The 288,358-nt window shown below is 38.8% G+C and overlaps 2 protein-coding genes and 1 pseudogene across 4 annotated transcripts; all 3 read right to left on the reverse strand.

Moving 5' to 3' along the window:
• Positions 1-14,823: 14,823 nt before the first annotated feature.
• MSRB3 (methionine sulfoxide reductase B3) lies at positions 14,824-187,521 on the reverse strand. 3 transcript variants are annotated; one of them, XM_061130715.1, is made up of 8 exons: positions 187,248-187,521; positions 171,019-171,060; positions 153,217-153,343; positions 134,053-134,161; positions 132,350-132,427; positions 91,973-92,001; positions 27,532-27,629; positions 14,824-18,044 (listed from the first exon to the last, which is right to left on the reverse strand). In XM_061130715.1, the coding sequence occupies exons 3-8, from the start codon at positions 153,290-153,292 to the stop codon at positions 17,880-17,882; spliced, it is 555 nt and encodes a 184-aa protein (XP_060986698.1). In that variant the 5' UTR covers positions 153,293-153,343; positions 171,019-171,060; positions 187,248-187,521; the 3' UTR covers positions 14,824-17,879. The 3 variants fall into 3 exon arrangements, with proteins under 3 accessions (XP_060986698.1, XP_060986691.1, XP_060986705.1); XM_061130708.1 differs by lacking the exon at positions 171,019-171,060 and having other exon boundaries at positions 187,248-187,520; XM_061130722.1 differs by lacking the exons at positions 171,019-171,060; positions 187,248-187,521 and adding an exon at positions 155,434-155,500.
• Positions 187,522-203,855: 16,334 nt separating this feature from the next.
• LOC133047506 (ubiquitin-conjugating enzyme E2 D3-like) lies at positions 203,856-214,774 on the reverse strand (annotated as a pseudogene).
• An 81-nt stretch (positions 214,775-214,855) lies between these two features.
• LEMD3 (LEM domain containing 3) lies at positions 214,856-284,387 on the reverse strand. The gene is made up of 13 exons (XM_061130732.1): positions 282,829-284,387; positions 250,859-250,896; positions 246,302-246,368; positions 243,974-244,041; positions 227,184-227,263; positions 226,952-227,097; positions 225,740-225,841; positions 225,523-225,625; positions 224,674-224,852; positions 219,338-219,419; positions 217,464-217,569; positions 217,285-217,363; positions 214,856-217,066 (listed from the first exon to the last, which is right to left on the reverse strand). The coding sequence occupies exons 1-13, from the start codon at positions 284,360-284,362 to the stop codon at positions 216,903-216,905; spliced, it is 2,748 nt and encodes a 915-aa protein (XP_060986715.1). The 5' UTR covers positions 284,363-284,387; the 3' UTR covers positions 214,856-216,902.
• Between the last annotated feature and the right edge of the window lie 3,971 nt (positions 284,388-288,358).

A 288,358-nucleotide genomic window follows, 5' to 3' on the forward strand; every position in this document is an offset into this window, starting at 1 on the left:
GCCATCACTGCCTTACCTGCTTTGAGTAGAGTACGGAGTGCTAGGGGAAAGAATGGATTCCACTAGGGACTCCTCTGGTGGCCCAGTGGTTAAGACTGTGTGCCTCTAATGCTGGTGGGGGCCAGATTCGATCCCTGGTCAGGGAACTAGAACTCACATGTTGCAACTAAAGATCCTGCCCTCAGCAACAGAGCCCTGGTGCAGCCAAACAAGTTAATTAAAAAAAAAGAGAGAGAGAGTGGATTCCACGAGAAAATTCCAGAAAGAGTACTGCATCTGAATGTCTTCCCCTTCACTATTTATGTACCAATAAACCTTCTCACAAGGGATTGAAGCCAGAAGTGCTACAGTATGTCACTGGTGTGGTTAATTTTATAAAAAATAAATCCTGAAAGTATGGGCAATCTTTAAAATGTCTTGCAGTGAGAGAGGTAATAGCTCTGAAAATATTTTATACCTGCTGGCCATTCCATGGAAGGCCTATCCATCTTAAAGATGAGTTGTGTTTTTTTAAGTTCCAAATTTTCCAACATTTTTTGTAATGACAAGTGCCTGTTAGTTGTATGCTTTCCAACAATGATCTTTCAAAAATGTACTCAACCCATTCCTTTCAGGTAAAAATGACATCTCAACAATGAATAACTGCTTTTTAAAGGAAATTCAGGTTCTGGAGGGAGCATTATAAAAATGGGTATTTGGAACTATCTCCATTTCTGGGTGATTTTTATTGCCAAAAAGGATGTATGTGTCTTATCTTAAGAATCTTTTACATCTGAATGCTTTTAAAACTTAGGATCAGAATTTTAAAACCTGCTTTTAACCTTGTACAATGGATTTTCACATTTGCGAAATATTTTTTTAAATACATGAATAATTTGCAAGAACACCTTATTGACATCTGGGAATATGCAGATCCACTAACCAAAAGTCCACAGACATCTTTGTACACTAGTGGTTAGGATTTAGAAAATAAGTGTCATGACCCATAAGTGAGCCCACAATGTAACTTTCTTTTGGGATGCCATGGAATGTAGTTTTCAGCTATATCAACCACTTAAGCAAGTATTAAAATAAATTGAATTTATATCCATTCCCTCAAACTGCTAAATCCATATTTTAAAAAAACAATAATGGATTCAAATCATGCTGCTATCCCTAAAAATTTTACCTAAAATCTCAATATTTTAGTAAAGGCAAAAATATTTTTGGTATCCTCAAAATAGCATTTAGATTACTTTTAAACTTGAGTTTAAGTTTTTTAAACTCATCTGTTAAGATTTTCTATCTCTGTATGTGTTTTAGAATGTGTGCACTGTATTACTATAGTGATGGATGTATGTAATTTAAAAGTAAATGTAGGGACTTCCCTGGTGGTCTAGTGGTTAAGACTCTGTGCTCCCCATGCAGGGGGCCCAGGTTTGATCCCTGATCAGGGAACTAGATCCCACATGTTACAGCTAAGAGTTTGCATGCCACAACTAAGACCCACTGCAGCCAAATAAATAAATAATTCTTTTTAAATAAATGTATAAACTAGGTGTGAAAGCTCAAGGATTTTATTTGTAGAACTACAGGATCAAAAAGTCTCCACTTAAGAGGATGAGTTTTGCAGTCAAATTCGGCTTCCCAGGCGGCCGTAGGGTAGAGAACCCGCTTGCCAGTGCCAGAGATGCAAGAGACTTGTGTTCGATCTCTGGGTCAGGAAGATCCTCTGGAGGAGTGTGTGGCAACCCACTCCAGTATTCTTGCCTGGAAAATCCCATGGCAGAGGAGCCTGGTGGCCTACAGTCCATGGGGCACAAAGAGTCAGACATGACTGAAGTGACTTAGCACCCATGCACGTCCTTGTCTTTGCCCTGATGCCCTGATGCTTCCTAGATATATAGTCACGGTGAAGTTATTTAACCTCCATTGCCTTGGTTTCCTTGTTTGTAAAATAAAGATTAAAATATTACCTACTTCAAGGCTCATAAATCAGACACCTACAGGAAATAGGCACTGTGCTATGCTGAGTCACTCAGTCATGTCTGATTCTTTGCGACCCCAAGACTCTAGCCCACCAGCCTCCTCTGTCTGTGGGATTTTCCAGGCAAGAATGCTGGAGTGGGTTGCCACTCCCTTCTCCAGACAGGAACTAGGTAAGTGAAAACAAAATGTCATGTTGCCTGCATAGTCTGTATTTTATTTTTCTATTTTGAAGGATACAAGGGTTCAAAACACATTTGTCTGTTATAAGAAACAATAAAACAGCATACACAGGACAATAAATGGGAGCTTGCAGGAGGTGGCAAGGTTTGCGGCAAACTTGAAATGTCATCCTTACTTCAAGTACTCAGCTGAGACTCAGCACTATCTGACAACTACCCAGAATTGCCATTTTGTCCCTCTATTCAAAAGCACGGTAAATGCTGGGTTTTTATGTAAGATCTCCTGATTTTTAAATATTGGTAAAGATACATTTTTGTTTTTTTTAAAGGAGTCAGCAAAGAAAACACACCTTCTGCCTCTCATCTCTGAAGATGAGATGAGATAGTGAATCTTAACACTAAGTCAGCCTCTAATAAATTCTGAGGCAGCAGGGGGTAGGCAGTAACTGTTATCTGTCAGATTTAGCTCCTGGAAGGATCATGATGAAAGAGATTTGGTTGGGGACATGAGTATTGCCTAGAAGACAGACCTAGGTGGAGTGTTAGAAGAAAAGACAGGGAAAGGCAAAGAAATCGAAGAGAAGAATGGAAAAAGAACTTAGCCATCTGTTTCACTTAGAGTGAGTCTATCTCTTGTTCCAGGCATCGGAACTACTAAAATGATTTATCCAAAGCATCTGTCCTCAAGTGGAGCTCCAAATCTGGTGAGGGGACAATTATTCAATGTGATGAACTCGAGAATCAAGACACAGACAAATGATAATGGGAATCCATTTGTGCTAATGGAGGAGAGGAAATTGGGAATGTACTTCATAAAAGAGATGCTATGCCTGGATTTGAAGGATGACTCAAGTCTACCACTCAGAAAAGGCAGGAAGGATATTGCAGGCAGAAATTGAGTGCCACGGAAAAGTGGCAAGAAGTTGACAGTAGCTGTGGTGGGGAGTGAGGGAGGGGAGTGGAGAGAGGAGACGGCAGGGGCAGCTTGTAGCCAGATTGTGAAGGGCTTTTTCAGGCGTTCCTACAGTGGGTTTGCACAGCATTCTAGAGTGGATGCAGCCAGATGACCAGATTTATACTTTCAAAAGATCACTGGCTGCATTGTGGCATCTGGAAGGAAGGGAAGGAGCCTGGAGACAGGAAGTCATTTTGACAGCTGCTGCAGTGGTCCAGATGAGCTCACGATGGTCTGCCCTCAAGCCCAGGGAGCAGAACATAGGTGGAAGCAGACACAAAGACTTTGCAGAGGCTGCTTCCTCTTTACACGCGCTGGGCATGGAAACAGTATAAATGACAACCAAGACCTCTTCTAAGAACTCCTCCGTTTTTAAAAATATGTTATTTTTATTTATGTATGTATGTGGCTATGCTGGGTCTTAGTTGCAGCATGTGGGATCTTTAGTGGCAGCATATGAACTCTTAATTATTAATTAAGAGTTAATTATTAATTATTAATGATCTAGTTCACTGATCAGGGATGGAACCATGGCCCCCTAGGTAGGGAGCTCAGAGTATTAGCCACTGGACTGTTCTCTTCCTCCTCTTCTTCCTATGGTTTTCTCTCTCCATATATAAATACATATGTATACATTTGATACATGATATATATATATGTATACACACATTTCAAGCTTGGATAATTTAACCAGCTCAAAGGACATGAGTTTGAGCAAGCTCCAGGAGATGGTGAAGGACAGGGAAGCCTGGCATGTTGCAGTCCATGGAGTCACAAAGAGTCGGACATGGCTAAGTGACTGGACAACAACAATACATATACGTGACAAATCTATCATATACATGGTATATCACATATCATGTATCATATGTGTTATATACCATATATGAGCATTTGGATATATGAATTTTTACTGGTGAGAAATGTTTTTAAAAGAAGAGGAGCGGTAAATGAAAAAGAATCATATCATGAAATGATCTTGGAAAACCACTACTTATCAATGGAAACAGAAGCTTGTATGAAAAAGTCAGAGCTCCTTTAAGTCCCTTATTAATTGTCTCATGTCCTCTTGTTTCCCTGGTTGACCTTGTTTTCTTCTCATCTATGTGAAATGCCACATATTTTTCAAAACTCAGCTTACATTCCATGTCTAAATGAAGTTTTCCTTGACTGCCACCCACTCTGTTACATCTCTTTCAATGGCACAATTCATTCTTCTCCCAGCGGAGTTCTCACAGTGTTTAACTCACACTTTCACATAACCTTCTGCAACATTCCAGTATGATGTGTAATTAGCTGCATGTCTGTTTTTCCAACTGACTGCAAGCATCCCATCTTACTCAGTTTTAGGTTTCCTACGCCTGGCACAGGGCTTGGTACCCCAGCAAGTGCTCAATCAAAATGTGTTGAGTGGATGAATCCTGTACAAGGAGGACAAGCAGGAAACAGTAAAACAGTAAAGTTTTTTGTGATGATGTTATTTGGTAAGAGAGTTTGTGAAAGTACCTAGTGGGGAAAAGATATTTGCAAAATTCTGATATGACAGGCAATACATATTAGGATTCTGGGATTTGATACTAAGAAAAAAAAGTCAGTGGGAGACTTGAAGAAATCTTTAAATTTTTTCCTTAAAATCTCCTTGCCTTTTCCCTCAGGGCATAAATGGAAAGTTTGGGTTAGAGAACCAAGAACCCAACTGGCCATGTGTGGGGAAAAGGCCCCTCCTATGTAATTGGATGTTAAAAAGAGGAAAATTTCTTTTCGACAGGCACAGGATTTTGGCTGAAGTTCAGCCACATACCTATTCTAAGTTGAATTTGGGTATAGCCCTAATAATTACAGTTACTCTTTAGAAAAAGAGCCCAGGAGGTTTACCTGGAGATTTTTTCCAGATGTAAGCAGGTATGTGAGAAGCGCAATAATGAAGATGTAAACCGGATGAGGCCATTTTGTGCCCCACCGTCTTCTCTCCAATCGCGCGAATGCTGAGAGATGTTCCCCAGCAATCACCAGGATGATGCAACGCAGCCATCTAACAAACACCAGATGCCTGACTCGCCTTGCAAGCTGTAGTGTTAAAGCAAAGGTGGGGGGGTGGCGAAACACCAAGTTTGAATGCCTTTGCAGTTATCAATCTGTCATGAACTGTAATCAAACAGAAACAAACTTCTTGTTTCCGTCAGTTCTTGGGACAGGTCCATCATATGCCCTGCAGACCTGCTCTGGGTGTGGTTAGAGACCTCAGGAATCTGTCCCCCTCCTTCAGTCTCCAACTGCAGACTCTCACTTAGCAACATCAGTGAGGACATCCTATCTCCACTCCCCCATCCTGCGCTCCACATCTTTCTAGACGAGGAAAGATAAACTGGATCAGTGATGCCAGAAATCAAATATTTTGATCAAATGCATCTTTAAAATCACCTGTATTCTTCCTTTTTTTCCCATATGGATCCAAAGAGTGGTTTATTTTATTTTTTCTGGAGTAGTAAAAGATATGATTTGGACTATTAAGGGGGTGGGGAGAGAAATTCTCCATCACTGAAGTGTAAAAAAAATTAAGGTGTACAATGTTATTTAGCTCTCTCTAAGATAAGGCAGTCACACAGTGGAATATATTTTGGAAGGGCAAATTTTACAATTAATTTAAAATAAACAAAAAATGATATAACCACACTTTTACCCTTGTGTAATACCTGCCTTATTGAACTGAACACTATCCAGGTGGCCAGGGTCTACAGTGGAGACAGTTCAGTGCAGAGTAGGGAGCATAGCCTTGGAAGCTTTTGAACAAACTTGAAATTCAATTTGAGCTTGGTTGTGTAACTTAGGGGCTTCCCAGGTGGCGCTAGTGGTAAAGAACCCACTTGTCAATGCAGGAGATTCAAGAGACGTCAGTTAGATCCCTGGGTTGAAAAGATCTCCTGGAGGAGAGCGTGGCAACCTACTCCAGTATCCTTGCGTGGAGAATTCCATGACCAGAGGAGCCTGGCGGTCTACAGTCCATAGGGTCACAAAGAGTGTTGGAGAACACTCCTGAGAGTCCCTTAGACTGCAAGGAGATCCAAACAGTCAATTCTAAAGGAAATCAGTCCTGAACATTCACTGAAAGGACTGATGCTGAAGTTGAAACTCCAGTACTCTGACCACCTGATGCGAAGAACCGACTCATTGGAAAAGACCCTGATGCTGGGAAAGATTGAGGGTAGGAGGAGAAGGGGACGACAGAGGATGAGATGGCTGGATGGCATCGCTGACTCGATGGGCATGAGTTTGAGTAAACTCCGGGAGTTGGTGATGGACAGGCAGGCCTGGTGTGCTGTGGTCCATGGAGTCGCAAAGTCAGATACGACTGAGCAACTGAACTGAACTGAACTTATAGAGATTGCTTAATATCTTTAATGTGAAAAGGAGTCCCATGGTGAGATCAAAGGCCTTGGGAATAAAGCTTCAGGCAAGCTCATCTCAACTCTTAGGACTCCCTTCTACCTCTCTGCAGTGTAAACCCTGACAGTAGCTCTTCTCTTTCTAATGCAAGTGCTGACAGAAGCGTCAATCACCGAGGCATCCGGTGTACTTGAAGGAAGGCTCTCTCGAACAAAGACATGGCAGCCACACGAGGCGTCAGGACACATGCACCTCCCAATCTCCATCAGGAAGCACCTTTGTTTTAGACATCTTGGTGGATTTAGACAACTGGCCACTTGGGTCACTCTTTCTTTTTCTCTTTTTCCACGCTTTAAAGTCCAGCTGTTATGTTTTAAACTTGCCAATAAAGAGTGAGCCCATCAAACACTAAGGTTCCATCCTCAACCCCAAGAGAAACAGAATCCCAGGCCATTCTCTCTCTCTCTCTCTTTCTCTCTCTACCTTCAACCCCAATGTGCATAAGTGTCCTCCATGCCTCAAGACCAAGGAGACCCAAGGAGGGTGGTTGGATAACAAGGCTGTGGTCACTGCCCAAAAAGAAGCTCTGGACTGAAGGCATGAGGAAAGGATTTCAGTAAGTAAGGAGGGCAGAAGACCTCTTCCTGCAACTGCTGAGTCAGTGGGTTGTTTCCAGATTGCCCTAACCTGGAAGACTGAAACAGTCTTGCAACTGGAAACCAACGGCACCACCAGACGGAAAAATACCTCAGAGGCCTGTGGTCCATGTGCCCCTGCTTTACTCGCTGCTGTAACTTTTTCATCCCTTGACCCAATGGGATATCATGGTCCCTGATACCATATTGCTAAAAAATTAAATCAACAGATACAAGTGTTGTGAACATCTAGTGCCAGCACCTCCTAAGATCCCTGAGGCAGTACACCAGCTTCCTTGAAAAATGCAAGGAACCCATGGAAGCCTCATGAGTGTTGCTCAGTGCTGGGGCACACCAATATGCCAAGACTCTGGTATTACACTCCAGAGGCCTAGAAGACTCTGTATGTTGTACTAGTGGGTACAGATTCAATCCTCAAGCCATGCACTGGGACACCCTGGTGAAGAGCGGCCACCTGCAAAGAGGTGGATTCCTGTGAAGGTGAAAGTCTCTCAGTTGTGTCCAACTCTTTGCAACTCCATGGACTATACAATTCATGGAATTCTCCAGGTCAGAATACTGGAGTGGGTAGCTGTTCCGTTCTCCAGGGGATCTTCCCAACCCAGGTTTCGAACCCAGGTCTCCCGCATTACAGGCAGATTCTTTACCAGCTGAGCAACCAGGTTTACTGTACCAACATGTAAGATTAAGGTGATGGGAGAAAACCAAGAAGTGGAAGCTGGAGTCAGAAATTCTACCTCAAATGAAATGCAAACTTTTAGACAGCAGGAAGGAGAGAGGGGAACTAATTGGCTACTGTGGGTTTTCTTCTTCATTTGTGATGGGCTCTGAATTGTTACTCATGGCTGCTGACATGCCGCATAGTCAAAGCTAGGGTTTTTCCAGTAGTTGTGTACAGATGTGAGAGTTGGACCATAAAGAAGGCTAAGCGCTAAAGAATTGATGCTTTGGAACTATGGTGCGGGAGAAGACTCTTGAGAGTCCCTTGGACAGCAAGGAGATCAATCCTAAAGGAAATCTCCTGAATATTCATTGGAAGGACTGGCGCTGAAGCTAAAGCTCCAATCCTTTGGTCACCTGATGTAAAGAGCCAACTCATTAGAAAAGACCCTGATGCTGGGAAAGATTGAAGGCAGGAGGAGAAGGGGGTGACAGAGGATGAAATGTTGGATGGCATCATTGACTCAATGGACACAAGTTTGAGAAAACTCTGGGAGATGGTGAAAGACAAGGAAGGCTGGCATGCTGCAGTCCATGGGGTTGCAAAGAATCGGACATGACTGAGTGACTGAAAAACTGAACAACAAAAAGGCCTTGGTGCCCCCTCTACCCACCTCCTTCTAGACGAGCACATGCACCCTAACACCTCACAGCCTCACCCACAACAACTGCCTGCCAAGCATCCTGCTCCTGGCTGTGGCCACCGTCATGTGTCACCCCGAAAAGCAGGCTGGGGGCTCATCTTCATCTTCCATCATGGCCCAGTTCCCACAAGCGTGAGCAGACACTCTTCAGTGCCACACTTTTAAGGACCGGAAAGGCACCCTGAGGCTTCCCTGGCATCCAGTGGTTCAGTCTTCACCTTCCAACGCAGGGAGTAAGGGTTCCATTCCTGGTTGGGGAGCTAAGATCCCACATGCCTGGTGGCCAAAACACCAAAACATAAAACAGAAGCAATATTGCAACAAATTCAATAAAAGACTTTAAAAAGATCCACACATACAAAAACAATCTTTAAAACAAGTGAGGGGGAGGGCACCCAAAGTGCAGAAAGGGACTCTTCAGCTCTGAGCTGGAGCAGCTGAGGCCTCAGGGGCTCTGCCCTCCTCTGAAACATCCTGGAAAGCTGCTGGGGAGGCAAGGAGGCCACACTCTGGCTCTTTAGAGGGCGTGGTCACCACACTGCACACGCGGCCTCACCAAGAAACCAAGGATGCCCGCTGCTGCCTCATCGCCTGTGACTTTTCTAAGGAGCCCCACTGGTGGCACCTGCTCACGGCAAGTTTTCAGATTAAAATACCTGAACAAACGGTCCAGCTGGTTCCAGAGCTCCCAGTCAAGCTAACACTCACAAAGGAGTTTGCAAAGTTCTCTGCGAGCTTTCCCCAGCTCTTCCCTGGTCTCCACTCCTCCCCTGGGCACCTCATGAGACTCGGGGAGGAGGTTGAACTAGAAGCCAGGGCTCACGAGGTGTCCCTGTGCCCGCGGAGAAGCTGACAGGACTATCGAAGCCTCTAGTGAGGAGGAAGAGGGAAATGACAAGGCCAAGGCCCTAGAGCCATGATATCTGTGTCAGGGTCTTTCCTCTCCTCACTGGCATATTTACTGCCTGGGGCTGGGGCCATCCTCGCATCAGTGATCATTGTTAAAGATCACAGTTAATGGAAAACGTTAAGACTTAGTGCAAAGTTGGCATGAGCCATTGGGTTCATTGGGCTTCCTTTGTGGCTCAACGGTAAAGAATCCACCTGTAATGCAGGAGAGACTGGCTTCATCTCTGGGTAGGGAAGCTCTCCTAGAGGAAGGCACTGGGAGCCCACTCCAGCACTCTTGCCTGGAGAATCCCATGGACAGAGGAGCCTGGCGGGCTACAGTCTGTGGGGTTGCAAAGAGCGGGACAAGACTGAAGCGACAGCACCCACTCACCATGCGTTCATCATTTTCTTGGCCATATTCATCCAAATGATCTCCTCTTCATTTCCGGTCTTGCAGGGGTCCCCCTTGACCTTGAGTCCAGAGAATCACTATTACAGAGGAATCTCTCATTACAGGACAGCAGTTGCTTCATTTTATTGGGACTGCCATAACCATCCAAAAGGCACTAAAACTCCTAGGAGAAAATTTATGACCTTTGTCTCCTGAAGACATATAGCTTACTGTGTCTTTGAAATGTAAACACCTCAGGAGGCAACTGCAACTCTGCACATGATCACCTGAGACTGAAGCAGAGTGGACCAAATTTGGTGCAAGGAGTAATCAGCCTTTTAAAACACAAAATGCTATAAAAGCTCTCTGTCCCAAACCTAGTCCACAGCCTCAAGATTACTTGTCAAGGACAAATATAAATCTTAAAAATCTTTTCCACAAATATTAGTAAAAACTTTAGCCATTGAAGCAGGTAACCTTAAATTGTTCTGCCAATTTGGATTCAACTATTATTTATGAACTAGCGAGTTTTATGTTTTTGTACCTGATTCATGGCTAAAATCTTGGAACAGAAGTTACAGGGTCTCTGTATCTGTCTGCATGTTTATGTATGTCTACAGATGTATGTTATGTTTATATGATTTTTTCTCTTGTCTACCTGCAGATGACATTGCCAAAATTAATTTATAAAAGTGTGTGTATGTGTGCATGTGTGCTCAGTCATGTCCAGCTCTTTGAGACTCTTTGGACTCAGCCCACCAGGCTCCTCTGTCCATGGGATTCTGCAGGCAGGAATACTTGAGTGGGTTGCCATTTCCTCCTCCAGGGGATCTACCCCACCAAGGGATCAAACCCACGCATGTCTCCTGTGTCCCCTGCTCTGACAGGCGGATTCTTTACCACTGTGCCACCTGGGAAGCCCATAATTTGTAAAACAGCTCTACTTAATTGGCTTAAAAATAGGCACTTATGAATTGAGTATTCCTAAAACTCAGTAATGCAGAAACTAACCAAAATGTTTTTCAAATTCACATGATCTGGAGTAATCTTTGATAAATAATTCTAGATTAAATTTGCTCTAATTAAAATGGGTTTATCTTTAGAATTATCAGCATTAAATATAATTTGGATAAATAACTTTTGTCCTACCAGGGTTTACCATTCAAACAAATTTACGTCAATGCTTACAAAATTTGTGAGCAAGAAACATAGCTGGGTATAATGGCCATCTGTCTAATTAAAGTTCCTTAATAGTCTAAACATCATTGTTGGGAGAAAATAATTTAGATGTATGTAATTGAAATAAAAATGTAAGTCAACTTTTTAGCAATAATCATGTCTTATGGAATTTCCACTTGAAAATAACTTCCCAAATCTCTTTGGTAACTTGAAACTTCAGAGTTTTGCTAAGTTAAACTAAATGATGGGAATTCATTGAATGTCTTGATCATTTCCAAATAAGAGAAAACACTGAAACAATGTTAATCACTAACCAGGTCTAAGGTTTACCTACTTTTAACTTCTTACTACAGTGGAACCAAAGGTATTTGAGTCTCTTAGTAAACTTGGCTTTCACCACATTGAAAAATTGTTCTATGAGATAATGTATGCTTTTAGAGGGGCTTCCCTGGTGGCTCATGTGGTAAAGAATTTGCCTCCAATGCAGGAGATCTGGGTTCGATCCCTAGGTTGAGAAATCCCCCGGAGAAGGGAATGGCTACCCACTCCAGTATTCTTACCTGGCAGATTCTATGGACAGAGAAGCCTGACCTATTCTCAGGACTCAGAGAACTGGTTCAATGAGATATGGAGCAACCTACCAACTCAGGGCTTCCCTCATAGCTCAGTTGGTAAAGAATCCACCTACAATGCAGGAGACCCCAGTTCAATTCCTGGGTCGGGAAGATCTGCTGGAGAAGGGCTAGGCTACCCAATCCAGTATTCTGGCCTGGAGAATTCCAGGGACTATAGTCCATAGGATTGTAAAGAGTCAGACGTGTCTGAGCGACTTTCACTTTCACCAACTCAGGGCAGGCTCAAACTTTTTTACACCAGATGGCCCAAGATGTTAAAATATTCCACAATCTTACCAAATCTTTGAACAGATTTCCAGGGCTCCTGAGATCCCTGATCTATTTTCAGGACTGGACTTTTCAAGTTTAGGGCAACAGGTGCCTACAGGATTTCACAGTACTCCCTGTATAATTATTATAGTATTTGCTACTATAATCCAATTTACATGTGCAATTTCTATTTACAACATGCCCTACACCTGACTTTTAGCATATCAGCTACCTAGGCCTTTAATGTCCTTGCCGTTGACTACAATGCCTGGAATCACTGGGTAGATTGTAATATAAGCCCCGACAGTTGGCTTTTCTTTTGCAACGTAAATGTCTGATTTAAACTTCCATTGCCAAGGCATCCACTTCAAAGAGGGCTGGGTTGAATAAACATTTTGCCAGGCATATGACTGAAGAGCCAGGACAGGGGAACTCTCCCTCCCCACCCCTTCCACCATCCCCCTCCCCTTGCCCAAACCCAGGCTCCTTTGCCCTAGAGATCCTGATTGATTCTGATAACTGGCCACTTGGGCCACTTGTTTTTCTTTTTTTCCCATGCTTTAAATTCTAGCTCTTACGTTTTAAACTCATCAGTAAAGAGTGAGCCCATGAAGGCCTAGGGTTCCACCCTCAATCCAATATAAAAACTGTGCTCACTCATTCTTTCTCTACCTACAACTCCACTGTGTGTCCCAGGGCATGCCTGTTATTCTCCAGGGCTCATAAATAATACACTTTTTGCTTCAAAGTTTCCAGGCAGTTATTGCTGAGGGCGTCTTGTAACCGTAATAAGAACCACAAGGTTCTGGCCAGGTTTGGAAAAGGGAGATGTCTGTGGGAAACTTACTGGGGCCCAGGTGAGTGACTCTAGGCTTTTCCAGCCGATCGGATTATCACTGATAGGCCTGCCTTCGCAACATTCTCTTACTTTGCTTTCTAGTTATTTTGATACCTTTCTACTCCCTTACCTTGTCAGAACAGTGCTGAGGTAAGTACTTAAAAATTACTGAAAAAAAAAAAAAATTACTGACTTGTCCTGCTATTCACTCCTGAAAATCTGTCTGGTCCCTAACAAGCCTGGATGATTAGGGTGAGTGTGTGTTTGCTGGGAATGGTGGTGGTGGTAATCCTGGAGGGAGGGGAATTGCAAACCTTGAAATAAAAATGAGGTTCTCTAGCATCCAGAATTTGACAAGGGTGTGATTCCATAACCAATCTAAAAATTAGGGTAAGTCTCAGGTAGGCCTGAGGATCTGATTTGGTTCCTAAATCTCCAATCTCCTTATTCTATCATGGTTCCATAAAAGCCCCTTACTTGCATGATGAATTTATAGAGTAGGTTGGTTTAGAACCTATAATTACCTTTGGCCAATCCCTTTCCAGGTTGGTCCAGGACAAGGCTAGCCTCTGGGAGATACTGGATAGGGAGAGTTCTTTCCAGACTTTTCTTTTATGGCATTTCTTCAGGTCTCACATTAAAACGGTTAAATTTCTATCAGTTATGTAACAAACAATAAACACTGGTAAGAAGTCATTACAGGATGCTTGTAAGCCTGCCCCAAGATATTTTTTTTTTTAATACCAGCATCTTCTAGAAGTCATTTCATTGTTAAGATCTGGGTAACAGCAGCAGATTTCTGATAAAAACGAGTCACGATTTGGGTATATGGCCCTTTTGTGAAAATCTCCTCTAATGGATTAAAAAAGTGATGATGAGAGAAATGGGAACGGTCATTATGTAAATTTATGCAGTGACATCTGTCCTCTAGTTCTTGGAACTGCTGAGATGAACCCTGCCATGTTCTAAAGAGGTAGTGGCGAGCGCCACCGGGCAATCTAGGGTTAACTCAGACGTGTGAACAAGAGCTAAGGTGGTGATGATTGCTGAGAACCAGTTAGCCTTCCAGAACAAGACAAACGAGCGATGAAGAACAGGAATAGCAGAAAGACATGAAGTTTTGGGGAAACCGTTTGACCCACTTCTACAAAGAGACAACCAGTGATGACAGAATAAGCCATTTTGGAGGGTCAGGTATAAATGCCTTTAGAATTAATGCTAAATGATGTTTTTCCATGGGAAGTTCCAAGGCAGTGGTTCTCAGACTTGAACAAACTCCAGAATAACAAGGACAGCTGCTAACACATAGATTGATAAGGCCCTACCCCAGAATTTCTGATGCAGTGAGCATGGGAGAAGGCCTGAAAACTCACATTTGTAGCAAGTTCCCAGGTGATGCTGATGCTGTCATCTGGGGACACACTCTGAGAAGCACTGTTCTCAGGTACACCACATGAAATTGCTGGCCTGTGAAGTTTAGGATCCCAGGACTCTCAAAGAATTGGCTGAAAAACAAAAATCCCCATCACCTCAATTCTCCTCTCCAAATGAATGAATCAACACAACGAACCAAAACATTAAACTAAAAAATTTTAATAACAAATAATACTATATTAAAACTCTTCTGTTAAGAGATATTTAAAGGCGAATCATCTGTGAGCAGTGGGGAAATACCCCTAACACATCTCCCTGGAAACCAGTCCTTGACGACAGTATAAGTCTCCTGTCAAATTTCTTTACCAGCAGCCCAGCCATCGACATGGTATCACTCCTGCATTTTCAGCTATAGAGTTATCGTGATGCAACTTGCCAGAGTCCACAAAATACATGCAAGCTGCTGAAGATTCTGCGGAGGTGAGGTGAAGGCAGAATAATCCTGTAAATATTTCCCTTCTCTCCAACCTTTCGGATCCCAGGAGGCCTCTCTTGGGGTCTGAGGTCTGGAGAGTGGCCTAGACCCTACTCTCAGAGCCCCGCTTATGAAGGTCACACCAGATAAAGGCCCTCTCTACAAAGAGACACATCAGCTGGGTAAAGAGGTAAACAGAACAGCCTGCGGCAAGCTCCAATGGATGGTCTATGCATCTGTGATAAAAAAGAAGAGAAGTCTTTAGGAATCAGAGAGAGAAGAAAACATTTTTATAAAGAAATTTTATTGAATAATTTCCATATACAATAAACATAGGAAAACAGTCTTTAATGAAAATTTCATGTCATTTTTCAAAAGTTTTGAATTGCTTAGAGAAATATTATTACAAAGCTGTCTAAGGCAAAAGTAGTATTTGACTTTCAGAAAAAACGCTAATCCCTTTCATCATACTCCATACTTTAAAGCAAGGCATGTTCAATTCGATGAACATGGAGACTTTCAAGTTGCTATGTCATTTGCATTGAGTTTAAATTTATCTATAAAGTGAAAAGTTTGAACACATAGAAATGTCCCCTAGTATAACATGAATTGCTGCCTTCTTCAGATCCATTCTACCTAAGTGTACGGACATAACATTTTTACACATCGGCAAAGAAACCTGCGTCTCCTAATGGTATAGGGAGGGCCTGAGTGCAGGGAGGGAAAGTCCCATGCATTTCCTATGTTAAATGGTATAACTCCCACAGATCACATACACCTCACCATATTGACTCAGTTCATTGCACTCCATATCCTGCAAAAATAAATCTAGTGCTCGACAGCTGACATTATTGCTCACTTACATTTTAGTAATATATTTCTTTAACATAAGACAGAAATATACTGAAATTCGATACCACTTAAACTCAAAAGCAACCTGAAATTAAACCACATGCATACACCCCACTTTCTTTTCACAATGGAGGTTGCATTTTTCTTAAAGTTGATGCTGGAAAATGTGGTAGAAGAAAACTGGCTTTTCTTGAAACAAAGACCAAGCGCTAGAAGACAAGCTTTTTGAGGGGAATCTTAAGCCCTACAATAAAACTGGAGGAGCAATGAAAATCCAGAGTCTCTGTGGAGAGGGAGAAGCCCCTCGTTTATCTTCCTTGTCTACCCCGGCCCTGGGGCTTGTGTCTGGCAGACCCCAGGGCAGGCCACCACGTGAGGCAGGAGCCATTCAAGAAGTGCTGTGTGAGCCTCTGAAGGATGGACCACACGAGGGAAGGACATGTCCTGGGAGACCTGTTTCTTTAGGGATCCTTGGGTTGCTGGGAAATGCTGGGACTCCTTCTGTGAGGTCAGAAAAGACTTCTAGGATAGTCTGGACGCTGAGGCTTCACGGGTTTTAAATTCAATGTCTCAGGGGAGTGAAACCTGTGAACTCCAGAGTGACCCCAGGACCTGAGATGCCATGTCTGGGAGCCAAGGGAGGAGGAGCACAATGAACCTGGAATGGCAAAGGTGCGGCCCACGTGCCAGTGAAGGTCACCCGGAGGTCAGGGCCTCACCAGGTGGTGTGTGGAGAGACACAGAAGGATGTGGACCTGACCGCCCTGACACTTGGATTGACCACAACTTTTTGTTTTAGTTCCTCATTGTTTCTTTAAGATTGTCACGTGTTTCTCTTTCTTATTTTTGGTCTTGGGGCTGATAAAGAAAGACGTCAGTTTTCATAAGCTTTCAAAAAATTTACAGAATATTATTTTTTTAAAAGCTACACTTTGGGCTTAGCACTCAAGGCTACAAACACAATATATATCAGTCATACACTGTTATCTTCACACCTGGCGGCAATACCAATGCGTATCCCCATCGCTCAGGGCCATAAAAACCTTACTGTGCTCAATGACATCCATCCCACCAGACTAAATGTTATACAGCCACCGAGCCGAGCCAAGCTTCTTAGAGTAAAACCAGCCATCTTGCTACAAAGAAAATTTTCTGGCTCTTGGCCCAACTGTTTCCATACCAATCAGCTAAGTCAGCCCCCTCTCTGCTTCTTTCCATTTCAAATGCCTGGGCTTCGGCCTTTGCGGCAATTAGAACCAGATCAGTTTAATTCTACAACACTGATCTTAATTGTAGAGCAATACAGTAATTTTCCCCTGAGAGTGTCAATTATTTTACCAATATTCTAAGTCGGCATTTATACATAAAGAATAGGCATGCAGAGGCTGAACAGACAGCTTGTCCCTCGTCCCACAGCAGATTGGTGTCAAGGGTGGGACGTGAGCTCCTGGCTGTTTCTATTTTAAGCCCCAGCATCCTCCAGGAGGTCACCTGGCCCAGTGTACAAGGTCCCCCCACCCCACCCCGGGCTCTGCTGGGGACTTGTGGTCAGCTCTTCTGCAGGGCTCTGGACATCTAACCCCCAGGCTTCCTCTTCAGCCTTCTCTGCTTTCTCTCTTATTCTGTTGCCTTAATGAAGTGTGTTGTTCCCAATATTTTATTTTACATGGGGAAGTCACCAAAGTGCCCTTCCAGCTGCAGCTGGTATTAGGTGTGGAGAGACAGACTTACAAAAGGCAATGGCAGGCATTCTTCTTTTGTGAACTTTGGACAAAATGGGGTTCAACATTTTACAGTTATCTTACAGTCTGATGTTTTCAAGGAAAAAATAAAAATAAAGGCCTAACCATGAGGTAATGTTTACTTCTCTGCCACAACACTCAGGGCGCCCCCTCAGATCTGGCAACAATTTAACATAAGGAAAGACTTTAGACCTTCACACCCTTTTAGTGAGAATAAACGACCTTAGCTCAAACTTTCCACAAAGCTGAGAAGTCTCAGAAGACATCACTCCATCCTTATCTTAGGTGGATCTGCACAAAGCCTCCAGGCCATGTGTCTTGCAGGTCTCAACATCCCCACCATCCCTCAGCCCTGGTCTCTGCTTTGCAGAGCAGACCTTGATTTTCTTGTCTGAAGACCAAGCACCTTCTGCCTCTTAAGCAAGCAGGGGGTGGGGAGGAATAAAAGAAAGCAAAGGAAGCTATGTGGGCAAAGAAAATAATGCCAAATGCTACGTAAGTGGCTTGTAAAGAAGTTTCACGAAGCTATCTCTGAGTTCACTCAAGATCTGCGGTTCCCCATCTAGTCAACAGCAAGATGTATGGATGGCCAGGGCCTCTGTTTAAGCAAGAAGAAAAATATCAATAGCATAAAACTGCCCTTCTAGTTTTGAAAAAATAGATCTGAGATAAACGCTATGGGATTCGCTTTAATAAGCTGTGCATTAAGTACACTTGTTTCTTCTGTCGCCGCTTCCGGCCGCTTCTCTACAGCTCCGTCTTGTCACCGGGGGCTGGGCTGCCCCCCGCGCTGACCCCCTGGGCGCCACTGCTCTCTTCTGGGGTGAAAGACAAGGATGCCGAGTTGATGCAGTATCTTTTGCCAGTTGGACGAGGTCCGTCGTCGAAAATGTGCCCAAGGTGAGCGCCGCACTGCAAGAGAAGAACAAACTGTAGGTCACCAGCGTGTACAAAGCAGGCTTTGAGGGGAGCTCACAGGCAGCGGTTTAAATGGATGACCGGCCTGGAGAGAAATGATGGAAACCATCGTGGCTGATTTCTAATCTGCCTGTCAATAGCTACAAAGATGGTTTCTGGCAGGCCTTGCACCACATGCTGAGAATAAAAAACGCTAGAATTGTGCATATCAGAAATCATTTAAGAGCCACTGTATTTTTTGATCTGTGAAGCCTCTCAGCCAGCTGAAAAATGACTGCGGTAATTTTATGAATTGAACTGACCCTTGATCTCCCCTTGTAAGAAACAGGGCAGAATAAAATCTCCATCCCCTCCCACCGCCACCCCCGCCCTGGCATTGCTTTTGGCTTTGGATGGGTGGGTTTCAGATATGCAGAAGTCCACTGTAAAAGATACTGTGTAACTGGCCCTGAGGGAGGTGGTGTTGGTTTTCATGGGCAGTAAAACTTAACATCAGAAAAGCATTGGATGTTCTTGGAACCCAGTAAAGCAATGGCAGGGTGCAACAGATTTATGTTATGGTCACCAGGACTGCAGCGTGGTGAATGGAAATGTCACTAGTCCACGCAATCCTTTTTTCTGGCCTCGGAGAGGTGGGTACCAGGAGGGTTGCTTTCCTGTGCGAACTGGATCATGTGGAGGAGGAACAAGCTGTCAAGCTCAGTCCATGCTACTGACTATCCAAAACGCTGGGGAAGGAGAGGAGGCAGAGAGTCCCGACAGAGGCAGAAGGAGGGGTGGTGGTTGTGATGGTGTTTAGGAGAAACCCAGCCCAGAGAAAGTGTCCCCAGATAGGCTGGCTCACCAGTCTGCTGCTGAGTGCAGCTGCCAGAGACCAGCGCACAGGTCACGCTCACTACCCCCCACCCCTCTCAGCAGGGACAGGGTAGAGGGTATGGTGACATCGCTGATGCTGCTGCTAAGTCACTTCAGTCGTGTCCAACTCTGCGACCCCATAGACGGCAGCCCACCAGGATATGAGCGCACCACATTCAAACAGGCTACGAAAACACATCCTTTAGTTTGTCACGTAACAAAGAGATCAAAGCCTGGGGCAAATGACCCCTATTTATTCATTCCACAAATATGTATGGAGCACCCACTTTATGCCAGGTACTGTCCCAGACTCCACAGGTACAGGCAGTGGCCTCATGGAGCTTACATTCCACTGGTAGAGACCGAAACCACGAAGGTAATAAGGAACTGTAAGCATAGTAGGTGGAAATAAACACTAAGGAGCAAAAACAAAACAAAAACAAACCCACAAAAAACGAAAACAGAGAGAAAGTGATACAGAGTGTCAGACTGGGAGCTGACAATTTAGGTAAAGTGGTCAAGGGTAGTTCTCCCAGGGTAACTTTGGGATAAGAACCTGGAGGAAGTGAAGGCGCAGATATCTAGGGGAGAACATTTTAAGCAGATGGAGGAGTCAAGATTTAGGGAAGAATATGCGAGAAGAGGCATAGAGATGATTTATTAATTCTTCTCACTGTGCTCATTTGGTGTATAAAACACTTATAAACTGCAGGGGAGTAAAGCAGGACTTGACATGGGAATGGGGTTTTCTGTCCCTCCATACCAAACGGAGATGATGAGAGAGAAGTGAAGGACGGTGCTTATTACAATGGAAAGGGCTAGAGTCTCAGTTTCCCCATTGAAAGTGCAAAGCTCGATTCTCAAGGGCTCTCTACTATTAATAAATAGCACAAATAGCAACTTCGACTACATGGCACTTCCATGTTAAAAGTGCATTCTTATTTTACTGCCAACATACTGTGTCAGCTTATTAAAGAACTAAAAATGAACCCTGAACTGATTTGATCTATTGCCTGGAAAATATGAAACAGGCCTAAAAAACAAATCTTGCATTATTTTTCCACATTTTATGCAGGTTTAGGTAATATCAAGGCTGACAGCTCAGATTGCTTTTCCTTTCTATAAACAATTGAGGCCAAATTTTCAGGCATCAGCAGCTAAGATGCACCAGTGAAATACATATGCTTACCCAATGGACACAGGAAAGCACCTATTTCTGCCTGCCAAAACAGTCAGTGTGCAGGCCAGCAGGAACTGGTGCTCTTGGTGACCAGTATGTGTGCACAATTACTGATCTCACGTGCAGCTCCAGCACTTTGATCACTCGGCATCTGAGAGGTGGAGTTTTCACATGAAAGCCTCAGATAGATTTTCTTTTTTTTTTTTTAATGAGAGAATACAGTTATCTGGGCAAAAATAAATGATAGCGCCTTTATTAATCATCTCAAGCATATTTAGTGAATGGTTCTCTTTATCTTACTTCAAAAATAAAGCATAGCAACAGTATACTTCACGCCACTTTGCAGTATCTAGTGCCCAGATCATTCATTCCCCAAATCATTTTTTAAAAATCCAAATTAGAGTAATTTAATCTGTTGGACTTGAGTTGGTTGTCAGCCTGCAGTTTCAGTTGCTAGATCTGACACTAGTTTTTTGGTTAAACAGTAAGAAAAACACAGATTCTCGACGTCCCTAATCCAGGCAAGAGAAAATGGGAGGGCGATGAGGAGGAGAAATTATATTTGGGAAAAGGCAACAAAAGTCACTTGCAAATAACTGTATGGGTTGGCGATGGGATGGGGTAGGGAAATCCTCAGAAAAGATGTGGGTCCCCTAAAAACAAGAGTGATTGCTTCATCATGCTCGCACAAGATGTTCTGGAAGATTCACTCCAGGCTCACATAAGTGACGGAGGAGCAGTGCAGTACAGTGCTAGTCACGCAGTCGTGTCTGACTATTGGGAACCCCTGGACTGTAGGCCAGCAGGCTCCTCTGTCCATGGGATTCTCTAGGCAAGAATACTGGAGTGGGTCACCATTTCCTTCTCCAGGAGATCTTCCCCACCCAGGTCTCCTGTACTCCAGGCAGATTCTTCATGGCTTGAGCCAGCTGGAGGGAAGAGCAAGGTGCTCATTTATATCTGCGTCACCACATACATGAGCCTCCCTGGTGTCTGAGTTTATAAAGACTCTGCCTGCAATGCAGGAAACCAGGGTTTGACCCCAGGGTAGGGAAGATCCCCTAGAGAAGGACATGGCAACCCACTCCGATATCCTTGCCTGGGAAAATCCCACAGACAGAGGGGCCTGGCGGGCTACAGTCCACGGGGTCATAAGAGTTGGACACGACCTAGAGACTGAACTACCACCCCCACTACGTACATGCCCATCTGGCTGCCTGTAAAGTTGTAAGACCGTCTGTCTGGAGGAAGCCTAACCACACGGTACCATTTCTGCTTCCTCCCAGGAACACCCAGCCTCCCAGAACAGTTCAGCTCAGTTCAGTTGCTCAGTCGTGTCCGACTCTTTGTGACCCCATGGACTGCAGCACACCAGGCCTCCCTGTCCATGACCAACTCCCGGAGCTTATTCAGACTCATGTTCGTTGATGTCATCCAACCATCTTTGTCCTCCGTCATCCCCTTTTCCTTCTGCCTTTAATCTTTCCCGGCATCAGGGTTTTTTCCGATGAGTCGATCTTCCCATCAGGTGGCCAAAGTATTGGAGCTTCAGCATCAGTCCTTCCAATGAATATTCAGGACTGATTTCCTTTAGGATGGACTGGTTTGATCTCCTTGCAGTCCAAAAGACGAGTACTCATTTTCTTTTAAAAGTGCACAAGCCCTGAAGGCTCCTCCCTGAGGGGAACGCACATGGAGCCCATTCTTTCCACCCCCTACCCCTGGCGGAAGGCTGGGATGATGAATGAAAGTTGTCAGTGACGCGTTGTTTCTTTAGCCGCCTGCGAGCGCTGCCTCCCCGGCCCCAGCCAACTGGCAATGTGTTGGGCTCGCTTAGCACACCTGGTTGTGACTGAGACAAACTGGTTGCCCGATGAAGAAATCTCTGAAACCTGCTGTTAATCATTTATTTCAGGGTAGAAGCTTCGGTGTGCATTTTGAAAGTTGTTTTAAGGTGGTTATGCATTTCTCTTTTACGGGTACAATACAAACGATAACAGGATATTCTAGCTCTCATTCTGAGGAAGCATGAGATAAGCATTGTTCCAAAGAAAAATTTTAAATTCCCACAGGCATCCTTTATCACCTAAGCCTCTCACTCAGAAAAACTGGCAACTAAAGAACCTGCAGAGGACAAAAGGAAAGGACGCCCACACCCCACCCCGCCACATCCAAAAGAAGTGATTGGGCATCAAATTTAACGTAATTCCTTAAAATCTGACTGCAATTCTCAATTGTGTGCATAGGAAACACAAATAGTGCATTCAACCCAGTTACATATTTCTGTACTGATGTATTTCCAACTGTCTTAGAGGGTTTTCTCCCAGCTATTCCTAGGATGTTTTAGGCTTTATTGTTGTCATTTTCTCTTAAGTGTTTGATCTACAAGATGAAGCGGTTTCAAAGCCGGGCTTTTACACTTGGGCGCATGGGGCAGGATGGGAAGGAGAAAAGAGTTTTAAGAAGAAAAGCAATTGACTTTGCCAGTAGTATCCTGTTTTCTCCCACTGTTATTGAAGACACTTGTGCGTAAGTAGGGCTCTTTTCCTCTGTGCTTGTGATATTAATCTTTTGCCAAGGAAAGGATTGTGAAGTCACCAGTTTAGCATTATGATTTTACTGAAAGATCAAGAAAAAGAGAGAGGGGGCTGTAAGTCTGAAACCCTATTGTAACACATGGGTATCTTTAATCATCAGCAATATATGAGTTGTCATCTGCAAAAGATTAATAAGGTTTGGGGTTTTTACCCAAAACTGCTCAACTCTTGAAAAATACTTTGTGTTGGTGGATATTTACCTTTCTGTTGATCTGGCTGACTTAGAACAAATTAATAATGATCTAAAACAAACTAAAGGACTCTACCATAGATTCAAACCGTAATAGCTGCAGTCATAAACAGAGTCCAGCTTGGGTAAACTCAGGGTTCTGGTGGTTTCCTCCCAGATTATTAGAAAATGTTCAGTGATTTATTGGTCTCCCATTTGCTGCAGACGTAGAAATTTGATCTAAAAAAGGAAGAACTCCCCAAGTATTTCCAGGAGGGACTTATCTTGCTGAACTACAGCTTACATCAGGCAAATCTTACCTCTTTCCACTGAATTTAAATTCCTGACAGTGTTGCTTAATAGGCTGGGGTTGGAGGTGTAGGGAGAAGCTGTCAAGCAATTAATTGATAGTCATCAGTGAAACTGGATTAGAAGCAACATATTTTTATCACTAACTAAAAATGTAAGTTATATAAAATTGAGGAAAATTCTTTATAACTGAGATTTGTTAGGAAATTGCTAGAGCCAGGGGGAAGATACCTACCTATGCCCACCCCAAAGTGGGCAGATTTAGGATACAGTTCCACTTTGGAAGAGATAAGTGGAGTATAATTCCTTAACTTAGTAGATAGAATGGTAAAAGAAAATAAGTATAGTTGCAAGGAACATCAGAATATAAAGGATAACCAGTTTCCTTCAGAAGCAGGAATCCTGATGAAGTAAAGAAGCTCTACTACCCTTGCTTATTTTCTGTGTTAACTTAAAGAAGCACAGAGATTCTTTTAGAAGGACCTGACTGTAATAGTTCTCTGGAAAGTGATTACAGTACTGAATAAATCTTAACTTTCTCAATAAGAATTTTACTAAAATATTACAACCTAAGATGTCCCTGGGCACACGGAAAAGCTACAATGTAGTATAAAGAGGTGGTAGGCATGGCTCCCAGTGTGTTCGTCATTTCTACCCAAATATGCGGCTTTGCTGCTGGCTCAGATGGTGAAGAATCTACCTGTAATTCAGGAGATCATGTTCAACCCCTGGGTCAGGAAGAATCCCCTGGAGAAGGGCACAGCAACCCACTCTAGTTTTCCTGGTGGACAGAGGGGCCTGGCAGGCTACAGTCTATAGTGTCGCCAAGAGTCAGACACTACTGAAGCGACTTAACATGCATGCATGCACCCAAATATGAGGCCTAACTGCATGGTGTGATTCATATAACAATGAAGAAGGAACAGGGGAGGAAGAGAAGGGGGGACGGGGGAGAGGGAAAAAGGAGAAGTGGAAGAAGAAGAATTCTAAGTACTAAAGCAAGAATTAGAGACCCATAGACCAAAAAAAATCACCATATTGCCTCGCAGGCAAGTTGAGTCTACTGGTTTTATCCACAGAAGCTCAGTTTATTGGTGTTAAGTTGGCAGTAAAAGGGTCTTCTTGTTTAGATGCTCCATCTTTACCGTAAAGAAAGAAGCATTCCACATAACATGTCCAACTGAAAATGTCTCTAAGATGCTGAAAACAACTAACAGATTCGTCATAACACAAACTCCTTTGATGCAATTCAGTCCAGAGAAATGACAAGCCATGTAAACTCAAAACACAAGAGTTTTATTAAGAAGAGAAGCAAATTAGATAAGTTACCATGTCAACATCCAAAAGTTTAAAAAAAAAAAAAAAGATAAGTTGCAAGTAGAAGACTACATAAATTGAAAGAATAAAAGGTAAAAGAAGATAAACTGATAGTGAAAAACAGTATTAAGGATGAGAAACCAGGAAGCAAGATACAGGTGGTTTCTGTAGTACGGAAACCATTAAATCAGTTCCCCCACCCACCATGTCAAGATAAAAAGGATGAATGAGAAAATGGAAAAGAGAAAACTAAACAAAAATGTAAAACAAAGAAAAATAAATTTCTGTGTCAAGCACAAATTAAGAGACAAAGAAACTGAAAGGCAAGATGCACACTTTTGGCTTAGTGAGCTGTCATCCCGAAGTGGGGCAGGCAGGCCCACTCTGTCCACATGGGGAAGATTCCAGCAAACATGTTCTTTGGGGCTGGAACCTGATTATTTTCTATGTGGCACTTACTTCCCAAAGCATGCACTTTTGCACATGCATTAGTGGAACAAATTTCCCTCCCTTTCTCTCTACATTTAAGAAAGAAGCAGAACGAATATCCCTTGCTCTTTTCTGTAAAGTTAAGACTTTCATTTAAGAAAGGGTCAAGCACTTTCTGGGCTTTCCAGGTGGCTCAGTGGTTAAGGATCTACTTGCCAATGCAGCAAAAGAAACATGATTCGACCCCTGGGTCTGGAAGATCCCCAGGAGGAGGAAATGGTAACCCGCTCCGTTATTCTTGCCTGGGACAATCCCATGGACAGAGGAGCCTGGCTACCGTCAATGGGGTGGTAAAGAGTCGGACACAACTGACCACACACATCATGCATCGTCAGCAAGACGCACTTTCTTACGTGAGAAATAAAGGCGGTGGAAAAAGAGGCTGAAAAGGAGTATTAGTGCTTTACCCAGCTGAACCCAAAGAACAGTAACAGTCACTAGGCCTTCAATCGAGGGCTGAGAGCTGTGCCCGGGTTAGGGTGGTGTCTGCTATGAATGCTGCCTAATTTGGGCACAGTTTGTGGTTTCGTTCCTCTTCGGTCCCTGCAGGACACTTTCCTAACAGTCTTATCTGACTCCCACTGGTGTCACCTCAGTGGCTGGCACAGAGAAATGAGGAAATGTATTCCAACTGTGAATTTTAAGAATTAGTCACAAAGACTTCAGAGAGTAGGCCCCGAAGGAAAGTTACGATCTTATGCCCCACTTTTTCTGTCCCTTTTCATATGATTTTTCATAGAACTCAATGTTTGAAAATAGGTTCTGAGTGAGAAGAAAAGGAGCAATCATACAACAACCTTTAAGGCAGCTTAAAAAATAAAGGGGAAAAAAATACCCCACAACCATTAGCCTTAAGGGAGGTTTACTAAATACTATGTACCTAAGTTATAAATGACTATGTACCATCCTATCTCAATTTTTTGTCAAATATTTTAGATTCCTGGGTAGATATTCGCAATTTGCTTTTGTGGAAGTTATGAAGAATAAACATTCAATTGAATCCAGAACTGAATTGAATTAAACTAACTGCTGGGGGATCATAGGATTTGTTTTTTGTTTTTTTCTTATTTCAACATGACTTCTTATGGTGCTTGTATCTATCTACTTACCTATCCATTTGAGCACCATAAAAAGCTCTGGAGCTAAATGCCCACATTCAAGTCTCAGTTCAATCTATGAATATTTATACAAGTGTAACTGCACTTCTTGTACCTCAGTTTCCTCCACTGTAAGATGAGACAGAATAACATTATCTACTCAGAAGGTTATTGTGAGCATTTACCTGGGGAGCTTTTAAGAACATTGATGTTCAGACATCACCCAGACCAATTAAATTAGATATCTCTGAGGGTGAGACCCAGGATCAAAAAGTACCACTTTCTGGCTTAGACTCAGATCTGAGAAATGAGGGTGAATGGAAAATGTGACTTAGATAAGATATAAAGCCTGCTTTTTCAAGGGAGAGAGTGGTCCTCATACTTAGAAGACAGTTCACTTGCCAGCTTTACTTAAAAATAAATAAAATGAAATAGAAATTCATCAGATGGTTAGGTTCAAACCAATCTTCCTCCCTACTTGGTAGTAAATATGCCACCTCCTCCCTAAAACTCCTGTGGCTGATGAACAGGGTTAAAGGGCAGGTGGAAGAATGCTGAGGGAGGCTCACGTGGCAATCCCTCTGCACTCACAGCTGCCTGACGGCGCCCCTCCACCTCTAATTTGTACAAGAGACAGCCCCCAGCAACGCACTCTAGCATCGGTGAGTTTCGGTACCACAGCACTCAGACTTTACGTTCACTTATTTAAAGCAAAGTGGAGCAGGATGACCTACCCTGGACTAGAATGTGCAGTTGCTTTAGTTCTATGTACAAGAAGGTTCTGGCCAGGTCTCTGGGTTTAAGTTCAAGTTTCTTGATTGGGATGACAGATTAACTATATTTTTGCCTCCTCCTCAACATATGTTCATTTCCCCCTTAGATCCAGCACTGATTCAGTCAGAGGAGAGTGAAAGGGACATCCTTGGAAATGAAGATAAGCCTATTTCTAGAAGACCTATAGAAGGAGTTATTTTCTCGAACGTTCTCTCTCTGCCCTCGCACAGCCAGCCACTGAACTTCCTCTTTTTTCTTCTGTTCTCCAACCTCCCTCTTCACATCCATCCAAGGAGAGACGTTTATAGGGCCTTTGTTGACCATGTTGGGATCATTACCATTAGAGGTATGATGATGGAACAATGAGTGTGCACGTGAAATGTCAGATCACGTGAAGCCGTGTAATGAAATCTTCATTCAACTCCCCACTGTATTGAGTCAATGAGAAGAATTTTTCCTACCAGTGATTTTGTTTACTAGCGTTGAAGCCAATGACTGACATTTAATAGGACTTGCTAAACTCCTCAAGACTGAGATATCATTAGGACTTGACAGAGACCTCATTGTGTTTGTCTGTCCCTTTTGTGATGGGTCAATTGGCCTTAGTTACTATATTTAGCACAACCAGGAGTCTTGGAAGTGTCTGCAAAGCAGAATGAGCAACATTTTGGGTTTTTAGGTGGGGTACACTGACCTGAGAGCAGCTGGTCTCCACCCTGTGCATCCCATAGGAAAAGTCATCTGTGAATGTGACCGCATCAGAATTGATCACGTCGTGGAATGAAGGCCAACCTGGGGCAGAGCATGCACAAGAATGGAAACAGAGAGAGATACAACCATGGGTTAGAATGCAACTCTAAAAGGAATACTAAGCATAGACAGGAAGACTTTAGTATATGAATCATGCTTAACTTTTTCAACCTGAAAAAAGGAAGGCCAAAGACCAAAGGTTAAAGTATTTTGCAAAAAATGCAACTATTTTTTAAGAGTAACCTTTTCCTCACATCCAGATTATAGTTGCATTGAGATTTATGTTTCATGAGACACTCTTAGAACACCCAGTAGTTTTGAGCACATCCCCAAATTTACAAAGCTCTCTTTTACCATTTCCGCCTCTTGTTCTTATCTTCAGAGTCACCAGGCATAGTTCGAAAGCCCTATGAGTTTTACAGTGTGATTTTTTTTTTCCCCCAAAACACAATCCAGTTGGTCTGGCTGTTAACTTTAACTATTCCATACTTCTTTAGGAACCATACTTTTTTAGTACTTAGTTTGGATAGTTAAGGGCTTCTCTGGTGACTCAGATAGTAAAGAATCTGCCTGCAACCCAGGAGACCTAGATTTGATCCCTGGATCAGGAAGATCCCCTGGAGAAGGGAATGGCTTAACCACTCCAGTATTCTTGCCTGGCGAATTTCATGAACAGAAGAGCCTGGTGGGCTACAATCCATGGGGTCGCAAAGAGTTGGACACAACGGAGTGACTAACACTTGGATAGTTAAAATATATATTTTTTTAATTCTGTTGTTTCCATCTTAATCTAATTTCTCAGGAGAAGACTCTTGAGAGTTCCTTGGACAGCAAGAAGATCGAACCAGTCAATCCTAAAGGAAATCAACCCTGAATAATCATTGGAAGGACTGATGCTGAAGCTGAAGCTTTGAAGCCAATCCTTTGGCTACCTGATGCGAAGAGCTAACTCATTGGAAAAGACCCTAATCCTGGGAAATACCGAGGAAGTGGGAGAAGGGGGCGACAGAGGGTGAGATGCTTGGATGGCATCGCCCACTCAATGGACATGAGTTTCAGCAAATTCCAGGAGGACAGTGAAGGACAGGGAAGCCTGACATCCTGCAGTCCATGGGTTCAAAAAGAGTCAGACATGACTGAGCGACTGAATAGCAACAGGAACTTGTCTGAAAAGCACAGGTGCTATCTACTGGTGGGCAGGAGGCGTGCTCACTTCATAGGACAGTTACAGAGTGGTATTCCTCAGGAATCTCCAGGTAGCACCTTCTCTCAAACAGCATCTTGTTACAATTTTCATTTATTCTAGTGATTTTTAAAATATGCACACAGCTTTAAAAAAAAACTCAGTGGTAAGTAGACCTTAAGATTGTACACATGTTTATGGGTGTACCCAGGTTTTACGTTCAGTACTTATGGGCTTGTTTTTACATGTTTCCAGAAAATATGTCTGGAGTTACTGAGCTGAAGTCTGTATTCCTAAAATGATGAAAGACGTGCAATGTTGCTGAATTGCTTGTGCAATTCTTTTTTCAGAAGCTAAATTTTTCCTGTAGAAAGGAGGAAGCCCTTTAAAAGCAGAGTACTTTGTATTAATACACCTACTGAAAGAAAACAGAATGCAAATTTCAACAATATGATTTCCAGTTTCAAACAAAACAAATTAGCTCAGACCAGGTTTTTATACTAAATTTCCCCGCACTCCCCGCCCCGCACTCCCCTCATGCAACAGTACAGCTTTCATAGTGCTAGATTTAACACCTGGAGTTTAAACACTTTCCAATTCCTTGATTTTAATTCAAGATTGCTACAAATCACCAAGAAAACCTTAACTTAGTAGATATAGGATAATAATCCACAAAACCTAATTATGCTAAGAAACATTAATATCCTTAAGAAAACTCTTTTCTCCCCATTTTCTAAATTCCAGAGAGACTCTCAACATATTCTGGGCTACACTATTTGGTTTTTAATGACTACTTGACACATTTCAGTGTTCTTCTTTGTCTAATGACAGAAGTACCAATCTGTTTAGTTCAGTTCAGTTGCTCAGTCATGTCCGACTCTTTGCGGCCCCATGGACTGCAGCAAGCCAGGCTACCAATACTAAAGAGAAACTTAGTGGTGATGTTTTAAAGTGAAAGTGAAGTCGCGTCCAACTCTTTGCAACCCTATGGACTGTAACCCGCCAGGCTCCTCCGTCCGTGGGATTTTCCAGGCAAGAATACTGGAGTGGGTAGCCATTTTCTTCTCCAAGGGACCTTCCCGACCCAGGGATCGAACTCGGGCCTCCTGCATTGCAGTCAGACTCAACCGTCTTAACCACCAGGGAATTCCAGTGCTTTAAGACATTGAAAAATAATTTATCTATGAAAAGAAAGAGAACATTCTGGTTTTTTTTGAAAACCTTACATGTCTTAACTTGTTTGATTGCAGTTTATAGCAACTAATATTATGAGGAGACATATTTGATTCAGCAGTAAACAGGTAAAGAGTCAGGAGGTTTTTTTTAATTTACCATAAAGCTACCTCCCTCCCCCCACACACATTTTCCTATTTCTAGAATTTAAAATAGACCCAGAGAAATATACATGTATTTCCCGTGTTTACCCGTGCGTTTTGTGTGCACTTATCTTGTTCTGCTCATCACACTAGATTTGTGATTTGTTTTCATGCTTTCTCCCTGCTTAGGTGGTGAGCATTTTGAAGGTAATTGACTTCAGTATATTCAGAGTTTCCCATGATCTACAGCACAGAGGTACAGCTGAGATGTTTATAAACTGATTTTCAACTTGGCTTATAGAAGAAAGTGGAATGAATATTTATAGTACATCATAGAGTCCATAAGAGGAGAGAACATAGTCACACTCCTTTACAAAACCAGACTAAGGAATAACAGTTCTAATCTCTCACTGGACTATCCAATTTGGCTCAATTTCTATAATTAAGTCTCTCTATCTAGGTGAAATATCCTTATTATTTATTTAAGGTGGTAAAAACACATAACGATTGTCAGGTTACTCACTTTACTGGGTTGTGCGGGGAGAGGGTCGGGGAGCAGAAGGAATAGTTATTTGCCAACCTTACTTAGGCAGGAAGTGGCAAAGTCAAAACTAGAATCTGTCTTAATCTACAGCTGATTTAGTCTAGCTGCTCTACTTATGTTCCACTTTCTTCCTCAGTGAAGGGCTGAGAGGTCAATCATTTAAACACTCTAGCAGGAAGGAAGTTGTAGGTTTTAAGAATTATGTTTACCGCCAGTCTGGATTAGTTGATACATACACAGTTGCACTTAAGAGCTGCTAGGTGGAAGGGGATAGTGAATGGGTACCCTAGACAATGCCAATTCCCGCACCTTCTAAAGACCAAACTGTTTAAAGGGAAAATCCAAGAGTAATGATGTAAATGATGTCATCTAGTTTGGGATATAGTTAAGATTTTTATTCATTTATCTAAAACAGCTAGGAAGACTTAAAAGCTCACATTTAGGCAATAATATTGAGAAAACTATCTGCTCTATTTGGGGTTTCTTCATTCTAATTCTTCTCTAATAATTGTGAATCACTGCCTACTAAAGATTTTGGGGAGGGGAGAGAACTGCTTTCAAATGAGCTATGAAACCATACAGCTATACATTTTGCTTCCATGAATTAAATATTTATAGAATTTTCCAGAAGACTATTTAAGGGTTGAGCAGGGTGATCTGGAGTGACATGGATGGAGTACAGGTTCTCAAAAGACTTCAATGTTTCTGGGAACACTGTTGACACTTGAATAGTTTTTGTTATTTACCATGGAGCTATCTAAACACTGGAGGAGACACTATACATCACAAAATCAGTGTCCCTTTGCACTGCAGAAGAAATATAGCTTTCAAGAAGGACTATTGGACATGTCACCCACAGCTTAATTGGCAGAGACTGACAAAGAGAGCCACAGTGAAGTCTATAAATGTATATGATGGAACATATTTCAAAAGAGAATCACTGGTCAACTTCATCAGTAAGGTGAACAAAAGAGCATGTTGAGCCCATTTGCTGCATCTCTCAGAAAAGCAAGCTCTATAGAAAGAGAATCCATCAGAAAGGTAAGTCCTATTGACAATCAAACTAAGAAGGATCTTCACCCAAGAATAAATCGTCTTATGGCAGAGAAGCCACAGTGATGACAGCACTTTGAAAGCGGAATTCCCTCATCATGTGAAAGTATTTAAAGGAGGAACTCTTCACTGCTGTAAAAATCCTCAAAGGAAACCCTGCCCCCACTCCTAATAATAAGGAAAGTGCTTCAAAGGGTGATAGGCAAAGACTGAAGCAATCTGGGTCTTGTTGAGAAAATTATCTTGAGCAAAAGAGGGGGGGAATGTGTTTTTGTCAGTTTTGACATTAAAGAAAGATCATCCATCCTCCTTTCTCTAGGATTTCCCTTTTGGTCTTCTCATCTAACAAAACAGTATTTGTTTTGGATGCATTCCATATACTTTTTAGAAGAAAAGTCATGTGAAAACCTGTATAAACAGAGTTGACTCACCCTATCCCCAGCACATCCTTTTCTTTCTATTCAAAGAGTTTGGATATGGGCTGATTATCATTTTATTTCCAAGACCATAACCTGTACCTTTTAGATATTAGCCTGTTAATATCAAGAACAACTTATATTCAATAAATAGTTCTCCTTTCTAAGAATTCTCCTCTCTCAATAGCAAGTAACTACAAGTACTACACTTCATACCGACAAATTGGAATATGGCAGTTCTGCTTCAATTTTATCCAAACATCAGGCCAAATTAATCTGCAGACATAGCTTCGTGTCTATGGTAGATGCTGGTATAATGTGACGCAAATCCAGGATATGTTCATTTACATCTCGAACGTAAGAGTAAGTGATCTAGTTTATTAACAGTAGGTCCTTGGTGCTTGCTACCACCTACACTCGAATGGATTTTTCTTAGACTGCGGTAGGAAGAATGGTTCCTGCTGACTCGTAACGTAACTCAACAAAGCTGCTTTACGTCTACTCGAACCCAGAATTTTACAGTGACACAGCCCTCCAAAAGCAGTGTACTGTTCACAGAGTTAAAATGTTTCATTCCAACTGCCCCCTGAGAGAAACTTGCTTAGCTCTCTCTTCCAACCTTTTCCTCCTTCCTCTCAAATATCTTCAAAACAAGTTGTTAAAACGAGCAACAGATTATAAACAAGCTGAAGCCAATTCCGTCTGTACCATGTCTAGAAAAAGTGGTCCTCATTCCTCTACTCTTTATTTAACAAGGATGGCTATCCAGCTTCCTCTTCCCCTACCCCCTCCCTCAACCCCCAGATAAGATTAGAAACCTCAGTAAATTAGCTGCATGACCCATCAGTAGAACACAGCAGAAACTACCCACGACCAAGAATACACCGAATTGAAATGTAATGACAAGTATTTTGTTATCTTCAAATGCAAAAATAAGGCCACTTGGGCCTGAGTGATGGTTTAATAATGATGATATATATTTGAGCATGGTTTTGGTGACACAAGTTGGAGATCTGCAGATATAATTTTCTGTGGATAGCAATTCTCATAGCTCTATAATTCTAGGGCCGTACTTCAAAATTTTTAGCTTTTAGTTTCTCTGAAACCAGAAACTATTAACCTCACTGACCAATATTTACCTTATTAGCTATCTCAAGCCAAATAATAAAGCTCTCTATGGAGACCTCCTAATAACAAAAATTGTTTGAAGCTTAGAGCTCTGATTCTTGCCCCGTTATTCACTTCAGTTGATACTTCAGGTATAACTGGAATAACATTTTTAAAAGGATGATTCTCCTTTCCCCCTCAAAGACCCAAAAGTTTAATCAACCAAATACATGCATGTAGCAGAAAATCAAACAGTGCAAGATGACTCAGTGAAATGTTCCCTTTCAATTCTCCCCACCTTGTAGACAATCATGTTTAACAGATTTTCTATTTATTTCTACAAAATGTGCACATGCTATCTGATCCCTTCATTTTAATTCTGTGCTGTCCAATACAGTAGCACCCAGGAACATGTCACAAGTCAAATTAAAATTAATTAAAATTAAATAAAATTTAAATTTCAGTTTCTTTGTGACACTAACCACAGTTCAAGTTCTCAACAGTTACACGTAGTTAATGGTGATGACACTGGACAACACAGATACAGATATAGAATATTCCCACCATTATTTTCCACAAATAGAAAACATTTCACCATTGAACAGTGCTGTTTATGAACTATAAATGATTCTTTCTTGTGAATTATGACCTAGTATTCATATTTACACTATCTCCCCTTCCTTTCCCCTTCCTTCCCCCTTCTAATTTTTATAGTTACATTCTTTTTATTGATAATTCTTTTAAAACCTTGTTTGCTAACATCTGCTTCTGGAACTAGAATGTAAGTTGGATAAAGGCAGGGAATTTGTTCACCTCTGCATTGCTAATTGGGCTTCCCAGCTGGTGCTAGTGGTAAAGAACCTGCCTGCCAGCGCAGGAAACACAGGGTTTGATCCCCGTGTCGAGAAGGTCCCCTGGAGAAGGGCATAGCAACCTGCTTCTAGTATTCTTGCCTGCAGAATTCCAGGGACAGAGGAGCCTGGTGGGCAACAGTCCACAGGGTCCTAAAGAGTCGGACACGACTGAAGCGACTTAGCACATATTGCCAATTACTTAGTGCCTTCAACGTAAGAATGTTATTTAAAAACTATGTAACGACTGAATGAATGCATGACTATCCTGTAACCTAATACTGTTTGGCTCTCCTTAGTGCTCTGATCCTCCCTCCACCTACTCTTTCCTGCCTTTCCAGTGCCTAATGTTAATGAGGTCTTCTATGTCTTTATAGATTAACCCTGAGAGTTGAAAATGAGCAAGCAGCCTGTATATTATTATGACTATACATGTATTGCTTACTGCAGAGTTGAAGTGCTCTGGGATTATCTTTCCTTCTGGATGGTCCAATTGTCATAATCTCAGAATGCTTAAAGTCAAACATTTTCCTGTTTTTACATTGCATCCCATGTTAAAAGGCATGTCACGTTTTTTTTTTGTTTTTCTTTTAGACCGTGATTTTCACTATATAATTGTACAAAATTTTTCTGTAACTCAGTATTTAAATTTTTGAATTTTTAATTACAAATATTTAAAAGATATGCAAAAGTTTACAAAATATAATAGGCAGCCATGATTTAACAGATATTATCCGGATTTGACAGATAATAATTTTTAAAAATATTTGCTTCAACTTTTCTCTTTTTCTAACAGAATGAAATGTTACAAGTACAGCCAGATCTGCCTCCAACCTTCTTCCCTACTCCTATACATCCTGGTACCACAAAGATAATCATTTATGTACCATTCCCAACACGTGTGGAGAAGGAAATGGCAACCCACTCCAGTGTTCTTGCCTGGAGAATCTCATGGACAGAGGGGCCTGGCAGGTACAGTCCATGAGGTTGCAGAGTCGGACATGACTGAGCAGCCCCCCCACCCCAACACCTGTTCTGATTCATTTTCTGCAATGTAATATCCATAAACAGTGTATAGTGTTCTAAATGTTTAATGATTTATATAAATGACATCAAATCATAGGTGCCTTCTGGCAGGTTACTCTTTCACATTATTCCTGGCCTCCAGTTATTTTGTTTGTTTTTACATTTTGTGGTTTGTTTTTTTTTTTTAACAGCATCATCTTATTGTTATATATGAAGTATTTCCAATATCCCTGATAATATAAATTAGTGGGTTGTTTTATTTTAGCTTTTCTGTTACTCTCTAAAATCTCTCTGCTTTCTCTAGGGTAATTGTTCTCTTTGTCTTGGATTTTGTCTTTCATGCTCTTAGTTTTCTTGGTATATCAATGGTGATCTTCGGGCATTTCTCTATGAGAATGGAGGTCTGGGTCAGTTATCTTCCGCAGCTATACTATGCAAGGTCCTCTGCTTTCAGGTACAGTACAGGTTTGTTTCCTTACTAGTCTTAGCTCTGAATAGAAGAGCTGACTGGGAGCTCTGTGAACACAGTGATCATTTGCTGATGCCCAAGAATTTGTTAGTCTTAGGGTTCCTCTGAATAGCTGACTGAAGAATGATTCGTTTTGGAGCACAATACCTCGATAACAGCACCAATTCTCCCAGACAGGCTGTTTAATATCTGAAAAGAGCAGTCTTCTGGGTTTTTTTCTTTCTCCATGTGACTAACTGATGATCTGTCAGTCTAAATATGAAAATGGGGAAGAGGTGAAGCTGGTCTAGCTGTTCTTCAGACTTTCAATTCAACACCTTGCTGTCAGTCCCCTGTTTGCCTCTTGATAATTCCGCTGGGCATCTCAAAACAACTCTCACACATATTCTGGGCTGTATCTTTCTTTAATCAACCATACCCATTAATGTATTTCCTCCCATTTTTCCCCGCCTTGGGAAAACTGGTTACAATTTCTTGTCTGCTCAAGATCCCGCTACTCCTTCCCCCAATCTAACTCTCTTTGCAACTGGTTTCTTTTCCTATTTAACTTCTCCTCCCTCTTCTCCTCCTCCTCTTTCTTCTGCTTTTTAAAATTGTCCCTTTAATGAGGTTTCTTGGAAGACAGGAAAACAAGCATGTATGTTCAGTCTATCATCATGAACAAGAGGCTGAGATTCCTTTTAATAAACAAAATCACTGCAGATGGTGACTGCAGCCATGTAATTAAAAGATGCTTGCTCCTTGGAAGAAAAGCTATGACCAACCTAGTCAGCATATTAAAAAACATATTAAAGAGACATTGTTTTGCCAACAAAGGTCCATATAGTCAGAGCTATGGCTTTCCCAGTAGTCATGTACGGATGTGAGAGTTGGACCATAAAGAAGGCGGAGCGCCAAAGAATTGATGCTTTCGAACTGTGGTGCTGGAGAAGACTCTTGAGAGTCCCTTGGACAGCAAGGAGATCAAATCAGTCAATCCTAAAGGAAATTAATCTTGAATATTCACTGGAAGTATTGAAGCTGAAGCTGAAGCTCCAATCCTTTGGCCACCTGATGTGAACAGCCGACCCATTGGAAAAGGCCCCGATGCTGGGAAAGATTGAGGGTAGGAGGAGAAGTGGGTGACAGAGGATGAGATGGTTGGATGACATCACTGACTCAATGGACATGAGTTTCAGCAAACTCCGGGAGATAGTGAAGGACAGGGAAACCTGGCATGCTACAGTCCATGGGGTAGGGAAGAGTCAGACATGACTTAGCGACTGAATAACAAATGCTCAGTCTATCATCAAGAAGCTGAGATTCTTTTTAATAGCCTGCAGATTTTAGTGTCTTGATCTAATAGTTTATAGAAAGGTGCAACAGATTTTAGGCATTATAATTTTTTCCACTAATCACAATTATATTATTTTTTACCTTACTCATAAAAAAATACCAAAATTAATGTAAGGTTTAGCAGTTTTAACTGGTTCAGACTTGACTCTGGCTAAAACGTGATTATGGGCTAACTAGATGAGATTAGCACTTACTTCCTGACCTCTGCAGTGCCCTCTAGGTTTAGAATCAGGCAGGCAGGATAGTCTCCTCCCTGACCAGTTCAGTGGAAAGAAATTTCTTAGACTACTTTTCAACTTTATATTTGCTTAATGTGGTTTGAGAATTTCTTGTGTTTTGGCCCTCCTGGCCATAGCAAATATAAGGACAAGCATCCCCCATATGCTGATGACATGATTTCATTACTGTAAACAAGCAATAGTCTCAAGAGGCAAACTCTCAAGTGGCAAACTCTCAAGTAAATGGTTTTAACAGTAAGTATGACAAAAATAAAGTCATTGGTTTTGGCAAACATTTTCCCCATGCTTCATTCAGCTTTAATGAGTGGTACCTCAAGCAAAAATGATACTTAAAGCAAGTTTAGAATATATATAAAATTAGAATCAATCTATAGATACTAAAAATCAATGAAGATAGTGATAAATGAAAGTGAAAATGTTAGTCGCTTAGTCGTGTCTGACTCATTGTGACCCCAGGGACTGTAGCCTGCCAGGCTCCTCTGTCCATGGGGTTCTCCAGGCAAGAACACTAGAGTGGGTAACCATTTCCTTCTCCAGGGGATCTTCCTAACCTAGGGATCAAACCCAGGTCTCCAGCATTGTTAGCAGATTCTTTACCATCTGAGCCACCAGGGAAGCCCATGAAGATAAATAATGCTGATAAAATGTAAACACAATGTGCTATAGTTCAGCTGGTAAAGAACTCACCTGCCAATGCAGGAGACACAAGAGACATGAGTTTGATCCCTAGGTCGGGAAGATGCCCTGGAGCAGGAAATGGCAACCTACACCAATATTCTTGCCTGGAAAATCCCATGGACAGAGGAGGCTGGCGGGCTGTGGTCCATGGGGTCACAAAGAATCAGACATGACTGAGTGCGCATGCACACATACACACGAAGTACTGTTCAAACATGGATTTGATTTTGGTCACTAGTTACCTTGCTTTTCTGTCTTGTTGTCAAGTAACCCAATAGCTCTAAATGGCAGTGGCACTGTTGCTGGCACATTTTGAATGGCACAATGATGGGGAATCACATAAAGACCACATGATCAGATTTGTGTTTTAGGCAGATGGCTCTGGAACAGGCTGGAGGGTGAGGGATAAAAGGGAAGATGAAAGGAGGTCTACCAGATGAAGACTATGTACAGGACTAGAGGTTCTAAATGAAGATGATTGCAGTGGGATTGGGGATCAGGAGAGAGATTATAGAGAGACTGAGGGAGCACAGTTTCTGACTGTGGTGACCGGGGTACCTGCGGGGGAGTCAAGGAGAAGGGCAGGGTCAGATTATGATTAGATTTCCAGCTTGTATGACCAGTTGGATCATGCCCATCATGCATGTTTTCAGGGAAAATAACAAAATCAGTCTAGTGTGAAACTACCTAGGAGGCAGAGAAATATGTGGGCTCAGAAGTGAGACCCTGGCTAAAGATACAGATGTGAAAGTCTGTAGAGCGCAGAAGACAGTAAGACTAGAATGAGGTTTGCAAGGAGGAGAACAGGGCGGCAGTGGAGAATCATGCAGGTATTTAAACGGTGAGCTGAAGAATGAGTCGACAAAGGAAAATAGGAGGGTGTTCCAGAAAATAGGAGGAGGACAAGGGTACCAAGACAAAGTTAGATAATAAAGCAAAAACTGTTCAAGGCTGGGGGGCAGACAGTAGTGACAAAATCTACAGAAAGGACCAGTCGAGTAAAATCTGAGAGGAGATTGCTGAATTCAATAATTAGGAGATCTGAGGAACTTTAGGAAGAGACATTTCAATGTGATGATGACAGAAGCTGAACTCCGTTGGGTTGAACAGCATGTGTGAAGTGGAGAAAGTGAACAAAGGCTGCTCTTTACAAAGCCTGGCAGGGAAGGAAGGTAAGCCAGGTTGATGGCTAGTGGAAAGCATAATGACGTTTGTGCTAAAATATTTGGGTTCTTGGGGTCCCTCCTACTGATTCCACCTTTCTGTTTTTCTAAGGTGTTTAATATCTTACACTATTACTTTTCTATGGAGTTTTTGCAATAAAATGAGTGATATGAAAAATATTTAGACATGCTAAAAAATCTTAAGCATTACTCAAATGCTCCTTAGCTTTCTGAACAGAAGTTGTATTTGAAGAAAGGCTAAAAGACTAAAATAGAATTCCATCCCCAGAATCGTTTTATCTTTAGTTTATTTTTAAGTTGTCTGTTGTTGTTTTGCTCCTAATATCTCTTGGTCTACCAAACTGAAAGTTATGAGTTTGCGCTTTAAATGACTTTGGCGATCTGTCCTGCTTTTTTGGCACAGTAGTAGGTGCTTACTAAATATGGATGAATAAATGAATCCAGAGCTTTAACTCTAGGTCAAGTTTCACTGTCAAAGATGTTCACAACACCCAGTACTTTTTCTTCAAAGCATGTATCATGGTTTGTGACTACTTATTTTTATGTGGGTAATTTTTGACTACTGTTTACTTCTTCTACTAAGCTCCATGTGAATATGACTCTTTCTTTACTATTATATCCTCAACACATAGCTCATAGAAATATCTGTTGAACGAATTAATAAAGAAAATATCAGCACAAATTCATTATTTAACAACAAAATTGGACTGAATTAAAGGATTATCACTTAGTGTGGGCCTGCCTATCACTATGCTGATCAGAACAAAAAAAGATGAAGAGTTTCTACTATTTTGTTTTAGGCAATTTTTTTAACAAATATCAAACTTAACGTAGTATGATAATTTTCCTGCCTATCAATAGTGCATTTCCTCAAACTGATTACTAATAACCTCATATGTAGAAGCCACATAGCCTTGTCACCTGTAAGGATCTCAGGCATTGGCATCTGTGAAAGGACAACATGACTAAAAACTGTCAAGAACGCTGAGGTGTCCTTTGGGCAGCATGAACATCTGGGATCTATTCTCTTTGGATATTAATAATGTAGCTGTACCGCAGCAGCCTTCACTAATTCCTTTGAGCCCCACACAGCATTTTTAAATGGTTCCAAACACACAAGATCTCTAATTGGTATGGATTTCATCCACAGTTTCCTTACAGTCACAAAACATCTCAGAAACTCCTAAGCAGGAATTGACAGAGGAAAGCTTCCCTGTGCCCCTTTGTGAAGGCAGCTATTAATAATTTTTTTCAGGTTCAATAAAATTACTGAGCTCAAACCGTTTCAACCAAAAAACTGGGGAGAGGGACTTTTATTTTCCCTGGCCTCAACACTGTCTCTTTCTACTTTAAATCACAGTTAATGTTTTAAAAAATATATCTTACACATAAGTCAGTCATAGACCTTTAGCATCAAAGGCTCTGAGCAACATGGCATGTAGTGGCCTGACCTTTAGCCATAATTTCTAAGTGCCATTAAAAAATGTCTCTCAAACTAGTTTTAAATTTAGTGTTGACCTAGTAACCTTGATCCCCAAACATTCAACTTTAGATGATTATTTTATTTTGTTCCAAAAGCTCTTCAGTCCAGTGAAGGCATCCATTAGGAAGCTTCACAAAGAGTTTCAAGTTTGCCTAGAATTTATTAGCTACATCGAACAGGAAGATGGTGATTTGGGTTGCTTGCTGAGTGAAGATTATTTACTGTGCTTAACTGACCTTAAGAATTCCAGGAGGGATACAGAATGGAGAAATTCAAAGAAATACAGATTCTATTCTCAGCGACAGGCAATCCAGACTAACAGTGAAATAATGTTCCATTCAACTGCAGTCCTGAATTGGGTCTATTCACCATATAGCATCTTTGGGGACTGTCAGACTATCACTTACATTCTTCAGTTGGGTACCTATCCAAAATTTTAGACTATTTCCTCTAAGTATATGTGCCTGATAAAAATGTAAGATTACTTCTAAGAGGAAGTTAGGTCTTGAACTTATTTTTCTTTTTAAAATTTTCTCCTGATGTTTTTCTCTAACTAAACTCTCTCTAAGCTTCTGAATAGGCTTTAGATCTTTATTCTATTATTACTTTTAGTAACCACAATATGAAATAAAATATTTCCTTGTTTTCATAAATCTGTGATCCTTTGCTGCTCTCTATCACCTTTTTATGGCATGTCAAAACTCAGTTCACCTACCACAATTTAAATTTCTGACAACCCATCTTGAAAGAATATTTTGAAACAGAACAGATTGCTCAGAAAAGCTATTAAAGACAAATAATCCAGAACAAAATGATTACTTAGAGTTGTTTACATGACAAAAGATGTTTTTTCCTTTGTAGCAGACACATGGCAAAATTGAAGCAATTTATCAAACACTATATATTCCCTAACATATTAAAATTTTAAAATAAATAGCATCAAAAAGACATGAAACAAAATACATCAAATCAAGACATACTCTGATAACTATTCATTCTTTTAAAAATCCTTTGAGGAAATCTTTTGCCAATACCAAATCCCCATTACCTAGCTTTTCCTTTTCTTACATTTAATCATGTTCCAAAAAACTATATAACTTACTGTTTATAATAGTCTTTGTTATGTTTTGTTTTTTTTCTTGTCTGTATTCAGCCAGCTAGAATGTAAGCTCCCTATGTGTAAAGATAACTGTTTTGTTCCCAATGCAGTCAAAGCTCCTAGAAGGATGCCTGAGATTTAATAAATTTTGGTTTAATGAACTTTCTATATATATTCTTGTTACTCTGAAAATCTGGGATTTAAAAATAATTCTTGCTTTGGTTTTAAAATACACAGCCACTGAAGTCTTTGTTATAGAACTAGTTATAGGGCTTCCCCAATAGCTCAGCAGGTAAAGAATCTGCCTGCAATGTAGGAGACACAGGTTCAATCCCTGGGTTGGGAAAATCCTCTAGAGGGGGAAATGGCTACCCACTTTTGCCCGAAAATCCCATGGACAGGGGAACCTGGTGGGCTACAGTCCAAAGAGTCACAAAGAATCAAACACTACTGAGTACACACACAATACAAATACATAGAATCTCTAGGTCACTTGATCTGAGCCACAGTCAGCTCCTGGTCTTGTTTTTGCTGACTGCAAAGAGCTTCTCCATCTTCGGCTGCAAAGAATATAATCAATCTGATTTTGGTGTTGACCATCTGGTGATGTCCGTGTGTAGAGTTGTCTCTTGTGTTGTTGGAAAAGGGTGTTTGCTATGACCAGTGTGTTCTATTGGCAAAACTCTTGTTAGCCTTTGTCCTGCTTCATTTTGTACTCCAAGGCCAAACTTGCCTGTTATTCCAGGTATCTCTTGACTTCCTACTTTTGCGTTCCCGTCCTCTATGATGAAAAGGACATCTTTTTTTGGTGTTAGTTCTAGAAGGTCTTGTAGGTCATCATAAAACCATTCAACTCCAGCTTCTTCAGCATTAAATGGTTGGAGCAGAGACTTGGATTACTGTGATACTGAATGGTTTGCCTTGGAAATGAAGAGAGATCATTCTGTCATTTTTGAGACTGCAACCAAGTACTGCATTTTGGACTCTTCTGTTGACTATGAGGACTACACCATTTCTTCTAAGGGATTCTTGCCCACAGTAGTAGATACAATGGTCATCTGAATTAAATTCACCCATTCCAGTCCCTTTTAGTTCACTGATTCCTAAAATGTCGATGTTCACTCTTGCCATCTCCTATTTGACCACTTCCAATTTACCTTGATTCACGGACCTAACATTCCAGGTTCCTATGCAATACTGTTCTTTACAGCATTGGACTTTTCCATCACCAGTCACATCCACAACTGGGCATTGTTTTGCTTTGACTCCACCTCTTCATTCTTTCTGGAATTATATCTCCACTCTTCTCCAGTAGCATATTGGGCACCTACTGACCTGAGGAGTTCATCTTTCAGTGTCATATCTTTTTGCCTTTTATACTGTTCATAGGGTTGTCAAGGCAAGAGTACTGAAGTAGTTTGCCATTCCCTTCTCCAGTGGGCCATGTTTTTTTTTTTTTTTTTCAGAACTCTCCACCATGACCCATCAATCTTGGGTGGCCCTATATGCCATAGCTCATAGTTTCACAGAATTCATTCATTCTCCTTATTGCAAAATTCAGACTTAAATTGAAGACAGTATGGAAAACCACCAGACCATTCAGGTATGACCTAACTCAAATCCTTTACAATTGTACAGTGGAAGTGACGAATAGATTCAAGGCATTAGATCTGATAGACAGACTGCCTGAAGAACTATCAACAGAGGTTCATGACATTGTGAGGAGGCAGAGCTCAAGACCATGCCCAAGAAAAACAAATGCAAAAAGGCAAAATGGTTGTCTGAGGAGGCCTTACAAATAGCTGTGAAAAGAAGAGAAGTGAAAGGCAAAGGAGAAAAGGAAAGATTTAACCATCTGAATGCAGAGTTCTGAAGAATAGCAAGGAGAGATAAGAAAGCCTTCCTCAGCAAAATAGAGGAAAACAAGAAATGACAAAGACTAGAGATCTCTTCAAGAAAATTAGAGATACCAAGGGAAAATTTCATGCAAAGACGAGCACAATAAAGGAGAGAAACAGTATTGACCTAACAGAAGTAGAAGATATTAAGAAGAGGTGCCAAGAATACACAGAAGAACTACACAAAAAAGACCTTAATGACCCAGATAACCACAATGGTGTGATAACTCACCTAGAGCCAGACATCCTGGAATGTGAAGTCAAGTGGGCCTTAGGAAGCATCACTATGAACAAAGCTAGTGGAGGTGATGGAATTCCAGCTGAGCTATTTCAAATCCTAGAAGATGATGCTCTGAAAGTGCTGCACTCAATATGTCAGCAAATTTGGAAAACTCGGCAGTGGCCACAGGACTGCAGAGGTCCATTTTCATTCCAATCCCAAAGAAAGGCAATCCCAAAGAATGCTCAAACTACCTCACAATCGCACTCATCTCGCATGCTAGTAACGTAGTGCTCAAAATTCCCCAAGCCAGGCTTCAACAGTATGTGAATTGAGAACTTCCAGATGTTCAAGCTGGATTTAGAAAAGGCAGAGGAACCAGAGATCAAATTGCCAACATGTGTTGGATCATCGAAAAAGCAAAAGAGTTCCAGAAAAACATCTACTTCTGCTTTACTGACTATGTCAAAGCCTTTGACTGCATGGATCACAGCAAACTGTGGAAAATTCTTTAAGAGATGGGAATATCAGACCTCCTTACCTGCCTCCTGAGAAATCTGCATGCAGGTCAAGAAGCAACAGTTAGAGTAAGACATGGAACAATGGACTGGTTCCACATTAGGAAAGGAGTATGTCAAGGCTGTCTATTGTCACCCTGCTTAATTTACTTATATGCAGAGTATATCATGCGAAATGCCGGGCTGGATGAAGCACAAGCTGGAATCAAGATTGCTGGGAGAAATAGCAATAACCTCAGATATGCAGTTAATACCACCCTTATGGCAGAAAGTGAAGAGGAACTGAAGAGTCTCTTGAAAATGAAAGAGTAGAGTGAAAAAGTTGGCTTAAAACTCAACATTCAAAAAGCAAAATTCATGGCATCAAGTCCCATCACTTCACGCTGAATAGATGGGGAAACAATGGAAACAGTGAGAGACTATTTTCTTGGGCTCCAAAATCACTGCAGATGGTGACTGCAGCCATGAAATTAAAAGATGCTTGCTTCTTGGAAGGAAGACTATGACCAACCTAGATAGCCTATTAAAAAGCAGAGACATTACTTTGCTGACAAGGGTCCATCTAGTCAAAGCTATGGTTTTTCCAGTAGTCATGTATGGATGTGAGAGTTGGACTAGAAAGAAAGCTGAGTGCCAAAGAATTGATGCTTTTGAACTGTGGTGTTGGAGCATACTCTTGAGAGTCCCTTGGACAGCAAGGAGATCAAATCAGTCAATGCTAAAGGAAATCAATCCTGAATATTCATTGGAAGGACTGATGCTGAAGCTGAAGCTGCAATACTTTGGCCACCTGATGTGAAGAGCTGACTCACTGGAAAAGACCCTGATACTGGGAAAGATTGAAGGCAGGAGAAGGGGACGACAGAGGATGAGATGGTTGGATGGCATCACCGACCTGATGGACATGAGTTTGAGCAAGCTCCTGGAGCTGGTGATGGAAGGGAAGCCTGGCGTGCTGCAGCCCATGGGGTCACAAAGAGTCAGACACGACTGAGTGACTGAACTGAACTGCACTAGGTCACTTACTAACGTTTATTGAAGATTTTGATACCTGGCTGACAGTTTTCTCTCCATTCCAAACTGCTACCTACATTCTAGGGACCTCTGTAAAGGCAACCCACCTAATAGTCCTCATATTAACAGCACTTTAGTATCTCAGAAAGCTGAAACTAATCTAGCCCGTGGAGCCAAGATCCTATATTCAGCCAGAGCCATGGGTACAAATTGAAAGCCACCTTCAGTGGCTTTGATTCTGACTACTGACAGGTTAATGCATTAAAAAATTAGAAGTCATCACATGAAGAAAATTGAACTTCAGATACATGAATTTAGCTAGAAAGGATTGTGGGACTGCGCACATATTTTAATTTGGCACTGGATCATCCTGACAAAGAAACAAATGGGGAAAATTCCATAAAGATACAAGCACATCCATAGTGTATTCCAAGGGCTGTAGGTTGATATAGCATTCTGTCAGCTGTGTGTGTAGTAATATTTAAGCCCTTGCTCACTAAACCATTTGTTAATGATGCAAAATGCAGTTGCAAAAGTTGGCTACTTAGTACTGAATAAACATTACATAAATATTTGTTGAATAAGTGAACCAAATTGAAGATGAAGAAATTATTAACAAAATTGTGAAAATGAAATCACACTAAATCAGTGTATATATTTATGGCATTTTGATAAAGGTCACCTCTCACTTGTTTATTGCTGCTTACATCCCTAGACCAGAGTATAGCATCCATGGATTACTCTCTTGTGATAGTATGTCATGAGCACCCACTGTAATTTCTTTTGTTGTTTTCCTGTTTGGGTAGCATAATATTTTAGAAGGTGTGGTCGGCATCCAAAGACATAAAGCACTCAACCATGTACTACTAAAGTCTCAACCACGTATTATTAAATAATCACCAAAATTATGGTCTTAAAGGCTATATAAAAATAAATTTTAATTGGATTTCCTGTATTAGAAAACTCCCTTGGGAAATGTCACCAAGGTCTGCGGCTATCTAAAAGGTCTTTTAAAATCACCTCCTTTGATTTGAGGTATAAATCAAAAACCAGTATAATAGCTCTTTGATAATTAATAGTTTTTATTTTTGTGCTTTTTTATTTGTAATAGCTCTCCTACACAAATAATTTTTACCTCTCAATTTCAGCTCTTTGCTTAATTCCAGGTATTGCCCTGGGCCTCTAGCCTCCAAGATATCTTAATGTTATTACTTTTTAGTGCTTTGTTGCTTGGCCCCTATTACTTTTCTATTTTAATTTTTTTTTTTTGCAGTCTAGTTGATTGACCATGTTGTGTTAGTTTCAGGTGTACGGCAAAGTGAATCAGTTGTACATATACACAGATCCACTCTTTTTTAGACTCTTTTACCACATGGGCCAGGACAGAGTGCTGAGTAATGTCCCCAGCGCTCTACAGGAGGTCCTCACTGCCTATTTTATACACAGTCCTGTGTCCTGTTGGGGCTTCCCAGGCGGCGCAGTGGTAAAGAATCACCTGCCAATGCAGGAGACATAGGAGACGCAGGTTTGATCCCTGAGTTGGGAAGATTCCCTGGAGTGGGAGAATTCCATAGACAGAGGTGCCTAGAGGGCTACAGTCTACAGGGTCGCAGAGTCAGACACGACTGAGTGACCCAGCGTGCATGTAGTGTGTCCTGTTACTTTTTATATATGTCATGCATACACTTATTAACCATATACAAATGCATAAATGTGAATATATCCTACATACTTTTAAGTGCAACCTTTTCCCCTCTATTTTCTTGGTCCCTTTCCTCATCCTGCAGGAAATCTATGTTAACAACCTAATAAGGATTGTGGCACAGTTTTGTCCATGTTCTTATAGCTTCACAAAATGATATCTACACACACATAAACAGAAATGATCTAGTAGCTGCATCATATTCCACTTTGCAACCAGCCTGCAAATGACAAGAATGACTTTGCTTCCCACAAAGTCTCTGAGGCAGCCCAGAGAGTTGTCAAGTTGAGACAGTCTGTGACAGCACATAACTAGTGATGAAAAGAAATAAGATAGTAAGAAGCTACAAACATTTCCTGAAAGCCAGAGTCCACATTCTACCAGATGATTAATGATTTTTGTAAATGTTCTTTTCAATAAGAAATATTATATGTGTCAAATCCAGAGCTCCATGTCCCATGTGCAAGGCACTTAAAAAATAAATAAATAAAAACTTCGGAAATGATGAAATGACAAAGTAACACCCAAAGCAGGGGTTCTTAAACTTTTGTTTTTTGGTCCCATGGGCTTTTTGGAAGTCTGGTGAAGCCTATGGACCATTCAGGATAATGTTTTTAAATGCATGAGAGGGAATACATGGGATTACAGAGAAGAAACAACCTTTAAATAGAATTATCAAAATACCAGGAAAAAAACCCAAATTTCTGATTTAGTAATAAATGTATCTTTTCATTAACAAATAGAATTTTTTTCCTTTCACTTGAAGTATAGTTGATTTATAATATTGTATTAGCTTCAGGTTGTACAGCAAGATGATAGACTAGAATCATTTTGACTAAGTAGGATGTATTAAGTAGAAAAAGCATGGAATTTGATGTTTAATTTACACACACACACACACACACACACACACAAAACTGGGTTCAATCCTAGCTCTGCAATTAACTATCTGTGAAATCTCTGAAAAGTCAGTACAACCTCACTGAGCCTCATTTTCTTCTTCTGTAATTTGAAATAGGAATCTACTTCCTGAGATTTATTGGGGATTACTGAATAATGAATGAAATATCTGGATCCCCTCTAGAAAACTATTAATCTAAATGTACATACCAAAACTTCAGGATTTCACAGACCTTGAGTTACTAACCCATGCTTTATCTTTTACTGCCACCTTGATAAATTCCTTTCTTATCAGAGACCTCTACCTTTTAGAGAAGGAATCTTGCCTGAAAGCCCATCAATACTTTCCTAGAAACTTTCACAAATGTTACCAAAATCTTTCAAAGCGCCTTGCAGGAAACATAACAACCTGAACTTGGCTCATCATGTAGTGTAACACCCTACTTCTATGAATGAACTGGTGTAGACATTCGAAGAAACTTGATGTACTATTCCTTATTCAAAATCGATATTGTTCAGGCTGTAACTATAATGAAGTAGTATGACCAAATCTGAATTTACCATCCAGAGAAAGATGTGGATAAACGAAAAAGATTCAGAAGACAGTCACAAATACAAAAAAAGAGTTTTTAAAAATGGCTGTACAAATGGTTAAAGAAGCGAGTACCTGGATTATGTTGTCTGGCAAAGAGAAAGCTGAAGAGTAGACACAAAATAGTCATGAAATATGTGAAACATTTTAAAATATAGATTTGGTCTTGACAGAAAGATGAAGAAAAAAAACAGCAAAAACTTTAAACAGGAAAGTGCAAAGAGTCAGAAAGAGTTCCTTACCTTATTTTATAAAATGAAAGTAACTGTATGGAAATAACAAATCGGAGGTTTGACTTACATATACTTTCCTGCCTCTGATGATGGCATCACCATTGTCATGCTCCCACATCCACCTAGTCATTAACGACTATGATACTATGATCTTTAATTTCCATCCCTTCTTCTCCACCCCTCATTCACCATCAAAATATCTATTTTCTATCTAGATAACATTTAATTGGACTATCAGACAGAAGACTCTCCCTGCCCAAATCACTTCCCAATTCTATTCGTTGTTCCTCTATTTACTATCTCATTTATGGATAAGATGAAGAGTATTTTCATGGTTGCATCAATACACCCAAGCTCATTACCACATTCTTCTTTCATTCATATGCTTTCATTTAACTGGAATTTTGCTATCTCTAAATCCCAACCATTTGCTACAACCTTGTTGAAGTCCTGTATGTTCCCTGAAGGGTTCTATAATCACTCTCCACTATTTCTGAATGTTCACAGTATTAGACAACCTGAAACCTACTCAGTGACACTTTAAATTACTGTCTGTTGTTTTACTATGTTTAGGCTTATCTTCCCAACCAGATATTAAGCTACTTGCAGAGTAGGCTTTCCTGGTGGCTCAGATGGTAAAGAATCTGCCTGCGATACGGGAGACCTGGGCTCGATCCCCAGGTTGGGAAGATCCTCTGGAGCCTGGCGGTCCTATGTCCATGGAGTTGCAGAGTTGGACACGACTGAGAGGCTAACACAGACACACACACACACACACATTTTAAGTTTTCTGAATATTGGACAGAGGTTGTTCTAAAGAATATACTAGAATAGAGTGAGGAGGGCAGATCCAAGCCAAATCCTAGAGAAGATACCCAGAGTCAGGATAGAAAGATCACAGTAGGAATGCCAATTCCAAAGAAGCAGGACGGAAGTTAGAGGGTAGAGCCAAGAGCTTGAAGTCAGATGTTGACATGGATGTATAGGTCCAGCTCAAAGGTGTAGGTAGAGTAGACAATGAGGATCCATTTGTCCAATTTTCAAAAAAGAAGAGTGGACCCCACACACTGTAAATAAGTAGCCTTCAAACCAAAGAAGGTTCCACATAAGACTGGGCTGCGAGTTTAATTTGACCATACTTAGAAAAGTTAACACCTTAAAGAGTAATGATTCTCCACTACTGAAGATTTTCAGAATATGTCAGACTTTGAAAGGAATGAAGGGAAATGATCAAGTTTCTCCCTGCAGATAAAGTAACCCAGAAAGCCTGAGATGTGGCATCTAGCTAGGCACCAGGGCAATACAAATAGAGTGGATCTGCTGTTGGGCTGCAGTGTATGAATCCAAGAGAATATCTTATAGAGAAACAAAAGCAAAGGCCACAAAGTAGACTCTGGTCAAGGAAGCAGCACAGAGGCAGAAAAAGATTTCCTTCTGTAGAAATCCAATGAAATAAGTTTATGAAAGAGCAAAGAGTATGTTTTCAGTCAGGAAAACTATCAGCATCATACGACAACCTTTGAGAGGCGTTATCAGTAAAGCAGCAATGTGACAACATTCAGAAATGCCTTCCAAAACACCCCAGAGACAGTGCCCAGGTCTGCAGGCTGTGTGTGAGGGGTGGAAGCGTGCGGCCAGGATCTCATTCGGCACTCAATGGGTAAAGAGAAGACCCACACCAGAACTGCTGAAGCTTGACCTTAAAGACTTCCGCGGAGGGTAACTGCGGCTCGGAGAACCGTCCTGTTGCTAGGCCAGTAACCCAGCACACTGAGGGAAACGGGGGGGGGACAGGTGTCACAGGTTGGCCTCCGTGGGGACACTTGACTCTGTATACTTTTCCCTGTGTTTGGTAAACGCCAAGGAATATCTTTTCCATATGTATTAATCTTTGGCCTGGCCTCCTTTCCAAGTATATGATGGAACAATGTCTGGTGTCCATCTGGTTACTATCTACTGCCTGGGCCTGCAAGGACAAATCCAAATCCTGACCTATGTTGTGTGAGGATAACTGCCTTTAGACTTCTCCACTCAGTTGCTTCTCAATATAAATAGTTGTTCCACAGTGGTGACAGGATTTCCAAAATGGAAAGCTCCCCCACTGTCCCCAGCACTAGCCTGGCCTCTAAGCTCTAGACCCTCCAATGTCTGAAGTATTGTTTGGGTTCTGACAGGATCACCCTAACTTAAAACTATACCACTTTCTCATGAGGGAGAATGACAAAATCTTCGCTTAACATCGTCCATAGTCACATCCTAATCTTCCTTATCTGGTAGTAATTCTCAGTGTTTAAACAATTCTTCCGCATCGCTTTGGTTATTTTAATTAGACTTTAGTAGAGTATAGGAGGAATGGCTGTCTTTTCTTCTTGCCACTGTACCTTAAATCTAACTTTCTCCTCTTTAATCTCTAGTTATGATGGTTTGAAGAAAATTCTTGTGTAGGACTTTGTAAAATAACTACTATTAAAAGTTATGGCAAATTACATTAGATAATATGTATTAACATACTATGATATTGTGATTTATAATAGTATAAATAATGAACCCATGTCTCCTGTTTCCTTAATCGCCACGGAGCCATAGTGGAAGCTCGACGTGTTAGCTCGTCTGCTGAGTCTGACTCTTTGCAACCCCGTGGACTGTAGCCCTCCAGGCTACTTTGTCCGAGGAATTCTCCAGGCAAGAATACTGGAGTGGGTAGACACTCCCTTTTGCAGGAGATCTTCTCAACCCAGAGATCAAACGCAGGTGTCCTGCATTGCAGGCATATTCTTTACCATCTGAGCCATCCGGGAGGCCCTATTAATATTTATAATAAAATAAATATACAAACCTATGTGGTCTCTCCCTGCAACACATTTACATATGCTGCAGTGGTAGATTAATTATTAATTGCACAATGGGATTCTAGCAATGTGTCTGTACCTTTTGACTTTTACAATCGTTTTGCTGTAAGGGGTCAATACATGAAGCGGGGGCTAGACTGTGATATTGTGAATTATAATAAGACATATATACTTGGTCTTTGTTCCCTTCCTGGCAAACCTAAAACCCTTGGAATTTCCTAAGTGATCAGAGCAACAAAGGTGTCTTTTGTCATTCCTAACAAGACCCTTTCAACCAACCACTCCTGAGTTTATGTGAAATCCATGACTTTTTAAGGCTGTGGGTTGGTTGCCAAGGGAAATCAACCACATGATGAGAGGATTAGCCTCCTTCCACAACCTCCTGGGGCTTCCCTGGTGGCTCAGATGGTAAAAGAATCTTCCTGCAAGGCAGGAGACACTGGTTCGAACCCTGGGTTGGGTAGATCCCCTGGAGGAGGGCATGGCAACCTCCAGTATTATTGCCTGGAGAATCCCATGGACAGAGGAGCCTGGCGGGCTACAGTCCACAGGGTCGCAGAGTCAGACACGACTAAAGCAACTTAGCATGCACGCACGCATGCACCCCAACCTCCTGGGTGAAAAGAGGGGTTGCAGATTGAGCTCCATAAAAACCCAAAAGGATGGGATCAGAAAACTTACAGTTGATTAACAGGTGGAACTGCTAGGAGAGTGGTGCTTAAGGAGAAGGCATGGAAACCCTGCACCAACTTCCCGCATCTCCTCTGCATTCCCTGTGCATCTCCTCCCTCTAGCTGGACCCGAGTCATATCCCTTCATAGCAAACTGATAATCTGCTCAGCGAATGGCTTTTCTGAACTGTGTGAGCTGCCCTAGCATATTAATCAAACCTGAGCGAGGCGTCTTGGGAACCTTCGATTTATAGTCACAGGTCAGTCACCAGTACAAATAACAACTTGGCCTTGCAACTGGTCTCTGAAGTAGAAGGTGGAGGCTTGTCTTGTGGGGCTGAGCCCTCAGTGGGCCTGTGGGCTCTGACACTGTGTGTGTGTGTGTGTGTGTGTGTGTGTGTGTGTGTGTGTGTGTGTGTGTGTGTGTTAAGATGCTTCAGTCGTGTCAGACTCTTTGCAACCCCATGTGTTGCAGCATGCCAGGCTTCCCTGTCCTTTTCTATCTCCCAGAGTTTACTCAAACCCATGTCCATTGAGTCAGTGATGTCATCTAACTGTCTCATCCTCTGTCTCCCCCTTCTCCTTCTGCCCTCAGGCTTTCCCAGCATCAGGGTCTTTTCCAGTGAGTCAGCTCTTCACATCAGGTGGCCAAAGGACTGGAGCTTCAGCTTCAGCATCAGTCCTTCTAATAAATATTCAGAGTTGATTTCCCTTAGGATGGACTGGTTTGATCTCCTTGCTATCCAAGGGACTCTCAAGAGTCTTCTCCAGCACCACAGTTCCAAAACATCAGTTCTTTGGTGCTCAGCCTTCTTCGTGGTCCAACTCTCACATCCATACATGACTACTGGAAAAACCATAGCTTTGACTATATGGACCTTTGTCGGCAATGTGATGTCTCTGCTTTTTAATATGCTGTCTAGATTTGTCATAGCTTTCCTTCCAAGGAGCAAGGATCTTTTAATTTCATAGCTGCAGTGACCATGTGCAGTGATTTTGGAACCCAAGAAAATAATATTTTATATACATTTATATACACACACAATTATTGGGATAAAATATACATAATATAAAATTTACCACTTTAATCATTTTTAGGTCTACAGTTCACTGCCACTAAGTATATTATTGAGCAATCATCACCACTGTCTGTCTCCCAGAACTTTTCCACTTCTTAGACTGAAACTCTGAACCATTTAAACAACTCCCCTCTCTCCCTGCCTGCCAGTCTGTTAACCACCATTCTTTCTGTCTCTGTGACTCTAGGTCTTTGTGAATTTGACTATTCTAGGTACCTCGTATACGTGTAACCATATGTTTGTTCTTTTGTTTCTGCCGATAATGTATTCAAGACTTATCCATATTGTAGCATGTATCAGATTTCATTCTTCTTTAAGACTAAGATTCAAATTTGGGTATATACCATGTTTTGTATATCCATTCTTCCTTCAGTGGACATCTGAGTTGTTAACCCCTTTTCGCTATTGTGAATAATGCTGCTATGAACGTGGATGTACAAACATCTGTTCAATTCTCTGTTTTCAATTCTTTTGAGTATATGCCCAGAAGTGGAATTGCTATGTTTAATTTTTGAAGAACTTCCATACAGTTTTCTACACTGGCTGCACCATTTTACATTCTCACCAACAATGTTCAGGCATTCTAACTTCTCTACATCCTCTCCAACACTTGCCATTTTCTTTTTTTTTTTTTTTTTAAATAATGGCCATCTTCATGGGCTCCAAATAGATTTTTTACTGAGTCATTCTCATATTCACCAATCTCCTTATCTCAAATTTATTTAAGAAAGGGTGAGGTGAGCAATAAATGTTTGGGCAAAGGCCTTTTTCACGATATGAAAATACCCACACTGGCCATCAAACACGTAGTCCTAGCATTGTTAGCAAAATACAACTGTTAAGCCAGCAAGCTCCAACCAAGGCATCGCTGAGCAGCACAGATCTGCCTCTAATTGTTAGAGAAAACAGCTATTAAAGACAGGCCACGCAAGGGGATGGGCAAGGGCTACAGTGCCAGACATCTTTGTTCCTATCCTTACCTGCTAAGAAAGGTGTGAGTCAGCTCATTTACCCAAATCAGGATCAGAAGAGCCAGAGGAAAACACAGACGAAGAAAGGAATTAGCTGTTTTAAACGTCAGTTTGTGTTAACATACATCTCTAAAACCCCCGTTTCAGTTCTCTTATTTTACTGTGGAAACATCAAGCTTTTAACAAATTTTTTTTTTTTTTTTTTTTTTTGGAATCCATTCATCTTTCCTTACCACAAAACTGTCCTGTGCCAGAATCTGGTTCTTTTCTCATGGGTCTAACATTTCAGCTTGTTATAAACAGCATATGGATATAGATTATGCAATGATAATGTGTGCTACATTCCAAGGACTTATATTTTCACATATAGTGAACAGAAAGTAATTACTGCATTGACTTTTTTCTCTGCTCTAAAAATAAGTGATATACTCATCAACCAAGTAAAACATGTATCTGATATGTATATTCTTTTATCTTCTTTTATTGATTTAAAACATTTTTAAAACCCTTTGCTGAAAAATGAGAAAGTAGCCATAAAGCAAATATTATATAAGGTCCTAGCTTTTTGGATAAAATTCTAGATTTGTTTTAATGACACCAAACATACTGATATCTGATAAAAGACTTCCTGGTAATCAACTACTGAATAATTTATTGGTTAGAGTCGATGTTCTACTAGGCTTCCACTTTTTGTTTGTCCTGGGCTAGATGAATCTTGCCAAATAGCATATCCAGACGGACTTCAGTCTCCTCCGTGCTTGTTCATCTGCCATTTATTATCAGAATGCAGTTAGGCATTATCTTTTAAAACACATAAAGACATGCACACGCAGATGAAGCTCTTCACATAAGTGAAGTGTGTATTAACAATAATCACCAAGAATGTCTGAAACTCACATGTCAAAAAGTATCATCTTCACTCCCCTGGACCTTTTAAATGGGAACACACAAGGGTTCTGGCTTTCCACTATAACCTCACTTTCACCTTCTTCAAAAAGAGCTTAAAAAAAAAAAAAAAAGAGAGAGAGGGAAAAGGATATCCAAAGGCATTTCTCATCAATTGCTAAATGGTCCTATATATTTGTAACTCTATCTCTTTTCCTTTACACCAAGTGAGTGATGAAAACCTGATGGGACAGGCCAGCAATGCACTAATATCCAGTAACTGGAGGATATTCACAGAAAGAAACAAAAACAGGCCTACGTGGGCACAAAAGGCTAATGCTGGGAACCGACTGCATAAGCAGCAAGTGAAAATATCTCCACCATGAGAGGAAGAGGTTAAAAAGTTGAAGGAAATTTCTGAATAAAATCACCAGAACTAAGGCAGTGAAAGGGATTCATTTTTCAATTTTCTTGAAAAACAGGACTCAATCTGTGACCCGGCCTCCCAGGTATTACATACAGACCTCAAGAATACAGTCATTTAGAAAGTAACTGCTTCAAGGAGTCCCGCTAAAACTACAAAGACGTGAAATTCCAGGCAGACACAGGAAATTCTTTGGGGAATAAAAGAATTTTATGACTCATAAGATTAAAATCTCCTGAATACTCACTGAAGTAATCTAATGATGTACTGTCACCAGGAAAGGAGTTTGATAAATTTATGTGTTGTGCATGGAAATCTTAAGCAAGACAGAAAAGTGAACAAATTTGAAGTTATATTCATTTATAATTTTTCCTTTCAGGGTAAAGCTACTAATAAGTTCAAGGATACCAGAATTTCTTATCGGGTCTAACATTTTATAGAATGCCACATTTTTAACTACTGGGATTTTTAAGCAAAATTTTATACCCTTTAAAAAAAAAAATCCATATCTTACTCAAGTCAGCCCAGAAGTAGGCCCAGGATTCAAATGTGGGTCATTTGGAAGGCTCTTTGTCTTCAAATTTAATACAATTTGAAAGAAGTTATAAGAGTTGAAGGTAAAGGCATGGGCCAGATGCCAATGGGGAGAGAAAGAAGGAGGCTGAGTTTTTCCTGGGGAGATCAACAACAACAAAAACCAGACATGGCATTATTTTCCTGACTCTAGACAATGCTCAAGCACAGAAGAAAATCAGCCTCAAGGAGCCTATCCTTACCTTAAAACATTTCCCATTTTTTCTTAACTTTATTCTAACTCAAAATTTTGCCTGTTCTGTAGGAAATCCCCTTCTGGTAACAGGTTGTAAAAATAAAGCAAGCAATGAAAGCCCTCTGTTTAAGCTTTCCCAGGGACAAACACAGTATAATGTACAATATGTAACTATGAGTTAGATTGCAAATTACTTTTATTTAATTTAGTCTCGTGTTTAGCTTCACCTCTGAAATATCAGTCTGCATCCTTCTATTTTGGTTTGATTCTATAGTCCACTTTAAGCAGTAAATGTTTACATTAAAAGGACAAGAGAATGTGTGATGTATTTTAACTGTCAAGAGTGTTGTGAACAGCGGCAGCTGGAAGAATGTGTAGTCCACTTCACTACTATCCCGAAGCCTTTTAGAGACTTCAGATCAGCAGTTACTTCCTTCATTGCTCATTAATATGAGCAATTGTTTTAATAAAACAAAAACAATTCCATTGCCATCTCTGAAAAGCATAGTAAGATTTCTAGAGTTCACTCATGATCTATGCACTGGATTCTATACTTTCTGCTAGGGTGGAGAGTGAACTGGTTATGGAGTTTTTCTTTCCTTTTTCATGTTGCTGGTTCAGATGAAGACAAAAGCCAGGAACAAATGCAAGGATTCCCATTCTTGGTATTACTTAGAAGTCTCTGACCTGTGCTTGGGCCTGTTCCTCTGTAATCACTGTTAACATCATCCTGAATTCATTGTGATATGAGTCCCGTCAAAGGCCAGCTCCAAAGACGAAACATTGGAGCCAAGTTGATTCCCGTAATGTTTCCAGATCTGGTGAAATTCCATAAATAAAACCAAGGAGAGATACATTTAACATGCTTATAGCAGTGATTTGGGGCCTGGTGAGAACAGTACTGGGGAGGAGTTGATCCTAAGGCTATGTCAGAAGATGAAGACAACCAATACAGTTGTTGTTCAGTCGCTAAGTCGTGTCCAACTCTTTGCAACCCCACGGACTGCAGCATGCCAGGCTTCCCCCTCCTCCACTATCTCCTGGAGTTTGCTCATATTCAAGTCCATCGAGTCTGTTGATGCTATTTAACCATCTCATCCTCTGCTGACCCCTTCTCCAATACAGTGCCTGTGCATAATTAGACCAGACCTGACACACCCAATTAGAGATATTTCAAGGTAGACAGAAGTGTACATTATCCAACTCCCACCCACCTCTCTTGTTTTTGGCCGCACTGCACAGCTTATAGGAAGGCATTGAAAGCCCAGACTCCTCACCACTATACCACCGGGGAACTCCAAACACATCTTGAACCACTCTCCTCGTTGTGCTCCAACCACATTGGTCTTCTTTCAGTTTCCCGAACATATCCAATTCATTGCTTATCAGAGTCCATTATATTTGCTTTCTCCTCTGCTTAGAACATTCCCTTAAACTCTTTGTTTGGACTCTCATACTTCAGACCTTAGCTCAAATATCTCCTCCTCAGTGAGGCTTTCCTAGAAATCCTGTCTAAGTTTGTGCCTCCTTCCCGACATCACCATTCCCTAACATGTGATCCTTTCCATTTCCGCTGCTCTTCTTATCAGATGTCATCATGTTCATCGGTTTACTGGTTTAGTGCCAGGCACATATACACACTAGAGTGTAAACGCCTCAAGATCAGGAGCCCTGCCTGTCGGTTTACCACTCTTCCTCTTGTTGCTAAAGCAGTAAATATTTAGTGGATGGATGTGTTTACCACTCTACCAGAGGCTGAGGGTAAAATACCGTGAAAAGACATAGATTCATCCTCGAAAACCTTATAAAGAGAATGGAGACTGGCAAGTAATCATAATAAAGAAGGATAATGCTTTTACAGAGGCACAGAAGTCTAGTAGAAAGAGCCTTCCTTCATATGCCTATCTTACTGGGAAATAGTCTATTCCAAGGGCGTGCACTGGGTGTGCAAAGGCCCAGAAACAGCCACGTGCACGCGTGCGTGCTGAGTCCCTTCACTTATGTCTGACTCTCTACAGCCCTGTGGACCGAAGCCTGCCAGGCTGCTCTGTCCATGGGATTCTCCAGACATGAATACTGCCCTCTTCCGGGGGATCTTCCTGACCCTGGGATCGAAACTGCGTCTCTCATATCTCCTGCATTGGCAGGGGGGTTCTTTACCACCAGTATTACCTGGGAAGCCCAGAAACAGCCATAACAGCACATAAATTCCATTCTGTGCGAATCAGTTCAGGTTTTATAAAATATAAATTGTTAGGGGTGAGAGTGGGGAGAGAAGGATGTCACCTTGGACAGAGAGGGATCCAGGTCATGAAAGACCTTCCTTGTTATGCAAAGGAAGAGAGGCTTCATTCCACAGCCGTGGAAAGCCACTGAATACTCTGGGCAGAGGGGTGATGTGGCAGATTTACATTTTAGAAAAAAAATATGATAACAGGTTTAGGTGATTCAGAAAATCAGATGAGGGACAGAGAGCAAAGGGATAGCCAGCAGAGTTCCACAATAAGTAGGTATCCGAAATAGGCAGAGGGATTCAATGGCAGGAAAAGCCGAGGCACATCTTGCCGAACACCTAGCTTGCCTCTGAGTGGCTTTATAGGCTGTGACACTCAGCCATGGGGCAGCCCTCAGTGTGGTTCTGGATAATAGTGTCCATTCTAAGAAGGGCTATAGGGACTGAGCTAGACACTGGATAGGACGCTCTTCTTTCATTTTCAGCTATTCAAGGGTCCCAGACTTTCTCCCTCCTGAATACCAGCAGGATTCAGAGGTAGAATGCTGCCATCGAACAAGGAATTCTGTTTCACGGATGTGTGGACACGCCTCATCTTTCAGACCCCAATTCTCTAGCTCCAGTGCCAGTGGGAACAGTGTGGCCACACAGTGTATTCAGGTAGACTGCGGAGCATCACGCGTACAGGGTCTAAACGTAGAGGCGAGAGGACTGGAAGCATCACGAGGCCAAGCACAGGAAAACGCGAGGCCCAGGGTCTGGCCGTGGCTTCAGGGACTTGAGTTTTGCAGAAACACAGAAAGCACCAGAAAGTCACTAAATCTCTAAGACTGCCAAGCAGGCTGGAGATAAAATGAGAGGATGGGGTGATCTCCAAATCAGAAGAGAGGCTTACGGATTTGTGATCTGTCAGGGTGCTGATCCTCCAAGCTCACAGCCTCTCTCAACCAGAGATAGTTAAGCCTGAAAAACCAGACAGAGGGCCTAATCCAAGGCACCCACTGCAGTGTCATCAACCTCTCTCCTAAGCATCTGAAGTGGCCTTCGTTATGCATCATCTTTCAGAAAACTGAAAAACTAGTTATTCAAGTCTTTTCCTTTAGCCTATGGTTCAAGCCTAAAGGAAATCAACCCTGAATATTCATTGGAAGGACTGATGCTCAAACTGAAGCTCCAATCCTTTGGCTACCTGATGCAAAGAGCTAACTCATTGGAAAAGACCTTGATGTTGGGAAAGACTGAGGGCAGGAGGAGAAGGGGATGGCAGGGGATGAGACGGTTGGATGGCATCACTGACTCAATGGACATGAATTTGAGCAAACTCCAGGAGATAGTGAAGGACAGGGAAGCCTGGCGTGCTGCAGTTCATGGGGTCACAGAGAGTCGGAGACGACTGAGCGACTGCACAACAACAACAATGGTTCAGATGAACAACCGAGGGTAAGAAAGACAACAGGGGGTTTGCTGTGTTTAATCCTACCTCAGGACCTTCTCGGAGAAGGCAATGGCACCCCTCTCCAGTACTCTTGCCTGGACAATCCCATGGATGGAGGAGCCTGGTAGACTGCAGTCCATGGGGTCGCTAAGAGTTGGACACGACTGAGCGACTTCACTTTCACTTTCCACTTTCATACATTGGAGAAGGAAATGGCAACCCACTCTAGTGTTCGTGCCTGGAGAATCCCAGGGACGGGGGAGCCTGCTGGGCTGCCATCTACGGGATCACACAGAGTCGGACACGACTGAAGCGACTTAGCAGCAGCAGCAGCAGGACCTTCTCTGAGTCTCATTCTATTTCTTGGGAATATTCTCACTCAAGCCTCCCCCTCCCTTGCCTACATCTCTCCTACTCGTCCTCCAGGTTTCAGTTTAAAGCCAGAGACCTCCCTTGACCTGTTACTCGGAGTCTGCCTTAAATATGGACAGAAAGAGGGCCAGGTCATGAAAGCCCTTCCATTTTATGCAAAGATGGAGAGATGTCACCGTGTAGCCAAAGGGAAGCCACTGAAAACCTCTGGGTAAAAGGGTGATACGGGCAGATTTGCTAGGTCCAAAAATCTCCTATCTCCTCTTTGTAATCATATTTAAAGAACCCATCCAGTTAGGGCAGGGCCTGAGTCAACGTTCCACCATACACATTAAGTGCCCAATCCGTTAGAACACTTGATGTTTAAAAGAAAGAATTAATGCATAAATAAAGCATGGTCTGATATTTGAACAAATGTGCCTAGTCTGGAAGGTAGGGAAAAGGGCATTTTAGAAATTTAAAGAGACATTTGTTGTTGCTTCATCACTAAGTCACGTCTGACTCTTTGCAACCCCATGGACTGTAGCCTACCAGGTCCTCTGTTCATGAGATCTTCCAAAGCAAGACTATTGGACTGGGTTGTCATTTTCTTCTCCAAAAGAGACATCAATAGATGAGAGACTGTCAGCTGCTACTTAGCAGATACAGAGCACTAAATTCCTCAAAAGGAGTGGGTACCAGCATCAGTGTAATTAAACAGAGCTTGCTGTACTCTTAATAATTTTGCTTAATGAAAAGGCACAGCCATTGGAACATCATTCTCAATCCCATTAAGCCTATCCAGTTAATTAGGATGGTCTTGGGCTACTTGGGGGCTTCCCTTGTGGCTCAGCTGGTCAAGAATCCGTCTGCAATCCAGGAGACCCCAGTTTGATTCCTGGGTCGGGAAGATCTGCTAGAGAAGGGAAAGGCTACCCACTCCAGTATTCTTGCTTGGAGAATACTATGAACTGTATAGTCCATGGGGTCGCAAAGAGTCGGACAGGACTGAGTGACTTTCACTTTCACTTTGGGTTACTTAGAAACCTTTGAACACGGCATACAATTTCAAAGCCCTCAGTAAGCAGAACGAAGAACACAGGTAAAGGCAAAATCAAGTAACCACTTATTATTCTACTGAGGCTGCAAGATGAAAAAAATACATAACATATTGTAGGTACTAGGGAGGCTACTGAACATTTTCAGTGAGAGGAAACTCGCTAATTTTTTTTTTTCTCATTAGCTTCAGTGATATCTCATCAACCTGCTCCTAAATTAATGACATTTGTTTAAAGGAAATCTGCCAAATTACTGGATAGGAATAAATGGAAAGGGCTGAGCCTCTCTCTCTCACACACACACATACATGCACACTAACAATAGTGACTACAACATTAAAAGGCTTTGGAATTGAATGAAAATATGACCACAGTAATGGTATCATGAACACATCCCCAAATTCTTGACTAGATTCTTCCACATGAGACCTTGGGGAATCCACGTGCTTGGGGAATCCCTCTAAGTTTGTATCATTTTTAAATGAGTGTTGGATTACACCATCTTTAATGTTTCTTTTTCAGATGCTAATACTCTGTTCTTATAAAATCAAATCATGACAAATGACATCCTCTGTTTTATGTATATGCCCTGGTGGTTCAGATGGTAAAGAATCCCACCTGCAATGTTGGAGACCTGGGCTCGATCCCTGGATTGGGAAGATCCCCTGGAGAAGGGAAGGATACCCACTCCAGTATTCTTGCCTGGAGAATCCCCATGGACAAAGAAGCCTGACAGGCTACAGTCCATGGTGTCCCAAAGAGTCAGACACAATTGAGCGACTTTCACTCACTCATATGCATACATGTATTATACATTACATATGTTATATATTTAGTATATATTAAATATAAATGTGGGGCTTCCCAGGTGGTGCTAGCAGTAATCCACCTGCCAATGCAGGAGACACAAGAGACTCAGGTTCAATCCCTGGGTCAGGAAGTTCCCCTGGAGAAGGAAATGGCAACCCACTCCAGTATCCTTGCCTGGGAAATTCCATGGACAGAGGAGCCTGGTGGGCTACAGACCATGGGGCTGCAAAGAATTGGACACAACTGAGCAAGTGAACACACACAAATATAAATATACACGTAGACACAAAATATATATTATAAACAATCTAGTTTACAATGACATAAGCAATAGATTATGGTGTAGCAGTAATTCTTTCTTCCCTTTCATTAATAATCATATACATATATTCTGTCTTTCTAAAAGGCATGTATGTTTGAATATTTGAAAACTAAAAATAGCTAAATATCTTTTAAGGGGAATTTTGTGAGAAGTTAAGCATTTGCTAATCTAAAGATCCAAAGGATATACAGATCCTCACAAATTTTTCAAAGGTAAAAGAGTATAAAATTTGCATTCATTTGTGCATGTGGGATTTTAAAAAGGAGATCTGAGAATCATGGGTAGCATGTGTACAAAGGTTACACTGGTAACCATAGAGAGGACATATTTTATTCAACCACAAAATAGACAGTTACATAAAACTTATATAAAAAGAAACAATACAAGTAAGACTTCCCTGTGGAAAGCTCATGTTCCCATTCCTCCAAGCATTAGGGAGAGATTTTTTTAAAAGTCACTAATAAAAAAGAATTAAAGCCTCCATGGCATATCCAGAGCTAGAAACACCCACTTGTTCACTAGATACATCTTTCACTTGTACAAATGCCATCATTAGGTAAGTAGGAAAAACAGACTTAAATGCAGTATATACTGTATCTGAAAGCAGTACTCTGTGCGGCTGAACTGTATTTATTTGAAAAGTCCAGTTAATTGAAAACCTACACAATGAGTACCCAAAAAATTCCCAAGTTGTTGAAACAAAAGGAGAATGAGATCTGAATATCAAATATGCTACAAAAGGGAGGAGAGGTTCCAATGGCAGTAGTTCTAACAAACAGGACCCAAATGCCACAGTGTGAAAAGGTCTCCAGCAAGTTCACCTGTGGGAAAGGTTAAAACCAGACAGGGCAACAAATACAATTCCTACATTCATTTGTTCCAAGTTAATCTCTTTATCTCTACTTAGCTCATTTGTTAAAAAGGACACAAATAGTAACAGCTAGAAATGATCAGTGTTTAGTAAATTATGACAAGTATTAGCTAAGTTCTTTAGGTCATTTAATTCACCCAACAGTCCCATGAAGCTGACACTATTGTTTTACACCAGTTTTAGCAGGAGTTAAGAGACTGCGGCTCAGACTGTAAAGAATCTGACTGAAATATGGGAGACTTGAGGCAGATGCCCTGGAGAAGGGAAAGGCTACTGGCTCTGGTATTCTTGCCTGGAGATTTACATAGACAGAGGAACCTGGTGGGCTACAGTCCACGGGGTTGCAAAGAGTCTGACATGACTGAGCAGCTAACATAAATGACAAGAGATTCAGACTCTCCCAAATTATACAGGAACAAGTCCCTGAGCTGGGATTTCGTGCTTTTACCATCTTCCTAATGAAATCTCAACAACTTTTGGTCTGGTGACAACCATAGAACATACTAAATAAAATATTAACTGCGTGAATTATTTGTATCATACATATACGATGATATCCTTACTATAAAAAGAGAACTTACAGAGCAAGAAAAATATAAAATACCCAATTAAAAATGGGCAAATAATATAAACCAGTAATACATAAAAGAAAGTTTAATAATTGTATTTAAAAATATAAACACAAAGAATGCAAATTGAAACATTAATGAGATACTGGGTTTCAAACATGACATACATTATCAGGTATTAAATAGGATGAAAATAGTCAATACTGAGGAAAGACAGCAGGGAGAAATGGAGATGCCCACAGAATCCACCGAGAAGGTACTGTGTTAGTCACTCAGTCGTGTCCGACTCTTTGCGACCCCAGAGACTGTAGCCCGCCAGGCTTCTCTGTCCATGGAATTCTCCAGGCAAGAATACTGGAGTGGGTTGCCACTCCCTTCCCCAGAGGAACTTCCCAACCCAGGGACTGAACCCTGGTCTCCTGCCTCACAGGCAGATTCTTTACCATTGAGCTACAGGGAAGTCTAGAAGCTGTTAAATCACCACAATTTTTCTGGAAAACAATTTAGCGAAAACTACCAAAATCCTTTGAAGTGCTCATAACAAGTCAAGGAAACAGAACATATACCACTCCTGTTGTGGTTCTAAACAATCTGTTCTTTAAACATTAGAAAAAAAAGCTCAAGACCAGGTAAGACTTACTACGTAAGAAACACCTATCATAAGCAAAACTTACAAGAGTTATTTTAAAGCTAAATCAATATAGCCATTGATAATGTGATTTAAAGTATAAGGTAACATAAAAAAGGATTTTATAAATGGATGAGGCATTTCCTAAGAAAAACAATTACTAATAATCTGAAACCCAAATGCCCAGTTATTTCAACGAACCTATAAAAGTGAAAGAGAGGATAAAGGGAAAATCACACACACACACACACACACACACACACACACACACACACACACCTGTTGTATCCATTACCAGTCACTCTGTGCAGGCTTAGTCGCTCAGTCATGTCCAACTCTTTGCAACCCCATGGACTGTAGCCCGCCAGGCTCCTCTATCCATGGGGATTCTCCAGGCAAGAATACTGGAGGGGGTTGCCATGCCCTTCTCCAGGGGATCTTCCCAACCCAGGGATGGAACCCAGGTCTCTCGCATTGCAGGCAGATTCTTTACCATCTGAACCACCAGGGAAGCTGAGTAGTCACTCTGTTCCCCTCTAGATGCTCTAGCCCTGGGCAACTACTAACCTATATTCTGTCTCTATAGATTTGACTATTCTGGACTTTTCATATCAATGGAATCATATAATATGTCCTCTTTCATTACTTTTTTCACATAATGTTTTCCATGTTCATCATGTTATAGAATGCATCAGTATTTCATCTGTTTTTATGGCTGAGCAATATTCCACTATATGGATTTACCACATTCTATTTATCCATTCATTAGTTGATGGACATTTGAATTGTTTACATCTTTTGGCTCTTACGAAAAATTCCGCTATGAATATTTGTGTACAAGTTATGTAAACATATGTTTTCAATTCTCTTGGCTATATCCTAGGAGTGGTATATGCCAAAAAGATCATATGCTAATTTTGTTTAACATTTGAAGAGCTGCCAAACTGTTTTCCAAAGAGGCTATACCATTTACATTCCCTCCAGCAATGCAGGAGGGTTTCAATTTTTCTACATCCTTGCCAACATTTGTTATTGTCTGTCTTTTTTTTTTTTATAACCACCCTATTGTGTGAGAAGTGGTATCTCATTGTGGTTTTCACTAGCATTTTCAAACTGGCTTATTTTTTGCATTTTTTTTCAAAAGTGCATATTAGCCATTTGTGTACCTTCCCTGGAGAATTGTTATATTTAAATTCATTGATCTTACTTTTTCTTCTGGTCAATAAATGAACTGTATTTTTCTAAATGCATAAAAATCAAGCTAAAGTTGTACAATTTCTGAAATTTTGTTTCAATCTAAATTATTTTGTAAAGCAGATACAAAGTGAAGAGCTAAAAGAAATTCTTTTTGAAATACATTTTCTGTATTATCCTTTTTCAAAAGTAATAATAATGATTTAATAAACCAATAAGTTCAGTAGCACTTTAAATGAGTACTAACAGGCAATTTCTGAGCTATCACTATTTACAGTAAGAGACACAAATCAAACTTTAAAATGTATAGTCTAATGATTTCACACACCTATACTTTGTGAATCAAGTTAGTTAACACATTCATCACCTTTCACAGCTGACCTTTTTTTCATCCTAGTGAGAACATGTAAGGTCTATTCTCTTAGAATGTTTCAATTACAAACATAGTATTATTATCTATAGCATTACTACATTGTACATGAGATTCCCCAGAGCTTATTCATCTTATAACTGAAGGCTTGTATCCTTTGACCAGGACCTCCCCCATCTCCTAACATCTGTTAACCACCATTCTACTTTTTATAAATTAGACTTTTTCTTTTAGATTATAAGTATAAGTGAGATCATACAGTTTTTGGTTTACTCTAATTGAACCTAGGATAATGTTCAACCATGTTGCTGCAAATGGCATGATTTCCTTCTTATGGATGAATAATATTCCATTGTATATATGTACACCACGTCTTCCTTATCCATTCATCCATCAACACTAAGGTTGTTTCTATATCCTGGCTATTGTGGATAATGCTGCAACGAACATGGGAGTGCAGATATCTCATTTCCTTCAGATATACACCAGAAGTACGACTGCTGGGTCATACAGTAGTTCTATATTTAAATTTTAGAGAAACCTCCATGATGTTTTCCATGGTGGCTATACTAATTTACATTCCCACCAATGCACCAGCATTCCCTTTTCTCCACATCCTCATCAGCAGTTGTTGTCTCTTGTCTTTTTGATAGAAGCCATTCTAACAGATGTGAGTCAATATCCCACTGTGGTTTTGATTTGCATTTCCTTAATGATTAGAGATAATAAGCATCTTTTCATGTACCTGTTGGCCATTTGTATGTTTTCTTTGGAAAAATATCTATTCAAGTCCTTTGCTGATTTTTAATCAGATTGTTTTTTGGCTATTGAACTGTTTGCTTCAGAGTAAATAAGTGATAAACTACCTTTCTATAGAAGCAGAGTTGGTGGGATTACTAGCAGAAAGAGCATCTCTCTCTCCCGTCAATTATATAGGAAAGAATGTAAGTGAGGGGAGAGATGTTTGTAGTTATAGGAAGAAAAGTGAAAGTGAAGTTGCTCAGTCGTGTCCGACTCTTTGTGGCCCCATGGACTGTAGCTTACTAGACTCCTCCGTCTATGGGATTTTCCAGGCAAGAATACTAGAGTGGGTTGCCATTTCCTTCTCCAGGAGATCTTCCCAACCCACTGACTGAACCTGGGTCTCCCGCATTGTAGGCAGATGCTTTACCATCTGAGCCACCAGGGAAGTCCCAATAGTAAGAAAAAGTTGGAAGAACTCAAGCTGTGTAGCCTCAAATTTCTCTATGAAATAGGAAGCAGGATTATTGCTGAGACCAAAAAAAGGGGGCGGGGTAGTAGAAAAGGGGATTTGAGAAAAGTGGTAAAGATGTAGAACAGTGCCAAGAAGTGATCTGAAATTAAAGACCATAAATCTCTAGTGGCAACTATCCAATAATTATACTCTTCCCTTTAATGAGGCCATGCATCCTGGTCTATTAATCCAGATCTCAGAGGGTACTGGCAAAAATGACAAAATGGTCACCACAGAGTCTAGGATGGATGGAGAAGAAAGTATAACAATGAGGGTCATAATAGACTGGGAAGAAAAGGAAGGGGCCAGAACACTGAGGTCAAAGAAGCCTCCAGGTTGGTTGGATTGTCCACATGGTCACTGAAAAGGCGCATGAGAATGGCAAGGATTACAGTGGAGGTCCAAAATCCTGAAAAAATGAAGGGCATTATGAAGGGGCTGATAGATCACAACAATGATGAAAGGCAGTGTGTGGCTGAATAAGATGTGTACATGCATGCTCTTGGAGAGCACAAACAGAACCTTGTGTGCCCCAGGACCCAGGAGAAAGGAGCAGTGACCCCACAAGAGACTGACCCAGACTTGCCTGGGAGTGTCCATGAGTCTCCAGTGGAGGTGTGGGTGGGTGGTGGCCTGCTGCAGGGTTGGGGGCGCTGAGTGTAGCCGTGCATACGTGGGATCTTTTGAAGGAGGTCGCCATTATCTTCATCACCTCCACCATAGTTTGGCCCCAAGTAAATAACAGGGAGGGAACACAGCTCCACCCATCAACAGAAAATTGGATTAAAGAGTTACTGAGCATGGCCCCGCCCATCAGATCAAGACCCAGTTTCCACCTCAGTTAGTCTCTCCCATCAGGAAGCTTCCATAAGCCTCTTATCCTTCTCCATCAGAAGGCAGAAAGACTGGAAACCAGGATCACAGAAAACTAAGCAATCTGATCACATGGACCACAGCCTTGTCTAATTCAATGAAACTATGAACCATGCCTTGTAGGGTCACCCAAGACGGACAGGTCACGGCAGAGAGTTCTGAAAAAATGTGGTCCACTGGAGAAGGGAATGGCAAACCATTTCAGTATTCTTGCCTGAAGAACTCCATGAACAGTATGAAAAGGCAAAAAGATAGGACACTGAAAGATGAACTCCCTGGGTCGGTAGGTGCCGAATATGCTACTGAAGATCAGGGGAGAAATAACTCCAGAAAGAATGAAGAGACGGAGTCAAAGCAAAAACAACACCCAGTTGTGGATGTGACTGGTGATAGAAGCAAATTCTGATGCTGTAAAGAGCAACATTGCTCTTTAGGGCCGTGAATCAAGGCAAATTGGAAATGATCAAACAGGAGATGGCAAGAGTGAACATAGACATTTTAGGAAAAAGCGAACTAAAATGGACTAGAATGGTTGAATTTAACTCAGATGATCATTATATCTACTACTGTGGGCAAGAATCCTTTAGAAGAAATGGAGTAGCCCTCATAGTCAACAAGAGTTCAAAATGCAGTACTTGGGTGCAATCTCAAAAATGACAGAATGATCTCTGTTCGTTTCCAAGGCAAACCATTCAATATCACAGTAATCCAAGTCTATGCCCTGACCAGTAATGCTGAAGAAGCCCAAGTCGAACAGCTCTATGAAGACCTACTAGACTTTCTAGAACTAACACCCAGAAAAGATGTCCTTTTCACTATAGGGGACTGGAATGCAAAAGTAGGAAGTCAAACACCTGGCTGCTGCTGCTGCTGAGTCGCTTCAGTCGTGTCCGACTCTGTGCGACCCCACAGACGGCAGCCCACCAGGCTCCCCCGTCCCTGGGATTCTCCAGGCAAGAACACTGGAGTGGGTTGCCATTTCCTTCTCCAATGCAGGAAAGTGAAAAGTGAAAGGTAAGTCACTTAGTCGTGTCTGACTTTTAGCGATCCCATGGACTGCAGCCCACCAGGCTCCTCCGTCCATGGGATTTTCCAGGCAAGAGTACTGGAGTGGGGTGCCATTGCCTTCTCTGGTCAAACACCTGGAGTAACAGGCAAATTTGGCCTTGGAGTACAGAACGAAGCAGGGCAAAGCATAATAAGAGTTTTGTCAAGAGGACGCACTGGTCATAGCAAATGCCCTCTTCCAACAACATAAGAGAAGACTCTACACATGGACATCACCAGATGGTCAATACCGAAATCAGATTGATTATATTCTTTGCAGCCAAAGATGGAGAAGCTCTATACAGTCAGCAAAAACAAGACCAGGAGCTGACTGTGGCTCAGATTATGAGCTCCTTATTGTCAAATTCAGACTTAAATTGAATAAAGTAGAGAAAACCACTAGATCATTCAGGTATGACCTAAATCAAATCCTGTATGATTATACAGTGGAAGTGAGAAATAGATTCAAGGGATTAGATCTGATAGACAGAGTGCCTGAAGAACTATGGACAGAGGTTCATGATATTGTACACGAGGTAGGGATCAAGACCATCCCCAAGAAAAAGAAATGCAAAAAAGGCAAAATGGTTGTCTGAGGAGGCCTTACAAATAGCTGTGTAAAGAAGAGAAGTGAAAAGCAAAGGAGAAAAGGAAAGACATACCCATTTGAATGCAGTTTCAAAGACTAGCAAGGAGAGATAAGAAAGCCTTCCTCAGTGATCAGTGCAAAGAACTAGAGGAAAACAACAGAATGGGAAAGACTAGAGATCTCTTCAAGAAAATTAGATATGGAATTTAGAAAGATGGTAATGATAGCCCTATATGCAAAACAGAAAAAGAGACACAGAAATACAGAACAGACTTTTGAACTCTGTGGGAGAATGTGAGGGTGGGATATTTCAAAAGAACAGCATGTATACTATCTATGGTGAAACAGATCACCAGCCCAGGTGGGATGCATGACACAAGTGCTCCAGCCTGGTGCACTGGGAAGACCCAGAGGAATCGGGTGGAGAGGGAGGTGGGAGTGGGGATCGGGATGGGGAATACGTGTAAATCCATGGCTGATTCATATCAATGTATGACAAAACCCACCGGAAAAAAAAAAAAAAAAAAAAGAAAATTAGAGATACCAAGGGAACATTTCATGCAAAGATGGGCACAATAAAGGACATAAATGGTATGGATGTAACAGAAGCAAAAGATATCAAGAAACGGTATATTGGCAAGAATACACAGAAGAACTATACAAAAAAGATCTTCATGACTCAGACGATCATGATGGTATGATTACTCACCTAGAGCCAGACATCCTGGAATGTGAAGTCAATATGCCGATGACACCACCCTTATGGCAGAAAGCGAAGAGAACTAAAGAGCCTCTTGTTGAAAGTCAAAGAGGAGAGTGAAAAAGTTGGCTTAAAACACAACATTCAGAAAACGAAGATCAGGGCATCTGGTCTCATCTCTTCATGGCAAATAGATGGAGAAACAGTGGAAACAATGACAGACTTTATTTTCTTGGGCTCCAAAATCACTGCAGATGGTGACTGTAACCATGAAATTAAAAGGCACTTACTCCTTGGAAGAAAAGTTATGACCAACTTAGACAGCCTATTAAAAAGCAGAGACATTACTTTGCCAGCAAAGGTCCATCTAGTCAAAGCTATGGTCCATCTAGTCAAAGCTATGGTTTTTCCAGTAATCATGTATGAGAGTTGGACTGTAAAGAAAGCTGAGCACTGAAGAATTAATGCTTTTGAACTGTGGTGTTGGAGAAGACTCTTGAGAATCCCTTGGACTGCAAGGAGATCCAACCAGTCCATCCAAAAGGAGATCAGTCCTGGGTGTTCATTGGAAGGACTGATGTTGAAGCTGAAACTCCAATACTTTGGCCACCTGATGCGAAGAACTGACTCATTTGAAAAGACCCTGATGCTGGCAAAGACTGAAGGTGGTAGGAGAAGGGGACAATAGAGGATGAGATGGTTAGATGGCATCACCAACTGAATGGACATGAGTTTGAGTAAACTCCAGGAGTTGGTGATGGACAGGGAGGCCTGGTGTGCTGCAGTTCATGGGGTCGCAAAGAGTCGGACACGACTAATCGACTGAATTGAACTGAACAGTGTGTGCTAAGTCACTGAATAACGTGGCAAACCTCAAAAGAGGAATTCTTAACATGAGAAAGAAAACCTGAGGCTTTGAAGAAGGTAAAGAGGATTGTTACCGACCTTGCCTTGAGGGGTGGGGGGAAAACTGCAGTTGCAGGAAGAACCTTGGGACACAGCCAAATCTCAAAGCAAGAAAATGAAGACATTTTCTGAACAGACTTGAAGATAAATTAGAATGTATTCATAATGGAATGAGAGTTCCAAAGAACAAAGTAAAAATGGCTATAGGGTTAGCAAGAAAGAATCATGAATAATAGTCTACAGAAGAATAAAGTAAGAGAGGAGCACCATGGGATGATTAAGCATAGTGAGAGGGTAAGACTTCTGCAAAGCACATTTTGCGGGAGACGCAACATCATACCTATCAATTTTCCCATAACAAGAAAAACATTCAAAAAGACATGGCCTCAGATGGGTCGTTAACAACACTATTTACTGGGAGGAAGAAATCAACCCTTAAGAACACACTGAATTAATACTCAGGGTGGAAGAATAGAGGGCTGTGTGCTTTGTCCTACTGCTCTCTTATTTTGTGCCTGCAATATTAAAATAAAAAGGTTTTTCTTGTTTTTATAAAAGTACCAGTATAAAAGCTTGCTCCATCCAATTGAATCATGCAAGTGGTTTTAGATAAGTCAGTCATTAATTCCTCAAAATTAATCTGATTTCATTAATCTAAGCCACTTTATGATAACACAGAAACAGGGGACAGAAACAGGGGCCATCAGATAATTTGGTATAATCTGGGCAGTGCCAAATGAATCTGGTGGAAGAGTCATGTGGAAACTCTAGCTCATGCTTCCCTCTCTCCCAAGCCTGTGTACTCACACTGACCCTGAAAAGTCACTCAGCTACAGTGGAGTAGAGGGTGGTGAAGGGGGCTTTATCTAATTCATTGGCCTAAGGACAGCACCATTTTCTAATGGACACATTATAAAGTAGGCCCTTCCTAAACACACAAATAATCCATGGGCTGTATTGTCAAAGTCTTTTAAAAAGATAAAAACTAATAATAATTTGTTAAATATGTGAATTAATGTCTTCTGAATTTTTTCAACAAGAGTAAAAGCTAACATTTTCCCAAACAAATGAAAAATCATATTATCAGTCTACCTTCTTAGTGTGAGTCACTAAAATTAATTATTCAATTTATAGCTCAGTCACATTCAAAAATACTTCCATCATATTTTTATAGTATAGGGTGTGAAGAACAATTTTCTTAACATAATCCCAAAGTAAACATTATAAAAGAAAAGACTGACATGCTACTAATAAATTTTTTTAAATTTCTGTAGAGAAAAAAATCTTAAACATCAAGCAATCAATTGGGAAAAATATTAAATGCATTATCCTTTTAATAATCAGCAATAGCATCACTAATGTGTATCTAACACTTGGTAAGGGATTTAACTATATATTATTTTATTTTGTCCTCATAACATTGACATAGGTATTATAAGTATTCTTGTTTTACGAATGAAGAAATTAGGCTCAGAGAGATTACATTACTTGCCCCAAAATACACTAAGCTTAAAAGACAGAGCCAGGATATAAATGATGGTCTGTCTGACTCAAGCCCTGCTCTTACTTCCAGCCACACACACACACACACACACAAAGTTAATAAACAATTCAGAAGAGAATTATAAATGATAAATAATACATAAGAAGAAGAATGTTCACTCTTTCTAGTCATTAGAAATGTAAATTAAAACAATGAGATCCTACTTTTCACCTATCGGATTAGTAAAGAAAATAGGAAGATGGTAATACTCAAGGGTTGGCCAATGTAACCAGAAGAAGCTAACACTTTATACAGCTGCTGAGAGTATAAACTGGTACTGTTTTTCTGGAAGGCTAATTTGCAGGAAAACTAAAAGTCTTTCAAAGATGCAGACTATTCAGCCTTTATTTCCATTTATTTTATTTTTGTTTATTCACACTGCCAAATTTTTCCTCTACTTCCCTTTGTTCTTTGCCCTTCATTTTCAAACTATATTCTTTGTTGTGTCAAACTAACTCCCTGAATGCTTTTAAAATGAGATACCAATGTTGTACTATAATCCTGTCATCCATTAGCTCTACAATAGTCTTACACAAATAAACCCAAAAGTAGAAATAAAGAGATAAGACTGAAAAATATCAGAAAATACAGTCTACATTAAAATCACATATATCTGCAAAATAGATAGTTCCTTCACTTACAACAAAACTGACGTGAAAGGTCTTTGCCATGTTAATCTTTGTGAAGTAAAAAAAGCAAAGTGAAGCCCTCTCATCTCTTGAATTGCCGTAACATGTTGTTAACTTACCTAAGTACCCAAAATTAGATAATGGTATTTAAAAAGTTGTACAATTTGTACTCCAATCTGATTAAAGATGATAATAACAGATGTTTAAATTTTACTTTACATATATTTAATTTTAAAATATTCTTAAAACAAAACTCCAGAGTTATAAAGGCCAAATTTAATCTATAACATGAAAAAATGCATATTTTAATACATTTTACCGAGTACTGTATGCAGTATCTTCCACATGGAACACACTGGGTACTTGTTGGAAACATACTGGGTATCAATACTGTTTATTTGTTGCATAGAAAAGATGCTTGTTAACTATTTATTGAAGTACATATTTTTAACTGTATGATATGTAACAAGTTCTTTTTTTTCTCCAAGAGAAAAATTCTTAGCAAATAAGTTATAATTAATTTTAAATCACACCTGTAAAAACATTCAGCATATAAAAGAAAAATAAAAAGTCTACTCTTAATGGAAGCACACACAAAGATCTTAGAACCACGTACGGTCTCCTCATCAACTTCCTAACTTGAAAAACTGCACAATGCATTCTCTGCCTTGAATCCCTTTTTATATCAGGAGATGTGTGAATAAATAATCTACATATAAAGTACCTCACATAATTTGCTATCTAGAACCATTTCTGAAAGAATACCTAAAGAAGTACTATAGCAGAATGAAAACAGATCTAAGAAAGATCAGGACACAAGAAACAGTGATGAGTAAATAAACAGGTAAAATTAAATAGTTAATTCTAAATAGCAATTCACAACATGGCTGGAACACTTGATAAAATTCTTAAGAAATGGTTTTTAAGAAAGTAAAGACATAATGAAAAATATTACAAGAATTACAGATTGAAGGCAGCTTAAGGGCGCCGGTGTGTGTGTTTGTGTGTTAGCTGCTTAGTCATGTCCAGTTCTTTGTGATCCCGTGAGTTGGTAGCCATTCCCTTCTCCAGGGGATCTTCCTAAACCAGGGATCGAACCTGGGTTTCCCACAATGCAGGCAGATTCTGTACCCTCTGAGCCACCAGGGAAACTCCTAAGGGCACGGAGGTCAGAGCCAAAGCAAAAGTACTAAAGTTCTCATATTGGGAGGACCAGATGGAGGTTTTAGATGTTAACATATTCCCTATATTAACAAAGAACACAAAGTCAGACAGGCTTCTTAAAGTTAGCTGGTAGACAGATAAATATAAACTTACGTTTCACTTATAATTAGAAGTTTTTTAAAAGGAGTAAAAATGTAATTAATCCAACCAAAGAGGGAAAGGAGAGAAAAGGACAAGGACAATGGTGTAATAAAAAGAAGACAAGATGTCAGCAACAATAGCAAATATATTGGTTTTCATAACAAATGTGGTCGATCAAATATAAGCAATTAAAGACTAATCATGTGGCATTAGCTTAGTAGACATTTATTCGGTCATCACTCGTGACCTAATTATGCTTTGTGCTGGGAATAAATATAATAGAAGAATTAAACAGGGCCTCTAACAGCAAAGACTTTATAGGATAGGAAGTTAAAGTTATTATATTCCATTTTGTGGAATTCCAAGTTAGAAATAAAATAAATTAACATATTTTTTCCTATATGGAATTATAAATTCATATACATCATTTTCAAAAAAATTGTACTATGATATCTGATTAAAAATTAGCTTCAGATTTGATCAGAAGTCAATGTATGTTTTTATAAAAATGGTATACCAGTGGTGACAGAAATTAAGAAACACAGAAACAGTGAAGGGATGGGGGTGGCATGATTGCCTTAAGTAGACACAATCAGAAAAATTTATCCAGTTTTTAGGAGGATTTAATACTGGTTCATATAGTTTGCAACGTATTTTTGCTTTGGTCTTATCCATCCTCCTCCTTTTCCCACCAAACACAACTTGTATCACTATGCTCTCAAAAGACAGACTGATGTGTTTGTTTAAGATGTATGGTATCTTTAGACCAAACAGACTTTTTCCCATTTGCCATTTTATGTAGTATTTACACATAACCTCGGTGAAGGAGCAAAATGAGGGATTAAAAAGACTTCCTCTAGGTAAATATGACAGAGACTGAATACACATCATTATCTCTGGATAAAAAAGACAGAACAACTAGAATCAATGGGCAAAACTCCAAAATTAATAGTTATATTTGCCACCTATTTATACACATAGAAAACATTTATAGTTAAACTCTCTAAAATGACTTATTAGCAAATGATGAAGGTCTGCCTAGTTGTAAAAGTAAATGCAAAAATTACATATTCACTGAAATGCTACCCTGCCTAACTGAAAACAATAATCCTAGTTCTTTTATGTTGAACTTAACCTAATAAATATTAACACTTCAAAGGATGTATTCAAGTGTAGCACAAAAGCTATATTTTAGTTGAAATTTCTTTTTAATTTATGCTGTTTTGGCTAAAAAGCAAGTACAATTTGATAAAGTAAAACACAACTTCCAGTGGATTATATTATGAATGATATATTTTTCCTGTAATATTTTACTGGTTATAAATTTTAGAGTAGAAGCTTAAGATAGTGGTCATTAAAAACAGAATGTGAAAATATTTTAATCATCTTCGGTCATTAATTATGTCATTTTTACCAGATTTCCCTGCTAAGTTATTTGAAACAGATTAAGACATTTGCTAAACCATAGCTTTCCTGTTTCTGAACATCCCATATACAGCCATTCTATTAACTCAGTGAGAAATGCAGGTAACAGATAAATGTAGATGCTTTCGTTTTTTGGTTACATAGACCCATGACTTGTTTGGTAACACAACATATATATCAAAATTCATATGAATTGGGAAAATATTTTCTTGAAAAATCATGCCAAAAAAGAAAGATTATTAAATCTAGCAGTAAGAAGAATAAATCATAAGAGAAAGTTGCTACCAATCATTTGATAAAAGTATGACATTGTATCTTTCAGATTTCTAATAGATAAATCTGAAGTATTTTGAAACAATAGAAAAAATTACTTTTTAATAAACTGGTTACAAGATAGAGATGAGAATTAGTCTAACTGCTTTCCAACTGGGGAATTTCTAAATGGTAATTATAAAAATAACAGCTAAGACATGATATACTCTGGATTTCTATAAAACAAGTTAGTCTTTTGAAAAACCATAAAAATATTTCCTTTAAAATTGATTATAAAATAGAGAGTAGAATTAACCATGTGAAAATAAACATGGTTGTCTTTAAAAGTTGTCTTTAAATGTTTTCCTCAAATCTATAGTCATGCCTATTAAGTAATGAAATATTAAGCTGCATATCTTTAAATTTAAAATAATCCTACTAACAAAGCATCTTTGTTCATTTATATAATTTCCTACTTAAGGAAAACACATACATTTATCATTACTTTGCTGTCACCCTTACCACTGAGAAGTTTACAAATACTAAAACATTGTGATCATAACTAGCTGTTGAATTAATCAATCACATAATTAAACTGACACTGGGATCTGTGATTGTTTTTTCCTTGGGTATGTGCAGGCACACAAACACAAAATAATCAAAAGCCTCTCCCCCTTGGCCTTGTTAACTGTAAAACAAACATGTAGCAGAGAGAGGTGACTGCTGCCCGTTTATCATAGTCATGTAAGAATATCCTAACAGTAGTTTATAGTTAATTTCTACACTGAAAGTTGTTTCTGTTAGATACTATTCTTAATTTACAAACAGCTTGCTTAAGGCAACATGAAAGCTTTATCTGAGTGTAATCAACAATTTTGGGATTGAGTGTGGTTACATTAAACTTCCAAGGGAGGCTTCCCAGGTGGCGCTAGTGGTCAAGAATCTGCCTGCCAATGCAGGAGATACAAGAGGCAGGCGTTAGACCCCTGGGTCAGAGAACCCCTGGAGGAGGGCATGGCAACCCACTCCAGAGGATCCCCGCGGACAGAGGAGCCTGGCGGGCTGCAGTTCAGAGGGTCGCAGAGTCAGACACGACGGAAGCAACTTAGCACGCATGCATGTTAAACTTCCAAACTGATGAAATGGTATTCACTTGACACTAAAATTTCCCTTTTTATTCATTCATTTACAAAAAAATATGAATCATTCTAACAAAACATCACAGTATGTAGTTCTATGAAATTTCTGTATTTTGACATGACTGTATTCTCATAAAATTTTATAAAATCTTCAGGTTACATAAAATGCATGCTAATTACCCAGAAAATTTGGGAAGGGGGAATTGTATTTCATCATGAATGAATTTCACATAATTTTAAAACTAGATTTGCGGGGAAATTTTAAATTCTTGTATATATTAATGCACACATTTTAAAGGCAATTTTAAGTTGTAGTATGCAGTACTCTTCTACAATCTTAAAAAACATAAAATCATACAGCTAGAAAAATAAATATATTAGTACATGGCTTAGAATTTAAAAATCAACAAATGTCTCAATGAATAAATCAGCAAAAGACACATATCCAGACAATATTTTAAGAAGTACTGCTAACTAAGAAACAAGGCACAATAAAAAAAATTGAGTACATTTTTGTACAGTATAATTTAAAAGGCAAAAATACAGATAAAAATTAATATAAAGCAAGCCACAAAATGTGACAAATTTGAAGACATTCCTATGAAGACAACTGTAATGTATCACATTTGAATGAATTTCAATGCCCCTTTCATTTGTATAGTAAAAGTATATATTACTTTAGTATACAACAACACAGGGGGAAACTGAATTCATTTTAATAAAATATTGTAGCATAGAAATGAATTTAAATCCAATACGTTATCAGGATAAAACCTCAAACTCTATTTTTGATTGATTGCGGAGCCTGGGGCTTACTAATTTGATAAACTCTAAAACTTGAGTCTTTGCATTGCTGTTTTGTGTTGCTATGTTCTGTTGTAAAATATGTTGGGCTTCCCTAGTCGCTCAGACGGTAAAGCATCTGCCTGCAGTGCGGGAGACCTGGGATCGAACCCTGGGTCGGGAAGATCCCCTGGAGAAGGAAAGGGCAACCCACTCCAGTATTCTTGCCTGGAAAACCCCATGGACTGAGAAGCCTGGTGGGCTATAGCCCATGGGGTCGCAAAGAGTTGGACATGACTGATTGTAAAATATGCTAGTTGCTAGCAAATTTTTTTGTTATTTATATATCTCACCTTCTATATAATGGCCTTCCAATAATATCATGAATAATTTGGATGCAAGGTAGTTTATAAGTATATTTTATGAAGAAAAATATGATTTTTATAAGTGGTAGATATTCTGCATTATTTTGTAAGTGGCAAAAATACTTTCCTTTGCAAAACTCAACATTATTCCATTTATCATTCATTCATTCATCACTTATTCAACAAATCTTACCCCGTACTACTGTGTAAAAACATACTGTTGAATAAGTATACCTCAGGTGTATATGAATTAAATGTCTTTAATTTCAACAAAGGGCCTCTCTGGTGGTTCAGATGGTGAAGATTCAGCCTGCAGTGCGGGAGACCTGGGTTCGATCCCTGGGTTGGGAAGATCCCCTGGAGGAGGGCATGGCAACCACTCCAGCATTCTTGCCTGGAGAAGCCCCATGGTGAGAGGAGCCTGGCGGGCTACAGTCCATGGGGACACGACTCAGTCGGAGCGACTAAGCACAGCACAGCACAATTTCAACAAAAACAAAAATCAGTACAATGAAACTGGTAGATTACTGATTCTTAGTGTTTGAATACCGCGTAGGCCATCTGCCCACTTAAGTGATGTATGTATTTGAATCTCCAAAACACATACATTGAAAATGCACTGAAATCCACTAAAAGTGGTCATCAAGCAAAAATTTACTTTTAATTTGTTCTTCTTTGATTCCTATCCAGGAAAATTAATTAAAAAATCAAAAGAACCTCTTGGAAAATGTTCTTTCCTATACCATAGTTCTATAACACAAAAGACAAGACCAAACATTTTTTGAGACATAAAAAGAACTAAAAAGTCACTATCATTTTAGATTATTTTAATATCAATTTTGATATAATAAGCAAGTGATTTCTAGCTTGCTTTTTACTACATTTGTACTTATTCCTTAAAATATTTCATACTGTAAAATATCCAACCTTCTGAGCCTTAGTCTACTCATTTATAAAATGAAAATAATTATTAGAATTCTTATAGATTAAATAAGTTAGTAAATATAGAGCACTAAGTACAATGTGCCACACAGCAATATAAAATCAGTGTTAGCAATTGTTACTATTATTATTATCCACAGAATTAGGTCCAAATTCTTTAATTCTAATAGACTCTAAGTACACCATTAGCCCTCAACAAAAGTCCTCTAGTTCTGGCAAGTTGGTTTACTTACTGTTCCTCAAATATATTTTGTACCTTCACTTCTGCGTCTGCCTTCAACTGACTTATTATTTAAAATGACCTCCCTCTTTATTTCATGGCAAATAGATGGGGAAACAGTGGAAACAGTGGCTGATTTTATTTTTGGGGGCTCCAAAATCACTGCAGATGGTGACTGCAGCCATGAAATTAAAAGACACTTACTTCTTGGAAGGAAAGTTATGACCAACCTAGACAGCATATTAAAAAGAAGAGACATTGTCAACAAAGGTCCATCTAGTCAAGGCTATGTATGGTTTTTCCAGTAGTCATGTATGGATGTGAGAGTTGGACTATAAAGAAAGCTGAGCACTGAAGAATTGATGCTTTTGAACTGTGGTGTTGGAGAAGACTCTTGAGAGTCCCCTGGACTGCAAGGAGATCCAACCAGTCCATCCTAAAGGAGATCAGTCCTGGGTGTTCATTGGAAGGACTGATGTTGAAGCTGAAACTCCAATACTTTGGCCACCTCATGCGAAGAGCTGACTCATTAGAAAAGACCCTGATGCTGGGAAAGATTGAGAGCAGGAGGAGAAGGGGACGACAGAGGATGAGATGGTTGGATGACATCACCAACTCAATGGACATGGGTTTGGGTAAATTCCAGGAGTCGGCGATGGACAGGGAGGCCTGGTGTGCTGCAGTTCACGGGGTTGCAAAGAATCGGACACGACTGAGTGACTGAACTGACTGACTGACTTTATTTCTATCTAAACTCTACCCTTGAAGACCCAAGTCTTGCCTTCAACAAGGAACCTCCCTGATCAATCACCATAGCCTAAAGTAATCCCCCTTCTTCTAAATTCTACTAGGACTCTATTACTGGAACCACTCCTATTGTCCTACACCTACAGATACCTTAGTGTGTGTGTATATGTATCTCATCTCTCACTTAGATTATAAGCTCCATGACTGCAGGAATTGTCATACTCATATATCCTCCACCATGTCTTAGGGATAGTAAATGCTCTACATGCACATGTGATTTGACTGATCATGCATAATCAATGCAAAAGTGTCTACATACTGGCTCAACGTATTAACAACAGTATTCTGGACCTGAGAATGTTTAGAAACAAGAGACTACACACAGCCAACACAACTGCATGAATGGTAGCCAGAACTGGACCAAAATAAGCATCCCAGCTTATACTACTTGGTAATAGCTCCTGATACTTAGAAATAACATGCATGCATACATGCTCAGTGGCTTAGACAAGTCTGACTCTTTGCAACCCCACAGACTATAGCCAGCCAGGCTTCTTTGTCCATGGGATTTTCCCAGCAAGAATGCTGGAGTGGGTTGCCATTTCCTTCTCCAGGGGATATTCCCAACCCAGGGATCAAACCCATGTCTCCTGCGTCTCCTGCATTAGCAGGTGGATTCTTTACCACTGAGCCACATGGGAAGCCCATAAAAATAACATGGGTAAATATCAAAAACATAGTATAGAGAAAAGATATCAATGGGCTTCCAAAGTGGTGCTAGTGGTAAAGAACCCACCTGCCAAGGCAGGAGACATAGAGATGCGGGTTCAGTTGCAAAGACTCGGACATGCCTGAAGCGACTTAGCACACACACATGCATCACATGCAAGACTACATACTATATGATTCCATTTTATGTGAAGTTAAAGAACAGACATCTAATCAATGATGACTGAAGTCAGAACAGTGGTTCCTTCTGGGGAGTAGTTATTGACTGAAGGAAAATATGAGGGAACATTCTAGGGTAAAGGAAATGGCCTCTGTCTTGGCCTATATATTGACATTGGTCTATATCTTAATTTTAGTATGCTGAAGTGGTGGGTTAAACCATTAACATTTTAATATATGCTTCAATAGCTAAAACAACATTTAAATTGTCAATTTTAAGTTCTAAAGTCACTATCCATGATCTCCTGCTCCAAGAACTTGGAAACAAAGACTTAAGTAGCAGATTTGTAGTATGTTTTCCAAGTCTAATAGCAAAACTATCTTTTGTATGGATGGATGACCAGATGGATAGATGAAGTTGAAGCCAATGAAAGTCAAATAAAGTCTCAATGGCCAGGACCATTTCTACTTTGAGATAGATAATTCATGGTAACTTTAACTCATAAAGCTAAACATTCAATTGGTCTGTTTCCAAACTTTGTTCTTCTCAACCACAAATTGGCGCTTGCCATGAGTGCTTGCCATCTCCCTCTACAAGGATTAAATCCTGTGCTGCTGCAGCTGCTGACGTTCAACACCCTTTGAAGGAGCTCAGGGTAAGAGCAGAAATGAGGCACTCTGTGCTCAGGGAAAAACTGGCAGGACAGGTCTTCAGAAAGTTAGATATTCTCAGGAGCTGATTTTATGAGCCCAATTCTTATATCTCTTCATATCTAGAAAAGCACTAAAATCCTTCATGGTGATGACTATTTCTTTTGACTAGCAAAAGTTTCACAGGACCAGCAGAAACTTTCTAAAAAAAAAAAAAGTGCTTGATTGCATGTATTCCCCCTTTACCAAAGTCATATATACACGTCCCGTCCCCCTAGGTCTCGGGAACAGTCTCTCACAGCTCTCTGAGCTCCCTGTCTCCTGGGCTGCAGTCCTCACATTGCCCCAAATAAAACCTCACTCCTAACTCACAACATTGTTTTTAGTTGACATTCTTCTGTGTGCAACAGGGTAACCTTCTGGATATGATCTCACTCCCTATGTAGGTCTGCCTTTAGGGTGATAATATACAATAGCAAGGAAATTTCAGGCCCAACACGAATGATTTATTTTGACAAACTGATAGAGTTCATATGGTAATTTTGTGAGTTATAGAGCTTGACTAGAGAAAAAAGACAATGATCATGCAGATATAAGTATTCTGAGTCATGTGAAAATTAGACTTCTCATTGTAAACAAATAATATCTCAATTTTAGTTTCATTCATCCATCTTTGGGGTTTGTCCACATGAGTCCATCCCTGGGAGCTATTGAAATATCTATGTTTCTGAGTCTAAAATTTTAAGACTAGATACTGGAAAACAGAGAATTCACCAAGGCAATTGATACTAATATTTCAGGCCTCTTGGGAAACTGACAGGAACATTTTCAGTGGCCTACTAATGGCCACATTGTAATCATTTATAAATCTGTACTATACTTGGTATTTTTAAGGTATGTTTATAAACATATTATGTTTAATTTGAAAAAAGATTAAATTTGATAATATATAATAGTACACATAGTAATTATACAAAATAAAAAGCTAATTATAAAAAACTTTAAAACAAAAGTTGCTCATTAAAAGAACTATCTTATGATCTAATAAAAAGGGCACAGTCCTTGCAACTTGAAGACTTGAAGTTCAGTCCTAGATTAGCCAATTACCACTTACGTGGACTTAAGCAACTCAATAAAGCTTACTGTATCTCAGAAAGGTAAAAATACCCCTGTGTATTTACAAAGATTTTTGTGAATCTCAAACAATAAGATTAATTAGATGCTTTTCAAATGGTAAAGCGTTATGTAATATAAATATTTCTATCATCATATATCCATTAATATCACATCTGAAGTTAGGTTACCAAATGATGCAACTACATAAAAGGAATTGGATCCACTTAAAAATATAATCATGCTAACTCTATAAAATATTTTTACCAAATAACTGATCTAAGGACATAAAGTTCTCCCGTGAAAGACTCAATTTGGGGCTTCTATTACTCTTTCCTTCCTATCTCCACACCCTTCACCATGTGATTCGGCAGTTCTGCCCACTAGAGGGAAGACAGAATACTTAACACCTGTATGACAAGTGAGAAGAACATGCTCTTTCCATTTATTTCCTTTTGGCTTGAACATGCTACTTGCTTGGTCAATGGGATGCTCCAGATCTGCTGCAGAGACTTGAAATGCGCTTGCACAGTGGGGCTTGCCTTCTTCTCTTTTACCATTAATGATAAGACTTGTGAAGCAGACCCGAACCTAACCTGTGACTAGTTCATGTCAACCAACTCCTGCCCAAGCCATAGATGTGTGAGCACAAATAAACCACTGTTGCTTTAAGTCACTGCTTTTTATGGTATCCTTTCATACTTCGTTACTGTGACAATCACTAACTGATAGGCCCAGTGATTACACAGATTATAGTGACTATACAGAATATAGTATACTATATTTGTATGATCATTAATTTAAAGGATCATCTTTAAGTTATTAACAGATAATGTAATCCATAGCCATCAATTTTATCATTTAATCAGAAGTAATCAGTGACTATTAACTATCTACCAGGGAATATTCTAGGCACTGGGCTATTCAGGGTATGGAACATTAGCTTCCCTAATAAACAATGGCAAAATCTTAGTGGCCTATTACAGTAAAAGTTTATTTCCTTCTACATAAAGGCCAATGAAGATGTTCTTGGACGAAGAGCTCTCCTGAGTGGAGCTCTTCCAAGTATGACTCAGGCACACTTTCCATACCGTGATGCCATCATGTTCAACATGCACCTCTGATGTCACCTCAGAAGGGGAAGTGAGATGTGGGAAAGCTTACTGGATACTTAATCCACTTAGCCCAGAAATGACATATACTCCACTGGGAGAATTAGTCATATGTCCCCACACAGATGCAAAGGGGCTGGAAACTGTAATCTCTGGCTGAGGAGCCACTTCCCAGCAACAACTCTACACCATGAAAGGGGAGGACAGATCTTCGGTCGTTAGTTAAGCATTTCAATCACAGCTGGAGAACAGAACAAAGACTCCCCATCTCATTGAATTTTTGTTTATTGACTAATTATCTCACACCAGATACCAAGTTTATAAAGGTGAATAAGACATGATTTTTGCCTTCAAAAAGAGTCATAGACTTGGAGAGAGGGATCCACACAAATAATTTTGGCAGATAATAAATGCTACAGTAAATGTAAATAAAAGATCCAGTGTTTGTACAGTGGAAGGGATGATGAATTTCTGGGGAGGTGTTAAGGAAGACTATATTTAATTGAGGGGGTGATGCCTGAGCCGAGCCTTAAAAGATAAATAGAATCTTGCCAGACAGATGGAGAAGTAGGGGAGGATGCTAAGTGGAGAAAACAAAGGTTTGCATCATATAACGGTGCAGAGCCTTTTTCCTTATAAAAAAGTTATGGTATCAAGGGCAAGAGGGAAGAGGAAAACACTCGTATTTACAATGGTAAAATAGCTTCTTGCTTCACATATAAATTTGGAATAACATAAGTTTCTTAATTGGGCTTCCCTGGTGGCTCAGCAGTAAAGAATCTGCCTGACTTTGCAAGAGATACAAGAGACGCAGTTTCAATCCCTGGCTTGGGAAGATCCTCTGGAAAAAGAAATAGCAATCCATTCCAGTATTCTTGCCTGGAGAATCCCATTTACAGAGGGGCCTAGCGGGCTACGGTCCATGGAGTTGCAAAGAGTCAGACACGGCTTAGCAACTGAACAACAACAAGAAATTTACTAATCAGAGCAGCTTTCATTTCAAGGAGCACTGCTTTGGAATAATGTTCTCTACAGGAGGACAAGTGCAATCTATGACCTGAGCAAGATGGCAAGTGCCAGAATATATAGAGTACGTAGGGCAGACAACACAGAGGCGGTGATACTTAAGGAGGCAGAATTCAGGAGGAAAAAACACTGAATGACAAATTATCTCTCCTCTCAAAGTCTTTGTCAGGTAGAATAAAACAAACAAATAATGGTAAAAATGATGAACTGGGTTGATCTAATAACTATGTATCACACTCCTTATGTTGCAGAGAATATAGTTTTCAAATCACCCACAGAAGAGTTACAAAACTTAAACACCAATTAGGCCCCAAGATAAAAATCTAATAAGTCCTGAACAATAAACTTAGTAAAAAAGCAATAAGCTCATATTCTTTGACCACCAAATCAATGAAACTGAAAATTACTAAACAAAAGTAGCAAGTAGAAAATTTGGAAGTTCAAAAAACACTTCCCTAAATAATCAATGTGTCCAAAAGAAAATCAAAACAGCAGCTACTTAAAATATGATTTAAAAAAAAAATTTCGGATTCAGTTAAAGCTTTGATGAAGGAAATTTATGGGTTTAAATGCTTTAATTGCAAGTCAGAAGGAATGAAAACACAAAATTTAAGTCTAGGACATAATGATTATACATGAAATCCAAGAAAACCAATTGAAAATGATTAGAAGTAAAGAGAGACTTCACTCAGATTTATCTGCTCTAGCACCTCAGTACTTTGCTACCATGCCCCGCTGCTTCCTGGTATTTAGTCTGTAAAAGGCAAAGGAAGGGCTATGTCCCCTCTAAGTGCTTCCGCACAATCCCATGAGATTGTTACAGAGGAGGTTGCCTGACTTTCCAGGCCAACCTTGAATACGATCCAGTAAAAGAATGAATTAAAAAATAAATAAAAGTGAAGAGAATGGTATTCACAAACATTTGTCATTGTTCTCTTCTAAGTTAATCTCTCTTAATGATAATCAAATGTGAAATGTCACTCCTTATTAAAAGCTATAGAAAAACTAAACACTAGCCATTAGCATTATTAGGTTGTTCTCTTAAACGTGTTCTCTTTAAGGTAGAAAGCAGTGAGATGCTTTGAACAAAGGTAAGAAAGGTGAATTTGTCAAAATTTAAAATATATTGGCTTATTTCTAAATATCAAGAGTTCTTTAACACACCATCTGGATCTAAATTTAACCTCAGTAGCCCTTCTCAGGTAAACATGCAAATAAATTCATGTGAATTTGTATAACAGACCAACCAGCTAAGAGTCTATGAGAGAAGGAATTGTATCCCCTCTGCTCAGAGGTAGAGTATCAGCATCTGGCATATAGTATGCCTAATAAATATATGTTGAATGATGCCCAAAGACAGACTTCAATATTCTTACAGAGATTTATATTTTATTTCTTGGCTCTCCATTGTTAAGAGAACCTGAAACATAAGAAATCTAAAATAACAAATTGATTTGTAGGAGTGAAATGATACTGTCAACATATTCTCACATTTATAAGATATGAAAATGTTTTCCTTATTAATATTTCTTGAGAAAGGCTTACTATGTTAGGCAGATTGTCTCATTTGCTAACAAACTTTCAAAATTCTAGTTCTACATTCAAATTCCCCATTTTCCTTCAATTTAGTGACCACCATTAACAGCCCACTGTTTTTCACCACCCATATGTTTTTGCCTCAAGCTTTAACTGATTATATTCTTTGATTTCCTTCCCCTGGTGTAGACTCCTTTTTAACTACAGATCTTAAAAGCGACACTAGCTGCTTTTTGTTCCTTGGAGCTTTTGAGGGTTTTTTTTTTTTCTCTCTCTCTCTCTTTCAGGATAATTATATTCTGTTGTGCCTTTTATTATGGTGTCTTTTAGGATCTCCTAACCTTGTACACTCTTGGACTTTATTTAATAATGAGCTTTCTCCTCCACTCTCCACACTAAACCATGCTCATTAGGCTTCTTAATCCTCCATAATTTGCTTCCATGAAATCTTATACCTTTGAGTTGCTGTGTTCTATGAGCCCATTTCCTTAGTACTGCTATTCCAAGCAGCCCAGAATCAACAACCACTAAACATAAGCTTATTCACTTTCTCAGCCAACATGACTCTACAGGAAAAAAAAAAAAAAAATCTTTGTTTTGAATGTTTATGGACCATGAACCTATACCATTTAACTTGGTATTTCATTTTCTCACCCAAACACTGCCTGAGAAGGTGAGGACCGCAAAATTAGACTCTGGGCAGTCCTTACCATACAGTTTTTAACTTACAGGTTTCATGTTCTTCTTGGTCAGAAAACTACTCTATTTTAATATAACAGAAATAACAATAGCCTGATGTTATGTAGTAGCTAGTAAATTCTAACTATACCTTTTCCTCATACCCAGAATTCAGGAGACGAGAAAAAACATCTTTTTCCAGTTATTCTGCAAGAGCTCTGCTTTTCCAAATGGGTTGTTTTTTAGAAGAGATGTTCCCATCACTGAAATTTGACTACACAGCCAACTTTGATCTTTTCAGCAATTTATTCTTTGCTTTGTCTTCCATTTTGCTCATCACTGGCACCTTTGCTGATTAGGTATGTACAGAAAGGCCAAGAGAGCATTTAGTCTGGGATTTGTTTTCACTTCCTGAGGACTTTGGTTAAATTTTTAAAAACCGACAATAGCACACAAAACAAAACCCAACCAAACTTGGTAGTGAATTGAAAGAGTTAATGAAGTTTCCAAAGGTGCCTAGCTTATTCAAGCAAAGTTTACACTTCGGCCCTGTGCATGTTAACTTGTGATTCTCCCCATCCAGATGATAGAAAGCAAAGCCAGTAAGTTCTTTATTTAATTGGTTTGCATCCACACACTGACCTCCAGGGCTCTGTTTACATAGCCTATCATGCAATATGCTCCACAGTTCTCTGCCTCTTTCAAAAGCATGTTTCTCCTGAGATTTGATATATGGCTTTCATGTTTAATCACTACACTAAACTCAATGCTCTGCTTCCTCCAGCATCAACTAACTTCCCTTCTTGGGAGGTGGGGAGAAGAGCACTGCCTCTTGCTACTTCTGAACATAAAAGGAAGTCTGTTTTACTCTATTAGTAAAATCACCAACTACTCAGGATCATAGACAAGCAACATTAGTACATTAACTAGAAAACAATATTAAAATGGAACCCTTAAAACTCCTTTAGAAACAAGGTAGGCTGATTGTTCTCAATTGGCAAAGCTAACCTTTAGGTCATTGGGTTATAAACAGAAATGGAGGTTAAACAGGATACAACTCGGTACATAGAGGACACAACTAGACGGCAGCTAAAGTTTGCATCAAATTAATCTTGAGGACAGAACAATTCTGGGGTTCTCAGATTAGAATTGATTCAGCACCTTCTGATTTTTTCTTAACCTTCACTACATGAATAGAACTTGCAACATCTCCAAATGAATGTGGACACGGTAATGTCAAGATCCTTTCTATAAGAATTTGTATGTGACTCAAATTTCTGAGATAAATGAAAACCTCAGAAAAATGACTGACTTCTTTCAATAAGTCAACACAATTTATAACTTTCAGGTTTTAAAATTCACATGAAATGTATTTCACTTTAAGATAACTCAAGCAAAAAAAGAAAACTGAAACAAAAGGCAAAGTATTGATAACAGTAAAAGCTAGATGATGAATGAGTATGTGCTCACTATACTATACCCTCTACTTTAATATACAGTTGAAATTTTTTCATTAAAATATTTTTTTTAAACTTTAAAAGTGCAAAGTTGTTTGTGAATCTGCTTATGTAGAAAAAATCTATACAACTTTGATAAGAAAAAATTAAAACACTTCCTAGGCTGGTCATTTTGGTAAATACTTAAAAACTGACATTTTTCACCATGTGCTGACAATGAAAACTTTCCTTCCTTCCTTCCTTCTGAATCTCACTCTACAGCCTGAAACTCATTTATACAAACTGCAAATATGCAGTAAGCTGCATAAGTTGGGTCCTTTACTTGAAGGAACCAAATAAAGTGTATACACACACACACACACACACACACACATATATGTATTTTTTTTACTTTGAAATTCCTTCTTTTATGGCTAGTCATTGACCACACTATTTATTTTTTTAAGAGTTTTTTTTTTTTTTCTTAGTAAGATCAGCATCTTCCTTCATTTAAAAATCTTACTTTGTCAGGAACACTGTTACAGTTGTATACAACATTAAACAGAGCTGGTTTACTTTCTGTATTTGATGAACAATAGAGAACCTGAACCTATTAAAGTCATATATTTAATTGTTCCAATATGCTACCTTATTCTAACCAAGATTCGCATGCTATAGAATGCCAAAGAATACATTTCTAGCTTTCTTAGTCATGATTCCTTCTTTTGATATTAAGCTAAAAGAATTTATAAGAAAAAAGAATTACCTGATTCTTAACTTGAAACCATCTGAATTCTTTCCACGACATATTTAGATTCAAAATTAAAAGAAAAAATAAACATTTAATCATATTCCCTGTAAGATTTTTAGAGCACAAAATTTGGGAGCTTTCAGAGACAGGCAGATGTTGTCCATGAAAGATGTTTAAAAAAATTAAGACTTAGAAAAAATAAGAATCATGAACAAAATCTTTGGTCACAAGAGTGAAAGATGTGTGCCTGTACAGATGTTATAACTATTTTCATGATAAATACTAACCTTCACTACAGGAATTTAACAGCACACTTTAATTTGGATTTGAAAATTTAACATAAATTTTCTAACTTTGACAATAGCTGCCTAATATTTCAGTTTTATACACTATTTCCAGGTTTTGCCTTCAAAATGAACCAAGTGGACTTTTTCATTTTTAAAAGTTATATTCCAGATCCTGTAGGCTAAAACCAGTTTTTGACTTGATTTTTAAGGGATCTGACCATGATAAAGGGGATTTTCAGTAAATACTTGATGGCTGATTGGCAATGATAAAAAAGACAGGCGGTTTTATGTAAAACTGAATCCTCACTTTTTTCCATTTCTCTTTTATTGTATTTGAATATTTATACTATTTAAAAATGACAAAGACTTTTTACCCTATTTTGAATATTTTACCCTATTTTACTCCTATGAGTCAATTAAAGAAAAAAAGTCAAAAGAATGGATACAATGCCATCATGCCTTTGGTCTCCACATCATCGACCCTGTAAACCAGAAACGTTTACCTTCTATCATCACTGTCACGTGTGACTCAGAACCCAAGAACGCACAGGATGGAAAGATTTCTGATATCACAATTCTTAAACTGGGTGAAATTGTTAACTCACACATACAGCTGTCATATTTAAAGGGTCTCACACCAAGTTGAAGAAATTCATTAAACCATACAATAAAAGATACAGTTTTTAGGAAGAAAAACATGTTGGCTCCTTAACATCACCATCAGAAAGTATAGTCCTTGGTTCCTTTGTGAACATAATAAACAAAAACTTTTTTTTTTAAGTTAAAACATAGCGGAACTCAAACCAGAGTAAGAAAGTTACTTTTAAATTCAATGAGTTATATGTTTTTCTGCAAATTATTTTCTTCTGCAATTGAAAATTAATGTTTATTTGTCTATAATACTTCGACAAAAGGTATAATTCTTTTGTACTGAACATGAGGTAATTTTTGTCCTTTAACTGTAAACACCATCAGAAACTCTGGAGCATGGAAATCTCAGCTAGTGAGATAAGGACACGGTCAAACGTAAGGATTATATAGCTATATTCATTCTTAATGAGAAGAAAACATCCAATGAGGGTGATATGCCACTGTTTGTGAGAATGTAAATTTTGTCTTGACAGAGACAAAACAGTGGCTTAAGGTGACCTTCATTTTCCATCACCCATCTCCTTGGCAAGACAAATTTTAAAAAATGAATAAATCATAGACAAATTTCTATTTCTATTGGCTAAAACCCTTTACAGTTTGCTGGATTAAATGTATCTATTACCCATATGTGATGACAAGTCACTTGCAGAGAACCTTCAAATTATTCAGGACTTTTGTCCACTGAGAGAATAACATTCTGTTTTTAGCAATGAGTATCCATGACTTTCACCTTTGGTTTTAAAATGAAACTCGGCAGATACAGAGCCTTTAGTACTTATTTCAGAACCATCGAGAATCCTAAAGTGAACATCTTAATAACTTACAATTCCAAGCAGTCAATAGTCCTGCTCTGACGTGGGGTTCATGTTTTGAAAAGAGACTGCCTAGTCTGTTTAAAATCAAAATGGTTCTCGATCTGATGAATTACTCCTTAGAGAATAATGTAAATAAAATATACTCAGAATAACATTATTAATATAAACATACCTGAACCGGAGTCAAATTTGGTTTCTGACCTGCAAAGGGAAAGAAATTTTTTCCAATATAAAAATTGCTTATTAAACAGTAACTTAAGAGGGGGGAAAGATGTAATATAATTACAGATTTCAGTACATTGGTCAACAAAGAAGATAGCTTTTTAAAATGTAAATACATATTTATTTTAACCATTTTAAGTGCATGTATATAACCTTAGGTCCTCTAAACATGTACATATCCATAGAGATGGCACAGTATGGAAAAGATATTAACTTCTCAGCATTTTTTTGAGAGAGAAAGAGAATAAATTTTGTAAAACAAACAAACAAAAAAGGCAGCCAATCTTTACAGATTAACTTTTCAGTAATACAAGAAAGCAATTTAATAAACCCTCAAATTTTAAATTATCCTTTTTACTTATTATGAAAGACTTTCAATTATTCAAAATCAAGTAATTTTTCACTAAGTTCTTCACAGAGTAAATGAACCTAGTAACTCCATACATTTAATAAGAAGGAGAAAAAAAAAAATCAGAGCCCTTGTGGGAACATGATGTTTCAGATATAGGTTAATACTGGTTGTAAATTCAGAAGCCTTTGAAGCTCTCAGTCTGGCTGTGGGAAAACTTCTGTTGGGTAATTACTCTCAAGATGCTGCTGGTGTGCTGTCAAGCAGAATTAACCCTCTGACTAGGCCTATCTACACAAGCCACTACAAGACAGCATTGTCTCTATCTAGCTCTCAAACCAATTAGTGGGCATGCTCCGGCTGGATTTATATCACACATTAACAATCAATAGTATATATGTTCGCAGCTGCCACGGCAAGATACAAGAACCGGCCAGCAGGAGTCCTGTTAAAGGATGTTACATTGACAGAGAAGATTTTTTCTTTTTTTTTTTCCTGGGGAAATTTAGTTAACTAAGTGGGAAAGGAGATTTCTTTGAAATTACGCCAGGGTACCAAAGCACTTTTGGAAGCGGTGGCTTTCTTTACCTAAATTAGCTTCAAGAAAAGTCATCAAAGGAGGAAGGGGGAAAGGATAAGCAAGAAACAGGTTCCTTTGACATAAAAATTCGTTTTCTCAAGTATTCCCAAATAAAGTTTCAGCTGAGGCTTCAACAAAGTCAATAACCATAAACACAAAAAATGATTATTACAACCATGGTTATCAACAATCACCGCTGTAATCCAGGCTCGTATCTGTCTCAAATCCTGGCCCCACTACTGTCCTCAGCTTGATGCTTTTCTCAGGTGCCACTGATTCCTGTTTCAGGTGCAAACCTACTTTCACTTTTTGTCCTCTCCTCTTCTGGAAAGCCTGGCATCATGCCCACTTCTTTGTTTCCCGCATCTCTGGGCATAGCTCTAAACGGTAACACTCACCACACACTGTCCTGCTGGTCTCCTTGCCTGTCTTCTCCACTAGACTATGCCTCACTAGAGTCCTCAGCCACAGCGTCGGCCTAGTGCCCGGTGCTTACGCCTATATCGGGAAATGTCTATATGTCAACAAATGGCTATAGACATTTCAACAAATATCTATAAAGGGAAATCCCTGCCTCCCCATGCATCCCTTCCTTCTGTCTAACATTCCCTACACTCATGTCCGAAAGGGCGCTCTGTCATCTCCCCGAAACCAGGCTAGAGCAATTGCTCCTGCTTCCTGTTAAATCTTCAATATCTGAGTCTCCCCGGGTTCCTCCTCCCTTATGTATAGAAGAGCTCCAGAATTAACTTAAAACCCTACTTCAAACCTATGTGATACTCTTGTTATCCCTTCTTCTTCCTGGCTTTTCAAGCGAGTATACTGAGAGGACAGACTCTAACCTATACTGCCCACCTTCCTTTCCTGACCTCCTCCCAACATAGCCACTCTGTAAACCACAAGGATCTGTCCTTGCTAAGTTTTCTCAAAGGTTTCCTAATACCAAACCCAACAGCCCTGTTACAGTCCCCACTTTACTAAGCCTCTCTCCCACTAAAATTCTGCCTGAAACTTGTGCTGTGACCTCTTAATGCCACATGTACTAAACTGAATTCATTTTCTTTTGCCACAAATATAATTCTCCTGCTATATTTCCTATCCTTTTGAGTCAGAAATGATGATGCTGTTCTGGGGTTTTCTTCTGCACCCCCAATATCTAATTAGTCACCCAAACCTGTTGATTCTACCACCTTCCCCCTCCTCTCTATCCTCACTCTTACCACCTTTAGGCCTATCTTGGGCTCCCCTGGTGGCCCGGAAGGTAAAGAATCTACCTGCCATGCAGGAGGCCAGAGTTTGATCCCTGGGTTGGGAAGATCCGCTGGAGAAGAGAAAAGCAACCCACTCCAGTATTCTTGCCTGAAGAATTCCATGGACAGAGGAGTTTCGCCAGCTACAGTCCATGCGACTGCAAAGAGTCGGACACAACTGAGCAACTGACACTTTGGCTCAATCATCTCATAACCTGTCTCCCCACCTCTCTTCCAACCCACCATCTAATCAGCTGCGAGGTGTTTTCCAAACATTAATCTGATCACGTTAACACCACCACCCAACAACTGAGCAGAGTTTTTCCAAACTTCAATCACAAGTTGACCCATGAGTGGATTATACAATTAAGTTAGTGGATTAGGACTAGTATTTTTTTTTTAATGAAGTAGAACAGAAGACAGATGCATCCCATATTGAGAGCATGTGCAGTTTTGTATAACTTTTAGGTAGAAGTGCATGCATTTGTGTGTGTGTGTGTGTGTATGTGTGTGTGTGTTTTCATGTATATGCATATTGGCCAGTTACTAGCCTTACAAATGAGTAAAGAACATCTGCTCTGGCCTTCCTCTGGCTGCACTCTCCTCTCCACCAGGCAAAGAGTCTCTTCTTATTCCCCTGGAAGCTCCAAGTACCAAAGTCCTCAGCATTTTCGGCCCAAATGGCCCTGAGCTGACTTCCTCAGCCTATGTGGACCTTTCACAGGTCAGCCTATGCTACTAGTGTGTGTGTGTCCAGCCCAAGCAGTGGCCAAAGGCTGTTCCTTGAAGGAAGGAGCTTGGACCTGAGGGTAGAACGAAGGGGAAACAAAGAGGGCAGGGCAAAATGCTTTTCCTATTCTTCTACATTCCTGCTGAGAAAATCCTTCATTCAAACCCTCCTGTGAGAGTGGGGAGCTGGGAGGACCAAGAAGCCAAGGGTTGCCCCTTAGGCCAGACTGTCACAGTCTGGATGGCCTTGGAAATGGGGGCCTGGCTGGTGGGAACAGGGAATGGGGAGTGGAGAGGAGTACAGAGCCTGTGGCAGAAAAGAAAGAGTCTCTCCCTCAATGAAGAAGAAAAGATAGGTGTTTCTCTTACGGATTCCATAACCATTAGAAGAGAAGGCTGAGGGAAGGTTCTCCTCCCCTCCCACTTGGCCTGGTTACCATTACCTCCGCATTTCCCCAGGCTGAATAACAGTCTTTTGGTGGAAGATGAGTTTATTTAAAATCTGCTCTAACCTAGGGCTTCCCTGGCAGTCCAGTGGTTAAAAATCCACACTTCCATTGCTGAGGCACAGGTTCAATCCCTGGTCAGGGAACTAAGATACTGCATGCCCCATAGCTATAAAATAAATAAATAAAAATAAAATTAATAAAATAAAATTTGCACTCTTTTCAATCACTTGATATCAGTGATTCTACACAATGTTTTCACTGTTTTTGTTACAAGGTTTAATCTGTCAAGGTAGGTTAGCAAACTTTTCTAACAGTTTATTGCCTTGACTTATAACTTTTAAATAATTAGCTGTACTATATCCCCACTTGTCCTCCTGCCCAGGCCCTGCATATGTTGGGGCCAGGCCTAGTAATGAGCCATCATGTAGAAAAGTATGTCTTACAATGGGTCATAGACAAAAACATTGAAAAACTACTGACCTAAGGACACCAAGTTCACCTTCCTCTGCAATAAGGGGCCCACCATCATCTGGGTCTCCCGTCCCACCTGTAATCCTGCCTCGAATCCACCTCTAGACTGTAGCCTTCAGTCTCACCGAATCCAACAATTGCCACAGTATTTCACAGCCTTCATCCAGCATCCTCAGTTTAGAACACCTTTCCTCCAGCTCATCACTGACAAATGTTTACTCCATAGACTCGCCTCAGTCCCGGCAGCAGCCTGCCTGCCCCCGTCTTCTCCCAGAGTTTCTTGCTTACCTTCAGTAACTCCATGGTTTGGGTCCTGGCACAGCAAACTGCCCGCCCCCCACCACCACATGTTACTGACACTAAGCCCATCAGAGTCTCTTCATGGTCCCAGCACTGAGCATAGCATCTACTATTTAAGAATTATTAAATAGGTATAGCAGGGGACTTCTGTGGTGGTCCAGTGGTTAGGACTCCATACGCCCACTGCAGGGATGCTGGTTTGATCCCTGGTCAGGGAACTAAGATCTGCTATGCCAAAAAAAAAAAAAAATTCTTGAGCTGAATAAAAATGAAAATACAACATATCAACTTTAAAAATTATATGGGAAAAGTGACAATTTTTTAAGTGTGTAGCAGGAATCAACACTTGAACAAATGAATCTGTAAATTAACAGAGGGCCAAAAACAAGATATAGTAACCAAAAACTATAAAGTGCCTCATTTGCAATATGAAAAATCATGTCAGAAACTGTTATTCCCCAGACCATTTTATCTCCTTCAGAGAAAGCTGGTCAACATGTCAAAAATACACATAATGTACAGAGAAACATTTTCACAAACTAATTAATGACCTTAAGTATCAGCTTAAAAAAGTATTTTCAGAATTCTCAGGCACAGTTCTGCACCTTCAAAAAGCCATAACTGGGACTTCCCTGGTGGTTCAGTCGCTAAGACTGGAACTCCCAATGCAGTGGGCCTGGCTGCAGCACCTGGTCAGGGAACTGGGTCCCACATTCCAAAACTTAAGATTCTGAGTTCCACAACTAACACTTGACCCAGCCAAATAAATAAAAAAAAATAAATGTTTGAAAAATCCACAACTATTCTAATAATAATTAAAATATGATAATAAAAGTGAATACTATCAGTTTTAGGGTTAGAGAAAACTGGTTCCATGGTATAAGTTAATTTAATTTCTATTGAATTTCATATATACACATACATACACAGAGAAACAAAGCACTCCTCTATCATACTGTGGACTCTGATCACCTCTACTCATAAATCCTCTTTAAGAAAGTAAATAAAATGTAAATGGTGACATTGTACAGGAGGCAGGGATCAAGACCACCCCCAAGAAGAAGAAATGCAAAAAAGCAAAACGGCTGTCTGAGGAGGCCTTACAAATAGCTGTGAAAAGAAGAGACGAGAAAGGCAAAGAAAAAAGGAAAGATATACCCATTTGAATGCAAAGTTTCAAAGAATAGCAAGGAGAGATAAGAAAGCCTTCCTCAGTGATCAGTGCAAAGAAACAGAGGAAAACAAAAGAATGGGAAAGACTAGAGATCTCTTCAAGAAAATCAGAGATACCAAGGGAACATTTCATGCAACGATGGGCTCAACAAAGGACAGAAATGGTATGGACCTAACAGAAGCAGAAAAAATTAAGGAGAGGTGGCAACAATATACAGAGGAACTATACAAAAAAGATCTTCACGACCCAGATAATCACGATGGTGTGATCACTCACCTAAAGAGAGACATCCTGGAATGTGAAGTCAAGTGGGTGTTAGGAAGCATCACTATGAACAAAGCTAGTGGAGGTGATGGAATTCCAGCTGAGCTATTTCAAATCCTAAAAGATGATGCTATGGAAGTGTTGCACTCAATATGCCAGCAAATTTGGAAAACTCTGCAGTGGCCACAGGACTGGAAAAGGTCAGTTTTCATTCCAATCCCAAAGAAAGGCAATGCCAAAGAATGCTCAAACTACCACACAATTGCACTCATCTCACTCGCTAGTAAAGTAATGCTCAAAATTCCCCAAGCCAGGCTTCAACAGTACGTGAACTGTGAACTTCCAGATGTTCAAGCTGGTTTTAGAAAAGGCAGAGGAACCAGAGAGCAAATTGCCAACATCCGCTGGATCATCGGAAAAGCAAGAGAGTTCTAGAAAAGCATCTATTTCTGCTTTATTGACTATGCCAAAGCCTTTGACTGTGTGGATCACAACAAACTGGAAAATTCTTCAAGAGATGGGAATATCAGACCACCTGACCTGCCTCTTGAGAAATCTGTATGCTGGTCAGGAAGCAACAGTTAGAACTGGACATGGAACAACAGACTGGTTCCAAATTGGGAACGGAGTACATCAAGGCTGTATATTGTCACCCTGCTTATGGTCACTTATATGCAGAGTACATCACGAGAAACACTGGACTGGATGAAGCACAAGCTGGAATCAAGATTGCTGGGAGAAATATCAATAACCTCAGATATGCAGATGACACCGCCCTTATGGCAGAAAGCAAAGAACTAAACAGCCTCTTGATGAAAGTGAAAGAGGAGAGTGAAAATGTTGGCTTAAAACACAACATTCAGAAAACGAAGATCATGGCATCTGGTCTCATCACTTCATGGCAAATAGATGGGGAAACAGTAGAAACAGTGACAGACTTTATTTTCTTGGGCTCCAAAATCACTGAAGACGGTGACTATAGCCATGAAATTAAAAGATGCTTACTCCTTGGAAGAAAAGTTATGACCAACCTAGACAGCATATTAAAAAGCAGAGACATTATTTTGCCAACAAAGGTCCATCTAGTCAAAGCTATAGTTTTTCCAGTAGTCATGAATGTAAGAGTTGGACTATAAAGAAAGCTGAGTGCCAAAGAATTGATGCTTTTGAACTGTTGTGCTGGAGAAGACTCTTGAGAGTCCCTTGGACTGCAAGGAGATCCAACCAGTTCATCCTAAAGGAAATCAGTCCTGAATATCCACTGGAAGGACTGATGCTGAACTGAAACTCCAATACTTTGGCCACCTGATGTGAAGAACTGACTCATTGGAAAAGAGCCTGATGCTGGGAAAGATTGAAGGCAGTAGAAGGGGACGACAGAGGATGAGATGGTTGGGTGATATCACCGACTCGAAGGACATGAGTTTGGGCAAGCTCTGGGAGTTGGTGATGGACAGGGAGGCCTGGCGTGCTGCAGTCCATGGGGTCTCAAAGAGTCAGACTGAGTGACTGAACTGACTGACTGACTGAAAATATAGATAGGAACAAAGAAATGGCAAGTGTGAAAAAAGAATTCACATAAATACATACTTTACAGGAAAGACAAAGAGGGGTGTTCATTCATTCATTCCTTATGTGCTTATTTTCATTCATATACTATGCTGGATGGTAGGAATACAAAGATGTATAAAGTAAGGTTGTATGAGGTATAAGATGCATGAATATAATTGTGTCTCCACAGAGACACATTTCACTCCTTGATTATAAACTTATATCTAAGCTCAAAGCTATTCAACCAATTCTTTTGGCAACTGCAGAAAGACGGTGAATGTAGCCCCAATGTTGCTATCTTCCAGTATCCATTCTCCCCTTTATTATTTTGGAAATAGAATCTCTGAGTTTTAGATGGGCACATGGCCGCTGAGGTAAGACAATTTTTCTACACTATTTCCCACTTCTCTTATAGCTAGTTTTGACCATGGAACTAAGTTCGTGTCAAAAGGATGCAAGGAGAAGAATTATGAGTTATGCCATTGAAGCAAAATTCCACACTTCTTCCCACTGGCAGGGAAAGAAGTGATTGTTTCCTGGAGCTAAAGCAGCCATTCCTAGATCACGAGAGAGAAGCTGATAGTAGAGCACCAGCCTTTGGCTGATTGTACACTCATACTAGTAGCACCATATCAATCCCAAACTGTTACCATGTTTAAGCATTATTTTGGAGTCTTGTCAGAGCAGTTGTAACAATAGTACCACACTTTAAAAAAAAATAAAAAAGGCTTAAACGAAAACTTTTGAATTTTCAAACCTAAAAAGCTTTTATGAATTTTAAAACCATAAAAGGCAGCTCTAGGAAAATTTAAGTGTCGTTATTATTTTTTAAATAATGAAAATATATAACATAGGCATTCTTTTGATAATAAAGTTGTAGATTTTAAAAAGAAGGCAGTTTTAGTCATAGATTAGAGCTCTGTAGTCCTGAACAAGTTTATAAAACTACTGTTCTCTATTTACAGGAAATAACCCAGTATCTGGGCTTCCTTGGTGTCTCATTGTTAAAGAATTTGCCTGTAATGCAGGAGATGCAGGAGACGCCAGTTTGACCCCTGGGTCGGGAAGATCCCCTGGAGGAGGGCATGGTAACCCACTCCAAGGCAATACACTCTTGCCTGGAGAATCCCAAGGACAGAGGAGCCTGGCAGGCTGCAGATCACAGGGTCTCGAAGAGTCAGACACGACTGAAGCGACTGAGTGCACATAACCCGGTATCTATGAAAGCTCTATGTGTATTGAAGTCAAGTTATTTTATTATTTTAAAATTTTTACTGTCTCTCATGAGGAATCCATGAAAGTCTCCATGGCTTTTTGCTTACTTTCAATTGTATTGAAGAAATTTAAATGGGACTCACCTAAGTATGAACTACGAGCTAATGAAGTCAATGTTTCAAAAGGTTTCAACAACATGTAGAAGAATGAGGATGCTGTTCATATTATTTTTAATGGGTGTCAACTAAAGATTGTAGCTGCAAAAAGTTATTAGAGGGAAGGAGTAGGAGGGGCAGGCTGATTTTTGCCTGTCTGTGTATTATATATGGCAACTCCATGCCAAGGATTTTCTAGGACAATCCAAGTCTAATAACCTATCCTGTTGTCCCTCATAAAAAATGGACATCAGAAATTCCAATATTTCAGGATCCTACTTATAAGTCTAAGAATTTTTTCCTACCCCTACAAGTAATTCAAAGGCTTTCCTCAGACCAGAGGCTGGTAATAATGGCAGTGACTATTTATGCGCCTCTTTCAGTTACATAAACACAGTAAGCGTCCTCTCCTTGGAAAGCTCTCTCTTCCTCCCCCTCACCCACTCCAGTATCTCTTAACCCCTCTGCCTACTTAACTCCTAAAACTTTCCCCATTATTAGCTTAATAATTATCAGTTCTTTGAAGACAAGTGGCCAGACTAGATTAAATCCCTAGAGTTTATACTTTTTACAGCACCAGCCACTCCTTTGCACTCATCAGAGCTGTAATTCATTCTACCTTTGTTCATGGAGTTATTTGATCACACTAGAAGAGTTCAGTAATTGTGGTGGACACGATCTGTTACGTAGGTAATCGCCACTCGCCCCCTTCTCTGATAACAGAATTGAAGTTTTTGAAGGGTACAAAAAATGTGACCACCTCAGGACTGAATCATTATTAGGCTTAGCCAACTGTGGCAATTCTACACTCCTTCTGTCAGGGACGGGTTCAAGGACAGGCGTGGAGGCCAGCTCCGAGCAGTGAGAGGTACAGGGTAGCCTGCGCAGGATACTTCTTGGTTAGGTTTTCCCTCATGAAAAGGACTGGGTTGATTTAGGGAGAAAGCCCTTTTCCTACCCTCTCCCTGTTTCCTGGCTTTGAAGTTATTATGTGAGGCTATGACACTTAGAACTGTTGTAGCAACCCTGTAACCAGGAGGAAAAGACCAAGAAAACTGTAGAAATGCCAAGCCAGAACTCTGAGGTCACTGGGATTTCAAAACAGTCTTTCTCTAGAGTTCCTGCTGAGTTAGAAAGCCAGGTCTGGCATTGTGAGGCCATTTTTGTGTGGGTACTTCTGTTACTTTTAACCCAACCTATTCTAACTGATATTGCTACCATAGGAGTACTCGCTCATGAACTATCTACTTACCGTGTTTAAAACTTAGGCCTCTGTGTTATACTTTGATATATTTTGTTATCTTTTGATAACAATGATGCTATACAACACAAAAGACCGAAAAATATGCAGAAAGAAAACAAAATGAACTTGAATGTTTAAAGACATGTTAGCTACCACAACTGAAAACAAAGAGAGAAAAATAAAAGGTACCCATTAACTACATGCCTAATTTTTTTAACTTAAAAAAATATAAATTAAAAAACCAGAAATTTAGACTTGAAACTGATCATCATGAGCAGAAGAGCAAGACAGTTCCTCCTGCGTTGTTGTTAGCAGATCTCTGACATGAGCCTGTTACTGAGAACGCTCAGGCTGAGTGCAGCTACAATTCTTCTTCATTTATCACTCCCACTGAGCACTGTAATTACTGCAGACAACACAGCTGTCTAAATTCCTGCTCCCCTCGACACAGTTCTGCTTCCACTGGTACTGTTTTTGCTTCTCATCTTAACCAGATCTTAGCATTTTCACTGGGATCACTGCCACCTTGGTAATCGGGAGACTTTATACAGCGGTAATATAGTCTATGAAGGGCTTAATACCGAGGTAACGATAATGGAAAAGGTAGCCAGTGGAGACAGACAGATCAGAACCCCATCCCAGGTCTTCCACTTTCTATCCTATGTGATTTCAGAGAAGTTCATCACACTCTACACCTTGCTTTCACTGTCTACAGAGTGGCAGCAATGTATTTACACTTTAAAAAGTTGTGTATAGGTTAGATGGGGCTACTTTGGTGGTTCAGACAGTAAAGAATCTGCCTGCAGATTCTGGAGGCAGGAGACCTGGGTTCCATCCCTGGGTCAGGAAGATCCCCTGGAGAAGGGAATGGCTACCCACTCCAGTATTCTTGCCTGCAGAATTCCATGGACAGAGGAGCCTGGTGGGCTACAGTCCATGGGGTCACAAAGAGTCGGACATGACTGAGCAGCTAACACATACATAGGTTAAATGATAGGATACTATAAAGTGCCCAGGTCAGGTCCTGGCATATATGAAAATCTGAATAAAGGGCAGCAGTAAGGGGACTTTCCTGATGGTACAGTGGATAAGAATCTGCCTGCCAGTGTAGGCAGATCGAACACAAGTTCGATCCCTGGACCAGGAAGATCCCACATGCTTTGCAGCAACCAGGCCCGTGAGCCACAGCCACTGAGCCTGAACTCTGGAGCCTGCGTGCTGCAACTACTGAAGTCTGTGCGCGTAGAGCCCATGCTCTGCAACAAGAGAAGCCGCCACAGTGAGAAGGCCAGGCGCCACAACAAAGAGCAGCCCCCGCTGCTAGAGAAAGCCCAGGCCCAGCAACAAAGACCCAGCGGAGCAAAAGTAAAGTCAATACAATTTTTAAAAAAGAAGTCTCAATTTAAAACTTAAAAAATGGTAGCAACAATATTAAAGCTTGTGGCGACAAGTACAAATAGGAGTATTTTAACAAGTAAAAATAAAATACTATACTATAAAAAGAAAGAATGCATTACGCTGATAGATGGGCTTCCCCGGTGGCTCAGCAGTAAAGACTCTGCCTGTAATGCAGTAGCCACAGGAGACAAGGGTTCAATCCCTGGGTTGGGAAGAAGGGATAGGCTCCCCACTCCAATGTTCATGGGCTTCCCTAGTGGCTCAGAGAGTAAAGAATCTGCCTGCAATGTGGGAGACCTGTGTTTGATCCCTGGGTTGGGAAGACCCCTGGATGAGGGCATGGCAACCCACTCCAGTATTCTTGCCTGCAGAATCCCATGGACAGAAGAGCCTAGTGGGCTACAGTCTATAGGGTCTCAAAGAGTCGGACACAACTAAAGCGACATAGTAGCACACACATACCCTGATAGATATCTTACTTGGGATTTTAATATGAGTGTCAAAGCCATGTAGAAAAAAATGAGAGAACAGCAATAAAAATAACTGAAAAAACTGGAAATATTTAAGAGGGAAGACTAATGGAAAATAATATAAATGACTTAATTACACAATATAGAAGTCGTGTGTGTGTGTGTGTGTGTGTGTGTGTGTGTGTGTTCACTCACTCACTCATGTTCAACTCTTTGCACTCCCATGGAGACTGCAGCCCACCAGGCTCCTCAGTCCACGGAATTTCCCATTAGCTGGAAATAAAGATGGGTTGCCATTTCCCAGTCCAGGTGATCTTCCTGACCCAGGGATCAAATCCACGTCTCTTGCATCTCCTGCACTGGCAGATGGGTTCTTTACCACTAGCACCACCTAGGAAGCCCTACAGAGATCTTGCGTGCGTGCATGCTAAGTCGCTTCCCTCGTTTCCAACTCTTGGTGATCCTATGGACCATAGCCCGCCAGGCTCCTCTGTCCATGGGATCCTCCAGGCAAGAATACTGGAGTGGGTTACCATGCCCTTCTCCAGGGGATCTTCCCGACCCAGCAATCGAACCTAAAATTGAATCTAAAATCAAATCTTTTGCGTCTCCTGCACTGGCAGGGGGGTTCTTTACCACTAGCACCACCTGGGGAGCCCTATAGAAATCTTATTTGTCCTTAAAACACAAATAAACCACTCTCTAACTAAAAGAGCTGTACCGTGCACTTGAGAGCATACTGGAATACGAATCAGGAGACCTGGATACTAGTTCAGCAACCAAGAGGTCATTTAATTTATGAGCTGTTTTTTTTTTTTTTTTTAGTGATAAAATGAGACATTTGAAAGGAATCAATGCTGCTCCACACAAACTCTCCCATGGAGAGGTAAGCTATCTAAATTTTCCTGCAGTTTCCAAGAATGAAAAAGAAAAGAAAAGGAGAGAAGAGAGGGTAGAGGAAAAGTGAGTATGAGATAATAAAAATCTACCTCTGTAGAACTTGAACCTGCAGATGAGTAAGATTGAAAAAACAACTGTTAAGGTCATTTTTGGCTCCCTAGGTTCTATAATTTTCTCTAGGCCAAATTGATAACTGCCTTATTTGAATTTCAATACCATTTCCTGTCTGTATGGTTTATAGTACTTAATCATTTAAAATAATGTTTCTTGCGTATATTTATATCTGTAGAGAGAACAAAGCTTTTAAAGTAAAGATCCTTTAGCTATTGAGAATAAATTCAAAACACTTAAAGTAATAATCAGGGTTAAGGAGAACAGAATATACTTTCACATTAAAAGCAGAATTGTGTCCTCCCAAATTTCATCTGTTGAAGTTTTAAACCCTAGTAATTCAGAATGACTAAATTTGGAAATAGGGCTTTTAAAGACATAATTAAGTTAAAATGAAGTCATTCAAGTGGGCCCTAATCCAATATGACTGGTGTTCTTATAAGAAAAGGAAATGAGGGCACAGACACACACGGGGAAGACCAGGTGAAGATAGCCATCCACAAGTCAAGGAGAGGAGCTGCAAAAGAAACCAAGCCTTCTGACACCTTGATCTCAGACTTCTGGCCTCCAGGACAGTGAAACAATCAATTTCTGTTGTTTAAACCACCGTCTGTGGTACTTTGTTATGGCAACACCAGCCAACTACTACATCTCATTTCTTCTTCTGTCAGCCATTTAGCAACCTCAGACTTCCAATAAAAGCCCCAAGCCTAGAAATTAGCCGGAAATAAAAATGTTTATGGATTTTATACACTTTAACCCATTTTTAGGTACAAAATATATTTGATTTATATATTCTTCCTTAGTATTTTTAACCACATTCTGCCAAAGTGTTTTATCTGCATTGGGCAGCTGCTTCTTCACATGAGCAGAGACCACCAGTAAGCACAGCAGAAGATGATAATCAAAGGGCTCTTTGTCTTTTTATATCATTGTGGGAGGATGATTCCAAGGGTTCTGCTTGGTCCTTTGACACTGACGCTGTATACATACTTGCCATATGCTGTCTGGAGCATGAGGTAGACTAGGGCAGTAGTAAAGTTTACTGCTCTACATCAGTTTTACATATAATATTTGTTTCTTATTTTCCCTGGAAATTTTCTTTTCTATCCTAGGTTGTAATCAGAAAAAGAATGATAGAATTTTGTGGCTAGCAGATTAGGGATAGACACAATAATTGACAGATCCTAAAATGTTAGAGAGACAACAAAAGAAATTCAAATAAAAGCAATTCATGGTTGACTTGTATAGAGGCAAAGACTCTAGACATATCAACGGCCTCTGAGAAGATCAACTGTAGATGGATGAAAAGATAAAAGAGGATCAACCTCTACACTTTATAGAATTCTATAGGAGTTCTTTAAAAGGACAAGCTATATAGTTCATTACAACCTAACTGCGTTGTTGTTTTAGAACAGCTTTAGTTATTAAAAATATTTTAAAATTTGAGTAATATTAAGTGATAGCTACAAGTCATAAAATAATCATTTAATTTTCTGTTTAGTAAGATGTGAGTGTATTATTTGATAGAATTATATTTTAAAAGTTACTAGTTAATAATCTTAGGTTTAAGATAGATGTTTTAGTTGTCTAAGCAATATGTTAATCCAAAGCCCTTCATTTCTTAGATATCACTGTACACAAACAGAAGAAGCAACACAAAATTGGAAGAGAAAAACCTAAATTAAGAATAAAGAGATCCTGGAGAAAAAGATCTGATTCCCAACCTTAAGTTTACTCCCTGTTTCTACAAAATTCTGAAATAAGTCATTAGAATTTAAAAAGCCAGTTATGTTTCCCATTTGTAAAGACAGTATCTGATACTCAACTACTGGGTGTGAGATCAGCTTCAAGGAAGTGTTGTACAACAGAAGGAATATAACCAATATGTTGTAATAACTGCAAATGAAGTGTAACCTTTAAAAATTGTATAAATTTTTTCAAGTAATAATACCTGCTACTCCATACAATTCTTTAGAACAAAATTAATAATGTATGAAGCACAGGAAAATATTATAGGAATGAATTTTCCTTGAGAATTTTAGGATTACACAATTCAGTAATTAAACTGAGTATAGGAACCAATTTTCATTAAGAATCTTAAATTCATCCATCATTTCACTTTAAAAAATTTAGCATTTCTAGTTGGAGAAATTAAAACTCAAGGAAAACTTTCAAGGGAAAAATGGATGATAAAACCATTGATTCTTTTTTCCACTCATCCATTAAACATATTTATTGAGCACTGACCATGTACAGGTATTGGTCTAGGCTCTGGGATACAGCAGAGACTAAGAGAGACAAAGTTCTTGCTCTCATGGAGCTCATATTCTGGTAAAGAGAGTCAAACAGCAAACAACTACACAAGCTAGATGATTTTTCATAGAGGCCAAAATAAAGTGTCTTCTGTAGTAAAATCTAGTGGGTGTGGGATAGAGTTTAGGGGTGAGGTTGGGGGAACTATTCTAAATAAAGAGGTCAGACCTAGAGACTGTCATACTGAGTGAAATAAGTCAGACAGAGAAGAAATTTCGAATGATATTCCTTATATGTGAAATCTAAAAAGAAATGATACAGGTGAACTTACTTACAAAGCAGAGAGGGACTCACAGACTTAAGAGAACAAACGTGGTTGCCAGGGATGGGAAAGATGAGGGGAAGGGATAGTTAGGGAGTTTGGGATGGACATGAACACATTGCTGTGTTTAAAATGGATAACCAGCCAGGTCCCACTCTATAATACAAGGAACTCTGATTAGGATTATGCGGCAGCCTGGACGGGAGAAGAGTTTAGGGGAGAGTGGATACACGTGTATGCGTGGCTGAATTCCTCTGCTGTCCACCTGAGACTATCACAACATTGTTAACAGGCTATACCCCAATACAAAATGAAAAGCTTTTTAAAAAAGAAAATAAAGTAATAAATAAAGTGGTCGTAGGTATGCTCTAGAAGGATAGGACATTTCTGCTGACACCTAAAGAACAACAAAGAGCCCAGATACGAAGGAGGTGCAAAATGGAATCTTTAGTAGAGATTCCCAAGGAAAGGGCCAGTGCAAAAACCAAGCCTGGCATGAAGAAGAAGAAGGAGAAGGAGGGGGAGAGAAAGAGGAATGGGAGAAAAAGACTGGATCTAGAAATAAGTGAGTAAAAGAGAATAGCAAGGGAGGAAATCAGAGTAGATGAGAACCAGATAACAACTTTAAAAGCCATTATAAGAAACTGTGATTTTTGAAGATACAATGATAAATCTTCTGCATTTTAAAAGAACAAATTAAAATCTTATTTAAATTATTTAAATCCTTACCCTGCTATGTGAGGGCTTCCCTGGTAGCTCAGCTGGTAAAGAATCCGTCTGCAATGCAGGAGACCCCAGTTCAATTCCTGGGTCAGGAAGATACCCTGGAGAAGGGGTAGGCTACCCACTCCAGTATTCTTGGGCTTCTCTGGTGGCTCAGACGGTGAAGAATCCTCCTTGACCTCCTTTATCGAACCTGGGAGACCTGGGTTTGATCCTGGGTTGGGAAGATCCCCTAGAGGAGAGTATGGCAACCCATTCCAGTATTCTTGCCTGGAGAACCCCATGGACAGAGGAGCCTGGTGGGTTACAGTCCATGGGGTTGCAAAGAGCTGGACACCACTGAGCGACTAAGCACACCTGCTATTAATGACAATGGAAAAACAGCCAAAGCAGAGAATCCACCTAGCACCCAGATCTTGGTTTTTAATACCATTCTCTAATAAAAGGAACTAAAGCCCCTTGGAGAAATGGCTGATTCTAGGACTGGGGCGGGAAATGTATAAGATAAGCCAGGAATATCAAGTAGTGCCAGAGAGGAAGGAAGGGCTCGAAAATAAACAAGCAAAGAAACAAAAAGCCCTACAGTAATGGAGATATGTAAAACGGATATAGAAGCCAGCTGAAAGGCTCCCAATAGCCAAAATTGAAACAAAAATGAGCAACAGAATAACCCAAAGTATAAAATAAATATCCATGAGTCTGTATTGATATAAACAAATGATTAAATTAAAAATGAGGGGAAAAAAGGCACAAATCTCACTTGCAGGAGAATTCCAAATAATTTACCCATCAAGATGGGAAGCATAAAAAAAAAAAAAAAAAAAAAAAATGGGAAGCATAACTCTCTACTCTTTAACTGTGAGCTGCGCATAATGTCTCCCTTCCAAAGGGGACAATAGGAGAAGGGGGAAAACAAGAGTAACTTCACATGGGGGGAAACCCCATGAATACTCCTCAGCCATGTGACCAAGTTCAGTATAAAAAAGTGTCACGTTGACAGTATGCACCCTTGAAATGAGGTGATGAAACTCTCTCTTCATCTCTGTGACCTTTCCCTAAACCCATAACCTTCATATAATCATTAGAAATGGAGACAGGAATGGCAACCTACTCCAGTATTCTTGCCTGGAGGATTCCACGGACAGAGGAGTCTGGTGGGCTACAGTTCATGGGGCCGCAAAGAGTTGGACATGTCAGAGTGATGAACACAACAACACAATCATTAGGAAAACATAAGAAAAACAAATCCCAACAGAGAGGCAGCCTGCAAAAGACCTGACCAATAGTCCTTAAAAATATAAAAGTTACCATATGACCCAGTAATTCCACTACTTGGCATATACCCTGAAAAAACCACAATTCTAAAAAACACATGCATTCCAATGTTCATTGCAGCACTATTTACAATAGCTAGGACATGGAAGCAACCTAGATGTTCATCAAAAGATGAATGGATAAAGAAGATGTGTCATAACTATACAGTAGAATATTACTCAACCATAAAAAGGTATAAATTTGAGTCAGTTGTAGTGAGGTGGACGAACCTAGAGCCTGAATGTACAGAGTGAAGTCAGAAAAAGAAAAACAAATAACAGATATTAATGCATAAATATATGGAATCTAGAAAAATAGTACTGATGAATTAATTTGCAGGGAAGGAATGAAGGTACCCTGTGGAGGAAGGGGAGAGTAGAACAAATTGAGAAAACAGCATTGACAGATATGCACTACCATATAAAACAGGTAGCTAGTGGGAAGCTGCCATATAACAGACAGCCCTGCTTGGCACTCTGTGACGATCTAGAGGGCTGGGAAGAAGTCGGGGAAGGAGGCTCAAGAGGAAGGAGATATATATATATAATTACAACTGACTCACATTGTTGTATGGCAGAAACCAACACAACAATGTAAAACAATTATCTTCCAATTTTAAAAAGTACAAATCCTGCAAAAAACAAATAAATAAAAATAAAATTTTGAAGGTCATCAAAAATAAGGAAAGTCTGAGAAACTGTCAGGGTAAAAGGAAGCCTAAGGAGACCTGTTAACTCAATGTTATATAGTACCTTGACAGGATCCTGAAACAGACAAAGAACATAAGGGGTAAAATAAAGAAATATGAATAAAATTAGTTAATAAAAATATATCAATACTAGTTTATATATTATAACAAGCATACTAAACAAATGTAAGATATCCATTGGGGAAACTGAATAAGGGAGTACATGGGAACGCTGTACAATCTCCTCAATTTTTCTGCAAATCTAAAACTGTTCAAAAATAAAGTCTATTAAGAAAAAAAAAAAAAAGAGCAAAGAGACCATCACATTAATTTAGGTCAAAGATTATAAAGATGATGATAAAGCAGTGGATACGGTGAGGAGTCAGATTCAGAACATATTTTGAAAGTGCACGAGGAAAAGAGGAATCAGGAATGAATCTTGGGTTTTTTGCTCAAGTATATATAGATGTGAGAGTTGGACTATAAAGAAAGCTGAGCGCCAAAGAATTGATGCTTTTGAACTGTGGTGTTGGAGAAGACTCTTGAGAATCCCTTGGACTGCAAGGAGATTCAGCCAGTCCATCCTAAAAGAGATCAATCCTGGGTGTTCATTGGTAGGACTGATTTTGAAGCTGAAACTCCAATACTTCGGCCACCTGATGCGAAGAGCTGACTCATTTGCAAAGACCCTGATGCTGAGAAAGATTGAGGGCAGGAGGAGAAGGGGACAACAGAGGATGAGATGGTTGGATGGCATCACCAACTCAATGGACATGGGTTTTGGTGGACTCTGAGAGTTGGTGATGGCCGGGAAGGCCTGGCCTGCTGCAGTTCATGGGGTCGCAAAGAGTCAGACACGACTGAGTGACTGAATTGAACTGAACTGAATCTCAAAAGATACTACAAGAATGCTTTACAATAGAAAAGTATATAACAGCCTTAAAAAGAGATGATGCAAAATGTTTCTTGACCTAATTTGGAGACAAAAATTCATATGAAATCACCAGTTCCCTAAGTCCACATCAATGAGTCTGGAAAATATATGATTATATCAAGCTTTTAAAAAGCACAGATTAATCTGGAAATCTATACTCCCAAATTCTCCAGATGATCGTGACAACCACTGACCTGGATGGCATAAAATAAAGAAAAAGTTTTCCTATTTAAAATAACAAAGCATCCCACCTTCCTAATTATGTAGATTTGTTTCTATTAGTAATTTCCAAAATAAGTTTTTGCCCAATAAGGAAGTAAAAAAAAAAAAAATCCCATCACACTGTGTACACTCCCACCTTCACAGATTGTTATGCATCTCACTTTATAAAGCTATCTGTGGAGCACTGAACTAAGTGCCAAACAAGTAAAAGATTTGTCAGAAAAGACCTAATCCCAGAGTAAAAAATGACACATTAACCACTTTCTTGGTGAACTTCTTAAAAACATTCGATTTCAGAGCTATTGTTTCTGGCCAGATGAAGCAAATGATAAAACTTTAGATTGTATGGTTTACTCAGACTAGCCTAGCAAATCACCTAGAAAGACTCAACACTAAAAAGATATGTCTTGTGTGGTCAGTAAATTTACATTCCATTAAACCCCCCAAGCAAAAATAATAGGAAAGACAAAAAGATTCAATATCAAGAAGCTTTCCTTTGAGTCCGGAAACCATGAACTGAAGCTTGCTGGAAGATCTGAATTTTCTTTCCGTCATAGTCAAGAGTATTTATGGAGTGCTCACTATGTGCAAAGCACTCTATTTGAAGGAAGAGGTCTCGTTTAAAGTAGCCATAATTCAGCCCATAAAGCCCTTTATAGCTAAAGATCAACAGTTGGAACCTCAAGCAGGAGCAAGTGCGTAGCTGGTTCATACTGAAGGATGCAAGTGTAATTTGGTCAGTGCTGCTCAGTTTAAGTTGAATGGGCCTTTGCAGTTTGTGTAAATTCCACTTTCTGGGTGGTCTTCCAGAGCAATCTCAAAGAGGGCACACCGCAGAGGTACTGGAGTTAATTTATGCTTATGTAGACTATGAGTCATGCAACAGCCATTAACACTATATACTTAAGTGAGTACATAGGAGTAAAATGTGCAAATCTCCAGCAGCATAAGGCCAACTTTCCTTAGGGCAAAAAAATAATTGCAACTGGAATGACCACTAAAAAACAAATCTAGGCACAAACGAACAAAAGTATAGTTTGTTCCAAGGACAATGCAAGATAATAAAGACAGAAATAGCAGAAGGAATCTTAGGTTACAGCCAGCTAATCCATGATCATGAAACAAAGGAATAATAAGTCAAGGTCTGTTTTGATGTTGACGCTCCCTTCCTTTGTCCACTCACTGGGGGTGGCACAATGCAGTAAGTGTTCAAAGAGTGGAAACAACAGCCACAGTAAGAAAAGCTGCCATGAGGGGAACTCTGGCTCCACGGCAAGCATAGTTAACACTTACACACAAGCAAAGAACCTGGCTACTCCCAAAAACTGAACATTAAAAACTTATCTCATAGATGGATATTCATCTAACATTTTCTGTTTTACCTCTTGCCCAGAAATAGAAGGGGAAAAGTTAATCTTTTCTAAAGTTTATTCTACCTGTTCTTTAAATCTCTTTCCCTTGTTTCTAACACCTTAAATAGATCCCACTTTACAACTTTCTTCAATTTATAAAAAAAAAAAAAAAAATTTCCCTTGAGTTTGTTTTCCATCCAGACACAAGAGATTGGCCTCAAATTCCTATTTTAACTATAATGACACAGCCATGATGACTGTGTTTTGGGGGGATGATTCCAACTTCAAAAATTTTGCTGTATCTCCACCTCAGCATGTGGTTTGAAAACACCAGATTGTATCCAAAAATCTTCACAATCTTCTTTTCACTACCAGGTCTACCAAACTTGTTTTCTAACATCACCAAACCCCAAGGGAACTCTACTCAACACTCTATAATGGCCTACAATGGGAAAAGAATCTTTAAAAAAAGAGTGGATATTGGTGTATATATACATGTAACTGATTCACTTTGCTGCACATCTGAAACTAGCACACCAACAAAAAATTTTAAACAATTGCCAAACCCAATGACTAATTCTTATTCTTCTAAGTCTCAGCATTCCTTCACAGTCTAGTTCGTGTCTTATATAACACCTGTACATCCAACTTTGGCCTGCATACTAAACTTAAAAATCTTCTTGTCTACTTTGGCATTTCCCTATGTGTGTTATCAGTAATGTTGGCCTCACTGTAAGTTCCTCAATTAAGAAAAGATTTTGTGGTCAGAAATTTTCAAAAAATTCTACATACAACATTCTACTCCAAAAGCTCTACAATGAACATGAGTGAATTGGGCACTCCTTGACTTTTACGATAAAGCAACCATTTGACTCATTTTCACTCAGTGTTTTCCAATAAGCAATCTTGTTTCGTGCATCAAAAGAACTCTTTTGAAAATTTTCTTCATGGAACACATATTAACATATCATGGAGCTCCTCTAATGTAGGAATAGTATTCTGATTAAACAGATACTCTGTAGAACATACTTTGGGGAATACTGATGCACCTGAAATTATAGGTTAAAACCTGAAATCCATCAGGCTTCCAAAACTGCATTCATCATCTTTCTTCCCAAACCAGGTGTTAAACATCAAATTAATCTTTAGTAACAGCTAGAGATTTTCACCAATCTCATAATTCAGACGCTTGATAAATCTTTTCAGCTCTTACTGTCTGTTGTCTGTAGTATTTTTTCCCTCCCTTACATCATCCTACTAATGTCACCCTAAGGCAAATCTTTTACCAAGCGTAAGAATTAGAGGAGAGCTTTAAAAAAAAAAATTCCAGGCTCCATCGCAACCTTGTTAAATCAGAATTTTGAGGGGAGAGGCTTGGAATCTCTGCTTTTAATGGACAGCCAAATTTGCAAACTGCTAAAGTAGACCATGGACTTCCCTGGTAGCTCAGCTGGTAAAGAATCTGCCTGCAATGCATGAGACCTGGGTTCCATTTCCATCCCTGGGTCGGGAAGATCTCCTGGACAAGGGAATGGCAACCCACTCCAGTATTCTTGCCTGGAAAATTCCACGGACAGAGGAACCTGGTGGGTTATCGTCCATGGGGTTGCGAAGAGTCAGACACGACTGAGCAACAAACACACACACACACACACACACACACACACACACACACACACACACACACAGTATACCATGGGCTTCCCAGGTGGCGCTAGTGGTAAAGAATCTGCCGCCAATGCAGGAGACATAAGAGACGTGGGTTCGATCTCTGGGTTAAGAATATCCCCTGGAGGAGGGCAAGGTAACCCACTCCAGTATTCTTGCCTGGAGAACCCCATGGACAGAGGAGCCTGGTGGGCTACAGTCCACAGGCTCACAAAGAGTAACACATGACTAAAACGACTTAGCATGCACATGCATGCAAAGTAGACCAAGAAGTTTCCAGGACTCTTCTCCTCTGCCTAAGCTAAGCATTTTTCAGTTCTCTCCCCTCATCTCTTCAAGTGACATGATTTGAGTCTCGTAACCATCAATAACCTCAGATATGCAGATGACAGAAAGTGGCAGAAAGTGAAGAAGAACTAAAGAGCCTCTTGTTGAAAGTGAAAGAGGAGAGTGAAAATGTTGGCTTAAAAGTCAACATTCAGAAAACTAAGATCATGGCATCTGATCCCATCACTTCATGGCAAATAGATGGGGAAACAATGGAAACAGTGACAAACTTTATTTTTGGCAGCTCCAAAATCACTGAAGATGGTGACTGCAGCCATGAAATTGAAAGACGCTTGCTCCTTGGAAGAAAAGTTATGACCAACCTTGACAGCATATTAAAAAGCAGAGACATTACTTTGCCAACAAAGGTCCATCTAGTCAAAGCTATGGTTTTTCCAGTAGTCATGTATGGATGTGAGATTTGGACTATAAAGAATGCTGAGCACCAAAGAATTGATGCTTTTGAACTGTGGTGTTTGAGAAGACTCTTGAGAGTTCCTTGGACTGCAAGGAGATCCAAGCAGTCCATCCTAAAGGAAATCAGTCCTGAATATCCATTGGAAGGACTGATGCTGAAGCTGAAATCCAATACATTGGCCACCTGATGTGAAGAACTGACTCATTGGAAAAGAGCCTGATGCTGGGAAAGACTGAAGGCGGGAGGAGAAGGGGACGACCGAGGATGAGATGGTTGGATGGCATCTCCGACTTGAAGGACATGAGTTAGAGCAAGCTCCGGGAGTTGGTGATGGACAGGGAAGCCTGGTGTGCTGCAGTCCATGGGGTTGCAAAGAGTCGGACATGACTGAGTGACTGAACTGAACTGAAACATCAGTTACTTTTCTCTGAATGTGGTCCATTTTGTCTATAAACCTTTTCAAGCAAGGGTTTTATACTGAACCACAGAGTATAGTCTGGCCAACTTGTGAGACAATGGAACTATCAATTCTATTGTCTCCTGGATTTCTCTAGATCTGCCTTTATGTTGGACAAGCAAAATCATCTCCATGCTCTGCAGCAAACTGCTACTTGTTAGAATCAACTCTGATCTGTAATAACTACCAGAATATGAATCACCCGGCAAACAGATATAACTTCGGAGAATTTTAAAGCATTAGTTACCTAAAAGACCTTCTGATCTCTGTTCTAAATTAAGTGGCATGCCTCCCTTTCTCTACCGAACTTTAGGTCTGAAAGCCACAATTTATGTCAATCCTTATAATATTTTCGAATCAGTGCTACACATTTACAGAGTGTTTTTTCCACTTACAAAACATTTCAACATTATTTACTTAATCCCCTCAAAAGTTCTTGTGACATGGGTATTATCCTCATCTTACAAATGAGGAAATTAAGGCTCAAAGAGGTTAAGTAGCTTATTCAAAATCACACACAGTAAGTGAGGAAAGTTGTGACTTTAACCTCGTGTCTTGCACTTTAATCATACCTTTCTCCACTTTAAAATCCAAGTATAGTCACTTGGTCATCACCAGAAAATTAGCACCAATTAACACCAGAGTGTGATAGCTACCAGATGGTGAATTACTAAGCAAAAAGAGCAATCACCTAGAATCTGGGGAGGCATTATAACATAATACAGGAGCTAAGGAGTGGTGTCTTTGGGGTAAGGCAGCCCTGAACTGGGGTCCTAGCTCCATCTCTGACTGCCAGTGTTACCTTGAGTAAATTACATGTCCTTTGTGAGTTTTAATTTTCTATTTCAATTACAAAGAATAAAAGAGATAATTTTCTTTAAAGGGCTCACTGTAATGTTGGCAGGTGGTAAGTTTTCATTCAATTTTTATTTTAAAACCCTAATTCAAACACAATAAACAGTTTACTGAAATAAATCTGTTCAGAAATAAATACAAACCTTCTGACTTTGGTGTTCCATCCTTCATCAGTTACCTCCAGATGTCTAAAAAGAGGGCTGTGTGAAGACTATGGGAAGATGGAAGACAGACACAAGGAGGGAGAAAATTTGAAATGATGCTTGAAGTGGAAGCCCAGAGAAGGTATGTAAATAGAAGGTTAGAGCTAAGTGGACGCTCTCAGGGACTACCTCCCCTTGGTTATCATCACCATTACCAATCACTTAGGGACAAAAGAGAGAAAAAAAAGAAGCAACAACTTACAAAAGAAGGCAGTGAGTAAAGTGTCTACTTGAGATGGGAATAGATTATTAAATGGACATAATTTATATTAAACTTATAATTTAATCACATTCATACAGAATGTGAAATTACATTCCACTTCATTCTTTCAAATTATCACTGGAAAAAGGTAAACTTGGCAGTAAAAAGATAACTAGTAAGGACCTACTGTATACCACAGGGAACTTTACTCAATACTCAGTAATGACCTATGTGGGAAAAGACTCTAAAAAAGTGGATATATGTATATCTATAACTGATGCACTTTGCCATACAGCAAAAACTAACACAATATTGTAAATCAACTATACTCCAATAAAATTTTTCTAAAGGATAAAGGTTAAAAAAGAAAAATCATCAAACCTATGTTCAACAGATATAAATAAATAAATAAATTGGTGTTTGTAACATTGAGTAAAGGTAATATTAAAATAATATTTTTCTTATTGCTCCCCCAAAAATATGTTATCTTTTTAAAAAAATTAAAAGAGTAGATAAGCACACAAAAAAGTCACCCACAATCCAACCACACAGATAACTACTGTTAACATTTAGCATATACCCTTCTAAACTATTTTCATATATATGGAAATACATGTATTTTACACACATGGGGTCCTATATAATTATTGCTTTGTAAACTTTTAAGTTCGTTTAAAATTTCTTTCCAGATCACCAAATACTGTTGCAATACTAGTTGTAATGCCATATATATTTTCCCAGATACTTCATTTAGCTAGCCCCCTATTTTAGATATTTAAATCATTTATTTTTTTACTACCACAAAAAGAGTGATTAAAAGCATTCTTGTAGCTATATCATTTTGCATAAGCATGACTTTTCAGCATAAATTCCTAGAAGTGTATTTGCTAGATTAATGACATGCAGACTACAAAGACTTTTGACATAACTTATTAAACTGTCCAGAAAGTTACTAGCAGTGCTAATTTCCCAGACCTTGACTATCACTGAATTTGATGATACTTGAAATGTTCACTAGCTTGATATATAAGAAACTATTCCACCTTTTACTCCTTTTAAAAAATTACTAACAAGTGAATAATTTTTGCCTACACTTATTACCTATGTTTCTTATTTTGAAAAATATCGGTTTATATCTTCTGCCCATTTTTCCAATGTTTGTCTTTCTTAATTGATTTGAATATTAATTTTGTTTGTCACATGGATTGTGTAAATACTTTTTCCAGTTTGTTTACCAGTTTTTAAAATAATATTTTGATTTATAGAAATGAAAAATATTTAGGTAATCCAACTTAATATTACATACCTTTTCTTTTTAATTTCTGCTTTGGGAATCTAGTTTAGAAAAGCTTACTTCACCCCAATGTTATACCAATTTCCTACTTACAGTTTCCCCTAGGACTTGTATGGTCTTACTGTTAATATTTAAAGTTTTTATTCATCATAGACTTCATTGGATAAGATATATTTATAAGACACTGGGTTGTAAGATATTGAGGGTGGGAGTCTAAATTTAGTTTTTAAATACTTTGCTGGTTGCCCCAACACTAATTATATATGTATTTCATTGATTCTATTTGGCACTTTTTATTTCATACATGTTAACATCTCTGAAACCTGAATGTGTCTGTAATAAACATTTCACAATCTACTTGGAAAGTTTTTTCTTAATGTTACTTGAAATAATAACAAATCCTTTAATTAAGGGCTTTTTAGATTTGACAAAACATAGTATTTCCTTCTAATATTTCACTAAGAGGTTCTTTTTTAATTAAAGAATGCACTTGGAGTTTTTATAAAAATCTCTCCTGGGAATATACTAAAATTTCCATAAGATATTCTAGTACTGAACTATTCATACATTCCTAAACTAAGCCCTACTTTACCATGGCATATTACTCATTCAACACAGTGTTGATCCTTATAGCTATTTTCATAAATCAGATTAGTTTATAGGTTTCCTTCATAATGTCTCTGTCACATCTTGGTTTTAGAGGTATGTTACCTTTGTCAAAGAAGTTGATAAGCTTTCTTCTATTTTCTGTGATTGACACAGCATAGCATAGGGATAATTTTTTTTTCTGTAAAAGTCTAAGCTGGTTTGTGATAACTCTAGATTTGTTATAGAGTTACTCGTCAATTCATTTATAATTCTTCTTTAGTCAAATTTTTTATTTTTAGAAAACTATGCTGAGATTTTAAATTCAAGAGAATAGGGTTTTACATAGTATTCTCTTACATTATAGTAATATTTTCTGTATCTGGTTTTATCCCATTTTCATTCCTAGTGTTTTGACATTTCTATGTTCCTTTCTTGTTTCTTTTCTTTCTTGATTAGACTTGATAGAAACGGTTCTCTTCAATGGTCTTTTCAAAGATCAACCTTTTAGATTTACTTAATTCTAATATTTTATTTTTCAAGTTAATTTATCTAAGTGCTTTTAATATCTTCTCTTTGCCTGATTTTCCATCTGATTGCCTATGATGTGCCTAGATGTGGCTTTCTTTGAATTCATCCTGCTTCAGTTTTGTAGCACTGTTTGAATCGGTGACTTGAGTTTTTTCCTCAGTTTGGGAAAACTCTTTTGACTATCATGTTCTTCAAATGTTGCTTCTTTCCCATTATCTTTTTCTTCCCTTTCAGTGGCTCTAATATATTAAACCTGAAACTGTGTATCATATATTATCTTACTAATACCTTTTCATATTTCTAGCTCTCTTAGCTTGCCTGAATCTATTCTACTTACCTGTTTTCTGTTCATCAGCCCTGCATTCTTATATGTCTCATACGACATTAAATTCATCTCATGTGTTTATATTTCAGTTATCGCATTTTCAGACCTAGAACTATATTATTCTTAACAACAGATTTCTGTTCTCTGGTGAAATTCTCCACCTTGTCATCTATTTTCTTGAATATATTAATCACAATTATTTTAAAGTCTGTGCCTGATGACTTGACTGTCTGGATATCTGGGCCATTTACAGACCTGTTTCTTTTGTCAATTTATTTCCCTTGGTCCTTTACTTTGGTATGCCTGGTAATTTTTGATGAATGCCAGACATTGTGTACGAAAAATTGGACTCTGAATGATGATGATGTAATCTTCTACAGAGGGTTTATCCTATTCTCTGATAGGCAGCTGGGATGGGGTGGGGAAGGGGGGAAAGATTAACTTAATCTAATCAGGGACTGAATTCATTTGGGGTTGGGTTGCAGTTTTTGATAAATTTGGTCCACCTTTGATTTGTCCCCATTATACTGGTGTGCTAAAGCTCAAAAGAGTCTATTGTTAAAATTTTTAAAACTTTGGGATATAGTTGCTAAACATAAACAATATTAAAAACAAATTCTATAAATTTAGAATTAAATTATAAACAAAGATAATATATACTCAAAATTCACCACTTCTAAATTTTTAACTAAATTTAACTGCTGTTCTATGCTATTTACATCTGTGTATTTGTATTACAAAAATACTATATAATGGTGTTACTACACATCTCTTATCAACTCCACATTCAGTAAAGTGAGAGTTATAACTTGAAATAGCCAATGGTGGGAAGTATCTGCACCACAGGAATCCGTAAACCCTACAAATCAGGGTTTATCATTTTGTAGATTGTTTGGATCAATTGTTCTCAACTGTTGGTAATTTTGGCTGCCCCACCCCCACCCCAAGGTATTTGACAATTCCTGGAATTATATTTATTTGTCACGATGGTGGGGAGGGGGTGGGAGAAAAAGAGGAACAGGAGCTACAGCTATCTAGTGCGTAGAGAATAAGGATGCCCTAAACATCCTACAATGTATAGGGCACCCCCCCATGACCATATATTATCCAGCCCAAACGTCAATAGTACTGAGGCTGAGAAATCCTAGTCTACTGGCATTTCTGCTTCTAAACATCTGGAATCTTTACCTTTCTCCCATTGCCTAGAACAGGCAAATGCCTTTGAGGAAAGAAGTGGGCATTTTATCCCAGTTTATTTTGTTGTTCCCGTTGTAATTTTTCTAGTGTTTTGAGTCACTGTTTAGTTCAGTTGTTTTTAATCTTTCTTATATTTAATAAACATGTTTGACTACAAACTTTTCTTTTGATATCACTTCTGGTAGCTGACCTTGTCTATTTTCACTTTCTGCTCTTTTCAGTGTTTCCTTCTAAACGGTCCCAGCCATGGACATTTCCATCTCTCCCTTAGTTGGAATAGGTGTATCTCTGCAGTTGCAAGCAGTGCTATTGTTGAAAGAAGCATCCACTAAAATTAAGTTCCCTGAGAGGTCTATAGATGTTACTTTGAAAAGTGTGGTAGGGGGTAACAATTTAGAGACTCCAAGTTTTTATTTATACTTCTGCCATTCCAGTATCAACTTGAATCATTTAACTCTGCTGTTACTCTTGATTTACTGGAACTAAAGCCATTTATTTAATAAATAATTAAGTAGCCAGGATATGTAGAGTCTTAGCTCAGCTGGTAAAGAATCCACCTGCATTGTAGGAGACCTGGGTTCAATCCCTGGGTTGGGAAGATCCCTGGAGAAGGGAAAGGCTACCCACTCCAGTATTCTGGCCTGGAGAATTCCATGGACTTTATAGTCCATGGGGTCGAAAAGAGTCAGACACTACTGAGCGACTTTCACTTTCGTGCCCCTGCACAGGGTGTAGATGTGGGCTGCAAAAATCCTATGTCATGACCTCTTCTCTCTAGAGGTTTCTAGATTTTTTAGGGACAGACTTGTAAATAACTAATGTATTAAAACTCTCAGTTACTTCATCTAAGTTCCATTATTTGGGGAATTTATAATCCAGATTAAATTATTGGATAGAAACTGACTTAATTTTAGCTTTGTATGCTACTTATATTTTGCCATGTAAACTTTTAAAGCTGCAGTCTTCACAAACCTTATTTATATTTATACCTTTATATCTTTTTAAAGTATTCTAAAATTTAAAAAAAAAATCTTTTGACCTCACTGCATTGCATGTGGGACCTTAGTTCCCCAACCAGGACTCGAATCCGCACACCCTGCATTGGCAAGATGAGGAGTCCTAACCACTGGGCCACCAGTGAAGTCCCTTAACTGTTTTTTAAATTGAAGTATAGTTAATTTACAATGTTGTGTTAGTTTCAGATGTATGGCAAAGTGAATCAGCTATACATATATGTACATATGTTTGTTCTTCAGAATCTTTTTCATTATAGGTTATTAGGACTTCAGTTCCTCATAGGTCCTTATGGTTTATCTAGTTTATATATAATAGTATGTATATGTTAATTCCAGACTCCTAATTTATCTCCCCCCATCACTATCCCCTCTGGTAAGCATGAATTTCTTTGTTTTCTGTGTCTGTGAGTCTATTTCTGCTTTGTAAATAAGTTCATGTGTATCTTTTTCTTAGATTCTACATGCACGTGATATCATATGATATTCATCTTTCTCTGACTTATTTCACTTAATATAATAATTTCTAGGTCCATCCATGTTGCTGAAAATGGCATTCCATTCTTTTTGTGGCTGACTAATACTCCATTGTATGTATGCACCACATCTTTATCTGCTCATGTGTCTGTGGACGTTTAGGTCGTTCCTGCGTCCTGGCTATTGTAAACAGTGTTGCTACGGACACTGCGGTTTCTGCCTCTTTTCTAATGATAGTTTTGTCTGGATACATGCCCAGGAGCGGGACTGCAGGATCATATAGTAACTATTTTTAGTTTTTTGGGGAACCTCCATACTGTCTTCCATAGTGCCTGCACCAACAGTGTAGGAGGGTTCCCTTTTTTCCACACCTTCTCCAGCATTTATTGTTTGTAGACTTTTTGACGATGGCCAGACTGACCATCGTGATGGTGATACCTCATTGCAGTATTGATTTGCATTTCTCTACTGACTGCTGATATCGAGCATCTTTTTCAAGTGCCTGTTTGTCATCTGTATATCTTATTTGGAAAAATATCTATTTTTTATCAGGTTGTTTGCCTTTTTGCAAGGCAGATGAGTTGTTCTTTATATCTTTTATAGCATGTTTATGTGTTTATCTCATTTGGTACAGAAGTACTATCAGTTAAAAAGAGCTAATGTTATTCTTACCATTTTATAGATGAGAAAAATGAGGGGGAATGTTTAAGTAACTTGCTCACGGTTATGTAGTTACATCCGTGCTGCTGCTGCTGCTGCTAAGTCGCTGAAACTTTATAAAGCTTTATTTCTGCTTGGTACTCTGGATAGCTTCTGCACTTTTCTTTGATAATATTGTGTGGTGGGTCACTTATCCATGTATAAGACACATTGAAGACATGTATCTGGGTGAAAATTCATGCAATTCTCATTGAACTGATGACCATGTTTTGAAAAAAGTATTATTCATTTATAAGGAGAGCAGCTTTGTGGACTGCCTCAGAAGTACTGGCTAAAACTTGTCTTTAAATAATTTCAAAGTCTGTGAACGGGAATAACAGATGTTCATTAATTTTCTGATGTATTTTCATATAACCAGGATAAATTTACATGAATTATAGTTTTAAAAGTTTTGCCTATTTTGTTTCCCAATTTATTATCCATTCTAATTCACTAAGAAAAACGAATCTATTTCTGTCTACATTGGAAAAATTAACTAAACAACTAGGATTTAGTTTAGGAAATAGAAGGCAAGATCCTCCCCATTCCAAGATACACAGACAGCCCTGTACCCAGTTTCAACTATCCAAAGATTTTATGTGTAATTATCACTTCAATTTTTCTATATGTGTCTATGTAGTTTTTAATTAAAGAAATGCAGTTACAATTATCTTTGCATATTGTCAGACTTTGAATCATCCCTTACTACAGTTTTCAAGTTTCTCAAACTGAAGTTGTTCTTTATGTTATGCTATGCTTTTATGATTTTACTATTTATGCTTTTCTTTTTCTTCTGATGGTTTAATGAGTCAAGTTTAATTAGAAAAACTAACAATATTTTTCTCTCCCTATCTTTGCCAGTAGCTTTCAGATAATTTGAAGATAGAACAGAAATTCTCTACATTACAGCTTCTTTTCCTGCAAATCATTGTATGTATGGACAAGACAGGAAGGATCAATGGAATGAGAGAAGTCAATTTGGTATTCTCTTCAAAATAATATATGAGTTTTTAGATATAACAAAAGTTTAAGTCACTACTCAGAAATCTAGTTCATTCCATAATGGTTTCACTGTACTGGACAGCTTACTTTGTTAAAGGATTTAGAATGATTCGGTGAAGGGCAATTCAGATCTTTTAAATTCAAGTTAAATGTACTTTGTTAAAGGTTAAGAAACATTTGCTAGAATTATGAGCAATTTCCAGCTAGAGTTCCATAAAAAGAAAGCTTGAAGTTAAATTCATGCTCCTCTTCCTGGTAGAATTCCATAGCGACTAGAATGGTTTATGAGTAGATATCGTATGAGTAGGAAAAGGATTGGAAGAATGGAATTTGAATAGAAAGTAAGGATGAAAAACACCTTCATTCTTCCCCTATCTCCTCCCCCTCCATGCTTCCAACACACACACACACACACACACACACACATACCCCACTCTACCAGAAGAGGGAAAGCTTATGTTGAAAGTCTCCTTCAGTAATAAATGGAATAGAATAGTTGAATAAATTGTGTGTGGCACTGAACTGGAATTTCTTCAGTGAAATGGCTTATGTTCTTAAAGAGCTGAAAAAAGGCTTAAATTTTCTAGTAGCCTGGAATAAGACTGCACAGGCGACGCATGTGAAATGCAGCATGTGTGAACAGTTTTGCAGCAGAGTCCCATCTGAAACATAGCCACGCAGCTGGAGCGGTGACTCACCACACTAACATCTACTGTGAACAGACAGACGCTCTCTAGTAAAGCCTGCACTTTCTCACGTTGGAAGGGGTTTCTTAGACTGTTGTGATGGTAAGATGTGTTCCTCAAACTTGGTCAGGCCACTTGAATTTAACATTGTTGAATACTTGCCATATACTTGGAACTTTACTTACACCTGTTTGGTTTTATTTTTCCCCACCTTATAGGTGATGAATTTGAGGTCACACATCTGGCCTGGTATTCAATTCATCCCATCAATTGCTTTTAGCCCGTGCTTGTTCTGATTGCTTGATAAAAATGGAGATATAAAGAAATTTCAAGATAGAAGGGAAGACATTTAAAAGAACCTCATGTCAGGTGGCCTCAATTTTCTCAGAAACATAGGGACAGAATTTAAAAGAGAAAAGTGATTTAAAAAAAAATTTGGAACACAGTTCCTTAAGAAAATGTAATGGGGGGTTAGTAGTGAAAATAAAATGACTTTCCAGTTTTAATAACTAGAATCCAGCCCAGAAATCCAGCTGCTGCCCTACTTTGCAGATGGTAAATGGCCTGATGGCTTCTAAACACTGGCTACATCTTCCTGCTCAGATTCCAAGGGACCTCCCTGAGGATAACCACCAGCCTGAAGCTGAATTCTTCTTAATGACCTGCCGTGATGGATCTATTCACTTTTGATTCAGCCCTCCCTGATGCTGGGAGAGATTGAGGGCAGGAGGAGAAGAGGACGACAGAGGATGAGTTGGCATCACAGATTCAGTGGATGTGAGTTTGAGCAAACTCCGGGAGATAGTGAAGGACAGGAAAGCCCGGCGTGCTGCAGTCCATGTGGCAGCAAAGAGTTGGAGACGACTGAGTGACAAGAACAGCAGCCCTCCCTAGATTGGAACAGTCTTCAATTTTCAACTTAAACACTATGACAAAGGCAGATTTTTCAAGGAATTGAGGTGTGTGTGTATGTGCGTGTGGTGCATTTGTTCCAAGTATGCCGAGTAAAATAATCAGATATGAGTGATCAAAATAAAATTTTAAAACTTCATTTTCCTATAATTAACTTTCTCCTTTCCTAAAAGTTTGAGTATTACAGTTTTAAATCCATGTACACTGCCTGTATGTTCTTCACAAGATACTTATCCTCTCAGTTTCTTTATCTATAAAATGTTTTGCTGTGAAGACTGAGTTAAATACAAAGCACTTAGAACCGTAATAGGCAAGAAGTAAGTGCTATGCACTCTTGATTATTTACAATTATTATCCTCATCATGAGTGAACCTGTGTAAAATGAGCTATTAATTCAGTGCAAGGCCTTATTAGTAAACATGTAGGAAATAAAAACTGTCCTATGTGGCTCCTGAAAACCTTAAAATTATCAGGAACTGATTAATATGGATAACACTGAGGTTTATCAGCTGACAAGGAAAAAAGTGCCCACTGAAGCTATTAAACCCCTATTTCCTTTTCTTTTCAGCTCCAGAAATCTATCTTGTGGACTGCTCTGGCTTAATTCCCATTTTCATCATGTGTTTGTCTTATTCAAAGTCTCTCCACAGTCTATCTCACAAACTTCAGACATGCCTCTGATCAACAAACAAATATTTGGTGGCTATTGTATGCCAGAGGCTAGAGATATAAATAGATATAAATAAGGCTTCCCTTGTAGTTCTGGGCTTCCCTGGTGGCTCAGACGGTAAAGCATCTGCCTGCAATGCGGGAGACCCGGGTTCGATCCCTGGGTTGGGAAGATCCCTGGAGAAGGAAATGGCAGCCCACTCCAGTATCCTTGCCTGGAGAATCCCATGGACGGAGGAGCCTAGTAGGCTACAGTCCACAGGGTCGCAAAGAGTTGGACACGACTTAGCGACTTCACTTTCACTTTCCCTTGTAGTTCATTTGGTAAAGATCTGTCTGCGACGCAGGAGACCTGAGTTTAATCCCTGGCTGGGGAAGATCCCCTGGAAAAGGAAATGGCAACCTACTCCAGTATTCTTGCCTGGAGAATCCCATGGACAGAGGAGCCTGGCAGGCTACAGTCCACGGGGTCGCAAGAGTCAGACACAACTTAGCGACTAAACCACCAGAGATATAAATACGACTAAGGCATGGCCTGCGACTGTGGAGTTTACTTACTAGTGGGCAGACGGGCACATAAACAGATAATTACAAAACCAAGTGGGACTTCCCAGGTGGCGCTAGTGGTAGAGAACCCGCCTGCCAATGCAAGAGACCTAAGAGACACAGGTTCAATCCCTGGGTCAGGAAGATCCCCTGGAGAAGGGCATGGCAACCCACTCCAGTATTCCTGCCTTGGAGAATCCCATGGACAGTGGAGCCTGGAGGACTTCAGTCCATGGGGTTGCAAAGAGTCAGACACAACTGAAGAACTTAGCATGCACTCATGCACAGAACGAAGTGCAAAGCGCAATGAAGGAAGAGCATGCATACAAGATGCTCTGGGAGCAGAGATGGAGAGCACCGGAGCTCACGCTGGAAGGCTCAGATTTGGCTTCTGGAGGAAAGGATGCCAAGGCGCAAACGATTTCAAGCAGAAACTTAAAAGGCTTCGCTGGGATCCCAAGGCTTCCTTATTTGATCCTTTTTAACCCTCTAGACATTTCACCATTACTCCCAACATAACTCACCTCTCAACTCCTATTGCATCAGTCTCAGAACTGTTTCCTTGAAAAACCCAGTTTTGATCCTATCTCTAATTCCTTTCCTCATATGGCATTCTCCATCAGCTATTCTTTGCCTGGTAGCGTGTTCTCATCTCCTCCATGAAAACAGGCCCTGCTGGCATACAGTCATAGACTCTCCTATTACTCATGAAAGCACTTCAAACATGTATGTGCAGATTAATGTCATTTCTTCACAGTTTATCATTGTTTATTGTTTATCATATCACTCCAACAAAACTATAAATACCTTAAGGAAAAAAAGGGTTCACAAATTAATTTTGTTTCACAACACCCAGCAAAGTGTGAGCAAAGTCCAAGATGTCAAAAATACTTTCTGAATTAAATTATTTCACCCATGCCTTTTATGGTTTATCTGATGTGCAATAAATTCATTTTATGAAAGTTTAGAAGTTCAAATAGCCAGAGGAGAGAACATTCTTACTTCTGTCAGTTAATTTACTAACTGAAAGTCAGTAGTACTATATGAGAAATAAACTTAGCTTGGTAGAATTTGTGAATGTGAAGAAAACGTGAACCATGGAATAAATTACGCAGTTGGTTTATAAAGCAGCCTGTGAATAAGGTTCTTGTACTTGGTAAGCAGTAAAAAAGCAGTATATTGTTGAGAAGGAATGTATTTAGGGTAGAGTACAAGTTTGAATGGCCTTTTATGTATGGAAGTATTTTATATATACATATATATATCAGTCAAGTAAATGAAGAGAATTATACATATATGTGAATATGTGCACATACACACACAAAATGAGAGTGAATAAGGTAACAGAAATGGCAGTTGGAAAAACAACCTTTTCACACTGCTAATGATAAGGCATTTTTAAACTCAGCAGTTCCTTCTTATTACTTTTTATTTATCTGTTTTCCTCCCACTGTTATTTCTCCTATTGCTCCTCTATTTACTCTTTCCTGCTGAATTTTTCTCTCCTCACTCCCTCCTAACAGACAAAACCTCCACACACTTTCTCATTCACACTCACACTAACCCAAGTCAACTGTTTCCCACACTTTGTGTTCAAAGCATGAAACCAGCTCTATCAAGAGGGGGTCTGACAGTGATGCCATTAATTCACTAGACTGCTGAGTGGCTTTCAAACTTTTGCTCACAAATCCCTAAAAGAATTTTGAGTAAAATGGAGACTCTGTGCCAGTTATCAGTCCATTGCCTCTCACCTCTAAATGTATCTTCCTCACCTGCTTTGCTAAAATGGAGCTGGGACCTTTAAATATTTTTGTCTTTTTGTCAGCCAGCATGATATGACTCTTTGTCAGCAGAGGGCACAGGAGAAGGATTGCGGGAGAAAGAGGTTCTTCCTTCTCGGTTTCAGCATGCTTTCTCAGCGGGCTCCTGCAGAGCCCGCTGCCTCCCTGGCCTGTGGCTCACACGGCGCGCGGAGCGCCTCTTCCTTGCAGGCCTCGCAATGAGGGCAGCCCCCCCAGCACCCGACCCCTAGTGTGCGCAGCCTCTCTGGTCCCCATCACTGGGGGCGGAGCTGCTTCTCGGGCGATGGCTCCTGTGACACCCGCATCTCCTCTGGAGCAAGCTGCTGGCTTCAGGGCAGGGGGATGAGCTCACCTGGTGGCCAGCAGCCTCCCCTGGCAGCTCCCTCGGGTAGTTTTGGAGTGGAGGGCCCCCAGTGAGGCACTTCCCTGCCAAGAGCTTTTCCCAGCACCCCAGAGGGGAGGTATCCAGTAAACTCCAGGAGGCAGAATCCCAGGAGTTGCACCATCATAGCCCACAGTGACTCCTGGACCGTCAGCCCCTGGCAACGGGGGCAGTTTGCAAGGGAAGCTTTCCCTTGAGGTCTATCTCAGCCCTCGGGGTCATGGTCACTTCCTGTATTTGCTGTCTCTATATTCTTCAGAATTTCTATTTGCTTCTTACCTACCAATCCCTCATCACCACTGTCCTCTGTCACAGATAGTCACTCTTTGCATTAGACTTTCCTGTTCAAATTATTGTGTGGCTTCTGTATCCAGATTGGGTGCTGACTGATACACACTTCCTCATACATTTTAAGGTGATGGCTAAAATTTCTTACCAAGAAGTTAAATAATTGAAAAAAGATAAATTATCTGGTGTTCTGAATATAGATATTCTTAAAATATATTTTTGTCAAAACCTTAAGAGTGATGTATCTTGATCAATTAATGAATGGAGAAGACTACTGTACAACCTTATTGCAAAGCAGTCCTCACTGTCTCAAGTAAATCGGATTTATTTCCCGTACACACATACATACACAAAGACTTTCACCTAAAAGTTTTGAACAAATATATCAATACATGTTTTCATGACACACATCTCACTTATGACTGGTAGAACATGGATAGACAGATAGACAGATGGAGCGATAGATAAGCAGACAGCTGGCAGACAGACAGACTATCTCCAAGATGAAATACTGTTTCAACATAGGTAATGTGTGCACTTTCTGTGTACATATATTCATATTTCAGTTTTGATGCAACAGTTGTCTTCAAAAATAAACATAAAAATGGAGCCCAGACTGGCAGACAAGAGCAAAATCTTGATATAGTCTTTCAGACACAAGAAAGCAGAGCAATTCAAGATGCCCAGATGTTAACCTGGGAAGACTCATGTAAGTGAAAGACCAACCACAAAGTGATGGATAACGACTGCTCAAAACGAGGATCCATGCTGATGGAGCACTAAGTTTGCTGGAGATGCTGAATAAAGCCCTGGACCTGAGTGATCTCAGTCAGACCCCACGATGCCCCTTCGTGGGAGGTGTTACTACTCTTCCTATTTCACAAATGAGGAAACCTAGGTTTGGAGAACTAGATTTACATACCCTGCTGCATCTCCTTGATTTAAGAAACAGAACACTTAACCTCAAAGAGGCTCATGGGTGCAGGGAGACTTTCTTAAAATACCAAAGTTTGAGATGACCCAGTTTCACTTGGTGAATTTCCTAATACAGACATGATTTTAAAATCAGTTCTAATATTGTAGATGGCTAAAAATAAGCAAGTTTAAAATGACTACTTGCAATAGACCTGTATTACATAATAAGTTGTTGATGACACAAACACAGAAGCACTAATTGTTGGGGTTACAACTTAAAGGCATATATACATATATCTGAATATATTTGTATAAATGAATCACTTTACTGTATACCTGAAACTAACATAACATAAATCAACTATACTTCAATTAAAAAAAAATAAAATAAAAACTTAAGGACATATAGAAAAAAAAAAAAGAAATACTGTTTCAATACTTTTTTTTTTTTTTTTTTTACCAGTTCAATACTTTTCAATGGTTTTTTTTTGGCCTTGCTTTCACGGGTCTCTCCAGAAGTAATGCATTCCTGAACTGTCCTTTTGCTCAATGCCTTAGAGATTTTTACCGTGTGATAATAAATCATAGTAAGCACTGGGATGGGTGGAAGGCATTGCCATCTTTTGTGAAGTGGGAGAAGGGGAACCATGACAGAGGAGACCGAAGGACGAGGTGGCAGACCACAGGCTCCCTCAGTAACAGACAGCAGCTTCAGGAAAAGGCTTGCATAGGGGCTGAGGGCCAGAAAATTGCTTCCCTCAAAGCTGTTCATGCCCTGTGGACACCCAGGGTACAAGTTTTCCAGGATGAAGAAAGCAGCGCCAGACCAAAGAACTACTGCATTCTACACTGCAGAGAGAGATACTGTTCCCCCAAAACTGACAAGAAACCAAGCGGAAGAAGTTCAGCATTTTTTTTTCATGTAATGCAGACTAAAAATATTAAATTATATTCCATAAAAATTTAGAAACGAAAAGCTTTCCTTACAAGAATGCTAAAGTTTTCTTTAGAGTCAATATCACATCAAATATGAAACTCCTGAACCCCACCAGTACCTATGGTTGGATAAGGGTCTTGCTTTTACTATTTGTGACTCAAGATGTCACATGGCGTAAATCCTTCATTTACAGTGGCTCTGTTTCTTATTTAAAACAGTAAGTTTTCCTTAGATCCACTACTTCACTGAATCATATAATAGGGAAAGAAATGAAGAATCTTAAACAAAAGCAAAGGAGATGTGGCCAATTTTTACCATTTGGGATATTAACAAGCTTAACATAGCTCGGCAACTATCTTAAGTGCTATATCAACTATTATGACACAAACTAAAGGTGCTGAAATATAAAGACATGTGTTTTCTGAGAGGAAATGGGTGACAATTTGAAGGGCTGGTATTTTTAACAGAATGAATAAATACGTAAGAATTCAGAACAGATTCTCAACCAACACTAATGTGCAATAAGGTTTATGCAAGTTAAGAAAGGTTTTAAACTTTTAAAATTTTTTTTCAAGGAAACTGTTTCCTGTTACTTCTGGAAAATCTGTAAATGCTAGTGTTTTCAAAAGGAAACATTTGTGAGGAGATATTAAGTATGTTTTACAAGCTACACGTATCAGATTCTTGTTCGTGCATTTCCCCTAAGAAATTTGTAATTCTGTTTTAAATAAATGACACTTACTCTCAATTAAAGTTTCTGTCTTTTTATTCCCCTAAATCAGCATCCCCACGGGGAGTATGGGGCTCCTAGGATTTTTTCGACCTAAATAAATACATTTTTAATAAAGAGTTTTCTTTCTTGGATAAGATCCATAATCTCTAGAATACAATGTCTGACTTAACTATTCCATTAAAAAAAATCTATGTACTACCTGTTTTATAGTAATCTATTGGGATCTTTAAAATAAAAGATTTTCGATCAACGCAAAACTTTAAACTCTGAGTATGCAATTTACTTATGTATGTATAAATATTTGTTATAATTCCCACTTGACTTTCAATAAAGGTATTGCCCTTCACTGCAGGAGTATGAATAATCCACTTGGTGCATATTATTCAATCTGAAGGATGCACATAAAGAACTTCCATTATGGTCCAATAAATAAATTTAGGGCCATCACTTGGTAATAGAAAAATCAATAAATATAGACATTTTTATGTTCACCAAAATCTCTTTCATAGCTCTGCTAAGCACCTTGGTTACTGAGATGACCAAGTTAATGCTAGGTATTTTAAAGATTCAAGTAACAAGAACTCAGCCAGTCTACCAAACTGGTAATTTATTGTGAAAGCCAATAGTTACTTTTGTTTTGTGGTGGGGGCGGGGGGGGGGGGCCGGGAGTAGAAACATTAGAAATAAGAAAATTTAGGAATGGGAAGATCTAATGTGGACAGGCAAAATCAAGTTTGTTACCATCTGTGATTTGCTCACATCCTTAGGTTTTTAATATACTTACTTAAACAATGGAGTTCCACAAACAACACATTTGTATATTCCAGGATCTTTGTGATGTGTATATTCTCCTTCGAAGGCACTGATACGGAATAAACAGAGCATAAAAAAAAAATGAAACAAAGTTAGCATTATCTCTTAAAGAACGTATTTGCTTAAAATATATTTCTCTAATAAATCTTTCAAGGGCTTTTTGTCTTAAAATGAGAACAGACCAAACATATGGAAATCTGAACATTACTAATATATTTCAAATCTGTATAATAAAATGTGCATATAACGACTCCAAACTAATGCAGGTTAAATTTTTTAAAAAATCAAGCCGTCTAGTTATGTAATGCCTAGAAATTTTTTTTTCCTATTAAAAAAAAAAAAAAAGCTTGTAGTTCAGATTCACAGAGAGAAACATTATTACATGATATTTCTGCTCCTCTACAGTGTCCAAGAATGTATACCAGAAAATACAGAAGGGTCCAACACTTCAAGTGGAAGGAGTCTTATTTTCTGGTTTGAAAAGGAATATTGCAGCTTTAAGGGAATATTTTTCTAAGTTAACAATCTTAAAGGCTAGGAGGTCATTCAGCTAATACAAATCAGCTGTGCTAGGCCCAACAAAAAGTCTATGTGCTCTACAGCTTGTTTTTATTATCCTTTCACCCTCTTTATGAGGTCCAATTTTTTTATAAACAGAATTTTTAAGAATGACCTAATCTCTAGTTGTTTGTGTGCATTAAATCATTTTGCTAGTCATGTACACAACAGGACAAGTAGACGTCTCGGGCCGAGACCCAAGTCCATCTCTAGCTCCTTGTTGGGGTGAGGGTGGACTTTGTCAGAGATTCAACATTTGTTCAAGTCAGTAAACAGTATATACGGTGACAGGAAGAGAGTGTTGCCTATTAACAAAGACCCCATGTGTGGCAAAGAGCTCTTTCAGTTCATGAATGAAAACAAGAAGTTACATCATTAATAAATTTGGATCAGAGGTAAGTTACGGCCTTATGCCAAGCTCCATGGTATAAATTAGACAACAAAATGGTCGGACTCTGGCAAGTTACCTTTGAGCTGGAATCAGCTGAGAGAGACTTTATTCACCAAAAACAGTCTTGGAAGTGAACAAACTCTTTTTTCAGGACTTAGGGCGAACTTCCAAGGACCAAAGCCATGTGAGGGCAGTTATTGAAAATTTTTGACATTCCAACCACAAATGAGCCAATAAATACTTTCTCCACATGTGCTTCAAAAAGAAATTGGAGTGGGGTAGAAAGGAACTAAATTATGCTACCTTCTTTTTGCAGCCAAAACATCTATACTTACAATGGCCACCTTCAAATTTTCAGCATCCTGGCAAAGTGCCATTCCCTCATGGTTTTGCTTACTGTGATGTCTTCCCAAAAAATGTACCTAAATCGCTATTACTTCCACACATTTTGTAGTAAACTAAAAACAGGCCCTGAACAAAAGCCTTGTGACTTTACAAAAGATAGAGTGTTCATTAAATGGGGGAAAGAATAAATAAAACTTAGTCTTAATCTAAACAATACTATTTTCAACCTTTTCAAGGATACTAATTTGCAGACTTTAGCAAATAAGTGCAGAATCCTTTAAATTAAATGGCAACGGAGAGGACTCAAAGGTTGGAGCAGGGGCACAGAGGATGAAGAAAACTAGCTCTTGCCTAATAACTTTTTCGTAAGCTCACCTTACCTTTCGGTCCCTTTCTCCTGAGTGACATGGTATTGCAGGGGTGTTAGCCGCTTCCTCAGTTCCTCCTGGGAAAAGACCACCTTACAGTTCCTTTTATCCCTGCATGACCCTGGAAAGAGGAGGAGAAGGAGAAGGAGGAGTTTTAGCTTCAATCCTAAATAACCGCTTTGGCTGACCGCCACAGCACAGCTTCTGCCGTCACTTGTCAATGACCAGAGCAGTCCCTAACACACTCGACAAACTTACCTGAACTGCAGTTATTTCTCTCAATTTAAAAAGAAAGGTGCTCAAGATTCAAGTGATTCCACTGGTGTGCTGATGATGTGCTATAGCCAAAGCTGCTAGCACAAGACAGTAAAAACCCACTGAACATTCACAAGATGGGAACACATCCTTTATGTCTTCCAAGACCTTGAATGTTTTTTACAAACAAATTCAAAACACATAACTATAAGCATTTCTGCTGTATATATAAGATGATGGGCATATTATGTTAAACAGTAACTCTCCATTCAATTAGTAGAAGAGCTTGAAACCTTCCTCATTCAATTTCCATCCTGAGTGATTTAAATACTATCCTAGTTATTTACTGAACCTGAGAGATGCATTTTTCCACAACTAGGAACTGCTATTCTTTGTGATTCTGTTGGGTCTTCCCCAGTGGCTCAGCAGTAAAGAATCTGCTGGAATGCAGGAAACATAGGAGACGCGAGTTCGATCCCTGAGTTGGGAATATCCCCTGGAGAAGGGAAGGGGGGAAGGGCTACCCACTCCAGTATTCTTCCTGAAAAATTCCATGGACAGAGAAGCCTGGCGGGCTACAGTCCACAGGGTTGCAAAGAGTCGGAACAACTGAAGCAAGTGAGCAGGGCACAGTAATTCTGGCAGAGGCCTCACTGGGTTCTGAAGAGTCCTTTAAAATAAATATCTCTTGCAAGACTGTATCTTACCGTGTTTCAATGGGCAAGAAACGTGTAACAGACTCCAGGAGAAGGCATGTATACTAATGTAGTTTCAAGAAGTTCCAAAAAAAGAGTGAGAAAAATAAGGAGGGTGGGAAAGACAAAGAAAAGTGAATGGGATTTTATTTACAGACCTACATTTTCCTTTTGTAAAGTATACCTAGGAAGACTTCACTGATTAAATGTATTTCAATGGTAAAATAATTTTAATGTGATTCTAATAACAATGTTAGCTTTTATTTCAACTTATATAGTCTGCAGTAAAATGTCCAGACAACACCTGCTTATATGTGTTATTCTGTCTTACCTGAACAAATGACTGAAGAGAAATACAATCAGTCCTCTGTATCTGCGGGTTCCACAACTATATACTCAACCAAACAGGATGGAAAATATTCACCACCCGCCTAAAATTCCAGAAAGTTCCAAAATGCAAACCTAGAGTTTGCCATGCTAAAGCAACTATTTATGCAGCATTTACATTGTATTAGGTATCATTACAAGCAATCTAAAGATGATTTAAAGTATAAAGGAAGATGTACATAGGTTATATGTACATACTATGCCAATTTATATAAGGAACCTGAGCATCCTCAGATTTTGGTAACTGCAATCCCCCATGAATGCTGAGGGATACCTGTAACTACAGACATGGCAACCCTTACTCAATGCAGCAAAGTTGCTTTTCTTTGCTTTTGCATCACAGCGTGAAAGAGGCATGCAGATGGCCCTACGTGCAAAAATTTCTTTACCATGTTTCGAAGTTACTATGAGAAAGCTTGCTTAAGTTTCCAGAATAGTAAAAACTTCTTTGGAAACCTAAAAGAAACATGATTGAGGAGTAGAAATGCTTCCTACTCCTTTTACTTTAAGGCACCTACTGTCATAGTATATGAGATCACTGGAATTATAACAAGAGAAACACAACTAACCACTGACTCTGACTCTGGGGCTGAAGAGGGATATCAGCTTCCAGAATCAGGGCCACCAGGACAGAGTGACTGATTCTCTGAGGAAATATGGAGGCAGAAAAAGAGCAGAGCAGAGCCAAACGGAAAAGCACACCTTTGAGCAGGCCTGTGGGTTGTCAACCAGCACCTCTTCTGACCTTCCACAAAGCGTGGCTGGTGCTGCTCTGGCCTGAAAAGAGCCACAGGAATGAACAGCCGCCATGTCACTCACCTCGCTGGACCCCATATTACACCAGGCTTTACCCAAATACCTACTACTTACACTTTTTATATCTTCTAAGAGACAGAGAGAAATGTTTCCCTGAGAAATGTCTGTCCGATCAGAACAAGCCTCTCCACAGCTTGAAAGCAGAACTGGCTGTGAGAGTTGAGTCTCCGCTCAATTCGCTACAGACATCTTAAGAGGTGTTGTTTTGTTTCTGTTTCTTTATATGTTGGACGGGTTGTATCTTTGTTGATTTTGTCCAGAAAAATTCATTAATTGCAAACCTAATATGATAAAAATATCTTGGTTAAAATTATTCTTTCCAGTGGCACAGATAATTCAACTCTGTACAGTTAAACAATTCTGAAACAATTCTGTCCAAAATATTTTTGTTAATATATGTTCATTCATACAAAAAGACCAATTGTGTTCCCAAAGTTGAGAGAACTAAGCTACCCATCTGTATGTCATTTAGTACAAGAGAAGCAACTGCAGGTTTAAATTACATGGTATTGGATTGCAATTTCCTAACATTGGATGCTTTTCTGCTTTTTTACCTTGAGTCATTTACTAAGGAGTGTTCATAAAAAGTAGCTTAAAGCACAGATGCTTGCAAATCATTTAGGCAAAGATGTTTCTCTCTTTTCCATTCTCCTTCTCTCCAAAAATCTCTCTTTTCTGAAGAAAAAGAATAAAACTGTTGGTCAGTATTGACGAACCATGTCAAGTTTTTGTACAAGGAGAAAAGGTAAAATTGAAAACATCTGATTGAAGTAAATAATACAAACATAAAAGCTTTGCTGGTGAATGAAGGGTATTGAAAAGACTTTATTTCATAGATTAGAAATTACTTTTGATCTAAACATTCTTAAAAACAGATTGTTTTCCACTATGAACCATCTCATTAGTCGTGCTACAGAGACCTCGTTTTAATGGCAAGCTTTGAAAGCGTACTGCTGTATTCTTTTGTTAGGCTCCGTCTTATTTGGGGGGGGGGGGCGGCGGGGGTAAAGATTTCATTCCAGCTTTCTTTGTTTGTCTTTCAAGAACCACTAAAGCAGCATTCACACAAATTTTGTAGGAATGTGCCCTATGTCATAGCCTACAAATTATTTGGTTTTGGTGCACTTAAAGGTCATCTTCCAAATTAACAAAATTTTCCTACATCCTGGCTTTTCAACCTTAAATATAAATATTGTTTCCTAACTGTAAGTGAGGTTTGTTCTTTAAGAAATGCTAGTGTTTATTTAAAGTTGTCAAACTTTGTACATTTTTATTCTTTGGTCATACTATGTTCTCAAAATAATTAGGCTTTTAAAGTGTGCCTAATAGCAAAAGGAAGTGTGTGTGGACTAGAAACTATTGTGATTTAATATGAAACAATGAGAAGTTAGTCAAATTTTAATAAATTTCTTGCCACATAGTTTAATAATAATATGCTTTCCTGGACAGTTGAAAGCTATACTCTTACATTAGCTCTCCTAGCATCATAAACAAAACCTGGCATATATAAACACAGAAAGGCTTCACTTTTGTCTCTAATTTTCCTTCTCCCTATCAGACTCACTTTTCTAAAGTCGTGTGGTGCCACTGTTAATTTCGAAGAAATCATTTCATTTTGAAATTCTAGAATAATTCATTGGATGGTTTCCCTTTACTATCTTCACTCAGGTACTGTAATTTTCTTATTACACAGGGTAATTTGACATTAGTATTATATGACATCTGTTCAATGACCCCTAAATTGACTTAGAAGTATGTGAGGAAAAGACTTTTCTCTTTATTTAAATGCTTAATAGAGTACTTTGAAGCCACGAGTGTGTGTGTATACACAGACAACACGCAGCATAACTGAACGGGTAACATTGCTGCCTTGGTATCTAATCACAACACCGTGCCTTACGGAGTAAGCTTGGTGTCTATCAGATCCACCCTGAACCCAATCAAAGGGCATTTATTTGCTAAAATACGCCCACAGTCTCTTTGTATATCAAAGCTTGTTCCATATTGTTGCCTCGAATCCAGTATTGTCTTGAATTGGAGTTCACTTTCTGCCTCTGTCTGCTTCCTAGTCATGGGACCTTAGACAAATGGGTCTCTCTCTACGTACCACCACCCTCAGAAGTCTGCTATGAGAATCACAGTTAGCAGTTAACTAACACTGTCTAAACAAATACAGTATTAAATTATCATTTTTATTACAGGGAATTCTGAAGTTAAAACTGTACTTTAGAAGATAACCAGATCAGGTATTTCAGTGTGCTGAAATATTTTATTGATAATTATTTTTCTAAAATAATTCTCTTGGGATAGTATTTTCCTCACAAGTTCTCTTTAAAAATGATTCAAACAAGAACTGGAAGAAGAAAAGAAAATTAAAATTTGAGTAACTACTCTGTGCCAGACATATTTCTAGGCACTTTCTCATAACTACATTTAATCCTCTCAATAATTCTAGGAGGTAGATGTCATGTCCATTTTACGGATACAGAAACTGAGGTTCAGAGAGGTTATAACATAACTTAAAAAGGACAAACAGTAAAAAAGATATACTGACTCAAATCTCAGGCTGTCAGAGTGCAAAACCCATAGAAAAATTAAGCTACAAATTTCTTATTTCTTCCTAAATTATATGATAACTTTCAACTTGAAAACTGTCACTAACAACTAAAGATAACAAGAGAGGAAAGTAATGATCACTGTAGTACATCCAGAAAGTAAAAACATTTGTCTATTAGCCAATATCTGTTTTACCTGGGTTCACTCCTTCAGCAGAGGGTCAGTGACAAGGTTCAAATGGGATTCTCACAATGTCTATAAAATGTTGAAAGGCTTTTAAAATTCTTGTTAAGAAGTAAATCAAATCTGTAACCTAAATCTTAGGGCACTTTTAAGTCATAAATCTTATATTTCAGTGTGAAAAATCAAAACAAAACAAAATCTTAAGATCGCATAATTTTAATTTTGATCCTAGGATCAGAAAAAAATAAAACTATTATTTTCCCAATATAGTAAGTGAATTAGAGATGATAAGACTATCTTATTTTCCTTTGAGTAAAGCTCATGTTGAAATATCTTGCCACTGTATTTAAAAATGGTATATTTCAATTTTCACTACAAATTACAATTTTTAGTCGGTTATTAGTCTGTCATTTTGGAAAGTTAAGGAAACTTTTATCCCAGATGTAGTAGTATTAGGAATTTCTAAATAAGTGTGCATTTAAATGCCACATCTAGCCCATTTTTACAATAGAATATAAAATTGTGTACCATGAACCATTTTTCCTTGTGTTTTGTTTTGCATTCTAGTAATTTAATAAAGGTTTTTTTTTAAAAATGCATAACACAAGAAAGAAAAGCTCCATGCTTGTAGAAGAATACTCAATTCTTTTGATTTTTTTCTTTCAGCATAGACCTATACAGGAAAAACATACCTGAGATGAACATACCATCTAAGCCATCATTACACTGGCTTCAGATCTGGGGTTTCCATGAAACTAGGGCTGCAGGGCTTACTTTGAGAACCACCGATACGTTTTTCTGACTGGTTTTTTAAGTCATCAAAATTGTTGAGTGTTTACAGAGTACTTGGCTAAGTAAAATATTCATTCATTCAACAATTACTTACTGGGCACCTACTCATGTGTACTCAGTCGTAACTGACTCTGCCACTCTATGGACTGTAGCTCGCCAGGTACCTCTGTCCATGGGATTCTCCAGGCAACAGTACTGGAGTGGGGTGCCATTTCCTTCTCCAGGGGATCTTCCCGACTTAGGGATGGACACTGTGTCTCCTGACTTGGCAGGTAGATTCTTTACCCCTGTCCCACCTGGGAAGCCCTGAGCACCTACTGTCTTCTGGCATTATTCTAAGTCCTTAAGACATATCTGTGAGCAAAATCAAGACCCTTTCAGGGAGCTGCCATCCCAGCAGGGGTAGAAAACAGATAAAGCACAACGAAAATAAATACGAAAATTATTATATAGCCTCTCAGAAGGTGGTAAGTATACAGGATGGGGGAAAAGGGTAGAACTGAGCCGGGCAGAGAAGACTGGGAGTGCTGGAAGTAAGGGCTATAACCTTAAACAGAAAGGTCAAGGTGAGCCTCACAGAGGTGACATTTGAGCACAGCCCTGGAGGAGGAGAAGCTGGCTGTGCTACCGTCTGAAGGAAGAGCTTCCCGGACACCCGGGGGAAACAGCCAATGTGAGAGACGGTTGCTGCTGTTCACTCAGTCATGTCCAACTCTTTGTGACTCCGGGGACTGCAGCATGCCAGGCCTCCCTGCCCCTCACCATCTGTAAGATAGGTAAGAGATGAATACACTAAAAAGTTCCTAGTCCAGTGGTACAGATGGAGACTAGTAACTATAACACAAATACTAAAACTTGAATGTGAATAGGGTAGATCAATCACTCAGTTGTGTCCGACTCTGCGACCCCATGGACTGCAACACCCCAGGCTTCCCTGTCTATCACTAACTCCCGGAGTTTACTCAAGCTCATGTCCATTGAGTCAATGATGCCATCCAACCATCTCATCCTCTGTCATCCCCTTCTCTTCCCGCCTCCAATCTTTCCCAGCATCAGGGTCTTTTCAAATGAGTCATTTTTTCGCATCAGGTGGCCAAAATGTAGATTAGCAACAACAACAAAAAGAATATACTTTTATATCTGGAAATTTACAATTGCAATATTTTAGGACAGACATTGTCTGACATGACCTTTCTTTCTTCCAAGTGAAATCCTTTTAGCCAAAGGCTATACTCAGAATAGCTCTCAGAGAGTATTTGGTTGAACGCTGAACACAGACTCAGAGGCAAACACAGCCTCTGCTAGTTTGCCTCTGTGTACTTAATGTCATCCCTTTCAGACTATCGATCATCACTCCCAACCTGGAGTCATGTGCAAGACACTCAGTAGGTGTTCTTTGGTGATGAATTTTTGACAGGCCTAGAGAACAAAATCCTTTGGCCAAACAATTACCCTTAGGAAACATTTCAATAAATCTCCCCTTCAAAGTAATCTTGTAGGTGGTAGCAGGAAACATCCATAACTAAAGAAAGTATAAAATTAGTACCTTGACTTAGTTTTCATTTTTTAAAAACATTCTTAATTTTTACACTTAGTTTCAGTTTAATTTTGTTGGTCTGCCACGTCCTACATATGACACAAAGAAAACAAAAAAACCTTCTAGGCCATAGGATCAGAAGGTAAAGATCTTTTTCTTTTCTATATGTGAGAAAAGGCATATCTTTATTTCTCATAGTAGTAATCGCATTTCATGCCTTCTTGCTGTTTTTCTATTATACTTCACATAAGACGGTTCTACAGATCAGTTTCAGCTCTGTTCTACTGATGCATGCACAGAGTTCTAATTAACATCAATGGACATTATAAGCACGCCAAGGCAACACAGCATTTTAAACTTCTTGAATTAAACAAGACCATATGTTTTAGTGGTGCATAGTTGAATGATAAAATTGGTCTTCTGGTTTCTATACTGAAGGTTTGAATAGATAAACTAAGAAAATATTTTTAAGGAAGTTTTCCTTCCAAGTCTACATATCCCTATAAATTCATCCGTACTCTGATCTTTCATCTGAATATCCTCAGTACTAGTGTATTTACTCTGCAGGGTACAATTTACATGAGCTAATAAAATATTTTGCAATTATTCTCAAATATCTTCAGTTGTTTCTGCTTTATCTTCCCAGATTATAAATTCTTTGAACACATAAACTGTTGAGCCTAATATTAATTCATACTTTCTGCAACTATTTATTAAACATCTACAGTGAAGCAAGAACTGTGATGAGCACTGGAAAATTAAAAATGAGGAAGTCAAGGTTGCTGCCCTTAGGGGAACACATACTGTAGCAGTAAAGATAAGAAAAACAATCAATACAATGTGCAGTCTTATAGGAAAAATATATGTAAAGTTTTGTGTCAAGAGAGTTAACAAAGAAGACATTAATACTGTTAAACTTTGCCCACCAACATAGACTAGGTCCGATTATAACTGGGATATAGAAAACTCACATTATTTGTAGAAACAGCATCTACAGGGTCAGTGGGCCAAAGAAGATTCAAGTAGGGAAGAGAACTCTATGTAAACAAGCTGATACATGTAGTGTGATCAAATACATACAATGTCAAGATGGTAATCAGAGTCTTTCATGTCAGTGGGATGAGCTAATTTAACAAAGTAAAATAGCCAGAATAAAATGTAGATTCTGATTTGGAAGAGGAAAAATTCGGCGGCAGAGAAATAAGGCAGTTTTTAAATTAAAAGGGAAATATGTCAAAGTTTTCTCACTGCAAGTCAATAAAATGTAGATTCTGATCTGGAAGAGGAAAAATTGGGCACCAGAGAAATAAGGCAGTTTTAAAAGGGAAATATGTCAATGTTTTCTCACTGCAAGTCAATAGGAGTAAATAAATGTACCTCCCACAACATCTAAAGTCTATTAATATGATTTCAAATTCTAGCCTTTAATAGTAAATAATCTGTAAGGCTGCATGATGTTCTTGAGAGGAGACAGTGGAGAGCTTTACCACTACATTTATCCGATGATACATTAACCTGAATGAATTCTGTAAAATACAAACCACATTTTACATTTCTATCCTTTACTTGCAGGTTACAAAGTTTTAATTGTTGAATTCATGTGTAGTAATCATTTTATCACTGTTCACTAAGTGTATTAAAACAAACTAAAGAGTACTTATCAGTTCTTCCAAATGTAATGCCAATACCAAGAACAATGACTTTTGTATTAATGTGGACCTTGAAGACTAGAGTTCAGGGAAATATTTCAAACATGTGTTGATCCAGAAAGCGTTTTCCTACTTGCAAAGCATCTGAGTAAAAAGAGAATTTTGAAAGGCACTGCCATCATCAAGTGACAATAGTGGAAGAGAAAGTTACTTAACTTCAAGTCTAACTGATTGCAAGTGAAACGTCTGACAAAGTTAGCGTTCCCTGGTTTTAATATTTTTTTCCAGTATGGGTCTTCAGTAGAACATCATAGCCAGTATAGAAAAAAAAATTAAAAACAGACAGGCTCATTTCCATTCTACATTTCACATGCAATCAAAAAGACTTGCAAAAAATAGCTCTCTCTCCCATCCTCCCTCACCGTCTTGGGAGCACAGACCGAACGGGGAAGACGAGAAGTAACCACCCCCAAAAAGGACGGAGAGGAGCCCTCTCTTAGATTACCATGCAGAATTTCATTTCCATGTAACATCAAGTATACCTTTTTACAAAGAAACTAAAATCTACACTGTCTAAGAGCTCAGCTTTGTAAATGTCTAAAATTACATTATCACCCAAATCAAATTTAAAATCTAAATTAATTAAGCTCAATGGATAGTTAAGTCTGCAACTGTCACTCAATGAACAGCTAAATCTGAGTCTAGCTATACATGTATACAGTCCAGAAAAATCTAAGAGGTTCTGGAGAAAAAAAAAAAAGTCAAAAAATTTACAGTTTTCATTATCAGCCAGATAACTAAGGTAAAGGCATAAGACTTCTTCTGAATTATTCAATATATCCTTAAGGGATAGGGGGATGATTTCAATAATCTTTGCAACCCAGAACCTTACACTGTGCCCAGAGAAGAGTAAGTACTAAATAAGTGCCTGTTGTACTTAAATATTTATTCAACTCTCCATTTTAATTATTGCTATTTAAATTTTCTTCCTAAAGATGTTTTCTAAATGACAGCTCTGGCTGTTTCTTAGAAGTTAGTTTAAAAACTGAAATAATATTTGCTCAATAAACCAATGAAATTTTTTAAAAAATAAATTGTGAACTAAATTTTTTCTTAATTACCACTCTGAATCTTTTATTACCTCTCTAGAGTTCCACTCTCAAGTCTTTTATTATGGCTAGTATTCCATTAATTCTCTGGATTTAAGACGCTGAGATTACTTAATCCAGCATTCCGCAAAACATATCATGTGAAACACTGGCTCTGAAAAAAAAAAAAACAAATGCTTACAGGTAGTTCCTGTTGGGGGGTGAGAGAAGTTTCCACAGTCAAACCAGATTAGGAAAATCTAGGTTACAATGAAGAGTTCGTCCAGACTTTCTTATGCCAGCGTCCATTACTGAATATGTGGTATTTTGACACACCATTATTTTACGCTCCACTAGAAAGGTAGAAAAGAGCTGTCAATCACACCAGAGCAATACTTCCTTATCAAAATGATTTGTATCCTGCATCCTCATTACCAAGATGAGGAAATGTGAAAACAGGTCATCTTAGATATGGTAGCATGCAGTTTCTCCATATGATGATGGAATCAGTTTTATTGGCTATTTGTAGAACAAGTGTTCATAATTTGGGAATTGATAAACTTCTAGTCCAAAGCCCTCATGAGGAAGAAAACCAAGGCCCAAAGATGTTGTATGACCTAGTCACACACCTGGTTAACGAGAGCGAGCTCCTGTCTGCAGCTTTCCTCCTTTAATTTATTCATTCATTATATTCCTCTCTTGAACCAAAGCTCTGTTGTACATTAACATGCCCATCTTTCACTAACCTATGTGCCCACAGTCTATTTCCACTCTCCACACCGCCACCCTCTCCTCTTACAATCTCCTGCTAATTATAACTCCATCTACTGCATTCCTTCAATATCTTCCAGAAGAACTGTCACTGCTTCAAATCCTAATCTAAGAAGTTCATCAGCCATTCTGGGCAAAAAGACGCACAATGCTTTTCCTATTTCTTCTACTCCTTCCTTCAGTAGTAAAGCAAAGGAGGAAATGTTTATATAAAATCATAAAAACATGAAGTATATAACTCCCTTTATTCTATAGATAACAAAATTTGGGCCCAAAGTAGCCATCTTTCCAAGAATGTATATTCCTTAAAAACAGAGCTCACATTACTTACTATGTGGCATTATTTTGATACATAAGATGATGCTACTTATTCATCACCATTCATTCATTCAACAAATATTTATTGAGTACCTATTCAATAAGTGACAGATGACAGAAGTCTAATTGCTGAGACGACACAGTGAACTAAACACACAAAAAAAATCTCTACCTTGCCAGAGCTTACTATACAGGAACCACGGGTTTTCCTGTAATAGAAATAGATTTTGATGATCAAACCTATCAACTTTCCCAGACTTATTTGATGTCCCACCCCTGCCTTTTTATATTTTTCCAGTTTATTCTCCCTTATAGCCAGGGATTAAAGTTGCACAGAATGAATTTCTGGGAAATGTCAAGTAACGTTAACACTTGAGGGTAATATCTAATTGTGAACAATTTGACAAGAATGTATTTCATTCTAAGTTTACAGATGAGGAATAGGAATAAAAGGTACAAAACAGATTCTGGGGCCAGAAGGCAAGTTGGTGGTAAAAACAAACTAGTAAATGCAGATTATGCTTCCAAACTCATTCTTCATCAACACCAAAAACAGGATAGCAAACTCAGAAACTTGCTGTGATGTTATCTAAAATTTGCATAAGAAATATTGATCAAAATGGAATATACTATGAACAGCTGTACCATTCTGTAAGCCACTATGCATTTCTGTAACAAAACTTAACCTTGAAAACTATAGCTATAAAATTTGGGGTTTTATTTGCTTGCTTTAAAATTTAAGTAATCTCGGAAGTTAGATTAGCAGTACATTCTTAATTTGCAATTATGTGGTTGAATACAATAAATATATCTACTGTTGAAGGAAACGCTTACGATAGTAGTAACTGAATAAATTTAAATTCTATAAATGTATATCTCTTAAAAGTCACCTAAATAACTGATATCTTTGTCATTTCATGGTAATTTTTATAACATGCATTCTAAAGTGACTACAACAATTGCAAATATACTAAATGTAAAAAAAGAGAGAGAGAGAAAAACCAAGAGAATTAAAATAAACAGGGATTTTAAATGCAAAGGCACAAAAATTGAGATAATTTGCCACTGCATCTCAATAAAATCTATTCAAAGCATTTTAAATTAAAATATATCTAGCAGAAGCAACCATGAGAGATTCAATCTCTAAATAAAATGTTTAGGATGAAGCTATAAAACTAGAAAAGACTGACGATGAAAATTCATCAAATATCTAGCCATGTATTAGTAACGCCTTGTGAACTGTCATTCACATCCCATTCTTCATTAAACACGTATTTGCTGAAAACAAGCAAAAGATGGCTTGTTTTAATAAATTTTTCTATGATCTGTTGGGTAAATTTTTGTGAACATGTTTAGATAAACATCTAATAATTCTACCTATATGATTCCCAAAAGTCCGTGTTGTCTCAATAAACTAACTGTAACATTATCATTTGTTTTCAGAACTTAAAATATTTCATATTCAGTGGTCATTGTTAATCAGAGAATTTCTCAAACAAAATTAAAACTCTTTTGTGTTCATGCCTATCTTATCTCTGTTGACACTAGATTTTGTTAGGTATTTTATAATTATTAATGTAGGTGAAGAATTTATTCTATATTTAACAAAAAATTAACAAATTCCACATTTAACAAACCATATGCCCAACACCTTATTCATACATATGCATTTATTGTTCTATAGCAATTTGGCCTCATGCACAAATGATTTTTAAAACTCATCTAATAATTAGATGCTGTGCAGCAACATTTGAACATTAACTCATACTTTATTATATCACAGAGTTATTAAAACACTTTGTTTTAGTAAAGAATATAGCTGTATTCAAGTCCTCATCAACATTTTAAATATAATTTTTCTTAGCTTCCAAAAATATTTTCATTCATGCAAGAAAGGACTCATGCTTAACAGTCAACATGTTAAATTAATAACATTTTCAAGATTCTATAAAAACTCAAAACATAGCAAAACAAAATGTGAAATTTTCTTTAATTCTTGGGTGGTCTGCTGAAGAAAATTTAGCTACATATAAAACCGTAAATTACTGTTAAATCAGCTATTTGGATACAAGATAAGTTAATTTATGAAAACGTGTTTTAGTTTATAGAAAGTCTACACATGAAAGACAATTTCGATGAGATGTCCAAGCACAAGGGAGTTGGAAGCCTGTTGAAAATGGAAAAAGGTTTTGCACTCTACAAATATTGTTTGAACATAATATAAGCAGAAAAAATTTGTGGTTTGTAAATCCATGTGTTCTTAACTGAATATTTTTAACATACTTTTGTTTAAGTTTTCACAACGCACCTATGTGCTAATGATATCAATACCCTTTCAAGCTATGAAAGAATGTAAACCTAGTGCCATCTACTGGGAAAAGTGGATACGTTTCAATCAATTAATTGCAAATTTTGTGAATTAGGGGAGCTGAAATCTGAATGTCTTTTTTTTTTTTTTTTAAAGAACTCTTTGTTTCTTTAAAAAAAAAAAAAAAAAAGCCCTCCACAAGGCACTTTCAATTTAATCAAATTAAATTAGGTAAGATGAACATGTAAGAATGTGAAGCCAGAGAATAGAGAACATTAAACTGAACTTGTGGGAGAAAATTTCACTGGTGACATCAATATAGAAATTGGAAATAATGCGTTCTGATTAGAGTTTTTGTATTGGTTTCAAGTGTATCTTTTAGAAGACAGGTTCTGAATCTGTGGTCAAAGAGCCCTGAATTACAAGTATCAGAGTATCTAATAAAAAAAAAAATCTTGACACTGGATGGAAACTTGCATAGGTGCACATATGTTTCTTCTAGGTGCACATATGTTTCTTTTCTTCTGGAGAAGAAAAGTCATAACTTTAATTTAAAAAAAAAAATTTTTTTAGATTAAAGATGGTTCATGTTTTCATAATCCAAAATGGTTAAAAAATAAAAATAATACAGAAAGCCAATCTATTCGGTAGGTGAGTAGGACACCACTGATTTCAATTATTTCTTTATAGTAAATACAAAGACACCATCACATGCTGTTAATGAAACACTACCAGCTCAGCCCTGAACAACAGGACTTCTTACTTAAGGATATTGCTTTGGTGCGTATATGTAGCACTTCCTCCTTACAAATGCAGAACTTAAAGCCCAACAGACAGTATTGATTCATTCCAGAGAAAATCGACCAAAAGAACCAGAGTTCTTACTTCTCAAGGTATTTGTTGTTGTTGTTGTTTATTTGCTAACTCGTGTATGACACTTTTGCAACCCCATGGACTGTAGGCTATAATATGTACTTATTATATTACAGGTTATAATACGTACTTATTCATAATATGTATAATTTGTACTTATAATACGTACTTATTCCCTTCCTCAAACAGTTTATCACCAAAACTCAAATTGCTGGAGAGAAAAAGTAAAAGAAATTTTGGATTATATAGTTTGAATCTGTGTTACCATTTTTTATTATTATTTGTTGGCTACAATGTGATTTATACCTAAGAAATCTACCATATTGTATTAATGCAATAAAGTGAGAAAAGAGAAATTGGTTTTTTTACAATATTTTCAAAAGGCACCCAAACTATGAACTTTAATTTAACCTTCCCATTAGATTTATTTGAGGCCGAAAAGAGTCTCAGATAAATTTGTCCTCTCTGTTATAGCTATCACTTCACCTACATGTAAACTTTCCAAATGTTTATTCATTCATTTAACAAATATTTATTAAGTGCCAGGCACTGTGCTAAGCTCTGGAGCCACAGGCCCCTGGTTCTTGGAGATCCCTACTTAACCAAATGATAGTTCTACTTACAAACACCATTTGCAAAGTATCTGTATTTAAGACTTCTAATTTCTACATTAGAATATTATGACATAACTTTAAAAACTGCATAAACTGCCATGTGGCTGTTCAATTCATGGACTGTTAAACATGCCAGTAAAGTCTATAAGAGTAGCAACCACATATTACGTGTATGATGTAGAAAAGCACAATTTATCACTGTAATTAGTACTACTTAGACAAATACTCTCACTGGGCTGAAAACTACCATGATATCTAGTCTAAGTTACAATTAGACTTAATTTTTATCAAGCACTGAAACTATGTGTAAAATTGTGCTTCCTAACCCTTCCTAAGATAACCCCTTCAGTCCTGAGTTAGAGGCGAGGAATTCTAATGTTCAAACATGGAAAATATTTCTGTCCTCCCACCACAACCAGGCAGATTTTTCTGTAAATTCCCAGCCATTAATTAGTACCGACTCTTAAGATCTGATTAACCCAAAGCCAAGTAAAAACAATGACAGTTCATAAAATCACAGAATTTCAAAACTGAAAAGATTTTCTAATTTAAATTTCTCATTTTAAAAATAAAGAGACTGAGATCTGTTTACTGGTATGTTCAAGGTCACACAAGTTAATGACAGAGCTGCGGTTCGTTCTCTGACTCCTATTCCAGTGCTCTTTTTCAATACATAAAAGAAACTGTTATAGGAAATTAAGAAGAGCTCTGAGAGAAAAAAAAAAAATTACCTTTAATTATAAACATGAGCAAACCATAACTCAGATGCACTTAATAAGCTCTAAATTGAAATTATGTCTATTTAAAAATAAAAAGAAAAGGAAGTCAAAGCCGAAAAATGATAGATCAGCCTTCTGGGATGTGGCCTTCATACAGGCCAATCCAGTTATAATCAACTTTGTAAGAGCCTGCTCCAATTATTTTTCAGTTCTGGAATTATTTCGTATTGAATAATACCTAAAATTAGTAGGGTACTGGCTAGGGAGCAGAAATCTTTTTGATTTACAGAGATTTTTGTTGTAATGGGTTTTGACCAGGGAACAGTAAATTAAAGCAAGACGTCAAACTTTTACCTTAATTTCCTATATCTCCAAATTTGGCCTCTTCCCTCTCTACTTGAATAAAGTGATGAAGGCTAGAATTCCCATTTCGATTTCATTTTTCTTTTTCAAAATTTAAATAGTTTGTTTCACATTATTGTTGAACTTAGCAGTGTCTTCAACATATCTACTTTTCTAAGAGTAAAATTCTGTGAATTTGAGCAGACTCTGGGAGATAGTGAAGGACAGGGAAGCCTAGCATGCTGCAGGCGATGGGGTCGCAAAGAGTCAGACATGACTGAACAACAACAAAAGTAAAATTCTGTTAGAGAAATGGACGGTAATAAAGATTTTGCTGACACTGAAGCTATAAAATATGTGTACACTGGAAATTTCATAACACTTTAAAAAGTACAAGGTCCCTGAATGGCTAAGCAATTATGGAATACTACTCCACCAATTCATTTATCAAAGTAAAATAGGTTTACAAGCCCTAAGCAAAAAAGACCGAGTCCATCTGAGCATCCATTAGTACTAGATAGGAAGAATAAAAGAAATGTGTTGTATATCTATAGGACTTGAATTCTGGTTCAGTGGGATGTATGAGTAAAATAAAGAGATCAAAACAACAAACTGAGATGGTTATTTCTCAAATATAAAGTGCATGTGTGGCTCCGATTAAAGTAAAAAGAGTTAAGTGCAATATGGGATGTATTGAAATGTTTTTTAAAGTCTATTTTACTAGAAAAATCGAAAAAATATATATCTATATTGATACAGATGTCTACAGTGACCTAGTGAACATTTATATACAGTGCTTACTATATGTCAGCCACTATTGTAAGCATTTTTCACATCCTAAGCTATTTTGTTCTCACGGCAACCCTTCCAGGTGAGTACTATTATCATTCCCATTTTACAAACAAGGAAGTCAAGGCACGCAGCCAGTTAAGTGGCAAAGCTAGAATTTAGATGTGTGGAATTCCAGAATTTGTGTGCTTAAGCATTGTGCTATAATGGTTACTTCTTAAAAGCTATCAATCTTTGTTGAATTTATCTTTGAATCATGTGGATATCAAAATTTAAAGACACATATTTTGATTAAACAATTTCATTATGAAACCTCTTAACTCTACAATTGTCATATCTCGAGTGATACCATGTTAATTAATAAGTTTCCGTAAATGCTGAGCCTCCTTGGTGTATGACAAATTAACGTTGTAAGAATCATGCTAGTGCTTTCACACCTGGGGTTTTCTCCTGGTGGAAAACATGGCTACATATTAGTTAAATAACTTGCCTACTCCAATTATTATGTGCATGCGTGCTCAGTTACTCAGTTGAGTCTGACTCTTTGTGACCCCCACGGACTGTAGCCCACCAGAGGTCTGTCCACGGGATTCCCCAGGCAAGAATACTGGAGCAGGTTGCCATTTCCTCCTCCAGGGGATCTTCCCGACCCAGGAATTATTATACATAGTTCAGAGTTATGGAAAAGTTTCACATCGCACAGAAACTACACTGGTTGATGCTCTCCCTCCAGCTTACATACAGTAAAAGAAGTAAAACTTGTCAGTTCTATAACTTGAATTTTTCTCTTATCCATCCCCCTTCTTTCCACACCTGCTGTAATAATCATTGTTAAGGCTCTGCATGCTCCATGAGTCCCTCCGGCCTCAAGCTCTCCCAACATACTCAGAGGCAGCAGTGCAAGAACATGGCAGGTTGGGAAGCAAAGGTGTCAGAAGAGTCGTCACGGACTCCAAGCATCAAGCTTTACTGACCTCTCAACTCAAACAGACGCAAAAGCTATTTTTTGAAATGGACAGTGTTTACTATTCAAGTATAGCTTCAAGACAAAAGCCTTATCCTCACTTCTAATTAAGCTGCCATCTCAACCTTCTCTTAGAAACATCTGGAACCAGCACTGACCTTCCAGCATACTAAATCAATAAACCTTATAAATGCAAACCAAGTCATTTTACTCCCCCTTCACCCCTCCCCTAAGATATAAAATTTTTTAAACATCATATAAGGCACTTTATGATTTGTCTACCTTTTTTTCTTATCTCTTCTAACTTGCCCTCACCCACCGAAGCAAGCCACATTAAATAACTTGTATTTCTCTGAACATACTTTGGCTTTTCAGGTCTTCATGTATTTCCTACACTACTTCACATGTCAGAAAAGTCCTTCGCCCTCCTTGGACATCTGGCTAACTCTTGCTCATAGTTTGAGATTCAACTTAAGCACTATATCCTACATGAAGCCTTCCTTAAACTTCAGAGACCTTCCCTCCCTTCCAAAAATGTCTTCGCCTAAGCAAAGAGCTAGGACCATCCTCTGCATTCCCCTAACATCTGAGGCATAAATACTTTAGTCTTATCACCACATGGTTCAATGGTCTTTACACAGTTTCAGCTCTTTGCTTGTTAAAGAAATTGGCTTGATCTTATTTATCATTGTATCCTCACTGCTTCACACAATGCCTGGCACTCATAGTTAATATTCAATGAATATTTAATGAGTTAGAATGAAATTCTCTATATAATACAGTAATGGAGAAAACTAAAAGAAAATAAAAGTAATATTGATAATAATGTTCACAGAAAATATCTGGCCATGTGATTTTCATAACAAAATTAAAATGTTAAACACAGGCAAATAGTAAAATTTTGGACTTTTATGTCTCTCTTGTTTAAATGCTTAAAATCACATTTTAAAAAAGACTGGGTGGTGGTTCTAATTTAAGAACCAGTTAACACATGCTATAGTAATTCTCTTTATTTGGTCATTGTTAAATAGAACATCTTTTCTTTGCAAGTACAATAACTAACTTTATTACATTAAAGTTGCTCATTTTAATTTTTTTTCTTTCCTAAAGGAATGGCCACATGTGGAAATGGAAAGCATTTTCATTATCCTTTAACAAGATGAATGTCCTATTTTGTGTGATTTGGGGCAGTTTCTTATCAAGACTGCCAGCCTCTTATGGACATTATGATTTTCAGATGTGTAGTGCGCATTAAAGAATAAGAAGATATCATGAAATATTAGTGACAATTATATACTAAGCAAGGAAACTGGACAACGTTTCCAAGGGTTGTAAGGATTGTGGAAATGAATGTTACTCAAAGTAGAGTGGTGATTTATAACCAATTTCCGTCTTCAAATTAGGACCCAAGCAAAAGAAAACGAAATGGAGCAGAGCATTGTGGTGTATCATCTCCTGCAGCAGAAACACCCCCGCCCCGGAGCAGCGCCCTCACTTGTTACAGCACAAGAAGCAGCCACCTGAGGGAAGCCCACAGGCTCGCAGGGCGACTGGCGGGCTCTTTGTCACCAAATGCAGCAGGTTGAATGCAGACATCACTGTGATATCTTCACCAACAAAACGAGAGGCAAAGAACAGGGGCAAGAGCTGAGTAGGAGAAAAAAAGAAAACAAAAACAAATTAAAACATCACAAATGTTAAACACGTTCACTGCACAGTTGATGGTTACGGTTTTATCCGGAACTGAACACACACACACAGTGCTAATAAATTGCAAATGCCTATTTTTCCGATGGTGAGCTTACTTTCAACCCAGGCGTATTTATATCTTATGAATAAAATACACACTATATAATAGTGTAATCTGTGAACACATTTTGCAAGAGGTTGGAAGAAGAGACAAAGTTTAAAACAGTTGAAAGGAATTAACATTTACTGACTTCATACCAAGTGACAGGAACTGTCTGGGGCCAAATATACATATATTGTGTCATTTAATTCTTAGAATAAACCTAGGAGGTAGGTTTTATCACCCAATGTATATGTGAGGAAGCCAAGGCTCAAAGGTCCAAGGACACAAAGACAGCCAGTGGGGGAAAAAAAAATGAGAAAGCCTTGTTCTATCCAACTACAAAGTCCCCCTCTCTCCTCACACCATGTTGCCTTCTTCCAGCGATTATTTGCAAATCTGGAGAAGACTGCAAAGATTAAGACTGTAAGGTTAAGAGATTTCTTTTGTTAGAGTTTCATACTTTTAAAAAATAGAGAACCAAATAACCTAAGGACAACTAGGAGGCTTCACTTTAGAAACAGCGTTACGTTTGAAGACAACATAGCAACTACGAATTTTCATTTGATTTTATGATTTATAATTTCTAGATCAATTCTGTAACCAGTGTTCACAACCTGGCCTTAAAGTGGGTAAAAATGAATCATGTGGAACTGTGTGAATGTTAAACTTTAAAGAAAAGTTGTTAGGATTTTCTTGAAAGTTTTAGACAGTCTTTCAGTTGGTAAAGATTAACTTCAAATGAAGGTGGAAATACTAGATGAATAGTAACTTCCCATATTTTATTTAAAATTAACATTACAAGTGCCCTTAACCACTAAATGTCCAAAAATGGATATAAAATTAATGTCTCGTTCATTTCCTGACCCTCACCCACCCCCCACTCCCTCTCCCCCCAAATAAAAGTCTGTTCCTGGTCTAGCCTGACCTCCTCAAAGAACAAACACATAATAAACAGTAATATATTTGACCAAATCACTCTGGAGTATATCTGACAGAAATCTGCTTGTATTAACATGCCTGAACTCTGACTTCTCCAAACTAAACTCACTACAAAACCAAAACATTTTTGCGTTACTAACTGGAGACAAAGGGGAGGAAGAGGGAAGGTAAGTATCAGGATGCACAGCCTGAAAGAACCATTAAACATAAATAAACATGTCATTCGCACGAGTGATTGCAGAGCAGGGGAAAGAGAGCATTCCTCTGGAGCAGACTACTGACTAATAAAAGATCAAAGGTCTGTACCTCTCAACACTATAAATAAAAACGCATTTTTCTCCCTGTGACCTTCTCTGTGAGGAGTAACGTGGGCACGGTGAACGTAATTACCTAGCAAAGCCGCGGCCTCACTGTGCCCCTGCAGTTGACCATAAAGCGTCTTCCCATTCTGTTTCATCAACTGCGGTACCAGGCGGCCTGCGCGCCTACCGATGGCCACAGCCATCTGGCTTGTGTCAAAGCCAGCGCACAGGAAGAAAGCGAGTGATGTCACTCCGCAGGTCAGGCGGAGAACAAAGATGCATTCTGCAATTAAAAGCTGAGGGCCTCAAATACCGGGGGCCCTTCAGCGTGATATGACGGCGTGATTTAATCTTCTGACGCTTGCCTTTATTTCTACCCAAAAAGCCAGGGCTCCATCTAGTGGCAAATTAGTTTTGCCCAGTTTTCTTTAAAAGCGAACCCATCTGTGTTAGTATCCAACAAAGCAGAGTAACAAAGTGACTACTTTCAGAGCAATCTAGCCTCTTTAACAAAAAGTACAGTTTGTTACAGTGCCCTCCCCGGCCTCAAGTGCTACAAAGCATGCCATTTCACAGGTTAGGATTGTGAGGATAACAGACAAAGCAGCTAACTTTGCAAAAATGCACCAGGTACTACAGTCTACCCTGAAAAATATGCAGCTGAGATGGAAAGTGAGAACCATTTCTAGAGAAAGGATACATGCCTCTGGATGCCTTGGTGAAATCAAACTCAGAATGTTGTGCCCCAGGAGACAAAAGTATCCTAGTTAATATGGCTCTGAATGTGACACCAGGAGCAACTCATCTATAGAACAGAAAATGGAATATTTTTACGGTGAAACGATGTAACAAATTCAGTTTGAACTAACATTTTACACTTGGTTTCTCTTAGTTTATGCTTGCAATACATGAAATAAAATACGTTGACAAACCAGTCTAAACTGTAGAATACACTGGACGAAAGACGTGATATCATAATGGATGGATGGGACCTATGAGATCAGACTGCCTGGGTTTGAATCCTGGTCCTGCCCCTAAGGAGTGGTGTCACCTTGGCAAAGCGGCTCACCCTCTCAGAGCCTCAGTTTCCTCAACTCTAAAAGAACAATTAAATCAGTTAATTGGTTAGAACCACTTGGAACAACTCCTGGCACACAGTTTATGCTCACAAACATTAGCTCTTACTATTATTTAAATGTACAAATATTTGTTTTTATTTTAAAATTATATGGATCAGAAATTTCTTTTTTTTTTTTTGAATCAGAAATTTCTAACAGTCCATTTATACCCAATCCTATTGAGCCTTAGCAAGCCATTCTCCAAACATTGATTCTGATTTAGGTCAGAAAACTTACTACTCTTGGATTGATTTCCACGGTAGGATAAAGATATTCTAAGCTTGGCAGCTGATGAAACCCTTGCATATGACAGGCAGTATTCTAAGCACTTTGCATTTATTAGCTCTTTTAATCCTCAGGACATTAAAAGGTACATATTATCATTTTCCCACTTTTAGATATAGAGATTGAGGCATAAGGAGGCTAAGGAATTTACCTAAGATTTCCTGGCTGGTAAGAAGCAGAGCCCTTAAGTCACTGGACTGAATGATTTAACGGATTTGAACCCAAGCCATCTAGTTCCAGGGCCAGTGCTCTTGACCACTACAATCGGCAATGAAAAGTCTAAGGTTGTTACCAATTCACTCTACATACTCTGACTCTATGTTCTCCTAATAGACAATGTGGCTGATAATAAGTACTTAATAAAGATTCATTTAATTCAAAAAACTAAATGATTTAGTTCCAGTGAAGAGGAACTAAAGAGCCTCTCGATGAAAGTGAAAGAGAAAAGGCTGGCTTAAAACTCAGCATTCAAAAAACTAAGATCACGGCATCCAGTCCTATCACTTCATGGCAAATAGATGGGGAAACAGAGGAAACAGTGACAGACTTTATTTTCTTGGGCTCCAAAATCACTGCAGATGGTGACTGCAGCCATGAAATTAAAAGACATCTGCTCCTTGGAAGAAAAGCTATGACAAACCCAGACAGCACACTAAAAGCAGAGACGTTACTTTTCCAACAAAGGCCCGTCTAATCAAAGCTATGGTTTTCCAAGTAGTCATGTATGGATGTGAGAGTTGGACCATAAACAAAGCTGAGCTTGAAAGAATTGATGCTTTTGAACTGTGGTGTTGGAGAAGACTGTTGAGAGAGTCCCTTGGACTGCAAGGAGATCCAACCAATCCATCCTAAAGGAAATCAGTCTTGAATATACATTGGAAGGACTGATGCTGAAGCTGAAACTCCAATACTTTGGCCACATGATGCGAAAGAACTGACTCATTGGAAAAGACCCTGATGATGGGAAAGATTGAAGGCAAAAGGAGAGGGGGAAAACAGAGGATATGATGGTTGGATGGCATCACCGACTCGATGGACATGAGTTTGAGCAAGCTCTGGGAGTTGGTGATAGACAGGCTTCCCTGTCTTAGCAACTGAATTGAACTGAATTCAAGAAGATTATTTGAAGACTTTCTTGACTTTGAGTGAAAAAATACCGAGTTAAGACAGTAAAAAGCCTGAGACATACTCAGACGTCTAGATTTAATCTTTCTGTCCCACCACATGTAACTTCTCTTTCCCTTTCATCTTCAAATTTTTTCTCTATACTCTTTTGATACACTTTTAGGATATATAACCTAGAGAAGCCCAGAATTGAGTCCACTTGCATCTATTAAAGCTTCAATATGTTGATGATACAGTACTTCTGAGGATCAAACAAACCAACACCTACTCCCCACACTGCTCCCCCCGCCCCAAATATTCAAGTTTCAATTAGCCTGCTTCTTCCCATTGTGCCCCTTGAGCTGCCTGGACGAAGACCCTAGCCAGAAACAACCCTAGCCCAAAAAGAGGCAAAAGAAACACATACCTTGAGTGATGACAGTCTTTGGGAAAAGAATTAGCATTAAACACTCCTTACACTGCCTGGTGTTCCAGTGGCTACAATTCCACGCTCCCAATATAAGGGGCCCAGGTTAGATCCCTGATTGGAGAACTAGATCCCACATGCTGCAACTAAGTTTGTGTGCTGCACCTACAAAGGTTCCTCATGCCACAACTAAGATTCGGCACAGCTAAATAAATAAATAACATTCCCTGGAAATCAATACTGAGCAAAGACTGACCTCAGTTGGCCTTGGCCTACAATGGCTTGGAGCAGGGCTTGGGTTCCCAGCCAGAGATTGGGTCTGGGTCACGGTGGTGAAAGCACCCAATCCTAGCCACTAGGCCAGTGGTCAGTGACAAGGGCCCTGGCCTTCGGCTTTGCAGAAAAGAATTTCCACAAAGATAGAAAGTAGTGAAGGAAGTGAATTATTTATTAAGAGGTTAAAAAAGAGTATAGTACATGTGGATAGACACTCGGGCAGACAGACAGAGAGAGAGAGTCGCTGAGTTGCCCCCTTGAGGCAGTTTGAATTACTTTTATGGGGCACTTCTGTGTCTCCTTTGACCAATCATGTTGATTTGCCTGGTATATCTCAGGATTCTCCCATGTGTACTCTTAACCAAGACGGATTCTACCGAAGAGGCCTGTGGGTAGCCTGGCATTAGTAGCATCATTCCCCTTTGACCTCCAAGGACCTTTTCTGTGCATGTATAGTCAGGGAGGTCTCCTGATTTCGAGAAGGAGAAACACGTGGTCTGCACGGGGCCCAGGCTCCTCCCTTAATTGTCCTGCTCGTCTCATCTTGGAGCTTCAGTCCATAGGGAATGACTCTCCAAACGCTTTGGTGCTTGGAGTGGGGGGTGCTGGGGGGCGGGGCAGCAGTGGCATCTACCTGCTGCCTCAAGACCACCCGGAAAATCTATAGCTCCCCAAGTTTATCTCAACTCCCTCACTTTTATAGTGCTTTTTGTCTTTTGTGTATTTTGAATTGGAGGATAACTGGTTCACAACGTTTTATTGGTTTCTGCCATACAGCCACGTGAATCAGCCATATTGTACTGTTTTTGACTCAAATAATTTCATAGGTGACTAACATTTATAGGTAACCCACATGTTCTTTTTAAATGCTAGACACAATTCACACATCTTTCTAATCTCTCATAATATCTAATACATCACTTTGGAATTATTTAGTGTTTAAAAATAGGGGTTGAACGGGAAGACCCAGAGGGATGGGATGGGGAGGGAGGCGGGAGGGGGGACGGGGATGGGGAACACATGTAAATCCATGGCTGATTCATGTCAATGTATGGCAAAAACCACTACAATATTGTAAAGTAATTAGCCTCCAACTAATAAAAATAAATGAAAAAAAAAATAGGGGTTGAACGATACCTAATGAGTAGTATGACACTATGTGTTGAGAGGAGAATTAGATTACACAATAGTCTATACTTTTCTGCTCGAAACTTTTTAATGATTCCTCCCCGCATGTTGCAGGGTTTCCCAAACCCTGTTCTGAGAAATAGGCGTTACCCCTTCAAACAAAATTAGTAGCGGAAATGCTACCCGACAGGAAGGACCTGAGTGGTTTCACAGTAAATACACCTGCTTGCCTCTGTCTCAGCTGGTGCCTTTCAAACGGTGTTGACCTTACAAAACCCCTTTCTTTCCTAGCACCAGCCCACAGAACACATTCTGGTAAATCCTTTGGATCATGTCCAAATTCCTGAACAAAGCATCTAAAGTTCTACATCTAGCTGCTGCCTAACCTTCAGCCTTTTCTCTTGCCATACTCCACATCCCACCCCACCCCACGTTCCTGCCATACCAATATACTCATTTGTCGTTCAGTCGCTAAATTGTGTCCGGCTCTTTGCAACCCCATGGACTGCAGCAGGCCAGGCTTCCCTGTCCTCTACTATCTCCTGGACTTTGCTCAAACTCATGTCTACTGAGTCGGTGATGCTATCTTACCAACACATCCTCTGCCGCCCAATCCTCCTTTTGCCTTTAAGCTTCTCCAGCATCAGGGTCTTTTCCAATGAGTCAGCTCTTTGCATCAGGTGGCCAAAAATAACTTTCCACAAACAGGTTTGCTGTTTCCTACTTCCACTTCCAAATCTTTCTTCATTCCATATCCTCTCCTTTCACCATTCTCAACTCCCACCCCTTCTAACTTCTTCTATTTGAGTCCCCAGTGAAGCACTGGCATGCTGTCACATCCCTTATTAACAATTCTTCGGGCACTGATTTGCTCACACCCCCCTCTTCTAGATTATAAACCTCTTAAGTGTAGAGACAGTTTCTTTTTCATCTTTGTATCCTAGTACCTGGCACCTAACAGCCATTCATGTATTGAGTGGAAGAATGATTATATAAATATGACTGTGGAAATGGTTGTTCAGGGTCATCACTTCCCACCCTGCTATCTCTGCCATCTCAACTGTTTAATGGTGCTTAAAGGTAAGAATCTGAATTAAGATCAGTTGATTCCTTCATGGAAATTAGAAGTATCTGTGAAGAAGTAGGAGGTTGAAAGTGCAATCTGACTTGAGATCTGAAGATAATTCAAATGCCGTTTTTTGGTCAAAAATGTTTACTTCTCCATCTTTTCTTATCCCTAGAACTCCAACATCCAAAAATTTGACAAACGTTAGTTTGTTAGTTTTTTGGTTTGGGTTTATTTTTATTTCCTTCTACTATTTTTCTTGCAATTGAACAATCATCTGCCAAAGAGAGATGATATAAACAGGAAAGCAGGGAACTCACACAGTTGATAATTAACTCCAAAATAAATGAGCTGATCGTGCTAGCGGATTTAAAAAGTCAAACCTAAAGGTCAAATCCCTTCCAATAATTGACAAAACAGCAGTGGTTTTCCATGAGTTAGTAAAATGTTCCCCCCAAAACTTCAAGGGCCAATAGAAAGTTGACAAATTTTAATTTTGTCAAGTAAGAACAAAAAGCCCCAAACCCAAATCTCATCATAATTTCAGAAAAGAAAGATTATACCGACACCAGGAACTCAGAAAGCAAGCTCAAGATAAAGAATGTTCTTTTGAATAATATGTTTAAGTTTTGAGGAAAAACATTTCATTGTTGCTATTATTCTCATTTCTCAGGAAAAGAAGAAACTTCATCATGGGCCAGCATGTGGAAACCACTAATCTAAATGTCTACGATAAAGTTCTATACTTGGCACCCAGTTTACACTCAACTAATATTTGCTGAATGAACTGATCAACCAATCATTTACCTCTCAGAATCAACATGCCTAATTAGCTAGAATCTAGAATCGGGCATTTCTTTTGTTAAGCAGAGATCTTCTTGTATTTGTTATAAGAAACAATAGAACCCCAGCTATCAGAATCCTCTATCTTCCAAACCATTCAGAGACATAACACTTTTAAGATACCAAATTTTAGTCAGCTCACCTGTATCAATTCCTACCACATGGAAAACAATGTATTAACAGCTGATGAATATACAAAGATATATGCTGTCAAAAAACATATTTAGCCTAGATGGAACCAAAACATATGTACTCAATGCCTTTACTGAGGCAGAAATAAAGTACGTGGAGTTTCAGAGGAAGGAAAATTTCTTACAGCTTAGGGGCCTTCCCTGGTGGATCAGAGGGTAAAGCATCTGCCTGCAATGCGGAGACCCGGGTTCAATCCCTGGATTGGGAAGATCCCCTGGAGAAGGAAATGGCAACCCGCTCCAGTACTCTTGCCTGGAGAATCCCACGGATGGAGAAGCCTGGTGGGCTACAGTCCATGGGGTCGCAAAGAGTCGGACACGACTGAGCGACCTCACTTTTATTTTCCCTTTAGGGGGAGGGAGTGGCAGGGTTATGAGGGGTTGGGAACCAAAGAAAAGTTACGTAAAGAAGAACATTTTATTTAATATCTCCAGGACTAGCCATTTTTTAATTTTTTGATCTTAGCACCCCTTTACACTATGTAAAAATTATCAAGGACCCCAAATGCCTTTTGTTTCTGTAGTTACACCCATCAATATTTGCTATATTAGAATTAAAACAGCCATTTAAAAATATTTGTTTATTCCATTTAGAATAACAGAAATAGAAATAATAACAATACACATTACCAAAATGACATTTTCAGTGAAAAATAACTAGATTAGCCAAAACAAACAAATATATTTTTAATGGGAGAACTTTTACATTTTTTTCAAATCAATCTCTCTAATGTCTGGCTTAACAGAAAATAGCTGGATTCTCATCTCTGCTTCTGCATTTAATCTATTGTGATATGTTGTTTTGGTTGAAGTATAAGTAAGTGTTAGTCGCTCAGTCGTGCCCGACTCTTTGCGACACCATTGATTGCAGCCCACCAGGCTCCTCTGGCCATGAGATTTTCCAGGAAAGGATACTGGAGTGGGTTGCCATTTCCTTCTCCAGGGGATCTTCCCAACCCAGGGATGGAACCCGGGTTTCCTGCACTTCAGGCAGATTCTTTACTGACTGAGCTACAAGGTTGAAGTATACACATGAATAAAATCTCACCTCACTCAGATAAGTAGTTGGAAAATAGAGGAATATTTTAATAGCTTTTTCAGATAACTACAGATATTCTTCTTTGGTATTAACACCAAAATTCAACAATGACAGTCTGAAACTACGTATTATCAGTGAACTTTTCATACCATTACATTAAAATTCATTGGTCTATTTTGCATTTTGATTGGATCTTTTAACTGTGTATGATTTTGTAACATCATGCACTGTTCATTTGGAAAACAATGGTTCATTTGGGTTATACACATCTTTCACATGTTGACACATTTTGCTTTTAGTATCAAAAATCATGTTCATTAATAGTCGCCACTGATTTTGTCAGGTACATCTTTAGATGTTGAATTTTCCAGAATTTTATTTTTTAACTTGAAAGCTCAGATTTTATCATTGCCAACAAATATAGTCAGTTGTTTTCCTTAAAGTGACAGAATCACTTTGTTCATTTTTGGGAAAATATTTGCCAAATATCCAATTTATCTATTTTTTTAAATTTATTTGGCTGTACCAAGTCTTAGTCGTGGCATGCAGAATCTTTAGTTGTGACATGAGAACTCTTAGTTCTGGCATGGGGGATCTAGTTCCCCAACCATGGAAACCGGGTCCCCTACATTGGGAGCGCAGAGTCTTAGTCACTGGACCACCAGGGAAACCCCCAAATATCCAAGTTTAAATAACCATAGGCTTTGGTAGTTCAGAGGGTCAAGAACCCACCTGCCAATGCAGGAAACATAAGAAATGCAGGTTTGATCCCTGAGTCGGGAAGATCCCCTGAAGAAAGGAATGGCAACACACTCAAGTATTATTGCCTAGAGAATCCTATGGACAGAGGAGCCTGGCGGGCTAGTCCATGGGGTCGCAGAGTTGGACATGACTGAGCAACTAACACACACACTGATTCATCCTTTGGTCATTCTGTCAAGTGAAACAGTGTTTCAAACAATCACACCAGTACTTTTCCGGGAGACAACTTTGGGTTGTGGAAGCACTTTATAAAAATCAATTTTTTGCCTTTTCACACACAATATTAAAAAGATATGCACTCAAGATCTAGACTTAATAAAAGTAATATAAATTTTACTACTTCATCAAAGACATTCTTAAGTGAAAACGGCCTTTTCTCCTTTGTGGATGTTAGTGAAGAATGGAATGACTACTAATGATATTTGTTTCCACTGCCTCACTTCATGCTAAAACAGCAGCAGTTTCAACTGCTCTTGCAACATAAACCCAAATGTCAACACAGTGAAAAAGGAAAATAATGTCAGCATTAGTATGAAAATAGTTTTGACTTTGTGAATCCTTTGAAAGGCTCTCAGATTCCAGGGATCCTCAGTCCACACCTTGAAAGGTGCTGGTCTAACCCTCTGGTTGACACACAGTAAGCCCAGAAAATGTTTCATAAGCACTTGGGTTTTTTTATGTTTTATTTTTATTATTTATTTGGCTGTGGTGGGCCTTGGTTGCAGCATGTGGGATCCAGTTCCCTGACCAGGGATTGAACCCAGGTCCCCTGCACTGGGAGCATAGAGTCTTAGCCACTGGACCACTAGGGAAGTCCCCATAAGCACTTGTTAAATAAGTGAACAGAGAACAGAGAACTACATTTATAACGTAACCCATGTTGTTTAGAAAAAACAAGTGGTTAGAAAATAATACCAGTAGTATTTAGATCTCTTGCTACTTCTAAGGTAATTAGTTCATTTCCTACTTCATCTAGTCTATGGGTAAATGCAAATGTAAAATTGTGAGTTATTTTATCAAATTGAGGAGGACAGTTATGACAGATTTCTGAAAGTAACAATCAGAACACTACAGACCAATTTCCTCAGCACCACTCCTTGCAATATAAAAGTATACGTCCTTCTAAGGGATAAGAAAACAACTTGCAAATTAGTGCTAGGTCCAGAAAAAGGAAAATTAATTTGTTGATAAGCTTCAGTCAATACTTTAGCAACCTGATACGAAGAGCCAACTCATTGGAAAAGACCATGATGCTGGGAAAGATTGAGGGCAGGAGAAGAAGGAGGCAACAGAAGGTGAGATGGTTGGATGGCATCACTGATTCAATGGACATGAGTTTGAGCAAACTCCAGGAGACAGTGGAGGACAGGGAAGCCTCGCGTGGTGCAGTCCATGGGGTCGCAAAGAGCCAGACAAGACCAAGCAACTGAACAACAGCAAGAGTATTTATTGAGCCCATATCATGTATGTGGTACTATTAATCCGTGTACTGCTGGTAAAATAATCAAGGAATTCGAACTTTCAGAAATACTTGAGAATAACAGAATTGTTATCATTAAATAAGTCTAGAACTAGAAAAATTCTTGATGAACACCTAATGCATAGATTTTTGAACATGAAATGACCACTCAATAAAGGTAAAATAATTAGTTTAAAGGCGTTTCACAACAAATTTGTTTAAAATTGTCTCTAGATGCTGAAGTTTGAGGATAAGGTTTGTTTTGTTTTGTTGATGTTGTTGTTGTTTGTAGATAAGGTTTTTAAGAAAACAACTAGGATGTATTTAGAGTTATCTCTTTAATAATGTCACTTTCCTTCACTTGTTTTCTGAAGTGTTTTCTTCAGAAACTAGAACTAGAACTAGCACCAGGAATGTGCAGCTTGGACCATCTGCTCCTCAGTCTCTAAGTATCATCTGTATATGACTACATGAGGATGTTGCTCATGAAATATCATCCATCATGGGTATCTCAGTGTAAAAAAAGTGGGAAAAACAATGAATTGATCCAAAGCTCTTATTTTGTCAATAGCAAAACAGAGATAAACAGACCTAGCCCAGGTCAGAAAGTCACTTGGGGAAAACATTAAGCTAAAACTCCTTTTATGTACATGTTGTGGCAGCTACACTTTCTTTTCTATTCGGTTCACACAAAAAGTGAGAAAAGGACATAAGGAGGGGGAATACGTGTAAATCTATGGCTGATTCATATCAATGTATGACAAAACCCACTGAAAAAAATAAATAAATAAATAAAGGAGGAAAAAAAAAAAGAATTGTACCTAATATTGACAATGCAAGGGTTACTCTGTGTCCATTAAGAAGGTATACCAATGGTATAATTAAAATAGAATTATGTATATAAGTCTATCTTCTGATGTTACTTTTAACTCTACTAAATGCTATCTCTTTTCCAAGCATTCCTGTTTTGTACTCCATGGAATTCTCCAGGCCAGAATACTGGAGGGGGTTGCCATACTCTCCTCCAGGTGATCTTCCCAACCCAGTGACTGAACCCAGGTCTCCTGCACTGCAGGCGGATTCTTTACCGTCTGCGTCACCAGGGAAGCCCAAGAATACTGGAGTGGGTAGCCTATCCCTTCTTCGGTGGATCTTCCCGACCCAGGAATTGAACCAGGGTCTCCTGCATTGCAGGTGAATTCTTTACCAGATGAGCTACCAGGGAAGCCCAGATATAAACCCATCTTCTGATGCTACTTTTAACTCTACTAAATGCTATCTTTTTTCCCAGGATTCCTGTTTTGTGGTCATCTAGTCAAATGCAGGCATTTATTCATTCTCACATTATTCTTAGTATTTATTTATTTTATTTGGCTGCATCAGGCCTTAGTTACAGCACCAGGGACCTTCGTTGCATCATGCGGGACCTTTCGCTGTGGCGCACTGATTATCTAGACGAGGCACACGGGTCAGTAGTTGCACCACAAAGGCTTCGTTGCCCTGCTGCATGTGGGATCTTAGTTCCCCAACCAGGGATCAAATTCAGCTCCCCTGCATTGCAAGACAGATTCTCAACCACTAGGTCATCAGGGAAGTCCCTCACATTCATATTTTAAAACTTTTATCACCAGTACAGAATACAAATCTTTTTCTTCTAAAATATGCATTGATTTCATGGTCCACAGCATCTACATTACATGTGTTTCATCTACAAAGCTTTTCTTCATATTTAACAAGTGCCAACAGAAAAGCAAAACCCACATAAACAAATCACTTTTGATTACTATTAAAAAAATACCTTCAGAATGTTTCAGTCTTTTTGACTGTTCCATTTTGTTGTGTTTATGTAATAGTTTTGCTTTTCTAGTACTTGAGTTCAAATTTAAACCTTCTCACCAACTAGCTAGGTTTCATTTGACAAGGTTTACTCTGAGCTATGAAAGTCTCATTTATAAGTCTGGAGTTTATAATAGTTTCCTGGCAAAACTGCTACTAGAGAAGCCCCTGGCACACACAAGTTCATGTCAATGTCTGTAGCTAATATCATTTAATCTTCACGTCAACCCTGAGGTAGGCATTCCTATATGTGGTAGTCATCAGTGCTATTTCCACAACACTCTGAATCTCCATTTTCCAGGTACTTTCTGGGCCCCCGTGGTTACATGAGACCGTGTCACTAGTCCTGAGGAGGAAGTTGTGAACAGAAATGATACCGTGTGCCACTTCTAAGACAGATCACTTAATTGCTGGCATGAGGCTCTCTAGAACTCTCTTTCTCTCCAACACTGATCAGCAATGTTCTATAATTAGATGATGGCTGCTCCATTAACCACAGTCCTGGAGTAGGAGACGTGGAGCAGAGTTTCCGTCTGACAGACAATGAACATGCAATACAAGCAAGAAATAAAACTTCAGTGGCTGAGGCCACTGGGATCTGGGGATTATGTGTTCCAGCAGAAACTAAGGTTCAGAGAATAACTTGCTTGAGGTCATATGGTCAGTACTGAAGACAGAATTTGAACTGAAGTCTATTTTAATCTTTCATAGTACATTAAACATTCCTCAAGGGCAGGGACTCTTATTTCCCAGATAGCTGTCCTTGTTTAGAAAAACAACAGGGTCTGAAGGCTGAGAAGTCGAATGCCAAAGACAATGAGACCACTCTGAAAAGACCAAGGCCTTCCTCTCATTAGTCACCCCTTCTATTTCTAAATACCCCAAAGAGAGTCAGAAGATATGGCTCTCTTCTCATATTCAGACATAAAGACTGGGAGAAAGCTACTTCACTTTGGATCTTCTGGAGCTAACAAATAAGTCCCAACCCTTCAAGAGCTAGAGGTTTTCTTCACAATTTTTGCCATATCCTCCCTCATAACTCCTCTGCCTTATTATTTACTTAATATTTTCTGTAAGTTGAATTTAGCTTTTTCCTATGTGGTAATATACGTGGAATCCCAAGTCTGATGTGTAAGCTGTATTTTTACTACTATCCATTAAAATAAATATACTGCTATTGGAAAAAAAGAATTAAAAATTTCACTCAGCTGTAAACTGACTGAGTAGCTCCTGATCACAACAAAATGACTGCTTATGAAGATTTTATTTTCTGAAGTGACTGAAAGCTCCCTGGCCACTAACCAGGCCTGCTGAAGCTTCTTACTCTCTAACAAGTCAGTGCCCAGACACAGACCTTAGAAATATAGTGTCCTGACGTTAATCTATAAATGTAAAAAAAAAAAAAAAGATTCATTTGCCATGATGCTAAAAAGATAAATGTCTGTCCTTCTCAGTGGCTCATGAATCATGACCCTGGCCTAAGGAAAAGGAATACTCTAATGGTTCACTTTTTTGACCTGGAAGTAAACAATATGTATAACAATGCAAGATTTTAGAGACAAATGTATAGACAAAGATTTGGCTGTTGTTCCAGATCAGAATGTAAACACTAGTAACTTCACATTTTAAAACAAAAAGAAAATGTACATAGCTAACAAAATGCCCAGTAAGGATGGCAGAATAAAGGATGAGAGCACTAGGACTCCCATCTTACGAAGCAGAAAATTCAGAGATACTAACTAGCCTGCAAAATGCTAACTGGTCCCTTAGAATCCATCCTCTCTTCTTCCCATGAGTATCAAAAACTTCTGAAATCTTAGCTGAGCACTGAGTTATATTTCTCTGCCTCCTCTGTAGCTAACTGTGAATGTGATACTAAGCTCTAGCCAGTATAATGATGTGTGATCTTTCAGGTCACCTCCTTTAAAGACAAAGTCACGTGCTTTAGACATCCTCTTCCCCTTGTTGTTGTTCAATGGCTAAGCTGAGCCGGACTCTTTGTGACCCCATGGACTTCTTCCTCCCCTGGGAGACGAGACGGCAAAAGCTGCAGCAGCGCGCCTGGGCCCTGGGATGGAAGCTACTTAATGAGAAAGGTGGACTTAACAGGCCATGAAGCGAAGCTGCCCACTCACCGACTCAACCTCGGGCTACTACCTACCTTAGGCTATCTCTGGGGAGAAAGATAAACTTCTACTTGTGTCTGTCACTCTCCCTGGAATCTCTCTGTCACAACAGGTTGTCATGTAGCTACATCAAAAGTTGATGAGCAAACATACTATTTAATGTTACAAAAGTGAACTACAGGCTTCCCTTGTAGCTCAGTGGTAAAGAATCTGCCTGCAGTGCAGGCGACCTAGGTTCTATTTCTGGGTCGGGAAGTTCCCCTGGAGAAGGAAATGGCAACCCATCCCAGTATTCTTGCCTGGAGAATTCCACGGACAGAGGAGCCGGGCGGACTACAGTCCATGGGATCGTAAGAGTCAGACACGACTTAGCGACTAAACCACTACCACCAAGTGAACAATAAGGGAATTTTAAAAATCAACAAAACAATAAACAATGGTAGACATAAGGGAGAACAAAGAGCAGATAAATACTTGTTTTTCATAACTGTATATTATCTGAAATTGATGAATCAAGAAATAGTGCTATAACTGTACTGACAAAAACTAGGGGATTGACAGAAGAATGATTTTAGAACATTGCTTCAGAAAAGTGAGGCAAAGATGAGAAGAGATAGAATTGGAGGCTGTTGCTTTTCACCTGAAATTCCCTCTCATCAAGAACCATGTGCAAAAACAAAAATAAAACAAACTTAGGCATGTAAAAAAGATGCAGTGCCTCAGTGCACCATTTCATCTAAAGAAAAACTTGCTATTACGGGCTGAACAAATCCTGCCTTACCCTTATGACTACAAACTACAGTTATTATCTACTGCTGTCATGTCCGACTCTTTGTGATGTCAGGGACTGCAGCAGACCAGGCTCCTCTGTGCTCCACTATCTCCCAGAGTTTGCTCAGATTCATGTCCATTGAGTTGGTGATGCTATCTAACCAGCTCATCCTCTGTCATCCCCTTCTCCTTTTGCCTTCAATCTTTCCCAGCATCAGCGTCTTTTCCAATGAGTCGACTCTTCCCATCAGGTGGCCAAAGTATTGGAGTTTCAGCTTCAACATCAGTCCTTCCAATGAACACCCAGGACTGATCTCCTTTAGGGTGGACTGTTTGGATCTCCTTGCAGTCCAAGGGACTCTCAAGAGTCTTCTCCAACACCACAGTTCAAAAGCATCAATTCTTCGGCAATCAGCCTTCTTTATGGTCCAACTCTCACATGGCTACTTGAAAAACTATAGCTTTGACTATACAGTTATCTGTATCTATCACTAAAAGACTATTTTTAATGAGTTTAATATAAATCCTAAAAATATGTATCTGTAAATCATGCTTCAAATATTTAAATTAGAACTTTGCCACCATTCCTGGAATAGAAAGTTTTAGCACTGGAAACTGCAAATGTTTGCTCTTGTATCAGAATTGTAGCATCCCTCCCCTCTAAGTTTACTTTCTGTTGCAGAAAGTAAGAATTTTCTCATGAGAGTATGCCTTGTGCCTTGTATCTGATAAAGCAGATAAAGGACAAGTTTTATGAAAATGTAGTCCTATTCCACTGAAAGGTAAATCTTAATGGCCTTTATCAGCTATCTTTTAACACTATGCTGAACTTGGGATAAAGGTGGAAGCCCTAAATGAGACCATAAACAAAGATACTAAATATTTTGCATTATGTTGTTTCTACTTTGTCCTCAATGGTTTGTTTTCTTCATTAATTTTAGATGATTAAATCATATTTTAAAAAGAATTTAGTTATTTCATGTGCACCTCAAACTATTTATCATCTCCAAAACTCAATTTGTTTCTTTCTTCACCAATTTATTATTTTTTCTGTATTCCTGATCCTGTTAAAAAGTACTTCCATTCCATACAACCACTAAACCCCAAACTTGAGAGTCATCCTCAGTCATTTTCTACCTTAATTTTTTATACTTAATCAACACCAAGTGCCACCAATCTTATTTCCAAGATATTGCTCAAATATATTCTTTTCTTTCCATCTCTCATCTAGAATATGGTCTTCCTGCCTCTACCCTGACTCCTCGTCACAGCCACCCTACATTCTGCTGCAGGCATAATGTAAACTCACTCTGACCACGTCAGAACTCTGCTTCATGTGCTTCCACAGTCATCAACAACTATGAGGAAAACACAACCAACCTATTCTGGCAGTCAAGACCTATCAGATTCATTTCTCTTCCTATCTTAACTTCAGACCCCAACACTCACTGGACATTATACAATCCATTAACTCTTTTGTCCTTTACTTTATCTCTAGTCCTCACCAGTGTCTAACCTTTAATAAGCCACTCCAAAAGCATTTGTTGACTGAATGAATGAATGAAGAGTCTCTTCTGATGATAGTCAACCATTTAATGTTTCCTACACACTTTTCCATCCTCACCATATCACTTATATTTTCCATACCATATAAAGAATGCACTCTTCCTTTTTAACCTTCAAGGCCAGTTTAGACATCATCTGCCCTAGGAAACATTTTTTCACAGCTATTCCTCTCACCGTTCTCCCCAGCCATGCCATTAGAAAATGAATCAATTCTGCCTCTACTACTTCCAACCTCGGTACCTCTATTATTATATCTATTATTTGCAAGTTAGAATTTTAGACATATACATACCTCACTTAAAAATTCCTTGAGAGTAGTCAGCGGGATTCACTTCTGTAAAATAAAGACTCAATAAACATTTTCAGGGAACTGAACTCAAATGTCACTTCCTCTGTATCTCCCCATCTCTGTTCATAATGTCCCAATTCCCCCAGGATAGAGTCCTATACTATACCCAGGCAGTGCAGTATACTCGAGTTAACTTCTGACTCTATCTCTCAACCAGCTGATAAATCTTGAGCAAATTACCTGTGTCTGATTCCTAACCTGCGTAATGTAGATCATATCACTTATTTCACTAAATTTCAGAAGGATTAAGTGAGATAATATCTTTAAAAATAACTAGAAGACTGCTCAGTGAATTTTACTTCCCTTACTGAGAAGGAAAAGCAAGAAGAGGTCTGAGATACCATGTAGAGATACGGCATGAGAGTGCGTGTATGCATATGTGCATGTGTGAGTGAGGATGACCGTGTTCATGTGTGTGCCTGCGTCTGTGTGTCTGTGTTGGAGGGTTTAATTAGTTCAATTTTGGACAGGGGAAGAGTGAGGTGATTGTTTAATATGCAACTTAGTTAAGATTAATTTTTCTACTTCAGTAATTATAGTTTAATGATTGTCAAAAAATCATTATCTCTGACCAAAAGGAAAAACCTTGTTTTGCAATCAACTGTTTCAGTCGATTATATAGAGTGATACAACTTTATGCATGCATGAGGCAAATGTAATAATAAAACAGGAATTTGACAAAGTAAACTTTATTATTGTTCAGTCGCTCAATTGTGTCTGACTCTTTGTGACCCCACGGACTGCAGCACGCCAGGCTTTAGTCAACTCTAATTTGAACACATCAATAGCAGTTATAAAATATTGCTGGAATTCAATTAAAACTACCATTCTTACTCAGAGATAAAACTATTCTAGGACTTATAACTAATTTTGCATCATGACCCTGAAAAGTATCTACAACATCAGCGGTATTGAATTCCCAGTAGTAACCTTGTGACTGATATTGATTTGTCATCCGGGAGGTGAGAATTCTACCACTGAACCACCAAAGCCTTTGACTTGTTATCTGAATGCCAGTAAATTCCATTGTTCCCAGGTTCTTCTTCCATAGGGAATGCTAGCAATATTTTATGCTCCATAATTGCAGTACTAATTACATTCAGATTATTCTATAAGCAAGTTCCAGCCTTCTAATTATGCTTTTTTTGGTTTCAATTAAATGTTGTTTTGCAAGGGAAGGTTAACACATTATATACAACAGTCTGTATTTCCCTCAGGTAATAAAAGAGCTCAGGAAACATGCATGCATATATTTTTCCCTACCAAAAAAGAAAAAAAAGACATCAACTCATGGATAGACTCTAGCCAAATGGTACATGAATCAAAATATCCTTAAGAATGATAAGTTAAGGGATAAATGGTCATAATCACTGAAGGCAGTAGATGTTATTATATAATTAAATGAAAAAGATTAAAATAAAAATCCTGAAGTGAACATATAATACAAAAATAATAGCAACAATAGTGTAGATCTATAGGTACTACTTTAGTTAACAAAAGCAGAGAAGGAAAACAATAAAAGATTCCAAAATTCTTCCTGCAGAAAGGAGCCAAGGGCTATTGAATCTTACTTTTTTTAATTTAATGATTAGATTAGTTCAGGTTCAATAATGTTTTTAAGCACTTGTTCAAGGTCATGGAACCTAAAATATGATGTCACTCTTTCAAATCCTTGTGAAAGATAAAAGCAAATAAAACACAGAAACCAGATGCCAAATACTGAAAATCAAGGGAAAAGATCATAAAAAAGGTATGAAACAGTAAGACAAGGAATGTCATCAGATACGTCCATGATAACAAAATATAAATGATGTAAATGCACCTGCTAAAAAATGACTCTCAAAGAGAGTTACAAAACAAAGAAATGGCATAATGCAATAAAAAGAGAAAATAAGCAGAAAGAAAAAAGAGAGATTGCACACATGCACACATACCTGTGCAAACGTGAGTCCACACGCACACACAGGTGGCAACATAAAAAATATCGTTTAAAAAAGAACTCACTCATCTTCTCCCTCAATCAGATTCCAACCACCTCCCACTGAAATGGTAAGCAGAATATAAAAACAGAGCAAAATCTACACCAGCCCTGGAAACTAAAACATGATAAACTTGTGTAAGATAAAGTACAGAGGATGTTTTAAAGAAAAGGCCAACTCCTAACTCATCTATGTGCAAACACTGTTCCTGCAAGTTAGTGAAGGAGAATCCAGGATTCTAAGGAGGAGGAGCCAAGGCCAGAGAACAGGTAGGTGGAAGGCATTAAGAGCTTGATATCCGGCACAGGGTCTGTCTAAACCCAACAGGTCACCTCGGCAAGCACTTCTGACACTGCAAGCCACACTCACAGGTGCTCTGCGGCAATGCCCAAGCCCAGCATTCCAAGGATTTGGGAAGCACTGCCAAGGCTGACTTTTGAAAGAGACAGTGAAGCCTGAGAAACATTCAGGGCACTGCCTGAAAATTCTGATGTCACTTTAACCCTAGGAAAAAAACTAACCCTGAGGCAACACTTTTCACTAGGGCCACCTCCAGTTCTGATGCTGCTTCCTTACTCGCTAGCTGAGGTCCCTGGAGTCTGAAAGTTCAACTGCTGTACACCTAAACTTTTGTCTCCTTCCCTTTTACCACCTTGAAAGATTTATGAAAAACACACCAAACTCAGATAGAAGCCTCTCTCACTTACCAAACTGGGCAAGCCCACACTGCATTCATGTTACTCTATTTAAACAGATGCGGGGAACAAAGTGAGGAATGAGAGACCATGGTCCTTGCCACCATGAAGCTTACCTATTTGTGAGAAAGATATTATTAGCAAGTGCAATAAAGATCACAGAGAGGCAAAAGGGGAATAAAGATCCTATATAACAGAAGGAAGAAGTCTAGTTTGAGAGGCATAAGAAAGCCAACCGGGCATCACCAACTCAATGGACATGGGTTTGGGTGGACTCTCGGAGTTGGTGATGGACAGGGAGGCCTGGTGTGCTGCGGTTTATGGGGTCACAAAGAGTCGGACCGACTGAGCGACTGAACTAAACTGAACTGATTCCAGGGTAGTATTAGTATGATATCCCCTTTATTAAATAAATGATTTTTAATGAAAAAAAAAAAAAAAGAAAGCCAACCGGCAGGGAGTAATATTTAAACTAAGAATAAAGGATAAGGCTGGGTTGCCCAAATTAAGAAGGAGGGAAGAAGTGTACCAGACAAAGAAAAAGATGAGCAGGGACCCTGGGGTAAAAGTGAGTGCAGCCCACTGAAGGGTATGAAAGAAAAGCAGTGTGGCTAGAAGGTGTAAGTGAGCAACAGATGGACAAGATGATGAGGCTTATGAGGCAGGCAGAAGAAATCCTGAAGCTGTTAAAACAATTTGGAACTTCATCCTAGAAAGAAAGAGAAGTAACTGAGGGAGAGTAACATGATCAGATCTTCTCGTTTAAGAGATTGCCGTAGCTAAGAGGTGGGATATGGCTGGGAGTGGCATCAGTCAGAAGTAGTGAGACTAATTGGGAAGCTACTGTAGAAGTCTAGGCAAACCATTGACATAGGGTATGAGACAAGAAATAAATTTAATAAAGAGTCCAGTTCTGGCTGAAGCAACTGGGCACACGGTAATACCATCTACTAAAAGGGAACGGACAAGGTAAGAGACGTAACCTTGGGCAAAAATAATAAACTTTAAGCCTATTATAGGTACATACAACCAACCAAATGGAGACGAGACAGAAGCAAGTGGATTTACAGGACTGTAGCTTAGATACAGCGGAGAAGGCAATGGCAACCTACTCTAGTACTCTTGCCTGGACAATCCCATGGACAGAGGAGCCTGGTGGGCTGCGGTCCATGGGGTCGCTGTGAGTCGGACACGACTGAGCGACTTCACTTTCACTTTTCACTTTCATGAATTGGAGAAGAAAATGGCAACCCACTCCAGTGTTCTTGCCTAGAGAATCCCAGGGATGGGGGAGCCTGGTGAGCTGCCGTCTATGGGGTTGCACAGAGTCAGACACGACTGAAGTGACTTAGCAGCAGCAACAGCAGCTTAGATACAGAGCTAGGTTGTGGGTAAATTTAGGGGGAACTGACTTATCAGATAGAACTGAAGCCACGGAGTAAATAAGACTGCCTAAGAAAATGTGTAAAATGAGAAGACAAAATGTCAGAGCCCTGAGGAACCTCAACATTCAGAGGTGAGCTGGAAGAGAAAGAACTAGCTAAGAAGACCAAGAAAGAGCAGTGGCCAAAGAAGGCAGAGGTCAAGGAGAGTATTGTTCCAGAAAGACAGTGGCGATGATGAGTTTAGGATGGTGATGAGGGTGCTGGCTAACATTTACTGTGAATTAAGTCTGTGGAAGACTCTGCACTAAGTAACTCATATATGCTATCTCATCTAATGATTTCAATAGTCCATGTGGTAGGAACACTTCTATCCTCAATCTACAAGTGAAGAAACTGAGGCACAGATAATTTAATTAATTTGCCTAAGATCACATGGGCTTCCTTGGTGGCTCAGACAGTAAAGAATCTGCCTGCAATGCAGGCCTGGAGGCCTGGGTTCAATTCCTAGGTCAGGAAGATCCCCTGGAGAAGGGAATGGCTACCCACACCAGTATTCTTGCCTACAGAATTCCATGGACAGAGGAGCTTGGTGGGCTACAGTCTATGGGGTCGCAAAGAGTCAGACATGACTAAGCAACTAACACTTTCACTTTTTTCAAAATCATATATCTAACAATAACAGTGTTAGAAGCTAAAAGAAAAGACTGTTTCTAGGAGTATTGTTCAGTCGCTCAGTTGTGGCTGACTCTTTGCAACCCGTGGACGGCAGCACACCAGGCTTCCCTGTCCTTCACCATCTCCCAGAGCTTGCTCAAACTCATGTCCATTGAGACAGCGATGCCATCCAATCATCTCATCCTCTTTTGTCCCCTTATCCTCCTGCCTTCAACCTTTCCCAGCATCAGGGTCTTTTCAAATGAGTCAGCTCTTTGCATCAGGTGGCCAAAGTACTGGAGCTTCAGCTTTAGCATCAGTCCTTCCAATGAATATTCAGGACTGATTTCCTTTAGGATTGACTAGTTTGATCTCCTTGCAGTCCAAAGAACTCTCAAGAGTCTTCTCCAACACCACAGTTCAAAAACTTTAATTCTTCAGTGCTCAGCTTTCTTTATAATCAACTCTCACATCCATATATGACTACTAGAAAAACCAAAGCTTTGACTAGACGGACCTTTGTTGGCAAAGTAATGCCTCTGCTTTTTCATATGCTGTCTAGGTTTGTCATAGCGTTTCTAGGAATGAGTGATAAGTATATCAAATTCACTGAAGGAAGATAGAGAGACCACTGGATTTAGTGATATGGACACCATTCGTGGCTTCAGTCAAAGCAGTTTCAATGGAATAGCTTGGATGTTTCATTTTCTTAGACCCTGTAGCCAATCCATCAGCAACCTATCACTTCCACCACCAGCACCCTGGACCAAACCATTATCAACTCCTCTCTGAACCACTGAACTAGCCCTAATGGTCTACCTGCTTCCACACTTGGTCTCTGCAAATCATTTTCCACATAGCAGCCAGAATGACCACTTTAAAATACATATTAGATATGGTCACTGCCTGCCCAAAAGCCTTTAATGGCTTCAATCACAAAGAACAGTATCTAAACTCCTCACAATGGTAAAAGCCCCATGTGATCTGGCCCTCCCCTTTGCCCTTAAAAAAAAAGATGTCCTTTTCATTATAGGGGACTGGAATGCAAAAGTAGGAAGTCAAAAAATACCTGGAGTAACAGGCAAATTTGGCCTTGGAGTACAGAATGAAGCAGGGCAAAGGCTTGACAGAGTTTTGCAAACAGAACGCACTGATCATAGCAAACACCCTCTTCCAACAACACAAGAGAAGACTCTACACATGGACATCACCAGATGGTCAATATCAAAATCATATTGATTATATTCTTTGCAGCCAAAGATGGAGAAGCTCTATACAGTCAGCAAAAACAAGACAGGGAGCTGACTATGGCTCAGATCATGAACTCCTTATTGCCAAATTCAGACTGAAATTGAAGAAAGTAGGGAAAACCTCTAGACCATTCAGGTATGACCTAAATCAAATCCTTTACGATTATACAATGGAAGTGAAAAATAAATTCAAGGGATTAGATGTGATTGACAGAGTGCCTGAAGAACTATTGTCGGAGGTTCATGACATTGTGCAGGAGACAGTGATCGACTCCACCCCCAAGAAAAAGAAATGCAAAAAGGCAAACTGGCTGTCTGAGGAGGCCTTACAAATAGCAGTGAAATAGGATTGGAGAAGTGTTGCTGAAGTGAATTAGACAGAAAAAACAATTAATTGGACATGGGGATAAACAGAGGGGAAAAGAGAGGGATGAAAAAAAGATGATGATAAGATGTGAAGCCTGGGTGATTAAGAGAAGTGAACTTGGGGCAGGTTGGTAGGTGGGGGTAAAAAAATAAGTTGATCTATTGCATTTGAGGCGCTCGTGGACTATTCATGTGGAAGTGTGTGGTAGAATTAGAAATGTGAGACTGTAGCTTGAAGAGACCAGAACTGAAGATAAAACATGTGTGAGTAAGGAAGGTTAAAAATAAAGGGGGGAAGAAGCATTTGTTGACTGGAGTAAGAACAAGGGCACAGGAAAAGCATTGTAGAGAAGATACAGTTTGATCTGACTGAATATGCCTAATCAGCATATGGCCTAAACAAACAATTCTTAGCTGTACATTTAGAACAACCAATGTAATTTCTCATGCTTAATGCCATTACTTTAGATGGGACAGTTATTAATAATATAATGTTTCTAATACATTGTAACCTATCCTCTAAATAAATACTAAATCTTTAAAAGGGTTATGTAATTTTGCTCTGGATCAAATTACTGGGCACAGTAGACTGCAAGGTTCAAATAGGATCTTAGTCTCAGAATAACCTTTATATTTAGTTCCACAAAATAGACAGCTTGAACCAAATATAACAAGACAATACATAATTTTGTGTAATTTATTAGTCATGTCACTTCCGTTAAAAATTATGAAAGCTACTTGAAGACTTTTAGACAAGTCATAGATTACAGAATCTTAATGTAAAAGCAACATCAGGTATTATCCATCCAAAATTCATTCATTTTACAGGTATGAAAACTGAGGCATAGGAAGCTAAAATGCCTTAGATAAGAACAGGACTAGGAAACCCAGCCTTTCAAGTTGCTATCCAGTGACTGCTGACTTCCTTGGGACATGAACATACAGGCAAGAATGCAGATATGTCAATGAGTCTGCAATTTTTCAACTGATCCTGCACAAAGGTAAACGCCCTCTGCCTTCAACCCATCTTTCCGGCCCCTTCTGACTAGAAGGCATATTCACACACCAAGAAATCAGGAACAGGGCCAACAGTGCATGCACTCTTTGACGCTCAGTACTGCAAGCCCAGAGCTCCAGGACCTTACTTGTGGTCCCTCATCCACATCGATTCTCTTGTACTGTGCACCTTTCCTTATTTCACTCTACTAATCTAAGATGAAAGAATACCTACCTGTAATAGTCACTAGACAGCCCTCCCAACCCAAACAAGCTCGAATGCTCTGACAACCAAACACAACAAAAGCAAGAGAAACGAAATAAAAATGGACAATTCGGGGTTCTTGGCTTTATACAAGGGCTGTCCTGATATTTGTTATGGTCTCTAACATGCAGCATGGGTTTATTTTCAATGTTGCCTTAACATAGGTAACTGAAGGATTGATTTTGTTGTGTTTGGATTTTCATTTTTGCTTTAAATAAAATAACTGACCCAATAAACCATAAAATTTCACCATGTAATTTATAGTAATAGAAGACAGTCGTGCCATGGCCATCACAGATTGCAGAAAAGTACTTCATACAAACCACCTACTAATTTTCATCTTTATAATAACAGATCATAGCCCTAAAAATGATGCCATACACCTGAAAATTTAATTTTTAAAAACTGTTCATGTATTAATCCCTGGGACTATTAAATCGCCTGACTTTAGCATAAGGTTCATTGCCTAGCATAAGGCAGGCAACTGCAGTTGAAAGAAAATGGTGAGAAGGAGTTTTCCTCTCATTGAAAAAGTTCAGCTATGGCTCACATTTTCAAACAGAAGTCTCCCCCACATTCTGAAGTGAGGCGACAATGAGCTGCTGAAAGTTGAGACCAGAGCCTCCCGGAGAGTATCCACCAAGCAGGAAATCATGTTGTCCGTAGACTTGTGAGTCATAATTTCCACCAATGTGCACTTTCCAAACATACGATAATGCATCTATATTTTAAAATATTCAAAATTTTCCAGTGGCTGTTTGTCAGTATATATTTTCTCAGTCAATAGCTACTAAAACCACACTGCTAGCATTTCTTAAATGAGTTAGAAATTACCCTTAATACTTGGACATAAACATGTCACTTTAGACAAGCATTATGAACAATGTACTATTTTTAGAAACAGAACCGGGATAGACAGTTGGTCAGGAACCAGGCCTTGAGAACACACTTCCTGTACCAGCACTGTTTTTCTATTTCCCCTGCAGTCATCTCCATACTCTACAAACCTATCTACCGTCAGTGTCTTCAATGAAGTAAATTCCCTCCACTTTCCTCCAGGAAGTCGTGTATCAAGAAATTGTCTCACAGTCTGCAAATCAGCACACAGCTAGACAATCTGATTACACAAATCCAGGTCACAGCTCTGCTCCAGGCTCCCGCAGCCAAGCATCAGAGTCAGGGTACAGTGGCCAGCCTGGTCAACTCAAGTGTTCAGGAACCTTGTAGGTGACATTCGAAGAGATAAGAGAAGCAAAGCATTCTGTAAGAAAGCAGGAGGGATGTGACTTATTATAAATTACTTTACTAGAGATTGGGAAAAGAGTACCTCCAAGCTGTATATTGTCACCCTGCTTATTTAACGTATATGCAGAGTACATCATTCGAAATGCTGGGCTGAATGACTCACAAGCTAGAATCAAGATTGCCAGCAGAAATATCAACAACCTCAGATATGCAGATGATACCACTTTAATGGCAGATAGTGAAGAGGAACTAAAGAGCCTCTTGATGAAAGTGAAAGAGGAGAGTGAAAAAGCTGGCTTAAAATTCAACATTCAAAAAACAAAAGTCATGGCATCTGGTCACATCACTTCACGGCAAATAGATGGGGAAAAAGTGGAAACAGTGTCAGATTTCATTTTCTTGGGCTCCAAAATCACTGTGGATGGTGACTGCAGCCACGAAATTAAAAGATGCTTGTTCCTTGAAAGAAAAGCTATGACAAACCTAAACAGCATATTGAAAAGCAGAGACATCCCTTTGCTGACAAAGGTCTGTGTACTCAAAGCTATGGCTTCTCCAGGAGTCACGTACGGATGTGACAGTTGGACCATAAAGAAAGCTGAGCACCGAAGAACTGGTGCTTTTGAACTGTGGTGCTGGAGAAGACTCTTGAGAGTCCCTTGGACAACAAGGAGCTCCAATTAGTCAATCCTAAAGGAAATCAATCCTGAATATTCATTGCAAGGACTGATGCTGAAGCTGAAGCTCCAACACTTGGGCCACCTGATAAGAAGAGCCGATTCACTGGAAAAAGACCCTGATGGTGGGAATGATAGAGGGCAAGAGGAGAAGGGAGTGACAGAGGATGAGATGGTTGGATGGCATCATACACTGACTGGACAAGAGTTTGAGCAAACTCAGGGAGACAGTGAAGGACAGGGAAGCATGTCGTGCTGCGGTTCATGGTGTGGCAAAGAGTCGGACACAATTTAGTGACTGAACAACAACAAGGAAATTGTCAATAATTATTGTATAAATAAAAATCTGAGCTTGGCAATAAAAAAATGCCCATAAAGAGACTTACCTGGTGGTCCAGTGGTTAAGAAACCACCTTGCCAATGCAAGGGACACTGGTTTGATCCATGGTCTGGGAAGATCCCATATGCTGCGGGGCAACTAAGTCCATGTACCACAACCAATGAAGCAACTATTGAAGCCCACACATCCTAGAGCCCACGGTCCACGGTAAGAGAATGAGAAGCCTGCAGGCTGCAACGAGGAGCAGCCCCCACCCTCTGCAACGAGGGAAAGTTCGCGCACAGCAACCAAGACCAGCACAGCCATAAATAAACATGAAAAATCATTGTCTAATTGCCCATAAAGAACAACAACAACAACAAACCAGAGTCCTCCATCTGGTGGGAATCACACCCGCTTCATATTCTTGGGGAAGGTGAAGGGAGGAACTGGGAGGAGACTTAGCAGAACCTGTGTTCAAGGCCAACTGAACAACTTGGAAGAAGCCCAAAGTCCAGAGGAACAAGGCTTGGTGATGATGAAGACTTTTAAGGAGTTAGTTCCTTAGCTTAAAAAAAGATAAGAAGCCACTGAAGGAAATTAAGCAAAGATGTAGCAGCAACAATTTTGCAGTTTAGGAACATCATCCTAGCTGCAGTATCCTTTCCTCAATGTTTCCCAGGCACTATTTGTGGAGGGAGAAGATGTCAAGTCCCCTAAACAGGAAACGCTCCTAAACAGAATGCCATATGCTGATCAGGCATATTCAGTCAGATCAAACTGTATCTTCTCTACAATGCTTTTCCTGTGCCCTTGTTCTTACTCCAGTCAACAAATGCTTCTCCCCCCCTTTATTTTTAACCTTCCTTACTCACACATGTTTTATCTACAGTTCCGGTCTCTTCAAGCTACAATCTCACATTTCTAATTCTACCACACACTTCCACATGAGTAGTCCACCAGCGCCTCAAATGCAATAGATCTAAAACACAACTTATTTTTTTACCCCCACCTACCAACCTGCCCCAAGTTCACTTCTCTTAATCACCCAGGCTTCACATCTTACCATCACCTTTTATTCATCCCTCTCTTTTCCCCTCTGTTTATCCCTAGGTCCAATTAACTGTTTCTTTCTGTCTAATTCACTTCAGCAACACTTCTCCAACCCTATTGCCACTCCTGGCTTATGTTTTCATTCTCTAACAAAAACTCTTGTAACTTTCCCTTATTAGTCCAACAGTTTCCTTCCCAATTCAATTCATCCTCTGGATAATTAGATAATAATATATCCTATAATTCAACTCTAATCATGACATTTCCAGGACCAAAAATAACTTCAACCTCAGAGTCGACTAACTGAGTCCAAATTTTCTAGACTAGCATTAAAGCCTCCCATGTTCTGGGCCAAACCTAACTTTCCATCTTTGCACTTTATTTTCTCTCTGTGCCCCCTCATATATGCTCCAGCTGTTTCCTACTCCTGGTCAATCTGATCTGGGAAATACTGGGTACTCAACAAAAGTTGATTTCCTTCCATATGAGTTTGCTATATTCTCCTTCCCCATGCCATCTCAATTTATAGGAAAACATCCCATCATTCTGAATAACTGATTCTCACACAGAAAATTATCATATTCATGGAAAATCTTGTAAAACCTAGAAAACAGATGGGAACGTTGATAAAGACGAGCAGTATGATTGAGCTGCAATGTCAAAAGAAAAAGGTAGTGACAAGCAGGATGCCATAGAAGTTTCAGAACACTTGAAACGTTAGAAGCATTACATGTGGGACAATGGATGCTAACAGTCTAGAGTTCTTCAAAATGATTCACTGGTCTCACAGAACTTACAATCCCCTGAAAAAGATTAATACGTATGGACTTCATAATGCAAGGTAGTAAAATCGTGCTCCAGTCAAGGCGCAAAATGTCTTAGAAGCATAAAAAAATTAGAAATTCTAAGAGATTAAGAAAGCTTCATAAAATACCATGCAACAGAGGCTGTAAGGGCTTCAACAAATCTTGAGAAAAAGGTATTCCAGGCAGCAGAAACCGTCTAAGGGAAAGGTAGAGGTGGAAATTGCTACAAGTGTGAGAAATAGGAAAACAACTGATGAACCCTGGGCCCCTAAACTATTACTATTTTGAACGTCTCTAATGATCACTTACACAGTTTTAATTAATTAAAAGTGTATGAGCTATTTGAGCTCAGGGTTTTACTTCAATGAATTCCTGAAAACAGGCAGATGATTATCTGCAGGATGGATTAGTTGTTATTAAACAGGATTTTCTCAACTCTGTTGGATCCTAAGCTGCGTTATAATCCCTGAGTGTGGTGTTGCGCTCAGCTGACTCCCAGAGGCTGGCTCTTCGGCATTCCTGCAGTAGTATGAATGAAAAGCTCTAACATCTTGGGATCCCACTGAAGGTGACACACTCTTCTACATACACATCGCAATCAAGGAAAAATCATACATACATTTTAAGGACTGGTAACCTTGTAATACAAAGTTTAAAAATGCAAAGTCAAACCATGTAAATGTTTGCATAGTACAAAGAAGTCTACAATTAGAAGAGACTGTAGAGAAAATCTAGATCAACCATGTGACCCAAACTATGTCTATCTAGTTATTCCAGGAATCTGGAATTAGGGCTTATTGATTTAGTGTCTCCCTGTGCTTGGCCCTGAGAGACACCTACATATCCAGAAACTGTTAGCACCCACATATGACTGTGAGCACAGCGGGGGAAAGATCTCGCACAGAGAGATCAATGAAGCTAAGAAAGACGAAAACTAAAGACAGAGGAAGTTCCAGGTTTTCTATTCCTAGTCCCTAATAAGGTCTGCGTGCATTTGACTCCCATCACATTCCTGTCTTTCTTGTTCCTAAAACTAGTTCAAGTTCATTGCTGTTATTTGGAACAGAAGCTTAAATGAGGCAAAAACCAGAATCCGTCATAAGGTCAATTGGCTGATTTATTACTGAGCTACCTTTTCTATACTTTCTTCTCATTTGTATTTCCTTTAAAAGCCATAACCATGACTTTGGTATATTATAGAGACAAATATGTGAACAGGGATCCAGGACTCTGTTGAGTATTTTTAAAAGGAAAATCCATCATTTCCAGGAAGGAGAAAATGTAGGAATCTTCAAGGTAAAGCCTTGAGGTATCTGCATAGCAATCAGGGATGCAAACAACTGGTAAATTTTTAAAAAACTTTTTATCTTGTATTGGGGTATAGCCCATTAACAGTATTGTGGTCATTTCAGTTTGAACAGTGAAGGGATTCAGTCATACATATACATGTATCCATTCTCCCCCAAGCTCCTCTCTCATCCAAGCTACCACGTAACATTCAGCAGAGTTCCCTCTGCTACACAGTAGGTCCTTGTTGATTATCCATTTAAAATAGAGCAGTGTGTACATGTCCATCCCGGACTCCCTAACTAGTCCCTTCCCCCAATCTGTCCCCCGGCAACTGTAAATTCGTTCTCTAAATCTGTGAGTAACAACCGGTAATGTAAAGAGTTATATGATTACTCTCCTACCCAAAGCCAATATAATTCTGAACAAACCAGATGAGTAGATCCAATTCAGTCTCCTCTGAAGCATGAGAAAAAGGTCATAACTGAGCACAGGGCATTGCATCTGGAATGCCCTGAGTGACTAGCCACAGTTCTCCCAACCATACAAAGAGGTCTGGGTGCTCTCCAGTGAGATCCCTGACCCAGACCCAAATTTCAACACTGAATACCAAAACATCTTAGGTCCTGCTTGAACTATTGACCCTATGACATACCCAGCACTTTCTACTATTAGATAAGGGGAAGAAAGTAATGGAAGGTTAATATCATGGCACTCTTTTCGGGTGTACACGTCTGTGTGATGGGGCAAGTATCAAGATTTTCCTGAGACAGATCCCGTCTCCCCAAAGCTGGATCCACACCCAACAGATTTGACTACAAGGAGACCAGTTAAACATGTAGAGCAAGTTAGAGTTGACAATCAGAAGCCTGGACCAATCTAGTGGGTGGCTCTGCAGGTTTATATAAACAAAAACAATCCTGGAGGATCCTGGAGTTGGAAGGGACATAGAGACTATGTACAAATTCATCATTTGACAGAGAAGGAAGCTAAACATTGAAACCAAATTCATTAAACAAATCCCTAACTACAGTAATACAGGTGAGATGAAAATCAAAGGGACTGTGACCAGATTGTGACAGAACCAAAAAAGATTATTTCCTAAAGTTTCTCTAATGGTTGAAAATTTATTTTTAATTATAAAAGAAATACTGTATTAGAAAAATCTATGAAAACTACTGTTGGGATTTTTTTTGCATATTCTTATTACTTAAGTTTAGCAAAACGGTTTCTGACCAAATGGGTTAGCATTTCAGTTAAGGTAATATTAGACCAAGCACCTTTAAAAGTCAAAAAACTGTGTGTTGATTCAAAAACCTATCTGATGTTGTATATTTGCAATCTTGGCAGACAGGCAGTTTAGGCACTGTGACAAAACTCTAAATGGCAGAGAGTTGCTTATTTTAATACATATTAAAAAAAATCCAGACATTCACATAGGGCCCTAATAAAAGTCACCAGAAATTAGACTTATATGTCAGCTGGGACCAAAATTAAAAGAATAAATGTTTAAATGGTCCAAATATAAACTTGATTTCCAAAATTGCTGGCAAGGGGCCATAGTACTCTGGATTTCAGTCTTCAAAGGCTACTTGACCACAAGTATTAAGTCAACACATTACTGAGGGAAAAAAAAACAACATATACTGTCTGGCAGTACAATCTACCCTTTATCTGCAGCACAGTATATTTTAGAAGACCATTGATAAAATGTGAAGATAGAACCTATTGTGTCCCCCAAGAAGTGCTATTAAAGTTACTTTTAAAGTGCAGATTCATTAAAAAGTAGGTCTTTTTTAAAAAACAATATTAATCAGAAGCAAACATGAAGTTGATATTATTTAAATTAACATCAATAATCTGCACATACTAAATATTTTTAAAATCTCCTATCCATTTTATAAATTACATGAATCCTAAGATTATTTTATAGGCAAAACTAACTTAAAAATCTACTTTGCCACCACCACTGCAAATGGAAAAAGGAAGCAATAGACCAGAGGGTGTTGCATATAATCTATACTTTGTAGAGTCAGTTTTCAACTAATTTTAACTCTTAGCTGTTAGCCATATCTTATTTTGACAGTTTAGATTATTGGTGGCAAAAACAAAAGCAAACTAAAATTTCCGAAGAGGTCTCAACTCTGAGCAATTATATTTTCTGTTCTTCCATTCCAGATAGCATTAGGCATCGAGAAGTTTTGATGACTATACACTCATCACAGATATAAAAGTTCCTGCAATTTGACATTTACCTTAAACTCTACATTTGTACTTTCAAATAATTACTTTTTATAATAATCTTATTCCACATTATTTAGAGAAAGCTATCTTTAAAAATCGTCCTGTTAAGACTACAAAATTACCTCGCTTGATAGCTCGTAGTCCTAAACCAAATAAGGCAGGAATGGCACCTTTCGATCTCATAGTTGCAAACAGCCCGGGGTGAAACTTACAAACAAGACTCCGATGCCCTTTTTTCCGCTCAAAAACAAAACAAAACTGGTACCTGGAAAACCCGGGATTTTGTTCGGTTTTGGCCTATTAGACACCAGCCGGGCCCGCGGGAGCCTGACCCCGCGGCGAGGGCGGCGGTGCGCTTCTGGGCGCGCCCCTCGTCGCCACGCGCCCGCCGCTCCCGGCGCTGTCCCCCTCCTCGCCCGGCTCCCCGGCGCCCCTCCCGGACGCGCGGCGGGAGGCACGGGCCTGGCTGGCCGCTCCCACGCGCGCGGGCCCGTTATCTCAGCGGCTGCTGCGCAGGAGTACCCCCCGCCACACACACACACACACCTCCGCGCGGGGCAGGGGACTCCGAGGTGGTCCCCGGCGCGGACCCGCGCCCTCCCGAGCCCGAGGCGGCGACCCTTCCCCAGCCGCCCTGCCAGGCCCCTCCCTCGGGGGCCCACGTCGGTCCAGAGCCTCCCTCCGGCTCGGGTTCGCTCCCGGGACGGGATAAGGTGTCAGCGACGCTGCCAGACGCCTCCCGTCGGCGGGGGCGAAGCCAGCCCTGACCTCCTTCTATCCGCCTCCCACCACCCGCGCCCCTCCTGCGCTCAGGAGAGGGGGGCTCCCGGCAGGAGGCTGAAGGGGGCGCTGCCGGCGCTCGCAGGGGAGCGGAGGTCGGGGTCACGTCTCAGCTCGGCGGGGTCCGGGCGACAGGGCAGACGAGGGGTGGGGGAGCGAGCCCCAACTCACCGGACTGCACTGCTCCTCGGGCCGCGGCCGCGGCCAGGCAGAGGCTGAGGCAGACGCAGAGCGAGAGGGGGCGCGGGAGGGTCCGCCGCGGGCTCATGGAAGTGCCAGGGAGCCGCCGCCGGCGCCGCTGTCCGAGCCTCCCTCCCTTCCTCCCCGGCTCCGGGCGACGGACGGGGCGGCGGGAGGCATGACGGGAAATTCCTGGGCACGGGCAGCCGAGTCCAAATATGAGCAAAGGAGACGAGCGAGGGAGGACCGCCGAGTTCGCCCGCCGCGGACGGGGCCCGCTGCCCGGGTCTCGGCAGCCGCCAACTCCCTCCCTCCTCTGAATCCTCCTCCTCCAAGGCTGCCACCCCAAGGCCGCCGGCCGCCGAGCACGACCCAGAGGTGCCCTCTGCCAGAAGGCATCCCTTTCCAGTGTTAGGGCCCAAGAGCAGAGCGGAGCATCCCCCCTCCACGGGTCCCGCCTAAGACCCCTGAATTAGAAGAGAGAGGAACCATCACGAGGAGACCCGACAGCTAGCCAAGGACCCGCGGGAAGACGTCTAAGGAGTTTAAGGAGACTCCTGCGATGCCTCCCCGCCGCCCCCCCACCCCGATCAATTGAGAGCTCTGGGAGTAAGGGCATAAAAATATTTGGCAAGTGCTTCTCTTGAGTGTGGGAGGGGGAGGCTAGAGCAGCACTGTCAGTAATGCACATACTCAGGTGAGCCATCCTACCCAGAAGGAACAGGCATTATTGATCTAACACATAAAACCAGCCCTCTGCATTCCAGATGAGTGAGACCTTTACACCAGGGTGTGTGTATGGGTGTGTGTGTGCCTCGCGCTTAGCGAGAGTTAAAAAGGGGCTCTTTCCAAACTTATATTTGAATACCATATATGGTCTTCAACCCCTTTACACTAGTTTTGTATTTATTTCAACTTATCTGAAGGGTAGTGTTGAAATTTATTCAAAAGGTACTGCCTCTGACGACCGACCAAAAGTGTCAAGCCCAGTGTTTAATCACAGGCCTAAGCCAATTGTGGCTTGACTTTTCTTTGGCACTGATAACTCTGCCAGCAATCAAGGCCAAATGACCTTATCTTTTCAAGAGGACATAATGATGTCTAATTACATTTTTTTTTTTTAAACTGGGACTAATGGGACAGGCCCTGAAGATGTAGGATTATGTAATTATTTATAACCATTGTGATATGCTACAGAAATGATTAACTGATGCAAAATACTTAAGGGGTGAAAGCCAAACAGATTTAGAGGGTGGATTATTCTAACATGACCTAAAGTACAGTAATTTGTACATCACACTATTTGTTTGAAAATGCTATATTTGAAAATTAGAAACTTTATTTCAAAACAAATTCAGTTCTGGCGTAGTATTAAGGCCCTGTATGCCAAAAACCAGTCCATTGGCAAGTGGTTCCCCTTAAATCATCTGGTACTGAGAAACACCACATCACATGAATTATTCCTGGAAAATGGGCAGATTTCACCCTTAATGTACTAGCAGTGATAATGAGATGAAGGTCAGATGACCTAAGTAAACTAACAGTAAATAAACTATTAAACAGTATATTAGGGATTTAAAGGACACATGGCGTTATTCAATTTAAGTACCTAGAAGTGGGGTATATGAAAGGGAATATTCAGGAAACTCTTTACGTTTCCCTCCCTTTCCTCTTTTTTATATATTTTGTATTATATAAGCACTTTTCTTTTCATATTCACTTTTTATTATTTCCCCCACAGCCTGTTAGTGCAGGAGACACAAGAGACGTGGGTTTGATCCCTGGATCGGGAATATCACCTGGAGAAGGGAATAGCAACCCACTCCAGTATTCTTACCTGGAAAATCCCATGGGCAGAGGAGCCTGGCAGTGGGCTACAAGCCATAGGGCCACAAAGTCAGATACAACTGAAGTGACGTAGCACGCACCCACCACAACATGTAGTATAATTCTTTGCCCATAGTTTAAATGTTTGTTTAAAAACAAAAGTAAAATGAGCACATTTTGTAGACTGGTGTACAGGAGCTCCCTAAGTATAGAGAAAACCTTGTTTCAAAGGATTGTCATAATTTTGTCTATATTTAAAATAGTTGACCTTAAGCGCAAAATTACATAAAATTACACAGAATGCAGTATAACACTGCCTGTTACTGTAAGTGGGGGCTTGATTAATTCTGTCAACTGCTGCCTTGACAGCGATATTAGCAGCTGTTCTAAAAGCTTGAATAAATATGTTGACTAGGAAAGGAAAGAACAGCAGTTCCTGAGTACATAGTAAGTGCTGGTCACTGTGCTAGTTGTTTTGTACACAGCATTTTATTTAAATCTTCCAAATATCTTTGAACTTTTTATTTTTTGTCCCCATTTACAGATAAGGAGAGGCATAGATAAGGAAATTATGCTCTCAGGAAGGGATAAAGTAGTATTGGAATTCAAATCTCATTCCAAAGGCTACATATGCTCTTTTACTCATCTGATCTGCCCCATTTTCTCTACATTAGGGGGGGAAAATGGGGTTTCAAAAACTGTATTCATTGAGTTCTTGTGGTTTTAAGTAACTAGTGTGCACTCAGGTTACCTCAAGTAACAGGGGTAAAGAAAACATGTGGAAATAAGGCCAGAGACTTAACCGGCTTGTCAGGTCATCCTTTGTGAGCCTGGGGGTGGGGGCCTGTGCCTTTGATGGGTACCAGAAACAGGAAAGTTACCACCCTATGACCACATTCCTATGAGTTTTGTAGTTTAAATCATATATTTCCCAACATTTTCTCTGTTATTATAATCTTAATGACAATCATGTTAATGTATTACCTTAAACTATGTTTGCTTTTGATACGTGCAGGGCCCTGTCAGGGGTTCCTGGGCACAAGGCCTTTATGTCCAGCGTTTCTTTGATTATAGGAAACAGCCCTCATTCGCCCTCCGTGACCTTCCCTGAGTTCCAATGGGCAGATCCAAGAAGTTTTTAACAAGGGAAGGGAGAGGATAGGAGACCCAGGAGAAACAAACTGTCAGAGCAGCCTTGGGGCAAGGTCCTGGTTCCCCGTTAATGCACACAACAATAGCTCTGAGCTGTTTTGCAGATAACGATTAACAATGGTATACTACCCACAAGCATGTAGACCCCAGACGAGTTGGACCTGAAGGTTGAACAATGCGGGCTATATTTAACTCACCACCAACCCATTAGAAGAATGTCTATGAGCTGATCACACCCTCTTTGCACAATTACTATAAAAACTTACCACAGTCTTCCACAAATTGGGACACTTGATTTGAGGGCGTGAGCCTGCTGTGTCCCCCTTCGCCTGGCAAAGCAATTTGCTTAGTCACTCAGTTGTGTCTGACTCTTTTGTGACCCCATGGACTGTAGCCCGCCAGGCTCCTCTGTCCATTGGATTTTCCAGGCAAGAGTACTGGGGTGGGTTGCCCTTTGCTTCTCCAGATTTTCCCGACCCAGGGATCAAACCTGCCTCTCCTGCACGTGTCTCCTACACCGCAGGCAGATTCTTTACTGCTGTGCACTCTAGATACTCTTTTCTAACCTCTCCCCAAACTCTGTTTTCGAGATTTGATTCCACACTGTGTACAGAGAAGCTGAGCTTTCGGCATCACTTTTAAGACAAAACACTCAGAGGAGGTAACTACTTCCTCTGTTTATTATATATATATAAAAATATATATATATATATATATATATATTATAGGGGTGCCTCACCCAATCCAGTGGTGTGCTAGTAAATATTTAACAACCAGATCTGGAGGAAGGAAACCTGAATTGTAACAAAAGCCAATTTATGTGGATGTCAATACTCCCAGCAACCTGAGTCTCTGGAGTCAAAGTTGAGAAGAGATCTGATCAACCAGCTCTTCGCCCGCATGAGCCAGCCCATCTCACCACTCCCCAACTCTTTGTTAAAAATGTCTTCCGAACACAGCAAAATTCAAGTTACACAATCACAGATCCTTCTACTCCTGCTCCCACTGTTAGTTGCTCAGTCGTGTCCAACTCTTTGGCACCCCATGGACTGTAGTTGGCCAGGCTCCTCTGTCCGTGGCATTCTCCAGACAAGAATAGTGGAGTGGGTTGCCATTCCCTTCTCCAGGGGATCTTCCCAACCCAGCGACTGAACCCAGGTCTCCCACGTTGCCGGCAGATTCTTTGCCATCTGAGCCACCAGGGAAGCCTTCTTCCAGCTGGCAGTTCTCTAGAGCTCACAGTCACATGCCCTTTAGGGCAGAGGTTGATTCTATCACGACTGTCCCTCTTGGGGAAAGTTCTTGTATGAGGTTATCTCATAAGCCACTGAGTACCTCTGAGCCAGGCGTCCTCTCCTGCGTCTTCAGCTGTCGCTAAGAGGGAAGGCTCACAGGGGACATGGCATGGTCACCTCTACTAAGGAAAGAGACTGGCGACTCCCCTGGTGATCCAGTGGTTAAGAATCCGCCTTCCAATACCGGGAATGCAGGTTTAGTCCTCGGTCAGGGAACTAAGATCCCACATGCTGAGGGGCAACTAAGCCTGTGGACTCATGACCTAACTAGAGAAAAGCCCGAGCACCACAGCTGAGACCCAACATGGGAGAAAGGAAGAAAGAAGCAGACTGCGTTGCTGCCTTTTCAGGGGGGTGCGTCTGGGGCAGCCTCTTGAAAAGGGAGTCTGTGAGCATGGCAGGCATTCAAGCTACAAGCTGGCATACCATTCTCACCTCTTTAATGAAATTCCCTCAGCCGTTACGCAAGGCTCTGAGACAGCCCCCACGTCATATACCCAAAAGAACATCTTGAGTAGATGCAAACAGGAAAATGGACACATTCCACCTAATGTTATTCAAAAGTCCCAGGCAGGGTGAGAAACCAAGTTAGTACTTCAATTCAATGAGCATTTATCAAGTATATTATTTATCAAGTATGTTTACCAAGTGTATCATCCATATAGTCAAAGCTATGGTTTTTCCAGTAGTCATGTACAGATGTGAGAGTTGGACCATGAAGAAGGGCTGAATGCTGAAGAATTGAAGCTTTCAAACTGTGGTGCTGGAGAAGACTCATGAGAGTCCCTTGGACAGCAAGGAGATGAAATCAGTCAATCCTAAAGGAAAGCAAGCCTGAATATTTATTCAAAGGACTGACGCTGAAGCTGAAGCTCCAATACTTCGGCCACTTGATGGAAAGAGTTGACTCATTAGAAAAGACCCTGATGCTGGGAAAGATTGAGGGCAGGAGGAGAAGGGGGCGACAGAGGATGAGATGGTTGGATGACATCACCGACTCAATGGACATGAATTTGAGCAGACTCCAGAAGACAGTGATGGACAGGGAAGCCTGGTGTGGTGCAGTCCATGGGGTCGCAGAGTCGGATACAACTTAAAGTGAACGGCAACAGTTGTTCTAAACCACTAACGATCAATTGGAAAGTAAGGAAATTACTTCATAGGAGGGTGTAACAGACTCTCCAGAAGAAAGTTTTTCTAACTTCACTCAACCCAAACTCACAAAATTCTGCTTTCTTATCTTGCAAAGTAGAATGTTGTCACCCTCACCCCTGCTGAGAACACGGTTTCACACTGAGGGAAGTATGCCCCCATGCCTCAGGGTGTTGCAGTGGGAGAAGAGTTGAGAACTCTTCTCAGCAACATGAAGGACACAGAGTCAATGCTGACTGGCTAAGGGTGACACCAAACATTTTCTCAGATTCTGAGGAAGGATTCCCACTTCCATGACACCCTCCCAGCTCCCAGTCATCAAAGGCTCTAAAACGACAAGAACTCTGAAAGACGGAAGGCTGAATTAACGTGGGTATTTTCCTTCTCTTGGTAAAATGGTTTGCCTGTATTTGTAAATTGTTCCCATTGAGGCCATCCCTTTCGCTGCTTAATTCTGAAGCGATCTGAAGAATGCATTCCCGTGATTAATGTGCTGCCCGATTCTACCAGCTTGGGCTGTGGATATGCTACAAGTAATAAATATATAACAACAAGACTTTCAATATTGTAGAGGATGAAGCAATCCTCTCTAGACCAGCAAAGCTGCTTGGCTTTTGGCAAGATTGTATCACATAAAGCAGCATATGCAAAGGCAGCTACACACACACAATAAAGGGGCTGGAAGAGAGGGACAAACTTTTTAGTCGGTACAGGAAGATTCTGACAGACTTGCTTCAGCGCTTTCCCTCGGTCTGTTCCTGAGTGCTTCTGATATCCAAAGCACCTCACCCCGTGGTGTGTGTGGCCAGTGTGTAAAGGTGTGGTGTTTTCCACACAACTTACCCTAACCAGCTCTTTGACGTGTTGTTCATCCAAAGTGGCTCCAATCGAAGGCAGAGGAACCCCTGGCTGTGTTGGGCTTCCTGGGAAATGGTATTTTGCCCTCCAAAATGGTGCTACATTCCAGGGTTTTCTGCAGTAGTTTTACCTTTGCCATTAAAGCTTCTGGTACAGTGGGTAAGTTACTTAATTACTCTAAGCCTTGATATTCTTTTTTCTCTGTGTAACGGAAAAATAAAGATACCTACCACTCATGATGTTTAGCCCTTAGCCTCATGCTAACAAATGGTAAACCCTTAATAAATATCAATGTAGTACTAATGTTATTAACTTCTACAGTTGCTCACTAACTTTCAACTACCACAAAGCCACTCTTTGCCTTTAAGCCTTATCTAATATGATTTCCTCTGAAATGACTCATAGTTTCTCTTCACAGCTGAGAGTTCTATGTTTGTATCCATAATCACCTCTTAAGGAAGTCTGTTCAGATTTAGTAATCCCATCAACACATATTTTCTTTGAATTTACATTTTATATTTATACCCAAGGTTACTAATAGTAACTATGTTTTCAAATATATTTTTAACATTCTCAATAAGATTAGAAGGCTACACACAATTCCTCAAACTGTTTTGTGAAAACCAGTTTTAGAATTGCCATCAAAAAACATAATACATTTAAAAAAATAGCTTCAACACAGGAAAATCATATTTGCATTCATTCATTCAACAAACATTTATTGAATGCTTTTTATATGCTGGATAGACATAAACAAGATAAACCAGTAAAATATTTAGTACGTTAATGACAAACTGCTAATAAGAGAAATAAGGCAGAAAAGGTTGCTGAAAGTGTTGGCGTCATAACGTTAAAGACATGGAATAAAAAGGAAGCCGTGTATGTGGAGTCTGGAGAGGGGAAATGGCATGTGAGGAGGCCATGCCCACAGCAGGGTCAGGCCTGCCTCCTAGGAGGACCATCCTGGAGAAAAGGCTGCGAAGGGGCATGGGGGGATGTTAGACAACGTGGCCTGAGAGGGAACTATGTAGGATCTTTTGAGTCCTTGCAAGGACTTTGGCTTTTATTCTGAGTGAGAAGGGAAGCTACTATAGGGTTTTGAGTTTTGAAATGATCTGACATCCTTTGGCTGTTCTGTTAAGGAGCGCAGAGACAGAAAAGGGGAGCAGTTAGGAGGGTCCTGATAATAATCCAGGCGAGAGGTGATGGTGATTTGGGAGTAGGGAGGAAGCAGTGGGAGTGGTGAAGAGTGACCTAGTCGAGGAGAAATCTGGACAGAGGGGGCCACAAGATTTGCTGACAAATCAAGTGTAGATTGTGAAAGAAAGAGAAGTTGAGAATGCCTCTATACTTTTTTCCTTTTTTGGCTGAGCATTGCGGAATTACCATTTCCTAGACTATGGATGACTTAGAAGGAGGTGGTGGTATATTAGCTCGGTTTTGGGCTTGTTAAGTTGGAAATGGCTGTTAGACATAGAGGACTATGTTCATCTAGAGCAGTAAATATGAAAATTGCATTTATAGGAGAATGTCTGGGCTGCAGGTAGCATAGAGAACAATCATGAGATCATGAGAAGGCCCCAGATTGATTTTTTTTAAAGCCAGCAGAACCACTAAGAAGGTGAGGCTTGGGACTTCCCTGGAGGTCCAGCGGTTAAGACTCCAACCTCCCTATTTAGGGGGGCATGGGTTCAATTCCTGGTCAGGGAACTATGATCCCACAAGCTGCACTCCTGGCCAAAAAGGAGAAAAGAAAAAAGAAAGTGAGGCTGCTAAAGAGGTAGCAGGAAAATCAATACCGTAAAGAGGCCTAGGAAGCAACAGAATCTTTTTTCTTTCCTCTTTCTTCAATTTATATGCTTAGAATATATCATTTGTGGAAAAGGACAAAAATTTAGAAACAAAATAGATGAATCACCATATAAAGTTATAGCCTTTTTATGCTTAAGTGAGTAAACTTAAAATATTAAAAATGATTTTATTTTGTGACTTATAGAGCGACTCTGAAACCTACCCTAAAAAATAGTCTCTAGATTTCTGAGGAATCGCAGCACTGGAATACAAATACTCTTGTGACCACACTGAAAAGTTAACGCTATAGGCCAAATGGCCAAACTCCCCATCTTTGTGACGTGTGAAGGATAGCTAAATGATAAGCCTACCACACAGCTCAGGGAATAACGACATCTCTTTAGAGACGGAGAGGAAATTTTGTGAGGCTCAAATATATACAAAGTGGCTTTAAAACTGTTGTTTAAAATATTGTACAAATGTTTTTATAGTTTTTAAAGCTGTACTACTATACTTAGTCGCTCAGTCATGTACGACTCTGTACTCTGTGACCCTTTGGACTGTAGCCCATCAGAGTCCTTTGTCCATGGGCTTTTTCAGCCAAGAATACTGGAGTGGGTTGCCATTTTCCTCCTCCAGGGGATCTTCTTGTCCCAGGGATTCGAACCCTGTGTCTCCTGCATTGCAGGCAGATTCTTTACCCATTGAACCATCTGGGAAGCCATTTTTAAAGCTGGTGATCATAAAAGGGGAAAGAGAAACAAACTTGCAGTTGGCAGATTTCCCTTCAAATTCTGGCTATGCCATGACAGTTGTGCATGACTTTACAATTCACATATCTGGGATTTAGTTACTTTATCTTTAAAATGAAATAATCCCTGCTCTGCCTATTCTGCAAAATGCTGGTGGAAATCGAATGATTTAATAAGGGAGCTTTCAAAACGCTGATGTCTAAAGCAAAAGTCATGACTGAGGCGAGGTGCATTTTTCTAAATTCATCTACTTTTGTTTTTTTGTATAAGCCACAGTTCTTTACACAGCTTGAAGATACCACATTGAGATCCCAATTGAAACAATAAAAGATCCTCTAAGGAAAATGCGTATACCCACAAACCCACATAGTTTGGTATGTAATTGATTGTACACTGATTGAAAATCAGGTTTTTATTGTTTTTAATCTTTTTACTTTTTATTGGAGTTTAGCCAATTAACAATTGTTGTGATAGTTTCAGCAAAGGGATTCAGCCATACATATACATGTTTCCATTCTCCGCCAACCCTAACTCCCCTGCATCCAGGCCGCCACATAACACTGGGCAGAGTTCCATATGCTATACCGTAGGTCCTTGTTGGTTATCCATTTTAAATATAGCAGTGTATACAAGTCCATCCCAAACTCCCTAACTATCCCTTCTCCTCATCCTTCTCCCTGGCAAACATAAGTTCATTCTCTAAGTCTGTGAGTCTACTTTGTAAATAAATTCATGTGCATCATTTCTTTTTAGAAAATCATTTGGAAAGAAAGAGGAGCCATTGTGATTTCTTATGTGGAAAAGAAACCTAATGAAAGTCGCATCCAAAAAACCTTTAGTGTGTAGCAGGCTATGGGATAGATCAGTACAGGAGAGCAGTGTTGGGAAGGCAACCCAGGCAGATGCAGAAACCCAAGTTTGAGGTAATGAGAGCCCCTAGTCTAAGACGGCAGCTGTGAGACCAGAGATGAACGAGGAGATATGATAAGAAAAGAACTGCCAGATAAAAAACACAGGATGCCCAGATAAATTTGAATTCTAGATAAACACCAAATAATTGTTTAGTATATCCTAAATATTCCATGGCATATACTTACACTAAAACATTATTCATGGTTTATCTGAAATTCCAGTTTAACTGGGCATCCTGTATTTTTATTTGCTACGTCTGGCAATCCTAGAGAGAAACTGGTGAATTTATTGTTACCCTCATCCGTGTGTTTCTGAGGCATATTCTGAAACAACAACAAAAATGTGGGCAATGTGACCACTATGAAATGAAAAGAGCCATATAGAGCTAGTTCCAGTTCTATAGATCCTAAAGAGATCAAGAAATATATCAAACTGTTCATTACAGACCTATTTGTTTTCCAGACAGGAAAGTTACTAATATTGTGGCTTTATTCTATTCTCAATATATGAGTTTCGTATCTATGTGAATGTGTGTGCACATATGCGTATGTTTAAGGTATGGGCTAATTAGCAAAAAAGCCACAGGCTTACAGTTGCCCTGGAGAGATTGAATAAGAAACATGAACTGGAGAACCCACAGTCCATCCATCATTTCCTACACACACACACACACACACACACACACACACACAGAGTCCATCCATCATTTCCTACACACACACACACACATACACCCTCCCCATGTGCACATGAGACTGGGCCAGGGAGTTTTTCCCTATGCAGCCCAAGCCCCTGGTTTGTCTTGATTGGACAGTGTGTGTCCTATGAATGGGAAGGAATAGGTTTAGACAACAGGGTCCCTTTCAGTGAAAAGTAGGAACAGCTGAAAGATTCAAAGAAGGAAATCCATTTGAAGTGGTGTTACAAACCCGAAAGCAGGAGCATTCAAGGTGACTTTCTCCATCTAAAAGCTTAAAACCTTTAAGGTTTCATCTCCTGGGTAATGCAGGTGAAAATCCAAAATGGAGCTGCCAGACTTTAACCCTTCTCTCTCCTGCTTTGTAATTTTGTCCTGAAATTATCTTTACTAGGCCCTAGTGTCTCACTCTGTGGAGGTTGAAAAGTCATGATAGCAAGGAGAAAGAGGTCTGGTTTCAATACACTTTTGCAGATATGGGGCACACTGGGATTCACAACTGATGATCAACAGCACCCAAGAACAGCCCCCTGTGAAACTGGAGACCACAGAAAGCCCACAGCCCATACCTCTGGCGAGCGTTTTTGAGAAGACAGGTGGAGGAGAATAAGGCCAAACCTCATGATTGGTCCATGGTGGCCCCTGAGCAAAAGTGAGTCTTGCAAATTTGGGGGTAATAGATGCAGGACTTGGATACTGATGGAACTCTTGTCAGTGATAGAGAACTTAGAAAAGGAGCCTAGAGTCTTCTTTTGTGATTCCCCATGGTGTGATGAATGCTCAGTAAATGCTGTGGACTGATTCTTTTTAACCTGGGCCTGGGAGGAGGGGTTTGAGATTTGAAGGGGAAGCTTGGAGACAGTTAAGGAAGAATTCATGTATATTCAACTCCTATAGAAAAAACAAAAAGCAGCCTTCCCAGGTTGCTCAGTGGTAAAGAATCTGCCTGCCAATGCAGGAGACGTGGGTTTGACCCCTGGGTCAGGACAATCCCCTGGAGTAGGAAATGGCAACCCAATCCAGTATTCTTGCCTGGATATATTCTTGCCATGGACAGAGGAGCCTGGCGGGTCCATAGGGTTCTGGTGGGTCCACAGGGTTGCAGAGTGGGACATGGCTGAACCCAGCACAGCAGCAGTGGGGGGTTGGGGGAGGAAACGCAAGGTTTGAAGGGGAAGTTGGGAGATGATTAAGGAAGAATTATGTGTGTTCAACTCATAAAAAACAAATTGACCAAATGAAAACTATTAGCCACTTAATTTTACACAGTTGTGTAAAAAGAAAAATCAAGAACTTTAGTTCCTTCTAAAAACCATCATATGTGTGTGTGTATATATATATTGCTGCTTCATCTTTGTTGCGTTTGCAGTGTCTCTCACTGCAGTGGGCACAGGGACTCTCTAGCTGAGCCTTGACGCCCTGGAGGCCAGGCTCAGTAGCTGTGGCGTGTAGGCTGAGTTGCTTTGTGGCATGTGGGATCTTAGTTCCCTGATCAGAGATTGCACCCATGTTCCCTGCATTGCAAGGCATATTCTTAACCACCGGATCACCAGGAAAGTGCCATAAAAACCATTTTATTCGGTTTCCACTGGTAACAATTATAACTGGGCTTATAAGTAAAAATGGCTAGCATTAATGAAAACATTTATCACAACCATAGCTCTGAAAACTCAAGATGTTTAGTGGAAAGAACTCCTAAAGATACATCTGAGTGTTTAAAGTAAAAGCAAAACACGAGAACAACAAAAACATTTTCCAAAGGCATCAAATGATGCTCAGCTAATTTCATGTCACTTAACATCAATAAGGAAAAATACATTGGAAAATCTACACATTATGTAAGCAATGATGTTATTAGTATAACCAAGAATGAAATAGCTCTTAACTATTTCCAACTTTGCCTCCAGAATTCCTTTCTTCTGATGGCAGAACATACTATTTCCTGTTCTTATACTCTGTGGGAAGTAGCACACCCATTTTAATGTCACTTTTTCCCTGTATCAACATTTATGGGAGGAATTATTTTTGTGCTCTCAAGGTTGATATCTCAGATCCAGAAGTCATGTGGCAATGGATCTCAAACTTAGATATGAGAATACCTTGTTACTTGTTACTATCCTGGGAGCTCTCCTACATACAGTGATTCAGGTCTGGTGAGGGATTCAGAAATCTGTATTTCTAACAAGCATCCCAAATGATGCTAAGACAGGTCTTCACAGATCTTGCTGATTTAAGTAACCAGAGTAATTTTCATGTCTACTTTCCAACTGCAGAGCATAAGTTTTAAACTCTTATTTTCTATAATGCCCATAAGAGGTGGAAAAGATTACAGGAAAATACATGAGTATAAATAACACAGCTTTCATGACCTTTACAGGGAACTCAAATAACTGCAATTTTTGATTTATAATAAGTTTTGAAATGAGGCACTTCAAGATTCTGAGTTGCTTTGTGAGTCATCAGTGATTAATCTTTCCATAGTTTTAACCCTGTGAATGTTTTTTTCTTTGAAAACTGGTTATTTTTGAATCAGGTTCTAGCTCCTCAGTTCAGTTTAGTTCAGTCGCTCAGTCGTGTCCGACTCTTTGCGACCCCATGAATCGCAGCACGCCAGGCCTCCCTGTCCATCACCAACTCCCGGAGTTCACTCAAACTCATGCCCATCAAGTCGGTGATGCCATCCAGCCATCTCATCCTCTGTCGTCCCCTTCTCCTCCTGCCCCCAATCCCTCCCAGCATCAGGGTCTTTTCCAATGAGTCAACTCTTCGCATGAGGTGGCCAAAGTATTAAAGTTTCAGCTTCAGCATCAGTCTTTCCAATGAACACCCAGGACTGATCTCCTTTAGGATAGACTGGTTGGATCTCCTTGCAGTCCAAGGGACTAGTTGAGTGGAATATTAAATTTTTCAAGGCGTATCTTTAAAAATTACTCCAGGTAAATAGTAATTTTCTTACCAATATCTCTAATATTAGAATATGATATACTTAATGATGTACAGTTCACCCGTGAATAACACAGGTTGTGGGTGGTGATCCTCTGTGCAGTCAATAATACAAGTATAACTTACGATCAACCCTACCTATATCTGATTCCTCAGTATCTGTGGTTCTGCACCCGTCAATTTAACCTGTCACGAATCGTGTAGTACTGTAGTTTTCACTATTGAAAAAAATCTGAGCATAAGTGGACCCATGCAGTTCAAACCCATATTAAAGTCCAACTGAACTTTTTTTCTAAATATAATGAAAATAGCATACTGCTACATTTAAATTTCATAAGGTAATATTGATTCCACCTATCTTCATATGTAAGGTTCTGTTTTATAACCAAGTAATATTTTTTTTAATTATTTATTTTTTATTTTTGGGTGTGCTGGGTCTTTGTCACTGCTCACAGACTCTCTCTAGCTGCAGTGTACAGGCTTCTCATTGTGGTGGCTTTTCTCGGTTCAGGGCACAGGCGCTGGGTGCATGAACTTCAGTGGTTGCAACATGTGGTCTCAGTCGTTGTGGCCCACAGACGTAGTTGCTCCACAGCACGTGGAATTCCCCTGGATCAGGGATAAACCCTGTGTTCCCTGCATTGGCAGGCAGATCCCTACCCACTGTGCCACCAGGGAAGTCCCTAAATAGTGTTTTCAGTATATTCAGCTGCCTTGGGGGAAAACCAAGGAAAGTGATTTTGATTTTTCCATGTTATTAAAACATGATGGGAGGCTTCCCAGCTGGCTGAGTGGTAAAGAATTCGCCTGCCAATGCAGGAGACACAGGTTCGATCCCTGGGTCGGGAAGATCCCTTGAAGGGGGAAATGGCAATCCACTCCAGTATTCTTGCCTGGAGAATCCGATGGAAAGAGGAACCTGGCAGGCTACAGTCCATGGGGTCACAAGAGTCAGACATGACTTGGCAACTGAACAGCAACCAGTGGTTAGAACTCCATGTATACACCGCTGAGGGCACAGGTTCAATCCCTGGTTGAGGAAGTAAGGTCCCACAAGCCGGGCAGTGTAGCCAAAAAAAAGAGAAAACAACCCTTCCTCAAACATTCTTCCCTGCTTCATAGTACCTCCTGTGTTAATGTCTGTGTTTGCCACTGTCTACAGATTGTCATTCAAAAAACAATGCAAGTGCAATGAAAATTCACTATGAAGTGAACTTGCAAGTTTCATAAAATATGTAGCATTTCATGAAATTGATAAAGATGATGGAAAACTATTCAAGCCATGAGCAGAGCCATAGACTGTGTCAATCAGTCCAACTAGCTATTAAAGTTGAAAAGAACAAAAGGTCAAAGATACAAGATTTGACTAGGAGATACTCTTACAAAAATGGATGAAGTCTGGGATGTTTTGTAAGATGATTCAATTATGGAATAGCCAACATGAAATGAAGATTATCCTTCCATGTATCAGATGATTTTGTAAAAAAAAAAAACATTTCTAAGAGTTAAAATATTTTACAAGTTAGCTATGTTATAAGGAAGTAAGGTTTTTTTGTAGTCTTAGCAAAAAATTTCAAGTTAAAAGTTCTAGTGAAACTACTTATGAAAACTTGGTCCCCCTTAAATAGATTTAAGTGACCTTCTGGTATCAGTTATGCACTGATAAGTATCTGCTTCAAAGCATTAGTTGTCTGACTATATATCTGTGTAACAATGTTAACACATTTAATTTTAACATCTGATGCCAATCTCTCCTTATTAATCATATTTTAATTCAATAATTTAATATCTTTGTTATTCCTTTCAGCTGATTTTCTATAAATTCATTTAAAATCCCAAGACATTAATTTACTAGTAAAGTAATTGTGGTTTTGGACCTTGAATTTTAAATCATTATAACTACACTCAAGCACATCTTTATTAATCAAAATGGGAAGCATTATAATCAACACATTTTTGCCAATGAGAAATAAGTTTATTTCTATAGCATAAAAATCTGTGCTTCGGGATTCAACAAACCCTTGGAAAGCATTTTCTGCCTCCTGCTGGTTGTGGATGGAGAAGGCAATGGCACCCCACTCCAGTACTCTTGCCTGGAAAATCCCATGGACGGAGGAGCCTGGTAGGCTGCAGTCCATGGAGTCACTAAGGGTTGGACATGACTGAGCGACTTCACTTTCACTTTTCACTTTCATGCATTGGAGAAGGAAATGGCAACCCATTCCAGTGTTCTTTCCTGGAGAATCCCAGGGATAGTGGAGCCTGGTGGGCTGCTGTCTATGGGGTCGCACAGAGTCGGACATGACTGATGCGACTTAGCAGCAGCAGCAGCTGGTTATGGAAGCATCTTCCCTCCAAAAAGTTGTTGAGATGAAAGAAATGGTAGTCAGTTGGTGAGAGGTCAGGTCTACGGTGAATGAGGCAGAACTTCGTAGCCCAATCAGTTCAACTTTTGAAGCACTGGTTGTGTGATGTGTGGTAGGATGCTGTTGTGGAGAAGAATTGGGTCCTTTTTGTTGACCAATGCTGGCAGCAGGTGTTGCAGTTCTGGTGTATCTCATTGATTTGCTGAGCATACTTCTCAGAGGTAATGGTTTCTCCAGGATTCAGAAAGCTGTAGTGGATCAGACAGTCTGCAGACCACCAAACAGTGACCATAACCTTTTTATGGTGCAAGTTTGGCTTTGGGAAGTGCTTTGGAGCTTCTTGGTCCAATCACTGAGTGGTTTGGCAATGGTTATAAAATCCACTTTCTGTCGCATGTCACAATCCGATCAAGAAATGGTTCATTGTTGTTGCATAAAGTAAGAGTAGATAACACTTCAAAACAACAATTTTTAAAATTTTTGGTCAGCTCACACAGCACCCATTTACTGAGCTTTTTCACCTTTCCACTTTGCATCAAGTGCTGAATGACCATAGAATAGTTGATGTTGAGTTCTTTGTTAACTTCTCTCTCTCAATTGGTATTGTCAACCACCGATGGCCAGCCACTGTACTCCTCATCTTCAAAGCTCTTGTCTCCTTTGCTAAACTTGAACCACACTGCATTGTATGTTCGTTAGCAGTTCCTGGGCCAAATGCATTGTTTATGTTGTGAGTTGTCTCTGGTGCTTTATAACACATTTTGAACTCGAATAAGAAAATCACTCAAATTTGCTTTTTGTCTTTTGCTTTTAGATATCATTCCCCTAGTCTAAAATAAATATAGAATAGACAGCATTAAGTCATTAGCAAAAAAACATGAAGCAAGAAATGTGCAATAAAATGATGTATAAAATAACCACATTTAAGAATGTATCCCAATACATTCTTAAATGGCACTGTTGAACAGCAAAGTTCAACAATGCAAAACCACAATTACTTTTGCACCAACCCAATAAATCTATGGAAACCTTTACTGGAATTGCATTAAACTTCTTCACTACTTTAGGAAGAATTAGGGAGCCTATTTGCTATATTCAGTCAAGGAAAGATGATTGTCTCCATTTATTTTCTTTGATTTGTTTTAGAAAAGGTTTCCTCACATGTCCCATACATTACTTGTTGAATTAAACTGTGGATAATTCTTAGAGATGGGACTACCAGACCACCTGACCTGCCTCTTGAGAAATCTGTATGCAGGTCAAGAAGCAACAGTTAGAACTGGACATGGAACAACAGACTGGTTCCAAATAGGGAAAGGAGTACGTCAAGGCTGTATATCATCACCCTGATTATTTAACTTATATGCAGAGTACATCATGAAAAATGCTGAACTGGATGAAGCACAAGCTGGAATCAAGATTGTCAGGAGAAATATCAATAACCTCAGATATGCAGATGACACCACACTTATGGCAGAAAGCGAAGAAGAACTAAAGAGCCTCTTGATGAAAGTGAAAGAGAGTGAAAATGTTGGCTTAAAACTCCACATTCAGAAAACTAAGATCCTGGCATTGGTCCCATCACCTCACGGCAAATAGATGGGGAAACAATGGAAACAGTGACAGACTTTACTTTTTTGGGCTCCAAAATCACTGCAGATGGTGATTGCAGCCATGAAATTAAAAGACGTTTGCTCCTTGGAAGGAAAGTTATGACCAACCTAGACAGCAAATTAGTAAGTAGACATTACTTTGAGAACAAAGGTCTGTCTAGTCAAAGCTATGGTTTTTCCAGTAGTCATGTATGGTTGTGAGAGCTGGACTATAAAGAAAGCTGAGTGCCAAAGAATTGATGCTTTTGAACTGTGATGTTGGAGAAGACTCCTGAGATTCCCTTGGACAGCAAGGAGATCCAACCAGTCCATCCTAAAGGAAATCAGTCCTGAATATTCATTGGAAGGACTGCTGCTGAAGCTGAAACTCCAATACTTTGGCCACCTGATGTGAAGAACTGACATTGGAAAAGACCCTGATGCTGGTAAAGACTGAAGGTGGGAGAAGGGGACGAGAGCAGATGAGATGGTTGGATGGCATCACTGACTCAATGGACATGAGTTTGAGTAAACTCCAGGAGTTGGCGATGGACAGGGAGGCCGGCCATGCTGTAGTCCACGGGGTTCAAAGAGTCGGACACGACTGAGTGACTGAAATGAACTGAACTAGGTCACCTGAAGTGGTATCTGTTGCACTTAAATACTCATTAATGTAAATGGCTGAACAAATCCATTTTAATGGATATTCAATCCACTAAAAAAACTCAATATCCCACATAGGTAGTCACTTCAACATAGCCTCATGTCAACTCCCACAGCAAAAGAGTACTTTATTTTGTAAATTTTGACTCATTGTCACTTCCATGTTATCATCTTTTCAGCTGTCAAGTGTGCAAGGTGAAGAAAAAATTTAGTTAGATGGGGGTTGCACCTGGAAAATAAATTTCTTAAACTCCACATGTACGTTTCAAAACTGCTGGGTTCCAAGTCCATCTATGAGTTCCCAGCTGCCAGTATCATGCGCAGCATACTGAAGCTACACAATCTCAATAGCTTCTTGATTCCGTATAAATCAAGTCTGTCAATATATCAACTTGTAACGGACTGCACACTTTTAACTCAACATGGCAAAATATTCACTGTCTTGAACTTTACATCATTTGACGTCAAACAATGAGGCAAATCCCAAAAGTATATACAAAAAATGGCTTTACACTTACAAAAGGTTGTTTCCCATACTGATTAATCCAGGCAGCTAAGTCATTGGTTTATGCAACTTTATTGAAGAAAAATAAATCAGTTACTAGCAGAGCTAGTTGGTCACTCATCCATTGACAACTTGCATCATTTATTCTCTGCTATATTAAACAGTATACTGGAAGATAGATTAACTAGCAACTCCAAGCCTCCTAACAATTTAAATGAAAATTACAAAATGTTTTGAAAACCTATTTTGGAATACAAAGGGTGTTTGACTTCCAATTTCCATTCTCTGTAGAATCAGAACTGGTCATTCCTTTATTAACATGCATAAAATACATCACATTTTCTGTTCTGCTGATACTATAAATTCAATACCAATTCTCTAGCCACATCAGTTATGAGCAGAAAGTATATCATGTAACCTCAAATCTCTAACAGTGGAAGGCTCAAACAAGAATGGATGCTGCTTCCTTTGATGTACAACTCAGCATCCGTCTCCCTCCGTCTCAGATGATTCTTCAGCACGTAAGAGCAGTCAGGAATGGTTTTAGTCTCATAACCAAGTTAGAGTGAAGACATTGGCCACATAATACACATGCTCCATTTTTAAAAAAATTCTGCATCTTGGGCAACTGTTCTCTTGTAACTACTTTACAGTCTCTAAAAGCAGTTATTGTCCAAAGCTGGAAGAACTTAAGTCTTCTCAGATGAGCATGTGAATGAATGGAGGGAGGTAAATAAAAAATAAAATTAAAAAAGATGAGGTCTGATAGGGGAGCAGCCAGATAAGAAAATCAATAAAGGAACAGTAATTTAAAGTTTACTCCAGTTATTATGCAGGTTAGTCTGACTTTAAGGTAGCATCACACAGCATACCTCTGAGTCCATTCCTGAGATATTCTGTTGTACTTATCTCGTCTGTTTTATAGATCCATGCAATCTCTGGCACTAGGGAGACATCTGGGTTTGGATCACATAGCAGTGAACAAACAGATAAAAGAACTTCAGAAATAGTTAAAGCAGGAGACCACTGTGATCTTAGAATATCGAGACAAATGCTGTCATTACTGTTAATATTTGGATGATACATTCTTGTTGTAAATGCAACCTTAGGTGCTTTGAAGGGGCAGTCTGAAGGAAAATGGATACACCATCTAGATATGGGTTGTCATTAGGTCCCATAATTGTGGCTTGCCTAAGAAACATATCATCCCCAACTGGACCTGCAGAACATTGTGCTGGAGGGTCATGGGCCAAATTACTAAGTTCCTTATTAATCCGTTTCAGCACCATAGTCTGTGCTTTTCATCTGGCTCCTATCTCGGTGTGTGCTCGAAGGTCCGGCCAAAACTCTTGATTATCCCAGTGGCTGGGAAGGATTGTCTCTTCATCTCACACTGGCTCTGCTAGAAACAGGCGCAGAGGGGCCGGGAACTTCCTCACACTGCGGACTCAGCCTCCTCCCCATGGGGCAGCTGGTGCCTCCCCGGCCCTACAGGGCTCTAAACACTCACTTTTCCTGTCACCTAATTTTCAGCGAGAGTGGCAAGATAATTCAAGAGGAGCAAAGAATAGTCTTTTCAACAAATGGTGCCAGGACATCCAAAACAGATATTCACAGATGTAACAATGAAGCTGGACCCCTACCCTCTCATTGTATATAAAACGTAGCTCAAAATGGATCAATGACCTAAACATGACAGCAAAAATAATAAAACTCTCAGAAGAAAACAAATGATCATGATCTAGGGTTACACAAAGTCTTAGGCAGCAAAACACAAGCAACAACAACAACAAAATAGTAAACTGGACTTCATCAAACATAAAGATCTAGGCTCAGGGGAACAGAATTCCAGACACAATAAGTATGAATGCCCGAAGGTTAAGTTGTGTATCCGAGGAGTAGAAAGGAAACCAGAATGAGTGGAGAAAGTTGAGGCATGATAGGAGAAATAGTTGAAGAGATGGGCATAGTCCAGTATATAGAGGGCCTTGAAGGCCATGATAAAATATATGGATTTTATTTGAAATGCAGTGGGAATCATTACAAGATTTTGTTCTAGGGAATGTCATGTTCTGATACACGTTTCTGAAGACAACTTTGACTCCTGCATGCCACATTAACTGTCGCTGGGCAGGGAACAAGGAAACCAGCTTAGGAAGCTTTTACAGCCATCCAGGCAAAACAGAAATGGACAGAGAATGGATAGACTGGAGATTAGACAGATATGGAAGAGCTGAAAGGACTAACTAATTGAATATGGTAATTGAGGGAAAAAGAGGAAATAAACGATAACTCCTAGGTCTTCAGTTTAAGATGTGTGTAATTTATGGAGAAAGGAGAGACTAGAAGAGTAAGTTTGGAGGCAGTTAGGCATGGAAATCAGCATTTTGTTTTGGTATGTAAAAGGTGAAAAACCTTTAGTCATCCAAATGAAAATATCAAGTATTGAGCTGAAAAAACAAGTCTAGACCTAGGGGAGGAGTCAAGGCTGGAGATAAAAATTTGCATCATTTATTAGACCCAGGTAGGACTATCTTGGAGAAGGAAATGGCAACCCACTCCAATATTCCTGCCTGGAGAATCCCATGGACAGAGGAGCCTGGCAGGCTACAGACCATGGGGTTGCAAGAGTTGGACACATATAGCAACTAAACCATAAAACAGGACTATCTAGAGCAAATATCTAGATAGAGAATAGCAGGAGCTTAGACTCTGGCCCAGGGCACTGCAATATTAAAAGACTGAGTAAAGGGGATGGAGCTGGCAGAGGAGACTGAAAAAGAGTAACCAGTTAAGTAGGAGAAAAAAAACAGTAACAGAATTGTGGTGTGTAAAAGGATACTCAGAAATATTTAATTAGTTACTTGTATGCAGATTTAGTCACATGAGGTAGATAATCAAAAACTTATCAAAGCAAAAAAGGCAAAAAAATGTGCAAGAGGTGGGAAAAGGGAGGGAACAAATTGCAGAGAGTTTAAGTCTTGTTTATACAGTTTTTTTAATAAACATTAGTTGGCAGCTAGCAAAAGGTTGGGCTGAACAGACTGTCTTTGAGCAGGCTGACTTTATCATCAAAGAAAACTGTTTCAGTTTATGACTTTGCCAGAGCCTTGAGTGCCTTGCTGTAGAATACACCTGACAGGCTTTCCTTGTGTGATTTTTCAGTCTAGTCCCTTAGTTGTAAATCATTTCCTCATCAGTTGTAAATCATTTCCTCATCAGGAGTACTCAAGTGTCACGGAAAAAAAGAGGGGAAAAGTATTATAAAGTATTTAAAAAAGAATATGGAAGTCAAAAATCATAATCAGAAGGTGCAAATTAATCTCACAAAGGGTACCTTGACGTCAATGGTTCTCAAACTTGAGTATGCCACCAGCATCATCTGGAGGATTTATTAAAACAGAGGGAGTGAAACTCACTCAGTCATGTTCAACTCTTTGTGACCCAAATTCCCCAGGCCAGAATACTGAAGTGGGTGGCCTTTCCCTTCTCCAGGGGATTTTCCTAACCCAGGTATCAAACCCAGGTCTCCTTCATTGCAGGCAGATTCTTTACCAGCTGAGCCACAAGGGAAGCCCTTAAAACACAGAACCAGGCCCCAAATCAAAATTTCTGATTCAGTAAGTCTAGAGTGGGGCCCCAAATCTGCTTGGACTAACACGTTCCCAGGTAATGTTTATACTGCTAATTGAAGAACCATATTTCTTGAGTCTCAATGACCTAGGAAACTTGAATGCATGCAGCTGGAAACATGTCCAAGAAGAAATGTTCATAACTACCTTGCTTATAATAATAAAAAAACTAAAAATAATCTAAATGTCCATAGGTGAATGGATAAATCATGGTATGCATTTCGTAATAGAATATTATATAGCTATGACGATGAGTCTTAGCTACATGCATCTATACAGATGAATCTCAGAAATAAAGCTGAGCAAAAAAAGTCACTAAAGTATACATATAATTTGATTCCATTCACAGAAAAGCCAAAAGCAGGAAATACTGTACTTATAGAGACACACAAACATGTGGTAAAATTATAATGAAAAATAAAAGATTTATTGATACAAAATTCAGATAGCTGTCATCGGGAAGTCAAGAACGAAAGAGAAGCATTAAAGACACTGAGGCACTTCAAAGTTAATGTTCTATTTTTTAAATGATGTTGTACTTCAAACTGTTTATTTTGAAGTAAAAAGTATATTTTACTTAAAATATACACTTCCTAAGTGAAAGTCAAAGTGTTAAGTCGCTTGGTCATGTCTGACTCTTTGTGACCCCATGGACTGTAGCCTGCCAGGCTCCTCTGTCCATGACGATTTCCCAGGCAAGAATGCTGGAGTGGGTAGCCATTTCCTTTTCCAGGGGACCTTCCCAACCCAGGAATCGAACCCACATCTCCTGCATGGAAGGCAGATTCTTTACCATCTGAGCCACCAGGGAAGCCTTCATATATATATTCTAGTATGTGTGAATTACTTCGTAATAAAAATTTTTAAGTAAAATGGGAGGTAATGATCAGCTGTGTTAGATGGTGCTGAGTTCAAGGAAGGTGAGGACATAGAAATGACTCTAGAATTTGGCAAAAGGAAGTTTGTGGTGATCTCTAGACAGTGATTTCAGAGGGGTAATAAGGACAGAAGCCAAACTAGAACAGATTAATGAATACTAGAACACAACACAGAAACTGCCAAAACCATAAGACAAGTGAAACCAAATACTTCAGGAATGCACAGGGTAGAAATTCGTTCCAACCCAAAGGCAATCAATAACACTTCCTGGAAGAGGAGCAACATTTGGGTATATAAAAGACGGAAATGAAGCATGTTTCAGGCAAAAAGAATAGCAACAATGCCAGTAAAGTCAGAATCAAGCCAAAGTTAAGTGTGAAGGGGAAGGGCAAGCAGCGCAGTTTAGCTAGAAACGTACAGGCTGTCTAAACTGGCACTGGCAACGTGGTCATCACCGGCCACACGTAGCTACTCAGCACTCAGAATGTGGCTGGGCCAACTGGAGAACTGAAGTCTTTAATTTGGATTAATGTGAATTTAACAACTGATACCTGATTTAGTTACAGGAACATTTTTAAGTCTATTTGAAAGAAACTGGGTATGTGAATAAACTTTTCAAACTGCAGATTTTATGAAACCTAAATATAGATCAAACATTTTCAGTGAAAATGTAGCATCTGAAAGATCAGCTATAAATAAGGTGACCATCTGTACAAGTTTTAGTACTGTAAGTTATACAATACAGGGTCACCCTAGCTGTAAGCGTAATCTGTATTCTAGATGTCAAAGCATGTAAAAGATCATTAATAAAATCTTTTATTACATATTGAGATCATAATATCCTGGACATATATGGTCAAATGTATTAAGAGTAATCTCACCTGTTTTTTTACTTTCTACAATGTGGCCATCAGAAATTTTAAAATTATACATGGCTGACATTATATTAAGTATTGTACAGCACTGGTCTAGAGGAGGACAGGCCAACTTGAGCTTTAGCTATTACTCAGTAGTAAATGAAGTTACTGAAATCTCAAAATAGCCACATTAATTTTTTTTAAGTAACAGGAAGTATTGTAGCACTTGGAACTATTAAACTAAAACTGCACTTTAAAGTTAATTTTTTAATTAACTCAATAAATCTAAGGAGAAATAAAGTAACCAAGGGAAAAAAATGATTTCCAGGCCTATAAAACTGGACTAGCTTACAAAGGCTTTATAAGGGTATAATATACAGCAACAAACGAGATCCTGGTCATGAGTGTGTGGCAAACCATTTACAAACAATCCTATTTAAAAACCAACTTTTGTATTTATTCCTTCTTTCAACAGTCATAGGTTTACAGATATACTCAACATCTCATTTTCTACAATCAGGAAAATTTTCAATCAATCTTAGACAATCACAGACAGTGCTAGGACCTTGTGGAAGTTAACAGTTCTGTTTTTTGGAGAGAGTCTCAAAAAAAGGGTGATAGATTGTCCCTATTACCTTTCCTCCAACAATGTCCTACACTAGAAAAAGAAAAATCAGAAGGGCTATTTAGCTTAACTCTTGCAATTCTGGGAAGTCTTGTCTAGTATCCTGACTAGCATCTGGCTCCCCTCCCCCCATCCCCATCCATAATTAGGGAATGTCAACACCATCTAACCAGTTGCCTAAGCTAGAAATGTAAGTCATACCAAATTTCTCTTTCAACATCACCCCATTCAAATACCTTTTTAAATTCTACCCTCTTACTTTGTTTCAGAATTTTAATATCTCACCCCAACCCAAATTGCCACAGAAGGGCCAAATAGCTATATATGGCAGAATTAGGATTAAACTAAATTTCTGTCTTTATATGGACTCTCTCTCTCTGGGTCATCTAATTCACCTCTGTGGTTTTAACTCCCAAACTGTATCTATCTCCAGCTCAGATTTTTCTCAGATACCTCAGAATTGAAAATCTAATCACCCACTAGGGATATCCACCTGGATATTCCATAGGGATCCCAATCTCAACATATCCAAAAATTCAATTAATCATCTTTCCCATCCAATTTCTCACTTATCACCTATTCTCCAAATACTGGATTAGAATTCCTATATTAGGAAATTGGACATCAATTGCTCTCTCAATATCCAATTAATTAAATTCTTCCCATTTTCTCTCTTGGGTATTTTTCAAATCCTTTCTCCATTTTCCAGTCCAACAAATCCTCACCTGATCTCCCTTTCACAACCTTCATCCAAATTCAGAATAACCTGCGTGTTCCATGAACTGATCAGCACCTACCTTTCACATCTCTATATATTGTCTTGTACTCAGTGATTCAGCCGTGAGAAACTGTGCAGTTAATACATGCACTGGGTTGTTTCTGCTCAGTCTGTCTTTTTCATGTGTTCTCTATGCCTTGTTCAGTCGCTCAGCTGTGTCCGACTCGGCGACCACACGGAATGCAGCACGCCAGGCTTCCCTGTCCTTCACCATCTCCCCGAGTCTGCTCAAATTCATGTCCACTGAGTCAGTGTTGCCACCCAACCATCTCATCCTCTGTCGCCCCCTTCTCCTCCTGCCTTTGATCTTTCCCAGCATCAGGGTCTTTTCCAATGAGGTGACTCTCTGCATCAGGGAGCTTCAGCTTCAGCATCAGTCCTTCCACTGAATACTCAGGAATTACTTCCTTTAGGATGGACTGGTTTGTATAACTGAATCACTCTGCTGTACACCTGAAACACAACGACGTAAATCAACTATAATTTTAAAAACTGAACAATTTTTGCCTCTTTCAGTTGCTGCTTTCTTATCTCTGGGCCAGCTATCTTTTTAGTAAAATTCCTGAGCCAAATAGATTTTGAATTTGTCTGTTGTATAATGATGTATAATAAAGCTGCTGCTGCTGCTGCATTGTTATTGAATATTCAGGGCTGATTTCCTTTAGGATGGACTGGTTTGATCTTCTTGCAGTCCAAGGGACTTTTAAGAGTCTTTCCCAACAGCACAGTTCAAAAGCATCAATTCTTTGGCGCTCAGCCTTCTTTATGGTCCAACTCTCACATCCATACATGACTACTGGAAAAACCATAGCTTTCACTATATGGATCTTTCTATACCTAGATGGCCTTCTTTCCAACTTTAAGGAGCATGTGCAGGTCTCCAATGTCCACCCATGCGAGAAACAGTAAATCTAAAGTAGTCAGGTTCTACTGGTTTTAAAGTCTAAGAATCAACAAAATGAGACTATCCTGCTGCCCCAAGCAGAGATTCTTTCTTAGGTATAGAAATCTACCATCAGGATGTATTCCTAGTCATAAAGTTTCTCCAGTGAGACTTAAAGGGAGTAGCTAGTCATGCTCACTAGACCAGTAGAATGAGCATTATGGATAGTTTCTTTAGACCACAACTAATGGTTTCTAATTTTCAATTAAATACCTGTTCTTGAACATCCTTTCCAAAAGAGTGGCTGCCAAAATTCTGCTTGATTTAGCATTCTTTGTTGAGTCATCTGAAGAAGTGACTTGATAAGTCTAGGGAAAAAGGGTGAAGCCGCCACATAGGTGACCTATAGTACCCATGTAATGTCACCAGGAGCAAGGAATGAAAATTGTAAGGTCAATATAATTAAAGGAAATGTTCTGGGCATATGATACTTCAAGACATCGTTCACTTGGAAATTACAACTTGTCATCCAAACAGTGAATAGCACACAAAGAAAATATAACAAAGTTCAATAAGAGGCTTCAATATTCACAGGATATTCAAGAATCTGCAGACCAATGAGCATGAAAATGGATTTTGTAGTAACTCAGGTTCCACACATTAATTTTTATAAGCTCATCACAAGAATAGAAACTTCCCTGAGAGCTCAGGGGAAAAGAGACTTATCACTGTATCTATACTAATTCAAAACTGTCTAATGTTATTAATACTTCATCTGTCCTGGTATCTTCTCCATCTACTAAGATGCATAAGGTACCTCTCTATAATCCCAGAATTTATTCTGCTTTCTGCTCTCACTGTATTTTCAACACTACCTTTTAAGTAAGCTGTCTATGTTCTTCCTCTGGATTATGACCATCTTGAAGACTGTGTCATGTCTTTTTCATCTTTGCACTCCTAACAAGTAATAGTGCCTGACATTTGTTAGCACTCAATAAAACTCTACCAACTAAGTCAAGTCTTCTTTTTACTTGATTAAACCACCTAAAAATCTAAACCAATGCTACTCAAAGTAGCAAGACCACAGACTGTTTATTTATGATAAGTCGTTTGAGCCAGAATGTGTGAAAGAATGGCTTCCTTTTTTGAGCAAGTCTTGCTATGAAAAAATGTTTAGCTAAACTAAGCAGTGCTATCTGATCTATATTCTTGCCCCACTTTGAGCCAAACACTTGAAAGTTAAACAAAGACATTTTCATAAAGAAAATTAACTTTATGGATGAAAGTTAAAATTAATTTTCATACACTTTTATAGCATATGTATATTTACAAATACCCAAAAAGATTAAAAATGAAGGGATCTACTTTCACTGGTTAAAAAATAAAATAAAATAAAGACACAGAGCACTTCAAAAGTTTTTTTTTAAAAGCCAAGACACATTAAAAAAAAAACCTAATAAATTTTTAATTAGAATTTTTTTCCTTTTTTTTAAACAGGACAAGAACAGATTACATCAAACTTCAGAACTTCTCAAATATCTAGTTATTATACACATTCCCATCTGTCTTGCAGGGAGGGATCTTGGTCGGCTTAACAGTTTCAGATAAAATAAGCTGCATAATAGTATATATTACAATAATAAGTGTACAATGCTTACATGGAATATGTTTTAGAAGCAAGAAAAAGATGCATATGCATCAAAAGGCGACCTCTTAAAATGCCACAACTATTTTTTTACATTCACTCTTGTAACAGGTCACAAGATGGGGTCACTAAGCTCAGATAAATCACTGTGATGCACATAAAATACAGAAAGATTGGTTATTTTATATATTATATATATATATATATATTTATATTTCCACACGTTAGCATCTGAGACATAAACTGAGAATTTAAAATTTATTCTCTTCAGATAACAAATCATTTTTTATTCTTCATAAACATGGTGCCCACAAAAGCACATAGGTAAGGCACAGTAAGGTTTTCTGTTACAGAGCAGTGTGCATCATGTTTACTTAACCGGGAAACGTGCATTAACTGTGCAAGTTCATGCGGCAAACCTAACACATATACAATTTTAAATAAATGGAAACTGAGCTTTAAACAAAATAAAAATTGGTACAATTTCAGCTGTTTCACATATTCATTTGGACTGACAATGATATACCAACAGGTTGTTTTTAAAAAGCCAATTGCTACATTACAAGTAAACTTTGCTCCAAAACTATTTTAATCTGAAATCATAAACCATAATAAAGTAACTTTACTGAAACAAAGTAAATACCCAGGCACAAAGTGACCATCACTCGTGCATTTAATATACTGTGGACTTTCATGACCCAAAATTGCAAAGGGAATTTTTCAAATACACATTTTGCTGCGACAATGTGCCCTGCTTTAAACTTGACATACAACAGGGAAGCTAACATTTCATTAAATTATAAATAGATTGGGAAAATGACTTAATCCCAGTGGTACTATGTCATAGCCCTAGTATTTATAATAAATACAGCTTTTCACAAAATACTTTCCCAATATCTGCCAATTGCTTTTTTATTGCTCACATAAATTTGAATCTATTACAACTGATATTGGAACTTTCACACAAAATCATACTCAAGACATTTTTATATAAAACCTATAAAAGTTACTTTAAACTTGTATCTAATACTTCCAGGTGTTTGGCTGTTTGATCTGTATGATAGTACAGCCATATGTATATATGTGTGTGTATATATACACATATACACATACACACATATATATATATACATACACACATATATACACATACATATATATACACACATTAGATTATGAATAAAATAGGAAGCTTATTTTACTGCTTTAATGCAGACATCCTCACAAAACAGACTACTTTGGCCATCACCAGCATTTATACATATATACAAAAGCCAGTTTAAGTACATGTACATCCACTTACACTTTTATGTAACCACTAAACCCGAGTTGATTTTCCCATATTCCAGCTGTAGCAAATGAATCTCTTACAAGCAATAGAAACCTAAGGTTAAATTGGGAAATTAACAGTTTTACCACATTAGCCTGTAAGGAACTATTTAGGTGAATGTATACAAAAATTCACAATATCAGTTTACAAGAAATTATGGAAAAACAAGAAGCCTTTTCCCCATGCTTTTGTGTGGTTATTCAAACACTTCTTGGTGCAAAATATAACCATCACATCTGAAAATGCTTAATAAGGTCAATGTTCCTCATGCAAAACTTTTAAGTGCATTGGCTTAACTGAACTCCAAAAACTGAACAAAACAATTACTCTATCTACTCAGCATTGCTGCCTCACTGCTAAGTCCCTTTGGAACCTTAAGATTTCTGGAACGTTCAAATAGAGCTGTATTCAATAAAAATATTACATACAAAAAGCATTAAAAAGGGAGACAGGAAGCCAAACAGGAATTTTCCTACTGTAAAGAACAGTCTTAGGAGTGGAAGAAAGTCTTTTCAGGAACCTCCTTGAGAATTGGCTAGGCCAGTCCGAAGACGAAGATGAGACATAGAGTTCATATGTTTATTTGATGGCTTCAAGGGAGTGTTGCAAGTAAGAGCCTGGGGAAAGCGATGGTGATATCTATCTAGTCGTAAATATTTTACTGTAACCAATTTCCCTGTTGTAAGATAAAAATAATATTTTAGATCTGTATGAATGTGCTTAATATTAATAGAAAACAAACAGTGGTAAAAGATAAATGAACACAAATAAAATAATCTAAAATTATTACTCTACAAATGATAACCTAAGATTCTTTAATTTAAAATCTGGTAGAATTTAACAGTGAGCCATAATTTATCTTTTCAAAATGTCTGTAGTATTCAAATTTCTTACCATCAAACCAAGAGCCATGCAATGCCTTAAAAGCTTTCCCAGCATATTCTGGAGACAGACATTTAACATATACACAACCCTGTAATATTTTAAAAAGGAAACAAAAAGGAAGAAAGAAATAGTCTTAGTTTAGTAGCAACAATTCAAAATGTAGAATTTAATAGTGAAAGTTACTTTACCTCACGAGAGTTCTTGTCTACTGCAATGTGAACAATGCCATCATTATCACTGCATTTTTCTAAAATTGCTTCTTGAATTGCCAAATGCCACTGATCCCCTATTTCCCTAAAAATTTAATGAAAACAAAAATCAACAGCCATATTCCTACTCAGAAAGAAGTCTTTTGTCTCTTCAATGAATACATGCTAAGTTGCTTCAGTTGTGTCTGATTCTGCAACCCCATGGACTGTAGCCTGACAGGCTCCTCTGTCCATGGGATTCTCCAGGCAAGAATACTGGAGTGGGTCGCCATGCCCTCCTCCAGGGGATCTTTCCGACCCAGGGATTCAACCTGCGTCTCTTATGTCTCCTGCCTTGGCAGGTGGGTTTTTTTTACCACTAGCATCACCATATACCTAACTAGAATTAGGACAGCTTAAAAACCATATATTTTTAAAAAACTACGTATATAAATGCTTTTTACTAGCAGTAGGTAGATTTTAAAATGTTAGCATTCAGAAGTCCCAGCTATGTTCTCACTTTCCAGTGTAAGAATGTACAAGCTGAGGCACTGAAGGATCAGCCTACCATAGCAAGATAAATGTGTTTTCAGTTTTCTGTTTAAAATCCTTTGCACTTACAGTCATTTCTATCTAAACAAGTGTTAATAAACACTTCAATGAGTTGTGGTAAACTTGTAAAAGTTAAGCATTATTTTTTAATGACAATTTCAAATTCCTAACTTAAGGAAAATTCTTAGTAAATATATTCTGAGCTGTTTTTTCCCAAAATATTAGAAACTTTATACAGGACAAACATTTTGCAAAAATAAGTCACTTTACTATTATGAAAGAGGTTCTGCTATAGTAGCACACATTTGTCTTTCTTGTGAGATACAGATGGTGGGGCAGAGGAAAAGGCCATCAGACTTCAAATCATAAATTTCCATCTCAGGTGATAAAATCCTGGACTGGCATAGATTTCCTAATCTCTAAGGTATGAGGTAAGACTCCCAATAGAGGGATCACCACACTATTGTTTCTACTTCTGCAAAATGAAGGGGGAGCGTGTGCGTGTGTGTGTATGCTGACAGCGCTTTGTCACATTAACAATTTCACTGTTGCTTAGTTTACCATATCAACTATTTCTTGAAATAAATGAGTTATCAGATGGGAATTATGCATATTTTATACATAATACAATTTCTACTATCAGCTTTTTTTAAAAAACAGAATTTGATTTGTCCTATTGTTGGACAGATAAGCAGTCACCTCTAGGAAGCAAATTCTAAAGATTATTACAGCTTATATGCAAAATATTATGGATTTTAAAGAAATAACTGTTGACTATACTATTTTCTGGAATGCACGTGTCACTGTAATTATATAGAAAAGTTTCTCAAATGGTAAATGGACATAAAAGTTCCTCAAATATTGCAATGACAGGTAGACAAATCTTATAGAAAGGAGGGTATGTATATCTTCCGTAGAAAACTTTTTTTATAATAAGGGTTTGGAAATTTTAAGACAGCAGATATTTTTATTTATATTGCCTACAGAGGCAAAGAGTGCTGGCAAACATGACATACATTTAATAAGCGATACTGTTGTTTATCATATCTGTCATTAGTCTGATTCAAGCATCTGTCTTCTATAGGGATTCACAGTAAATACAAGGATTTAAGAAAGTTTTTCAAATCATTATACACCTGTGTCTTTTGGGAAAACTTTGTTTCAAATTTAAAAAGAAGAATTGGGAAAAACATAACATTTTGGTAGTTAAGATTCAGAAGTAAAAGAGATTTTTCAATTATAGACACAGCATTATAAGACTATCATGTATTTTTCAGCCTAATATTAAAAAGACTGCATGTACCTTTTGTCATAATACTTACATAACTGGATCAAACATATTTCGAATCTTCAGACATGGCGTCAAACTATTTGGTGGTGAATTTCTTCTATCTAAATGAAATGCTATAAAAAACAAATTAGTTTTACTATTTTCCACTGTTCCATTTTATTCAAAGGTATTCAATTGAAAGGTCACTCAGTTCATTCAAAAAATATTCACTGCATGTTTTTACTACGAGCTGGATCCCTGGATCAAGGTGAATCAGACAGACACAGTTACTGATCTCACACTTTACAGTTGAAGAGACAGATGAAAAACAGTATCGCCAGAGAAATTATAACTGTGGCAAATTCTAAGAAAGAAGGGTATAGAAAACTGTCAATGTACTTAAGCCCATCTGTGAATATCAGATCACTGAGGAGGGTGTACCTATGGTTGATACTTGCTGATGTATGACAGAAAACCACAAAACTCTGTAAAGCAATTATCTTTCAATTAAAAAAGTAAAAAAGAAAAAATTTATGCTGAAACCTAAAGAATAAAAAAACATAAGCAAAATAAAGAGAGGTGTAAAGGACACCTAAAGCAAAGATGACAGCTTATACGAAGCCCAAGGCAAGAAGGAACTTGATATATTCAAATAACTAAAAGACAGCCACTGTGACTAGAGATGGAACAACAGAAAGATAAACATGGAGAAGACGCTGGATTATGGAGGACTATGTAAGCCACATTAAAGTGCCTGGACATTACCATAACAGCAATGGGAATCCACTCAAATGTTTTAAGGACAGGAATAGTAAGATGGGATCTCTTAAAATTTTTAAATAGACTGTTAGGTGGAAAATAGATGGAAGTAAAAATGAATGCAAGGAGACTAGTTAGAGGTTATTATGTTGTCCAAGATGGAGATGATAGTATGTGGATAAGACAAGTCAACGATGAAGATGGAAATAAGTGGACAGAATCAGGACATTATGGAATAGATTTGACATGACTTGTTTAATGACTGCACATGTAGGGACTAAGGGAGAGATTAAGGATGACTCCCAGGTTTTTGACAGAACCAACTGAAGACGGGACGGTATCATTAATTAAACAGGACACTGGAGGAGAGGTCAGTTTGGAGAGAGATGACATTATGTTCATGCATGTGTTGAAAATCTGGCGCTTCTTAGTACAGAAGACAAGTATACATCTGGGTATAAAAATCTGAAAGTCAGAACAGAAGACTTAGTGCATGATATAAAATTGAAAGTTATCAACATATATATAGCAAATGAAGTTGCAGCATAAGATTATTTGAGAAGACCAGGAGAAGATAAAAGATGGCCTGGAAAAACTTCAATACTTAGAGGTCCAGGAAAATCTGGAAAAGAAGATTTAAGAAATGGTAAGAAGTAGGATGAAAATCAGAAGAAAGATGCAACCACAAAACAAGAAAGTACCAAGGCAGGTTCAATTGTGAATATTGCTAAGTAAAATAACGGGAGGGAGGTGGGAGGGGGAGGATCAAGATAGGGAACACATATAAATCCATGGCTGATTCATGTCAATGTATGGCAAAAACCACTACAATATTGTAAAGTAATTAGCCTCCAACTAATAAAAATAAATGGAAAAAAAAAAAAAAAAGGAAAATGTCCATTGAAATTAGCAACATCGAAGTCTGACAGCGATTTCCTTGAAATGATGAGGATGGATAACAGATTGAAGTCAGCTAAAGAATAAATGGAAGGTGAAAAAGTAAAGACAGTGAGTAAACTGTTTAACGCTATTTGGCTATATGTAGGGAGAGACACAGCGTGACAGCTACAGGACAGTGTATAGTGCAACAAGGTGTTTTTAAGACGAGACTACAGTATGTTTAAGTGCTAATGAAAAGATCCTGGAGAGGCAGGAATTTAAACACAGTAAGGGAAGATACTTGAGAAGACTAGAGGGAACGAGATCCAGAGGGATCCTCTGAAGAGAAGGGCTGGGTCCTTGTTAAATGAGATAGCACCTTGATTGCAACAAGAGGTGAGGATGAGCATGTATGTGTGTTAGTCACTCAGTCATGTCTGACTCTTTGCAACCCCATGGACTCTAGCCTACCAGGATCCTTTGTCCATGGAATTCTCCAGGAAAGAATACTGGAGTGGGCTGCCAGTTCCTTCTCCAGGGAATCTTCCCAACCCAAGGATCAAACCCAGGTCTCCCACACTGCAGATTCTTTACCATCTGAGCTACCAGGATGAGAATAGATTCTGGTAATTCTATGGATTTAGTGGTGGAAATTTGAGGCAGGTACAACCCAACTGCTTCTATTTGAGTCATCAACTGAGAATCAGAAGATGGAGAAGAGCAAAGGTTTGAAAAGAGGGGACGAGATCTAAAACTGCTTTTGAGTAGAATAGGAAACTGAAGCGACTAGCAAAAAATGCTAAGAACAAGAAAGGCAAGTAGTAGTGACAACCTAATTGCAATTAATTATTTATAAAGTTGCCAGTCTGCTAAGTGGTTATAACTCTCCTTGCTATGCTCAGTCATTCAGTTCAGTTCAGTTCAGTCACTCAGTCGTGTCCGACTCTTTGCGACCCCATGAATCGCAGCACGCCAGGCCTCCCTGTCCATCACCAACTCCCGGAGTTTACTCAAACTCATGCCCATCGAGTCGGTGATGCCATCTAGCCATCTCATCCTCTGTTGTCCCCTTCTCCTCCTGCCCTCAATCTTTCCCAGCATTAGGGTCTTTTCAAATGAGTCTCTTCTTCGCATCAGGTGGCCACAGTCTTGGAGTTTCAGCTTCAGCATCAGTCCTTCCAATGAACACCCAGGACTGATCTCCTTTAGGATGGACTGGTTGGTTCTCCTTGCAGTCCAAGGGACTCTCAAGCGTCTTCTCCAACACCACAGTTCAAAAGCATCAATTTTTCGGCACTCACCTTTCTTCATAGTCCAACTCTCACATCCATACATGACTACTGGAAAAACCATAGCCTTAACTAGACGGACCTTTGTTGGCAAAGTAATGTCTCTGCTTTTTAATATGGTGTCTAGGTTGGTCATAACTTTCCTTCCAAGGAGTAAGCGTCTTTTAATTTCATGGCTGCAGTCACCATCTGCAGTGATTCTGGAGCCCAAAAAAATAAAAGTCTGACACTGCTTCCACTGTTTCCCTGTCTATTTCCCATGAATTGATGGGACCAGATGCCATAATCTTAGTTTTCTGAATGTTGAGCTAACGCTCAGTCATTAGCATACAGACAAGCAGAGATAAACAGTTCCATCCTTGGTTGGAATTTACCAGGGTAAGATTAAGGACAAGTGATGACATAAGGGTACTAGCAAGAGAGTGACTGAAAAGATGGACTAGGGAAACGAGGATGGACAGGAAAAGAAGTGAAGACAGGAGAAAGGCTAAAGAACTGGAGACAGAATGAGCACTGAAGAATCAGAGATTATGGAGTTCCCAAATACGTGAAGCAGGAAGGCTGAAAGGATGAGCTCATGACAAAAACCAGAGTGTATCAATCAAAGAGTTCACAAGTGTCAGTAATAAGAAACATCTGCAGTATGAATATTCGAACAGTGTTTGACATGGGATGGAGGTATAGTCACTAGATATGAAAAATCTTTGCCAAATCTCACATCAAGAAGGTCTGTGAACCTCTAGTACCTTGCTGTAGACAGTCTGACTTCCTTGAAATTCTAATAAGACCTAGGTTAGCAGGGGTTCAACCAGAGAAAACAGAAACATTCATATCACCTTATTTTAGCCTAGACCCAAGACTCCAGAAAATAAAAGACCTGGAAGAAACTATCCCTGGCCAATTCTAGTCAGAAAGTAGTCCAAAAGATCAAACTGATTGATCTCTCTAACTAAACTCTAACTCCCATGGCTATGTAAAGGTACAGTAGCTACTGAATGATACATTTCAAATAACCTCAGGAGCTACCTTTGGGTCCTTCAAATGAATGCTATTTATTCCAAACATGACATCTGTCAGAAGCATAAATAATTCTTGTGCTTCCCAGCAGATAGTGTTTAATTTTTAACTGGTGCTTTACAATACCTTTAGACATACTAAGATTATCACCCATTTCATATTTAAGTACTATTTAGAAATTGAACTAAAAATTCAGTAAGGTTGATTATTTAACAGTTACTTGGGAAAGTACCATTAAATGACAATAGCCTGTAGTGGTAGTGAACTCAAAAGACTACTCTAACTATTACACCAACTCTGCAGACAAGCACCGTTTTGTTATTTAGCCACAACACTGTTTTGTTATTTAGCCACAACAACACTCGGTTGTGGGATATCTCACTTCACCGACCAGGGACTGATCCTGGACCATGGCAGTGAAAGCCTGAAATGCTAACCATTAGGCCACCAGGGAACTCCCCAGCATGCACCCTTTAAAGCAAATAGTTAATGGTTTAGTGTCATCTTGGCAACAAAGCTTCATTTTTACATCACAATTATGGAACCTATTATTCAAGGTCTTTGAGAGTGAAACTCAATTAGAGAAAAAAGGGAGAGATTAGATTTTATTTCAATTTCAAAACAATTAACCTACCTTTCCCAAATAGTCGACGTTTAGCAAGAATTGATAAATATGCTTTTTATCCAACAAGATTAAAAGAAACTCAACTCACTACTAGTTCTGAAATACAAATTAAACTAGCCACGAGATTTCTTTTTGCAATTAACCATTAAGACAAAAAATTCAAATGCGGTAAAAGTTATTACTTGTAGAGGTTTGGGTACATAAGGCAACCAAACACCAAGTCCTCCTATAAACTTATATCTGTTTTTGCAACTATACAAGCATTAAGAAAAATATGGGAAGACACCCACAAAAGTGACTTGGCATGAGATATGCAAGTATCTCATTGGTGAAAGACTCTTAATGAAAAAGGCAAGCAAAAATAGAAAAAAAAGAGAAGTTAAAAAGTTATGATTTCACTTACATATGTTTTAAATATAAAATAAATGTGTATATATAAATATATACTTGTGCATATATAAATATGTATCTATAAATAAAAAAATATATAAATTATATATGATAAATTATCTGTACAAAAAATATCAGAGGAAAAGAATGCAGCTAGATCTTTAATACTAGGTTGTTTTTAGTAAGTGAAAGAGAAAAAAATCAAAGTAATGTATCTAGTACTGTATCAGTGTGAAGACAAACCATGTTATTTGTATTAGCACACAGAAAAGTGGGAGGACAGTAAGAAGCTAACACTGATTCCTTCTACGGGATGGGGCTGGAAGGGAGCTTTGCCATCATATATCTTTCAGTTGTACTATTTTAGACACATAAGAATTTCATATTTGAAAAAATTGTCTCTATTTTTTGCTGTTTAAGCATACATACCTTGACCTTGCCACACTTTAGAAGGAATTACTAATATTTTGTCACAGGAGGCAGAAGGCTGGATCCACCGCCAAACTAGGAAGTCTGCACCACCTATTCTTCGTGTTTCTGTGCGAACTCTAGACTCATTAGCAGCAAGGAAGTCAACAGCTCTATCCCAGACTTTCTTCATTTTCTTCCTATCAATTGAAGGAAAATGACAAATTTACTATCATCTTTGTCTGTCATCTTTTTCAAATATTAGTAACTGAACGTAGTAGTTGTTATTCTTAATTAGGACTGTTCTTATCAATGCTTATGCAGTTTTTCCAAAAAGATTAAGGTGCCTGAAACGCCCCTCAGATTTACCACGTCTGGATGTCCAGAGGTGGAACAATGCGTTGGTATTTCCCCTCTCAGAAGCTCTACTGATGATTCTGATGGATTGCTACGCATCTTACACAGGGTAAGAACGCTGCTTTAGGATGTGACACCATCGTTTATTTTCAAGGAGCTGTTGAATTCTTTTATTTAAAAAGCTTCGTTAACAACAAAATGACGTATTTTACAACATTAGTAAAACATCACTGGCTAATGCCTGTCTCTGTTTATTTATCAGGATATAATTGAAGGAGATAAGGTAGAGACTTTTAAGAAGTAAGAAAAGTATGCTTAGAAACCCAGTTGTCTATTACGCCACTTGAAATCAGGCCAGTAACAGATGAAAGCTTAGAAAGAGTTTAAAGTACAAAAAGACACCTGTATAGTAAAACAGCTATTGTTGAGAAGGGTCATAACTCTCAATGCAATTTTCATGACCACAGAAGGTAACATTCTGATTTACTTCAACTCAAAATGCTTTGAACACACCTGTCATGAGGTTGTATTAAAGAATCTCGCACATGGGGAATAGGCATGTAAGGCTGTAAATCTTTGTTTTCCTGGCAAGCTTCATTATGACTTCGTAAAACATCTGAAAGTAAATGAAACAAATTTATAAAGAAAGCAACTCTTGGACACCATGTAATTTATCACATGACGACTATTCTAGAAACAGTTTATTTTTAGATTTTTACCAATACTGTACCTATAATCTTTACCACCATATCATACATCTGCCGTGTTTCCTCTTCCTCTTTTGTCCAGCGATATTTCATGTAACGCAGAACGACACAAACCATCACTACACCTGTAATATTTACATATATTGTGTTTTAAAATTGTGGTCAGTGGCATTCAGTAACATTTGTTGCAACCTGAAACAACTGTCAGTTGTTAAATCTGGTATAACAAAGTAGAGGGAAAAAAGCCATTTTGACAGTTTCTACAGTGATTATTTTAACTGCCATAATGGGACAGTGGAATGAGTCTTCAAGACAGTAGTTTGATTTAGCTATGTAATAAAATTAAGTATAAAAATTCAATATTAAACATTTCCCAGTGTATCACTTAATCTTTCCAGAAAAAAACATTTCTTCTTTTGGTCGACAACTGAACATTTAAATTCCATTTTTTTTTTTTTAATACAAAGTAACATGCTTCACAAACCTTTTTCTTTGCAGCATTAAGCTACTAGAAAAGTGAGTCTTATGAGACTGTAAACATTTAAGTAAACTAAATTATTTTTAAAGGACTTGGGTAGAAAAGAGAAGAAATTTCTAATAGTCACATAAAATTAGGAGGTCTGAATGAAAATTTTAATTTGGATAAATAGTATTTTCAAAATTAAAAATAATTTTTAAAAAGTTAATTTCTAACCCAGTATTTTAAAAATAAGCTAATTTTTATATCTTCCTGCTCTATTTCCTAAAGTGGATTTCTATCTATGCACTGTATTTGCTTTTTCTGTGACATTCACATGACAAAGTCTGATTCCCACTTGTCACAGCACTGTTTCCTAAGCCCTTAGGTTGATACTGACATTGTGTGTGTGTCAGTCCCTTCAGCTGTGTCCTACTTCTTGCAACCCAGTGGATTGTAGCCAGCAGGTTCCTCTGTCTATGGGATTTCCCAGGCAAGAATACTGTAGTGGGTTGCCGTTCCCTTTTCTAGGGGATTTTTCAACCCAGAGACCGAACCTGGGCCTCCTGCTCTGCAAGCGGATTCCGTACCATCAGAGCCACCAGGGAAGCCAGCTGCCATTATAAACACCCTCAGTACTACTACGTCTTAGAGAAGACTTCTGGATGTGATTTACAATGACAACTGCTGCAGAAGCATATTCTCAACCCTGGCACTGGATGAAACACAGAGGCAAACATCTGGACTACAATGTATCTTCCTCATTCTCACAACTTACCTAGGCACAACAACAACAGCCTGTGCGTGACAATCACAAAAGCACGCCGGAAACGACACCAGAAGGACATCTGTGGTCTTGTGGACTGTAAAAACTGAACATCAACTATATCTGTCAATTCCTCCTCAGGACCATAACCAACACACCTATGCAAAAATAATTAAGGGAGCATTTAGAGCCAAAACTACTGCGTAGGCTACAAAATAGACAAAGTAGAAACCAAATTCTTTACCTTATTCCAACATCTTTTCCATTTTCAAAAATCCACTGTAATGAGATGTTAAATATATCTTCATATTCAGGACCTAAATCCTAATAAGAAAAAGAAAGAAAATAACCTTAATAATTCACATTCACTTGATTTTATGTGTAAGCTGTCCTATAAATAACATACCTTATATAACACTTTAAACTATATAATAAAAATATATTATTCAATACAGAAAAATGAAAAGAAATAAAAGAAAAAAGTCACCATTTCCCCACCACCCTAAGATAACCACTGTTAACATTTTGCCATGCTTTTTCATTTTATTTAAAAAATAAATTTAGATAATTTTTAAAAACTGCTTTTCAAGTTATCGTCATGGTAAGAGTGAATTAGTCACCTTTTCTTTTTAATGGAGCACTATTTGTAGATGAACAAAATGACAAATTACTTAGACTTGGTTTCACAGCCATTTTCTCAACAAGTGAATGAAGTATGCCCATCAGTTTCAGAGAAACAACTGATTGTGTTATTCATGATAAAATTAAAGCTTTCAAATGAAGTGAAAAGCAGAATTTTAAATAACTTGCATCCATTATTACGGGCTTAACAATTTCACAGTGCTTAAAAACTTTTGAAAGGAGACTGTGCTGTGATATTCACAAACGTGACTTTAGAGTATGGCATATTAAAATGTGTCAACATTTGGAAGATCCGAATTAACTAGTGACCCAATATTTTCCAAATGACCAATCATAAGCTATAAAATCTTGCGTACGTAGACGATCCATTCTAACTGCAAAACAGATGAAAAGGCCTTAGTATGAGAAGTATGGGTATGAAAAGTTCACTGTCATGGTTTTAAATTCTATACTACACTAATCTTTAAGAAACTATTACTTGTAGAGTTTTGATGCTGTATCTAAGAAGAGTATCTGACTTGAGAATTAAAATACTTTTCCCTGTTTTGACTACCTATCTGTGTGAGGCTAGATTTTCGTGATGTACTTCAACCAAAACAGCATCACAATGGATTGAACGCTGAAGCAGATATGAGAATTCAGTTGTCTTTTATTAAGCTGGACATTTAAGAGATTTGCAAAAATGTAAACCAATGCCACTTCTCACTAAATGTTTTTACTTTGGAAAATACTATTTTTCATAAAACACACTATTTATGCTCACATGTAATAAATTCATTATTCTTATTTTAAATGAGTAAGTAAAATTTAAAATGTTGCTTTAATTTCTAACATGGCAAATATATATCTAAATAAATAAATACATACATATATATTCTACAAACAAATGCGATTTAGGATCATCAGTAATTTTAGGACTACAAGAGGATCCTGAAACCAGAAAGGTTAAGACGTGCTATGCATAAGTGGATTATGTACTTTTTAAATCAAAATATTAAAAACGAAAGTGGTGTTGTATTATACACACGTTTTTTCTACTTGCTTTTTTCACAGAATGAACTGGTGTTGTCAATGTATATCAGTATAAGTATTCATGGAACAACTCCAATTTTTTCCAGCATGATAGTATTCTATTGTGTGGTTATTTTACACCATCACCCTTTCACTAATGAATATGAAATGGTTTCAATTATTTGAGTATAACAAGTAATACTGTAATAAACATTCTTAAAAATTCTTTCACTCAAAATATTTATTGAGGGCCCACTATGTGCCAGGTATTGTTCTAGGACCTAGAAAATGTAGCTCTAAGCAAAAAGCCAAAATTCTCCACGCTCATAGAACTTGTATTCTATTCAAAAGTATGTCTTTATATACTTTTGGAAGTGTAAAAAAAAATGAATTTCTAAAAGTAGAAACAAGAAGTCACTTTATAAAATTCTTTAAAAATGTTTATATGTAATAGCTACTGCATTTTAACAACAGATTCTTCAACAGCATTGGAAATTACAATGTTCTCATTTCATCAGTTTACTCTCTAATGTTATTTTAATATATCAAATTTGAAAGTATAATAAAGAATTTTATGAAGCAAAACTAATCTTGCTAGGCATCATTACTTATGTGTAACTACTCCCAGGATTTTCAGATGCTAGAGATAACTGTAGGCTATTTGTTTTTTTTAAGTGTGATAATTTCAGCATTATTTATAAATACAAAAACATTTGTAGTCAATGTTAGCATTTAATTATTAAAAGATGATTTATATATGAGATCACTTCTGTTGGATATTATTAAATTAGAAATAATCATGATGAGAGCTAAATAGCTATATACTTTAAAAACTAAAATTCAACATTCAACTATTCTTAACTATGAAAGATATATACTCATATAAATAAGAACTAGAAAATAAAAAAAGAGTAAATTTTGTTTAGTATTGCTTCAAAAAGTTATGCAATTATACAAGATAATTTCAGGCAATTTCTGCTTTTATTATTTTTATTGAAGGATAATTGCTTTGCAGAATTTTGTTGTTTTCTGTCAACCTCGATATGAATCAGCCACAGGTATACATATATCCCCTCCCTTTTGAACCTCCCTCCCAATAATTACTGTTTTAATTATTCTAAGTAGACACAAGAAATCACTTTGCATATAACTAAAAATCAAACAGAACTCATATTCTCTTACTCTAAATTAGAGAAGATTAAAGCTTTGATAAAGAAACATCAAGAGAACATATTCCTGATTATATTGCATCGATCAGGATTAGATAAAGCACAAGCAATACAAGATTTTGAAAACTCCATACAACAATATTAATATGGGAAAGACTAGAGACTCTTCAAGGAAATTAGAGACACCAAGGGAACATTTCATGCAAAGACGGGCTCAATAAAGGACAGAAATGGTAGGGACCTAACAGAAGTAGAAGATACTAAGAGGTGACAACAACACACAGAAGAACTGTACAAAAAAGACCTTCACGACCCAGATAACCAAGATGGTGTGATCACTCACCTACAGCCAGACATCCTGGAATGTGAAGTCAAGTGGGCCTTAGGAAGCATCCCTATGAACAAAGCTAGTGGAGGTGATGGAATTCCAGTTGAGCTATTTCAAATCCTAAAAGATGATGCTGTGCAAGTGCTGCGCTCAATATGCCAGCAAATCTGGAAAACTCAGCAGTGGTCACAGGACTGGAAAAGGTCAGTTTTCATTCGAATCCCAAAGAAAGGCAATGACAAAGAATGCTTAAACGACCACACAATTGCACTCATCTCACACGCTAGCAAAGTTATGCTCAAAAATCTCCAAGCCAGGCTTCAACAGTATGTGAACTGTGAACTTCCAGATCTTCAAGCTGGATTTAGAAAAGGCAGAAGAACCAGAGATCAAATTGCCAACATCCGCTGGATCATTGAAAAAGCAAGAGAGTTCCAGAAAAACATCTACTTCTGCTTTATTGACTATGCCAAAGCCTTTGACTGTGTGGATCACAACAAACTGTGAAACATTCTTCAAGAGATGGGAACACCAGACCACCTGACCTGCCTGCCTCCTGAGAAATCCGTATGCAGGTCAGGAACCAACAGTTGGAACTGGACATGGAACAACAAATTGGTTTCAAATCGGGAAAGGAGTATGTCAAGGCTGTATTCTGTCACCCTGCTTATTTAACTTATATGCAGAGTACATCACAAGAAATGCTGGACTGGATGAAGCACAAGCTGGAATCAAGATTGCCGGGAGAAATATTAATAACCTCAGATATGCAAATGACACCACCCTTACGGCAGAAAGTGAAGAACTAGAGCCACTTGACGAAAGTGAACGAGGAGAGTGAAAAAGTTAGCATAAAACTCAACATTCAGAAAACTAAGATCATGGCATCTGGTCTCATCACTTCATGGTAAATAGATGGGGAAACAATGGAAACAATGACAGACTTTGTTTTTTTGGGCTCCAAAATCATTGAAGATGGTGACTGCAGCCATGAAATTAAAAGACGCTTGCTCCTTAGAAGAAAAGTTATGACCAACCTAGACACCATATTAAAAAGCAGAGACATTACTTTGCCAACAAAGGTCCGTCTAGTCAAGGCTATGGTTTTTCCAGTAGTTATGTATGGATGTGAGAGTTGGACTATAAAGAAAGGTGAGAAGAACTGATGCTTTTGAATTGTGGTGTTGGAGAAGACTGTTGAGAGTCCCTTGGACTGCAAGGAGATCCAGGCAGTCCATCCTAAAGGAAATCAGTCCTGAATATTCTTTGGAAGGAATGACGCTGAAACTCCAATACTTTGGCCACATGATGCAAAGAACCGACTCATTTGAAAAGATTCTGATGCTGGGAAAGATTGAAGGCAGGAGGAGTTAGGCGACGACAGAGGATGAGATGGTTGGATGCCATCACCAACTCAATGGACATTGAGTTTGAGTAAACTCCAGGAGTTGGTGATGGACAGGGAGGCCTGGCGGGCTGCAGTCCATGGGGTCACAAAGAGTCGGACACGACTAACTGACTGAACTTGACTGACACAGAGCTGAAGACCTTGTGTTAATTCCTGTTTGTAATATATTGGTTTTTGAAAAGGATTTTGTACTCATTTAGTTCCTTTCAAAGACTGTATCCTTCAAAGACACAAACAAGATACCACCCTTGAAAGATGTGGATATTTTAAAAATCAATGAAGTACATACATTGTATTTAACTTGTATTTACATACACATTTTTCAGTTCCTATTCCATGCAGTATGCAGTATTTTACGACATTTTTTCATTATTATACAGAACTTGAAAAATTAGACTATAAACATATTTCAAGTAATGCAAAAATACATGAATTTCTAAGTCTACTTGCTGTGTAATTTAAATATAAAAATGGAGGATAAAGATTATAAATAGCATGAGTGCCCTCATTAATTATCCTTAAAAACAAACGTAACAGTTCAAATTAGCAAGGACAGCTAAATATGTAGAAGAACGAAGAGCTTAACACTTCTAGTTATAAAACAGTAGAAGGATAGGAAAAGGTATCTGTTGTTATTTTTCCATTTTCTGTTCTCCTTTCCTATGTAAATACCCCTGGATATCCAACCACTACCTGGAATTCAACAGAACCACGGAATGTTCCTTTATGAATATACATTTTAAAAAACAAATGATATTTAAAACTTTCATTTAAGATTTAACAGTCTGAATTCTTAAATAAGCCATTACTTCCACAAATATTCGACACAGTACATGGAGTTCTATAGTATCATAAAATGGAATTTTTGTAGAAGTAAAAGTTGAATTTTTTTCTGGAATATGCGAATTAAAAACAGTTCATGCTAACACTGTCGCATACAGCATCTACCTGATTTTAAGTTTGAAGTGTTTTACTCACTTTTTGGAGCCACTTGGAAAGCTGTAATGCAAAGGGTAAGCCAATTTTTTTGGCAAAGGGCAGACAGTAAATATTTTAAGCTTTGTAACATATACACTTCTGGTCTCTGTCACTTACATATTTTTAATGCAACCTTTAAAAATGTTGTAAAACCTCAGCAGGCCATACAAAACCAGGCTCATGACCTGCAGTTTGCCAATCCTCAAGGTAAGGCATTCCTGTATCATAAAACACCCATTTTCAAGTAACTGATGACAAAATTCAGGAGGAAATCAAGTTTTTAATTTTTAAAGTAGGTCTATTATTAACATAATTACTTGTTACTATTTATTTATAGGCAACAGTTCAGCTAACACACCACTGACAGCATCACAGAAATTTTTCTAAATTGAATTTCAAGGAAGTTTTCCCAAATCTTTAACAAATTAAATCTATTTTAATACATTGTAATTGATTCCCAATTACAAATTTACCTTGTTTTCAAAATAACTAGCCGAAATGTGTAATTTAAAAACCCATATCAGATGCTTTGAACTTGGATTACAGTTTCAAAGCACAAAAATAATACTGCTTCACGTAAAAGATTCAGTTCATTAAAGAAAGCAGCAAAACAAACAGAAGGGAAAAGATAGTGGTGCAGGGAAAAGTGAAGCCAACCTTAAAAATCTACCGGATAAAGTTCACAAATGGATAATTTGCATGACAAAAATAGCTATGTGGCTTTAGTGAATATTCTGGTGGCTCAGTGGTAAAGAATCTGCCTGCAAGAAGGAGACGCAGCAGGAGCCACAGGTTCGATCTCTGCATCAGAAAGATAACCTGGAGAAGGAAATGGCAACCCACTCCAGTATTCTTGCCTGGAAAATACCATGGACAAAGGAGCCTACTGGGCTACAGTTCATGGAGTCTGAAGAGTCAGACATGACTTGGCGGCTAAACAATACACATTAGATGCTACACACAGAAATTAATAGTGAGTATGATTTAGTTCTTAATGTTTCAGTGGAAAGTTGATCTTTTACTTCCAGGAATAATGGAAGAATATGGTCTTTAGAATACAAGAGGCCTGGAATCAGATCATGACTCCACTACTGAATTGCTGTATGTATAACCACAAGAGGACATTAAGAGAATATAAGTCATGTAGGGAGATGCATATACTTTGTTCACTTCTTCAGATTCTCAACCCTATTCAGGGTCAGTCTCTTGACCACTCAATAAGAGGGCATGGGTTATAAACCCAGCTCTTCCATCTAAGAGGCAGAATAGTATAGTGAAAAGATCAGATATTTTGATTCTATTCACAGTTCCATCACTTACTAGCTGGATGACCTAGTTATTAAACCTCTCTGAGCTTTATTTTCTTTATAAAGGTGAGTCTGAAACCACCTACCTTGTTGCATCACTGTGAAATCAAAGGTAGCATACAGAAAGTACCAAGACAAATTATACTTGAAATACTATAACCATTATGAAAGGTATTAATTCATTCCATTTTTTAGGATACTTATTTTTCCACAAAGACACAATCTTATTAACCGTGATTAACATTCCAAGTTAGCCCATAAAAATTTATTCAACCCATAATTTGGCATATTTGCAATCTTCTTTCCTATTATATTCTTCACAAATCTTAAAACATATTGTGTTTAAAATTAAACAGGTCTTAAAAGTGACCTAGGAAGTGAACCACCATTCATTTCATCATTCTATTGCTATGCTATCATACAAAGCTCCTACTATTTAACTTTGCATCTGTCTTTTCATGAAAATATAGTGCCACGTATTTCCTAAATGTTCCACCAGAGGGACCTCTTAACTTTTCACAAATCAAAACTAGATTTCAACCAAATGATGAATAAAAAGCCCCCAAAAAACACTGTAGGAGTAAAAATGTTAAAGTTATTTAAATTGTCACACTTATTTAAATTTTCTTTGAAGGAGAAAGTGAGAGAAAAAAAAAAAAAAAACAGAATGTAAAGACTCAAAGTGAAAAAAGTTTTTACTGAGACTTATTCACTCATTTTGGGATTCCCTGGTGGCTTGGTGGTAAAGAATCTACCTGCCAGTGCAGGAGACCTAGGTTCAATCCCTGGGTCGGGAAGATCCCCTGGGGAAGGAAATGACAACCCACTCCAGCATTCTTGATTGGGAAATTCCATGGACAGAGAATCCTGGTGGGCTACAGTCCATAGGGTCACAAAAGAGTTGGAGATGACTTAGCAACTAAACAATTCATTACTTTTACTCCATCAAACATTTACTTAAAATGCACCAGATGCTGGGGAAAAATTAGCTTACAGCATAGGAGTTCTACGCATTTTCTAGCTCATTTATTCCTGAATGCAAAAACTTAATTGTGTTGCAGATGAAACCACGGTACGAGCACATAAAAGGTACAATAGCTCTCTCTCCATAAGCAGAAAATCTATAATATACATATGGCCGTCATTGTTTGATACCAGAATTGTAGTGGGATTCTTCCATATTTACGATAGAACTTGGGTAAAATAAAATAGATTGTGCTAAAATTATCATTACAAATTAGAAAGTACTCTGGCAATATATTTCAAAAGTATTAACAAAAGTTCTTTGAGCAAGTGATTTCCTTCCTAGGACTATTTCTTAAGGAAATAATCACAAAATCAAATACTATAATGCAAAATTAGCATGCTTTCATAATACTGAAATCCCACAACCCAGGACAATAAAAACACGTAAAGAAATATTATTCAGTAATAAAAAGGAACAGTCTTTAAAAGCCTGAACAATGACATGGGAAAAATGCTAACAACTTTAGGGAAAAAAATATCAGTATTTATAACATTTATACTGATACTAATTTCAGGGGGGAAATGTAAGACTAGAGAAACATGGACCAAAATGAATGGCTAACTTTAGGTGGTGAATCTGAAATGCACTTTTCCTTTAATTTTCTATATGAGTTAAATCATAAGCATGGGGTAATGTTATATCTGAAAAAAAAAAAAAAAAAAAAAAGAAGCCTTATTAAAAACAGCACCTAAGCTTTTATCTATACCATAAAACTTTATTTCTTTGGAAAAATTCCTGTTTAAGGTTTTTAGTAGCAGTCCAAACTGCATCTTTGATGATAACAAGTTTTATCAGATTTCACAGCAACTGAAAACCTGAAAATGAAACTCCAAAAAGAATACACCTCCCCAAAATGTATAACAAAAAGGATATTATCTACATAAAATAACTTCATTTAACTAATTAAGAAATTAATCCAAAATCTTTTGTAAAAATATACATTATATGTTCTACTAAATTTCTTTTTTAAAAAAGCAAAACCTAATCTGAAACATAAAACAGTTACAGAGAAAAGATATGAAGATCTTTTAAGACTGGAATTCACTATCATCATTATAAAAAACAAAACAAAACTCAATACAGACAGTTCCCTACTCAACTCATGAAGGGGTGCTTCTAGTAACTTCTTTGCTGCCAGATTTTAATAGAACTAATCTTTTGTACCCACTGCTGCTTGGCTTAGACATCAACTTGTCCTAACTCTGGTTCTGTGTCCCTTCTTTTTTACCTTATCCAGTCAAATGGCTGGGAAGGGGAAAAAGATGCAGTTAATCACCTTTCCATACCAACCCCTGCCTCCTCCAGCTCCAGCTTGACTACCAATGAAGCCTTATCCTGTTCCCAAGCCCTATCCCATCCATTTAGTCCTTCCTTCTAACACAATTCAGCAGACTTAAAGAATCTCAGGGTTCTTGTGAAAAGTAACTTAATCCTATCCCAGGAATTTATGACTGATGATAGCACACATCTGATAACTGGGCCATTACCACTCTCAGAGAGTCAAGTGAAGTGAAAGTTGCTCAGCCATGTCCAACTCTTTGCGACCCCATGGACTATACAGTCCATGGAATTCTCCAGGCCAGAATACTGGAGTGGGTAGCCTGTCCCTTCTCCAGGGGATCTTTCCAACCCAGGGATTGGACCCAGGTCTCCCGCACTGCAGGCAGATTCTTTACCAGCTGAGCCACAAGGGAAGCCCAAGCCACAAGCCAAGCCAAGAGAGAGTTAACTGGGGGGAAAAAGGGGGAAACCAAGAGGGATTCATTGGTTGGGATCAGTTTTTCCTACTGCTAAAAGTAAAAACACTTTCACTTGCTGGCTTTGGATTCCCATATGTTCTGCCCTTTTCCTGGGCTATTTGACTCTGTGTTCCCTTTAGCCTACTCAATCCAATCCTATCTTTTCCTTCACCTGCATAATTCTAGCATAGATCTAGCAATTCTTCCACTCTTTAAGACAGAGCCTCGTAATTATAAGCCCTTCTTATTGAGACCTTTTTGGATCCTGATCCTTCAGCTATCCCAACTATTAGCTACTACACTCTCCACAAGTTTACCTGTCATTAATGTTGTCATCTAGGCCACAACTGAAAATGAAGGAGAGAATGAGGCTGACAGACAAAATCTGCAGCATGTTAGAGAAAACTCTCTCCAGAATGACACTGGTTTAGTTAGGAAACACACAAAAAAAGAAATAAAATTTATTGGAAGTTAGTATAACCATCAGGAACTGAGCTAGGTACTTTATACTTTCACTTAAGTCCTCCCAACAACTCTGATGGTCATTAATGACAACGGTCCCACTTTCACACTGAAACATAGGTACAGAGAAGTAAGGGGACTTTACCGAGATGCAAAGCTTCTACCTGTCAGTGCTACAATTCGAGTCAACATCTACTCCTCATCATGTTATACTGTCTTAACATCTTTTGTGTATCTACATGTAAGTTATGAATTAAGTTAAAAACTAAGTCCATATTTCTCTTTTTTGACAAGCGTATTATGGGAGATTGCCACCAAAACTTTGCTGAAAGCTTTAGAACTATACAATGTACTAAATTTAAAAACAAAAAAGAGGGGTGACATCAGCAAAACAGCTGAATAGGAAGCCCCTGATCCTCCTTTCCTGCTAGAGACACAAATTCCACAATACACAGATTAATTCCCTTTGTATGATAAGAAACCTAGAAACCAGTTAAGAGGTTCTTGCATCCCAAACAGTACAAAGCCAGCTGCATGAAAGTAGAAGATTTGTAACGCTCACTCACTGGAGCCCCTGCCCCTGGCACAGCATAATGTGATTGGGAGAAAATTCCCAACCCCTGGCTTCTCCTTGAGCAGGGAAAAAGAAGACTGGAGTATCTGTCTAAATGTTCAGACTTTTGCGGGGCCACCAGAGGGATAAGGTTCTGTCGTGCTTGAATCTAAGCACTAATAGGTCAAAGGGCACCAGATTGGGGACCACCAAGAACAAAGGCAATGAACTAGCACACACTGGCCACTGCCCCTGCCTGCAGTTCAGTGCAAAATAAGTGTTAGAAAACCCCAACTCCTCATTTCTCCCTGAGGAGGTAAAGAGCTGGAACGTGTGTCCAATGTTTCAGTTTCGCACAGAGCTACCCAAAGGACTGGTTTCTGTATGACCTGTTTCAAAATACCGAGACCTGACATGGTCTAGATGCCTGGAGGCTGCTGAAAATTAAAAGGAGATGGACAGCTTGCTGTTGCTCCAGAGGACCCGCAGTACACCAGACAGGCACCAGAGGGAGCAAGAGATTACAGGCTCCTATAAAAACACACCTGCACATTTTTCTTGTCCGTTTTGACTATTAACTGAAGTACAGATTTTGTTCAAATTTCACACATTCTTATATTAGTGCCCATTATTTGTTTTCATACTTCATTCAAGATCCCACATTGTCTTTAGCTGCACTGAGCAGTTTCAGCTGCATTTAACAAATTCTGATAAAATCTCTTTTCATTTTTATTCTGTCATGCATATTTTCTAATTTTCCTTGATGTGCGGCTTCCCTGTGGCTCAGATGGTAAAGAATCTGTCTGCAAGGCAGGAGACCTGTGTTTGATCCCTGGGTTGGGAAGATCCCCTGGAGGAGGAAATGGCAACCCACTCCAGGATTCTTGCCTGGAGAATCCCATGAACAGAGAAGCCTGGCGGGCTATAGTCCACGGGGGTCGCAAAGAGTCGGACACACCTCTTTTCTTGATATGGCTACTTAGATACATCCATCATTTAAAAGTGGACATTACCAAACACATGGGATTTTTAAAGTATCTTTGGTATTAATTTCTCATTCTGATATTAACTTCTCATTTAAATGCTCTCTTCTCTGCAATTGCCCTCTGCGCTTTTTCAGTCTTCTAACTTTATTGAGGCTTTCAATGGCTAAATCAAAGATTTCTCTTGGTATATGTCACATTGCACTTGAAAATACGTGGGTTATTTTCAAATATCGTTTGACAGATTTCTAACATAATTCCATGGTGATAAGAGAACAGATCCTGTTTTTCAATACCTTCAGACCATGAAATTTTGTACTTTGTTTTACATTTCTGGATATGTTCCAGTGTCTCCTGATTTATAATCTATGGGAACCTGAATAGAATTTGTATCCCACTGTTGTGTGAAAATTGTATAAATCTTAATTATGTTGAATTGGTTCGTAGTGCTTTCCAGATCTACTATACTCGTCTACTTTTCTGTCTACTCATTCTATTATTAACTTTTGAGAGTTTGATACTGAAACTCCAACTAAAAATTTATGTACTAGAAAAAATAATTGTAATATATAGTGGAACTATTAAAAAAAAGAAGAAACCTGCAAAACCTCTCTAGTTGGGAATATACACCCACAAGCCCACAATAAAGATTTGAGGAGACCCAGCATATCTGAGCTCACTGGTAAAGGTCTTCCCCTGCATGAAGGCAGTTCTTAAAGACTGGGAGATGTGGTTTTCAAATGGAATATCCCAAAACAAAGTAGCAAGGCACACAAAAAGAAACGAGGAAACACAGCCCAACTAAAACAACAAAATAAATCTCCAGAAACTGACCCTAAAGATACTGAGGTATATGAATTATCCAATAAAAATTTTATAGTAAACTGGCATCACTGAGCACAGGAAAACAACATATAAGTAAAATGAGAATATCAAGAGAGAGAAAATACTAAAAAGAACCAACAGGAACTCTGGAGCTGAAGAATACAATAACTGAATTGAAAAATTCACAGCATGGGTTCAGCAGCAGTCTTAAATCCATCAGAACAAAGAATCAAGGAACTAAAAGATAAGTCATTTAAAATTATCCAGGCAGAGGAAGAAAAGAGAAAGAAGAGTGAAGAAAGCTTAAGGGACTTAGGGAACATCATCAATTGGACCAATACACGCATTATAGAAGTCCCAGAAGGAGAAGTGTGAAAGGAGTAGAAAGTTTATTTGAAGAAGTAATAACCAAAACTTTCCAATCTGGGGAAAGAAATGGACATTCAGATGTAAGAAACCCAATAACTTCTTATGGGATACAGCAAAAGCAGTTCTAACAGAGAATTTCACAATGGTAAATGCCTACATTAAAAAAAGAAAGATCTCAAATAACCCATCTCTACACCTCAGAGAACTAGAAGAAGAATAAATTAAGCCCAAAGTTAGCAGAAGGAAACAATAGGAATTAGAGCAAAAACAAAATAGAAAATAGAAGGAAAAACAAAACAAAACAAAGATGTGGTTTTTTAAAAGATAAGCGAAATTAACAAACCCTTAGTTAATAAAAAGAGAAAGAAGACTCAAACAAAATCAGAAATGAAACAGGAAGGGGCCTTACTGCTGGCTCAGTAGTAAAGAATTCATCTGCCAATGCAAGAGACACGGACGGGTTCAATCTCTGAGCCAGGAAGATCCCATATCTGCAGAGCAGCTAAGCCAGTGCACAACGACTGTGCCCTTGTGCTCCAACGACTGAAGCCCACTCTGCAACGAGAAGCCATGTACACCAGAACTAGAGAGCAGGCCCTGCTCGCTGCAACTAGAGAAAAGCAAGCAGAGCAACGAAGACCAGCAAAGCCAAAAACAATAAATTAATTTTTTTAAAAAGAGAAGTGAAAGAGATTTTTAAGATTGATGTCAGAGAAATAGAAAGGATTTTAAGAGACTACTATGGACAATTATTTGTCAACAAACTAGATAACAGAAAAAAAATGGATAAATTCCAGAAACATATAGCCTATTAAGACTAAATAATGAAGAAAAAATCTGAACGGACCCATAACTAGTACAGAGACTGAATCAGTAAACAAAAGCCTCCCAACAACATTTGGGATTCAATGGCTTCACTGGAGAATTTTGCCAAATATTAAAAAAAAAAAAACCTAACATTTAGCCTTCTCAAAGTCCTCCACAAAACTTAACAGGGAACACTTTCACACTCATTTTATGAGGCCAGCATTACTCTGACATCAAAGATGCTTCAAGAAAGGAAATACAGACCAATATCCCTGATGAATATAGACATAAATCTTGAGCAAAATATTAGCAAAGTGAATTAAATAGCATATTAAAAGGATCAAAAGTGGGATTTATTCCAAGAATGAAAGGACAGTCAAACACACAAAAGCCAATCAATGTGACACATCACATTAACAGAAGGAAAAATCATGTGATAATTTCAATAAATACAGAAAGAGCATTTGACAAAATTCAACACCTTAAATGATTAAAAACACCTGATAGACCAGGAAGAGAAGCAAATTACCTCAGAACAATAAAGGCCATATATGAAAAGCTGATGACTAATATATTTTTAATCATGAAAAACTGAGGTTTTTCCTTGGAGACTAGGAATAAGGCAAAGATGTCCCCGGTTGTCATTTCTATTCAATACAGTAGAGCAATTAGGTGAGAAAAGAAAATAAATGGCATACAAATTTGAAATGAAGAAGTAAAATTTTATCTGTTTGCAGATAACATGATTGTATACATAGAAGACCCTACAGACTCCACCAAAAAAAAAAAAAAAGTTAGAACTTAAGTAAATTCAGCAAAGGTGTGGGACCAAAAAAAAAAAAAAAACCATACAAAAAGATGTTGCATTTCTATACATAAAAATGAACAACCAGAAAAATTTTAAAATCTCATCTACAAAAAGCATCAAAAAGAATAAAATACTTAGGAATAAACATTATCTAGAAGGTAACAGACTTACACACTAAAAGCTACAAAGCACTGCTACAAGAAATCTCAAGACACAAATAAATGAAAAGACATACTGGCTTCGTGAACTGGAAGACTCAATATTGCTAAAATGTCCAACTACCCAAAGCAATCTACAGATTCAATGCAATTCCCATCAAAATCTCAGTAGCAGTTGTCTTTTTTTTCCAGAAATAGAAAGATACTATAATTTATATGGACCTACAAAGAATCCCAAATAGCCAAAATAATATTAAGTAAGAAGAACACAAGTGGAGGCCCCATATTTCTGATTTCAGAGCACATCATAAAGTTGCAGTAATCAAACAGTATGGTGCTGGCATCAAAACAGACATATAGACCAATGGAATAAAACAGAGACACTCTCACATTGATGGCCAACTGATTTCAACAAGTGTGCCAAGAACACACAATAGGAAAAAGATAGTTTCTTTAAAAAAACAGTACTGAGAAAACTGGATTTCCACATGTAAATGAATGAAACTGAAGCTTTATCACACACTACACAAAAATCAACTCAATATGGATTGAAGACTTAAACATAAGACATGAAACTATAAAACTTTTAGAAGAAAATGTAGGGAAATACTTCATGACACTGGTCTTAGTAATGATTTTTAAATTATGATTTGGCAATGATTTTCTGGATATGACACCAAAAGCACAGGTAACCAAAGCAAAGAGAGACAAGTGGGACTACATCAAACTAAAACGCTTCTGCCCAGCAAAGGAAACAATCAACAGGGTGTAAAGGCAATTTGTGGAATGGGAGAAAACATTTACAAACCATCTGATAAGGGTTAATATCCATAAATAAATAAGGAACTTCAACAGGTATATGAAAAGATGCTTGATATCACTAATCAGATCAAATGCAAATCAAAACCACTATGAGATATCACTTTACACCTGTTAGGATGGCCGTTATTAAAAAAACAAACCAAAACCAAAAGAAAACAAAAGTATTCAAGGATATGGAGAAAAGGGAATCCTTGTCAACTGTGGGCTTCCCAGATGGCACTAGTGGCAAAGAATCCACCTGTCAGTGCAGAAGATGTAAGAGATGCAGGTTCAGTCCCTGGGTCGGGAAGATCCCCTGGAGGAGGACACGGCACCCCACTCCGGTATTCTTGCCGAGAGAATCCCATGGACAGAGGAGACTGGCAGGCTACAGTCCACGGGGTTGTAAAGAGTCGGACATGACAGAGTGTCTGAGCACGCACATTGTAAACAGTTGGTGGGAATGTAAAATGGTGCAGCCACTAAGAAAATCAGTATGGAAGTTAATAAAAAAATTAAAAATAGAACTATTATATGTTCCAGCAATCTCACTTTTGGGTATTTATCAAAAGAACTGAAAACATGATCTAAGAGATATTTGCACTCCTATGTTCACTGCAGTATTATTCACAATAGTCAAGAAATAGAAACAGCTAAACGCCCACCAACATATCAATGGATACCGAAAATGTGGCGTATATACAGAATATTATTCAACTTAAAAGAAAAAAAAAGGAAATCCTGCCATCTATTACACCATGAATGAACCTTGAGGGCACTATGTTAAGCGACATTAGCCAGTTACAGAAAGACAAATACTGCATGATTCCATTTATATGAGGTATCTACCACAGTCAAGCTCACAGAAGCAGAAAGTGGGATGTGGTGGCTAGGGACTGGGAAAGGAGAAGGGGAGTTGCTGTGCAGGCGCACAGAGATTCAGTAATGCAAGCCAAGGAAGTCTGAGAGGCCTGCTGCACAATGACGTATACATAGTGAACAATACCGTGCACTTCATGGTAGATTTCATATTATGTGTTTTTTACCACAATTACAACGAAGTTTGTATGACATGACTTGTTCTCAATGAATGGATGCCAACTTTTAGGGATTAGTATTTCCATCTGCAAGTACTCACATCTTTATGGAACCGGACTAACATCGAGCTCCCTGGTATGATCTTCAAACTCCACTCTCCCCTCTTTAGGAATCAGAGTGACACTTCTCCATCTTAATCTTCTAGTACCTTTCCTTTCATTTAAGATTTCCTAAACATTATTCACAGTCATATAGAAAAATGCATCTGCAAGTTCTCTTAGAACCATGAAATGAAATTATTACAGGGCAGAAGGACTGAAATAAATGACAATGGTTAGATGTTTACTTGCTTTCTTATGTACTACTTACCTACCTCAATTTCTTTCTCACCAATGGTGTTTGTACCCTTTCCAAACTACTGTGTATTCTCTCATAAGAGAGTGCTTTAAAACAAAACAGTTGAGTAATTCTGCTTTCTCTATCTGGTCACATTACACCAAACAGCAGGCCCAAAGTTTTAACAGTAAAAGTAATCAAATGCATCATACAGTAAATAAAAATTATAATAATTTATATTAACTTTAAGAATAGAGCTATTAAAATTCTAATTACACTGCTTACTTTCAAATATGCAGCTGCCTCTTGAACAGAAAGTGTTCTCTGACTAGAACTGCCACATTCATGATCTCCTGAAAAGATTAGCATATTAATTTTGAATCAGTACTATGTTAAACAAAAGAAAACAAATATAATTAATCAAAAGTTTTTATAAAATACACAATTACAGATTGCATTATTATAATCGTTAAGTAAAGAAGATAAATACTCTTAAATTGTCTAGAAAAAACTTCCAATAGGCAATATAAACAAGTATTTTTACATAAACCCACAAACGTTATATGCATTTCAATCTACACAGAAACACACCTTCCTTTCATATTCACATGAAATTGTCAGCCAGGGGTAAGAACCAAGTAGTGCTCACTGACGCCTACTCATAGGTCTTGGTGCAAAGAAAGCCCTCTATGCATGTATTTTTCAAGGGGGAAAATTCATTGTGCTAACTTGTACATCTATTACTAAAGCTAATAATTCAAGACTCAAGTAAATCTGAATTAAAATGTCCATTTTGGAGTATTACTAAACCGACTTTTAACAAGGCGTGTGCAAAATTTAAAAAAATATTATAACACAGATCAACAGGGAAGTTAGATAGAAGTTTCTAGCTATAATCAGGTGTACTACATACAAAAGTTTGGAAAACTACACTTTCCTTTTCTCATAGCTATTTGTAAGAGAATCCAAAGCTTTATTCACCCCACCAGGCTCTCTATGGTTATGAGATATCAATTATCCTTACAGTGAACTTCAATTTTATTTCTCCTACTATTTCTTTCAAGTACTTAAAAAAAATTTTTTAACATAAAAGTATAATAGTTAAAGTAAAATTTTTGGCAAATTTTTCTATCATAAAAGCAACCATATTCCAACTTTATAAATTTTGTTCCAGATTTTAATGGTCATAGTTGTAAAACGAGAATACCTATTAGATGAACCAAAAATAGTCTTCAAACTTTATAATCCATCCTCAGAGATTCCGATTCCACAGATCTATAGCAGAGGCTGGCAAACCCAAAGACCAACTGTGGCCTACCACCAGTTTTTATACATGAAGTTTTATTGGAACACAGCCACACTCCTTCATTTATGTATTATCTATGGCTGCTTTCATGCTGTAACAGCAGAACTGAGTAGCTGTGACAGAGACAGTCTAGCCCACAAAGCCCAAAAATTTACTATCTGGCCCCTTCACAGATAAAAAGTTTGCAGACCCCTGCTCTACAGGAAGGTATCTGTATCTTTAAAAGCACTCCAGATTATGTTGATCTAAGACACTTCATAAAAAACTGCTATAGAAACAACTGTAGAACCTTGTATTATAGGAGCAATATCAGGAATTCCATGTAGATTATATACTCTATTTCTGGGTGCTACAGCTACCAAATTAATGTCATTAGTTTGCAGCATATGTATGTAACAGTCCATCAGTCAATGCAAAAAAATGCTTTTAATGATATACAGAGAATTATTAGCCAAACTGACCAGAATCAAAGAACTAACTTCCTCCTCCCAAAAAAAAACCTTGGTGAGAGGATGGGAAACTATCCAGATTCTAAATGCCTCTACTGGACCAGAGAAGTTCCACATTTACCTACTAGGCTTCTACAAATGATCTGGTTTCTACAAAAGGACTTACTACATACAAAAGTTTGTAAAATTACATTTTTCTTTCCTTGTAACTGTTTATAGGAAGAGAATCCAAAGTTTCTTCTTTCAGATTACATGTAAAGTAAGTGAAACGACTTAAAAGATAATAAACAAAAAGGTGGCTACTACAGCTTACAGATGCTAAACTTGATGCCAATTCACTTCTCTTGTTCTAACTGCAGATATGCTGCATATGAGAATTTTCAGACTTACTTAGAGCAGAATATGAGGAAAACGTATCATGTCGGGAGAAAGAAATTCTGTAATCTATTTACTTTATCCAAAGAAACGACACCTATACCTCCACCAAAAGAAAATCTGTACTTTTATACTAGATCTATGATTTTAATTTGCTGCTTACTCAATTCAATTGACATACAAGCTTTCAGAATTCTGTTACTATCAGTGCAATAAAAAAAGTGATAACTTATATAATACAGTATATATCTATATTTCATTGTATACATATGTCAGGCAGGATAAAGGCCTTGATTAAACATATCTATACAAATAAAAACTCACTCCCTACAGGGCGTAAAAGCTTCTAAAGAGAAAATATCCACATGTATGTAACATAACAACACTGAACTTAGGAAAAACCATTTCTATTGCTATCACATGCGACATATACAAATTAATTTTCAAAACATTTTTACATACTATGAATGTTGAGACAATTACCTGCAAGCTGTGCCAATCGATCATGAAGCTTGTATAAAGTGTTCATCATAAGATTTTTCTCACTTTCCTAAATTTAAAAGAAAAACATTATAAAATATCTGATCCTAAGGGAAAATGCACCAAATAATAATCTTTGTTTGAAAAGAAAAATAGTAAATAAATTTAAAAATCATAGAAGCTACTTAATATGAAAGACAAATTCATTTTTAACCAATGGCTACCATGTTTTAAAGAAACCTTAACCTAAGAATCTAAACTATCTAAATATTCTACTTTCTTGAGGATGACTGGGATACTGGCACTAACCTTAGTGCCAGAAAAGGTCTCCTATAAAACAAACTCCCCCCACCATCAAAGCAATGCTCCCAATTCCCCTCTATACAACGCAAGCTTATGCATATTGACTGTTTTCTTCATGTTTTGTTTTAACCTGACAACCACACAATGTCAACCAACCTGACATTTTTGATTAACCCTCAAACCACTCTGAGGCTCCCAAAGTGGCCGTGCATACATTTATGAACCATTAAAGTGAAACAAGAATTTAATGAGCATCTACAACCCTGAATATTCACTGGAAGGACTGATGCTGAAGCTGAATCTCTGATACTTTGGCCACCTAACATGAAGAGCTGACTCACTGGAAAAGACCCTGATGCTGGGAAAGATTGAAGGCAGGAGAAGAGGGAGACAAGAGGACGAGATGGCTGGATGGATCGCCAACTCAAAGGATGTTGAGTTTGAGTAAGCTCCAGGAGATGGTGAAGGACAGGGAAGCCTGGCGTGCTGCAGTCTATGGGGTCGCAAAGAGTTGGACACAACTGAGTGACTAAATAACAACTGGGCGTTAAGAACTGTCCTCAGAAAAGCGAGAAATCCACGCCAACAAGATGATTCCTGTTCTTAAGGGGAAAAAACATACTAAATGTTATATTATAGTTGCAAACAAAGTACAATGTAAATACAGAAGACAGAGGGGTGGGAAGAGCCATTTATGGAAGAGGGAATATCTGAACTGGGCTTCATACAAAGAATAGAATTGACCAGCATTCCAAGCAGAAGGCACAGCATAGGCCTGAAAGCATAAGTGCTTTGGTTATATTTCTTACATAACCAGTAGCCAACCTTGACTCAGCAAACTCCTGAAAAAGTAGTTTGGAATCAATAGGTAGGGAGCCCTAGATACCAAGACAAAGAGTTTGACTTCATCCTGAACATTTAGGAGAAGAAAAGTAAAACAGAAATTTGTGTCAGGAATATTATTCTGACCATATGAAAGGAAACCAGAGTGGAGACTCCTGTAACACCTAAGCACCCTCTCAAGAAGGTTAAAGCAATGAGACCTCAATTTAAGAGTAATCACAATTAACAGAGACAGATATAAACAATGGAGGAGGGTAGGTTAGAAGAGGGGGTAAGAATAGCTTATCAAACTATTTGGAAAAAATGCATGATTCATGAGGGGTTATGTCTTTATGATTTCCTTTCTCCCGAAGTTTCTGACAAAACAGGATTATTGGATAAATGTGACCAGGAACAAATTCATACAGGATATAAAAAGCTAGGAAAGTAAAGTTCATATGCCCAATGACATGCAATCACATCCATTTATTTTCACGCTGTATGTTCAAGGACAGAAGAGACAAGTTTGCACACTATGCATGGCATACTTTTGTCAATGACTCTTTAATGAGTGACAGGAAGAAGAAAATTCATCAGAGGTGCCACAATCCTACCAGCAGAGTCCCTGGTTTTATGTGAGTCAGTTGATAGAGATAAGTGACAATCCTTCAGCAAACTACTTGCTTTCCAAGTAGCAAGTAGCAAACTATTTGCTTTTCCCGTTTGCTTTTTCACCCCGTCAACTCTATCTCAATTAGATTCTGAATCAAGTCAGTTTTTATCAAATAAGATTAAAAATCCAAACTAAAAATCAGACATCAAAAAGTAACTGCAGGGACTGAAACACAGGATTCTGAAAGCTATGCATCTGTGATAGATTAAACCACAAAATCACTTTTAATAAATATGTTCAATATAGTAAGATGAGGTGTTCCACTGATTGTGTTGATTACAGACCTGATATATAAAACCAAGGTAAATCTGACTAAGCTTTGGTACTAAAATAGCTGAGAATTTTCAGTCTCTCTCCTCTCTTATCTGGGAAAGAAACTGATTTTTTTGTTTTACATGTCTTGATCATGCCCATTCCCACCCCCCTTTCAAAATCAAAACTAAATCCAAAAATTTGACACTGTTCTCTGTGATTATATCTTTAATGAACATCAGAGGCCTGGGAATAAACGTCATCTTTCCATTCACATCTGTTAACACTGGACTAGACAAGCAGGACTATAAGAAAGCTGAGAGCCGAAGAATTGATGCTTTTGAACTGTGGTGTTGGAGGAGACTCTTGAGAGTCCCTTGGACTGCAAGGAGATCCAACCAGTCCATCCTAAAGGAGATCAGTCCTGAGTGTTCATTGGAAGGACTGATGTTGAAGCTGAAGCTCCAATACTTTGGCCACCTGATGCGAAGAGCTGACTCATTGGAAAAGACCGTGATGCTGGGAAAGATTGAGGGCAGGAGGAGAAGGGGACAACAAGAAGATGAGATGGTTGGATGGCATCACCGGCTCAATGGACATGGGTTTGGGTGGACTCCGGGAGTTGGTGATGGACAGGGAGGCCTGGAGTGCTGCGATTCATGGGGTCGCAGAGTCAGACACAACTGAGCGACTGAACTTAACTGAACTGAGACAAGTTAGAAAAAATAACAAAACGTAATCATATGTAACTGAATCTCATACTGGATAACATATATGCTATTATAGTCTCATACAAAGAATTTAAACACCCCAAAATCTCGACTATAATTTTTTCAAGAATTATTTTTCCAGTGGCAGCAACTCATTCAAAATGACCATCTATATTACTACAAAGGTGTCAAGTGCCATCCAAATGATCAACTAAATTATGATCTGAATAGTTTTTATGGAATATTTTATTAATGGGAACAAATCAGCTTTGAAGAGTAGAAAGGCTTTGGTTCAATCATCTTTAGCACCATTATGCTAAACTAGAGGTAAACCTGAAAGGTCTGTATATTAAATTCCAAAGTTACTTTCTTAGAGAAACTTATATTGGGTCATAGTTTCATTATAAACTTCTTCCATTCTGTCTGCTTTTCACTCTCTTCTAATTCTTGGCTTGAAGTGTGTCTACTGATCAACCTGAAAACAAGTTAAAGATCTACAAACAAATCCATATTTAAAGTAAGCTTTCAAAAGCAACCTTTCATTAGCAATAATAACTTTTAATTTGAAATATTAATAGCTACCTTTTAATTGTGTATTTTGGTAAGCTCCAGATTTTCTTTTGGTCATACAAATCATTCTCTGAAGCAAATCTCATTCTCTGAATCAATCATTCTGATTCGTAGGAGGAAAAGTCAAACTATAGGGTGACTCCACCAAAATTTCTCATATAGTGTCACCTTTAAATATTCCCCTCTTCTATCTCAGCCAACTGTCTCAAGGATATTTTCTGTATTTGTACCAAGTCCTTAATTAAAAGATAATAATGGATTTTAATCACTTAGCACGGTGCCTCACACAGAATAAACACTTAATATAAGTGAATAGCCATTATCTTCATGATAATTATTACTATTATTCAGAGGTTAGGAACTTCAGGTTCCTCCAAGTAGAAAATTATACAGAAGAAAATAGTCTTGCATTTTCAATGTTCAGTGAGTATATACTGCAAATTTAAACTAACATAGCAGTGTTAATCTTAATATCATAACTGATCAAGTCAACTTTAAGAAAAAATAAGTATCGTCACAATAAAATGCTACTGAAAATAATCAATACTAACAATCTAAAGTTGCAGTCTATGGATATGACTTCACATTAGTACATATCCTTTAGCACAACAATGTTTTCCATACAGGTCTATCTATATTACTGTCAGTTCCTATAATAATAAAACAACAACAACAAAAAACAACTAATTGTGTATTATAATGTAAACTCAAATATCACAACCTTTGTATTGCCTATACTCATATGATGCACAAGTGAAAAATATTTCCACGTAACACTTAGGTTAAAATTAATATTATAAATCCTTTAAAAAGAAAAGGAATCATAAATAGGTTGCATAAGACTCTAAATCCTTTGCTTCCTAACAGTTGAAAAGGCCTGCCAACGAGCAAAAAATCCAAAGAGAATAAAAGAAGAGCAAAATCTGCTAGAGTATCCAACAACTAAGAAAACACACACACACTTTAAAGTCTAAGTCCAGATCCCCAGATGACATGCCCCTGCCATTTTACTTTGCGATTAGCTTTTATCTTAAAATGATAAACAGTTCCGCTCTTTGGAGAAAATCTGTGTCAGATTTAATTACACTATAGAAAAGGAATACTCAAAAATAACAAAATGCCTCAGCATAAAAGAACCTTTAAAATTCCTATTGTCAGTTGATATTCATCCTAATACTTTTATCATAAAAAACATGACATAAAGTATCAGTATTAAGATTTTTTACTTACTTGTATGTTTCCAAATGTTTCATCAAAGGGGTTTTTTACTATCAAGGAAAGAAAAAGAGAGAACTGTTAGTATCATTTAAGAATCCCCCTAACCAAGCCCTCAGAAATGCTAAAACGTAATCTGCTAAACTGAACGTAAACATGCAAACAAAATATAAACAAACATGATAACAAAGGTTAGAGAACTAATTTTTCAGACTTACTATATTTACCATTCTATGATTTTGTCGTTTGCTCTATAATAATTAAGGGCAGGTGCTCTGGTCTCAGACTTGGTTCCAGTCCTAGCGCTATTGCTTGCTAGCAGAGTGACCTTGTACTACTATCTACTTGGCCACTCTAGGTTGTCGTTTCCCCATCTATAAGGGAAGGATGCAATGACACCCACTCTATACAGGTGTTGGGAGTAAGTGAGATAGACCATATGAAATGCTCGATACAGTGTCACCTATGATCACTGCTATTAATGGCTTCCTTCATTTTGGCTCCTTAACCTGGTTTCTCTTCAAAATATAAAAGTCAGTCACTATTGGAGGAAACATGCAAGATGCTTTAAAGCTGAGTCATTTATTTATAATTCTTACTTCCAGTAATTAAAAGACAAACCTGCCTAGCCCTTGCTAACATCTGGGAAAGTGTCAAGAAACATACACACACATCAAAATAGCTAAGAATCAGGTCTCAATATTAAACAACTTATTTCTAATAAATATTATAAAGAAAGGATTTACCATTTTCCATCCAACCTCCCTACATCCATCCTTCTCCACAAGATTCAAACAAGTTTATGGCTGAATATTATATAGTACTTTTCTAGTTATTATTTAGAATCTCCTCCTTACCCTCTACTTTAAAATTATACGCAAAAATGTTCAAAGATTTCAGATACCTGGATCTCTGTAAGTCAGGGCACAACTAAGACTAACTGAGCCTAAAAAGTCGTTCACACTGACCAGGTTTCCTTTCTGAGGTGCTTTTCTATTTTTATTTGAGAAAACAGGAAGTCCCATAGGAACCAGGAACTACGTGATTCTAAGAAAGTTTATGTGTGAGACCAGTTTAAATAAAAAAATACAATTAAAAAAAGGGGGAAAAACATAGTCTGCTATCATCTTAAAAGGATTTGATAATGAATTTTCAGACAACATTTTTCTATAAAGCAATAGGGTTTTCATGCAGAGAAAAATTTTTTAAAAACAAAAGATCAAAAGTACTCAATAGGAAATAGGAGAATATAACTTAAAGATTAAATAAAATGTTAAGAATTAGAACATGCTTGGACTGAAAAGATCCTTTTTAATACACTAATTTTTATTAATGTAAAATTTGAATAATTTAAAATAAAGCCATATTTAGTTCAATATATTACCAAAAATGCTTTGTCAATCTACTTAAATTGATCAAATAATTCTAAAAAAACAAGTATTTTATTTGCTCTCTATAAGAATAATTATAAAATATAGGTTTTAGTATTTATGAAGAAAAGCCATGAGAGGACCACTTTTGGACTGTTTATGCTTTTGTTTTTGTCAAGATTACTAAACGGAACTAGCTCTTCAAGTATCTCTATGAAAATATTACTGTAGATTGTGGATGTTCTCCCACTAGATTGCTCTGCTATGACTTTCTCACAACAAGGGATCATGTGTATTCAGGTTTGTATGCTCAGAGTCAAGCATAGCATTGAACAGTTAGTGCCTGAAAAGTGCTATTTGAGCTGTCTAGGCTAAATCTGCCCTTCTTTATTCAATGCTGTGTGTTAACATAGAAGCAAAGTGTTAAAATTTTGCAGAAAGCTGGAAAAGGGTATGGCTGAGCAACTGGGAAGGGAGATGTAGAGAATGACAATGAGAAAGCCAAAGAGCAGAACAATAATTCTGTTGAAAAACACTGCTCTGCCATTTGTTTCTTTCTAGGTTTCGGCCTCTTATCTAACACATTTAGCTAGCTGAGTGTATAACATACCTAAAAGGCCAACAATATACACACCTACTGCTAAAAAAAATCAAAATGTTCCCTGACTTCCGGAAAACTGCCACATACTAAGTTAACAAACAGACCTACTAAATTAACAAACAAAAGTAAACACAGTCTTGAGGTTAAGATTAGAAAGGAAACTCCATCTAAAAACAGCAGTTTTAACAAACCAAAAGCATTTCTATGCATCTTTTATTCCCCCAAATCATTTCAGTATTTCTGAAACTACATCAGTACTTTTTCTCTCACCCACAGTACCTATGATCATAGATGAATAAAAAACATACTGTTATCCCTAGTGAAAATATTCCTCCCTCCCCTGCTAATTAGGCCATTGTAGAGAAGAACCATATTCTAAAAGCAATTTACAGGAAAAAAAAAATTGTCACCTCACTTTCTAGCCTCTTTTCTAAGGATGGAAACTGAGAGTAAATTATAGTTATTGCTTTGTTGTTGTTGTTGTTTACTTACTTAATCATGTCCGACTCTTTATGACTCTACAAACTGGAAGCCCTCCAAGCTCCTCTGTCCATGGGGTTTTCCAAGCAAGAATACTGGAGTGAGCTGCTATTTCCTTCTCTAGGGGCTCTTCCTGATCCAGGGATCGAACCTGCATCACCTGCATTGTCAGGTGGACTCTTTACCACTCAGCCACTAGGGAAGCCCTCTTATCGCTTATCCTAAAACAATGATAATAACAAGTTGGTATTTCAAACACTGTCCTCCTATATTCCCTACATCCCAAACAGCGTCCCATTACTGCTTTTTCTCAAATGCTTTTTCTCCTGTTGTGGCCATTTTTCCTTCATTTTTCTTGTTCAGATTATTTCAAACTTCAAATACACCAAACTTTTCTTTATAAATGTCCTTAAAATTTTGATTTCTCTTCTTCTGACTGTCCTAGCAAAAATCAAAGTCCTAAAAACATGTCTTTAATTATACTACTAGACTCTCCAAAATCGTTCAATGATTTCCGATCACATTTTGCTTCAGGGAACTAATTCAAATCTTGTGATAGTTTCCCTACTTACTTACAAGACATACTGTTGACTCCCCTTCTCTAAACCTCTTTCTCTCACATAAATTTCAAAAATGTTACTAGTTTGACTGACCCTTTCTAACCAAGTGTAAACTTTTTCCATTCTCTTAGGGTGAGATCAAATTGTCAACCATTATGAATTCTCAGATAAAAAGGGAAAAAAAATGAAGTATATTACAAATGTAGGTTTTTGTTTTTAGACATAATGCTTTTAGACACATTTTTTAGACAGTACAGTGTAAGCATAACTCTTATAGGCACTGGGAAACAAAAATTTCCTGTGACTCCCCTTATTGCAATATTCACTTTATTACAGTAAGTCTGGAATCAAACCCACAGTATCTCTGAGGCACGTCTGTATTTGCAAAGCACATGTTTAACGTTAACCAAATGAACTGATGCTTTCCTCAGGAAGGCCCCATTTTGGTCATTCAATGGCACTAAAGGAAAAAAAAGTCTATGGTGACCAAAGTTCTTTCACAACGCAGAAAGAAAGAAAAAGTTTATTCATTTAATAAATAAGTATTTCTTGTCTAGTTTGCGCTAGGCACTGGAAGTGTGGCCGTGAATAAAAAAAAAATGTATCTGCCCTCAAGGAGTTTATATTTTAGAAGGATTAGAAGGATTAGAAGAGACAATGAGCAAATGCACTTTTTACAATACATGTGAAATGGTTCTAAGCACTTTGGAAATAAAACCGTAGGAATGGCATTTGACATGTGAGGGAACTTCTATACTGTTTTCCCTAATGCCTGTACCAATTTTTACATTCCCACCAACAGGGTACAAGAGCTCCCTTTTCTCCTCTTTCCTCAGACTGCACTGGAGTAGAAAGCTGAGAGAGCTGAGGGAACAAGCCACATGGATACCTGAAGGAAGAGGTTTACAGACAGAAACAAGTCCGCAGGCTGTGAAGCAGCAGCATGTCAGTCATATTACTCCTGGAAATAGAGCTGTGCGGATGAGAGAGCAAATAGCAAGAAATGAAGTCAAAGATTATCTAAGGGAATTAATAGGTAAGATAATATAGGATTTTGAAGATGTTTTATCTATTAATCTGAGCAAGAAATCTCAGAGAATAGGAAGCACGCTACCTGGCTTATGCTTTAAAAGAAAGACACACATAAGTGACAGGTCACTCTCAGAATACTTTCCTCCTACTTCCTCTACATCAGCAAAGACAGTTTCAGTCAGCCCCATTTTTCTGTTCTAAATAGTTGAAACTACTATAACCAGCCATATAAAAATATTCTGCCAGGAAGAACTGAACAGACATTTTTCTAAAGACATACAAATGGCCAAGAGGTATATGAAAACGTGCTCAACATCACTAACCATTAGGGGACTGGAAATCAAAACCACAGTGAGATATCACCTCATACTGTTAAAATGGCTATCCTTAAAAAGACGAGATAAATTTGGTGAGAATGGGGAGAAGAGGGAACCTTTATACACTGTTGGTGGGAACGTAAATTGGTATAGTCTCTATGGAAAACAGTATAGAAGTTCCTCAAAAAAATTAAAAACAGAACTACCATATGATCCAGCAAATCTCACTATGAGGTATACATCCAAAGGAAATGAAAACATGATCTCAAAGAGAGATCTGCACCCCTATATTCATCACAGCATTATTGATAATAGCCAAGATATGGGAACAACCTGTCATTGGGTGAATGGATAAAGATGACACAGTACATATGTACAAATGGAGTATTATTCTGTCATGAGAAAGAAGGAAGTCCTGCCATTTGCAATAACATAGATGACCTTAAGGGCATTGTGCTAAGTGAAATAATTCAGATGAAGAAAGACAAATACAGTATGATATCACTTATCTGTGGAATCTAAAAAAGCCAAACTCAGAGAAACAGAGTAGAGTGGTAGTTACCAGGTGATGGGCAGTGGGGGTAATGGGGGAAATACTGGTCAAAGTGTAAACTTGTAGTTGCAAGATTGGCAAATTCTGGGTATTTAATGTTCAGCACAGTAATTATAGCTAACAATACTGTTAAAAACTTGCAGGCTGCTAAGAGCAATAGATATTAAATGTTCTCACCACAAAAAAGAAATGATTCCATTTTGTGACAGGTTGGAGGTGGTGGCTAATGCTAAGGTGGTAATAATTTTGCAATACATAAATTTACCAAATTGACACTTGCACACCTTAAACTTACACGATGTTCTATGTCAATTATACCTGAGTAAAGGTGGGAAAAAATTTCTGCCAGAGAGGCTCTGCACTTTTTATCCTTCTGATCCTCTTAACGTTTTCCGTTCTCCTTCATTCTGTCTTTAAGGTCCAGTTTGAAGCTTTCCTACAGACATGAAGGATGCCTAACAACTGCAGTTTATCAGGAGCTTCCTCTTCTCAGAACCTCTACGTATTTACTCTCAGTATCCCTACTATCTTTTAATTTAACTATCAGTTTTTTGTTTCCACCAACAAGACTGCAACATCTCTACCTGCCTTGCAGATATTGTGTACTAATACATGGCGAAAGAAGAGCAGCCTAAAGGCACAGTGCCGCCTCCTCCAACAGCTTCCCTGATGCCAGAGAAGCACTACAATCCTGCTCACCTCCACAAGATTCCCCTTTGAATAAAAAGGAAGTAGTATTTCTTAAATTCTTGACATGTTCCAGGAATACTGGTGCCACACTTTTAGGAAGTAGCTTATTTCTCCTTATACCACTATTTACAGCAGGTATTACCCCTATTTTATGGACAGAGAAACTGATGCATGAAGAGGTTAAATTGCTTCCTTCAGGTAAATGCTGTTTAAAGAGCTGGGATTCAAACCTAAGTCTGACTCCAAAGCCTCCTTTCTTTTCAGAAAAGAAAAGGCAACTACAGAAAAGAAAATATTTGTTCTAGTCAGTTTACAGAAAACATTCTTCTCTAGAACTTTCAGATTTGGAATCATTAAACTTTAATCTCCTTATGTAATGCATGAAAATTGCCTAAAATGGGGATAAGGAGGAAAAGACACTGCTTTAGGGAAAATACACTGATGTCTCTTAAGATGATAAAAACTCTTCAAAACCAAGTTCTCTAAATTGTAGTCTAGGAAAAGATTTTCCACAATATATGAAAACATAAAGTATCCAACAACCACCATGGGCAGCACTGACCATTCCCTTTCTCTCTGCTGCCGCAGCACTTTGTTCTCAAGGCTGCTATAAAACTTACCATGAGGCATCTGCTTAAAAAAAAAATCATAATTTTCGGACTTAGAACCATATCACATCTAAATAATACTTTGGCTTCATCTGCTAATCTAAGATACTCACAAACATATATCAAGTGCCTACCTACTAGGTGCCAGGCACTTGTTGCAGCAGATTAAAAAATATAAATATAAGCGCTGTCCTCAAGAAGTTCAGTCTGGAGGTCAGTAACTCTGCAGACATGCTCCTTCAAAGGTAAAGGCAGTCCCTTGTAATTCTAAAACTCTGACCTTAAGGCTAGGTTGTTAGTTTTTGGAAACTTCAAGTCATCTAGACAATTAAATTCAGCTGCTTAAATGACCAATTATCTCTCCAAGTTGTACCTAGTTGTAAACAGACATTCAAATTCTCAAATCCCATCTTCTAGCATTAATAGTTTAAACAGAGCATAATTATATGTGAAGAAGTGAGGGAGCTGGGGAGTGCAGGGTAGGTGGGAGGGCAAATGTTTCCAACAGCTGCAGAACACTGCACCTGTGTGGCAAGCACTTCTGCATTTCACTGCCAGCCAGACTGATCTAAAAATGGACATGGTGAACAAGGCAGTACATTCTTTTGCAACACAGCACTGTTGCCCATTTGTTCTCTGCGAGCTCACCTATTGTTTCATGGCTCTATTAAATATACGGTCATTTTAAAGCTCAGGAACAGCTCATTTCAAATGTACCCAGTAAATTGCTGTGAATATTGAGATTAAATCTGCAATCAAAATAGGCAGAATTTTATGGACAAGAACTGCCTACTATAAAATTTGCCTGAGGCAAACTCTTGTACCACCGTGTTCTACTCATAAATAACCTTTCCATATTAAGCCTACCTATCTATCTGGATTTACAGAGGTACAGATCTAGATTGGGATAATCAGTGAAAGAGACGAGAAGGGCAAAAACACAGATGCTTCTCCACTTTTCATATAAGACTCCCAACTTTTCACTTGCCCTATTCTGAGAGGCAAAGATCCTATGCTACTTCCAAATAAGTTTTCTTAAAGAATAAGAAATGTACATGGTGACTCTATAAAATAAAAAGGGCTTTAAATGTGATTATCAAAGTACCAAGAATATAATGAAAACTGAAATAATGTATTGAGAGAAATAAAAGGTCAAAGTCATAATTAAACTGGCGATAGTCTTATTACTTGACTGATTCCCACGCTTCACCCCTATATGCTGAAAATCATTATGGTATTTGAAAGTCTCACATTTGCTCACCATAAAAAGGAAGACTCCCTCAGAAAAAATTGACAACAGACTATAATTAAAATTTTATTTAATCTTCATCCAAGCACTAGTGTTAGTCCCGCAGTTGTCTCTTGATTCTTTGGGACCCCATGGACTGGAGCCCATCAGGCTCCTCTGTCCATGTGATTCTCCAGACAAGAATACTGGAGTGGGTGGCCATTTCCTTCTGCAGTCATCCAAGCACTAATTTTACATTATAATTGTAACTCAAGTTTGGGATCTCTGTAACAAAAGCTGTAAGAAAGACTTTTAACTATAGACCTTTCAACAAGTATTAGTGGGGCATCTTTTATACACCATGCTCTGAAAACATGTTGCTTACGGAGTAGTGAAGATAAATGAGTATCTATGATATAACAAATACCTTAGAATTTAGTATAGAGTGCTTTAAGAATTCAGGAAGGGACAAATAATTTCTGTGTAAAGTACACCTGAGGTTTCAAAATAAACCAAAAGTTATAAAATGGAATGAACTACTAGAAAATGCAACATTATTAATGTACCTCAAAAAGATCATGGTGAGTGAAAAAGCCTCACAAAAGAGTATTCTATGAACCCACTTATACGAAGTTTTAGAATAAACAAAATAAATCTATGGTGAAAACAACAGAACAGTGACAGTGTATTGACGGCAGGAGGAAGAAGAGGTGAAGGTAATGTTCTAAATCTGCAGGGGTTTACGTTACACGGCTAGATGTGTTCCTTGAAACTCATCTGATGGTACATTAAAGATTTGTGCATTTGACTACATGCAAATTTTATCTAAAAAGAAAAAGAACCTCCACTCTTAATTACTAACATTCATGAAGTATGTAAGGGTGGAATATTCTAATATCTTCAATTTACTTAGATATATTTTTAAAAACAACAGTGGATGGATAGAATGATGAATAAGATACATAGTAAAGCAAATAAAGAAAATGTAAACCGTAGAATCTACAGTGCTCACAGCACAACCTTTCAAATTCCTGTTTGAAATGTCTCATAATAAAATACGAGGGGAGGAAAAGTATAAAAAAACAAAACAGTAAGTATTTGTTAATGGTGGTTGTTGTTTAGTTGCTAAGTCATATTCAGCTCTTTCAAAACCCTGTGGACTGTAGCCCACAAGGCTCCTCTGTCCATGGGATTCTCCAGGCAAGAGTACTGGAGCGGGTAGGCATTTCCTTCTCCAGGAGATGTTCCCGACCGAAAGATCGAACTCCCGTCTTCTGCATTGGCAGGCAGATTCTTTACCACTGAGCCACCAGGGAAGCCCCATTCATTAATGGTGCTAAAATCCTACCAGAGAACTGGTAAAACACCACTTCAATTCCTAAATACATTAGGTTAAAACCCCAATTATAACAGCTGCAGCTTATTGTACAAGAAAAAAAAAATTTTTTTCCTTTCAAGTTAAATTCTTAACAAACTAAAAACTGAAAAGTTCCTCTTATGCAAAAAACTAGAAGACTTACAGGAATGTAAGAGTTTTTTTGTTTTGTTTTAGAAAGACCTGGCTACTATAGTCTTATTTTTACAAATTCATGTAATTTACATTTACAGATAAGATTTTATCCTATTTTACTAAAATAGTGTGAGAAATAGGGAAGTAGCAAAATGTAGGAGTTTGTGTCTAGTAACTTTTAAAAAGTAAATGTTTACAAATATTCAAAACTATTTTCTAATAAATTTAATCTCCTGAACTGGAGGTAGTTCAGCTACCAATGATTTTACAAAACTGGCTTCATTTACCTAAAATAATTACAAATTAGAAAATTAGATCACTAGCACATGAAAATATTACACATTCCTTCTAAAAATTAACTCTGATATTTTAATAGAGTATCCATAACTTAAAGAAGAATATGAGTTACTGATTACTGAACCTGACTAGCAAATAAAATTGAAGTTCCCACTCAAAAAATGTTTAATCCAAAAGAAGACTCAGAAAATGCCAACAGCTTACTCTAAAATAAAATACAAACACGAATTTTTCCCCACCCCAGCACCTGGTCTCAGAGGTTCAAAACCAAAGAGAAACAATCAGGCTACTGCCACCATCTAGTCTTGTCAGCCAGAGACACTTCTGTAGTTCACCCAATGTTGGGAAGAAAGGCCATAGAAGAACATGCAAATAAAGACAATATATCTATTTAAATTATGGAACTTTATCTTACTATACTGCTTAAGGTTCAAAAGTTTTGAGTGATCTGCTTTTTCAGTACTTTCATAGTCTCTTCTTGAAAACTATTTTGCATATATGCCAGTTAAAGAATTATGCTACTGCATGGTGACAAAGGAACAGAAAAATAAAAGTCAACCTACAAAGGTTAGAAACAAACCTATAAATAACAGCAAGCATCTGTGCAACAGATATCTTGGCACCCAAAGGAATTTATGTTAATACAATACTGTAATTTATTAAACATGGTGACAGCTCACTGTATTAAGAGATTTTAAACATTAACTGTTATACACTAGAGACTGGTTGTAACACTTCCTCAAGGTTTATGTTGCCAAGAATACAAAAGAAACTGTTCTAAAAGAATATTGCTAAAAGAGAATTTAGAAATCCAAACACAATCTGTGTTACACTGTACAACTCATCTTCAGCACATTGCAATAAAACAACACGCACTTCCCATACAATTAAATTCATGAGATTTTCCTTCTATTTAGGGTTTCCCTCGTGACTCGGGACAGAATCTGCCTGCAATGCAGGAGACCCAGGTTTGATCCCTGGGTTGGGAAGATCCCCTGGAGAAGGAAACGGCAACCCATGCCAGTATTACTGCCTGGAAAGCCCCATGCACAGAGGAGCCTGCTGGAGCCCATGGTGTTGCAAAGTCGGACACTGAGCGACCAACACTTTCCTTCTACTTAGTAACATTCTCAGTCACAATGCATGGTTAGTTTTGAGCAGCAAGGAGACATTATTCAAATAAGAAAGCTGGAGAAAGAAAAGCTGCAGTGCAATGAAAAAGTGAACAAAACTGAAAAAAACAAAAAACAGTTCTTATTCCATGCATTAAACAGAGACCAGGGAAAGTGGCACTATGTGCAAAGACAAAACATAGAGATTAAAGCATGACCAAAACTAACATATAAACTGAACTTGAAGCTAACAGGAAAAAAAAAACAAAAAACAAAACCCCTCAACACCGACTTTATGAGCAGTGTGCTCAAACGTTATATCTTGTCTTTTAGCTCTGGAAGAAAGCAGATGAAATTGAAGTCATTCGGCAAATAGAGGAATTTAAATATGTCATCACTAGGTCAAAAAAAAAAAAAAAGGAAAAAACATTCGATAAAATGTAAGCAGTTTTGACGTGGTAAAATAGTCGAAGTAAGAAACTTTTTTGTTGGTAAAAATATATGAAACCTTGAGAGTAAAACTCATGCTTGAACAGAAAGTACAACATATGCTGGACTCATCAGATTTTAACCTAATGTCTACTTTTAACTTTTACTTGTAGTAGAGAGAGAATACGAATAAATACTTGTGAACATGAACAACCACTTAGAAAAAAAAAAATAAAGCATGCAATTCCCAACAACCAATCTACCCTGATACAGTCAAAACACATGTGCTCTAGACAAAGCCTGAGATGGGAGATAGGACACTGCCATTCCCTCAGCTGCTCTCAGTTTCCACGTGGCTCTCATGACTAGGAATACTTTAAGCACTGAGTATGATTTTAATGTTTAAAGATGTACTATGAAAAAAAAAAAGATGTACTATGGACCTTAGAGCTCCACCAAGTACTAAAACACTTCATTCTTACACTAGATGAAAACAACAAAAAACACAAACAAAACTGGCCTTTTAGAGAAACCACACAGCAGCCTCTAGATCTAGAGGACTTATCAGTGGCATTTCTGAACACACTTAAATTCTGCTAATTTATGCTCTGACTTCAAAAAACCTAACTTTATAGGGCTACTATATACTAGAGCTGAAAATTCAAACTTGTCAGTAACAAAACAGTTTTCTGAACCAAGTAAATAAAACTAATGCTCTCACACTCATTTAGTAAACATTTCAAGGCATCTTAAAATTCCCAAATTATGACCAATTCTAAGCTTACTTCCCCACATACTATCTCTTATTCCTTCAATTCTCTTCAACGAATATTTCTGAGCAATCAAAAAACCAGATGCTAAGGAATACAAAGATGAAAATTCATAGTACCTTCCTCAGAGCAGCTTACAGTGCAGTGATTCTCACTACCTTGGAGGGTCAGAGACCCTTGAGAAATTGCCAAAATCTGTGGACCCTATCCCAAGAAAAATGAATACACATTCAAAATTTGCATCTAATTTCAAGGAGTTTACCTGGAGTCCGCTGATGGCTTCTTTAAGGTTCAGCGACCACAGGGGGTTAAGAACTCCTGGTCTAGTAGAATATAAAACTTTTGGGGGAGGGGGAGCTGGTGAAGATAGTTTCGAATGAAATCCAGGTAGACAGTACTGTACAAGGACAAAGATCCCAATGCCGGAAATCAAATTCTCTGTACTGAAATCTTGGTTCTACTACTTACTAACTTCAGACAAGTTTCTTAACCTCCCTAAGCCCCAGTTCCCAGTTTCCTAATCTAAAGGGAATGATAACACCATCTGGTTCTCAGGATTGTTTTAAGTGAAATAACTGCATGCAGTAGAGACCCAGAGTACCTTGAGCTGAACTGATTCCTAAAGTCTTTACAGTCGAAGTCCAGAAATGCTGAGTAAACCTCCAGGTTTAACACTCTTGAGAGATGAACTAAAACATCTTCTCCCAAATCCTACTTTCCAAAGCAGCCAGTGACTTCTAAAAGTACTTTAAAACTCTAAGGTGATTGTGTAAGACAAAAATGTTGACTTTTTTCATCTGCTTTTATTCATTCAGTGGAAACTTCCTTCCCTTAGAATCAAAATTTATTAACAAAAATAGGCCCCGTCCCCCAAAAAGTATGGCAACAAATCTGTAATAAACTGGTAGGAAAAAAGTCTTATAAATTAAAGCACAAGATTACATATATATATTCACATTCATGTTACGTCTGTTCTAGTAAGCAAACTGACTCGCCAGAATTTTTATTTACTACTTTAAGCTGTTTCTCACCCCCACAAATGTATACTCTACAAGCTTTAATCTTGCTTTAAAACATCAAAATCCATATCACCATGTATTTACAAAATCCATTACAAAATTACCAAAAAAGAATTTTAAAGAAAGGAGGCATTTGCTTAAAATAAATAAAATTAAATAAGCAATCTAAACCAACCCCCTCCCCCCCCACACACACACACAAAAGACATCACTTTGCCAACAAAGGTCCATCTAGTCAAAGCTATGGTTTTTCCAGTAGTCATGAATGGATAATGAGACCTGAACCATAAAGAAAGCTGAGCGCTGAAGAATTGATGCTTTTGAACTGTGGTGTTGGAGAAGACTCTTGAGAGTCCCTTGGACTGCAAGGGTAAAGATTAAACTAGTCAATCATAAAAGAAATCAATCCTGACTGAATATTCATTGGAAGGACTGATGCTGAAGCTCCAATACTTTGGCCACCTGGAGTGAAGAACTGACCCATTGGATAAGAACCTGCTAATGGGAAAGACTGAAAGCAGAAGAAGGGGACGACAGAGGATGAGATGGTTGGATAGCATCACCAACTCGATGGACATGAGTTTGAGCAAGCTCCAGGAGTTGGTGATGGACAGGGAAGCCTGGTGTGCTGCAGTCCATGGAGTCACAATGAGTCAGACACGACCGAGTGACTGCAGTGACTGAAACAAACCCAACAGAAGGTTGTACCATTATCTTTTAAAATGTATGTGGACTAATATTCTGCCCACAATAAAATTTAGGCAATGACCCTACATCATTCTATTTCTCTCATTTTCTAGCTCAAATATTACAGAATTTTCTTATAAAGGCACTAAATATTTTCAAACTAACTGGGTGGTATCTTTATTCTTTTTCCTTCTTGGGTGACACAACATTAATATAATTTATAACTTTAATATATTAATTTCAACCTATTAAAATTATTAAATGCAAATTACAGGCCTTCTTTGGTGGCGCCGTGGGTGAGCGTCACCTGCCAGTGCAGGGGGACAGAGGGTTTGACCCCGGGTCTGGGAGGGTCCCACACGCCGAGGAGCACCGAGCCCAGGCCCCACGATGGCTGAGCCTGTGCTCCAGCGCCTGGGAGGCGCCAGCTGCTGAGCCGTGTGCCGACTCCTGACGCCCGCATGCTCTGCGCCAGGGCTCTGCAACAAGAGAAGGCGCTGCAATGAGAAGCCCGTGCGCCGCCATTAGGACCAGGCCCCACCTGTCACAACTGGAGAAAACCCACACACAGCAATCCAGTGCAGCCAAAAATAATTTGTTAATCTAAAATTACAAATTACATTTTTATAATTTAAATAAAATTTTCCTCAAGTAATGCTTACTTCTGAAATCATGTCATTTAGATGAATGAAAAAAAACTCTTCACACTGAAAGGCAGTGAGGTAAAATGAAAAAGAAAAATCTCTGGAGCAAGGAATACGCGCTTCAAAATTTATGACTTGGGACCTTCGGCAAGTCACCCTCTTTGAGACTTTATCTAGCAAACTAACATAAAATGGGATGGTTTGTGACTATACTTAGCAATGTGGGGAGAAAAGAGACTAATAAATCTTACTTTTTTCATTTTTTTCCCAATCCTAGCGTGAAATAAAAAAAAATAGAAGGCACTCAGTTTACAAAATGACACAATACACCACTACTCCACTCCTCACTTGTCTCTGCCCTGGAGCTACTGGGAAGAAATGACAGAGTCCTCAGAAACTCTTAAGTTAGAAAGAGACAAAACAGAAGACCCCCAAGGCAAGGCTTTCTGCCCAAAGCGTCCTCACCTGAATTTTATACTAAATGCCCAAAATTTCACTGATCAGAGAGAGAATTTGGGTTAATAAAGATCTTGTATTTAAATCCGAATCACCTCTGAGAAGATTAAAGGGATTTTACCAGTTGAAAGTTGGCAAGCTAGTCATTCATTTAAATATTACAACTGATTTCCCATTATTCACTATGATTGCCTTGAAAACAAATTCTAAAATATAACCAGTGTATATAATTTCTTTATAGCATGTTTTAAGCAATGTTTCTTTACAAGTTAAAGGATTTCATTTACATCAAGATGTTCAGATCCCCAAGGTAGTATTTTTAGTATTCACACCCTAAAAAACTATGACAAAATTCTATCATGAATATGTAATTTTTTATATTCTAATCATGGTAGTATTGATACATAGTTAAAAATAACAGCACAATATGAGAAAGGCAAATCATCCATTAGGTCATCAGACAATATCTTGTAATGGGTGGTGTTCCCAAGTGTTCTCGGCCCATTAAGTTGAGAACTACTGACCTAACTTCCAACTGAAAAATGGAGGCAACCCAACTACAACACATATAAGAATGAAGGATGATTCAGAGAACAGGATTAAGTTCTGATTCCATACTGGCTCAGTTCTCACTAAAGATCATCACATTATCAAATTTTATCAAAATCATATTTTTATTATCAGAATTCTATAATATTGTGAATTCAATCAAATGAATTTCTCTTATCACTTAGGTGAAAGTAGTTGAACTCAGAAAATCAGAGCTGCAATTTGTTAAAAGGGAAAGAGGGAATGTGAGAGAAACGCAATATAGTACAATAGTTAGGGGGTGAGCTTTCGATTCATATTGCCACAGTTCAACCAACAACCTAACTCCTTAACTCCTCTCTCTGACCTGCAATCTTGGACTAAGTGATTAGCCTAGTCTTCCATTACAAATTCTTCATTTGTCAAAATATGTAAACAAACTGCTTAAGATTTAAATGCTTAAGTGTAAACATTTATGTTTATACTTGCCTAGCACCCAATAAGTGGACCTACTATTTATTACAGGACATTATGCTACATGAAATCAGTCAAACAAAGACAAATTCTGTATGATCTTACTTGTATGTGGAATCTAAAACAAAACAAAACAAAACAAAACTTATAGACACTGAACAGACTCATGGCAGCCAGAGGTGGGGGTAGGGAGGTGGGAGAAATGGGTGAAGGTGATCCAAAGGTACAAGTTTCCAGTTATAAGTCCTGGGGATGTCATGGACAGTGTGGTGACTATAGCTGATAATACTACACTATATACTGAAAGCAGCTAAGATAGTCACTCCTAAAAGTTCTCATCACAAGAAAAAAGTTGTAACTATATATGGTGATGGATGTTAACTAAACTTAGTGATTATCACTTCACAAAACATACATACATCAAATCATTATGTATTAATAGCATACCTTTAATACACTGTCAATTATATCTCAATTTTTTTAAAAAAAAGGAAAAATGTGAAGTACTGAGCACTTAGATGTTTAACCAAGATCATAGCAGAATAGCAAGAAGCTTAGGCCAGCATAAGAACAGGAATTAAGAGACAGAAAAGAAAACACAAAAAAACAAAAATAAACTTGCTGTCTCCTAATGCAACTCCCACGGAACATGCCCATATTCTAAGGATCTAAAACTTATACCAATACTGAAGGAAAGTTATGACCAACCTAGACAGCATATTAAAAAGCAGAGACATTACTTTGCCAACAAAGGTCTGTCTAGTCAAGGCTATGGTTTTTCCAGTGGTCATGTATGGATGTGAGAGTTGGACTATAAGGAAAGCTGAGTGCCGAAGAATTGATGCTTTTGAACTGTGGTGATGCTCTTGAGAGTCCCTTGGACTGCAAGAAGATCCAACCAGTCCATCCTAAAGGAAATCAGTCCTCAGTGTTCATTGGAAGGACCGATGTTGAAGCTGAAACTCCAATACTTTGGCCACCTGATGCAAAGAGCTGACTCACTGGAAAAGACCCTGATGCTGGGAAAGATTGAAGGCAGGAGAAGGCGACGACAGAGGATAGGATGGTTGGATGGCATCACCGACTCAATGGACATGGGTTTCAGTAGACTCTGGCAGTTGGTCATGGATATGCAGGCCTGGTGTGCTGTGGTTCATAGGGTCACAAAGAGTCAGACACAACTGAGAGACTGAACTGAACTAATACCCATGCTATAACAGGATATATACTTTTTATGTACAATATTATATAGTTGATGTACAATACTATATAAGTTACAGGTATACAATATAGTAATTCACAATTTTATAGGTCACACTCCATTTATAGCTATTATAAAGCACTGGCTATGTTCCCTGTGCTGTACAATATGACCCTGTGGCTTATTTTATAACAGTTTGTACCTCTTAATCCCTTACCTCTCTGTCACTCCTCTCCCCTTTCCTCTCCCTACCTCTCCCGAGGTAACCATTAGTTTGCTCACTGTATTTGTGAGTCTGTTTCTTTTTTCTTATATTCACTAGTTTGTTGTATTTTTTTTTAGATTCCACATATAAGAGATATCATAGAATTGCCCTTCTCTGACTTATTTCACTTAGCATAATACCCTCCAAGTCCATTCATGTTGTTGCAAAAGGCAAAACTTCATTACTTTTTTTTATGCCTGAGTAGTATTCCATTGTGTGTGTGTGCATCTGTGTATACACACATCTTTATCCACTCATCTGTCATGGACACTTAGGCTGCGTATCTTGGCAACTGTAAATAAAGCTGCTATGAACACTGGAGTGTATGTATCTTTTTTAATTAGTTTTGTAAAATGATGTGGTTTTAAATAACTTTCTATGGGCTAGCCCGGGAACTTAAAACAATGTAGTTAGACATGTTTGAAGTTTAAACAACTATTTTATACATGATCTGGAAGACAACCATTCAAAAATCATAGACTGTCCATTTTTCCTTCTAGAAGCAAACAGCTTGTCTTTATGAGCAAACATTAAGTATTCAAATTCATTAAATGTTAAGTATAAATTCACCATAAAATAACACCATGCAAAAGAACTGAGATGTTTTATAGATCAAAGAGCGTGATGAATAAGACCACCCCTAATCTTTCTCAGTTTAGTTTTAAGGTCAAGAAGCAACAGTTAGAACCAGATATGGAACAACACACTGGTTCCAAACTGGGAAAGGAGTACATCAAGGCTGTATTCTGTCACCCTGCTTATTTAACTTATATGCAGAGTACATCATGCGAAATGCCAGGCTGGATGAAGCGCAAGCTGCAATCAACATTACTGGGAGAAATATCAATAACCTCAGATATACAGATGACACCACCCTTACGGCAGAAAGCAAAGAAGAACTAAAGAGCCTCTTGATGAAAGTGAAAGAAGAGTGTGAAAAAAGCTGGCTAAAAACTCAACATTCAAAAAACTAAGATCATGGCATCTGGTCCCATCACTTCATGGCAAATAGGTGGGGAAACAATGGAAACAGTGACAAACTTTATTTTCTTGGGCCCCCAAATCACTGCAGATGGTGACTGCAGTCATGAAATTAAAAGACGCTTGCTCCTTGAAAGAAAAGTTATGAAAAACATAGACAGCTTATTAAAAAGCGGAGACATTACTTTGCCAATAAAGGTCCATCTGCTCAAAGCTACGGTTTTTCCAGTAGTTATGTACGGATGTGAGAGTTGGACCATAAAGAAAGCTGAGTGCCGAAGAATTGGTGCTTTTCAACTGTGGTGTTGGAGAAGACTCTTGAGAGTCCCTTGGACTGCAAGGAGATCCAAGCAGTCCATCCTAAAGGAAATCAGTCCTGAATATTCATTGAAAGGACTGATGTTGAAGCTGAAACCCCAATACTTTGGCTGTCTGATGAGAAAAACTGACTCACTGGAAATGACTCTGAATGCTGGGAAGGACTGAAGGCAGTAGGAGAAGGGAAAACACATGATGAGATGGCTGGATGGCACCACTGACTCGATGGACATGAGCTAAGAGCAAGCTTCGGGAGTTGTTGATGGACAGGGAAGCCTGATGTGCTGCAGTCCACGGGGCCCCAAAGAGTTGGACACAACTGAACGACTGAACTGACTGACTGAAATCTTTCTCAAAGTAAACTACTAAAACCTATAAATTTTTTTTACCACAACAAAAGTTTTATTAGTTATTTCTATTCTCATTTTTCTCAACAGTAGCTGACTTTTTCCTTATCTCCCAAAACAGTCATGTGCCAGAATCAAAACGTCATTCTTTCATCCTACATGTCTAGTTTGAAGAGCTACACAAAGCAGTTTACAACAGGAAATGGTGAAAAGAATATAAAGAATATTCCCCATAAGAAATATAAGGAAGAATCTAGGGGATACCTCTTCCATCTTAGGTTAAACTAAAATGCTCTGTATTTATACTTTAAAATAAGGATTAATTAAATCAAGTCACTGCAGTGAATCAAAAATGATGGAGCAGTAAAAGAACTGAATCTCACTCACCAACCTGCCTTAGGTAAATGACTATGCTTTACAACAGTGCAATACAGTGAAATGGACAAGGATTTTAGAGTCAGACTTGGTTTTAAATCCCTGCTGTCCTACTTGTTTGACCTTAGACTTTAAATTAATATCTCTTATACCTCATTGTATTTACAAAATGAGACAACAAAACCTACATCATGAAGTTATTATAAAGATTAAGTGAAAATATTATAGAGAACACAATGCAAGACATATCGTAAGATTCAAAAATTAGCAGCTGTAAGATTTTATTAAACCAACAATATGATTCCATAACTCAGGGTGGTCTAGACCTGTGCTATTCTACACAGCAGCCACTAACCACTTGTGCCACTGACCACTTGAAATTTAGCTAGTCTGAATTGAGACAGTCTGTGAGTATAAAATTGGCTATTAGTACCGTATATTCTTATATAGAAAGAATGCAAAATATCTCAATAATTTTTAAACTGATTACTTTGAAATGATAATATTCTACATTACAAGATTAAGTAAACCTGTCTTACATCTTAATGTTGCTACCAGAAAAACTAAGATTACATATATGGCTTATACTATGTTTCTATGAGACAGTTCTGGTCTAAAACCATATCTCTGATACAATTTCAAATGTAAAATGGGATGAAAATTTCATTATGTTCTACATATGAACTAACTAGGAGACTAAAGATCCTAATGCAGTTTAAATTCCTTATTAAATCAGCATGATATTAATGCTTATCAAATTCATTTTATTATTTTATACCCCCCAATCTCTTGATTACTCCCTGTTCAATCTACTGCCTAATCATAGGAGCACACCTCATCTTCCCACTTTAGCAGTAACAGTACTCACGGTATCCTATCTTACAAACTAGCTGAAGAACAGCATGTGACAAGCCATTCTTCTCTACCAGCTGCAAGTACTGTCTGTTCTTCAGATAATGTTAACAGAAGCTTACTCTAAGACCCATCTATATTTCTAAGAGACGTTTTTCTGTTTCAAATTCACTACTATATTTTCGATTAAAGCAATGTATCGCATCTTTCCTATCAGCAAATCTAACTTCTAACGGTCAAGGAGGCTAAAATCTAGTTTCAAACTGTATTTCATAACCTATAAAATATAAATGTAAAGAGAAGAAGGAGCTTCCCTGATGATGGCAGAAAGCAAAAAGGAACTAAAGAGCCTTTTGATGAGGATGAAAGAGGAAAGTGAAAAAGCTGGCTTAGAACTCAACATTCAAAAAACAAGATCATGGCACCCAGTCCAATCACTTCATGGAAACAGATGGGGAAAAGTGGAAACAGTGACAGATTTTATTTTCTTGGGCTCCAAAATCACTGTGGACAGCTGATTGAGGCCACAAAAGACGCTTGCTCCTTGGAAGAAAAGCTATGACCAACCTAGACAGCATATTAAAAAGCAGAGACATCATTTTGCTGAAAAAGTACATATATTCAAAGCTATGGTTTTTCCAGTAGTCATTTATGGATTTGAGAGTTGATGCTTTCGAACTGTGGTATTGGAGAAGACTCAAGAGAGTCCCTTGGGGGAGGCGGGAGGGGAGATTGGGATGGGGAACACATGTAAATCCATGGCTGATTCATGTCAATGTATGGCAAAAACCACAAAATTGTAAAGTAATTAGCCTTCAACTAATAAAAATAAATGGAAAAAAAAAAAAAAAGAGTCCCTTGGACAGCAAGGAGTTCAAACCAGTCAATCCTAAAGGAAATCAACCCCGAATATTCACTGGAAAGACTGATGCTAAAGCTCCAATACTCTGGGCCACTTGATGCAAAGAGCGGACTCATTGGAAAAGACCCTGATATTTGGAAAGATTGAAGGCAAAAGGAGAAGAGGGTGACAGAATGACATGGTTGGATGGCATCAATGACTCAATGGACATGAGTCTGAGCAAACTCTGGGAGACAGTGAAGGACAGGGAAGTCTGGCATGCTGCAGTTCACGTAGTCGAAGAGTTGGACATGACTTGGCAACCGAACACAACAAAGATAAGAAAATTCTTTTTCAGCACCTAGAGATAAGGCACTACTTACGCAGTATAGAAAGATGACTCCTTTTATCTACTCGGACAGTTTAAGAGACAGCTTAAAAAAATTCCGATAGGAGCTATAAAATTAACCAACTCTTCTATTACTTATTAACATCATAATAGGACATGTCATAGTGCTGAACACAGGCTGCCTAAACTACTATTGCTGGGAAATTCTAACTTATGATATTAAAAATAACAGGAGAGGATGGGACAAATTAAGAAAGCAGTGTTGACATACAGACTGCCGTGTATAAAATCGACGGCTACTGGGAAGCTGCTGTGTAACACAGGAAGCCCAGCCTGGTGCTCTGTGACAATCTCGAGGGGTGGGATGAGGGCTCAAAATTTCTCTTGACACACACACACATACACACACACACACACACACAGAGTTATGACTGACTCGTGCTGTCATATGGAGGAAACCAACACAACCCTCCAATTAAAAATTTAAAAAAAAAAAAATGTAAAAATAACATAGTTATACATCACTTCTAATTTCTAGAAAGCATTTCCATAAACATCACATCGGTGCCCTACCAAAGTCATGGCTTTAAGTAAAGTTGATTTTACTATCCCCTCATTTGACAGATGCAAAAACCAAGGCCCAGCAGTTACAAGTGACTTACCTGCCCCAATAAAGTTACTAGGTGAGAAAAGATACATTAAGAAAATCTGCTTCCCAGTGGCTAAGATTGTGGACTCTTAAGTCAGATCATGGGTTCAAATGCTGGCCTGAAAACTTAAGTTAGTGGTGGTGGGATCTTAACACAAGGCAAACCCAACCATTTTCCCTCTGTATTTCAGTTTCCCCATGGAGATAATGCTAATAGCTCCCTTCATGTAAATTAAGACAAACTGCTCCAATACAGAAAGTTCTTAGTTAATACTTTTATCATTTAAGGCTTTACAATCCAAAAGAAGGGAGATTTAAAGATGACATTTAAAAAAAACAAAACAAGACTTTTGTTGTAAGAATACTTCTAGAACATCTTGAACCACAATCATAAATGTTTCAAGTTGATAACATTTTCATTTTGGATAAATTCATTCTTATCTCTTTTTTACTTTTAACATTTTAATTTTTAATTGGAGGATAATCACTGTATGATGATGTTTGTTTCCACCACATAATATTTCCACATTTATTATGCAGAAACAAACTATACAGGTATAGTTTATTATATGGAAACAAACTATACATGTATCCCCTCCTTCTTGATCCTCCCTCCCACTCCCCCATCCTACCCCTCCAGGTCATCACAGAGCACCAGGCCTAGCTCCCTGTGCTATTCAGCAACTTCTTACCAGCCATACACTTTATTACTTCTAAAATCCTGTAAGAAATGAAAGTATTTCTTTTGTGGTAAACTTTATCATAGGGAGTATTCAAATTTGCAGAAACTATGTTTTAAAGTCATCTTTCCCAAGTTACAATATACAAATCTGAAACAATGCTGCACAGTAACGAAATTTCAATTCTGAAGGCTAGCTAGCACATAAATTTAGTAGAAAGAAGAGATTGCAAGGGGAGAGGAGGGAGGTGGTGTGTTGGGAAAATGTATCACTCCTATAGTTCTAGAAAGTATATACTCATCTCCTAGAATCACATCTGTAGGTGCCCAATAAATAATTTATGAGTGAGTAAATGGATGAATGACTAGGACAATGTTTCTTCAAGTGAACTAAGTCAAGAAAGCAAGCATTTGTGATACCTTAATAGGTATCCTTGGAGAAGGCAATGGCACCCCACTCCAGTACTCTTGCCTGGAAAAATCCCATGGACAGAGGAGCCTGGTAGGCTGCAGTCCATGGGGTCTCGAAGAGTCAGACAGGAGTGAGCGACTTCACTTTCACTTTTCACTTTTATGCGTTGGAGAAGGAAATGGCAACCCACTCCAGTGTTCTTGCCTGGAGAATCCCAGGGATGGGGTCGCACAGAATCGGACACGACTGAAGTGACTTAGCAGCAATAGGTATCCTTAATCTAGGAAGTCATTACTAAGGCTGAGCAAGGTTCTAAGCCACACCCCAGGGACTAGAAGAAACAGATAGTCTAAAGATTTCCATCTGTCAATTAATTTCAATTACTCTCTTTATATGTAAATTTAAAAAATTATACCTAGGTGAAGTCCTACAGAGCAAAAGTTTCCTTTGTAAGTACAAAGTGCTTTCAGGAATTAGCCACAATTAGCAAATTCCTTTTGTACGTATACACATGTAAAAGAGGTCTCAAACGGCAAAATAAAATTGATGTTCCAGGTGTTAAAATGCCCACTGCTCCCAAAGGATGTTTTCCCCATTCATGTATATTCAGGACAGGGGAGCAATTTTGTTGGTACATTCTTCATCACTTATCACTAACTTGCAGAGTTTTGCACCCAAGCCTTATTTATAAATATTAGCTTGCCATTTGACATCAATACAGCTATAAAAATGAATGCATAAGTCATTGTGCAAAAACATTATAAGCAAAAAACTATGGACACAGAGCAGTAACTCTGCTACCAAGACAAAACAAATGGCGTAACTTTAAACTCCATGTGTGCTCAGTCAGTCACGTCCAACTCCTTGAGACCGCATGGACTGTGGCCCACCAGGCTCCTGTCCGTGGGATTTTCCGGGCAAGAATACTGGAATGAGATGCCATTTCCTCTATCTGAACCCAGAGATGGAACTTGCTCTCCTGCATCTCCTGTATTGGCAGGGTGATTCTTTACCACTGAGCCACCTGGGAAGCCTCTTTAAAATCTATACCTCTAGAAATAAAAAAAATTAAGACCTTGTAAAAGCAATACTGATGGTTTCTATATGATAGACTTGTTACTTTATTTTCAGCTATTATTACCTGTTAGTATAAATTTTTATAATCCTTTAAAAAAGCTAATTCCTTAGAAATATATTTTCAAAAGAAGATAAAACATGTAAAACCTAACTATAAAAATGTTTGATAAAAACTAAAACCTAAACACTTCCCTCTTGGTCAATTCTTGTTTAAAAATTATTTTTCAGAGTGATGTTAATGAAGAGTATTAATTAGATCAAGTTTTGTTTTGAACTACCACTTGTGAGATTCAGGTTAAAACTTACATTATTAAAACACCAAAATCCAAATACACTGCTACTGGTTCACTTTAAAATCTGTTAAAAATAAATTCTGAGTATGAAAAGTCAAAATCTAAAGCTATGAGACAATAACTGTTATAATAATTTATACAATTAGTATGGGCTTGGTTCCCAAATTAAATAGTAGCAATTTTTCATGTATACTAAATTAATACAGGATAAGAATAAAGATATACCATTAGTAATACACTTTTCATAAAGAAGCTACTATTACTCGCTTACCATATATTTTAAAGATTACTTCAGTTTTAAACTCTTATAAACTAGATAAATATCTCTTTGCACTGATGTTATAAACTGTTTGGTCTGAGGTTCCTTTCATTTAAATAAAATATTTCTCAGCAAGAAGTTATTTTAAGACTTCATAACTCTACTGAGAAATAATGAAAATATCTAATTTTTTTAAATCCAAGACATTTTAGAATGCTTCATTCCCATTGAAATAAATTATAAGCATAGGAAAATACATACAAAGCTCTTTTAAAAGGTGCAAAAATGAGAGAACAAATGTATTATACTTGAAAGATTTTTACATCTTGAAAATGAACAATGGAAAACGTAAGTTTTAAAGTGGTGATACAAACCAGAGGACCACTTTCCCACCACTTTTGAGACTAGGCCAATCTTTCAAGAATTAGAAATAGTATCATATGCCTTATGGCTTTACATATTATGTAACTTGTGTTACATTACAGCAGACTGCCCTCCTCATACATCAGTGAATTAATTAATCTAAAATCTAAATGAGGATAAATGGTTCCACACCATTCCTAAATGTCAAGTGAGTAAAAATTTTTAATTTCCTGTCCTAACGAAGTTGATTCACAGATTACCCTTGGCACTCTAGGATTTCATGTATTAAGTTGCTTCACCTATCCACATTTTTGACAACTGTCTACATAATAATAATAGTAGAGGACACATACAGAGCCTTTATGTACTTACACACATTAAAAGGCAACCTAGCAGAGAGGTTAAGGGCCACTATCTAAGTCTAAAAACTGCCTCTGCACTCATGACCGCAGGCAAATTACACAACTTCTGTGTCTCAGTTTCCCTATCTACAAAATGGGATAAATACCTGCCTCATAAAGATTATGTAACAATTACAACTGTTTAGGTTCAGTGCCTGGCACAAAGTGCTACATAAGGATTAGCTGCTATTATTACTATTATATGTGTCATGTACTGAGCCAAGTACTTTACATGCATTATTTCATTTAATTCTCACAACTCTATTTTACAGGTGAGAAAATTGAGGTTTATAGTGGTTCAGCAACTTGCCTTCAATAAAAAAGCTAACAAGAGGAAAGACCCAAATTCAAACCCAGGTTTCTTTTTTAATGATCTATGCCCTAATATTTATGCCAGTGTTTCAAACTAGACTCCGTGAATGTATTCATAGGGGATTTACAAGTTTTCTGATGATTTTTATTTTAAATTATGCTAGAGATAATTTTCAGATAAAATATATTTTTATATAGTTGATTTTAATTTCTCAAATCATCAAACTGAGGTATATAAACCCCTGGTTTTCCCATGAATATTCCTGGAGGTTTAAGAATTTTTTTCTTACAAAGTGGTCAACTTTTAAAAACTTCAAGCTCACTCAGCTTTCATTCTTCAAGAATGAGAGCAACAAATAATTTTCAAAATTCTTTATACCTATTTTATTACTAAGTTTGAGATCTTTTGGCTAGTCAAACTGCTTGAAAAAGTAAAAACATAATTTTAAAAAACTACAGTACCCTTTGTAGCACTTGATCTTGTCTTGAAAACGAAAACACCCACATTAAAAAGAAAGAAACAAATATTAAAAAGTTATCTATTCCCTTAATAAACAGCAGTTTACTTTCACATTATGCACCACTCTCTCATCTTTAATCCAATTGTGTAACTACAATAGCCTACAGGTTATTTCCACTTAAATAACTCAAAAAATAAGCTTCAAATAAACTAATTTTCTCTATGCCACCTTTCTCCCCCAAAATCCCTTTTCAGCATCTCTAATCCCCATCAGTGGTATTACTGTCCTCTCATGACCCTGTGGTCAAGCGAGACAGGAGGAATTCAAACTCAGAACTGAGTGAAAAGCCTGTACTCTTTACCAGTATACTCAATTCCTCCTGTAGGAACATTACCTCAAGGAGATGTAATCTATGTGGCACAGTGGGCATACACAATTATAAACGCTAAACTAAATGATATGAAGAATGCGAAAGATCTCATTCGAGCAGCAAATAATGAGCCAAACTCCAGGGTAAAGAGGATAGAGAGTCAAGAGTAGGCAGAGGTGAGACTTTTAAGAATGAAGAGCAGTTACTAAGAAACAACCTTCTCAAAGAAGGGAATAACATACACAAAGGCACAAAAACCTCATGACAGTCAGTCAACACCAAAGTAGTGTTCCAGAAAGTTCCAGTTTTCCAGAAAGCAAAGTGTGATATGAGGGACTATTAGGAAATGAAGCAAGAAAAAGCAGGAATACTCAGAACATGAACAGTTTAGCCAAGTTTAGATTTGATCTACTAAGTAAGGGGAAGCCACTGAGTAATTTTAAGCATAAATGAAATATTACTTTTTTTTTTTTTTTTTTAAGAAATAATCCTCTGGCACTGAAAAATGGACTGGAAAAGCTACAGTCCAGAAGCACAGACAACTGTTAGGAAAGTGCAAGAACAGTTCAGGCAAGACAGTGGAGAATGAGGAGAAACAGACTGATTCAAAAGATAGGTAGGAGGTAGAACTTCAGGATTTGGTAACAAGTTAGACTGTGATTTGAGTTTGGAAGGAAGATGGAGGAAAGGAAGGAATGGAGGCAAATTTAAGATTTCTAGCTTAAGTTCCGGGTGGATGGGAATGCCACTAACTAAAACAGGGAACAAAGCAGGAGAAACAAAGAAAAAGAACGAAAGCTGACAAGGACAGACGGTGGTGTTACTTCCGGTACATCCAGAAGAAACTGTCTAATAAATGATTAAGTCAAGAACCCAGGAGAGAGAAATCTAAGGCAAAAAAATATAAAATTGGGAGGTATTAACCAGGAGAAACTAGCTAGGGAAACTGCAAATGAATAAGATCACCAATATTTAAACTATAGGCAGACAAATAAATGAAAAGTAGGCAAGAGTGGTGATACAGAAGTTTGGGAAGGAGAGAGTTTCATGAAAAGTAAATTGTTGATATATTGAATGTATCAAAAGGTGAACTTTAAACCTCTTGGATTTGACAACTAAGTAACTGAGGACAAACAGTGAGGTTGCAGAGGTAATGGACGGTAAAGAAAGCCAAACTAGCACTTCCTGTGGCACAGAGAATGAGAATCAGTCTGCGGACACAGGGGACACAGGTCCCCTCCTCTGGTCTGGGAGGATTCCACAAACAGAGCAATTAAGCCCACGAGATGCAATTACTGAGCCTGTGCGCTGCAACTACTGAAGCCCATACACCCTAGAACCAGTGTTCCACAAGAGCAGCCACTGCAATGAGTAACCCCTGATCGCTGCAACCAGAAAAAGATGCCGTAGCAGCAAAGACCTAGCACAGTCAAAAATACATAATTTTTTTTTTAAGTTTACAAATAATAAATGCTGAAGAGGGTGTGAAGCAAAAAAAAGCTAAACTAGATGGGGGTTGAGTGAATGGTAGGGGAGGAAAGAGACATTAATCTTGGCTGAGAAGGAGTAACAGCTAGAGAACAGAGTTAAATAACATTTTCAGGATGGCAGAGATTTTAGCATTTTTATAGGATTAGATGGAAAAGGAAACGGCAACCCATTCAGTCTTCTTGCCTGAGAAATCCCAAGGACAGAAAAGCCTAGCGGGCTACAGTTCATGGGGTCGCAAAAGAGATGGACACAACTTGGAGACTAAGCAGCAGCAAAGGATTAGAAAGGGACCAGTGAAGTGTGAGATTTTTAAATTATGGCTTTGTACTTACGTTTAATATACGGAAAGTTAACCAAGATACAATATTAAGTGAAAAAATAAGCTGAAGAATATGTATAGTATGATGTCACTTCTCTGGCCTTCAACTTACTATCATTACTCTCATGTGAGCAACTATCACTAACAGAAACTCATTTGTTTACATGTCCATCTCCCCAACACCCCTCGAATGTAAACTCGATGAGAGGAGAGATTTCATCGGCCTCGTTCTCCGCATATCGCTACAGCTTAAAATATTGCTTGGCACGTAACAGGCACTCTACTGTTCAATGAAAATGTCTGTGTGCACACATTCATGTATATATGTATGCATATATTGATATTTACATGCAAAGCATTAAGAAAGTTCTAATTTATTATTTGAACTTATGCCAGGGTTGAGTGTGAGACTAGGGGGTGAGGCATACAATACTGATTCATTTTTTGCTTCATAGATCTCTGTTCAAATTTTCTACGAAAATCATGTCTCTTGTAACTGAAAAACAACTTTTAAATAATGATTGTATGAGCCTAAGAAAGTTAATCTATTCTGCCTTTCTATTTTCTTTTAGTGTGTTGTCATGATCTAATGTTGACTTCAAGCTGATCCTTGAGTTGTTTTGGTAAGGCAGTTCAAAGTCAGAATCTTAAAACTTAGAGCTGGAAAGAACATAGACATTACCTAAGGCAACCCCCGAATTTTACAGATAAGAAAGCAGAGACTCATAGTAACTTAATTACTAAAACTAGTGTACTGATAAGAAGTTTTTAAAGATCAAATGATTAGAAACTATATAAAGGGCTAATCTACTATATGTTATACCTAATTTAAAAGATAACTAATAAAAGCTTGCTAAAGCTTACTCTCACATTTAACTTACAATCTTCTGGTAAAATTATTACTCAAAGTAAATGATTTCCTTAAGCACACTGGTTGATCAACGAAACCTACAGTTAAGCAGTGACTAACCATTATACTGTGACAGAGGATTCAGAATACATAAATATAAGGAGTGAAGTTATTCACCGTTAGGTGTGCACACTAACTGAACTAACATGCACCTTCTTTTTACCAGGATATACAGCAGGTCAAGTATATAATACATTTAAGGGATTCATCACATTTTGACTCAAATTTCTATATCAATATCTACAACATGTACTTAACAGAACTCAATAAAAATTAAATGCTGAATAGGCAAGAAATACTCTAGTAAATATAAAAAAATGACAACCATTTCTCCTCACATATATACTGTAGTTCACCAGGAATACAACTGCAGTCCAAACTTTTGAATATCACTTTACATTTGTTTACAAACTATGTCATTTGATCCTCACAACTGTGACAGACAGCAGAAATTGTTTCTCCCATTTAATATGTAAGAAAACGAGGCTCAGAGCTTAACTTGATTAAGGTCATTTTGTCAAGTCCTAAGACCTGGATTCTCTGTCTCTTAGCCACTGTTCTTTCCATCCCCCAGGCTACCTTACATTTACCATTTATTAAAGTGCAAACCACTTTATAATTTCCTTCCTTCCACACTGGTGAAAGTGATTGAGGGTTACCTAAGCCTTAGCAATCCTATCCCTTTCTAGTCCATTTAAAATTTTCATGCCTAAGAAAATATTAGTCATTCATCTTAACAGTGACAAGAAAGATGTGTAAGTCACCTTAGTACAGAATTGTGCACCTTTCATACAGTAATTCTGTATGAAATCCTACCAAGTATTCAATTATTTTCTTAATTCTAATGAAAGTATCCTCTAATTTAGAAAGCTCTCTACAAATAATACCAAAAGTAGGATGGGCTTAATAGTTGGAAAAAAATCTGAAACCAAATCTTAGTCCTATCACTCACTAGCTGTTTAACTGTGGGTACATTTCTTAGCATCTTTGAGTCTCACTGTCCTCACCTATAAAGTGAGGATGACACCATCTGCCTCTCTGAGTTTGCTGGGCAGATTCAGCAATAACACTGGCAAAGCCTTTACTTCTTAAAAAAGGGCCAGTTCACAGAACAGACCAGTTCCACTGGAGAAACAAGCATGCAGATAGGTACTGCTCACAGGTAATGTCATTTATGTGAATTTTACTAATGTAACTTCTAGATATGAGACTTTATCTCTTGTCTCGCTCTGTAATATCTGGGGTAGGACACAATATATATATATATACCAGTCTTGCTCCCAGGGCACCATAACGTGAGTGCTGGATTTCAGTCCTCTTCTAATCCCTCTAAGGACTAATCCTCTAAGGACTATCATAATCTATTATTTGACTATCTTAGAATTGGCTATATCCAAACCAAGGCTTACTCTATTTTCACTCCACTCTTTAAGTCTGCTAACTGCATCTTTTGACTATTTCGAAATAAAACTAATTATTTTGAACTAGGAAGTCAATTTTATAAAGACAAACCATGACAGTGTATTCATGTTGAGTGAAAAGGGTCGAAAGTTTCAGGGGGTGGGGTACAGGGGAGAGGGACCTAACAGTGAGAACTTACCTATTCAGCAGTACATCTTTCTAAATGTTATAAATGTTACATTTTGTAGTATTAAGTATATGTGTAGAATCTCTAATTTCTTTAAAGTACATCTTACTAAATTTACTTTCTTTTAATCCTCCCAAGCATCATTCTAATCAAGATTAACATCATTTTACAGATTATGTCAGGGAAGCTCACTCTAGTTCACTCCCCCTTGCTCAAAGTACTATAACTACAGGAAGGCTCTTGCTCAGTTCAAGGCCTTTCCTCCTCCTCTTGTAACCTCTGCCCAGAATGCTCTCCTGTCTAATACAAGGCTGTCGTCTTGTCCTGCTTCAGGTCTCATTTCACACAGTTCCCACCATTACCATGTCTACAGTGGTGGTGGTGGTGGTGTAGTCACTCAGTTATGTCCAACTCTTGCGATCCCCTAGACTGTAGCCTGTCAGGCTCCTCTGTCCATGGGGTTCTCCAGGCAAGAATACTGGAGTGGGTTGCCATTTCCTTCTCCAGGGGATCTTCCTGACCCAGGAATCAAACCCAGGTCTCCTGCATTGCAGGCAGATGATTTACCAACTGAGCTATGAGGGAAGCCCTATAGAGCAGAGCCCTGTCTATAGTAGAGTACACCAATTACACCATCCTTATATCCTTCATAGAACATAAAGTGATCAGTCTTCATCTTCTTCCTGTGTTGAAGGGCAGGGACACCTTGACTTCCCACTGCTGTATCCAGAGTGCTCAGTACAGATGATGCTGGCTTAATGAATGAGTGAACGCGACTGCCCACAGCCATTCAGCAAAGTAAAAGGCAGGGCCTGGAGACCAATCCAAATCAACGTGACTGCAAACCCCTGCACTGCCATTCCACTACTTTTTTCCACTGGTGGAAGTGGAGCGGCTCTGGGTTGGGAAATCACTCAAGTTTAGAAGCTTGCCTTCTGACTTTCTGCATTCATTCACTTGAAAGAAATTAGAGATATCTACACATATACTTAATACCACAAAATGTAACACTGAAATATTACAAAATATTTAACTACAGTTTCAAGAGATCTTACACTGCCTTTTAGAACTCGATTTGAAAAAACAAAAAAATCCACTGCCTTTACTATGCCTGAACAATCAAAATAACTTCAAATTTTAAGTAGCTGGACTGGCATCTCCACATATGGTTACTACTTAAGGCCAAAAGAAAATTTAAGTCACACATTTTAAATGCTCTTTACTAACAGGCTTGCTTATAATATTTTGCTCTTTTAGATGATGTTTTGAATTCCCCAATACATCATACAGAAAAATCTTAAAACCAGCCACGGGGTTATCATTCTTATCACGATAACCATATTCTTTCTTAAAGAAAGATGACACAAATGCCCTCAATGTGTTGTGTTGCACTATTAAACCATGTGCTTGCAGGCTGAAGTCACCTCGGGTAAAATGCCCAGTGCGGCTAGAGCCGGCCACTAACAGCATTCCCTTTGTTGCCTCCACCACGGGGTTGAATACTTACTGCCGAGTCCTCCATCCTCGGATACTCCCGTCCCTCTCATGCCTAGGTATGTCAGTCCCAAAATGAGGAAAAATAGGCAGGCAGCAGTTAAGAGAAACATGGACAAATAGTGGGCACTGAAACCCCCCGTTGGGGACACCTCCTCCCGTTTAAATTGTTGGAGAAGTTCCTCCTCGGGTTCGGAAAGCTTCGGTTTGTTGTATGTGTTCTTCAGGTAGGTATGATTGGAGCCTGTATGATTGGAGTGATTGATCCTGAGTGAACTCGAGGCGGCCACCGCCGCGCTGGGAGGGAGGCTGTTGGAAAAAATCCTGGGGGAGTCCACGCCGAAGGCCCCGCCGCCGATATGATTATTGGTTTTAAGAAGGGAGCCTGTGGACGAATCCAGGGTTGAGTCCATGTCCGCGAGTGGCGGCGGCAGGAGAGGGCTTAGTTTCTTAGCGTTACCGCGGTATCTAGGAATGGGGCTGGAGTCCAGCGGATCACACCCTCCTCCCTGCTCCGCCGCCGCCGCCGACTCCTCGAGGTTTCGGCTCCTGTCTAGACTCCCGGCGGCCGCCGCCCTGTCATTCATCGCGATTCCTCCCCCTCCCTGAACTGAGGTCTCCAGCCGGCCGCCGGCCGATTTCGCAGGCAGGGGCGAGAGAGGCTTACTGTGGCCCCGCCTGGGCCGATGCCGAGAAAAGGTGTCGTCCTTCAATACCTGTCTGCTGGGGGCCACGTCGTCGTCCTCCTCTTCCTCCGAGTCCGAATAGTTTTCCCGGCAGCTGTAGGGCAGAAGCCGGCTGCCATTCACGGTCCGGCCGGACCACAGCGGCTCCTCGGCCTCCGGGTCCCTGTCCTCGCCGTCTTCCCCCTCCTGCTCCTCGTCGTCCGCCGCCCCATCTCTCCCCGACGGGCTCTGCAGCTCGGGGGCCGCCGGCCTCCTGGCCCCCCACCACGAGTGGGGCTTCCTCCGCTCGGCCGAGTTGCTGTTAGTCACCTCGCTGGCGGCCAGGGGCGCCGACGGCGGTTTGAGCCCGCGATACTGGAGCGGAGCCCGGTCTTTCCTCCCGCCGCCGCCGCCGCCGCCGCCGGCCTGGTCCCGGGGACTGGCCTCCACGTCCGACTCGTCCGAGCTGAAGCCCAGCAGTACTTTGCTGCCGGCCGTGGGGGTGGCCGAGGCGCCCCCAGGCCCTCCCAAGGGGGTCTCCGGACCCGACGCCGAAATCCGGCCCAGGCCCCCAGGAGTCCGTAAGTAGGCGAGGTCGCCGGAGACCGGCCGGACCCCCATCCCCACGGCCGCCGCCGCTGGTCCGGCGGCGGCGACCGTGGCGGCTGCCGTGTTATTGTTATTACTGTTCCGCGTCTTGGTGCCGCGGCCCCCGGACCGGTGCTGCTGCTGCTCTTCCTCTCGAAGCTTCTTCAGCTTCTTGAGGTAGACCGGGCGGGTGCTCTCCGTCACTGGGCCAGGAGATAGGCCGTAACGGCGGAGCTGAGAGAAAAGCTCCTCATCCGAGAGCTGCTGAGGCGCCGAAGCCGCTGCCGCCGCCATTTTCTCTCCAGGGTGTTTTACAAGCTCCGCGCTACCGGAAGTGACGCGCCGCCCTAGACCCTGAACTAGACCGGGCTGCGTCGCCCTCCCAGCGCCACAGGCGCCTTGGCCAATGGGAGGCACGGGAGGAGCTCACCTGAGCGGGAAAGGGCCACCTGAGCCGCGCGCCGCTTCAGCGGCCGAAAGTTTTTCTGCGCTTTCCTGTCGGGGTGTCTCCTCCGTCTGTTCCCCGCCCTGCCCTTCTCGGCGCCTTTCCCGGGAGTTGCCTCTTGCCAAGCCTCACCTTGACCTCTTCTTTGCAGGTTCCTGCCACCGGGCAGTAGTAACTGAAGGGAAATCTGACTTGAAGTTCTTGGCATTAGTTTCCTTTTCATGCCGATTCCCGCTGCCAAGGGGAGCCTAGAGACTTAAAGAAATCTTGATGGCCAGGTGATTTGCAAATTTCCCTGAGCCCTGGTTCTCTCTTTTCACTTTGTCTTTCCTCTTGACTCACCAAAAAAAAAAAAAGGTGAGTTTCTCTCGCGGCTCATTTTGAGAAGCCGCTCCTCTAATGTTTCAAAGAAAATATACAGAGTAAACCAGCCCCAATACAATTTTCTTCAAGAGTAATGCTTATTGATTCCCGAGTTAGTTGTAAGGTATCATCATTTTTCCCCTTAGAAAATCTGATAACCTTGATAGGTCGTCATTTGGGGAATTGAAAGAGCCAATCACATTATATGACTGCAGAAACAAAAACGTGCCATCTTATTTTCTTCTTGGAACCTTTCCAACCTATAGTTATTTGTTTATTATTAATGATTATTTTTATGCACCTGTCTTCCTATTTATTGTCTTATGCCTTTGAACTGTATAGGCTTAATGAGCGGAGGAACCCTGCTTCACCCCGTTAGTGCCTGACACTAGAAATTCAGTAAACGTTTGTCAAACTAATTTAATGCATCGCAAAGCTAAGACAGCGTGAGACGAATATTTAGAGAAGAAACCTTCATAGACAGTCAAAAAACGGAATCAGTTAAGACCTGGATATCCAACACCCTCATTTACAGAATAGGAAATGAATCTCAGAGAGATGAGATTTGCCCTGTTTGGCAAAGAACATTTCCCTTTTCCTCTAACCCAGGCAGACTGACACTTCTTGAATACTCAAACCCTAGCAGCTATGTGGCAGCATCTACCACAGTATCTGACACACCATGAAATCTTCGTCAAATGAATTATTTTGCCCTATTACATTATACACATCTGAACAGGAAAATATGTTAGTCAAAAGTATAAATACTAGCTTTTCGACATCCTGAATCCCACAGCAGAATAATACTCAGTAATCTGAATTTTTTACTTTTGCCATCTCCTCAAAAATACTCTCACGTGGACAGGCACTTCCTAGTCATTCATCAGAGGACTTTAAAATCCATAAATGATTCTATGACTGTTCCTGAATTCTATGACTGTTAAGTACTTTAAAGAGGGTTTGACATAGAAAAGTTTGGCCACTCTGATGATAATGACCCAAAATTTATTACCATAATTGTCTGGGTGGGGAATCAAATGATTACAAACATACTAGACCTGTGTCTCAGAATAGCAAAGTGGTTAAGCTGTGAGTCTGAAGTTAAGCAAAACTGGATATAGACCCAGTCCTGTCATGAACTTTCAACATTTGATCCACACCCTACTGGCTCTTCAAGTAGGAATCACAGAAGTCAGCCTTGGATTTTCAGGAATCTTTAAATATTCTCCTATAAGGATTGTCAGACTATATATATTTCTGCCTATGGCTTTGGTCAAATTATTTAATCATTCTGAGTTTAATTTCTATATTACCAAAAGAGAGATGATAAACCTTCCTCAGAAAGCTGTTTTAAGGATTAAATGAAAATATGTCTGCATAATTCTTAGCACCACACCTAACACACGGTACACTCACACGTTAGCCAATGATGTACAGCCAAGTATTGTGTGTGTATTTAGTAAGCATGGATTCTGAGAGAGAACTCCATGTAACAGCAATTAAAGAAAATACCATCACCAGATGGTCAATATCGAAATCAGATTGATTCTATTCTTTGCAGCCAAAGATGGAGAAGTTCTATACAGTTGGCCAAAACAAGACCGGGAGCTGACTGTGGCACATATAATGAACTCCTTATTGCCAAATTCAGACTTAAACTGAAGAAGGTAGGGGAAACCACTAGACCATTCAGGTATGACCTAACTCAAATCCCTTATGATTATACAGTGGAAGTGACACATAGTTTCAAGGGATTAGATCTGATAGAGTGCCTGAAGAAATATGGACAGAGGTTCATGACATTGTACAGGAGGCAGGGATCAAGACCATCCCCAAGGAAAAGAAATGCCAAAAGGCAAAATGGTTGTTTGAGGAGGTCTTACAAATAGCTCTAAATAGAAGAGAAGGAAAAGGCAAAGGAGAAAAGGAAAAATATACCCATTTGAATGCAGAGTTCCAAGGAATAGCAAGGAGAAATAAGAAAGCCTTCCTCAGCGATCGATGCAAACAAATAGAGAAAAACAATAAAATAGGAAAGATTAGAGATCTCTTCAAGAAAATTAGAGGTACCAAGGGAACATTTCAAGCAAAGATAGGCACAGTAAAGAACAGAAATGGTATGGACCTAACAGAAACAGAAGATATTAAGAAGAGGTGGCAAGAATACACAGAAGAACTAATCAAAAAAGATCTTCATGACCCAGGTAATCATGATGGTGTGATCACTCACCACTCACCTAGAGCCAGACATCCTGGAATGCCAAGTCAAGTGGGCCTTAGGAAGCATCACTATGAACAAAGCTAGTGGAGGTGATGGAATTCCAGCTGAGCTATTTCAAATCCTAAAAGATGATGCTGTGAAAATACTGCACTCAATATGCTAGCAAATTTGGAAAACTCAGTGGCCACAGGACAGGAAAAGGTCTGTTTTCATTCCAATCCCAAAGAAAGACAATGCCAAAGAATGCTCAAACTACCGCACAACTGCACTCATCTCACACGCTAGTAAAGTAATGCTCAAAATTCTCTAAGCCAGGCTTCAACAGTACATGAACCATGAACTTCCAGATGTTCAAGCTGGATTTAGAAAAAGCAGTGGAACCAGAGATCAAATTTCCAACATCCTCTGGATCATCGAAAAAGCAAGAGAGTTCCAGAAAAACATCTAATTCTGCTTTATTGACTGTGCCAAAGCCATTGACTGTTTGGACCACAACAAACTATGGAAAATTCCTCAAGAGATGGGAATACCAGGCCACCTAACCTGCCTCTTGAGAAATCTGTATGCAGGTCAGGAACCAACGGTTAGAAGTGGACATGGAACAACAGACTGATTCCAAATTGGGAAAGGAGTACGTCAAGGCTGTGTATTGTCAGCCTTTTTATTTAACTTACATGCAGAGTGCATCATGAGAAACACTGGGGTGAATGCAGCACAAGCTGCAATCAGGATTTCTGGGAGAAATGTCAATAACCTCAGATATGCACATGATACTACACTTATGACAGAAAGCAAAGAAGAACTAAAGAGCCTCTTGATGAAAGTGAAGGAGGAGAGTGGAAAAAGCTGGCTTAAAACTGAACATTCAGAAAACTAAGATCATGGCATCTGGTCCCATCACTTCATGGCAAATAGATGGGAAAACAGTGGAAACAGTGACAGACTTTATTTTCTTGGGCTCCAAAATCACTGCAGATGGTGATTGCATCCATGAAATTAAAAGACACTTAGTCCTTGGAAGAAAAGCTATGACCAACCTAGACAGCATATTAAATAGCAGAGACATTACTTTGCCAATAAAGGTCCGTCTAGTCAAAGATGTGGTTTTTCCAGTAGTCGTGTATCGATGTGAGAGTTGGACTATAAAGAAAGCTGAGTGCCGAAGAATTGATGCCTTTGAACTGTGGTGTTGGAGAAGACTCTTGAGAGTCCATTGAACTGCAATGAGATCCAATCAGTTCATCCTAAAGGAAATCAGTCC

Source organism: Dama dama, chromosome 3 (genome assembly GCF_033118175.1).
Source record: "Dama dama isolate Ldn47 chromosome 3, ASM3311817v1, whole genome shotgun sequence".
In the NCBI taxonomy this organism is placed as follows: domain Eukaryota; kingdom Metazoa; phylum Chordata; class Mammalia; order Artiodactyla; family Cervidae; genus Dama; species Dama dama.

Coding starts and splice junctions, on each gene's coding strand:
- MSRB3 (XM_061130715.1), bottom strand. CDS start 153,292: ATGTCTGCATTCAACCTGCTGCATTTGGTGACAAAGAGCCCGCCAGTC. Junction 132,428..134,052: donor CAGGAGAAAGGGACCGAAAG/GTAAGGTGAGCT, acceptor ATTCCGTATCAG/TGCCTTCGAAGGAGAATATA. Junction 92,002..132,349: donor TGTGGAACTCCATTGTTTAA/GTAAGTATATTA, acceptor TTCCCTTTGCAG/GTCAGAAACCAAATTTGACT.
- LEMD3 (XM_061130732.1), bottom strand. CDS start 284,362: ATGGCGGCGGCAGCGGCTTCGGCGCCTCAGCAGCTCTCGGATGAGGAG. Junction 225,842..226,951: donor GCTGTTGTTGTTGTGCCTAG/GTAAGTTGTGAG, acceptor TAAATATTACAG/GTGTAGTGATGGTTTGTGTC. Junction 217,067..217,284: donor GCATGGCTCTTGGTTTGATG/GTAAGAAATTTG, acceptor ATCTTACAACAG/GGAAATTGGTTACAGTAAAA.